The 205961-nt window shown below is 37.9% G+C and overlaps 1 protein-coding gene across 1 annotated transcript; it reads right to left on the bottom strand.

Annotated features, from left to right (window-relative positions):
* Positions 1-5243: 5243 nt before the first annotated feature.
* Cngb3 (cyclic nucleotide gated channel subunit beta 3) lies at positions 5244-183838 on the bottom strand. Its single transcript, XM_051155926.1, has 18 exons — positions 183711-183838; positions 180219-180300; positions 162023-162149; positions 105864-106021; positions 103836-103985; positions 102115-102323; positions 92815-92865; positions 90975-91061; positions 86084-86148; positions 85262-85384; positions 75943-76084; positions 71005-71164; positions 68388-68485; positions 42055-42138; positions 34655-34773; positions 7807-7953; positions 5924-6095; positions 5244-5501 (listed from the first exon to the last, which is right to left on the bottom strand). The coding sequence occupies exons 1-18, from the start codon at positions 183819-183821 to the stop codon at positions 5244-5246; spliced, it is 2343 nt and encodes a 780-aa protein (XP_051011883.1). The 5' UTR covers positions 183822-183838.
* Between the last annotated feature and the right edge of the window lie 22123 nt (positions 183839-205961).

Genomic DNA, 205961 nt, shown 5'->3' with positions numbered 1-205961 from the left:
CCCAGGGCCTCACGCATGTTAGGGAGATGCTCAGCTACTGAGCTACATCCCTAGCATTGAGCTGGGCATAGTTAAAGGGCAGAGAAGAGTTTATAGGTTATGCTAAGTCTTGAAGGGTGGCAGATGAATGCATATAGGAAATAATTATTTATTTTAAGTTTGAGCGAAGAGCATGGAAATAAATTCTGTAAATCACAGGAAATTGCTTACTGAAATAGGTATTTGTATCCAAAGTAAAAGGGAAAAAAGGTATAGGGGCTAGAGATATGGCTCAGCAGCTAAGACCGTTGGCTGCTCTTGCAGAGGATGGGTTCCACTGCTACCATCCACATCACACCAGCCTATGACTCCAGTTCCAGGACGTTTGGCACTGTCTTCTGGCCTCCCTGGGTATCTACGTGTACATAGTATACATACATACACTCAAACACACACACACACACACACACACACACACACACACACACACACACAAAGTAAGTCTAAAACCTTTTAAAAATACAAAATAAAGAAGCATTGTTTTGCTTCTGTAGTTTGTTTTTTTTTCATGTTTAAAATCGGCTAAGTGCATTGATGCATTCTTTTTTCCCCCCTCTGAAAATCTTTTTATAAGTTTCACTTAACTAGTCCACTCTGTATTATACTGAGGCCAGTCTGCATCATCAGCTACCCAGCGAGTCAGCAGACTACTTGTGAACTAGGCAAATGACTAATGAATGTAGATGATAGGGCTTCAGAAAAGGCAGAAATGTGGGTTTGCAGTACAGGAAGAAAGAAAAAAGTAATCGTGGGAGAACTTTGGATGTCTGGATTTTGACTCTTGACCAAGTTAAGAGTATGAGATTTATGGTGTGGTCTGAGAGGTACTAAATCAGGTGGCTCCAGAGTCAGGTTCAGCACCGAAGCTTTTAATTTTTTAGAACTTATTTTTATTTATTTATTCAAGTTATGTCCGAGCCTCTCAGAGGAGACTTATGCTAGTCTCCCATCTGCAAGCACAGCAGAGTGTCATTAATAGTGTCAGGGGTTGGCTCTCTCCCATGGGATCGGTCTCAATTTAGGCCCAATCATTGTTTGGCGCTTTCCTTATCCTCTGCTCCATCTTTATCACTGCATACCTTGTTGGAAGAGTAAATTTTGAGTTGGAGATTCTATGGGTGGGCTGGTGTCCCTCTTCCTCCACTGGAAGTCCTGCCTGGGTGTAAGAGGTGGCCACTTCAGTGTCCATATCACCTATTGCTAGGAGTCTCAGCTCGAGTCACTCCCATATCCTCCCAGGAGCCTACCCCTTCACAGATCTTCAGCTTGTCCCAGAGATTTGGCAGTGGTGTTCTTGTAGTGAACTATCCCAAGGTCCATAGGTTGGTTCTTTTCTTTCTTTCTTTCTTTCTTTCTTTCTTTCTTTCTTTCTTTCTTTCTTTCTTTTTCTTTCTTTCTTCTCTTCTTTCTTCTTCCTTCCTTCCTCCTTTCCTTCCTTCTCCTCTTCTCTCTCTCTCTCTCTCTCTCCTCTCTCTCTCTCTCCTCCTCTCTCTCTCCTCTCCTCTCTCTCTCTCTCTCTCTCTCCCCCGCCACCCTCTCTCTCTCCTCCTTTCTTCCTTTTCTTTTTTTGAACACAGGGACTTACAGCCTTCATCTCAACTTCCTGTCTCAGACTCTTAAGTGTTGTGATTGCAGATATGCACAATACCATACTTATTCCACTAAGGATCAAACCCAGGGCTGTTCTGGAACTCATCCTGTAGGCTGTAGGCTGGCCTGGAACTCAGAGATCCATCTGCCTCTGGCTCCTGAGTGCTGAGCTTAAAGGAATGTGCCACCATGTCAAGCTTGGGCCATGGTTTCTTAAAATGTAAATTCCTTTCACAGACTTTTTATGGCTGATTCCCAAGGCAGAATGTTGGGTCTTTGTATAAGTTGTAGCTATGAGCAGCTCAGGGGTATGAGTTAGACCTGTGATGCATTATTTTTATGGTCTTATTAGATGAAAGTCTCAGGGCCAGGGTGGGTAAATTCCTATGAATTTTACTCAGGTTCCTTGAAGCCCGCAAACCTATACATGTAATTGTTATTGTGGCTGCTCTCCCAACAGAACTACATGGTGAGACCTTATTACAGAACACAACATAATCTGGTTTTAAGACAGAAAAATCAGGTTGGAACTGAAATAGAAACTTTTTCCCTGGCAGTTAACTCTCAAAGTGTCTGAAATCATTAAGCAGGCTACTGAGGTAAAATTCCCATCACTAGTATTACTCACTTGTGTAATACCTCCTGTATTAACAATTTGCCAGGCAAGATAAATCTGCTGGTGCAACAGTGGGAAGTCTGTTATGTGTGTAACCAACCACTTTCTGATGATTATGTTCATCTTTGATCAAAATTCTGATAATCGATGACTGTTGAATGCTTATCTCTAAATGATACATCTATATACCATCCCCCAAGGCTGAGAGAATATACAGAAGGCAGGATAGGAAGCATGTAAGAGCTGGAACAAGGGGCAGAGTGTTGTTTTCTGGGCATGACATGGACTTGTCACCTTTTGGGGGTGTGGTTCAAGACAAGGTTTCTCTGTATCATAGCCCTGTCTGTCTTAGAACTTGTTCTGTAGACTAGGCTAGCCTCAAAATCACTGAGATCGGCCAGTCTCTGCCTCCTGAGTTCTGGGATTAAAGGCATGCTCATAAGAGCATAAATTGCAATGGACTTTTTGAATTTTCATTTGAAAAAGTCAAAGAGTGAAAGTGTGTGCAAGTTCACCATTTTTTCTTTTGTTTATTTTCTTGTTATTAGACTCATTCTTTATGGGTCAGAATCAGTTTTATATATTCTAACTCCTATATACCGTCAACGCAAAAACACAAATCTTGTGTCAAAAGGATAAGAGATGGTTTATACTGGAGACAAATATAAGGTCCCGTGCCACATATACAGGTCACATCAAATTCCATTTCCAAAGTGCCAGGACTTTATGGAGTTTTTATAGTGACAGAAGAAAGTTATAAATCAACACACTTTTTACATATATTGATGAGTAAATAAAGTACATTGATTACAACATAAGTGGGAAATCTCTGCCGAAAGTCCCAGATACTACCAAATGACACTCTTGGCTATTGGGCTTGTGGAAGCAAAAGAGACTGTTCATACATTCCAAAGGATTTACCTAACACTCACAGCATATTAGGTCATTCCCAGAGGTGGGTAATGAATGAGTATCAAGGAGGCTGAAGGTAGCGCAAGATATTTCACAATTAGGATCTGGATGTGCAGCATTCCAAACACTCCATAATCACTGTATTTCTCATCAGTCATTAAACTTTTATAGGCACAGCCTCTTTCCAGGACCTTTTGTTCATAATGTTAACTGTTATTTAAAAATTGGTTTATATTCCTTTCAATTCTAGACAATATCAGCCAGTATTTTGTAAAACTTAAATGACAACTCTATCAAATGATACCTTAAAAAAAAACTTTTGATTTTCACAAAGCATATTAAATGTATCCATGTTATACAGTCTTGAGCAAATGCAATTTGTTAAGATCCTCTTCACAAAAGGCCATTATGATGGCCTTGTTCTGTGGCTTGGAAGCATAGAACTCAACATTACAACATCCTAATAGCATACATTAGAATGAATTTTTGTGTGTATTATTACTTTCAATACCAGCCTCGCAGTTTTGGTTTCTCCCCAAGCATGCATTTTTGGTAATTGTCTTAGTGCTAACAGAAGCCTGGGGACAACTTCCTGAAGTGCACTTAATTAGCCTGAAGGTTTTATAAACTGCTGTACATGTAGGTCCCAAAAACTGTCAGGATCTGTCAATCTGATGTGTATAATATGCATTCCTAATCTTACCACTTTGTACTAAAGCTTAAAACAACAAGAAATTCCAATCTGGTACCTTTTTAATGAAACAAGTGCTTAAAGAAGATTCTGGAAAATGTCACATATGCCTGTATCAAAATGGAGACAGCTTGACTCCACTCTGCATCTCTTGGGTCAGCAGAGTTAGAGCAATGCCCTCTAAACTATTTAAGGGGTAACGTTAATGTTTCTTTGGAAAACAGTCCACTTTTTCTAGCATATTGTTGTAATTTTCTTTCTTCCTTTTTTTTTTTTTTTTTTTTTTTTTTGCTACAATCTGATGCTGCCAACTGATTTTGCCGTGTAAACTAGTGTAAGGCTAGTGACACAGGCAAGTAAAAATAATCTGCCAAGGGAATATAAAGTCCAAGCGACAGTTTCTTAAAATGCAAATGGATTGTGCCTCTGTGAAGGAGTGAGACTTCTTTTTATAATAGTTAAGGGGGAACTCACATTTTATCTCATATGCCATTTGCATGGGCTCTTATTCTGGATAGATAGATGAACACCACACTATTTTGTTAAGTTTTAATTTCAGAGGGTTTAAGTTGTCTTTCTTGAAATGGGGTGATTGAGACGGGGTACAGTGGGTCGGGGGAGTGAGGCTCCAAAAGTTTGTAGAAGGTACATTGCAAGTACCTAGGGCTGAGTCTCTAAGAGGTTGAGGCACATTTGTTAAGACTGAGGGAACTTAGCTTTGGATGTGGTCATTTGTCTCGGTAGGTCTGTTAATCTGGCTAACCAATGTTGGCCTTGGGTGAAAATCAGAGTTCTCATTCAGGAGATTTCATGACATCGTCCCATGCCAATATCAACTGCTGGATTTAATGACTCACCGTACTTATTTCAATAGAAACCACTTGATATAATGATTTGTTTTATTAAAAAGAAATTCACACCCTTCCACTATATATAAGAGGTAAGATGAATGCCCCTTGACCATCTAGCCAGTATTAACAGTGCTGGGCCTGAAATTACATACCACAAAAATGTAGGCAGAAAGGAGAGTAAATCACAGTAGCATTAAAATCAAGTTTGTCAAAGTCCAACAAGGAAACATCATCAGGAAAGAAGAGAATATATATATAATATATATTATATATATATATATATATATATATATATATATATATATATATATATATCAATTACAGACATTTAAAAGAAATAGCAATTGCTCAAAGCTGACAACAGCGGAAAGCAGGATGACTTTTAATCGTCTTATCGATACATTAAAAAATCTTTCAAATGAAGCTAAGTCTGGAGTTCCCGTGGGACCCAGGGACGTTAGTTTTCCTTGGTGATTTAAGCCACAGTTGCTGGGAATCTTTCTGGGAATTGAGCTAGATTATATATAATGGTAATCCAACACTATTACTTATTCTGTTCTTTGACTTCAATAGTCAGAACTTCTTCCCCAGTCTCAGTTGCAGGAACCAAGCTGATGGTGAGTGACTGAGAGCCAGGTCCCCAAGGTAGCACTGCCTTTTTAATCACCTGAGGCATTTCCTCCCTTGTAATAGAACTTCCTCTGCACTTGGACCTGCCCAGTGCTTTTTCTGCTGGCTCTGTTCCTTTGTCTTCATATTCTTTTCCTTCCCCCTCTCTTCCTTTGGAATTTTCACCTTTTTTCTAGAAGAAGGCATGAAAAAGAGTTAGTGTTGAAACCATAATCGAGATACTGGGTTCACCACTGAGCAAACACGGTCTGAACAAGTGAATATAGGAATCATGTCGGTCTTGCTGGTCACTGTCATTTTTCACCAAGGTTACTGTTTTTAAATGTTTGTGTTTTATGTTTATTTTATGCCTATGATATTTTAAATGTTTAATTTTAATTGAAACATATACAATATGCAGTAGAAAGCCTGTTACCCTTCCTAATAATGGCCTCCCACTCACTGCATCCAGCACTGAACACTCCTGCTGCCAGCCTCCCACTCACTGCATCCAGCACTGCACACCCCTGCTGCCAGCCTCCCACTCACTGCATCCAGCACCTCCCACTCCTGCTGCCAGCCTCCCATTCACTGTTATCCTGTTGGCCTTGTTACCTGAGTGCTTTGTTCTCTCTTTCCTTTGAGGAATCTTCTAAGGCCTGCCTTTCCTGTGTTTCCCAGGAGAGCTTTGAGCATTTTGGGTGTCTCTTCTTTTGGTGGGAAAAGGAAGGTAGGTCCTGTTCTTGGAGGGACTGCCTGTGTCTTTTCTTTCTGGCTTAAAAGGACTCTGGAGACAAGAGACAAACACTATTTTGAATAGTTCTGTGACAGCTCCCACATCCTCCCTGAAAAGCGGTAATTTCTTCTGCCCGTGAATTTCCCTTGGGTACACACTTTCAGTTTCAGGTACATCTCATCAAGAAAGTTATAACTTTGAAGGGCTAATATCCAAAATATATAAAGAACTCAAGAAACTAAACACCACCAAACCAAATAATCCAATTAAAAAATAGGGTACAGAGCTAAAACAGAATTCTCAAAAGAGGAATATCGAATGGCTGAGAAACACTTAAAGAAATGCTCAGTGTCCTTAGTTATCAGGGAAATGTAAATGAAAATGACTCTGAGATTCCATCTTATACCTATCTGAATGGCTAAGGTCAAAAACTCAAGTGACAGCACATGCTGGCGAGGATGTGGAGAGAGAGGAACACTCCTTCATTGCTGGTGGGAATGCAAACGTCTACAACCACTTTGGAAATCAATCTGGTGCTTCCTCAGAAAATTGAGAATATTGCTACCTCAAGACCCAGCCATACCACTCCTGGGAATATGCCCAAAAAGATGCTCCACCATACAACAAGAATGTTTGCTCAACCATGTTCATAGCAGATTTATTTGTAGTAGTCAGAATATGGAAACAATCTGGATGTCCTTCAACCAAAGAATGGATAAAAACAAAACAAAACAAAACAAAAAAAAACAAAAAAAAACCTGTTGTACATTTACACAATGGAATACTACTCAGCTATTAAAAACAAGGAAATCTTGAAGTTTGCAGCCAAATGGATGGACTAGTAAAAATCATCCTGAGGGAGGTAACCCAGACCCCATAAAGACACGCATGGTGTGTGTGTGTGTGTGTGTGTGTGTGTGTGTGTGTGTGTGTGTGTGTGCGCGTGTGTGTGTGTATTCACTTATAAGTGAATATTAGCACAACATGTTTTCTGAGAGACTCCACCCAGCTGAGGATAGGGACAGTTGCAGGGACTCACAGCCAGACTCTGGACAGATTGCTGAGAATTGCACGGAAGAGTGGGGGCTCTATGGAAGGACTTGGAGGGGTCACGAGCTCCACAAGGATACCATCATGGCTGGTATGGACTCAGAGGGGCACTGCACAAACTGATACATCAAGGACAATGCGTGCAGAGAACCTAGTCCTGTTCAGATACAGCCGATGGACAGCTCATTCTCTACAGAATGCGGGGAGGGGGCACTGCCTCTGAAATGAACTCTGGTTTCCTTGATTTGATCACTTTCCCTTAGCAGGGCAACCTTGCTGGCACACAGTGGAAGAGGATGCAGGCTATCCTGATGAGACCTGACAGGCTGTGATCAGACGGTGGGGGAAGAGGCCCCCCTACCTGCCCCCCATGTCAGTGGTCTAGGGGAAGGGAATAGGGCAGAAGAAGGAGGGAAGATGGGAATGGGAAGATATGAGCAAGGAGATAACAGTTGGGATATAATGTGAATAAATTATATTAAAAATCATTCTATTAAAAAGTTATAACTTACTTCCTGTAACACAAGTATCCTCATCTTAGATTTTATAGAGTAAAACCAACTTTGTCCACTTTATCCCTCATATAGTATCTCACTCTGTAGTTCCATCTGGCCTGGGACTTGGTCCAATTCTCTTGCCTCAGCCTTCTAAGTGTTGGGACTCTACGTGTGCACCATCACACCTGCTTCTATTGGGGATTTAAAGGTCATACCTGGCTTTCTTCATGAGGAGCTTTTTGGAAGCTGGATAATGCAGCAGAATTTCTTGGAGAGTCTTTTTGTCCAGAGTTAAAAGATGGGCAAAGCCATGGGCTGCCACGTCAGCAGTTCGGCGGTTGCCTCCTCCTTTTGCCAGAAGGCTGTGAGATATGAAAAGCAGGTCTTCAGGCACCAGTTTCACTCATCTCCCATTGATTTTCCTTTTTAGTCTCCAATGAAACTGCAAATTTAATTATTTAGCTACACATTTTACATTTGGTATCACAAGGTAAATTTATAAGCTGTTGACTTTCTGTCAACATAATAAGTTCTTCCCAATGGGAAATACAAAATCTTTAGCAAATATTGTGTACTTCATTTTAATGGTCAACATGACATAATCTAGAATCACCTGAAAAAGGACGTCTTAAGGAGACATTGTCTAGTGATGGATTATCTTGATGATGTTAATAGAGGCCAGAAGACTTGCTCCCTATGGGTGGCATCATTCTCTCAACAGGGGATCCTGCTCAGATTGTATTAAGAGTGGAGAAAAAGAACTGAGCACTCATATGCATGCATGTGTTTATTGCTCTTTATTATTGACTGTGGATTTGACTTGTTGCTTTAAGTCTCTATCGCCTTGATTTTCCTAGAATGATGGGTTGTAATGTGGCATTGTGAATCAAATATACCCTTTCTTCCTTAGGCACTATTGTCAAGGTACATATCACAGCAACAGGAAGCAAAACTAAGACAACATTTTATTTCAAGCTCTCTGGACACTAAAGACACCACTTTTCTTAAAGATGCATGATTACCATCCATCTCAAATATTTGAAAATCTCTCTTCCTAAGAGAATTTTGGAAGATGGCTATATTGCTTACTTTTCTATTGAAAATGATAAAATTATTTTAAAGATTTATTTATTTATTATGTATACAGTGTTCTTCCTGCACTCCAGAAGAGGACACCAGAACTCATTACAGATGTGTAGGAGCCACCATATGCCTGCTGGGAGTTGAACTCAGGACCTCAGAAGCCATCTCTCCAATCCCCCTATAAAATATTTTTAAATAAATATCAGTAGTTGCAACTATTCACATCCAGTGTTTATCTGATCTCTTATTTAAGGGAAACCACTTTATCAGAACCATACTCCTGCTGAGGATGGAGTATTTCCCCTAGTGCAGCCCATTGAGCCTTCTTGTTTTAGCCAAGGGATGGAAAGCTAAACAAGTTCTGTAAGGCATAACTCACACTTGCTGCAGAAGACAGAGATGGACGCCTACAACTGCAGATTGTTTTCTCTCCTACGTAGTAGTGGTGAATTGCAGTGGAACAGATGACAGATAAACAGATTCCTCTGAGGAAGGATACTTAAGGAAGCATGGTCATTAAGGGAGAAAAGAGAGAGCTCAGGAGGAGTGTGCAGCTCTTGTCATTTACAGCTCTGACAAACACACACACCACAGCTCCTTGTCAGAGTAGCACGAAACGTGATGCGAAATGTGCATCTATCTCACTTCCTATTACCTTATTTCTAGCTTCCAACAGAGACAATTGAAACAATTACAAATTATATAAAAAAACACATGTAAGAAATAGATGAGATGACACAGGTTTTAGAAATCATAGGCAGAGAAAATTTAAAACTACAATTAAAACACTAAGGAATATAATGAAAAAAAGGGAATCATGTAAGAACAAGTAAATAATGTAAACAGATGAAAAGTCCTGACACAGACCTAGAGGAGGCGAATAGAATGGAAAAGAGAGGGAGAGTGGGAACAGGAAGATAAGAGCAAGGGGATTGTAATTGGGATGTAATGTGAATTAACAACAACAACAACAACAATAATAATAATAATAATAATTTTTAAAAAGAATCCAAAAGAAATGCAAGAAATAAAAAATGCTATTACAGAGATGAAGAGTGCTTCTGAAGGACTTAGCAACACGTCAGCCTAGAAAAGAATCAGTGAGCTTGCAGATAAGTTAATAAAAAATTTCCAGACTGACATGCAGAGAACAAGCAGAACTGAACTGGAGACACAAAGAACTAGGGATCACTTTGAAATATGAGAAATACACATAACTGGAATACCAGAAAGAGACAGAAGAAAGAAGAGAAAACACATTTCAAGCAAATATTCAAGAGCTTTCAAAAACTAATGTCAACCATCAGCACACAGAACCTGAGGATTGGATAACATCAAAAAAGGATAAATAATTTGTCGATCCCTCGCCTGCATTAGAGAAGGTCTCTTCTGTAGTAGATGGCTATTAAAACAGAGATTCACAACTGGCCAATGTGCAGGGAATAAGAGACTATGGAGCTATGGAGTAAACAGCCGCATGTATGTATGTGTGTATATATATATATATATATATATGTGTGTGTGTGTGTGTGTGTGTGTGTGTGTGTGTGTGTGTGTGTGTGTGTATACGTACACACACACACACCAAGATAGGGATCTTCGTGGGACTAAGGAAGGCAGAAAGATATTAAAAGCCAGCTGTAGTGAATGTTTTAGTGAGGCAGCATTTGCAGGACATAACATGGTCATTACACACATGAATTCACAGTGGCTATGACTGGATGCCTAAGCCAGCAAAGACATCAGCATGGATGGAGCAGGGCTATGAACTCCTACTCCTAGATGAGGATGCACAGGCAGCTGGTAGGTAGTGCTGGAGGGAGAGTCAGCTGTCTTCATGCATGTGGGCCCTGGGCCAGTCTCTAGATGGCCCCACATGGACTCAACAGACTTAAAATAGAGCACATGAAATTGGGAGGGGAATATGGGAAGAGGTATATGGGAAGGGACAGAATAGAGATTGATTTGGTCAAGACAAATTATGTGCATGTATGGCATTTTTAAACGATAAAAAGGGGAAAAGAAAAGATAAACATAACAAACAAATTAACAAATATCCCTCAACTACTCCTAGTATATTATATTTAAATGATAAGAAATCAAACACAAAGAATAAATCTTGAAAGAACGTCAAAGGGGGAGATAATCAAATTACACACAGGCCAAGACCATAGGAGGTTTCCTACAAGAAACCAATCTCATCTTTAGACAGTGGATCTAAATATTCACTGTTGAAAGAAAATCTATGGCCTGTAATTCTATATTTAGTATCCTTCAGAAGTAAAGGAGAGAAAAAAGGAGATTTCTTTAAACAAACAAAAACTGAGAAAATCCACTCCTGAGAGATTTGCCCTACAGGAAAGGTTCAAAGAATTCATAAGAAGAAAACAAAACAAAACAAAACAGAAAACAAAAACCCATTGATAAGAAACTGAGGTCTGCATAAAAAAAAAGCAACCACCAGGAGAGGACTAACAGAATATGAGCAAGTGAATGGTAGTGTCACAGAGTGGGCAGGGAGGAACTGTGATGCGGGCACTCTACACATGAAGGCACGCCTCGACCTAGCTTAAGATGTACATGAAAACTTTACGGAAGGAATTACTGTTTTAAATGTTTGTTTGTGCTTTTCTTCTGAGGTTGAGCATCACTGGGTAGCTAAGGCTTCAAACCCATGGTCCCCCTGCACCTCCCATGAGTAGCTAGGGTTATAGGTATGTACCATCATGGCTGGCTAAGAATAATTATGCTAAGAAAGGAGACACAACCGAACCTGAGCTGGATGGGGTAGCCTATAATCTAAGCATCTGGGAAGCTGAGGCAGGAGGATCATGAGTTCCAGGCCAGCCTGGAGTGAAAAACAATATATATATATATATCTGAAACAAACAAACAAACAAACAAACCAAGCAAACCCAAGAGTAAAGTAAGAAACAAACACCAGAGCAGAAAGAAAAGAAAAGGAAGAGGACCTGACTCAAAGCTGGGTACTTACCTCCGTATCATTGAAGATGGGGCTTGGGAAAGGAAGCCCGGGGCTCTAAACCCCTGAAAAATTAAACTCCTCCTCCAAGACAGAGTGGACATATTTTGAATCCTTCAGGTGACTGTGTCAATGCATGCTTACTTCAGACAATGACTGCTTTTGCTAGAGAGGACAAAGTGCATTTTGCTCCATCTAAGTACATATCTGCTCAGCGTTCTGTGCATGCATGGTGTGTGCTCTACCCAGCTAGCCAGCTGTCACCTATCACCATCGTTTTTTGTTTTGTTTTGTTTTGTTTTGTTTTGTTTTGTTTTTTATTAACTCATTCACCCAAGTTTCCATCTGCCCTCTTGCTTGTCTAATAAGTGGATGGAAATGGGTTCAATAAGGCAGTTTCATTCACACTCCTGTGGTTTTTAGTACAGAGGGGTAGTTAGGCAGGGCAGGATGTCATTTGGGAGCTTAATCTGAAACCCAGAGAACCTCTGTGAGGATGCCAAACTACATGGGAACGGAAATAACATATTTAAATGTCAGGCTATTTTGAGATTTCTCAAGCTTTAATTAAACTTGCCTACAGGTTGCACGTTTGGAGTGCTTGATGAGTTTCTAAGCGGAAGAAAGACTCCGTCTGCCAGATGGATTTTGCCCAAACTCTCTCAGCAATGTTTAAAATAGCATCTTTTTTTCCCTCTTCTTATCCACAAAATGCTTCCCCAGCATTCCACGGGTGGAAAGTTTTACTCATTAAATTGCTTAGGAAGAAGGCCCCTGGCTTGATATCCACAGGCCCGGGTACCGTTTCCCAAAGATCACATGCCCAGGAACACGATGCTACAGTTAAATGTCTCCAGGTTAAAAAGAAGCTAGTCCTGAGCAACAGTACTAGCGGATAAAAAGGAATCCATTCTAATCCCGGACCCATTCATCGCTGTGACCTTGGATCACTCAAGGACATTTTTGAGTTTCTGTTCATTCATAAAACTATTAAGCCCCACAAGGATTCAGGCAGCGGGTGAAAAAAGAAGGAGCATACCATCAGAGCATGATATCTCTAAATGAGAAGGCTGCAGGATTAGGGGGAAAAAATCACCATTTCATATACCCCTTAAAGAACACAGTACTAACCACTTTTTGCTGAAAACAGAAACCGCTTTTTATCGGCTATAGGAAACTGGTTCTCCTTAAAGGACTGGCTTTTTGTTGTCTTGTGATATTCCGTTATGAAAAAGGTTCAACTAGATAAGATTTTCTAAGGATTCCTTTATCTGGATTTGTCATATGTTAAGTAGACCCTCAGAGCTGGGTGCAGGAACTGAGTTACTTCTGCGAACGTATCAGAGAGAAAATGTGTCTAGAGAACCTGTCTGTGTAAATGTCAGCTACCAACTTGTGTACACACACACACACACACACACACACACACACACACACACACACACACACACACACACACACACCAGTTCTGTGAAAGCATTTCCCGACATTCATGTATGAGAAAACCAGTCATTCCTAAATTGATACATTAATACCATTTGGAGGTAGAGCCTTTGGCGCACAACCTACACAGCTCTCTCCAGCAAGTCCCTATGTTTAGAAGCACTCACAGGGGACAGCAGGCTACAAAAGAGAAGGTGCTGAATGCAGAAATGTAAGGAAACCAATGGGAACGTGAGTGAAACTTTTTAAGAGTTAAACTTTGCTACAGGTATTTTTTAAGTTTTGCATTACGTCATTTATACTAGTAAAATTTTTTTTATGATAGGTAGAGATATCTCCTGAAGGACTTAATAAAAAGGCCACTCTAAGAAGTTGTGGTAGGAGCCATAGTCTCTGAGTAGATACAAGGGAGAGTACAGACAAGAATATCAGTGCTAGCACATACTGTTTTCAAACACATTTCAGTAGGAACACCAGGCTAGCTGGAGCACCATCAGGCAGAGCAGTGAGCTCCAGAAACCCAGCTTTCTTTGTGTTGTTCTGTAATTATCCGTGAGACCATTTAGAATATTTCGAGAACTAACAATCCTTCAGGCATTGCCTTCCTTTGGTGGGCTTATCTGTTTATTAGTGCAGTTCTGGTGATTGAATCCAGGCCCTTGAGTGTGCTAGGCAAGTGATCTACCTCTAAACTACACACTGAGCTTTGATAAGTAAGTTGTGGTATGTGTTTGAGGTCATATGCAATCCTTCAGGAAAGGAAACAGAACTCATTGTATAAGTGGAAAGGGGAAAACAGACAGACATAAATTAAGAATATGTTTATAAAAAAAGAATATGTGGACATGCCATGCACCATAATGGGCCGGTTGCAATATTATAAAGATGATTAACACAGACTTCAAGCTATGTGTAGCTAGAAGAGTAGGTGCATATGAAAACAGTTGGACCAGCAGATATTAATACTACTAATGACAGCGGCATTCCTAGGTAACATTATCCAGTGCTTACTGTAAGTGAGAGAGTTTTGTAACTTGTTTTTATGTACTAATCCAATGAATGCATCCTGTACTAATTTCACTGAACTGTCTACATCTTCAGACAGGCTAGTTGGCCAGTGAGCTATCACATTGCACATCATGTACTAATTTGTGTACTAATACAATTAATGTATCCTCACCATCTTCTAAGATAATTGTGTATCACTGTGGATGCATTTGGTGGAGAAAAAAGAGTGGTTTCAGACAAGCACTTTCAGACAAGACTTACCCACAGGTCTTGGCATGGTGTAAATTTAGTCAGCTCTCTTATACAACTCAGAACCATCAATTCTTTGATAACTACAGAGCGTAGATTCTAAAATAAAGACCTTTCTGGTCTTAAGTGTATTTTCTCATGTAGAATTACTTCCTACCATAGAAATAAAACTAATTCTAAAGCCATCTGTGAGAAAGCATCATCTCCATTGTTGAGAGACTAAAACTTCAAATATTTGTTCTCATTAAGCAAATTTCCAGCTGAGCTATATTTGGGGACAGGAGCTCAGATCACCTCGGTGGACTTTTCTTGGGACTTTGTCAATCTTGTCAGGAAACACTTTGTTCCCTGACAACTTTCCAACTCAACTAAGAATAAATTCTCACAAAACTTTTGCTGGTGAGCAAACATCAGAGGATGTTCTCGGGTCACCTCTGCCTGGGCGCCTTGCTCTTTGCAGATTCTTTGATATTCATCAAGTACGTGCTAAATGCAAGCACATCGTAGCCTAGATTTTCTTTTTTAATATTTGAAGAACTTCTGTACACTTGACTTTTTAACAAAGTTGGAGAGTTTATATTTCACAGCTGTCAAATATCTGGTTCATTTTTTTTTCCTGCCAGGTCTTGGTTTCAGAGTTGAGTTGGCCATAGACAAATGGATAAACAAAGAAGAATCTGGGTAAAGTTCAAAGGAGGAGTGCAGGGAAATAGAATAACAAGCACCCATCAGTTTATGACCTGTATATTAATCTTTTTTTGTGTGTCAAGGGAATACTTTAGTAAGACAATACTAATCAAAATTAGAGTACATTAGCCTTTTTTTTCTTTTTTTTTGAATCACAGTGACAAAGAATTTCATTTATGTGTATAAAGTTTCTTTTTTAAAAGTACTTTAACATTAAAAAATTTCAAATTCTATTTTATGTGCATTGGCATTTTGCTTGCATGTATGAGGGTGTCATATCTTGGAGTTACAGACAGTTATGAGCTGCCATGTAGGTGCTGGAAATTGAACTGGGTCTTTTGGAAGGGCAGTCAGTGCTCTTAACCTCTGAGCCATCTCTCTAGCACCCAAAACTTTTAATTTTAAAAGTTCTTTTCTTTTCAAAACTAAGGCACTATATTTTCTTGTTTGATGATGGCATTAATTTGGCTTAGTAGTTCCTTGCCAGGGTTAGGATCCATAAAGTGAATTAGCCTGGGAAGCTGGCTTGTTTTGAAAATATAAGGACCTGCACTCAAATTCCCAGCATCTACATTAAAAGCCAAACAAATCAAAACCCAGGCAAGGCTGTGCATGACTGTAATCCCGACCCTGAGCAGAGATACATTCAACCTGAAAACTCACTGGCCAACTAGCCTAGGTAAAAACATAAGCACCTGGTTTAGTGAAAGACCCTGTCTCAAAGCAGTCAAGGGGAAAGTGACCAAGGAAGATAATTAATGTCCTGTTCTGGGTTGTGTTTGTGTACATACAGCTGCACGTACTTACATACTCATGTGTCTGTGTCATATCACAGACACACACACACACACACACACACACACACACACACAAAGAGAGAGAGAGAGAGAGAGAGAGAGAGAGAGAGAGAGAGAGAGAGAGAGAGAGATTCATCATAACAGTTAAATTCCATGATGAGAACAAATTTCAAGCCTCTCCTTGTATGAAAATTCAATGATGATAATTATATCATTGTTATTGTTCTCAGCCTCACATATATGTCAATAAACAGTAGAAAAAAATCAGCCTGATTTGATAACATATGTCAAGGGTCTGATTTGGGGATAAAGAGACTATTAAGTGATCAAGAGCACTTGGTACTCTTTCAACTCCCCTGAGTTTGATTCCCAGCATCCACGTCAGGTAGTTCACAACCACCTTTAACTCCAGCTCCAGAAATGCTTCTGGAAATAAAAAAAAGAAATTATACTACCTGTATGCTATTCCAAGTAGGCCTTTAAAGAGCCTACTTTAGCACTGTATTGAATTATTTTCAAAATGATCCTGAGAATATTTGAACACGTGTAATAAATGATATTGATTGTATAAGTGTTCACAGACAAATGGTGAGGCACAAAGGTTCTGTACAGTCAGAGACCACACTACAGAAGACATGGTGAAAATGTAAATACATTTTAAAATTCATGTTTTGTTCATGTTAAAGGCAGGGAAAGATTGGAAATGCAGGGTTTTTTTTTTTTCTCTAGTATTAAGTATTATTTGGGGAAGGGTTAAGACAGGGTTTCTCTGTGTAGCCTTGCTGTCCTGGACTCACTTTGTAGACCAGGTTGGCTCTGAACTCACAGAGATCTGCCTGCCTCTGCCTCATTGTTGCTAATTCACATACCTGCTATTTCTGCCTTTCATAAAAGGAAGACAAAATTACATAAAAGAACATCACATGGTCTAACTAAGCATAAGCATATACATGACAATTGTCTGAAGAACTAAATATTTCTCTGATATGTCTCTTTAAAAATTATTCAGGGGGAAAAACAGAGTGAAGAGAAAAATTTAAAATTAGTTTTCAAAACATTTGACCTTTTTGCAGTGATATAGAATTAATATAGATAAAAATAATTCATCAGAATGGACAATTCGACCAGAAAAGTCAGTACATATTTTGCAAGAAAACCAAATGATATAAGCCACCCAGATCTACTGAATAACTACTATGTGATGTCAAAAGGACTGGAAAGTGAGTGACATGTAGTGTAGAAGTAACTTTTATTCACCAGAAGTAATGTCATCTCTGAGTTTTACTGTCTGCTAACCTATACCTAATCCTGGAAGCTTCTAGGCTCTGTACAATCTTATCTAGGCCTGAATGTTTACAGTCTCTGAGTCTTACTGCTGAATAAGCTCACACTTTCTACTTCTTTCTGAACTTTGTTTGGTTGTTTGGCTGAACTCTACTGTTCTGCCTCAAAACTCCTCTCCAAGCTGACTTATTCAAACCAGCTTCTCTCAGCTTCTGACTGAATTGCTCTACTTGGCCTCATACTAACTTTGGCAATATGCTTTAATATTTTGCCTCCTTCTCATTCTCTGGCTTGTTCTGTCTTCACCAGTGTCTAGTTTCTTCTCTCTCTGCAATCTGTCTCTGTATAAACTGTCCAAGTAAAACTGTCTTCCGTCCACCCTGTCTGCTCCTTCAAGTAGTTTCCCTTTCCTCTCTGTTCTGATGAGAGTTGAACATAGCCTATTCTGTCAAATCTTTCTCTGACTTCTCACTTTGTCTGCCACTCAGTTAGATATCACTTTCAAACATGTCTACAGACAAACATCTACAGACAAACTTAACCCCCATTGTTTGGGATTAAAGGTGCACTAAGGGCATGTCTGTATTTCAGCTGGAGGGATTGAATGTGTGTGCTAAGGGGGTGCCTATATTCCAGAATAGCCATGTGGCTGAATTAAAATCCTTCTACAGTGTAGAAGGAAAATGATTAAATTTCTGAACATGAATTAACTCCTAGGAAAGAAATTCACTTAGCAAATATTTACTGTCTGTCTGTTCTCTTCCTGATACTATTTAGAGGAATAGAAATTAGAACAATATATTAAAATGCAAAAACAAATAAAAAATAAAGCAAGGTCAGCAATGCTGAGGGAAGAGAGCTACACACTGTTAATTGTATGGTACATGGGTTCATTATTCTTTTGAAAATTATCTGCTCATATACTTGAAAAATTATAGAAATGCTTCTACTTTTTGGCCTACTTATTCTACTTTGGGGACTAAACCTGAAAGAAATAAGTACAAAGAACAATGAAGTAATTTTACAAAGATAAATCCAACAGTGCTATTTTTAGTAATGACAAAGGCCACAAAGCTGACTCTGAATAATCAGGACAAAAATGAGCATGTATTTGTACAATCACTGGCACACAAACATTATGCATTTACCCATTTATACAACAATTGATACATTTATCGGCCAAACATTGTCTTAAAGGCTGAGGATGAAATGTAGGACAAACTGCATGGCATGTCCAATAGGACTTTGGGAGCCTGTGCAAACTAGAGAGATGTGTTGTTTCTGGGAAATGCAGTACTGTGAGTACAAACCATAGACAGAAGAATGTCTTTTTTTTTTTGTAAAGTAAAAGCATGGATGTGAGTGAGGAAGGTAGCCAGAGCTCATGGCTCCAGAGGGGAGTGTGTGCTGGATTCCAGCTCGCCTAGCTTCTTTAGGACTTAAGATGCAGAAAATATAGTTGTAATAGTCACAAGTGACTCTCCTGGTACTTTCAATTGGAGGGAGTGATGGAGAAATAAATATATCAATGAACATCCAGCTAGAAAATAAGTGATTGAAAAAAGTGAATATAGTGTGACAAGAAAATATCACCAGAAAATCTGGGAAATCCTTACACTGGGGAATCCAGGAAGGCTCCAAACAAGCTGAGATGTGTAGAGGAGGAGGGTGGTGATGGAGCCAGGTGGGAAAAGCATGCAGGCAGAAGTAGCAGCAGGCATAAAAGACTGTAGATAGAAAGAGTATGGCACAGTCAAGGAACTGGAAGAGATTAGCAGGATGCTGGAATAAAAATGTAACCTGAAGTAGGCAGGTAGACAAGGCTAGATGCTAAAGGATTTCCTAGGCCAAAACAAGACCTTTGCACTTATTCTTAAGAATAGCAGAGCTGGGCCATGTGGCACACACCTTTAATCCCAGCACTTAGGAGAAAGAGGCAGGTGGATTTCTGAGAGTTCGAGGCCAGCGTGCTCTACAAAAGTGAGTACAAGACTGGCAGGACTGCACAGAGAAACTCTTTCTCAAAAAACCAACAAGCAAATAAACAAACAAACAAAAGAATAGCATGGGCACATTTGGGCAGGAGGACACAGATCTCATCAGATTAGAGGCTGGGTTGTGCAGAATGAGGTTAGAAGATGTCTAGTCAGATTTGGAGGTATTTTGGACTACCGAAAATGGCAGCAGTATTGAAGGTGAGATGTCAGTGATTCAACAGACACTTAGGAGGAAAGATGGACAGGTCTTAGATGTGGAATAGTCATGCCAGGTGAAGCACAAGGACTTAGCAGGTACATGTTTTTTTTGTTTCTACTAAAACTTCAAATGTTAAATTATGACGGTTTGAGTATTATGCTAAATTCCTACATCTACTGTAATAAATTACCACCAAACAGGACCCTACAGCCATAAAAATTTATATTACAAACTTAGTTCAAAGTTAAGATGCCTACTAGGCTGTGCTCTATCCAATGACTCTACTGGAACAACATTTCTTGTATCTGTAATGCATATGTAAGCATTTCCTGCCTGTGACGGCATGACTGCAGTTCTTGCCTTAGTCTTAAGACTTTCTCTCATCCTGTCTGCCATAAAGACACATATTATTGGACTGGAGACTGACTTAGTTATGGTTTCAATCGCTATGGTGAAAAACCATGATCAAAACAACTTGGGTAGGATAGGGTTCATTTGGTTTATACTTCCATATTACACTCAATCACTGAAGGAGGTCAGGACTGGAACTCAAACAGGTCAGGAACTTGGAGGCAGGAATTGACATAGAGGCCATGGAGAAGTGTTGCTTGCTGGCTTGTTCCACACGAATTGTTCAGCCTGCTTTTTTACAGAATCTAGGACACAGAACGTAGGCTCCCTCCTCTCCAGTAATGACAGCTTGTGTCAAATTGACATAAAACTAGCTAGCACAGAGACATTTTCTTAATTGAGGTTCACTCCTTTCAGATAGCTTTAGTTTGTGTTAAGCTGGCATGAAACTGGCCAGGACAGAGACCCTTTCAAATAATGTAGAATAATCTCTTGAGCTCTTGTTGTTGTTGTTGTTTCTTCTTCTCCTCCTCCTCCCTGTTCTTCTTCTTGTTCTTGTTCTTCTTGGTTCTTGTTCTTCTTCTTGTTGTTTTAGTATTCTTGTACTTCCTCCTCCTCTTCCACAGGGTTTTTGTATTTAGCCCTGGCTGTCCTGGAACTCACTATGTAGACCAGAACAGATTTAAACTCACAGAGATCTGCCTCTCTCAGCCTCTCAAATACTGAGATTAAAGTAATACTTCGGTGATCCAAGATGGCAGCGAGCAGTGTGGACCGTGTTTGGAGGCTCCAGTGAACAATTCAGGGAATTGCACAGATTTCTGAGCCAGGAACACCGAGGTCCGAACATCACGGCAGCGGGAGTGCTCCACGGTTCGGAGGGACCAGGGTGTGGAGGACCTGCGTGCCCCTGCACACAGGAGGAGCGTGGATTTTCTCTGATCTGAGCTGGAGCAGCAGAGGCAGCAGCACCAGCGGCACCAGCAGCAATAGCTGAGGTTTGCAGCTCATAGCCTTCCAGTGGAGGCGATTGGTGTGGTGGCTGGTGGGAGTTGCTGCAGGAGAGGGGACTCGGGACAGGATTTGGGTCGCGTGGAGCCTTCGGACCCAGACTGGACTCGGCCCCAGAGTCCCGGGTACTGGCCAAGCCCAGCAAGCAATTCTGCCTGAGGCACTAACTCAGCTTCGGCCACAGCTCCCCTGCTGTGGTGCAGGCTTAGTGGAGTGTGCAGCTCCACACTAGGCAGCATCTCAGCTTAGCGGCAGCTCCCCTGTGGTGACACAGTCTGGGCGGAGCACTTGGTTCCACCACCGGCGCTAACTCACAGCAGCCGCTGTTCGCCTGCTGTGGTGCAGGCTTGGCCGAGCACTCAGTTCCACCCTAGGCGCCACCTCAGCTCAGCGGCAGCTCCCCTGCAGTGACACAATCTGGGCGAGCACTTGGTTCCACCACTGGCGCTAACTCAGAGCAGCCGCAGTTCTCCTGCTGTGGCGCAGGCTTGGTGGAGTGCTCAGTTCTATCCTAGGCACGACCTCAGCTCAGCGGCAGCTCCCCTGCCACAGTCTGGGCGGGAGCACTTGGTTCCACCACTGGCGCTAACTCAGAGCAGCTGCAGTTCTCCTGCTGTGGCGCAGGCTGGACAGAGCGCTCGGTTCCACCAGCTCTAAGACTCTGGTTGGACACAGTGTGCAGTTTGAATCCAGAATTCCTGGCTGAGATTGGTGGTCAGTTCGGGCCCTGAGTCAATAACTGACCACAGCACGCACTTTGGGCCAAAAGGCCCTAGCGGAGCTTGGTGCGTAGTCCCAGCCCAAAAATTCTGGCTGGACCCTGTGTGCATTTTGGGCCCAGAATCCCTACCTGAGCTTGGCAGACGGTTCAGGCCCTGAGAATCTAGCTGAGTTCAGCCTGTGGTTCGGGCCCAGTGTTCCTGGCTGGACTTGGCAGGGAACACAAAAGGCTGTGGATACGTTGGCCTGACCCAACGCTCATTCAGAGACCCAGAACAATTGCAGGATCCACAGCACAGGGGTGCTGAAGATCACTGGCTGTGAGAGACCAGAACAACAGGAATAACCTCCTAGCACCCACACCAGTGAAGCTTTGAGCTTGCAGCCTAGGGAAATCATGAGAAAACAAGTGAATCTATCGTCAGACACCCTCCATCCAACTCTGGAAGCTACCCAATATAAACAAAGACGGCAAGATGTCTAAAGGACAACGAAAAAGCATACGCAAAAAACCCCAAAACAACATGGCGTCTCCAGTTTCCAGCTATCCCAAAGAAAACAACCCAGAGAACTCAAATACAACGGAAATACAAGAAAATGACCTCAAATCCTTAGTAATGAGGATGATAATGGAGGAAACAAATAAAATTCGTAATCAAATGCAGGAAGACGCAGACAAACAGGTGAGAGACATAAAAGAAGCACATAGAATGGAACTGGAAAAATTGCAGGAAAATGCAAACAACCAGATGAAAGAAATAAATAAAACGGTTCAAGCTCTGAAGCCCTATAAAGAGGCAATGGAAGAAACTCAGGAATATACAAAAAATCAGATGAAAGAAATCAAAAAATCAGTTCAAGATCTGAAAATGAAAATGGATTCAATGACAAACACACAGACAGAAAAAAAAATGAGAACGTGAGACCTCAGAGAAGAAGGCAAGCAACACAGAGGTGAGCTTTTCTAACAGAATCCAAGAGATGGAAGAACAAATCTCAGGTCTAGAAGATACAATCACAGATATTGTGTCAACCATTAAAGAAAATGCCAAATTTGGAAAACTCCTGACACAAAACATCCAAGAAATTAAGGACACCATGAAAAGAAGAAATCTGCGGATAATAGGCATTGAAGAAAGAGAAGACATCAGACTCCAGGGCCCAGAAACTATTCTCAACAAAATCATAGAAGAAAATTTCCCCAATCTAAAGAAAGAAATGCCTATAAACATACAAGAGGCCTACAGAACACCAAATAGAATTGACCAGAAAAGAAAAACTGCCCGCCACATAATAATCAAAACACAAAACATGCAGAACAAAGAAAAAATATTAAAAGCTGCAAGGGAAAAGGGCCAAATAACATTTAATGGTAAACCTATCATAATTACACCCGACTTCTCAGCAGAGACCATAAAAGCCAGAAGGGCCTGGACAGAGATCCTGCAAACCCTAAGAGACCACAGATGCCAGGCCAGACTACTTTACCCAGCAAAATTATCAATAACCATTGATGGAGAAAACAAAATATTCCATGACAAAAACAAATTCAAACAGTACCTATCCACAAATCCAGCTTTACAGAAGGTACTAGAAGGAAAACTCCATCCCAACGGGTCAAGCTACAACCAAAACTACCCAGGAAATAGATAACTATCCCATGGCAAAAACACAACTACACAAATGCTCGACTGGAAACAACATCAAAATTAAGACTCTTAACAGTCACTGGTCATTAATATCTCTCAACATCAATGGCCTCAATTCTCCAATAAAAAGACACAGACTAACTGAATGGGTACATAAACAAGATCCAACATTCTTCTGCATTCAAGAAACACATCTCACCCATAATGAAAGGCATTACCTCAGGGTAAAAGGTTGGAAAAAAATATTCCAAGCAAATGGTCACAAGAAGCAAGCAGGCGTAGCCATTTTAGTATCGAACAAAATAGACTTTCAACCAAAATTAATCAAAAGGGATGAGGAAGGACACTTCATACTCATCAAAGGTAAAGCCAACCAAGATGACATCACAATTCTGAACATCTATGCTCCCAAAACAAGGGCACCCACATTTGTAAAAGATCTCCTAAAAAAGCTTAAACCACACATCGATTCCCACACAATAATAGTGGGAGACTTCAGCACCCCACTCTCACTGAAGGATAAGTCATTGAAACAGAAACTAAGCCGAGAAATAACATCATTAACCAATGCCATAGGTCAAATGGATCTAACAGATATCTATAGAAACTTTCACCCAAACAAGAAAGAATACACTTTCCTCTCTGCACCCCATGGAATCTTTTCCAAAATTGATCACCTCGTAGGTCACAAAGCAAGCCTCAATAAATACAAGAGGATTGAAATAATACCTTGTATCCTATCAGATCACCATGCTCTTAGGCTGCAATTCAACAACAACAGAAATAACAAAAAGCCTACACGTACGTGCAAACTAAACAACTCTCTGCTAAATGACACCTGGGTCAGGGAAGAAATAACGAAAGAAATCAAGGAGTTTCTGAAACTCAATGAAAATGAAGGAACAACATACCCAAATTTGTGGGATACATTGAAAGCAGTGCTAAGATGAAAATTCATAGCACTAAGTGACTTTAAAAAGAAATTGGAAACATCGCACATAAGCATCTTAACAACACAACTGGAAGCCCTAGAAAAAAAAGAAGCAGAAACACCCAAGAGGAGTAGACGTCTGGAAATAATCAAACTCAGGGCTGAAATTAACAAATTAGAAACTAAGAAAACAGTCCAAAGAATCAACAAAACCAAAAACTGGTTCTTTGAGAAAATCAACAAGATAGACAGACCATTAGCCAAACTAACTAAAAGGCAGAGAGACAGTATTGAAATGAACAAAATCAGAAATGAAAAGGGAGACATAACAACAGACACTGAAGAAATTCAAAGAATCATAAGATCCTACTTTGAAGGCATATACGCCACAAAATTTGAAAATCTAAGGGAAATGGACGATTTTCTTGATCAATTTCACTTGCCAAAGTTTAATGAAGAACAGAAAAACAAGCTAAATAGTCCCATTTCCCCTACAGAAATAGAAGCAATCATCGATGGTCTCCCAACCAAAAAAAGCCCAGGGCCAGATGGTTTCAGTGCAGAATTCTACCAGACCTTCAAGGGCAAGCTAATACCGATACTCTTCAAGCTACTCCAAAAGATAGAAATGGATGGAAAATTACCAAATTCATTCTATGAGGCCATAGTCTCATTGATACCTAAACCTCACAAAGACTAAACAAAGAAAGAGAATTTCAGACCAATTTCTCTTATGAACATAGATGCAAAAATACTAAATAAAATAATTGCAAAACGAATATAGGAACACATCAAAGACATCATCCATCATGACCAAGTAGGCTTCATTCCAGGCATGCAGGGATGGTTTAATATACGGAAATCCATCAATGGAATCCATCATATAAACAAACTGAAAATAAAAAACCACATGATCATCTCTTTAGATGCAGAGAAGCATTTGATAAAATCCAACACCCATTCATGTTTAAAGTTTTAGAGAGATCGGGGATACAAGGCACTTTCCTCAACATAATAAAGGCTATATACAGCAAGCCAATAGCCAAAATCAAAGTAAATGGTGAGATACTCAAGGAAATTCCTCTAAAATCGGGAACAAGGCAAGGCTGCCCACTCTCTCCATATCTCTTCAATATAGTACTCGAAGTTTTAGCCAGAGCAATAAGACAACAAAAGGAGATCAAGGGTATCCAAATGGGAAAGGAGGAAGTCAAATTATCCCTATTTGCAGATGATATGATAGTGTACATGAGTGACCCTCAAAATTCCACCAGAGAACTCCTAAAGCTGATTAACACCTCCAGCAAATTGGCTGGATACAAAATTAACTCAAAAAAGTCTGTAGCCTTCCTATACACAAATGACAAGCTTGCAGAGGAAGAAATTAGGAAAACCACACCCTTCACATTAGCCACAAGCAATATAAAATATTTAGGAGTTACTCTAACTAAGGAAGTGAAAGACTTGTTGGAAAAAAAATTCAAAACTCTGAAGAAAGAGATTGAAGATGACCTGAGAAGATGGCATGATCTTCCTTGCTCATGGATCGGGACAATTAACATAGTAAAAATGGCCATCCTACCAAAAGCAATCTACAGATTCAATGCAATCCCTATCAAAATACCTACACAATTTTTTAAAGACATTGAAAGTTCAATTCTGAACTTCATATGGAAAAACAAAAAAACCAGAATAGCTAAAACAATCTTGTACAATAAAAGGTGCTCCGGAGGAATCTCCATACCTGATCTCAAACTGTACTATAAAGCAATAGTAATTAAAACAGCATGGTACTGGCACAGCAACAGGCTGGTTGATCAGTGGAATCGAATCGAAGACCCAGATATGAATCCACACACATATGGTCACTTGATTTTTGACAAAGAAGCCAAATCCATTCAATGGAAAAAGGATAGCATCTTCAACAAATGGTGCTGGTCTAACTGGAGGTCTATGTGTAAAAAAATGAAACTGGACCCATATTTGTCACCTTGCACAAAACTCAAATCCAAGTGGATTAAAAACCTCCACATAAAACCAGAGACACTAAGCCACTTAGAGGAAAAAGTGGGAAAGAGCCTGGAACATATTGGCACAGGAGACAACTTCCTGAACAGAACACCAACGGCCCAGGCCTTAATGTCAACCATTAATAAATGGGACTTCATGAGGCTGAGAAGCTTCTGTAAGGCAGGAGACACTGTCAAGAGAACAAAGCGACAGCCTACAGACTGGGAAAAAATCTTCACCAACCCTACATCTGACAAAGGTCTAATATCCAAAATATATAAAGAACTCAAGAAATTAAACACCACCAAACCGAATAACCCAATTGAGAAATGGGGCTTGGAACTAAACAGAGAATTCTCAACAGAGGAGTATCAAATGGCTGAGAAACACTTAAAGAAATGCTCAACCTCCTTAGTTATCAGGGAAATGCAAATCAAAACAACTCTGAGATTCTGTCAAGTGACACCACATGCTGGCGAGGATGTGGGGAGAGAGGAACACTCCTTCATTGCTGGTGGGAATGCAAACTAGTACAACCACTTTGGAAATCTATCTGGTGCTATCTCAGAAAAATGGGAATAGGGCTTCCTCAAGACCCAGCTATTCCACTCCTTGGAATATACCCAGAAGATGCTCCAGCACACAACAAGAAAACTTTGCTCAACCATGTTCATAGCAGCCTTATTCATAATAGCCAGAACGTGGAAACAGCCTCAGTAGAAGAGTAGATAAAGAAACTGTGGTACATATACACTATGGAATACTACTCAGCTATTAAAAGCAAGGAATTCCCGAAATTTGTGGATAAATGGATTGAGCTAGAAATGATCATAAGGAGTGAGTTAACCCAGAAGCAGAAAGACTCAAATGGTATATACTCACTTATATCTGCATACTAGCCCAAGGGGCATGTCCCATGAAAGCCTTCACTTACCAGGAAACTGGAACAGAGGGGAGGGCATTGTATTGGGACTCTAAATGAGAGACTCATGGGAGAATAGCAAAATAAAAAGATACAGAGGGTCCTAGAAATCTACAAGTAGAACAATATGATAGGCAGATTTGGGCCCAGGGTTCCCGCTCAAACTAAGGTACCAGCCAAAGACAATACAGGAGTTAAATTTTAAACCCCTTCCCAGATCTAGCCAATAGTCAGAATATTCTCCACAGTTGAGTGGAGAGTGGGATATGACTTTCTCACGTACTCTGGTGCCTCACATTTGACCATGTCCCCTGGAGGGGGAGACCTGGTGGCACTCAGAGGAAGGACAGCAGGTAACCAAGAAGAGACTTGATACCCTATGAGAATATACAGGGGGAGGTAATCCCCCTCAGGAACAGTCATAGGGGAGGAGAATAATGGGAAAATGGGGGAGGGAGGGAGGAATGGGAGGATACAAGGGATGGGATAAACATTGAGATATAACAAGAATAAATGAATAAATAAAAAATAATAGTAGTAAAAAATTAGTAACTAATACTGTAATTGAAGAGATTGTGTTTTACAAATAAAATGAAGAAGCCATTTCAACCTAAAATAAATAAATAAATAAATAAAGTAATACTTCACCATGCTCAGCAAGCTTCTCGACTCTAGGATAGCCTCAAATATCTCTTTTATAAATAAGGGCACACTCACAGATTTTGAAGGTTAGCATATACACACACCTTATGGAGCCCACCCTTTTCTTCACTATAACTGCTGGGTGACTAACCATTTTTCTACTCCACAGTAGGAACTGCAGGCCTGACCAATTGTACACATAATTTTTCCATATACTTCTGAAGAGTAATGAAATGTCTGTCCTCCATCCTTGGTAGTTTGGATTCTAAATGTTCCTCAGAAATCCACATGAGAAAGACTTGAATTATAGGAGATTATTACAGGAAGGCTGTAGAAATTTTAAGAGGTAGCAGGACACCTTCAGATTATTAGAGATATATCTATAAAAGAGACTGTGGGACTCTAACCCCTTGCTTCTCTCTCTCTCTCTCTCTCTCTCTCTCTCTCTCTCTCTCTCTCTCTCATCTCCCTCTATCCCTTCCTCCTTTTCTTTCTCCCTCTCTCCCTCCTTCCTACCCACTCTCCTTTCTTCCTTCCTTCTTTTATTTTTTCTTGTACCTTGAACATGAAGTAAACAGTGTTGTTTTGCCACATAGTTCTGACATGCTGTGCTGTCTCAACATAGGTTAATAGCATCAGGGCTAATTGACCATGAAACAGAACTCTCAAACCATAAGCCCAAGCAAGCCTTTGGTTAATTACTCCTGCCTTGTTACAGTGAAGGACTAGTTGACACATGAATCAGCCTCAAATACCTGCTAGATCTGAAAGACACTGACCCAGTGTGGCACTTGTATTCCATATCCTCCTGTATAGTTTCAAGTTGAATCACTTGATAGAAGTCATTATTTTTGATACAGGCAGGATACAGATAAAAGCTATTATTACTGTATAGTTTATATGTAGAAGCTAGTAATGCAGAAATGAGTAGCTTCTAGCTCTTACACTTTAAGGGTACAGTCTTTTGAAAACATATATAAACAAACAAACTATAAATTAGCAATAATTGTTGTAATATAATGCATGAAATACCATAGAAGCAAAGAACAAGGAGCTACTTCTGTTTTGGGGTGGTGGAAAGATGGCTTCAAAGAGATGGCATTTGAATTAGTTCTTGAAGTATGTGTATCTATACTTGTGAGGATAAGAATAGAATCAGAAGAGTCAGACCTCAGTCTTTTTTTTTTTCTTTCTTTCTTTTTTATAATAAAATGGTAGTACTTTTTGGATGTTAATTGGAAATGTGTTCTGGGTTTTCTACATGACAAGCTGTACGTTTATATTTTAGCTATGCACTTTCATATTAATATATAATGCCCTTGAAACCTCTTCACCCTTCTCTTAGGTTTTCCTACGGAAAAAAGAAGTCTATAAAAAGCTATGTAATGGTGCCAGATTTAGCTCATTTTAACAAAGGTCACAGCATTTCTGAGTAGTAAACACGATAACAAGATAGTGTCTGGATGTTTGGCAGACATGCCTCCATCTAGAAGAAATGACTGGAGCCTAGGGCTGGGGGACAGATGTGAAGTCCATGAGCATCTGGGAAAGACAGACACATCTTTTTTTTTTTTCCAACCACAGCCAAGAAGTGAGTTAAGGCAAAGACCTCCTCTTTGTTTGAGTTAGGAAGGCTGTTGCAGGCTAGAGAATGACTACCTTACTGTTTCAGGCCAAATGGGAAAGAGGGGACTTACTTAAGGAAATGCAGTCAGGGATGCAGGGTTATTTCAGTGCTAAGTCAGCAACACCTGAATTCTATTCTTAGGCTATTTCCTCCTGTGATGATAATATCAGCAATTAATGTACTTGTATTTATAAGCTTTACTTTTCACAGAATACAGGCCTTGGAAGGTTAGGGCAGCTAATTAATTTTTGTACTGTTTCAGATTAGATTTGTTCTATATTTTATGGCCTTGGTAACAGTGATTACTAAGTCACAGAAATAATAAATGACTTTTGAAAGCACTTCCTGTATGGAGGCAACAGAAAACAGACCAAGATTACAGGTCTTGAACAGTCTAAGAAGTTTTTCTACCACTACTCCAGTGCAGGTCAATGATGTGCCCATCTAGACGTTAAGAAAGAGGAAGATATTTAAAAACAAAGCAATATTACCAGCAGAAAACTAATATGTTTCAACATTCTAAGGAAAGCTTTACGTTAATATGAAGTCACCTGAAAGTGCCCGTGTCTCTGAAACTCAAGTAACTTCCTTGATGCTATGAAGTTGGATTAGTTAAATACCTTTTGTGGCCTGATAAGCTCACTAGACGCTTAACTGGAAGGACTTGGGGCGGTGTTTCGCCTTTGTCACTCATGGCTGCTTTTATTCTGGTCAAGATACTTGGTAGTTGGGGCTTGAAAGCTGGCTCAGAGATAAAGAGCATTGGATGCTCTTCCAGAGGATCTGGGTTTAAATCATAGCACTCACATGGCTGCTCACAACTGTCCAGGTATCCAACACTATCACACAGACAAGCATGCAGGTAAAACAATGTCCATAAAATAAAATAATAGATACTGATTTACATTCAGAATTTTAGACTTACTAATATAGGAAATATGTCTTCTTCTAGGTTGCTAAATACAAATAGACAAAACACTTGCTTTAGGTAGTTTATTGTATATATGTGTGATAATATAAATGCATATGTAAAAATATTTTGTAAAATTTTTTAAAGCTAAGAATATTTGGTAACTTCAAATAACAATTTTCTCAATGTAAAATAATTAATGATGTTTGTTGGTGTGTTATTCTCTACTTTTAAGCATCAGCTTTGTACTTCAAGGCACTCTCATCTTATACTGGATTCACTGTAGCTTATATGCAACTGATTTCCTCTGTTGCATTCTCACCCTTCTGTCTCTCTTCCACCCTTCTGTTTTCAAATCGTACAGATTGTGAGATTCTTTTGCCAACAAGCCTTTCCTTATATTCATTGATATAGAGACTAACACGCTTCTATCCATACTGCTCTGACTCTGTCTGATCTGGTCTAATACTGGAAACTAAGCATAGTTAGGCTGGTTAGTGCTCGGATGGGAGAAAAATATAAATTTCTTACCATGCTCTAAAAGGCCTTGAACAACCTGGCCCTTGCTCAGTCTTTGGTCTGTCTAATCTTTCTAATATGTCCTTCCTTGTTCACTGTCTACCAGCTGTGATGATTTGCCTGTCCCTAGACCAGATGTGTTTGTCCTAAGTTTGAGTTTTTGCCTATTTCTAAATGGCTCCACATTTATTTACTGCTTAGGGAAATTTTTAAAAAATTATTTACATTCCAGTCTTTGCTCCTTCCCCCCTCTCCTTCTGGTTTCCTCTGACTCCCATACCCTACTCCTCAGAGAAGGGGGATCCCCCTATCTACCCTCCCCAGCATATAAGTCGCATCAGGACTGAGTGTGTCCTCTTCCCGCTATGGCCTTTTGAGGTAGCCCTACCAGGGGACCATGGTCAAAAAGCAAGCAGCAGAGTCCATTCCACTTACTATGGGACCCAGATAAGGACTGAAATGCAGGGCAAATATTTTTTAAATTACTTATTGTAATTTATTCAATTACATCACGATTGTAATCCTCTCACTTGCATCTTCCCTTTTCCACCCTCTCTCCCTCTTCTGCCCTATTCCCCTGCCCTAGACCTCTGCTGGGGTGATACTCTCCCACCATCTGATCTATCAGGTCTCATCTGGATAGCCTGCATCCCTTCTTCTGTGTGCCCACATGGTCTCCCTGCCAAGGGGAGGTGATCAAATTGGGAGCATTAGAGAGTTCATGTCAAAAGCAGTCCCTGCTTCCCAACAACCTTAGAGAATGAGCTATCAGTTACTATATATGAATGGAAGGAGGGGCTCTAGGTTCTCTGCATGTGTTGTCCTTGGTTGGTGCAACAGTTTGTGCAGCTTCCCCTGGGTCAAGATGCACCAGTCTTGATGGTCTCTTTGTGGGTTTCCTGCACCCTCTGAGTCCTTCCATTCCCCCATTCTTCCATACTACTCTCAACACTCTGACCAGAGTCCAGTGGTGAGTCCCAGCCTCTGTCCCAATTCCCTGCTTGGAGGAGTCTCTCAGAGAACATCTACACTGAGCTAATACCCACTTGTAAGTGAGTATATACTAGGCGTGTCTTTCGGCATCTGAGTTATCTCACTCAGGATGATCATTTCTAGTTCCATCCTTTTGCCTGCTAATTTCAAGATTCCTTGTTTTTAATGGCTGAGTAGTATTCCATTGTGTAAAAGTACCACAATTTATCCATTCCTAGATTAAAGGACATCTAGGTTGTTTCCAGATTCTGAATATATGAATAAAGCTGCTATAAACATAGTTGATCAAATGTCATTGTTGTACAGTAAAGCATCTTTCAGGTATATGCCCAGGTGTGGTATAGCTGGATCTTGTGGTAGCACTATTCCTGATTTTCTGAGAAAGCACCAGAATTGATTTCCAAAGTTGTTGTACAAGATTGCACTCCCAGCAGCAATGGGGGAGTGCTCCCCTTTCTCCGCATCCTTGCCAGCATGTATGGTCACTTGAGTTTTTGATCTTAGCCATTCTGATGGGTGTAAGATGGAATCTCAGAGTCTTTTTGATTTGCATTTCCCTGATGACTAAGGACATTTAGCATTTTTTTAAGTGTCTCTCAGCCATTTGATGTTCCTCTGTTGAGAATTCTGTTTAGTTCTGTACCCCATTTTTTAAGTAGATTACTTGGTTTGGTGGTGTTTAATTTCTTGAGTTCTTTATATATTTTGGATATTAACCCTTTGTCAGATGTAGGGTTGGTGAAGATCGTTTACCAGTCTGTAGGCTGTTGTTTTGTCCTAATGATAGTGTCCTTTGCCCTACAGAAGCTTTTCAGTTTCATGAAGCCCCATTTATTAATCATTGATCTTAGAGTTTGAACTATTGAGCTATTGAGCTATTGTTTCCCGTGTCAATAATTCAAGGCTCTTCCTCACTTTTTCTTTTAACAGACCTAATGTGTCTGGTTTTATGTTGAGGTCTTTAAGTCTTAAGGACTTGAGTTTTGTGTCTATCTGCATTTTCTACATGTAGACATCCAGTTAGACCAGCATTTTTTGTTGAAGATACTATCTTTTTTTCCATTGTATGGATTTGGCTTCTTTGTTAAAAGTCAAGTGTTCATAGGTGTATGGGTTTATTTCTGTGTCTTCAATTCAATTCTATTGGTCAAGCAGCCTATTTCTATGCCAGTACCCTGTCATTTATATTACTGTTGCTCTATAGTACAGCTTGAGATCAGGGATGGAGATTACTCCAGAAGATCCTTTATTGTATAATATTCTGGGTTATTTACTTTTCTATATGAAGTTAAGAATTGATTTTTCAAGGTCTGTAAAGAACTCTGTAGATATGTTGATAGAGGCTGAATTAAATCTGTATATTGCTTTTGGTAAGATGACCATTTTTACTATATTGATCTTGAGCATGGGAGATCTTTCCATCTTCTGATATCTTCTTCAATTTCTTTCTTCAGAGACTTGAAGTTTTTTTCAGACAAGTCTCTCAGTTTCTTGGTTAGAATTATATACCAAGATACTTTATATTATTTGTGACTATTATGAAGGGTGTAGTTTTGCTAATTTGTTTTTCAGCCCATTTGTTATTTGTGTACAGGGGGCTACAGATTTTATTTTGAGTTAATCTTATATCTGACCACTTGGCTGAAGGTATTTATCAGGTATAGGAATTCTCTGGTGGAATTTTGAAGCTCACTTATGTAAACCATCATCTTCAAATGGTGATACTTTGACTTCTTCCTTTTTGATGAGAAGCCCTTTGATCTCTTTTTGTTGTTTTATTGCTATAGCTAGAACATCAAGTACTATATTGAAGAGATATGGAGAAAATGGGTACCCTTGTCAAGTCCCTGGTTTTCATGGAATTTCTTTGACTATCTCTCCATTTAATTTAATTTGATTTTGGCTATCATCTTGCTGTATATAGCCTTTATTATGTTTAGGTATATGCCTTTTATCCCTGATCTCTCAGACACTTTAAACATGAATGGGTGTTGGATTTTGTCAAATGCTTTTTGGATATCTAAGGAGATGATCATGTGTTTTTTTTTTTCTTTCAGTTTGTTTATATGGTGGGTTACATTGATGGATTTCCATATATTGAACCACACCTGCATTCCTTTTATAGTGAGTGTTCATCCTCAACTACTGGATCTACAGTAGTATCACTTATCAGTTTTCTTATAATCTTGTACACTCACAGCATATCACAGTGTGAACTTGTTAATTGTGTAACTGCTCTCAATTTCTTCCTACTTGACTATAAACTTAATGAAGGGCAACAATTTGTCTATTCTTTTTAGAGTGCATTCCTAGAGAACTGAGTGATACTTTATAACCCGGCATGTGCTAAGGCATTAGTGAACAATTTTTTGGAAGAATAATGAATAAATTTAAATGCATTAATGCATGGAAGTGTTACTTCATATCGTTTTTAAATTTGCTGTTTACATTCTTGCTGTTGGGGACTGCCCTATTCTATTCTATTCTTATATTCTTCTGGATAATAGAAAATAATGATAACGATTGGATGTCAGACACAAAATATGTTAAATAAATTAATCTTATTTGCCACTTTATGATATACACTATCGTAACTCTATTAAGATGATGAAACTGAAGAAATGTAGGGTTAAGTAAGGAACAAAGACAACAAGTGGATAAACAGGGGTTTAGACTGAGGCAGCTTGGTTCAATCATAATCATATAACTAGCCTAATAAAAGTCTTATAACAGCTAGGTAACTCCCCCACTCTTTCTTCTCTCTGTTCCTTTATGAATGTGCATGTTAATTCAACATGTCCAACATCAATTGCGAGCTACTCACTGACCTAGCTTCTAGTACTAAAGAACATAATGACCTGCTCTCTTCTGCTCTTTTGAGGGAAGGGATAAATAGTGAAAGAAATGTGAACATCCTTAATGTCAGTGTTCTCAGCAGAATATTAGAACTTGATAAACTTGAGTAGAAATTTACATGTTTTATAATCTTAGGTTGTCCTTTTATGACAATGAATTGGCTCAGACATTCAGAAGGAGTCTTTCAGATACCTGATTTCTCCAAACACTGCTCCAGCTTTTAGAGTAACCAGAACTTGAGCACCATCAGGGCCTCCAAGAACTTGGACTTCTCCATGCTTGATGATGTACATTTCTTTTCCAATTTCTCCCTAAATTCCATATGAGAAAAGGAAATTTTAATGATTTTATTTTACTTCTTTTAGCAATTAAGACGCAAATGAAGAAATCTAAGGTACTCTAGAGGAGAAAATCAAATAAAGAAAAGAGGGGATATCATTGTAAAAGTAATTATTTTAAAGCCTGAGGTAGGTTGAGATGTTGGTTAAACATACCACATGACACAGTGACTGGGAAGCCAGTACTTTTCAACATGCAAGCCCTGTAAGTCATGACAAGAGAAAGCACACCAATCAGTGTGTTATTTCAGGAGTGGGCATGGGCAGAGAAAATAACTGATGACATGGACAGATAAGTCTTCTGATTTTGTTCTCCACTGCTCTGATCTAAAGAAGATACTTTGCATAATAAAAGGGCCTGAGGGTCAGCCATTCAAAGTCAAACCTACCTTTTGCCTATGTTGTTGAAGTATGATTCAGGAGATAGGAGACTTTGAAGCTCTTGTTACATGTTGAAAGACAATGTCAGTGCCATTGTTTTCATTTAGTTCTTGTTTGTATTTGATGAGTCTCAAGGTCAGAGCATCAACTAACAATTTGCCTCTTAGGATGTTTGTATACTTACTGATCAATGATGCTATTTTGTACACTAAAGGCAATATGTATATTCAAATATGATTAAAATAAAAAATGGAGAAGTTCAGAAGAACATAGGTAGCTAACTTAAACATTTAATGTGAATACGATACTTTTAAAAATACTAACTTACTGTGTAAATTAGAATCTAAGCCACAGCTGTCATGTGGTGGTGCACTGCTGTAATCATAGCACTCGGGAGGCAGAGACAGGTGGATCGCTGTGAGTTCGAGGCCAGCCTGGTCTACAAAGTGAGTCCAGGACAGCCAAAGCTATTACACAGAGAAATCCTGTCCGGAAAAAACAAAACAAAACTAATAATAATAATAATAATAATAATAGTTATATGTCCAATCCCATTTACAAATTATGTAAACAGTCTGGGAAGATGGCTCAAGTGAATAAAGTGCTTTTTGTGAAAGCATAAAGACTGAACTTCAGATCCCCAACACTCACACAAAAGCCAACAAAAACTTGATGACTTGGCTATAATTCCATTGGTCAGCAAGTAAAGACAGGAGGTTTCCTGGGCAACCAGGCTAGTTAGAGAGGCAGAGCTGGTTAGCTCCAAGTCCAATAAGAGATTTTTCTTCAGTAGATGAATGGAGAAGACCCTTGATGTCAGTCTTGAGTTTCCATATATATAAATATGCAGGCTTATCTGCAAAATGAAGCCATGCACACCCATATGCATAAACACATGCATGTATGTCACACATACACATAAGTCCCTTTTATACCCTCCCAACTCCCCATCACCCACCAAAACAACCAACTCTGGACGAAGATGCAGATGGATTTATTGGGCTATTTTGTTTGTGTCTTTGTGGATGACTGAAACGTATCCACATGATCCTAGAGATGTAGGCCACCTCTGCATCCCGTGTTGTTAAATTCTAAATAGGCCAGTTTGGCATTATTTGGGCAATAGTCCCGATAATATGTCACAATAAATAGAAGTTTAATCACTTTCTGAGCTATTGCTATGGTTTGAATATCTCCTCAATTTTCTATTGTTAAAAATTTAATCTTCAAATTAACAGGCTACCAGTATTTGTGAATGGAACCTCTGGAAGGTAACTAGGTCATGGGGCCTTTACCTTCATGAATGGGTTGGTTTATCACTAGATAGGCTGTTTCATAGAAAACAGATTTCTTTGATAAGTTTGATATACTTTTTCATGTGGTGAACTCTGCCACTTCATGACTTATTGAGAAAGCCCTTACTAAGTGTCAATAATGTTATCTTGGATATTTTAGATCATAGAACCATGAGATAAGTGACCTTTATCCTTTATAAATTACTTAGTCAGTTGTTATGCAAAACAACAAAATGGGCTATACTGTAAAAATATAACAATACAGTAAATTTACTTTTGTTTTATGAGTGAACTGGGCTGAATTATCAAATATTTCCATTGCTTATACTTTCAATGGGTTAGAATACACTAAAGTCAACTCAAAATTAAATTGCATTCATTATATTTTATGTTCTGTCATGATTGAGACAATGTCTACTTTGTTCCAGTGCTGAGCAAGGCATTCTGTATAAGAGGAACTCATTTATGAATGAAGGAAATATAATTTAACTGTTTCTGGGAAGTTCTAAAGTCCTTTGATACATACGGCTATTTTTCTGAACATCAAATGCTTTATGATTAGCTAACATGTTGTAGTATACAATCATGAAAATTTACCTCACAATTCATAACTAAAAACTAAAATTCTTACACTAAATATATATTTATATGAATTATAGGTTGAAGCAGAAATTGTAATATGTAGATTTTTATTATAGTGATTTGTCTATTATCAATGCCAATAATATTTTGCTTTGTACAGTACTTTGAAAATTTATAAAACTAGGGAGCTAGAGACATGACTCAGTGGTTAATTCTCAGCACCCACATCAAGTGGCTCACAAATGCCTGTAACTCAACTCCAGGGGATCTAATGCCCTTTTGGTCTCCCGGAGTACCTGAATGCATGTATCATATACTCACACACACATAAATAAAAATAAATTTTTTTAAATCCATTTTTTAAAATTTTATTTTATTGATCTATTCAGATTACATCTCAATTGTTATCACATCACTTGTATCCTCCCATTCTTCCCTCCCTCTCACTTTCACCCTATTCCCCTCCCCTAGGTCTATGACTGAGGGGGGCCTCCTCCCCTACTATATGGTCATAGGCTATCAAGTCTCATCTTGGTAGCCTGCTTATTCTTTCCCTGAGTGCCACCAGGCCTCCCCACCAAGGGGAGGTGGTCGAATATGGGGCACCAGCGTTCATGTCAGAGTCAATCCCAGCTCTGATAGATGTGAGGACATCCTACTGGGACTCTAGGTAAGAGAAATATAGGAGAATGGGGAAATAGAATAAAAAGAAATCTTAAAGGCTGGGTGGTGGTGGTGGTGCATGCCTTTAATCCCAGCACTTGGGAGGCAGAGGCAGGTGGATGTCTGTAACTTCGAGCCAGCCTGATCTACAGAGTGAGTTCCAGGATAGCCAAAAAACACACAGAGAAACCCTGTCTTGAAGAACCAAACCAAGCAAGCAAGCAACCAACCAACCAAAGAAAAGTCTTAAAAAAATCCTCAAGATGGCAAATATTTGCATATCTCATTTTAAATCTCCCATGTGTTTCCTCATAAGCGCATGCTACTTTTTATCTGTAAAGTATTTTATACATAGTGGTTTATTTAATTCTTGCTAAAATTACAGTGAATGGGATGCTTTACCACCTCTTTTTTAAAAGTTTATTTTATTAATTTATTCTTATTACATCTCAATGGTTATCCCATCCCTAGTATCTTTCCATTCCTCCCTCCCTCCCATTTTCCCCTTACTCCCCTTTAAATGGGAAATCTAAGTGTCTCAAGAAAAATACAAGGCTGGCAAGTGACAGCATTAAGTGGCAACACCTGTATCGTCTGGCATACAGACAGAAGAACTACATCTAACAATGAATACGGTATAAAGTCATATTTTAATAGTGAATGAAACAATATGAGCAGGCTAAAAATAGAGTAAGTCATTTGAAAATTAGTGTTGTTTTCACTCTAGGAAGTTATCATTAGGTCACGGTCATATTCCTACTTTTTTTTTTTTTTTTTTTCATGAAGTAATTTCAAGGAACTGGAGTGATGTTTCAAAGGCAGTTATTACAACTGACTGGAAGTAGAAGTGCATAATGGGGACATAAATATAGCTCAGCACTTCTAATTATTTCTTCAGATCATCTTTGATAATTTCCCAAGGAGAACAGGCATAATCAACGAACCCAAACTTCTACTACCTCTTGCATATTTCTGGGTTAATTTAAGCCTTTTCTGCAAGCTTAATTAGCATTCAGATGAAGCAGACATCACTCCAAAAGAATAGGGGCGGACAGCATGAGCAGAGCAAGATCAAACCTAACTCATGACCCTTTCATGTGCTAATTTGGAGTAAAACGTTGAAAGGCAAGCACTTCACGTAGTGCAAGTTACCTCGGAGTGAGTGCATACGTCAAAAATGTTAGGATTCTAGTGTCAGCTCCTTTCAAGACTAGTGGGGTGCATCACAGCACTTATGGTTCCTCATCAGAGAGGAGAGATGGTACTCAGGGTGGCTCCTGGACATTAGCACTGTAAAGAGCTCTTTTGGGGGTGAAACTCCCAAACCCCACTGCAGAAACATTGCATGAAAATCTTTGGAAGTTAAATCCCAGAAATCCAAGCCTTGAAAAGTTCTGTGGGTATTTTCCGTATGGCAGCACAGTCTAGAAGACCCATAAGCTTTCCCAAAGCAATTTAGAAGATCAGGTCCAAATTCTGTCATTGCTTCTGTTATTTTGGTAACCTGTAATTGAACATGCCTTATGTTTCTTTCCCCTTCTCTTCAAGTCTTTGTGGAAATAGTAAATCCATATTAGATTGAATTCAGCTACCTAAATTTTCGTCAAATAACCGCTTTCCTTCTGTCAATATCACTTAGAAATAAAAATAAACCTAAAAACTAAAGCAGAACTAAAGAACAATGACTTGTGTTCTTCTGTCTCCTGCCTATTCTTTCTCTACCTGAGTCGTTTCTTTCCTCATCTTTATTTTATTAACAGGTAAATTTGATATAATGATACAATTGGAAGTGAGAAGTCTGCATCCCTACACCTCACACTTCCTTAAGCAAATCTGCATTGCTTTAAGGTACACATGCTAATGCTCCCATGTGTCACGTCAACAACCAGCCCCTTCAGCCACTGGAACAACTGGATCTATTTTAGTGCGTCCAGTCTATGCCATCCCAGTGCACTATTGCCGCTAAAGGAACTCTTGAATTGCACTGTGTCTTCTTTTGTTTTTTCCTCTCTCCCATTTTAATGAGCACGGTTTCATTTCATTTTCAGTCAGAGTTTATGCAGGACTTATAAGGTTGGTTTCCAGTATGCCTTTTGACAGCTCCTTCTCAGTTGCCCCTTTGCATATAGCTTCCTGGAGCTCCTTCCTATTGTTCTCTTCAGTTACAGCCCCGCCCTTCTTTCTCACACTATGCCTTAAACTCTTAATGTCAGCCTCCATTGTCTTCCAACCGCAAAAACGTTCACTTTCCATTTCATATCCCTTCATCTGATTAATTCCACCTATGAGCTGGTGTCTCCATTTCATGTACTTGAAATATTTTACAACTCATTTGATTTGCTCTTTCCCCACTGTTTCAGCTTCCATTCATTTGCTTCCATTTCTTGAACATGACAGGCTCTACCTTGACTCTCGAATTATTGCTGCAATTTCCCATAAAAATGTTAGCCTATTGATTTATTTATTTTTCTTTTCTTTCTTTCTTTCTCTCTCTCTCTTTCTTTTTTTCCTTTAAATTTTCACAAGGGTCATACCTGACAAACTGACGTCTTTCTCCCAACTTCCACTATAAACAAATGCCTTCACAACCCTGCCTGCCTCTAACAAGTCCTGCCTCTATTTATATAACAGCACACTTATTTAAGTTATTCACTTATTTAAGTTTTGTTTCCTTTATCTTCCATCAGGTCTACCTTTCTCATGGCTGTATTTTAGAATCTTATGGATTTTCCTTAAATGCTAATATGTGGGCTTCATCAGGACTAGCTGAAAGTCAGAGTGTGGAGCTGTCTTACTGGGAGTTGAGACCTTAGTACCAGACTGTAAATCCCTGATGGACAGACCTTGGTTTCTTGCTCATTACCCATTATAGTACCTCCCCTAGAGTATTCAAAACTGTGTATTGCTTATGAAATAAATAATTTAAAGTTGTTTTAACACATGTCTTACTGTTTTCTTACACTGTTGCTGCAGACACAATTTCTTGTTACGTGCCTTGGCTCAAGCTAGTTCTTTTCCATACACAGGTAACACTAAGTTCACTTTATTGGCATCTTTCTTATTTCACAAGACTTACAACAGCCTCCTTCTTCACAAAGTCTTCCAGCTGCTGCCATTGCTTTATGTCCTATAACCTCATGTTTATTCCACAGTTTTGGGATGAAGCAAGTGCTTGTCATTTGCTCTCACTTGTAAACTCCCCAAAAGTCTCAGATCATCTCCATCTTTTTCTGTATTGCACATCTTCTTTTAGTTTCACATTTTATTTTTTTAAATCCATAGAAATATATATTGTGTATTGGACATATCCAACACATCCCTCTACCTTCCATTTTTTTTTGTACCTCACCTGTTTGCCTCCTTTGTTCTCTTAGTCATTTTGTATCTCCTTTAACGTCACGTATAGACATAACTGTTATTTTTAAAAGTTTTGATTATTAGCTTCATCATTGAGTTAATTTCTCTAGATACAAAATTCAGTATCCCTCTCTCTCTCTCTCTCTCTCTCTCTCTCTCTCTCTCTCTCTCTCTCTCTCTCTCTCAGACAAGAATTTGCTATAAAAATTAGGTGGCCTAGAACTCACAAATGTAGCTCCTGGTGACCCTGACCTTATGATCTTCCTGAAAGCTGTGATGATTATAGATATTTTCTTTATTATGTTTAAGATAATGATCAGAGCCTGGTGTGGTGACACACACCTTTAATCCCAACACCTGTGAGCTGCAGGGCAGCCTGGTCCACATAGTGGGTTCCAGGCCAGCCAGGTCTACATCATGAGACCCATCAATCTACATAGAATGACAGGAACAATATATGAATTGTTATTATTTCTTCATGGTAGAATTCATGTTTGTGGCTTATATGTTTTCTATTTAAGAAACAATAAACATGTAATACTTTTGTAGTCATTAAATTCACAATAAAAATTGGCATTGATTATCTAACTATGTGGACAAAATAGAAGTAACAGATAGTTTGCTGATGACACAGAAAAAGCAAAAGCACCTATCACTTCTACGTTTTGTCTTTCATTTACAGTATTTAAATTTGATGGTGTGCTGTGATTGGTAATTTACATTTAGAAAAAGACCTTTTCTGATTACCTACATATCTATTCTATGACCTAAGCAACTGAATCTATATTATCTTGTTCCATTTTCAACACCAAGAATTCATTGCTGTTCTGTAGAATTAAGTATATGTCATAGTGTTTTATAATTTGGAAATATGGAAGTCACTCTGGACAGATTTTATTTCAAATACATTATTGACCTATGTCCAAATTCTCCCAATGCATTATTAACTGTGTACTTGAAAATAGTATGCACTCACCTTTTTGCAGACCAAGTCACCAGGTAAATAAATAGTGGGTTTCAATCTTAGCAGCAGGTCATAAATCATCTGTGTGTCACAGCCCTAGATAAGGAGAACAATAATTTTACAGACACAGCTAAAAGCAAACATTCCAAATCATTTTAAAAGCAATAAGAACAAATAGTTAATAAACATCTGTCTTATTCTCCAACTGCTATCTTACAATGGATAAGGACTTGCCTTGACCTAAACTCTATAGCAATATCAAGAGCTTGGAACCTGATAAAGTAATATTTGGATTTGACCATGTCCCCTGGAGGGGGAGACCTGGTGGCACTCAGAGGAAGGACAGCAAGTAGCCAAGAAGAGACTTGATACCCTATGAGAATATATAGGGGGACGTAATCCCCCTCAGGAACAGTCATAGGGGAGGGGAATAATGGGAAAATGGAGGGGGAGGAATGGGAGGATACAAGGGATGGGATAAACATTGAGATGTAACAAGAATAAATTAATAAAAAAAAAAGTAATATTTGGACTAAGTCTTGTATTTACTATCTATTATTATTATTCATTCATGCTCTCATTCTTCTACATTATAAAATGGTTATGAAAAAAGTATTCATAAATTAAAATTTACATCGTATTTAACTAATGAAAGCTATTAATGATTATGCTCTTGACATGTTAGTTTAATATAATTTATAGTATTTAATAAATCTCCTTCTTTGTAAAACATCATTAATAATACCCAGATCTAGCCAATGGGCAGAACATTCTCCACAGTTGAGTGGAGCGTGGGATATGACTTTCTCACGTACTCTGTTGCCTCACATTTGACCATGTCTCCTGGAGGGGGAGACCTGGTGGCACTCAGAGGAAGGACAGCAGGTCACTAAGAAGAGATTTGATACCCTATGAGCATATACAGGGGGAGGTAATCCCCCTCAGGAACAGTCATAGGGGAGGGGAATAGTGGGAAAATGGGAGGGAGGGAAGAATGGGAGGATACAAGGGATGGGATAAACCATTGAGATGTAACAAGAATAAATTAATTTAAAAAATTTAAATTATTTAACACTTTAAATGTATATATGTCTTTTGTCTCCAACATAATTATAATCTTCTTAAAGGTAGGAAAATACATATGAAAGCATTATCTGCAGCACTTAAAGTATTGTTTGGTCTGTTGGCATCACAAAGCCACCTTTTGGTGACTACTTGCCTATTGGATGACTGTAAATACATGCTTCACCCAACTAAGCTTTATAGCTTCTATGAATTGTGACTATTTTTTCTTCCATTGAAGATAGATTCTAAGATTCTTTTCTTATCATATATATATATATATATATATATATATATATATATATATATATATATATATATATATACACACATATATATATTACACTTCCTCCTCCCTCTATTCCTCACAGTTCTTCCTCATCTCCCCTCCCCTCTCAATCCTTTCTGTCTTTCATTAGAAAACAACAGGCTTCTAAAAGATAACATCAAACACAACAAAATAAAATACAATAAGGTAAACGAAAAACTATCATTTTGAAGTTGGATGTTGCAATCCAACAGGAGGAGAAAAGTCCAAAGAACAGGCTCAAGAGTCGGAGATCCACTTGGTCTCATAGCAGGAGTCCAATAAAAACACTGAGCTAGTAGCTGTAGGCTTCATGTTTGTTGCTTCAGTTTCTGTGAGCTCATATGTCCCTTGCTTAGTTGATTCAAAGGGCTTTGTTCTCCTGGTGTCCTGTAGCTCCTCTGGCTCTTACAAACTTTCCACCAGTTCCACAGGACTCCCTGATCTCAGAGGGTAGGGACTAGATTCTGAATTCCACTTTATAACTTGGCTCAGTATAAAGTCTGGCTGAGAGTCTCTGCATCTGCTCCCTTTTGCTGCAGGAGGATGCCTTTCTGATGATGCCTAGATAAGAGACTGATCTATAAGTATAGCAGAATGTCGTGAATCATATTATTGATTCTTTTTCCTTCCTTCCTTCCTTCCTCTCTTCCTTCCTCCCTCCCTCCCTCCCTTCCTTCCTTCCTTCCTTCCTTCCTTCCTTCCTTCCTTCCTCCCTCCCTCCCTTCCTTCCTTCCTTCCTTCCTTTCTTCCTTTCTTCCTTTACCAGTGTGTTTGGTCTTACCATAGGTCTTTGGGTATCTAGCCTTTGGTTTTTGATTACCCAACCTGTGTTGGATATGGTTCCTTCTTGTGGAGTAGGCCTTAAATCAAATCAGACATTGGTTGTCTATTCCAACAATTTCTGTGCCACCATTGCCCTAGTATATTTTGGAGTCAGGACAGATTGTAGGTCAAAGGTTTTGATGTTGAGCTGGTATACAGGTTTCTCTTTCAGTAGCCTGCAGAGCACCTTCCCACACCTAGGAGACTAGAACCTAGGGGTGAAGGCTATAGTTAGGCACCTGATCAACTTCTCCATGTTCAGAAAATAACACAAATGTTGTCTTTGGCATCAGGACCCTGATGTCGGTTTGTAGAGAGTAACTATTAGCCTGTGTTGTTTGAGAACTTTTATGGGCTCTGCTCTGACCAAAGCCCCAATGGAATGCCAGCCAGGCCCTCCACTAGATGACTTGCCTGATGATAAGAGATGGCCAGTGAGACACTGTAACACTTATTACTAGAAGTCCTTTTAGGATCACCTTCATATATTCTATTCCAGGAAGTTTCCACTACACTAAGTGTCCATAGCACCTCCTAATGGTCCCCTCAATTTCAGTCCTCTCTTGCTTCACTCTATTTCTTCATTCTACTCTATCCCTTCATTCCTCCACCATAGATCCCTCTGATTCCATCCCCATTCATTCCTAGGCCACCTGTAAGATGTATTTTATTTCCCCTTCCCAGGGAGATCCATAAGATCTGCACACCCATGGCTTTTTCTATTTACCTTCCCTCTCTGCATCTACAGATTGTAGCTTGGCTATCATTTACTTATAATCATTATTTATAATCCATTTATAAGTGAACGCATGCCATATATGTCTTTCTGTGCCTGAGTTACCTCATTCAGGATGATTTTTTTTCCTAGTTCCATCCATTTGCCCACAAATTTCATGAAGACATTAAAAAAAAAAAAAAAAAAACCAAAAACAAACAAACAAACAAAAAACAAGCTGTGTAATACTACACTATGTAAATGTCCATTTTCTTTATCCATTCTTCTTTTGAGGGACATCTAGGTAATTTCTAATTTCTTGCTATAATGAGTAAAGTCACAATGATCATGATTGAGCACATATGCTTATGTTAATATAGAGTGTCCTTTAGATATATGCCCAAGAGTGGCATACTGGGGTCTTGAGGTAAATTGATTTGCAATTTTCTGAGGAACCATCATGTTGATTTCCATACAAGTTTTCACTCCCAACAGCAATGGAAGAATATTTCCCTTATTCCACATTCTTGTTAGCATGAGCTGTCATTTGCGTTATTGGTCTTCACCATTTTGACAGTGGTAAGATGGAATCTCCAAGTAGTTTTTATTTTCATGTTCCTGATAGCTAAGGATGTTGAACATTTCTTTAAATGTTTCTAAGCCCTTTGAGATGCCTCTGTTGAGTATTTTCTGCTTACAACTGTTCCCCCTTTTAATTGGATTATTTTGGTTTTTGATACCTAGTTTTTGAGTTCTTTATATGTTTTGTATATTAGTCCTCTATCAGATGTGTGGTAGGTAATTTTCCCCCCATTTTGTAGGCTGTTACCTTTCATGAGGCCCCATTTATTAATTGTTGGTCTTAGTGCTTGTGCTACCAGTGTTCTGTTCAGAAAGTCATCTCCTGTGCCAATGTGTTCATGTCTATTCCCCACTTTCTGTCAAATTTAGTGTATACAGTTTTATGTTGAGGTCTTTGATAGATTTTAACTTGATTTTAGTGCAGCATGATCAATGTGGCTCTATTTGCACTCTTCTATATGCAGACATCCAATTTATAAGCATTATTCATTGAAGATGCTGTCTTTTTTCCAGTGTGTATTTCTGACTTCTTGATCAAAAGTCAGATGTCCATGTAGGTATAAATTTATGTTGGGTCTTCAACTCTATTCCATTAATCACTTATTTGATTCACATCAAGACATGTGGTTGTAGAGGAATTTTAATCCTGCAACATGTCTATTTTGGTAAAGGATGACATCCAAAGGCCTAGGTCTGTGATCTGGCTGGATTATAGACACACTTTTAGCACACACCTTTAATTCCTCTGGCTGGAATACAGACATGCCTTTAATACAAACCATGACATCTAATTGAAGGACAGGTAAAATAATGAATCAGAAAAAGATTTTCCTGAGTGAGTCAAAGATAGGATATGCCTAACTGTCATGAGAATAGACAGGAAAGAGAGGGTACTTAAAAGTAGTTCCCAGAGAGAGAGAGAGAGTTCAGTTCAGTGTAGTTCATTTGAATGCAGTTGAGTTCCAGGCAGTACTTGTAGTCAGTGTAATACAGTTAGTGGAATTCAGAGACAACTTTTCCAAGCAGAGCAAGCAATTCAGCCAGATCCTGAGAGAAGCCAGTTTGAATCAGTCATCTTGGAGAGGAGTTTTGATCCAGAGCAGTGAGTTGGACCAACCAGCCAGAGTTTAGAAAGAACTAGAAAGGGTTAGCTTATTCAGCCGTAAGTGTCAGGCTGAAACAATCTAGGCTTAGGTTAGCAGACAGAGGCTGGAAGCTGAAGTCTACAAGGTCCAGGCTTGCAGAAAATTAGATTGCACAGAGTCTAGAAGCTTCCACGCTTAGGCCTAGGGATAGCTAGAACAGAGAAAGAAATGCTCTGAGTTCAGCCCAACCCATGTGTTTTCACATCTTGGGTACAGCTCTCACTCATCCCACATCTGAGGAAACAAAAACAACACCTATGTGTGGTTTTTATTACTATAACTGCTGTACAACTTGAAACCAGGGATGGTGATATTGCTAGCACTTTTTTTATTATTCAGAATTGTTTTAGTTATTCTTAGGTTTTTGTTTTTACGTATGAAGTAGAGAATTGTCCCTCCAAGATCTGTAAGGAATTTTGTTGGGATTTTTGATGGGGATTGTTTTAAATCTGTAGAATGCTTTTAATAGAATGGACCTTTTTACTATGTTAATCGTACAAATATATAAGCATGGAAAATATTCCATCTTCTGATATCTTCTTCATTGATTCATGTTTTTGTAATGCAAGTATTTCTCTTGCTTGGTTACAGTTATCCCAAGATATTTACTTGAAGCTATTGTGAAAGGTGTTGTTTCTTGATTTCTTTCTCAGTCTGTTTGTAATTTGTGTATAGAAGGGCTACTGGATTTTTAAAAGTTAATCTTGTATCCAACCACTTTGCTGAAAGTGTTTATCAGTTGTAGAAGTTCCCTGGTGGGATTTTTAGGGTCACTTATACATACTCTTATGTCATCTGCTAATAATGATACGCTGACTTCTTCCTTTCCAATCTGTATCCCCATTGGTCTCCTTCAGTTGTCTTATTGCTCATGTTAAAATCTCAAGTTCTAAATTGAATAGATATGGACTGAATGTATCACCTTGTCTTATTCCTGATTGTAGAGAATTGACTTTGATTTCCTTTCTATTTAATTTAACGCTGGCTACAGGCTTAATGTACAGTGCCTTTATTATGGTAGGTATATCCCTTGTATCTCTAATCTCTTCATGACTTTTATCATGAAATTTGTTGAAATTTGTCAAAATGCTCAATCATGTGTTTTTTTATTTCTTCTTGTTTGTTTATTTATTACATGGTGGATTATACTTATGATTATTTTTATCCCTGCATCTCTGGGATAAAGCCTACTTGGTTATGGTGATGGCCTTTTTGATGTGTTCTAAGATTTAATTTGCAGAAATTTTATTGAGTATTTTACATCTATGTTCATAAGGAAAACTAGCCTATACTTCTTTTTCTTAGTTGAGTTTTCTTGTGGTTTGTATATCATGGAACTGTGGCCTCATAAAACAATTAGGCAATGTTATTTCTGTTTCTATTTTTATGGAATAATTTGGAGAGTATTGCCATTAACTCTTCTTTGAAATTCTGGTAGAACTCTGCACTAAAACTATCTAGTCCTAGGCTTTTTTATATTGGGAGATTTTAATGACTGCTTCTAGTTCACTAGGGAATTATAGTCTATTTATGTTGTTTATTTGATCTTGATTTAACTTTGATAAGTGGTCCTATAGAGAAAATTATTTATTTCTTTTAGGTTTTTTAATTTGGTGGAATATAGGTTTTTAAAGTATGTATTTATGATTCTCTGGATTTCCTGTGTGACTGTTGTTCTGTGCCCCTTTCTGTTTCTTTTTTTGTTAATTTGGATATTCTTTATCTGCTTTTTAGTTAGTTTGTATAAGGGTTTGTTTATTTTGTTATTTTCTCAAAGAACCAACTCTTTGTTTCATTGCTTCTTTGTATTGTTCTCTTTGTTTCTATTTTATTGATTTCAGCCCTCCCTGTGATGATTTCCTGCTTTCTATTTCTCTTTGGTGTGCTTGCTTCTTTCTGTTCTATAGCTTTCCGGTGTGCTGTTAAGCTGCTAGTACAAGATCTCTCTCTGTCTCTGTCTTCCCAGCCTCTGTCCCTGCTCCTTGGTAGGCACTTATTGCTCTGAACCTTTCTCTTAGAATTACTTTGTGTTCCACAAATTTGGGTATTTATTTTCATTCAATTCTATTAAGTCTTTAATTTTTAAAAAATTTCTGCCTTGACCCATTTTTCATTCAGTAGAGATTTGTTCAGTTTTCATGAGTTTGTAGGCATTCTTTTGTTTTTGTTGCTGTTGGTATCCAACTTTAATCTGTAGTGGTCTGATAGGATGCAGGGAACCATTTCAACTGTATATGTGAAGACTTGATTTGTGTCTGCGTATGTGGTCAATTTTGGAGAAAGTTTTCTGAGATGCAGAGAAAGTATTTTTGTGTGTGTGTTTGGGAAAATGTTTTGTAAATATCATTTGGTTTATAATGTCTGTTAACTCAAATATTGGTTTAGTTTTTGTCTGGATGACCTGTCCATTGGTAAGACTGGGATACTGAAGTCTCCCACTATTAGCATGTGAGGGTCAATTTGTGATTTAAGCCATAGTAGTGTTTCTTTTACAAACTTGGATGGCCTTATGTTTGGGGCATAGGTGCTAAAAATGGAAATGTCATCTTGGTTGAGTCTTTGCTTTGATGATTATGTAGTGTCCTCTATACCTTTTCACTAATTTTTGTCTCAAGTCTATTTTTGTTTGTTTTGTTTTTGTTTTTGCTTTTACATTTTAAATGGATACATCAGCTTGCTTCTTCGATCTATTTGCTTAAAATATCTTTTCTAATCCTTCACCCTGAGGTTATATCTATCCTTGAGGTTGAGTTATATTTCTTGGATGCAGCAGATGTATCTATCCACTTTGTTAGTTGTGTCATTTTATTGAGCGGTTGAGACCATTACTATTGAGAGATATCAATGATCAATGATTGTTGGTTTCTGTTATTTTGTTGTTGTAGCTGTTGCTGTTGTTGTTGTTGTTGTGTGTGTGTGTGTTTCCCTTCTTTTGATTTTGTTGTGTGATTATTTATTTCCTGTGTTTTATTGAGTGTAGTTAACCTCCTTAGATTTTCCTTCATTATCTTCTGTAGGGCTGGATTTATAGATATTGTTTATATAATTGGAATATCTTATTTTTCCACTTATGGTGATTGAAAGTTTTGCTGGGTATAGTTATCTGAGATAGGTTGTCTGGTCTCTTAGAGTTGGCAGCACATCTGTCCAGGTCCTTCTGGCTTTTATAGTCTCCATTAAGATGTTGAGTGCAATTCTAACAGTTCCGCCTTTATATATTAATTGGCCTTTTCCTCTTGCAGTTTTTAATACACTTTCTTTGTTCTTTGTGTTTAGTGTGTTGATTATTATGTGGTAGGAGTACTTTCTTTTCTGGTCCAATCTATATGCTGTTCTGTATGCTTTTTTCCTTTATAAGCATCTTTTTCTTTAGGTTAGGGAAATTTTCTTTTATGACTTTGTTGAAAATATGTTCTGGGCCTTTGAGCTGGGATTTTTCTCCTTCCTCTATACTTATCATTCTTAGTTTTGTTCTTTTTATGTGTCCCAGATTTCCTGGATGTTTTGTGCCAGGAGTTTTTTAGGTTTAGGTTTAGGTTTAACATTTTCTTTAACCAATGTATCCATTTTTCTATTATGTCTTAAATGCCTGGGATTCTTTCTTCAGTGCTGTGTATTGTGTTGGTGAAGCCTGCCTCTAATTCCTGTTCAAGTTCCTAAGGTTTTCGTTTCCAGAATTCCCTCAGTTTATGTTTCCTTCATTCTGCCTTCAGCCTACTTGTTGCCCTAGGATGGGTAACTGCAGCTAGCAGTGGGTGCCTGCTGGAGGTGGGGCCTGGGATACAGAGATGGGTATGGGGGAGGGAGGTTAGGAGAGGACTGCCTGTAAGATCCACAGAGATGTGGGTTTGGTCAGAGATGGGGGTGGGGAGGAGAGGCTGTAGTTGGCATTCTGTTGTAGTTCTAAGGATGAGACTCAGGAATTGAGTCTGGAGGAACATGGAGACCAGGGTTGTGACTTTCACTTACAATGTGACTGCATGGAACTCATAGCTACTTGCTACAAACCAGTCAGTTAGAACGCCTCATGAGAAACCCTCCTGGGTAACACTCTGGATCTCAGTGTACCCACTTTGGCTCACAGGCCCTCCTCCTCCATGATTCTTCAAGTACTGGAAGACCAGTAGCTTTGGGAACATGGCAGCTCCCTGCTTCCTATTGGTCCTGTGAGCTATGCTACCTTCTCTCTGGGGTCTGTAATATGTATACAGATGTAATAATGTAATACAGATGCCTCCATTGTTTTAAGTTTTCTTTTTTTGCTTCTTTCTCTGTGTTTCATAAGATGAACAGACCCCAAACTAACTTCTTTCCAGGTATCACACTGCTGTGTGTGTGTGTGTGTGTGTGTGTGTGTGTGTGTGTGTGTGTATGTGGTCTTGATAGCAATAAAATAGGCACAGAACAGATGGAACTGCAAGGGTATCTGTATAGACAAGTTTCCCATGAGAAAGCAATCTGGTTTTGCTTGGATACCTAGGCACATCCCATGAAATACACACAATGAACATCCAGTCAGCTCCCTGAAATCCCATCAGAGTTTGTATTTGCTCTCTAGGGACACATACTCCAGCATTAGACCTGAGGGAAACACAACATGTGGCACTACAGTAGCCTCCCCCTGCATATAGACTTTTTGGATGGTAGTTGGCTATGGTCTATCATGGTCTATTGTGAAAATACCAAATGAAGAAATCTAGAAATGAACATTGGTCTTAAGTTGCATATCATTCTGAGTAGTGTGAGAAGAAATCATGAGCTATCTACTTATAGTTTGCTCAGAACCTGAATCATTCTTTTGCTCCAGCCTAGTCAGTGTATATGTGCTACCTATATATTAGTCACCAAGCAGCCATCTCAGCTATCTGACTGTGGTGCTGATGGTTATGCTCAGTTGGTTCTTAGTTTACTTAATGGTGGTTCCAAAATGTAAGACAAGTAGCCCTGGAAACTTGGCTGTGCTGGCAAAAAACATGATATGCTTTCTTTAACTAAAAGGGCAAAGTTCTTTATTCAAGGAAAGAAATAATGATATAATGATAATGATAATGATACTAATACTAATACTAGCTGGGTGTGCTGGTTCACGCCTTTAATCCCAGCATTTGGGAGGCAGAGGCAGGTGGATCGCTGTGAGTTTGAGGGTAGCCTGGTCTACAAAGCAAGTCCAGGATAGCCAAGGCTACACAGAGAAACCCTGTCTCAGAAAAAAATCAAAACAGACAAACAACAAACAAACAAACAAAAAACCCCACAAAACAAAAAAATCCAACCAACCAAACAAACAAAAAAACCAAACTAATACTAACACTATTACTAATACTAATAGCCACTGGGTTTCTAGGAGCTACGATGAGAATGAATTTTTTATCTACAGAACTGTGAAAAGGGGAAAACACACTCATGGGCAATTCTGTTGTAACTCAAACTGTAAAACTTACAGCAGCTGTGTCTGACAAGTACTTATACAACATGGAAAAGACATTAGTTATAGGATTTTAAGGTCATAGACTATTCCTCCTGTTGATGAATGGGGACTGTTGTTTTCATTATTGAATAGAAAGGCAACGACATAATGTAGATAAGATAATGCAGATAAAATATCATGTATTTGTATGCTTGAATATAAAAGGGGTTGAAATAAACTACATATATGTTTATATATAGTTATAAAAATGTGGTTTGAATAAAAGCAAGATAGGGAATATATTAAGTATACTATTATACTATGAAAAATAAATATATAAAATAATATCTCTTATGATTCATGTATAACAAATAAAATTATAAAAATGATCTTTATAAGGATATATTTAAAATATTTATCTTAGTGTCACCTTCTGGGGAAGGAGAAGGAAGACTAGGGGCTGTGAAGAGAACAGATGGGACTTCAATAATTGTTCTTATTTAAAATGTTAATAAAAGTGAGGATTTCTTTCTCCGTGGAGACATACACTTCACTATTCCTCTTCTAGCCATCAGCTGATCTCACTGACAGAAAGCACTAATAAAGGAGAACAAATCAATGGGGAGCTGTTAGACCAACCTAAGAGATAAGCCCTAAAATAGATAATAGACAATTAGTACTTTCCTCAGCAGGAAGACACACAGCCCTGACATCAATGGCTTCCAAGGTCTCGCTTAGGTTTTTCCCAGAAAAGAACATTTGGACTATTTGAAATATGACTTTTTATTAATGTATTTGGACAGAACCTGCACCAGATCATGCAAACTCAATATAAAAACTAAAGACAGTACATATTTAGAATTTGCTTTTCCAACCAAGCAATGCTGTCTCTGAGAGGTTGTTTTGTGGTCAAGTGCCCTGGGTCTCACAGCTGTGGCTTAGGAGTCAACCATCCCCATTTGGGTTTCAGCTTAGGGAAATGATGAGGGCATTCAAGTCATGGGGAAGTCATTCTATTTTTCCACATTTATTTATTTGTGTGTGTGTGTGTGTGTGTGTGTGTGTGTGTGTGTATACAAAGGTGTGTGGAGACCAGATGACAACTTGCGGGGCTCTGTGTTCTACCATGTGTGTTCTGGAGATGGAACTCTTTGTGGCAGCACATTTACCTCCTCTGTTATTTTGGGATTAGAAGGAATTGCATCTTGGATTAACTTTTTTTTTTCTTTTTCTGTGTGACTTTATTTGATTGAAGTCATTAGAATATTTTTAGATTATAGAAATTTAGAGAGGAGCCGCTGTTCTGTGAATTCCTTCCTTCCTTCCTTTCTTGTGCTCAAGTTCAGTTTTATTTAGGTTATTTGACAATTTTGTCAGCAGTACATGGGTTGTATGTAGCTTGTAGGAGGTTGGTTTCATATGCTTTCGTAAGCCAGATGTCTTGCATTACCAGTGACAAACTGCCCATATTCCTCAATTTTCAATAGCATAGGGATTTGTAAAGTAGGGTTGAAAAAATGCTATCTAGAGATTAAAAAAATTCTCTTGAAATAATAAGTATATACATAATATATTCAAGACATTTACATCTACTCTCCCAGGTATCAAAATAGGCATGTGACCATTTGTGCATTCTTGTTTTTAACTTATTGATAATTTCAGTTTAGAACCAAGGTGTTTCCAAAGTCTGTAAGAAGCATCACTGAAATCTCAGTATAGTTTCCATGGAATTTGAGGACAGATGAACCAAGAACATGCTTTCTGTGGCCTTTAAAAATCACAAAGCTCTTTTTTATTTTAGTGGAATTTTTCTTCTGTGCGGTTCTGGGTTCTGTTTATTTACTTAATGACTTACAATTTCCACCTGCCCAGCAGTGAATTTATGTATGGACTTATTTCAGTGTATTATTGAACAGTAAATGGAGTAAGGCCTCTCTGTCTAAGTCATTCAGTGGACCTGGCAGTAAATATCACAAGGATTATGTGCTTTTTATTCAGTCTCCACTGAACCCAAGTTTGAAAATGGAATTCTAACTCCACTGCTGTGGAATGTCATAGGGTCCTACTTTGCTTTCCATTGCTGTGATAAAGACCATGAGCAAAAGGCAAGGTAGGAAGGAAAAGGATCATTTGGCTTACATTTTAAATTGTTTATTTAGTTATTTTTATTAATTTTTTAAAAACATAATTTATGTATGAGTGCCCTACCTAATGTACACCTACAGAACAGAAGATGGCACCAGAATCCATTATAGAAGGTTGTGAGGCACCACCTGGTTGCAGAATTGAACTCAGGAGGTCTGGAACAGCAGACAGTGCTCTTAACTGCTGAGTCATCTCTCCAAGCCCTTGGCTTCCATTTTTATAATTACAGTTCATCACTAAGGGAAGCCATGTCAGGAGCCCAAGCAGGGTAGGAACCCAGTGCAGGAATTGAAGCAGAGATCAAGGAGGAACACTGCTTACTGACTTGCTTCCGTGGGCTTGCTTTCTTTTATTACCCTGGAGCACCCGTTCAGGAATAAAGAGACACCAGGACCAAACAAACAAATTACCTAATTAGGAACCTAATAGCTTGAGAAGTTTAGTTCATTATCATCATAATGGGCAACGTAGTAGCATGCTGACAGCAATGGTCCTGGGAAAGTAGCTGAGACCTACACCTCCTCCTAATCCTTTTCAAATAGTACCACTCCCTGATACTTAAGCATTCAAATGCATGAGCCTACGGGGACTATTATTTAAATCACCACAGCAGGGGTGCCAACTCTCTCACATCCATCATTAGTGAAGAAAACTCCCCATAGGTTTTTGTTCATGCCAATATGGCTGAGGCATTTTATGCACTGAGTTTCCCTCTACTCTAGTGACTCCAGCTTATTTCAGTTTGACAAAAAACTAACAAGTACATGTAGTAGCTTTATTTTTAACTCTTATTTTTTGGGGCAGTACAAGAAAAGGCAGATGGTAGGGTCTCTGTGGCTGGCATTTTCTGTTCTCTGTAACCCAGGGGAAGGGTGTAGGCATCTTGACTTTCCCTGTGGCTTCTTCCAGTCCTCTTGATCATCTCTGTTTTTTTTTTTGTTGTTGTTGTTGTTGTTGTTTTGTTTTTTGTTTTTTGTTTTTTGTTTTTTGTCATGCCAGGAAAATAATGTCTCCTAAATTTCATTGCAGCATCTCCAGAAAGCAGTGGGTATATTAGACCACAAATGCTGCTACTATGCCATTTACCCCAACTCAGAGTTTTCAGATTTGATTTCCCATTTCTGTGATTGCACAAGATTTCCAGCATGGCTGTACGGTTGAACTTGGCTGAACTGGTTGAACTAATGGGCAGAGCCCAAGACGACCTGCCCCCCCTTTCCACATTGACCTGGTCATCAGTGAAGGATGTGAGTCAGATATGCCATGGTTTTTCAAGACAGGGTTTCTCTGTGTAGCCTTGACTGTCCTGGACTCACTTTGTAGACCAGGCTGGCCTTGAACTCAGAGATTCCCCTGTCTCTGCCTCCCTGAGTGCTGGGATTACAGGAGCATGTGACACCATGCCTGGCTAAAGAAAATGCTTTATTCTATCTTAAACCTCACTCCCATTAAAAATGGTTCACAACTTACCAACACTGAGTCTTAAATCCCATCAGACCTAGCCACAGACTCAGTGTTTGTAAACACTAGGAATACGTTGTTCCTTCAACATATCTTTCTTTGAGAGCTGTCAATAATTCTAGGAATACAGGTCCATGTTTTTCCAGGAATTTCATATGGTCCTAGTGATAAGTTCTCAGCTAGAAGGGAACCTGAGGGTGATGCTAACTCATCCTTCTAGGACCAGGGAGGGCCATGTAAAGAGCTTGTCTTTATCAGCATGACATTCCCCTATGATTATTCCACTTTGTTTCTCTGCAATAGTAATAACTATATTTTTATAGTATAACTATAGATTGTTTTTTAATTACTACAACACACACACATACACACACATTATGTTATATTTGTTTAGAATCACCTCATCCTCACTGTCTGTCCTCAGCAGACAGTGAGGGTACAGTTCAGGAGGTGCTGCTTACTGCCTGGCTTCTGTTGTACTTAGAGAAACTACTCAGGATATGAAGGACCGGGACTCATCTAAGGTAAAAGCTTATTGCTCAAATGCTTTGAGAAAAGCCTAGAAACAGCACCTCATGACTGACACTCCTGTTGTAAAGGCAAAGTTTGTGTTACATAGCTTTACTACAGCACTCAGATTTCAGGCCCTTGTGAGGTGATGGCGTGTCTGAATTGGCCCCCGCTGCTGGGATCTGAGCGTGAGTGTAGGCGTCATTTTGCCTTTCCCATTCTATTTCTGGCGTGACTGTCACTCAGAGGCAAATGATTCCTCCTGATATTTCCTGCTGCGTAAGCCACAGATTTTCTAGAAGCCTGAGTCATAAGTCAGTCATATGTCACAGTACAATGTTCTTTACGGGATGAGGTCTGCACTTTTTCCAGAGAAGCAAGTGCTCAGACATACAATGCTTTCTTTGATTGGCGGACAGTAGATAACTCATATTTACTCTACTTTTTAATTATAATTTATTCATATTACAGCCCAATTGTTATCCCCTCCCTTGTATCTTTCCGTCTGACCCTCCCTCTTTCACCTTTCCAGTTTCCTCTGCTGGGCCTTTTGCTTTTTTAGGAACAAAATTCTAATGCTAACCACTAGGTGGCATGGCAGAACTTTTATTAAATTTCATTCCATTTCTGGTGATTTCATATCCAAGGCAAAGTCTGATTTTCCCAGCTTAATCTGATAAGAAATATACATTTAAAAATAAAATAAAATAAAAATAGCAAGTCATATCAAAACAGGGAATATTAATTACCTAATATAATGGAAATGAATTATTCTTGATAAGTTTAATAATAATGCTTGGGTCTAAGATAACAAAGAATCTTCAAGGAGTCATTTTAATGAAAAAAAAAAAGTGACAATTCATCATGAAGCTATTTGAAAACCAATAGCTCCATGTCAAAGTAGCAAACCTACTGATTAACTTGGATTGACCGAAGCAAAGTTTTAGAAACACCTATGAGTTTAGTTTATTTCTACCTGCTTTAAGAGGAAAAAGGGACATAACATTTTGGGTATTTATTTATTTGATTATTTATATTTGAGACATTCTTGAATATTCTAGGCTAGCTTGAAACTTACTATGTGGCTGAAGCTGGCCTTAACTCCTGGACCTTATGCCTTTATCTCCCAAGCGCTGGGACTACAAGTATGCACTGACCAAATAGGAAAGTATATGAGGCTTTGTCTCTGGCTGATATGCCAAGTCTAAGTGGGAAAAATGCTCAGGAAGGATCTCTTCAGTGCTCTCACCCTCATGAAACTTCTTCTGGATCCTTATTGCTGCTGTTTGGATCTGAAGTGCATTTCAAGGGTCACATCCAAAAAGCTGATCCCCAGATGATAGTATTCTAAAGAGATGGAAGTTGCTGGACTCTAGGAATTGGGTCTAATGGAAGGAAATTAGATTATTTAGGATGTGTCCTTGAAGGGAATATTGGGACCCAAGCCCTGACTCTTCCTCTCTCTGCTTTATAGCTCCCAGGAGATGATTAGTCTTCCTCCCAAGTCCTCCCACCATCATGGGCTGTACTGATACAGGTCCAAAACAACAGGGTTAAGCAACCTTTCATTACTGAAAACAAGAGGCAGAAGTAAGCCTTTTCTTTTTTATTGATCATTTCAGGTATTTGAACTCAGCAATAGATGGCAGATGGATATACTCATTGTCCTACCAATTATTAGGATAAGGTTGGTGGGGAACCAAAATATACCATTCCACAGTGGTTAAGTTCACAGTCTATGGTATAATGAACCTGTTCTTAAACTCTGTTGCACTGCTTGGAGTTCTGGGCATTACCCCAGTTGGCTACATTGTTCATTTCTCCATAAAGTAGAGATAGTCCAGACCAGAAAACCAGGTAGGCATGCCTCAGTCTATGTCTTCTGGACCCAATTCCTCAGTCTCATTGCTAATGCTGCAACAGAAGGTCAGCAGCTGTAGCCTCTCCCTGCCCCCCCCCCCCCACTGCCCAGGTTCTCAGTGGATCCCACAGACCACCCCTTCCTAACATTGCTCCCCCAACTTGTGGCTGATTCCCAGCCTCCAATGCCAGCAGACATTCTCTGTGAACACACCAGCTGATGAGTAGGCCAGGAAAACAGGTACACACAGCCATCACACTCTCAGAAAATCCAGGTAGGAAACAGAAACCAAGACGCGTGCGCGCGCACACACACACACACACACACACACACACAAACCCACCCAACAAAGTCAAATCGAGAAATTAGCACCTAGAGCTATCATCATCCCAATCCCTGATGCCTACGTGCCAGCATAAGAATATCATCAATATGGGGACTGGAGAGATGACTCAGAGGTTAAGAGCACTGACTGCACTGACTGCTCTTCCAGAGGTCCTGAGTTCAATTCCCAGCAAACACATGGTGGATCACAACCATCTATAATGTGATCTGATGCCCTCTTCTGATGTGTAGGCATACATGTTGAAAAAATACTGTATACATAATAGATACATCTTCAACAAAAATGATATCAATATATGCCCACTAGAGCCCAGCTATCCTACCAAACTATGCCCTGAGTGTGCCGACATAGCTGAAGAACAAGAAAAAGACTTTAAAGTCAACTATGCAAAGAAGATAGAGCTCCTTAAAGAAGAAATGAATAAATCCACTAAAGAAATCTAGGAAAACACAGACAAACAATCGGAGGAAATGAATACAGCAAACAAACAACTGGAGAAAATAAATGAATACCATAAAGAAAGCCCAGACAACATAAACAAACAGCTGAAGGAAATGAATAAAACTGCCCAAGACCCAAAAATGGAAATAGAAGCAACAAAGAAAACAAAAACTGAGGGAATTCTTGAAATAAAAAATTTAGAAACTCAAACAAGAACTACAGAAGCAAGTTTCATCAACAAAATATAAGACATAGAAGACAGACTCTCAGGCACTGAAGGTACAATATAAGAAGTGGGTACATCGATCAATGAAAATGTTAAATCCAAATATTCCTGACACAAAACATTCATGAAATCTGGGACAATATGAAAATAATAAACATAATAATAGGTATAGAAGAAAGAGAAGAATTCCAGATCAAAGGCCCAGAAAATGTTTTCAACAAAATCATAGAAGAAAAAAGTTCCTAACCTAAATAAAGAGATGCCTGTGATGGTAAAAGAAATATGTGGAACAACAAATAGATGGAACAGAAAAGAAAGTCCCCTCATCATATAATACTCTAAACAAATAACATACAGAGCTAAGAAGGAATTTAAAAAGTTTCAAAAGAAAATTTCCAAGTAACATATAAAAGCAGACCTATTAGAATTACTTCTTTTAAAAAATATTTTATTAATGGTCAGCTACATTCTTACACACATGCATTTCTAAGATTTATATCAATACAGCATATGGTATTTATGAGCAATGGGCAGATTAGAATACTGAATTCAAATCTTGGCCATGAGGTAAGAGTGTTTTGTTCCATGTTAAATTAAATACATAATAGGCTTACTGCTTCCTTTCAACAAAGACAATGAAAGCCCACCCTTCACCCAACTTCTTAATGGAGACTGTAAAAGGCAGAAGGACCTGGACAGTTGTGCTGAATTCAATAAAAGGCCATGGATGCCAGCCCATACTACCATGCCCAGCAAAACTTTCAACTAACATGGGTGGGGAAAATAAGATAATCTATAATAAGATCAAATCCAACCCCTTAGAAGGTGCTGAAAGGAAAACTCTGACCTCAGGAGGTTAAAACACAGGAACTAAATAATTTCATAATTTCACACCAACAAAACCAAAAGAAGGGACATGTACACATGTATGTACACACACACACACACACACATACACACACACACCAGGAGCAGCATCATTAAAATAACAGGAATCAACAATCATTGGTTATTGATATCTTTCAGGATCATGGATCTCAATTTGCCAATAAAATGACACAGACTAACAGAATGGACTAGAAAACAGGATTTCCCCTTCTGGTACACTTAAGAAGGACACCTCAACATCAAGGATAGACATTATCCCTGGTAGAGGGTTGGGAAAAAATATGCCAGCAATGGACCTAAGAAGCAAACTGGTGTAGCCATTTTAATAGCTAACAAAAAAATTTCAATCCAAAACTAATTCAAAGAGATAAGGCAGAACACTACATACTCATAAAAAAAATCTACCAAGACATTTCAACTCTTAACATTTATACCTCAGACACCAGGACATCCAAAAGAAAAACTATTACAGTTTAAATCACATATTGACTCTCACATATGGATAGTGGGGAAACATCAGTAACCAACTCTCACCAATGGACAGGTCATCCAGACAAACCCTTAATAAAGAAATACTGGAACTAATAAATACTATAAACCAGATGGATCTGATAGATATTTATAGAACAATGCACCCAAACACAAAAGAATATACCTTCCCAGCACCTCGTCTCCAAAACTGACCACATATTCAGACACAAAGCAAGTCTCCAAAGATACAAGAAAACAGAAATAACTCCCTTTATCCTATCACCACTACAGATTAAATCTGTAAAACACCACCAACAGAAACAACAGAAAGCCTAAAAGCTTATGGAAACTGAACAACAACAGCAATAACAACAACAACAACAACAACAACGTCAAGGGCCAGATGGTTCAGTGCAGAATTCTACAAGAATTTCAAAGAAGAATTAATGGCAATCTTCCTCAAGTTATTTCACAAAATAGAAACAGAAGGAACATTGGTCAATTCCTTTTATGGGGCCATAGTTAATCCTGATACCTAAACCACATAAGGACTCAACAAACAAAGAGAATCACAGACCAATTTCCCTTATGACCATAGATCCAAAAATACTCAGTAAAATACTTGCAAACTAAATCTAATAACTCTTCAAAAAGATCATCACCATAATCAAGTAGGCTTCATCCCAGGGATGCAGGGATGGTTCAACACACAAAAATCAGGAAATATAATCCACCATGTGAACAAACTGAAAGAAAAAAACCCACGTAATCATCTCACTAGATGCAAAAGGCCTTTGACAAAATTCAACATCCCTCCATGATACATGTCCTGTAGAGATTAGGGATACAAGAAACATATCTAAATATAATGAAGGCAATGTACACCTAATCTATAGCCAACATTAAATTAAGTAGAGAGAAAATTAAAGCAATCCCACTATAACAGGAACAAAACAAAGTTGTACACTCTTTCCATGTGTATTCAATATAGTACTTGAAGTTTTAGCTAGAGCAATAAGACAACTGAAAGAGACAAACAGGGATACAAATTGGAGAGGAAGAAGCCAAAGCATTGCTATTTGTAGGTGATCTTATAGTATACATAAGTGGCTCAAAATTTCTATCAGGAAAGTCCTACAGCTGATAAACACTCTTAGCAAAGTGGCTTGATACAAGATTAACTAAAAAAAAATCAGTAGCCCTTCTATACACAAATTACAAAAAGACTGATAAAGAAATGAGGAAAACAACACCTCTCACAATAGCCTCAAATAATATAAAATATCTTGTGGTGATTCTATCCTACCAAGTGAGATACTTGCATTATAAAAATGTCAAGTCATTGAAGAAAATAATTGAAGAAGATATAGGAAGATGGAAACATATCCCATAGTCATAGATCAGTAATATGAACATAGTGAAAAGGGCCATTTTAGCAAAACAAATCTACAGATTCAATGCAGTCTCCATCAAAATCTCAATACAAGCCTTTATAGACCGTGAAAAGGCAATTGTCAGATAAATAGGAATACTCCCCAAACCAAAAAAAATATCCCAAAACCAAAAACCAAAATATCCAACCCAGAATAACTATATCAACCCTGAACAATAAAAGAACTGCTGGAGTTATCACTGTGTTTGATTTCAAATTGTACCACAGATCCATAAAAACTCTATTGTGTTGGCATAAAAGCAGACCAGACACATTTATTAATGAGTTGTAGACCTAGACATAATTAAACACACTTATGGACACATAATTTGCAATAAAGAATGCAAAAATAGACACCAGAAAAAAGACAGCCTCTTTAACAATGTTTCTGGTCAAATTAGATGTAAGAATGTAGAAGGGTGTGAATAGAACCATATTTATCACCCTGTACAACTCAAGTCCATGTGGACAAAAGACTTCAACATAAAACAAGATACACTGAACCTGAAAGAAGAAAAGGTGGGGAATAGTGTTTAACCCATTTGCACAGGAGATGACTTGCTAAAGTGAACATTGATAGCACAGGCCCTAAGATTAACAAACAATTAATAAATGAGACCTCACGAAACTGAGAAGCTTCTGTAAGGTAACAGCTGCCATCAATCAGACAAAGAGGCAACCTACAGAATGGGAAAATATTTTTACCAACTCCACATCTGACAGAGGACTAATATACAGAATATATAACTCAAGTACTAGATATCAAAAATAACCAAATAATTTAATTAAAAATGGAGAACAGTTCTAAACAGAAAATCCTCAACAAAGGATTCTGAAATGGCTTAGAAACACAGAAATGTTCAACACCCTTAGCCATCAGGGAAATGCTACTTGGATATTCTATCTTATGGCTTTCAGAATGGCAAAGATCAATAACACAAATGAAAGCACATGGTGACAAGGATATGGAGCAAGGGGAACCCTCCTTCATTGCTGGTGGGAGCACAAACTTGTACAACCACTGTGGAAATCAATATGGCAGCTCCTTAGAGAACTGGGAACCGATTTACTTCAACTCAGGTATACTACTTTTGGGAATGTACCCAAAGGACACTCCATCCTACCACAAGGACACTTGCTCAACCATGTTCATTGAGGCTAAATTCATGATAGCCAGAAACTGGAAATAATTTAATGTTTCTCAACAGAAGAATGGCTGAACAAAATGTGGTACATTTAGACAATGGAGTGTTACCCAGCTGTTTAAAAAATTAATTCACAAAATTAGCAGACAAATGGATGGAACTATAAAAAAAATCATCCTGAGTGAGGTAACACAGACCCAGAAAGACAAACATGGTATGTATTCAGTTATAAGTGTGTATTAGCCATTAAGTAAATGCTAACCAAGCTACAATCTGTATATACAGAGAAGTTAGGTAGTAAATAGGAAGGATCTAGGCAGGGGGACACATAAATCTCATGGGAAGGGGAAATAGAATAGGTTTTATGCATAGACTGGGGACATGTTGGGATGGGATTGAGAGGGATGGGGTTGGATAGAGATAGGATGGAGGAATAAAGTGCTGGGAGAGATTGCTGAAACTGAGGGGTGGTGATGGCATTCGGGGAGTGGTGTGGAGATCTAGTGCAGTGGAAATTTCCTGGAATCTATGAAGGTGGTCCCAATGAGGACTCCTAGTAATAGTGAATATAATGTCTCAAGTAGTCATCTGGTATAGTAAGGCAAGGCTTCCAATGAAGGAACTGGGTTGCATTCAATTGAGCTGTTGGCCAACGGGACACATGGAAATCCCCTAACAACTTAGGCTGATGCTAAGACAAAGGATTACTTTCTGAAAACAGACAGTGGGACTCCATTTCTAAGAGCAATATCTAAACAGTTCACTGAACACGGAGAAGTTGAGATGGTGCCTAACCGGAGCCTTCACCCCTAAGTCTCTTTGGTGTGGGAAGGTGCTCTGCAGGCTACTGAAAGAGAAAACCCAATATCAACCCAGCCACAAAACTTTTGACTTACAATCTGTGTTGTCTGCAAAAATATACTAAGACAAGTTCTGTACCAACAGAACTTATGGATGAAGGACACAAAGAGAACATGGCCCTTGGAATCAGCTAATCACATCACGTGAGCACATGAGCTCACAGAGACTGAAGCAGCATACACAGGGCCTACATTTATTTATATGATGTCCTCAGTGTATATAATATAGCTGTTAGCTTGGTATTTTTTTATGAGACTCCTGACTATGAGAATGGGTAGGTCTCTGACTCTACTGCCAGATCTTGGGACTTGTTTCTTCTTGGGTTGCTGCATCCAACTTTGATATGAATGTTTTTGCCTCATCTGATAGTCTTTTATTTTGTCATGTTTCGTTATTATCTCTTAGAAGCCTGTTATGTTCTAATGAGAGACAAAAAGGAAGTTCATCTGGACGATAGGGTAGGTAGGTAGGAACTCAGAGCTGTAGAGGGAGAGACATGGATAATCAGGATATATTGTACTAGAAAAGAACATTTTCAATAAAAAGAGTGTATTAGTTTGCTATAGTTGCCCTAACAAAATATTAAAGATTGTGGTTCAAAGAAGAAAAAAATCCTGACTTGAGAGTTCTGGACATTTATATCTCATGATCATGTTGTTGGCAGGTTTGGTAGCTTCTGTACCCTCTCTGTGGCTGTCTTTTTCTCTGAGTCCTCAAATGCTCTATACTGCTCATTCCTCCCTGGTGTCTTTCTATATATTCCAAACTTCTATATCTTGTTAAGAAAAGCAGTTACACTGGCTTACAGCCCCCCCCCCCCATTTAGCTTAGTCATCTCTGTAAAGGCCTTATCTCTGAGTGTGATCATTTGCTGAGGTCAAGGGGTTAGATCTTCAACTTTTGAAGCAAGGAAGTAAGATTCAGACCACATCTAGAGAGTTTCTGAGAGAAAGAATGAAGAAGTTGCTATACTGTGCCAAGTGGTAGGTGCTGAGTAAGTGGCAGTTATTGGAACTTTTGTGGAGACGCATAATCTAAGTTAAGATCCAGGGTAAGTAATGACGTCATTCTTCCTTTTGATAGCCTCATTCCACATATATCTCAGCACTTGAGGAGCATGTGAAGATTTGGTAATCCAGGGTGTAGGGTGGAAGTGTTGTTGGAATTGAAGGATTATGAAGGACTTTCCTGTAATATAACCATATGATAACTTACTCTGTGGCATTAATTGCTATTGTGTCAATTTTTCTGGATGTTCTTGGGGAGATATGAATAAATAGCAACTCACTCCAGATAGGGAACTAATGACAGACCACAGCTCAGAAACCACCAAAGTCCAATGTGGTGAATCAATGAGTTATATTGGGGTTACTTACAGGAATGTGAGTCAGGGGAATTATTTACAGGAGCAGAAATGACTCAAAGAGGGCTGCTTCACCATAGCAGGAGTGATACCTTGTGAAAGCTGGAAACCTGAAGCACAAGGCCCAGCCTACAGGCATCTGGACAGGTTGCAGAGGTTGCAGAATTGGCCTTCCAGGCAGTTTTGTGGGCCTCTGCCTCTTCTAAGCAAATCAGCTTGTCTGAGTGTTTTCAAAGCTTCTCAGCTTCTTAGAGATCTGTCTCTTAGTTGTCCTTACTGATTATATAAGGCCTAAAGCATCTGGTCAATTTAAATTAATTCCTGAAGAGTATTGTGGAACATCCATTTAGGACATCCTGGGCCTTAAACAGTGACCCCGAAAGATGCAGTGTTTTGTCTCTACTTAGAGCATCTTGCATCTTAATGATCTTCCCTCTAGGTTGATATGTTTTATCTCAGAGACAATTTCTCCACAACATTGCAGAGACCATTTCTATTCATTGTAAGTACAGTGCATAAAGAACAAAAGAAACACTCTCATGGATCTCTGTGAGTTCAAGGCCAGCCTGGTCTATATAATGAGTTCCAGACCAGAAAGGTTACATACCAAGGTGCTATCTCAGCAGCAGCAGCAGCAGCAGCAGCAGCAACAACAACAACAACAACAACCAACAACAACCAACAACCATCTCATTCAGGTCCAGAACTTAATTACGCTACTTAGGAGAGCACTAGTTGAGTTGTTATGTAGAATCAACTATACCATCTGTAGCCTTCCTAATTATAGCGGTTGTTGGCTGATTAAATACTTTTGGGAGGGACAGAGATTTTCACAGATCCTCTATGTCATAACTGTGCTGTGTCCTATAGAGCCATTCCTGTTTGTTATCTCCATTCCTAACTCCTTTCTAGAAGTAATTGATCAGATTTCTGCTTTGTCAGTTGGCCTACTACTCAATCCTGGCTCTTAAAATTACCTGAAAAACATTCAAATTCAGTGTTCTTCTTAAAATTTATTATTTATGATGTGATATATTAGACATCATGTAGTTTACATAATCAAAAAACAAAAACTCTAGATTAGGTAAAAATTCAGGGAAATCTTTTCTATAACTGTGATTTACACACTTTGAAGTCAGTAAACATCCTAGGTATAAGAATACTTGGAGAACTAGAGTCCTTTTAAATATTTTACTTTCCTATTTATTGTTAATTTTAGCTTTATTGTCTAAAAATGTTTAATTTAAAAATTTATAATCACAATTAAGATTATTCTTTTCTGCTTTGTGTCATCTGACAACATGAATATCATCATAACTTTATCAAAGTTTCATAACTTTATCAAAATCCTGGTGGGAATTAAAATCAGAGCATAGGCAAGAGGCCTTGGACATAGACCTGCTTCCTGTAGCATGCAGTCAGTCAGTGCTAGGCACAGGACGTGAAGGAACTCTGTCTAACAATGTACCAGACTTCCGTCTTCAGTCCAGCAGTGGTAATTATGTATTTCAAGGTATGTACTTCTTCATGGATTATATTTTCTTTTCCGTCTTTGCTGGAATTCATTGTTCACACTAATACCATGGCTAAAAATACCTCAACATATGGATGGATAGGTATGAATTACTGCTCTAACTTGAACCTTTCTGAGGAACACAAGGTTTGGAAATCAAATTGTTTACAAGACATTTCTGTACAGGAGTTTGATCACTCCAAACTAACACATCGGAGTCTGTTTGTTTGTTTATATTCAGGAGGTGTGTAGCTATTTTCTCTGAATTCAGACAGTCCCCACTTGAGAGAGAAGAATGTTCATCTGAAGATAATGAAACTTATGAGACTTACAGAACTTAAGAGACCCAGTAAGCTCAGAAGGCTACTAGCTTCCCAAGGCCCATCTGCAAAGTTATGTAAGCAGAAAGTAGTTACCGGGGAAGAGGAGCTGTTTGAAAGTTGAACAAGGAGCTTCAGAGATGCAGCTTTTGTGAATCATCACTGATGCTGGGGTGGGCTTTCCTGTCATGCCTTTGAGTTACCCGCACTTCTGTAGGTAACTCCTTACCTATGCTTCTGTAACCATATCCTACATGCTCACTGGTTTACTAAGTTATTTTTGGGCAGAATTATTTTATTATCATTGCTTTGTCCCTAGTAAATAAACGTTCATGCCTTCCTAGAAAAAGACTCTAGACTTCTTACTCTATAGTAAGAAGATAGAACTTTAATGACTCAGTCACTAGCCCTAGGCCATATCTTTTAAGACAGGAACTGAATTTCGGCATGAATTTGGGTGATAACAACATCATTCAAATCATACTAAAGTTGGTTTATTTTTATTATTTCAGGTTCTAGGTTGACCTGTGCTATATTGCAAGACTTTGCCTTAAAGAAAGCAAGCTAAGCTTAAAACATTGGTAATAGCTACATGGGTAGGCTAATGCAGAGCTGATCTGGGAACTTGATTCATCCTAGCCTGCCAGGGCATGTTCATAAATGGAAGGTGATGCTCGTGTTTGCAGAGACAGAACAGTGGAGTGTAATTAAATTTAAATTTATGCAAGAAGAGTCTGAAGAACTTGTCTGAAGAACTCCTCTTCCTTGACACTAATTAGAAGAGAGAGGCTTCTAAAGAGCAAGTTGTCTGTTGAGCAGGGACCCATAATCTTTTTGATTCTTGTAAATTGTCCAGGTTATTTTGACTTTGCTAAACATAAGGCAGGACTGGTGAGATGGCTCAGCAGGTGGCGGCACCTGCTGCCAAGTCTGTCGACCTCAGTTTGACTTCTTAGACCTAATGACTCCTGTAAAGTTCCCTGTGATCGTCTCATGCACACCTGGGCACAGGTGTGTTCTTTCAAATCTTCCACATGTATGCACAAAACAAGTAAATTAGTAAAATGTAATAAAAATAGAGAGAAAAGAAAAGAGTAAAAACAAAACAAAAGAAAAGAAACAACCCCCCCAAACAAACAAAAGTCAACAACAACAAAAAAAACCCAAAAAACAAAAAAAAACCCAAAAAACTAAACCAAAAAACAAAGAAACAAACAAAACAAAAGAAAGAAAAACTCATTATTCCATATAAATAAAAACTTAGAACCTTATGGAGAAGCTGATATAACATCTTTCTATTAGTTGTAAGAAGTACTTACCTTGAACAACTCTACTTTGTTGATGATGCTGAAGTTTGTGTCAATGGCGAGAGATAACTGCATTGCTGTTGGTAGGTTCTCAAGCAACTTGGACTCATCTTTGTAAAAATAAATGTATCAACCCCCAAAGCAGAATAAATAGTAAAACAATTCATCAAGAAGTAAGCAGAAAAAAATTAAAAAACAAAGACAACAAAATGCAAATGCTTTATAAATAAATGTCTTAAAAATAGTGTCATTATTATAAATAGTAGGTCTACATACTTACCTTCAAGGCTCTGTGTGTGTGTGTGTGTGTGTGTGCGTATGCATGCATGTGTGTATACTCATGTATTCCTATGTGTTTATTTGATGTGTGTGGATGTGCCATATGTGGAGGCTAGAAGTGGGTATTTGGTATCTTCCTTCATTACTCTGCACTCTGATTTTTGAGATAAAGGCTCTCACTGACCTTGAAATTCACCATGTATGCTGGGTGGCCAAGTAGGTTCTAGTGATCCTCATCCTCTTTCATTTTCATTGCACTGGGGTTTTAGGTGTGTCCCTCTCTTGTTTTGAGAGACAATGTCTTGTAGCCCAGGCTGGCTTTGGACTCAGAAATTTTCCTGATGTAGCTTCCCAAGTGCTTCTGGGATCATAGGCGGTGCCACCACCACACTCAGCCTTCCCATACATCACAATGGTGCTAATTTGCTTATGAGAGCAAAGAAGTATTTTAGCTATAAATGGCATACTGAATGTTCCAGAACATTCTTTGAAACTTTAAGATGACAAAGGTTAGTGAACACGCTAGGATGGAAAGGGATCTAGTTCTTGTTTCTGCCAGCCCCATCAGCCCAAGGATGGCAAGTGAAAATGAGTGGTTGTGGTATCTGAAGGCATGTGGGCGTGTGCCACGTCCCTTATCTTATTTGACCTTTATAACTCTCCTACAACCAGGGGTTCATTTCTACTTTGCAGAGAGATGAAGAATGTAAGAATTTAAGATCAGAGAAGCTGTAGCTGATTTCCTGGATGAAGAATAATTAGGGGCATGTCAGCTGGGAATAGAGTACACTGAAGAAATGTGTTAAATGAGTAAGTTTAAACTGGTGTTATTTCATTGCCCATTAACTCAATAATGAATCAGAATACATTATGATTTTTCTTCTATGTGTGAATTAAATGATGGACCTTCTGAGTGACAAAATACTTCATAAGCAAAATTGCCCATTCTTAATATCAAGGATGCTCAGGGTTCATGGAGTTGCATTATCTTAGTTATTTTTTTCTAAAATGTATTTGTGTTCTTTGAGACAGAGCCTCACTAAATAGCCCCAGCTGGCCTAGAACTTGCAATGTGGACCAGCTAGCCTTCAACTCACAGAGATTCACTTGCTTCTGTCTTCAAAGTCCTGGGATTCCATGCACATGCCACTATATTCAGTTTTACTCTGGATGTTTTCTTACATCTACTTAAGTAAGAAATAAATTGTTATGCTATACTCTTAATTTGATCCCAGCATAGATCATAAATATGGTGGTTCACACCATCTGTAATTCCATTTGCAGGGGATTTAATATCATTTTTTTTTTTACCTCTGCAGGCACAAGACATGCATGCAGTGAACCCCAGCTTCCTGCAAAACAAAAAACTAAAAACGAAAACAATAATGCAGGTCCTCACACATACACAGAGAATAAAAAAATTAGCCTTTAAAGCACAATTTCTTATTTGTTATTTTTGAGGGCTGCTTGTCTCTATCTACCCACTAAGGCAGAGCCGAGCCAGGAGCCACTCTTTGTAGTTTCTTTCTCACTGTAACTGCTCTCAAGAGTAGCTGTGGATGCTAAAGAGAAGAGGCACGGTGCACTGAACATTCTGGGAGACTGTAGTTTCTCACCAGTGGCAGATGGGGCAAGGAAACTCCTTCAACCAGAACCAGTAGACACTCTCTTCTATTAGATAAAATTGTCATTTGAGACTCTTGTTTTTTTTTTTTTTTTTAACCTAAAGGAAGTAGCTTTTTGTTGATTTCTCAATAATATTCTTATTTTTATAGAAAAACACTAAAAATTGATTTATTATCAACTAGTCCATAACTTACTTTATATGATTTAGTAAAAATTATTTTTTGAGCTCCAGGGCTGTTGTTGCAGAGCAGACAATATTAGTAAATAATAATCTCTTTGAGCTAATTGCAAACTATGCTGTGCAATGAAAATGGCCTGAGAGTTTGTGCTTTTTCTGCACACTGCGCTCCCAGGGAGAGGCGCTGTCACAGACAGAACAGGAGTTTGGAGAACAGATTCAGGGCTCAGGTCCAGTTATGAGCCCTTGGCCAAATTTTGCAGTTAGATCCTCTGCTTTTGCCTTGCTTCTTACACCAAGTTCCCCCAGTGTGTGTGTGTGTGTGTGTGTGTGTGTGTGTGTGTGTGTGTGTATGGCACCAAATAAAATTTAACATTTCTCTTCCAAGATTTGCCTTGGAATATGGCTGTACATCTAAGAAAAATTCATTCATTTTAAATTAATGCAGGAGAGATCATTTGTTTCCCACCTGGTATTCAAATCCAAAGATCTCTTTCATCTTATATAATTTTTATTGCGTGATGAACCATCACTTGTCATGCTTACCTAGTATTCTTTGTGAGCTCCATGTATATTCCAACCAAGTCCGAACTCGATACTGCACACTCTTAGGAATAGAGTATTTGTTCATGTAGGCAATGATATGGTCCATGCAGACGTGGAAGCTGTTCTGATTGGCTGTTGCTGCCCCAATTACATCACGCATCTAAAACCATAAATATGGCCACTCACATCCAGGAGAGAGATTGCATTTGAATTGCTTGTCCTTATACAATATCCCTGTTTATTGCCCCAATTGCTTGCTTTTAACACACCGACATCAGGTCCTAATAAAATGCTGGAAATCAGCTTATCCCGCGGACAATAATAAGGCCCATTAGACCAATCACGTGAGATTTTTGTGAGGCTTTGGTCTCATAATGCAGGTGACAGCACATACTCTTCACCTGCTTATAAATTACTGTGAAAATGATAGCTGACATTTTAGAGCAACCAGAATCCCTGCACAGATGCAAGGGAAGTGTAATGAGAGTGGAGCAATTATCTTTCAGAATGGCTAGTCGATTTTGACTGAGTCGTTCTGTGAAAGTACCTTTCACAAATCAGCCAGGGTGGCTGGCTCTATAGGCTCAACTCATCATGCAATTTCAGCCTCTGTTCTTCCTTTTGTGTTGTTTAGACAGATAAAATCCAATCTTATCATGCTAGAGGCACAGTATTCAGCAGAAGTTGAAATGTGCTGAAATCACTGAAGCGTTGTCTGCCGCTGTGACAATCCTTAAGGAACTGTCAGGGTTAGTTCTCGGATGTTTATAACACAGCCATAAAAACCCACTCTAGGTTAAAAGCTGATCTTTAAGGTCTCAGCACAAAAAAGATATATTGCTTGGTTCTTCCTCTCACATAGAGAGAAGCAAGTGGTTGTAAATTTGCTTTGACTGTGGGTTTATTATAGGAGGAAAGTCAGGCCTCACTTTCACACCAATACTTTGCTCATTCATTCTTGGAGCTGTGGAGCCTTTTTTGCTTATGGAAAACTAAACAAAACAAAATAAACCAAACCTCTGGATATTTTAAAAAAATATAGCTCAAATACCTTTTACTGTAATGGCTTCCTCAATTTATAGTTTTAGACATAATAGAATTACTACTTCTTAAAAGTATTCGCTAAGAACTATTACAGATAGTCCTTTTACACCCCTCTTTCAGAGACTTACTCTTCAGTGGCTTTCCAGATATGCTTCTTCAGCCTCAATTCCCAGATCTCTTTCCATGGTCATATGCCACAAATAGCATATTATTCAGGTTTCTAAGGCTGTGTCACATGGCATATCAGAGGTTGTGTGGAGAGATTCAACAAGGGTGTTATGTGGGAATCAAGGACAAAGTTAGGTATTATTGAATGGTGTGTGGGGGTGCAAGGATTTGAGTGTATTCATCTGAACATTTAATGTACTATCTTGCAGCAGGGTTGGCTTCCACTGATGTAGAAATTCAGGGCAACATGTATTCTACAATAAGTTCCGGTCTCGAGAAGCCTATAAAGGGTGCAGAGTTCTTTTTTAAAAATGCCAGATTTTGTAGGTTGTAGAAGAGAATAGAATTCAGGAGTAAAAATTTTGAGGTATAGTCACTGGTATGATCATACTTTTAGATTTTGAATGCATGGCGATTTTGTTTCAGGCTCCTTTAGTTTTGTTTCTATCTGGAACAAACTATGTCTAAAACTATAAATTGAGGAAGCTATTACAGTGAAAAGTATTTGAGCTATACTCTTAAAAAGATCCAGAGGTTTGTTTTATTTTGTCTTCCATTTTGCTTCCTCCATCTTTGAATCAGTCTGAGAGCTTAAGGCACAAGTCTTTATCTCCAGCTTCCATCTTTCTCCTGTACTTCAGAACCACAGTTTCAGGTGTTGCTTGCTCCGGTTAGATTTTTCAAATCCAACTGAAAGGGAGGGCGTGACACTTACTAGATTTTTACGTGCATAAGGATCGCCAAAAGATCTTTTAAGATGCATACTGTTGTTTAGTGGGCCTCGAGTCTAAGTTCAGATTTTCTCAAATGTGTAGCGGTGGCATTCCAGGGAAAGCATTGCACTCATGGTAGGCACACATCATTTTCATTTTTCTCTCTTTATTGATTTTTTGACAGATTTTAATAATGCAATCCTGTCTGAGCTGGAATTTGCTATGTAGACTGGGCTGGCTTTGAACTCCTTTCCCTTGATTCAGCTTCCCAAGTGATGACATTACAGAAGATATCATTTTCTAGTTTTTTTTGGAAATTGCTTGATTCTCATTCAGAATTTTAGAATCACCAAGATAGGAAATATGTTTTCTACTATGTTGCCAAATACAATTAGCTAAAACACCATGAATGTAACATTCATATAATCCCCGATTGTCTCATGGTTCTTCTTGCTATATGTAATTTAAAAATTGTTATGTGTAATAATATAAATGTATTTACCTTAAAAAATTACATCTTTAGAAAAAAAAAAAAAAAGAAAATTGCTTTGCATGGACCAAGGGCTCACTGTGTACTAGGTTTTACTTTGACTGTCTATTTCATCACATATTGTTCTATTTTAAGATGGTGCTAATTTAAAGTATGAATTGCAATGCCACTTCATCTTTCTCTCTTGTTTGAGACAAGGTCTCACTATGTAGTTCTGAGCAGACTGGTCTCAAATTCACAGCAATCTGCCTGCCTCTGCCTCCCACATTCTGGGATTAAAGCTGTGTGCCACTACTCTCCGGTCAACCTCTTAATATCATTAAACTAGAGTCTTATCTGCAAGAATAAGAAATTAGTGAATGTACCCCACATGCATTTTATGAAACATTATGACTTAATGTATTTTTTTTGCTGTTCTACTTTATTTAAATTTAAATTGAAAATCTCTTTAACTAGTTTCATATTTCAGCCATTAGTAAATTTATCCATCCATTGATATGAAAGTTTATGTAGTTTTTAACTTCTGGATGTTCATATCCTAATACCTAAATGTTCTAATAACTCCATGTTTTCAATGGAGTTGTCTTTGCAACTTCCATATCTAGTCCATTGTCATCTCTAAGCTGATTTACATGCCCTGTGCATTGACACCGACCACCTCTCTATTTTCTGTACTTTTTTTTAATGTGTGTGCATTTGGATGTTTGCTCCTCTTAGTTACAGCCAATTTCTGAGAGATAGTGATCAACTCTCCTGGAAGTGATTTTTATAATTCAAATGAGCCAATCCACAATTCCTATTTTTTAAAATTTATTTTTATGTATAGGAGTGCTCTATCTGTCTGTACACCTGCATGCCAGAGGAGGGCATAAGATTAAATTATAGATGATTGTGAGCTGTCATATGGGTTCTGGGAATTGAATTTCAGACCTCTGCAGGAGCAGACAGTGCTCTTAACCACTGAGTCATCTCTCCAGCCCCCTATTCTTTGTGTAGCCCTCATATAGTCTCCCACATTTGAGACACTATCTATCTGTTCTCCATGATAGTAATTACTCAAACTTGCTAAATCTAATGTTTATCCAGCTATAGCCTGCCCCCTAACCAGTAATTCTTTATTTTGTTCAACATCTTCATCTTTACGGTTTGGCATGCTCCCACGTTTTAAGACCTATAAGGACTTTTCAAAAGCAATTGTGCTTGATCTGCTAGGCTTACACACCTAAGTAACAGTAAAACCCACATTTAAATATATTGGCTCTTTTTGGTTTATTTCATAGTTAACCTTGAATCCCCCTGTTCAATGCCCTCCCTAGGCTTGCGTCTCATTGCTTTCAAGGCAAAACTCAAATGTACCATTCAGAATTCTTACAATATTTTATTCTTGCATTTGTTTCTTACACCCAAAGGTCCTTTGTCCTGTTATTGTGTTTGCATCTCAAACACATTGCATGTTGTACCACTGACATATTTTCACAACAGATTCTGATAAACTGAACTGCCTATTGATGATAACTGGATAGCACCTAGCTCTAGAAAGTGCCTCATACACATCTGCTCCATGTAACTGAGAGGCTTCCATTTTTTGAACAACAGAGAACGTCTACATTCTTCTACCATATGCCATCTTTAGCAGACACTTTACCTTAATCTATGCATTATTGGGGTTCTGACAATTTTTGAACCGTATCAAATATCATGATAAGTAGTTCTTATTGTTACAGAATGAATTTTATCCATACTACTGTGTGTTAAGACCAAATAATTTTTCTAGTGGGTTTATTGATTTTGTGATACAGTACTCAGGTTCTTAAATCATGCATTATAGCCTTATATGTAGTTTCATAACTGAATGTGGAGGCTGAAAAAATGGAGACAATAAAAGGTTTCTGAATGCATAATGAACAAAAATTAACTCAAATGAAATCTAGTGAGTCTGAGGTTTCTCTGGTAGGGCTTACCCATGCTGCACTGTATAGCTTCACTGCAGCCTTGGTTCTGCTCATTACAGACCCATTTGGCATTGCATACTTTGCAACACACCATGAAAGAATAAATGCGCCGGAAAACCCAGAGCAGACTCTACACTCCATTATGTATAATGAATATAATGTTTTGACTGTAGATTCAAAACATTTATATCCTAATAAAATTGGCTGGCAGGTTTTCAGGAACATTTAATGACTGAAAAGAAAAAGAATCTGGGTTTGGTGGCATGTATATGTAGTTCCAGAACTTAGAATTTGAATTCAATTTTCAATGAAGGAAAGAGGAATTTGAGTTTGAGGCTAGCCTAGACTATGTAGCAAGACTGCCTTCTCCCCTCCAGCCAATGGTCTAATGTTGATGCAAGTACTTCTACTCCATACCATTAAATAGGCAAAAGGTAGTGAAAGAAGGAAGAGAAGGGAGAAGAAGAAAAATAACAACAGATTTCAGTAGTTACTCCATACAACTTATAAATATTTATTAGCACTTAAGAAATGAACATATTTTGTAGCCAGGCATCCACTGTAAGCTTACCTGACCAATTAAGGTGGAAAACACAAAAACTCCAGAAAAAAAATTCACAAGTTGGAAAACAATTTCAAATGAAGTCTGTGGCTCTGGAAGGCCCCCGATAGTAATTAGTGTTCGAACTGCCCAATAATAACATCTCAGATACCTGTAAAAAAGATGCACAGATTTCCCAGTACATATCATTGTAACACAATTTTGCTTACACATAGTTCATATACACAGGAACTGACAAGCTCTCTGTGGGCCACTGTGAAGTTCTTAGCAAACACTAGGAAATGGCTAAGCATTTACACCCAAGGAGGGTGTTTACTAGGAACTTCCAAAATTTGGTAGTGAATCTTATCAAGCTTCTATTTTTGGGTGAATGATTTATACAAAACTCAGCACAGATGTGCTATGTTCCACAACGAATGAGTTTTCAGATCGATGAGCTTGGATGGTTGGAGACATCTGGGAAGCTGTGTTTTAGGTCAGCTGCTTTGTTCCTTGAGTCTTACTGTTGACTGAGCTTCTGTGTTCTCATAGTCTCTTCTTGGGATGCCTGGGGTATCTTCCTCCCTTAAGTGTCTAAGTCTGTGTTAATCTGGTTGGGGACAGCAGGACACTTTTCTGCTTATATTCTTAATGTGGCTAGATTGGGTCCCTTCGAATTCTGCCTGCCTCAAGGCACATGGACCTTTTCTAACACTGAAAATAACTTTTTGCACACACTTTCCTCTCGTTTTCTCAGAGATCTTCCCTGCTTCCCCACCCACCCAAGTGTACACCTTCTTTTGCTGTCTTTTTAGAAACTAACAGACAAACAAGCAAACCAGAATAAAACAAAGCAAAAGACAGAGAAAACACAACACACAAAACAAAACAAAAAACCCAAAACCAAAACAAAAAAGCACAAGAAATACACACACACACACACACACACACACACACACACACACACACACACACACACCATAAAATCAAACCATAATAGATTTGCTAATGGATTTCTTAATAGCAGCTGCTTCTTCTAGATTGCTCATATCCCAAGATGTAAAAGGACTTTATAATCCAGAAATTCCATAACATCTTAATTTATTGTCTTGCTATATTTGTCAAGCAAATCCCTAGAACTAGCTTAAATAAATTGGAAGATATGTTGGACTCCATCTCTCAATGTGAAGAATAGCAAAGAATTTGCGGTTATCTTTAAATTGCTAAGCCAGGGCTGAGGAGATGGCTCAGCAGGTAAAGATACTTGTCAACAAGCCTGACAACCTGGGTTTAGTCACTGAAAATCCATATGGGAGAAGGAGAACTCCACATGCACATTGCGCTATGCTCAGCCCACTCAAATAAGTGGAGGAAAAGTGTTACTTAATAAACTAACAACAGGTGGAGAATGTTTTTGTGATAACTCTTTATAATTTAGATCCGATTGTTTCCACAAATGAAAAATAGAACAAATAAATTGGTTCACTATCAAAAAACAAAACAAAACAAACAAACAAAAAAACCCAACTCAACTTCCCCCCAGAAAACCACACACACAAAATAAAAACAAAAATTAAAAATGTTCACTATCTAGTTTATTTTTATCATATTAATGAATATACAAATGTGAAAAGAAAAGAAGCAAGAACTCTTAGTAAGGAAAACACTCTTGGATGGAATAGATAATTTATCTAGAACTTCAGAACTGAGGAACACCAAGACAAACAAACAAACAAACAAATAAACAAACAAAAACCCAAAACCAAAAAACAAACCTGAAAACAACCACCACCACCACCACCACCACCACTACCACCACCACCACCAACACCAAACTAAAATAATACCAAAACCCTACTTAGCTCTGATAACACAGCCTGGTCAGATATTCTTACTGTATCTTAAAAAATAACGTCCTGCATGTGGAAAGGAAAAGAACTGTCAGACCCAGAGGCTAGAGGACTAGAGTGAACAGTGTCTTCTGGACGTGGCGGGACTTCTGAGCTCTGGAGGCCTCAGCAGCTATGGTTGCCTTCACAACACCTGCACAAGACCAAGCCAGTTAACCTTCTAGCAAGGAGTGTGAAGGCGTTCATGAGACCCACTCCTGATTCAGGAGCTGTGGACAGTTGATGGCTTCTCAGGGAGAGTCACTTTTGCTTAAGGGTGTGGGTCTTCATAGGCAGACCATGGGTCAGTGGTTGGCCCCACGACCCAGGAATGTACAGATGACACAAATTGGAGTCCATTTTTAAAGGCATTAAGTTGGGCATGGTAAGGAGGTCAGGTGAGCATAAGAGGAGTTAGAGAGATGAGTGACAGGTGAGTAATGATCACAGTGTAGTGTGTAAAATTCTCAAGAAAGTAGTTAAAATAGTGGGTCTCAGTTTTCCTTTCTGGTGTTCATAGTAGATTAAACTTTTTACAGAATTTTGCCTTTGTTGAGTTTTTATTTTTAAAATAGAAGTAATAAATGACCCAGGTGTACTACTCCTGAGTATATTCCCCAAGGATGCTGTGTCCTACTACAGAGACACTTGACACTTGTATATCCATGTTCACTGCCCCAGTATTCACAACAGACAAGAAATAGAATAAGCTTGGAATTCTACTAATAGATGAATGGACAATGAAAATGTATAACATCCAGTTAAATTTTATTTAACCACAAAGAAAAATGAACTATGGAATTTTTCTGAGAACATGAGTGGAACTGGAAAAGTTTAAATAAAGAGGTAATGAAAACTCAGAAAGACAAATACTGTATGGTCTCTTTCATGCAGATCCTAGCTTCTAAGTGTTTAATATGTGCATTTGGTGGAGTAAGTGTTGGTAAATACCAGGGTACTAGAAAGAAATCCATGAGATGAAAACGAATTTTAAAGGAGAGCATTGAGGAAGACTATGAGCATATGAGACATTAAAGTGGAAGAGTAATATTGGGGACAAGTGAGGAAGAGGGGACAGAGAAAAAGGGAAGAGGAGGGTGGAAGGAAAACCACCCCAAATACGATAAGCCAATTAAAATATTAAACCAAAGCACTTTGGAGGCATGGAGGCTCAGGAGATTGATCAGTGGGAAAAGTCATTTCCCAGGTCTGACGAGCTGAGTTCAGTCCTTGGATCTTATGTAAAGGCAGAAGGTGAGAAATGACTTCAGAAAGTTGTGCTCTGACCTCCATATGTATTCATGCATGCCTTCTAATAATAATTAATAATAAATTAAAAGTAGGTTTTATTTCTTGTTCTAGTGTGTCGCACAGAGCAGGAACACTTTAGAACTGCATTAGTCTTTAAACAGGGGTAATCATTTTCAAATACTATGAAGTGGAGTTTTATAAAGAATGAAACGAGCTGGTGTTGGAGTTAGTACTCAAATGAAATAAAATCTATAAGCAAATCATTTTCAAATTCAATACATTTTAAAGAATACAGGATTGAAAATTTTTTCTCTTATATTTCACCCCAACCACAGTTTCCCCTCCTGCCACTCCTTCTAGATCCTCCATCAATCACCTCCCCTTTTTTCCAGATTTGCATCTCCCCAGTTTCCCTTCAGAAAAGAACAAGGATATCAACTGAACATGGCATGTCAAGTTAGAATAAAACTAGACACACACCCTCATATCCAGGCTGGAGGAAGCAAACCAGTAGGAGGAACAGGGTCGCAAGATAGACAAAAGAGTCAGAGACAACCCTCACTGCCACTGTTAGGAGTACCACAAGGACACCAACCTACACAATTATAAGATATATGCACAAGACCTAGCACAGACCCATACAGGCTCTCTGCTTGTGACTTCAATCTCTGGGAGCCCCCAGAATCAACTAAGCAGGGCTCATAGGCTATAGGCTATTTTTAACCTGGTGGATTAACTGTGGGTTAACCACCACAACAAAACCAGTAACAAAAATCGCACTAACATTTTTGAGGGAGTTTAGATCCACTGTGCCAGGATAATAAAAAATACCACTGAGTGAATGTCCAGAATGCTATGACTTACTAGTAATGGACTTGGTGTCAAAGGGACAAAGCACACATGTGAGTTTATGGGTTACATGCCAACTTTTCAGGTCCCAGTTTTAAGCATCCTCTTGCCTAATTTATTTTGGTCACAGGTTCTCAGCCTCTGTTTCTTTAAACTAAGGAAACTCATCAAACTCCCCAAAAGTGGGCAGGGACTAGATGTTCTTCCTATGTGGTCAGTTTTATTACACATCGCTTTGGTGTTAATAGGAACACACAGTATTAGTTTCACCTGCTTATTTATAGATGTTAAAGTGACAGTGAAATATGAAATGTTGGCATTGATTTTTTTCAAGTCTCACGGGTTAGCCTTGAACTTTTAAAGTATTAAACAGTATTCCGCGTTAATTGGAAATTTTCTGCCCTAATGCTTTGTGGTTTATTTTTGGATTCTTGTCTTACACACCCAGACAAGCCCAACCAAAGGTAAGATTTGTAATTTAATTAGATGGCATCATATTGATTTTCTAGGATTAGCTTAATTAGTCAAGGGTGTCCATCTCTAATATCTACACTCCAGGCAGATAAATCTTTTCAAGGAGATTCCATCTGGCTGATTTAATACATAGGCTCTCAGTAAGGTTTTAATGCATGAAAAAAAAACAGTTCCCAGTTAAAACAATAAGACAGAATTTAATGTTGATCTTAGAGGAAATGTGAAAATAGGAATTATGCTTCTGTAAACTTATAAGGGACACAAGAAACAATCTGACTAAAAATTGAATAAATAATCTAAACAAATATTAATTGAATGATGTACAAATAATGAAAAAGTATAAGGAAAACCCTCAATGTCACTGATAATCAGGAAAGTGCACATCAAACCAACATGAGGTAGCATCTTACTCACTAGAATGCCCATATCAAAGTGACATTTTAAAAAATATTCAAAATGCCTACATTCTGTTTTCTATACTAATTTACAATCCTCCAACAGCATGCATGTATATATATATTTTATATATATAGTGCCTCCTTTCCTGTATTTCCCATACCTGTTTTCCATTTTTTTTTATTATTGTCATTGTAGCTGTCACAATATGATACTGTATTGTAGTTTTGGTATGTACTTCCTGGTGATTAATGGTGTTGAGCACCCTTGGTGTTTTATCAGGCATCTCTCTGTATGCCTCCATTCAAGAGAAGCCATTTAAAGCCTTTTCCATTAAAGACCTGTGCTATTACATTGTAGAAATTTATCACATTTTGGACATTAGCCCATTATCAGGTGTATGGTTTGTAAATATTCTATTCATCTTGGTAGGTTGTTGTACATTTTAGTTTTAATTTTAGGGTTTTTTTTTCTTCTAGTGTAAGAGTTTTTTTTAGTGTGATAGAAGCCCATTTTTGTTTCTAATGTAGAACATATCTAGTGTCATGGAAACACATATATTTGCCTTTGCTTTTGTGTTTGAGGGGCTATATTAAGCATATTATTGTCCAGGAAAGCTATCCTGATCTGCTTTCTTGTAATAGTTTCATAGTTTGGATTCTCATATTTGTGTGTTCAATCCAGTTACTTGACTTTTGTGGATGGTGTAAGATAAGAAAGGGTTTTGAGAGGGTTAGTTCTGAGTAGGTCACATTTGAACAGTAGTCACTCACTCAATCCAAGAACCCAGATATCTTTCCATATATTTGTTTCTGTTTCAGTTGCTTTCATTTTCACACTGTGTTTTCACTGTACATGTATTGGGCCTCTGTTTGAAACTGTTGTAAATATGATCATTCGTCTATTCTACAATTTTATATTAATGACATTACAAAATGTGTATGCTTTGTGTAAGCTATTCCCCACTCTTTTGAGTGTTGTTTATGCCCATGTAATTTATTTTTCCAAATTCTGGAGTAATATCTATTGTATGTATATACTACAGCTTTCCAAAACGTCTATACATCTATGGTAAAATACCTCTGCTATGTGAAGTTTCTGATTATTGTGAACCTAGTTCCTCTGAACATTCTTATGCACTTTCTGCACCTGGATATGTATTTTAATTTCTCTTCAATAAAAAAAGTGTACAATTTTAAGTTGCATGGTAGATGCATAATTAGTGGTAATTAAAAAGCAGTATGTATTTCTGATGTATAATGATATCACCAGGAAATATATATCATTTCTGATCTTTTCTTAAAATTATTGTGCAATCTAGGTATGGTGGCACATACCTTTATTCTCAGAACTGGGGAGGCAAGGACAGGCAAGTATCTAAGAGTTCAAGGACAGCCTAGTTTACACAGCAAGTTCCAGGTCAGTTGGAGCTACATAGAGAGAACATGTCTCACAAAACAAACAGACAAATAAACCCGAAAAGTTTGATGGAGGTTTGTTATTGTCTACTCCATAGGATTTTGAACTGTCTAGAAGACTAATCAAACCTCTTGGGGTAGCATTTTCAGAGAGAATTAGAGAAGCTAAGAATCTTTCCTGAATGATTATGGCACCATCCCATGAACTGAAGCCTAGAAGGAATAAAGGGAGATAAAGGAGAAAGTCCAGCCAGGCGCAGTGGCGCATACCTGTAATCCCAGCACTCAGGGAGGCAGAAGCAGATCTTCGTGAGTTCAAAGCCAGCCCGGTCTACAAAGTGAGTCCAGGACAGCCAAGACTACACAAAGAAACCCCACTTCTCTAAAAAAAGGGGGAGGGGGTTGGGAGGAGAAAGCCCATTAGAATAGGCAAGTGTGCTCTCTTTCTGCTTCATGGGCCCCACGAAGTGAAATTCCCTGCCCTTAATACTTCCCGTTCTTAGGTTGTCCTGTCTCATCTCAGGCCCACTGGAATGGAGCCTATTTACCATGGAATGAAACCTCCGAAACTATGAGGGAAACAACCCCCTTTTCCCCTTAAGTTGTCTTATTCAGATACTTTTCAGAGAAATTAAAAGTCTAACAAATGACCACATATGTCTCATCCTGACACTTGCATCACCAATCTTTCACTGCTAGCCACTGGGCAGACATGTACCTAATATAGTTGGCCTCTTAATTCTCCATAAAATTATTCATACCAAAGTAAATACATAAATCAATGCATATTCTAAATTCGTTTTGATTATACATGTACAGGATTGATTTTAAGCTTTCTAGGGCCACGTTTACTCTCTCTCTCTCTCTCTGTCTCTCTCTCTCTCTCTGTGTGTGTGTGTGTGTGTTTGACAATTAGTGGCCCCTTTGAGTATAAGATTTAAAAAATCAGTCTAACAATTAATGAAAAGAGAGGCCAAGAGGTCATTATTTGGAAGAGAGCAAGGAGGCATATATGGGATGGATTGGAGGGAGGAAGGAGAAAAGAGCAATGATGTAATTACATTGTGATATAAAATATTTAGAAAACCGGTTTTGGTTAAAAGTAAAAAAAATAATAACCCTCTACATATGGCTGACTTGTTTTGGTTGGTGTATAATTTGTGAGATATTTTCATTCTCTTTGCTCTCCATCCCAAGGTTTATCTGTATTGTCCCTCAGAAGAATTCTGAGGCTTACCTTTTCCTAGAGAATACACTGCCTTCTCATGTGTCTGGTGTCATTTCACTGGAACAGAAGGTTAGTGTAGCCCACATTATACCAGGCCCTTGTATCTACTGAATGGAAAATGTCTATTAAATAACCCAGTTGTTATGACTGAACCCTGATTCCTTTGCATTAAAAATGTCAAGTCATCTATTTTATTCATGAGACTCTCAATGCTTAATTGTCAAATTTTATTTATGAGTCTTGTTATTTTCTATTTAGTCTAGGTAGTGGTTATAGCTGACTCATAAATCCGTAAAATCCTTCAGTGATCAACTAATTAGCTACTGCACCTGCCCCTAAATGATTAACATTAATCATTACTAACAGTTATCATTGTAGTTATTAAGTTACCTAATTGCTCAGTTCTCTAAAACAGGAGCTTCTAAACTTTTTTGATTATGACTCAGAGTAAGAATCAGATTTTCCAAGTCAACCTATGCTCCATACACACAGTCACAGACACAGAGACAGACACAGGCAGACATAGACACAGACACAGACAGACACAGGCAGACACAGACACAGACATAGTCACAGTCACAGACACAGACACAGACACAGTCACAGACACAGACACAGGCAGACACAAAGACAGACATAGAGACAGACACAGACAGACCTTGACACAGTCACGTCACAATCACAGACACAGTCACAGACACAGACACACACATAAACAGTCACAGCCTCAGTCACAGCCACACAGTCACAGTCACAGATGTAGACAGACAGACAGACAGACAGACACACACACACACAGAGAGACACACAAACAGACAGACACAGACACAGTCACAATCACAGCCACAGCCACAGTCACAGACACAGCCACAGACACAGACATAGACACAGACATAGACACAGATACAGACACACGCACAGACAGACATACAGACACAGACACAGTCACATTCACAGTCACAGTCACAAAGACACAGACACAGACACACACACACAGTCACAGTCGCAGTGACAGACACAGACATAGACACAGACACACAATAGACACATTCACAATCACAGTCACAGCCACAGTCACAGTCGTAGTGACAGACACAGACATAGACACAGACACACAATAGACACATTCACAATCACAGTCACAGCCACAGCCACAGCCACAGTCATAGCCACAGACATAGACACAGACAGACACAGACACAGACTCAGTCACAACCACAGTCACAGCCACAGCCACAGCCACAGCCACAGCCACAGCCACAGCTAGTCACAATCTCTCTCTCCCTCCCTCCCTCTCTCTACCCCTCCCAACCCCCCCCCCCCTCACACACACATACCTGATCTGTATCAGATATTCTCTGGCAGTTTCTATTCTATCTTATCCTTTTTCATTTAAAAGCTCACTAACTATGGCTGAGCAGTGACTAACAGATGCCTTTAGTGATATAGATACTGGTAAGCTGCTTATTTGTCCATAACCTCTTATTCATGTTCCTGTAAATAGCACACACCACACACACACATGCACACACACACACACACACACACACACACACACACACACACACACACACACACACACACATGACCTGAAAGTAGAAAACAATTGGGAAGCGGGAGGGGATTGATGGGAGCAGGAAGATGATAAGCGAAGGTATCGAGAGGCTTGAATACGGTTAAAATGCATAATATATCCTTGTGAAGAGATACCACAATGAAACTCACTATTATGCACAATTAACATATGCTCATAAAAACTCAGAAAAATGTTGGCTTATGAAAATTCTTATACCCAAACTGAAAATTAAGAACAAATAAAAGTCTCTTTCAAAGTTAGAACTCACTTGTTTCCTTCACCATCATAGACCCATTTAGTTGTGCCAATTCCCTCGTAGTCGGAAGCCCAATAGTAAACACAAGCATTAAGATGCAGAAGAAACAGCAAGTAGCCAGTTGTCCGAATGACTCTGTCAGACAGAGTAAACACAGAGGAAGGGCTGACATTTGTGTCGGGGATGCAGCTGATTTCAACATTTACTTTTTCCCTATGTCTCCAATGGGGCCTCTTGCTTTAGATTTGCCAAGTGTCAGCTCTCATTTGTGCAGTAGAAAGCTAAGGTGACATCACATGTGGTCTGACTGCAGAGTCTTGAATGGGCTTGACAGAGTGTAAAAAAAAGTCTTCATTTGTTTGCACAGATGGTGTGAGTCAACTCTGTGAAAGACATGCCTCAAGGGTCACTTCTTCATTTTGAATCCCGTAAAATACGCCACACTGATTTACCTGGATATCTGAAAGGCTCACAGGGCTTCATGCCGTGATGAACTGTGACTGAAGTTTTCTGTGCTCGGGAAGTTCAGAATGGCAAGTGAGTGAAATTTAGACGAGGCATAAATTGTCATGAGGGATGGAGAGCTGACTTGCAAGTGTGCTCATCTCTTATTGTTTAGGCTATAACATGAGAGGGAGTCTTTCTTACTATGACTTCCCTATTTTAATCAGACTTGAAGGAGCCCAGGTTGCCTTAGAACTTGCACTTATTTTAAATAGCAAAATAAAAAACGGCCCATGGTTTTGAGCAGGATCATCACTGTCTCCTAAGTGCCCTCTAGAATGTTCTGCCATCACTTTCTCTGTTTCCTCCAAATTTACCAATGAAACTCACCTGTAGACATATGCTTTGTCCATTATAGACTCCAGGTGATGATTAAACTCAAAGAATGAAGTGTACTGTATAGGAAATAAACAAAAGAAATGCAAAAGTAAGTTAGTTATGTTTATTTAGATAAACTATATAACAAATTTTATTTATTGGAAATTATTTTATTCATGTCTTTAAAAATCCACATCATATATAGTGGTTTTTTCTCTCAATGGTATTTCTCTAGGTAGCACCAAATCTATAGTTTATTGCTTTATTTTCTTCCTATCCTTTGAATACAGTTCTATTTGTGATGCATGTTGAAAACCAATAACGGGTTTCTTTCTAATGTATATAATACAGTTCTATTTTGCAATGTTTAAAATCATACTCCCAAGCCTTAAGTGAAAGAAGAAAATATGTTGTCTTTAACAGCAACTTTATTTTTAAGGAAGAGATAGTAAATCTGTATTTTTTCAAAATGTAAATTCCACTAAGCATTTTCAGAGGCTTATGTTCCATGTTATCTGAAGGTTCAATGGCTTCATATGATCTAATCCAAATAGAGTTGCTGTTTCCCTTAAGGTTCTTTCTTATATGTGGTAGATACATACAAAGGAACATTTACTCAGCTGTGAGGAAAATTGAAATAATAACATTTTCAGGTAAGTGAATGGAATTAGAAAAAAATACTGAGTGAGGTAACTCAGGACCAGAATGGCAAATAGTGTGTGTTCCCTTCATTTGTAGTTTTGTCTCAGCTCTCACTTCCTTAGGGTATCCTTATCTCATCCTCTCCTCCCTCTTTCACTTCTATAGGAAGTAGGGCATGGAATAAGACAGTAGAATCGCCATGAATCTCAGAGCGAAATGCCAGCTCTATTGCTGATGTGGCTCTGGAAAAAAAAAAAAAAACTCCTTCTTTATACCTGGGCTCCTTATCTACAAAATGCTATAGTACAAAGTAGCCCCTGAGAAGAGTGCGTGGGGGTGTGCGCTGACAAGCAGAATGTGCTTGGGAAGGCATAGTCTTATAGACAGGAGCCCTCACAGATTATTTACCAAATATCACCCAATGTACATGTGACTGCTTTACCTTTGGATTGAAAAATAATATATGTAATAATAATAACTCTTAAGGTAGAAATACAAACACAGTATTTCCCCTAGAATTCCTAAAAATATTTCTGAAAAGCTCGGACTGTGTTAATTGCAACTTTTGGTAACTTGCTTATTTATTGGACTTTCACTAGAAGTTTGCTCAAAGGATGATGTTTTAAAACTAATGTATTCATAGAGAAAATTTGTGTTCATAGCATATTTTTACTTTTATAACCTGGAGACAGGTGCATGGTAATATTTACCCTAGAGAATTTTCTATTCAAATAACACCTTTATAAATAACTGAAAGATAGGACTATACAGCTAGGGAAAAAAAATCAGTGCTGACTTACATAATATCCTACTTTAAAATTCGGGCTGTAGACAGCTCTCTAACATGGATTTGGAGATGGGGGATAAAAGTGAGCATTTCATAAGCTTTTATTAAAAATCCATGTGAACTCCAAAATCCACAAGAATCTGAATCTTTTTATAAACTGGTTATTTTTGAACATGTGCCTCCTGAAACTTTTCTGTGAGATTCTAAGTTTTATGGCATGGTGGCCAGATGCTAGACTGCTTGAAACATTGTGCTCTGCCTCAATTTACGCTCATACTCCCAAATCACATCAACAGCCTCAAGAGTTTTCTTGGGCATGTGGGACTACAGGGTCAGGACTCTTTTAATTTAGAATAAAATCGTAAGCATAGGAAAAAGCTTTTGTGCCTGTTACCTATTTGCCAATATTATAGCAAATAATCTGCAATAAGAAAAGTCATGCCTACATCATCAGTATGGAGGGACAGGCTTTCCCGTAAAGCTGGTTCTCATCTTCTTCACTGAGAACATGAAATGTTGGGATGAAGAAAATAGATAAAGGAAGCAAAGTTTTAGCATAGTGCTTATGTTCTCAGTTAGCCATAGGACCTGCTGCTATTGTAGGATCCATTACTGTTGCTAGGTTATGCTAGAAATATAATCAACTTGTTTTTCTAGGATGCAAAAAAGATAAGCAATTAAAGTTCATAAAATCTTTTGAGTTTCTTTTAAGGGGGTTATCTTTTGAAGTACAAGTTTATCATTGGTATTCTTGTAGAAATTTTGAGATTTATTTATTTTTGTTATTTTAAAAAATATGTGTGTATTTTCATGTATGTATTTCATATGATGCTCACAGATGCCAGAAAAGGGCATCATACCACCAGGAAATGAAGTCACAGACCATTGTTGGGTGGCATATGGATGCTGGGAAGAGTAACTGGATCTTCTGCAAGAGCAGTCCGTATTTTTACTATTGCTATTCTTAAAGATATATGTAAAAATTCACTCAGTTACCCACCACAGCTGAGTTTATGAAATATGTATTAAATATTTTTGAACAGGTAATATATGTATTTCAAATTCAATATTAAATATATAATGTCAGAATTTTCTCCTTCTTCTTGCCTCTATTCATCTTAATTTTCTTACTTATCTCAGGCAATACATTTAATTAGTTTAAAAAATATTTGTAGTCTTTGGAAATCCTATCTGGCGCTTTCTCAGAAAAATGGGAGTAAGGCTTCCTCAAGACCCAGCTATTCCACTCCTTGGAATATACCTAGCAAATGCTCCACCACACAACAGGGACATGTGCTCAATCATTTTCATAGTGGCCTTATTCATAATAGCCAGAATATGGAGACAGCCTAAGTGTCCCTCAATAGAAGAATGGATAAAGAAACTGTGGTACATTTACACTATGGAATACTATTCAGCTATTAAAAACAAGGAATTCCCAAAATTTGTGGACAAATGGATTGAACTAGGAATGATCATAATGAGTGAGTTCACCCAGAAGCAGAAAGAGTCAAATGGTATATACTCACTTATATCTGGACACTAGGCCAAGGGGCATGTCCCATGAAAGTCTTCACTTACCAGGAAAGTGGGACAGAGGGGAGGACATCCTATTGGGACTTTAGGTGAGAGAAGCATGGGATAATGGGGAAATAGAAGGATCCAGAGGGTCCTAGAAACCTAAAAGTAGAACATTATGATGGGCAGATCTGGGCCCAGGGGTCCTGTTCAAACTATGGTACCAGCCAAGGACAATACGTGCAGTAAATTTCAAAGCCCTACCCAGATCTAGCCAATGGAAAGGACATTCTCCACAGTTGAGTGGAGAGTGGGGACTGACTTTCACATGAACTCTGGTGCCTCATATTTGACCAAGGTCCCTGGATGGGGAGGCCTGGTGGCACTCAGAGGAAGGATAGCAGGCTACCAAGAAGAGACTTGATACCCTCTGAGCATATACAGGGGGAGGAGGTCCCCATCAGTCACAGTCATAGGGGAGGGGAGTAGGGAGAAAGTGGGAGGGGGGGATAATGGGGGGATACAAGGGATGGGATAACAATTGAGATGTAATATGAATAAATTAATAAAATATTACAAAATATTTGTAGTATTTAGCAATTTATTTAAAATTTAAAAATTTGATAGTTTTCTTTCTGGTTTACATACATTAGTTTTGTTCCATAAACTATTCTGTAGTTTTTTTCTGTTGCAATTTATCTTGAACACACACACAAAAAGTCTGTGTTTTCCAGGTATATAGTTATACAGATGTGTCTCAGTGCCTTAGGAACTGCTTTATGATTGGTTGGTTGGTTGGTTTGTTTTTGAGACAGAATCTAATGCTGTAGCTCAGGCTAGGCTGAAAATTATTATGTAATACAGACTGGCTTCTAACTCATGGAAATCCTTAGCCTCCCAAATGCCACCACACATTGATGAACATTTTAATTACAGCAAAAGATGTAAAACTATATGGTCATTGTTTCTAATGCTATAGAATCTTAGGTGGATTAAAACACAGAAGTGACTCCATATACCTCTCTCATTTTACAGCCTGATATTTTAGACAGTTAGAAATTCTCTGATAAAACAGGTTGCAGAGAAAAAATGTTAAATATTTGTTTGTAGTTCTAATTGTCCTTAGAATTACAAAAACATTCACGTTTTGGGCTATAAAAAGTCTGTTGCAATAGACTCAACAAGATATGAAAGATGTTTACTTCAAGTTTGCCAAATACAAATAGCCAAATCACTATGAATGTAAATTTATATAATTCCTGATTTTTTCATGGTTCTTCCTGCTGTATGTAGTTTATTTCACTTATGTGTAATAATGTAAATGTATATGTTAAAAAAAGAAACACAATAAAAGATGGAAAAAAATAAAATAGCCCTCCAAAAAAATCTGTTGTAAAATAGGTTAGAAGCAATAAGTAGTCATTTCCATCACTGGAAGCAATGGCATTTTTCTTTTCTTTCTTTCTTTCTTTCTTTCTTTCTTTCTTTCTTTCTTTCTTTCTTTCTTTCTTTTTCTCTTTCTTTTCTTTCTTTCTTCTTTCTTTCTTTCTTCTTTCTTCTTTCTTTCTTTCTTTCTTTCTTTCTTTCTTTCTTTCTTTCTTTCTTTCTTTCTTTTTAAATGATGTATTTATTTATTATGTGTGAAGTGTTCTGCCTGCATGCCAGAAGAGGGCACCAGATTTCATGATAGATGGTTATGAGCCACTATGTGGTTTCTGGGAACTGAACTCAGGAACCTTTAGAAGAGCAGACAGTGCTTTTAACCTCTGAGCCATCTCTCCAGCCCTGCAATAGCATTCTTCTATCATCCATTTAGAAAAGAATTCAGAGTACTGATGAAGACAGAAATGAAGGACTGTTCAGAAAAAGTTGAGTACTGTTAATTTTAGAACATCTAAACTTGCTTCAAGGTTTCCATGAAGAGAAGGAAAAGGCAGCTGAGTATAGTTTCTTTACCTTTAATATCCGATTTGCTCTAAATATTGGATTAAATCCAAAGAATATGTAGAGAACTTCAAATGGTATGAGAGATGCCACATCCATCTGTTGAAAGAGCATATTTACATTTATGTGGAATTTATGTACTTCTCTTTGCTTAGATTTGAACCTATACATGACAATATATGTATAAGCTCCTCTTCTGTTGCTTTAAGAAAACATTCTGCAAAGCAAAATTAGGACCAAGGAGTTCATTTTAGCTTATAGATTTAGAGGGTTGCAGTTCATCACAGCGGTAGAAGGAGAGTGCTCAATCCTCTAAGTTGTTCTCCATACATGTGCCTTGGTGTGTGTATGTACATGCGTACACAAAATAAACAGAATTAACTACAATAAAATTAACTATACTGCAGTACTTTAAGATAGGAAGGGTTTGTTAAGGGAATTCAAAAGAAGTAACAATTAAATAAATGTACATATATCCAAATTCTATAAAAATATTCAGTCTTCTATGGATTTTATGAAGAATACTTTTTCATGTTTATACAGTTTACTAAAGCTGTGTAGATCTGTTGTGAATATCAAAGTGGAAAAAAAGTTAATTGGAAATTTAAAAAAATTAAATGAGATTTGGGTCCCTTTATAACAATAACAATAGTTTGGTGTGTGTGTGTGTGTGTGTGTGTGTGTGTGTGTGTGTGTGTGTGTGTGTGTGTGTGAATGGAAATGGCCTAGGCAGGGACTGCATGCAGCAGAAGCAGACAGATGGCTGCTCACATTGCATGCTAACTCAGGAAGCAGTAAGTGGACAGGAAGTCGGGGCTCTGATGGCTATAAAGCTTCAAATTGGCCTCTAGTGAGATAATTCCTTTAGCAAAGCTTTACCTTTTAAAGGCTCTACAACCTTCCCAAGCTGAGCCACACTACCTAGGGACCAAGTATGAGTCTACAGAAGATATTTCACATTCAAACTAAAACGGTAGGTAAAAGTTGTCAAGCTATAATGAATTGTTCACTATTTTGTTGGAGAGTGTTTTGTGCTCTATGTATTCAAATGTTGATTTTTGTACTGGGAGATCTTGTTGCTGTCTTGACCTTGGAACTTTCATTTTTATGAAGCATCTCCCTTGATAACACAATAGTTTGGTGTGTGTGTGTATGTGTGTGTGTATGTGTATATGTGTGTGTGTGTGTGTGTGTGTGTATGTGAGAGAGAGAGACAGAGACACAGAGACAGAGAGACAGACAGAGAAACAGAGAGAGACAGAGATAGTTAATATTTAAGGGCTTGTGCTGACAGCACATTTCCTAGCACACTTTGACGAACTAAATGACTGTCCTTGCCATGGGAGGCTGGAGTCATGACCTCATCTCTGCCAATTTTTCAACTTGAAGACAGATTAAGAAGTAACTATAAGGCATAAGATCATGCTTTTATCTGAGAAAAGAAGGATGTGTATTGTCTAAATAACTGCTTCTTTCAATTTATTTACTTTGCTTATATATAGGACAGGTGGGAAGAGAAATAATTCTGCAGACTTTACACCAACACATCACATGAACTGGAAACTAGGTCTGTTGACAATAAAAAGCGCACTCTGTTTTCCCACAACTGCAACCTAGTTTGGAATTTACTCTCTTCGGTTTGTGCATCGTTAAGTCCCCATTTGAAATATGGGGGAAGACTGTAGCATGAAGAACGGGGGATCACATATCAGGAGGTTTTTATTGATGTTAATAAAACATAATCAGGTCTGTGTGAAACTTGTTACAAGAAGGTGACATCTTTGTAGAAATGAGACTTAAAGTGAAAATGGTCCTGCTTAAGCAGTTCGGGATGTATTTGTCAGTCGCCTACCTGAAACTTTGTGGAACTCCTGTAGTGTCTCTGCAGCTCATCTGAATCTACCTGTAATACATTTGTATTTTGATTAGATTCAGCAAATTTTATTCATTAGTCTTTACTTTTTAATAGCAGTTCTTTCCCTCTTCTGGTTTCCTTTAAGCTTAGCCTATAATTATGCTCTAGCCTTTTACATTTTAAAAATGCATAGCTGTCCATGGTGCTTTTTTTCCTTTTTATTAATTTTATGTATTTTTTTATTTTTAGTTACAATTTTACGTAGTGTATTTTGACCATATACTTTTCTCTACCCCAATTCCTCCCAGATCCGTCTCTCTTCCCTACACTTCCAACTTCATGTCTTCCCCCGAAAAGAAAACCAAGAAACAAAAAGCAAAACATGAAAATCCAAACAAACACATAAAAGTCAGTAAGACAAAACCAACCAAGGCAAATCAAAAGCGCACACATGAACACCACGCCTGGCATCTGTTTTGCTTCCTTTTTTGTTATTGTACTCCTGTTTAACAAGGAGTTGCAGAAGAGTCAGCAGATTGAGTAACTGTGTTCTCGCCTCGTATTCATCCATAGCCTACAGGAGTTTGGTCAAGCCGGTCATGGTGGCACACACCTGTAATCCCAGGACTCGGGAAAGCAGAAGCAGGCAGATCTCTGTGAGTTCGAGGCCAGCCTGGTCTACAAAGCAACTCCAGGGCAGCCAAGGCTACACAGAGAAACCTTGTCTCGAAAAACAAAAACTATGAGTTTGGTCATAATTTCTCTTCCTACTTCTTTCATAGCAATGAAGCTTAAAGTGAAAAGGCCATGCAGGAGTCCTCCCACACTTAGTATTTGTGTTATGGAATTTAGGATATTTTGAAATGATACATGCATTTCTTGTGTCTTTTTAAATTTTTATTTATCATTGTGTACATAGTTGTAAGATGTGTGTGTGTGTATGTGTGTGTGTGTGTGTGTGTATGTGTGTAGAGTATAGGACAACTTTGTGGGGTTAGTTCTCTCTTTCAACCTTTACTTGGGTTTGAGGGTCAAATTGGGAACACCAGGCTTGTGCAGCAATTAAGATAAAAAGCTTAAGTGACAGCACATGCTGGCAGGGATGTGGAGATAGGGGATCACACCTCCATTGTTGGTAGGACTGCAAACTTGTATAACCACTTTGAAAATCTATCTGCCCCTTTCTCAAAAAATTGGAAATAGTTCTACCACAAGACCCAGCTATACAATTCCTGGGCATATACCTGAAAGATGCTTCACCATACAACAAGGACATTTGCTCAACTATGCTCATAGCAGCTTGATTCATAATAGCTAGAATCTGGAAGCAATCCAGATGTCCCTCAACCTAAGAATGGATAAAGAAACGGTGGTACATTTACACAATAGAATATTACTCAGCTATTAAAAACAAGGAAATCTTGAAATTTGCAGGCAAATGGATAGAACTAGAAAGGGTCCTCCCAAGTGAGGTAACCCAGACCCAGAAAGACAAGCATGGTATATACTCACTTATAAGTGGATATTAGCCCAAAAAAATATGTCCTCTGAGAGACTCTACCCAGCTCGGGAAGAGGGCAGATGCTGGGACTTTGGGTGGAATGCTGAGAGTGGTATAGAAAAGTGAAGGAATGGAAGATCCCAGAGGGGTCAGGAGCCCCACAAGGAGACCATCAAGGCTGGCGGACCCAGGCAGGCCTGCACAAATGTTGCACCAACCAAGGACAATACATGCAGTGAACCTAGACCCCTGTGTTCAGATATAGCCAATGGACAGCCTCTTACATGAACTCTGGTGCCCTCGATTTGATCATTTTCCCTTGGTGGGGAGACATGCAGGCACACAGAGGACGGGGAAGCGGACTATTCTAATATGAACTGAGGAGGGCCCCTTCTGTCGGAGGTCTAGGGGAGGGGAATAGGGTAGAAGAGGAAAGGAGGGTGGGAACCAGAAGATACAAGTGAGGGACTAACAATTAGAATGTAATATGAATAAATTATAATAAATGTTTTAAATATATTTTATTAATTTATTCATATTACATCTCAGTTGTTATCCCATTCCTTGTATCCTCCCATTCCTCCCTCCCTCCCATTTCCCCCTTACTCCCCTCCCTATGACTGTGACTGAGGGGGACCTCTTCCCCCTGTATATGCTCATAGGATATATCAAGTCTCTTCTTGGTAGCCTCCTGTCCTTAATAAATTAGAGAGAGAGAGAGAGAGAGAGAGAGAGAGAGAGAGAGAGAGAGAGAGAGAGAGAGAGAGAGAGAGAAGAAAGACTTTATCTTTCAAGGAAGCAGAAATGTCACTCTTGGCTTACTTACTTGCTTGAGTTGCTTAAGTTCCAGCATTTTGGTGTCTTTTCTTTGGGTTGGTGGGGCATTGGTTGGCCATTTAAAATGCAGTATACCTCAATATTTTGTTATATTCTCTTCTCATTATATTTGTTTCTTAAAAATCTCACCAGAGAATTGTAGTTATTAATTACACAATGATGTGTAGTGGTGTCCCTGACATGAGTGGAGCTCTCCATTATCCATTACACAATGGCAGGCAGTGGTCTCCCTAAATTAGAGTGCTTAATCCTTATTTATGTCAAATTCTATGACTCTGCATGACTGCACAAATTGAGGCCACCAGAGTTCATGTGAGAGGCTGTCCGTTGGTTATGTCTGAACAGGGGGTTAGGTTCACTGCATGTATTGTCCTTGGTTGGGGCAAAAGTTGTGCATTTTGAACTTTCTTGTCCTTCTTTATCTCACAGTTCCTCAAATGTGTCAGTTCCTCACTTGAACACCTTTGCTGGGGCTGTTCCAGGAGCCCAGAGCTAGTTTCCTGTATTGCAAAGGTAGGAGAGTATAGAAGTATCGACTATCCCTCAGGACTGGATGACTATATTAACACAATATAGAAGTTCACCCTTTTTCTTCTGCTTGTTTCTTCTTCATGCCTGAGCTCTGTAAAAAAAATGTTAGGCAGACATTTTGACCTTTGTTTTCTCAAGTTTCTGACAGTGTTTAACCTCAGTAGTGTTCCATACATGTACGACAAGGTACCATGGGAGTAGGAAGGGGTTTTAATATTAACATTGATAGCCAAAGAATCAGTTCTAACATTCTAGCAATTCTAGCATATATATGTTCTGGTTACATTTAAAAAGAAATGTCTGATAAACTCGTAATTGATTTAAGTATTAGAACTTGGGCATACAGAAGAAGTATCATTGTCTAACAATGCTATTTATGATCTAATCATCCATGTTATTTAATATGGAAGGTTTTAATTGTCTCCAAATATTGTTTAAGATCAGTTACTTGGAGCTGGGTAGATGGCCTGTTTGGTAAAATGCCTGCCACACAAGCCTGAAAATCTGAGTTTAGTGGTCACCTTAGCATGTTCAGTGCTATGTGTGGCTGTGGGTAGAGATGGGCAAAGCCCTAAAGCTCAGTGGCTAGCCGTTATGGCCAAATCTATGATTTTCTTGTTTAGTGACAGACTCTGTCTAACAAAATAAAGGTGGAAAGAAATAGAGAAAAGATACCTGATATTAACCTCTGTCATTCATATACATGGACATAAACACACAACAGACAGGCAGACAGATAGACACACAGATGCACATATATAGACACACACATACCTGTGCACACACACAGCTACCACAGTACACACATATAAACATTCGCACATGTGCACACACATGCACACACAAATATATACAGATGGATGTGCGCGCGTGCACACACACACACACACACACACACACACACACGCACGCACACACACATGCACACACACAATGTACCACTTCACTTTCTCCTAATTTGCCAGTCAGCTCAGTTCCTAGTTCCTCTCCTCTTCTTATGGTAATACATATTACCCACATAAACATGGTAAACTTTACAGAAATATGTTGAAATATATGCAAAATATGTTAATTTAGCGATTTGTACTATGGAAAAAAATGGATTATTGAGCCACAGGTAGATACAGTCAGGTTGCATTGATAGTCTTATACATTTTGTGCCAAGAAAGCTTGAGTAAAATCTGTCAGCTTCACCAAAGCTCTGATACAGACAGACAGACAGACAGGCACAACACAAGTGCCGTGCTGCTTAGTTAAAATATTGCATCCTTCCATAAGCCAGGAGGGTTCTTCCCCACTGTCCCCCCCCCCCACACACACACATTTACACCTTTCCTTTCAGAGTCTATGATTCTGATTGAATAAATGTAAACACAACTAAAAATTCTTGATTAAAGGAAAGTGGCATCTAGCAGTTTTAAAATCCCTGTTCTTTTGAGCACTAAATAAATTTGGCACCATTAGCCTTATGAGGATCAGTCTGTTTACCAGTGACAATTAGGCACTTACTTTTAAAATGTCACCCTATTTAATTCCTTCTCTCTTTTGAGCCTGCTTATTATGCAGATGGCATTTCTTCAGGGAGGCTTACTTTAGGAATGGTATGCTAATTACACCTAAATCTTGTCCTAACAGTCTTAGAGGATGCTCCTCTCAGATGTTAGTATGTTTACTCATTGTTTACCTCTTCTGATCAACAATTCTGCAGTTTTATACAGACCAGAGAAGGGCATTTAGAAGAGGATATCATATGGGACTACAATTAAAGAATTACACAAAGAAAGAAGATCCTTTACAATACATTCACTCCCACAAACATGTCTTGAATAATTTTGAATTCCAAGGTTAGATAGGAAAATGGATAGAACACTATTCCGACGTTTCAGGAACTTACTGTCAGGTGAGAAACACAGCTAAACCAACAGGAAGGAAATGGTAAATGTGTGGATGTTTATTCATTGAATAAAGACAGCTAAAGAGACAGGAAGGAAATGGTAAATGTGTGGATGTTTATTCATTGAATAAAGACAGCTAAAGAGACAGGAAGGAAATGTGGATGTTTATTCATTGAATTCATGGGACAATTTACTTCTATCAACTATTTCTTGAGGAATGTGTACATATCATCTTATTTAATCTTTATCATTGATTTATAAAATAACTATTTTCTCTTTAAGAGAATTTATTTAGTTTCTTCAAATAATACCATCAGTAAATTTTAGTAGTGGAATTTGATCCTGGTCTGTTTGTTTCTAGAGTGTTATAGTTAACCTATGTTTTATTTACCAAAATTAAATAAAAGAAATATCATCAAAGTATCTCAAGTTCAAAGAAATGAGTACTTTTTTTCAGCTCATTTTTATAAATAGTAATTGTGAAGGGTGAGGGCAACAGAGGACCTAATAGATATGCTTGTTAGTTGGCACTAAACATTTCCACAGAACCTTTGTGACTGGTGATTTTATCAATCAAAATTTGTAGCTGTGTCTCATACCCTGCATCCAGTGCTAGGCCTGTGAGCTTTCTCAGCAATAAAGGGCACATTCCCCAAGACTAACTACCTGAGCTTGATCCCCCAAATCCACTTGGTGGAAGGATAGGACCAACTCATGCAAGTCGTCCTCTTACCTTCACACATATACCAAGGCATCCATTTGCTCACACTTGCACACAGTCATAGGCACACACATTAAATAAGTGTGTAAATAAAATTATATGCACCACCAACTTAATTTCTTCTGCATATAAGATAATTTTTATAATGAGAAAGTTTTGTTGGTGTTTGGACCTTTATGTAGTGCCATTTTCAGATGACTTCATTAATACATATTGTAGAACACATGAAAACCTTCCTGGTTTCTCTCATTGTGGCTGTTTGCACCTTGATGTTTTTCTTAAAAGACTTCCAAAATTAATATTGCCATGTTCCAGCCCTGGTGCAACATGTATTAACTAAATATAACATGTGTGCAGGTGTGTTTACCTAGTACATGTAGGCATTTAACTATTTGTGGAGTAGATGAATGAACACTTCTGTGGTAAACTTAAAGAGAGCATATAGATGAATGTAGTGAGACCTTCATGTTGGGAACTCAGTGTACATAGACTTTGTACTAAATGTAATCAACTTTCAAAGGTTAAAACCACCTACTCTAAATTAAAGGAAGCATTAAACTTCTTTTGAGCAAACAAAGCAATTAGTTGCTGCTCTGTATTTGTAGCTCATGGTAATGCATTTTAAATAGAGCCCACTGAGTGCATTTTTATTGATTGTTTTTCATGGTTTTAACACTCTATTGTGTGCAAAGATCTCCTAGGAAATTGAAAATACAGTCTCCTTTTAGTGATTTTTGTCATTTTCCATTTGTCAAACACTGATTTTGTGCATCTCCTGGAGGCTGAAATTAGTGGTGTTTTTTATTTTTATTTTTTGGGTGTTGTTGTTTTGGTGTTGTTGTTTTGATGTTGTTTACTTCTCATTGGTATACCATCATCATCATTCATGCCTGCCAGTGAGCTTCTGGGTTGGAGTTTGAGTGAACTCACATTCCGTAATCTGCACTGGGAATATTATGAATAGTTACTTGTTACTGTTTCAGATATCATAGTCTTTAGAATTTTTTCTATGCAAAAATTAAATATAGAGCACATGTCCCAGAAAATAAAATTAAAAAAATAAGAATTAATAAATTTACTTCTTTCGTATTTTGAAAACTCATGAGTTTCTCAAGAATCAAAAGATATTCAGGATTAAAGAACCCTATTCTCTTATTCAGTAATATGTATGAATGACTCTGAGTTGCCATTCATCACAGCAATTGGCTCTTCATACTCTGATCTTGGAGGGCAAATTTTATGAAGTCCTGCTAGGTACTTGTGACAAGGGAATCACAGGGTAATCTGTGGGAATCCCTTTCTGCTCCCGAACTCAGAAGGGTTGTAAAAGTTGATACTGAACACTTAGGTACATGCCTGTGAAAATACATTTTTTTCTCTGGTTTTGGTTTTGAGTTTCAAGACAGGGTTTCTTTGTGTAGCCTTGGCTGTACTGGACTCACTTTGTCGACCAGTTTGGGCTTGAACTCATAGAGATCCACCTGCCTCTGCCTCTCAGAGTGCTGGAATTGCTGGCTTGTGGCACTGCCCTGGCCTGTGTGTGTTTTTTTTTTTTTTCATTACATTGAATATGACATTCCAAAACAGGGAATAAATTTAGAATACACCTTCTCAAAGGTCAGAATTTTGGCTTTCAAGGAATGCCAGTGCACTTGATCATAAGAAATGAGAAGTGATGAATTTGGAAAAGAAAATGAAAAAGAAGTAGATTAGAAGATATTCATTCCAAAATAAGACCATCATGGGCTGATGATTTGCTCATGGCTAAGCGTTTAGTTTCTTCCCTGGGGCTGGACTCCTGAAGGAGAGCCCACAGCCTCTCAGTGTCTTATACAACTTTCCACTAGCATAATTTGCAAAGGTAGAAATCTCTGCAATACAGTATATTAGTTACATGCTATTGAACACTAGAAATATAAATTAAATATGGTTAGTATTTTTGAATTATAATATTGCTTAATTGTAAAATTGGAGTATACCTATGGTTAGTAGCCACCCATACGGGTAGTACAGTGAAGTTAACAGTTATTAAAAGGGTGAGGCATGACCACATTCATTCTATGTATTGTCTACTACTTGTCCCATAAACATTGTGTATGATTTTCCTTGTTATTCTTACCTCATCTCATCTTGTTCTGATTTCATCTCTTCCTCTTTTTACTTATTCAATTTAGACTTTCATAGTATTAATAATCTTTAAATTCTGTGGATCCTAACAGCGCTTCAACTCTTTACTTCTATCTCGATTTCTTCTATTTTCCCCTCAATTGTTCTAATACTAATTTCTATTCTTACAGCACTTTCTCCCCATCTCTAGCCTCATCTTGGCATGTACTACACTATCCTCCTCTCACTGTCTTCTAATAGGTATTGAATACAAAGAGGTAATTGTTTTAAGTCAGATGTTAGGACATTTGCATAATGGGACCGTTTGCACTTGTGGTTGCTTCAGTAACTATTCTACACTCACAATTATAGGATACTTTACCAGGTGCTTTAAGCAAACGGGTCTAATTTAGATACTAGACTACATTCTTAGTGCACTGGAGATGAACATTACTCCAAATATATCACAGTTCAGTCTCATTTGAACATTGAAACATATCACCTGGAAGAAAACATCTAGTAAAATCTAATCAATAAAATAACTCCAGAGTCACACATCCTAATCTTGAAGTGTACATATTATAAACAAGGGAATAATTATGAATCTTATAAAAGTAACTCTAAAGAGGATTTCCATGAAAAAGAATTAGACAAAACTTCATGCAAAAATTAAAAAATCATCATAAAACTGTTCATTTAAATAAAGAAAACAAGCTAAACAGAATTCTCAACAGAGTATTGAAAGGCTAAGAAACACTCAAAGAAATGTTCAACTTACCTAGTTATCAGAGAAATGCAAATCAAAATGACTCTGAGATTACAGCATACACCCATCAGAATGGCTAAGATCCAAAACTGGGACTTGCTATTGAGACTCCAGGTGAGAGAACTATGGGCGAATGGGGAAATAGAAGGACCCAGATAGTTCTGGAACCCTACAAGAAGATCATCAAGGCTGGCAGATCTGGATCGGGTGGTCCTGTACCAACTGCTGTACCAACCAAGGACACTTGCATACAGTAAACCTAGACCTCCTATTCAGATCTAGCCGATGGACAGTTCATTCCCCACGGTTGTGTGGAGAGCATGAACTGACTCTGACATGAACTCTGGTGACCCATATATGACTACTTTCCTTTGGAGAAGAGGCCTGATGGCACTCATAGGAAGGGTAAGCAGGCTACCAAGATGAGACCTGATAGGCTGTGATCATATGGTGGGCGAGGAGGTCCCCTTCTGTCACAGGCCTAAGGGAGGGGAATAGGGTGAAGGAGGGAAGGAGGGGGGAATGGGAAGATACAAGTGAGGGGATAACAATGGAGATGTAATCTGAATACATTATTTAAATAAAAAACCAATGAAAACAAATTCATAAATTAATTGTAAGAGAATAAAAAGAAACAGGTGAAAAAATCAGGACATCAATATAGGATTTGAAAGAACTCAGTAAAGAGAAATTGTGAAAAAAAATTTTAGAAATGGGAAGTTCATTTAGTCATTTAGAAACCCAGAAGAAAGCTTTACCAATAGAATGGATCAGGTAGAAGACAGAGATGACAGGACAGATGAATTAGAATATTCAGACATTGATAAAACTCTATCCACAGAGAGTCAAATATTACATGAAACAGTCTTGCAAATTTAGTTTTTTGTAGTCTATCTAGACATTGTTCAGTTATCAATTTCTTTATCCAAATCCCACTTACAATAACTTCTCCTCCTCTTATGAATTGGAGTCTTGGCTGGATAAATAATATATCACCAAGGTAGATGATATCACATATGATGTCAGTAATAATCCAGTAGTGCTTATTGTACGGTGTCTGGTATGGAAAGACAAGGCGCACAGGTAGCAGCCAACAGTTCCAGTTATAGGCAACGGTGACAAGCAGGAGCCACAGCAGGTAGACCCGATCTGGCAAAACAGAACCGAAGTCATCCCGACAGCATCACACAAGCATTCTAAAAAGTTTCTTTCTGAGTTTGATCAAACTGAGGCACTATCATTGTGTGTGTGTGTGTGTGTTTGCACATGGTTTTATATGTGTAGTATGTTCGTGTGTGCACATGGGCATGTGAATGCACAAAAATGTGTGCATTGGTCTGTAAAGAATAGAAGCTGACACTGGGTAGTTTCTCTTGCTATTTTTCATCACATTTTTGTTTTTAGAGATGTGGTAATTCAACTTACCTACTGGCTAGACTGGCTAGCTAGCAGGGTTTGGGGATCCATCTATGAGCTTCCGCTAAGTTGCTATGAGTATACGTGCACTACCAAGACCAGTTTCTACATGGGTGCTGGAATCCAGATTCAGGTTCGCCTACTTGCATGGTAGGTTCTTTATAGACTGAGACATCTCCTCAACTTTGATACTTTGCAGATGAGCATTTTTTCAGTAAGCACTTCTATTAAAAATTCAACACATTCTGTCTTGAGGAGAAGTTTCTATGCAGTACAAAAGGAAACAAAATGATAGAATCACTTTTACCAAAAGTATTCTTTTTGTCTTTTGGCTAGACTGAGTTTATTCCTGGCCATAACTTCACTGTTAGGATTCAGGATAACGCAATTCTGGAAAATTTAGATGTCGTTGCCAAGCTCTTTCAGAAGCAAAGGATCTTTAGTCCCTAGTAGTTAAGGTCTGCTCATGGCAAGTGGGAGAAAGGCTTTGCCCAGCAAGAAGAGAGTTGGTTTTGAATGAGAGGAGAGAGAGCCAGTTTCTTGAGTCAAACAGTATCCTTTCATATGTTGTTTTCATTTTCCTCTGGGAAGACTTAAGAGCGAATCTGTTTGATTAGAGTAGTTAGTGAAGTCATGGAAGAAGACTATGTATATGTATGTGGGTGTACTATACTATACAATACATATAAGTAATGTATATAATCTATAAATTATTTAATACAAAGCAAACATTTTACATTATATTAATATATAATTATATTTTATTATATACATTATATATTAAAATATAATAACATTATGCTAATAAGATGTTAATGTATAATTGATATATAGTTATATATAATATATAAAACTAACATATGCAATTATGTAGATGTGTGTATAATGTATACACATAAATACATATATACACACATATACATACGTATCTCTGTGTGTACGTGTGTGTGTGTGTGTGTGTGTGTGTGTGTGTGTGTGTCTACATCTACATATTGCCAAGTTCCTTTAGACTTTTTTTTCAAAGGTTATTTGGGTCAGGAAAAGTCCTAGACTGGGTTTTAAAACAGGCAGGAGTAGGAGTCTTTTATCTCTTGTCTTCAATAAAGAAAGGAAAAGAAACTTTTTCAGATCACATAGTTTAAGTTATAGGTCACGGTGTGGAAAAACTGAAGTTGTCTCTATACATCTAGGTCAAAGGGTTCTGGTGACTGCTGGCAGGCCAACTGGGCTTCTGTTTGATGGTACCTGTATATGAGTCTATGCTTGTAGGAAGTCTTAGTCTTCGTAAGTACTCTTTTGCAGGTACTCTCTGGAGTTTGCATGGCAATGTGCTATGGTGGTGTTCTTTTAGCTTAGAATTGTTCTCTTGTGTTGGTGATGCATCTGTAGACTTCACTTTATAGGGGAAAAAAAAAAAAGAAATATTTTTAGTAGGTTAACATAAGTTAGCTTGCTGAACAAAACATTTGGTTTTGATGAAATTAGAATGTTTGAAAATCTTTCCCTCTTCACAAAGGCAAGCAAAGCAAAACCTTCTTATTTAAATTAATGACATCTATTTTTCTATATTACAAAACACCATGTTGTACTCCATAAATATATGCAAAGACGAAATAGAACAGTGGTGTGTGTAAAAACACTGAATACAAATAATTAAAACACTGAAAATTGGAAAATAGCATTTTAAAATTCTCAGAGCATCACAGATCAAATGTCTACACTCCCACAAGGTTTGCTTTAAAGGTACAATTTCTTTCATACATATACTTTGAGTTATGGGTAAATAAAGTTCAAAACATTTATCAAACTATGATTTATTTCAATTTTATCTTTTAAAACATTAGCAACCATATAATGTATTATGTTTGGAAAACACAGTTTCTATTTTATCCCACTTCATCATAATTTGAAATGAAGCTGTTGTTAAGCCATCATTTTTCTTCTTTCTCCCCTTAAATACCCAACAAGTATCAATCATAATATGTAGTGTTTTGTGATCTATTGTTCTTATTATTTTTCACACCCATATTTCTATAATTTAAATGGTCAGAATATTCTCCACAGTTGAGTAGAGAGTGTGATACGACTTTCTCACGTGTTCTGGTGCCTCACATTTGACCATGTCCCCTGGAGGGGGAGACCTGGTGGCACTCAGAGGAAGGACAGCAAGTAGCCAAGAAGAGACTTGATACCCTATGAGAATATACAGGGGGAGGTAATCCCCCTCAGGAACAGTCATAGGGGAGGGGAATAATGGGAAAATGGGGGGGGGGGGAGGAATGGGAGGATACAAGGGATGGGATAAACATTGAGATGTAACAAGAATAAATTAATAAAAAAAATGTTGATAATTGTCCCTCCTTTATGTGATCCTTTTCTCCATTAATTATTCTTATATTTTTGTAATAGTTATTTTTATAATATGGGTATTGCTTAATATTAATAATAGAACTAATAGCAGGCACTGCTGGTGGCTTCTGCATATAGGCATCCTAGAGATGACCCTAAGAGGGTTCCTTATGGTTTTTTTCCATTTTATCAGTTTCTTTCTTTTTTTAAATTTAAATATTTCAATTTTTATTTTATTTTTGAAAAGTATCTTTTTTATAGTTTATTAATTTATTCATATTACATCTCAATTGTTATCCCATCCCTTGTATCCTCCCATTCCTCCTTCCCTCCCATTTTCCCCTTACTCCCCTCCCTTATGACTGTGTCTGAGGGGGACTTCGTCCTCCTGTATGTGCTCATAGGGTATCGAGTCTCTTCTTGGTAGCCTGCTATCCTTCCTCTGAGTGCCACCAGGCCTCCCCATGCAGGGGACATGGTCAAATATGGGGCACCAGAGTTCACGTGAAAGTCAGACTCCAGTCTCCATCTTATCAGTTTCTTAAGCATGCTCCGCACAAGGCTTTTTTTTTTTTTTTTTTTTTTTTTTTTTTTTTTAATGTTGGTTCTGCAGATTGAGGTCAGATCCTTATTCTTATAAAGCAAGAACTTTAGCTACTAAGCTATCTCCCTAGCTTTTTTCTTTTCTCTTCTTGGACTATCTCTTCCTTTTCTGTTACACCTAGCCCTGGGATTCACAGTAATGCACCTTCATCTCAGCTTCCTTCTTCATCTCTTGCTATCACTCTCAAAAGAAACAAACTGTAATGTATCTACACTTACTGTCCACAATCTGGTTTTCTGGGTTCTATGCTGAATAATTGGCCAAACACATGTTCCCTTATAACTTCTTTCTCGCTAGTACTTTGAAGGAATAATGCTTACCAGTGTGGGAGCTGGCTTCGAGTGAGGGGGCGTTCTCTTCCTCTGTCAGTGTTCTCTTGTAGAAAGCAGTCCTTTCCCGCATTTTCTCCACTAGGTTGTGTAGCTGGGCATCAGCATATCCATTTATGATTGATGCATCAAGCACTTTGTTCTTGAAACTAAAGAAGGAAAATTTGGTAATAGGTCTCTGAGGAGATACATACAGCTTTCCCCATTATGTATTCAAGATTATTAATTTCTCATTTTTGAAATTTAATAACACAATGAGAACCCTAAAATAAAATGGAAACAGTTCTACTGTAATATAGATTGCCATTGAAAAATTAGGAAGTAAGTGCTTGCTTCAACAGCACATATGCTATTCTACAAACAGCAGAAGGTCATTCTTGACAAAATGGGACCTTTAGACCATGGTTCTATCATTAGACTCTGTCACTACAAGCAGTGTTGGCATGGCAGTTGGGATCTAAGGTGACATTATGACTTTACAACCCTGAGAATGATGGATATGTGGGCTTTGTTCCTAGAGTTAGTGTATAGTATATGGCATGGTTTACTTCAAGATGAGGAGATGGTACAGCAGGGTGATGTAAACATGTGAACCCTCTGAAAGCACAGTTTCTCTGGTTGGCAACAAAAGAGAAAGTCAGAGATTTGAAGTGTAGGGGAAGGTTACTGGATAAAAATTCTCCACCCCATGGTGGTCTTCGAAGAAGAAGAGGGTCACTGAGAAGAATTTTGGGAGGCCCCCTCCAGGATGACAGTGACTTCCCAATAGCTCATAAGGAAAAAGAATGTTAATCCCATAACTACAAGGATTTGAGTTTTGAAAATTACATGAATGGGTTTGGAAGTAGATTCTTCTCCAAAATCTCCTCACGAGGCCCTTGTTTTCCCTGGTTGATACCTTGATTTTAGTCTTGTAAGACCTTCTGCTGAGAGTCTAGCCAAGCCCTCAGGTTGCTGATCCAGGAATCCTGGATAGGTGATGCTTTAAGCCTCTGAGTGTGTGGTGATTTGTTGTACAGCAAGAGAAAACAAATCAATGAATATCTTTTAAGTGGCTTCTATTCTGAAAAAACACAGCCATATGGCTTCAGAATGTAAGTTGTAAGTAAGTGAGGATATCTTGTAAATGTCTGCTTATGTTTCCTCCTCCTCTGTTATGTGGCAATGGGTTGCACATTGCATTTGGGAAACATTAAGTCTACTTAAGAAAATCCTCCAGCAAGCCTGTACTCATGAATGTCTTCCCAGGGCACTGGATCTGCACCAATCTGTGTTGATTGGTAAACTGAGGTGGGGAGTGGAGTCGACAATGGATCTCTCAGCAGACTTTTCTTTGAGGGAACCAATTTTGATTCTTTGGGGCTGGAGAAAGATTCCCTGGGACTGGCAGAAAAAAGCACTCTCAGCCTAGAGAAAAACTCTTTGTGGCTGGAGAAAAAGGGGGAACACACACACACACACACACACACACACACACACACACACACACACACACACACGGTTGATGAAGCAGAGCTTCAACAACATTTTATCCCACAGAAGTACAAAAATTACAGTGTGGTTACATTTTTATTTTTCTTTAAGTGAATTAATATAATAAGTATACATTAACAACAAAACAAAACAAAACAAAACAAAGCAAAACCATGTTCTCTATACCCTTACATGATCAAGTGTTTTATGTATTATGGGTGAAAAACAAATTATTCTGAAGAATCTACACACATTTGTATCTAAGTAACTTGTTATAGATTAGCAAAATATTAGCAAGTAAGATAATTTTCACAGCCAGTTTCTCTCACTGGCAGGCTGCAATCTGCTGTTACAAAACAAGGATCAACCCAGTTAAGACATGGGGCTCAGAACTAAACAGAGAATCCTCAACACAGGGATATCGAATGGCTGGGACACACTTAAAGAAATGTTCAATGTCCTTAGTCGTCAGAGAAATGCAAATCAAAACAACTCTGAGATTCCATCTTACACCCATCAGAATGGCTAAGATGAAAAACTCAAGTGACACCACTTGCTGGAGAGGATGTGGAGAAAGAGCAACACTCCTTCATTGCTGGTGGGAGTGCAAACTTGTGCAACCACTTTGAAAATCAATCTGGTGCTTTCTCAGAAAAATGGGAATAGGGCTACCTCAAGACCCAGCTATTCCACTCATTGGAATATACCCAGAAGATGCTCTACCACACAATAAGGACATATGTTCTACCATGCTCATAACTGCCTTATTTGTAATAGCCAGAAACTGGAAATGACCTAAATGTCCCTCAGTTGAAGAGTGGATAATGAAACTGTGGTACATTTACACTATGGAATACTACTCAGCTATTAAAACCAAGGAAAATTGAAATTTGCAGGCAAATGGATGGAACTAGAAATGGTCATCCTGAGTGAGTTAACCCAGACCCAGAAAAATACACATGGCATATACTCACTTATAATTGGACACTAGCCCAATAGAGATGTCTTCTGAAAGTCTTCACTTAGCAGGAGATTGGGCTAGATACTGGGACTTCCTATTGGGACTTCAGGTGAGAAAGGTAAGGAAGAATGGGGAAATAGAAGGATCCAGATGGTTCTAGAAACCTACAAGAAGATCATTAAGGCTGGAAGATCTGGATCCAGGAAGATCTGCACAAACTACTCTATCGACCAAGTACAATGCATGCAGTAAACCTAGAACTCCTATCCAGATCTAGCCAATGGACAGCACATTCTCCACAGTTGTGTGGAGAGCATGGACTGACTCTGACATGAACTCTGGTGTCCCCTATCTAACCACTTCCCCTTGTTGGGGAGACCTGGTAGCACTCTGAGGAAGAGTAATCAGACTGTGATCATATGGTGGAGGAGGAGGTCCCCTTCTGTCACAGGCCTAGGGGAGGGGAATAGGATGAAAGAGGGAGGGAAGGAGGAAAGGGAGGATACAAGTGAAGGGCTAAAAACTGAATTGTATTCTGAGTAAATTATTTAAAGAAAAAACCCCAAAGCCCCAAAACAAAACAATGATCTTATCTTAAAAAAATCTTATAAAAAAATCTTAAAAGAGCCACAAATCTAAAAATTTATATAAAAACAATCAGTCATTTCTACTTTAAATCTTTAGAGTTCACACCCATTCACTAACAGTTTTTTTTTTATTGAATCATATCAGGAAGTCAAGGGCAAAAATGGGTATGAAAAATCACCAGCCCAGCTTTAGCAAGATAGGAATATCAGCTAGTACTAGTTGGGCTGCAATTGCTCTTGTTTCTTGTCCTCAAAAAAAAAAAAAAAAAAACAAAACAAAACAAAACAAAACAAAACAAAAAAAACCTTGGCTCAGCTATTAAGAGTGTGCTTTTCTAAACTTTAAATAGTTCCCAAACATTATTTACATCAAAGCCACTAGCAAAAACATCTTAACCAAACTTTGCTGACAATTATTACGTGTCTAATTTCCTTTTAAGGCTGGTGGTCACTACTAACAATCTACATCTCTAAGTTCTTTCTGAAGGTGGTGGTTGAATCATTCATCTATTCCAGCAGCAATACATGGAAAAGATCAGTCATGATTATTGTAAGTGCTAATGGCTCTGACTATTGAGGGGCTGGAAGCCCCCTTAGAGTTTCATACAATTCATAGTTTAGGAGGGAGATGACTTTAAGGACAACAAGCAGAAAGATGCTCCTCGGCAGGGAGATCAGGGAGGATTAAGCAGGGTACTTAGTCCTCAGGGCTTTGTTGATCTGAGGCACACCCATCATGGTTGTGCTAACTGGTGGGCTACACTCCACGAGTTCTAAAGCCATTTGTTGTTCCTCTAGCACAGACCTAGACAGATCTGGGCCTGGGGGATAGCTGAACGGGTCAGCTTACCAGCTCTCTCATACCCATACCACCATGTGGAGCTGCCCTGGCTGGCAAGAATAAGGCCACACTTGCTGGTGGTGCCACACTCTATGAGCATATAGGGCTATTTTCATTCAACTGCCACAGAAGCATTAAGACTTAAACCATAGTATAGATGGTTGTCTGTAATGGGTACATACAACAACAACAACAACAACAACAACATCAACAATAACATCAATTGAGGTTTGATTTTGGTATTTGTATTCAGTTCAAAGTGTCCACAGGATCTTGAATAATAAGATAATGCCGTGGTTACCCAGGAGGCATTAAATACAGTTCTGAAGGCAAGAACTTGGTCATCTGTTCAAGGGACATTTGAGGCAACTTATCATAGACTATACAATCTCAAGGTCAAGGGCATCATCTTTTCTTTATACCCTAGCAGAATGAGGACAAGAAAGATTTTTTAATGATTACTTATTCAATAAACCTGCTACCTTTTGTTAGACATTATTTGATTTACTTCAATGCTTTAAAAATCTATCAAAAGCAAAGTTGAATGTTGTTGGGCCATTAATTATAAAGTCAGGTACTTAAATTGTCAAAATGTCTAATTCAAGTCGTGAGATCTGAGAGGAATATTTATCTTTTCCATTTGACTGTGGGATTACTACAAAATTATAATTTAACCCTTCTTCATCAACTTCTTCATTATAATTCCTCACTGCTTTAATTCAATCAGACGTATAATCACAACTTAAATTGAACAAATGACATTTGTTTCAGGGTTTATAGATGCCTTTGCCTTCTGGGTGCATGGGTAGGATACAGGTCCTAAGTATTGGCACATGGGATGTAGCTGACTGTGAAAATGAGGTAAGAAGTAAAAACTTATCATTTTCATGTGGGTCCTGATGCACCACATTTAGAATGGGCTGGGGAGACGGCTCAGATATTAAGAGTGCTTGCTGCTTTCCAGAGAACCAGAATTGAATGGTCCACAACTATCTGTTGCTCCAACTTCAGAGAATTTGACAAAGTCTTCTAGCCTCTGAGTGCCTGATGGCATGTGTACATATTCACACATACAAATATCTAGTCATAAATAAAATGTAATCTTAAAAGAGTTTTCTAGTTTAAGGTTGTTGCTGTGACTTAACTCAAAAGGATGATTAAAAGTGTATTTTTCAGATTTTATTTTTGTTTCATTTATTTAATTTAATTTTAACATGTAAAATTGTACATATTGATGGGGTACACTGATGATTCAATGTATGTATATAGTTTGTAATGATTAAAATGAGAACTTTTTCACTGGTATAAGTTCTTTAAATGCTTCTAATTTCTGTTTGGAATTTTTAAACTTCTAGTTATTGATAACAATCTTAATAAATTGCTGTAAAATGTAGTTGTCCTACTGTGTATAAATCATTTGGACGTTTTTTCCCTCTTATATAACTATTTATGTCTGGGGATCTGTTGTCCAATTTTTCTGTATCCATGTGTCCCTTTTCCAGTGATCACTTTCTGTCTTCTTCTGTAAGATTAATTCTTTGAATCTTCACATAAATGCAAGAATATGTGGCATTGATCCTTACGTAGTTTGCTTATTTTATTAAACATTGTAATTTTCTGCTCATTATATTGTCACAAATGAAAGTATTTAGGGCAGCTCACGAGCCTGTGAGAACACCCCCCCCCCCACACACACACAGAGAGAGAGAGAGAGAGAGAGAGAGAGAGAGAGAGAGAGAGAGAGAGAGAGAGAGAGAGAGAGAGAGAGACTTACAATGGGTTCAACCTCTGTGCTCCAAGAAGACAAAGCTTTTCATCATTTGCAGTTTGCAACTTCTACATCCAGAAGTGTGAAAGTCAAGTTCTGTTATCTTAAGCATCTCCTTCATTGTTCATTTGTTACTGAGTTATTTGGAAACTGAGTTAGCTGCAGGGACCACTGTGACTCCACATACGCATCTAGGATATACTCAGTGTATGTTAAAGTAGAGGTATGGATTTATAATGGGGATTTCTTTAAATACATTCAATATACATGGCAGCTGAGAATTTGAGTTAGAGTATCAGAAGGGAGGACAGAGCCAGAGATGTTGATGTGGGAGCCACTGGTCTAGAAGAGATGGTGGAAATTATTTTGTGGGTAAAATTGCTGGTAAAGAGCCTAACATGGAACAAGAAAAGATTGGGATTCATCACCTTGGAATTTGTTGACATTTAAAGAATAGCATTAAAATAAGGAACTTAGAAACAGCAAGTAGAAAGGGAGGTCTAAGAGAAAGAAATGTCACCAAAACCGGGGACAGCAAGAGGGTGAAGAAGGTCGAGGGTATCCTAGACTGCACAAAAATCAGAGAAAGGAGGACATTAATTTCTATCAAGGATGCTCTTACTGGTGATAGTTAAGAAAATCAGTAAGAAAACTTGTAAGGCCACCACATTTTGTCATTTTTTCTCCCCACTCCCAAGCATTTTGTTAAAAAAAAATTCACACAGAACATGCCTTTGTTCTTTAAATAATACTTTGGGTTTGATCCGTTATATCTCAAGCTTGTTTAGCAGTATTATTTATTTTCTACAATGAAATCTTGGCTAAACTTTGACTTTTGCAAACTTTACATTGGTAAATTCCTTTAAACTAAATTCCTTATGAAAAAGTTTTGAAAAAATTTCAAAAATGCTTGGTGGTTAAACTCCCTTTAGATCTGCAATTTCTATGTTGTTGATTTACATATAGGAATTAGGCAAACAGAATTATATTCTAATTTGGAACCTTTTTGGGAGAGAGAGCAACAGATCTTTTTTCGTGTGCCCTATTTGAGTATTAAAGGTAAATTAAGATAGAATTACTTAAAAGCTATTTTTAATTAAAAAACAAACAAACAAACACTTGCATTGAAAGGTAAGGTTATGCTTCTGAATGAAAGTAGTTAGAACTCTGATTTTTTTCTGGCTGTCTACCATAAAACCTTCAATTGTTGTGATTTTAGCAAATTTTGTGATTATAAATATAGCAGCGAATCCCTTCACACATTTACCCCTAAGTGCTATGAAGATTCTGGGTTCTTGATCACATTTCATATACACATATGGTATTGTTTGTACACATTAGTTTATGCATATGGGAACATACATATGCATATTGTGACATATAATTTCCTGGCCTAAGTGATTCTTGATCTATTTGTAACACAACACCACGCTTTCATGTCCTCAAAGCTTGTCTCCTGTCTCCTCACTAATAGTTCCCTCTCTAGAGCATTCCTTCTATTACTCTGTAAATGCTGGGCTGTATGTCCAGATGGGATTTTTGTTTGTGAATAACTTGGTAGTGGCCTGTGAATGTGACTAACTCTATTAAAAGTTAAATAACTCTTTCAAAGTAACAAAACAATTAAAAACATTGCCACATAGACTGTTAATATTGCTATATTACATCTCAATATTTTCAAAATTTAAGACACCAGCATGGAACAGATAAGTGACTCTTCATTTTAAAATTTACCTTAAAATACACTTATTTTGCACTCTTCCTTACACTCTTCCAGGATAGGGTAAACAAGTCCTCAATAGTTCCTGCTTCACAAATATATCTCTCCAATGTATTGGGCCAGAAGACTAAAGATGATGCTCCAATGTTATAGAGAGTTTTGGGTGACTGTTCATGTAGCAAACTGTTTCTGTCATCTTCTCATCTGGAAAGCTACTAACCTGCACTCCCTGTATACTCAGGTAATTAATTTTATTCCTTCTCAAGTCTCTGACGGGGTTGAAGTCCAGATAGTTTAGTTTTTACAATTGAGCTTAGTTGTTTAGGGGTTAAGATGTTTTTAGGTCTAGACAGATGTTTTAAGTTGATATTGATGCAATATGTTAGATGTTGATTTACATTCAGAGTTTTAGAGTCACCAAGATAGGAAAGATATTTTCTTCAAGGCTACCAAATGCAAACAGTCAAAACACTAATAATGTAACATTTATATAATTCCTGATTGTGTCGTGGTTCTTCTTGCTATAGGTACTTTATTGTATATATGTATAATAATATAAATGTATATGTAACAAATAAAAATATTTAATAAAAATACACTTATTTATTTATTATTGTGGAGAAATTTATACACCAATTTTCATCAATAACCTTTCCCATTTTCTTCCTTTCAATTGTGGCTGACAATGATTCCCAACTCCAGTTCCAGTGGATCCAATGTCCTCTTTTGTCCTCCATAGATACCAGGCACACACATGGTGCACATTGATACACACAGGCAAAACACTTATACATACACAATAAAGTAAAACAATTAAATAATAAAACCCTCTGAGTCTACTTACTACTGCCCACATGTACACAGGTGAAGAACCACCCATCTTGTGGAACATGGGTAACTTACTAGGGGCTGCCTAGGGTGACTAAAGTATTTTTTCTGGCCTTAGAGAGCCAAAGAATGCATTCACAAATGTTTCTGAAAAGTGTTGTCTTGGAGATGTTCTGAAGTGCCTTGTAAATGTGCCTTTCTTGTACATTTACCAAACAGATTAATTATATACTTTATTTGGTTCACGAAGTATTACATTCTATAATTACTTTGTTATTTCTTCAGTTAATATTGTTCAGTTTATACACTCCTACACTTGTCTTTTCTTGTATACTTGTTAGAAAAATCTTGACCTGTTCTTTATTTAAAATGGCTTTAATGACATGGGAATAAAGATGCTATGATGAAACCCTTCACTTTGTATGATAACATGAAAATGAATTTTAAAACTTATTCTACTAGAATATGTTATGGCCTGAAATTTGTGCCAACAAAATTCACATGTTGAAGACCCTACCCATAATGTGACTATATGTGGATATAGGGACTTTAGAGCTTAAGTAAAGTCCTAAATTAGATACAGGCCCCAAGTGTGTCAGAATTGGCAATCTTACATAAAGAAGGGAGATAGCAGAATGCATTTTATTTATGCACACATGAGAGTGCATATTCTTTCTGCACATACAGAGAAGGAACAACATCTTAAGCCACAGCAAGAAGGTGACCTCCCCAAGCCAGACAACAGTCCTCGCCAAACCGATAGCATGCTTTCAGACTTCTTGCTATCTGCACTATTAAGAAAATAGATTTTTGTTGTTTACACCATCCAATCTGTGCCATAAATCTCAGAAGACTAAAATGAAAAAGAAAATTCCTAAAATCCCCAGGAGGAGAAAAGGGTGACTTCTTTCATTGACACTGGGTGTTATGGTTTTGATCTTAAATGCCCTTCAAAGGCCTATTGTCAAAGACTTGGTCTCTGGCCCATGGCACTACGGGGAAGTGGTGAAAATGTCAGGCAGAGAAGTTTGATAGAAGGAAGTTAGGCCACTGGAGGTATGCACCAGAAGGGACTTTTGAGACTTACCTCCTTCCTGATCTCTTTGCTTGCTTACTACCATGAATCGAGCACCTTCTCTGTATGCTGCTCAGAGGCTCTAAAGCAATAACTGACCAATCATAAGCTAAACTTCATAAACCATGAGCAGAATACATCTTCTCTCCCCTTTAGTTGATTTTTTTCGGGTGTTTTACTACAGCAACAAAAAACTAATGCACTAGGAAAATAATTTAAAGGGTAATGAGCTGTAAAAGGAGGAGGCAGCAGATGGAAGAAGACATGGGCTGTGTTGCTGGTGCAGAAGAGCACTGGTAGACGCTGACCTTCATCAAGTCTTCTTAGGCTGAGGATCCACTCACTCATCTACTATCCAAGCAAACAGTTCCCTGACAACCAGTCCCTTTCCAGAAGCCCTTACTACACAGAAGAAGAGCTACCCAGAGATTAGGGGAAGCTCCAGTTCTTGCTGTTAAGGCACAGCAATCTCTAACATGCCTAAATCATGGTAGAGAGATGTCTTGAATTCTGACCCAAGTCCCCCTATTAAGAATGAATTGGAGTGAGGCAGAGAGGAGTTTTTTAGAAAAGGGGTCTCATGAGGAGTTTAAAATAACTCCAACTCCTAAAGCGAATGTGGAGTGCCTTGAAGCCTTTTTGTCAGTGCCTTGGCAGCAGTATGTGTAACAGAGGTCTGGGAGATGGAGGCAAGAGTTGGTTGAGCTGAGACTGGCTTCATTCACAGGATTTCCAGTGGAGATATATGAAGAGCTTCTGGCAAGGAGGGGACCCATTCAGAGCAACTGAATAATCTAAATGCAAATGAAGGCAATTTGTAGCAAGAAGGAAATCAAGACAGTGTGAGTCAATGAAGTAAAATCGCATGTGAGCCTCAGAGACACCAGAAATAGCACAGAAAGAAATCAGGCCAATGACAAGAGAAGTGAGGGTGCTGATAGTCAGCCATGCAGACGAGGTCATGATTCTGCATAATGGGGCATAGGAGTACAGAACTGAATGTGACACTGGTAGTTGTTGTCACCTTTTGGGACCCTGGAGAATCAGGCTGTCCTTCAGTTCCTGGTGAATAGGAGTTAAAGGGTTCTGGTTTTATGACAGGTTCTTCTTTAAAATTGAGTGGATAGCAGATAGTTTTCAGTGGTAGACTTCAGTGACTGGAAAATATATTCAGTTTCTTTTCTCTGAAAGGATGAGTATGAGAAAAAATTTATAGTCCAGATAGACAGTTGATGACACTTGATAAAGAATATAGAATGAGTATCCAATATGATATTGATGTAAAGGTGAGAGCAGTGCATATATTAAAAAGAGAAAGCCGTTCATAGTTGCATCTTTCCCTTGTTTTAAACAGAGTTGAAAGGAGAAAGTGAGTCAGTCTGAAGTGTAAGGCCCAAACTGCAAATACTGATGAGGGTGGCCAGGCATGTCAAAACTTAAATCACTCTTTACTTTCAACTGATGAAAGGATGAAGTGTCTAACTTCTGTTGTAAGGAGGTTGGTAATGAGCAAGACGGAATTACAGGAGTTTCTTGCAAGTGCCGAAGCTCAACACAGAGCTCTACTGGAAGTCTGTCTCTCTGTATCAAAACTTTGCCAAAGATGCGAGCAGCTGCAAGAACTTTTCTTCTTTTTTTAGCAGTCATGTTTGCATGAAGACATCTGTGCTGACTAGGTCACTGCCACGCTCCTGATTGCTGTCAGTTATCTGCTGTTAAGGACAGACTCGCAGGATACTCATGTCACCATTAAAAAACCACCAGCTGACTTATTAAAATTTTTTTTATAAAGGTGCAAAATCAATTGAAAGAAGTAAAGATAGCATGTTTGACATATGGTGCTGAAGTAATTGGATATTCAGAGGCAAAAGAATGAATTTCAACCTCAACCCCACATTTTATATAAAAATTAACTCAAAACAGATCATGGACTTCAAAGTGGAAGGCATAAAACTGTAAAAGTTTTAGAAAAACCTGGACTCAGGGCTACCAGATAGTTCCTAAATTTGAACCAACAACTCAGTCCATGAAAGGAAAAGCTGATAAGTTGTAATCAGTTCAAAACCAGAAACTTTGTCTTTGTAAAACACAGTGTGAAGAGAATAAAAAGGCAAGCTATACAGTGTAATATTTACAGACCATATATCTTACAATGGGCTAGCATCTAGAATGCATGAAGCTCATTCCAGGTCAACCATAAGAAAGTAAAGCAATCTTATTATCAAATAGGCAAAATATTTTGCATTTCACAAAAGAGGACACATAAATGAAAAAGTTATGCAGGAAAGGGTGCCCAGCATCTTTAGCCATTAGGAAATGCAAATTCAAAATACACTGGGAATATCACCATCAATTAGATATTCATAGACAAAGGCATTGCTCAGGCTGGCTAAAATCAAAATGGTGACCAAACTAAAATGCTAGCTAGCCTGTAATTTAAGTCTGTTGTCTGCTGCTGAGGAGAATCTGTCAGGAGACCCATGTCACTATTAAAAGCCACGAACTGAGTTTTTGAAAAAAATTAAATAAGGAAATATAATGTCCATTCTAGCTCATGCATGGCTGGTCAAAATACAAAATGGTACAGCAAATCTAGAAAAGAGCTTGGCAGTTTTGCACAGTAGTAAAATGCATTTGTCATGTGATCATGTAACTGAATATTTGGACAATTTTCAGAAAAAGAAAAACTTATATTCACATAGTATTTGTAATAATGTTAAACTGAGAGTAATGAAGGTGTTCTTCCCTTGGCAAATGCTTAAACAAATTTGTACATTCATGCTAGAGAATACTTTTTAGCCAAAAAACAAAACAAAAACAAAAAACAAAACCAAATCCAAAACAAAAACAAGCATACAAACAGGAAGAAATGAAAAATCTAGGACCAGCCAGATATCTCAGTGGGTAAATATGTTTGGTGCCAAGGATAATTTCAGTTACATCTCTGGATCCACATGGTGGAAGGAGAGAACCACCACCTTTAAGTTCTTCTCTATCCTTCACTCATATACTAGAAACTTATATACTCCCCTGTAACACAAACACACACACACACACACACACACACACACACACACACACTAATTAACTAAGTAAGTAAGTAAATAAATGAATAAAATACATGTAGCAACAATTAAAACGTTTGAAAAAAATAGTCTAGCTGCTCAGGACTATTGGTTTCTTCTCTCCTTTGGAAGCCTTAATGGGGCCTCTGTTCATGAAAGCTAGTCATCAAAAAGGAGGCTTTCAGGTTGGGCCCAGGTCTGCTCCTCTGGGTCCTCTGTCTGCACCAATAGAGACTCACCTTACACCTCTGGAGGAGTAACAAATGGTAGTAGCAATAGCATGTAGTGTTTGAGAGTCTCTTGGACAAACCTACCTAACAACTCAAAAGAGAGATTCTCATGCCTGGTGTGGAGGCTTTTGTTAGACAGTGTATGGAAGAGAGCATTGCCAGCCCAGATGAGAAACTGTCACTTCAATTATATATGTATATGGCTGTCTACATATATAGACTGATATGCATTATAGATAGTTTTGATAGTTAAAAGTATGATTCTTTATGACACTTATAAATCAGTACAAATAAAACCAAGGAAATTGGAATAAGATTGTTAAATTATTAATGTCAATATTTAGGCTGTGCTGTATGGAACTACAGTTTTGCCATATGCTCTTATTAGGAAAACTGAGTAAAAGGTACATAGGCTTTCCTAGATAACTCTCCTAGATTAAATGCCCAGTTAACAGGATAAGCATTAACCTAATGCCAAACTGCCTTTGTTATCTCTAGCATGCTTGATGGAAACATGCAATTTTGTAACTTTATGACATAGAGTCATTTCTTTTTTTTATTAATTTATTCATATTACAACTCAATGGTTATCCTATCCCTTGTATCCTCCCATTTCTCCCTCCCTCCCATTTTCCCCTTACTCCCCTCCCTTATGACTGTGACTGAAGGGGACTTCCTCCCCCTGTATATGCTCATAGGGTATCAAGTCTCTTCTTGGTAGCCTGCTATCCTTCCTCTGAGTGCCACCAGGTCTCCCTATACTACTCAGGTATTAAAAACAAGGAATTCCTGAAATTTGTGGACAAATGGATTGAGCTAGCAATGATCATAATGAGTGAGTTAACCCTGAAGCAGAAAGAGTCAAATAGTATATACTCACTTATATCTGCATACTAGCCCAAGGGGCATGTCCCATGAAAGCCTTCACTTACCAGGAAAGTGGGACAGAGGGGAGGACATCCTATTGGGACTCTGGATGAGAGAAGCATGGGAGAATGGCAAAGTAGAAGGATCCAGAGGGTCCTAGAAACTTACAAGAAGAACATTATGATAGGCAGATCTGGGCCCAGGGGTCCCGCTCAAACTATGGCACCAGCCAAGGACAATACAGGCGGTAAACTTTAAGCCCCTACCCAGATCTAGCCAATGGACAGGACATTCTCCACAGTGGAGTGGAGAGTGTGATATGACTTTCTCACGTACTCTGGTGCCTCACATTTGAGTCATCTATAGCACAAGTAAACTTCTTCTCTTTAATAACTTAAATAGAATCTTAATTTTAAAAAGCTTCTCAAATGATTTTTATATGCAAGAGCATTTGAAAAAAACTGTTCGATAAGACTAATTAATGCCAGTTTAAGAAAAATGGAATTAATATATTTTTCAGAAAGAAATGCACCACATATTCTTTATCATAAGTGGAATCTAGCTAGTAATACATGCATATATGTAAGCAACTGTGCACATGAGCACAGCATAACGTGAAGACAAAGGAACAATAAGGCTAATATTAGGGAATAAAGGAGGAGTGAATGCAGGTAATGGACACAAGCTATGAAGGAATACGTGAAGCTAACTGTTTTTTTAATTCTGTCATAGATTTTTGTTCTCATTATTGCATGGGGGAATAAAATATATTCAATAATAAAAGTGTAAATTTTAATGTGAAGCTTCACAGCTTTCTTTCCAAATGGCAATTCTAACTGTGTGTATATTAAATGGTATAGATATTGGGTCTGATTAACATTGAAGTGGGATGTTTTTACTTATTTCTAATTTTTGTAATGACATAGTTTATAATAATATAAATAATAAAGAATAGAAAATCAGTTTAGACCCTAATCAGGAACCCCATGTTTCTTCAAGTTGAAGAACTTAATCTTTTCTTTTCTTAAAAAAAAAAAATTAATTTATTATAATTTATTCAGATTTTTATTCCCTCACTTGTATCATCCCATTCTCACCCTCTCTCCCTCTTCTGCCCTATTCCCCCCTTCCCTAGACAGAAGGGACATCCTCCCCCAGCATATGACCACAGTCTACCAGGTCTCATCCAGATAGCCTGCTTCCCCTTCCTCTGTGTGCCTCTGGCCCTCCCACTAAGGGGAAGTGATCAAATTAGGGTTACCAGAGTTCATGTCAGAGGCAGTCTCTGCGCTCTCCACAACTGTGGAGAATGAGCTGTCCATTGGCTAGATCTTAACAGGGGTCTAGGTTTACTGCATGCACTGCCCATGATTGGTGCAACAGTTTGTGCAGGCCAACCTGGGTTCAGGTCCACTGGCTTTGATGGTCTCCTTGTGGGGCTCCTGAACCCTTTGAGTCTTCCATCCCCTAATTCTTCCATACCACTCTCACCCAGAGTCCATGAGATTCCAAGTATCTGTCCCAATTCCCCACTGGGTAGAATATCTCAGAGGATATCTATTTTAGGCTAATATCCATATATAAGTGAGTATATACCATGCAATGTCTTTCTGGGTTTGGGTTAGCTCACTCAGGTTGATCATTTCTAGTTCCATCCATTTCCCTCAAATTTCAAGATTTCCATGTTTTTAATAGTCGAGTAGTATTCTATTGTGTTAATGTACCACAGTTTCTTTATCTATTCTTTGGTTGAGAGACATCTAGGTTGTTTCCAGATTCTGGCTATTATGAATAAAGCATCTATGAACTTAGTGGAGAAAATGTCCTTGTATGGTGGAGCATCTTTCTGGTATAGCTGAGTATTGAGGAATCACTATTCCCAATTTTCTGAGAAAGTGCCAGATTGATTTCCAAAGTGGTTGTACAAATTTGCACTCTCACCAGAAATGGAAGAGTGTTCCCCTTTCTCCACATCCTCCCCAGCATGTGTTGTCACTTGAGTTTTTGATCTTAGCCATTCCAACAGGGGTAATATGCATATCCCTGAAGACTAAGGACCTCGAGCTTTCTTTAAGTGTTTCTCCTTTGGAAGTCTCTGTTTAGCTCTGTACTCTATTTTTTAGTTGGGTTATTTAGTTTGGTGGTGTTTAATTTCTTGAATCTTTATATATTTTGAATATTAGCCATTTGTCAGATGAGGGTTGGTGAAAATCTTTTCCCAGTCCGTAGGCTGTTGTTTTGTTCTACTGATAGTGTCCTTTGCCTTACAGAAGCTTTTCATTTTCATGAGGTCTCATTTATTAATTGTTGATCTTAGCATCTGAGCTATTGCTATTCTGTTCAGGAAGTTGTCTCCTGTGCCAGTGAATTCAAGGCTCTTCCCCACTTTTTCTTCTAACAGATTTATTGTGTCTGATTTTATGTTGAGGTCTTCAATCCACCCTGACTTTAGTTTTGTGCAGGGTGATGCATAAGTGTCTATTTGCTTTTTCTACATTTGGACATCTAGTTAGACCTGCACCATTTGTTGAAGATGCTGTCTTTTTTCTATTGTATGGATTTGGCTTCTTTGTCAAAAATCAAGTGTCCATTGGTATGTTGGTTTATTTCTGGGTCCTCGATTCAATTCCATTGGCCAGCCATCCTATTTCTATGCCAGTACCATGCTGTTTTTATTACTGTTGCTTTATAGTACAGCTTGAGATATGGGACGGAGATTCATGCAACTTTTTTTGTGTGTGTGTGCAGGATTTTTTTTTTTATTCTGGGTTTTTTTTTTTGTCTTTTTCATATTAAGTTGAGAATTGATCTTTCAAGGTTGGTAAAGAATTGTGTAGGCATTTTGATGGGAAATACATTGAATCTGTAAATTGTTTTTGGTAAGATGGCCATTTTTACTATATTGAGTCTCCAGGTCCACGAGCATGAGAGATCTTTCTATCTTCTGAAATCTTCAAATTCTTTCCTCAGAAAATTGAAGTTTTTTTCATACAAGTCTTTTATTTTCTTGGTTAGAGTTACACCAACATTCTTTATATTATTTGTGGTTATTGTGAAAGGTGTAGTTTCCCTAACTTCTTTCTCAGCTTGTTTGTCATTTGTATACAGGAGGGCATTTTTTTGAATTAATCTTGTATCCAGCAAATTTGCTGAAGGTGTGTATCAAGTTCTCTGGTGGAATTTGGGGGGTCAATTTTGTATACTATCATACCTGTAATAGCAATATTTGACTTCTCCTTTTCTGATGTGGATCTCCTTGATCTTCTTTTGTTGCCTTAGTGCTCTAGCTAGAACTTCAAGAATTATATTGCAGAGATATGGAGAGAGTGAACAGCCTTGTCTACTCCTTGATTTTAGTTGAATTTCTTTGATTTTCTCTTCATTTAGTTTGATGTTGGTTATCTGCTTGCTGTATTTCACCTTTATTATGTTTAGGTATGTGCCTTGTATCCCTTATCTCTCCAAGACTTTGAACACGAACAGATGTTGGATTTTTGTCAAATGCTTTTTCAGCATGTAAGGTGATGATTATGTGTTTTTTCATTCAGTTTGTTTATATGATGGATTACATTGATGGATTTCTGTATATTGAACCATCCCTTCATGCCTGGGATGAAACCTACTTGGTCATGATGAATGATACTTTTGATGTGCTCTTGGATTCAGTTTGTGAGTATTGAATATTTTTGTGTCAATGTTCATAAGAGATATTGCTCTGAAATTCTCTTTCTTTGTTAGGACTTTGTACAGTTAAGTATCAAAGTGACTGTGGCCTCATAGAACAAGTTTGGCAATGTTCCTTCTCATTGTATTTTGTGGAGTAATTTGAAGAATATTCGTACTAGCTCTTCTTTGGCAGTTTGGTTGAATTCTATGCTGAAATCTTCTGCTCTGGGCTGTTTTTGGTTGGGAGACTTTTGATAACTCTTCGTATTTCCACAGGAGAAATAGGACTATTTAACTTGTTTACCTTATCTTTATTCAACTTTGGCAAGTGGAATCTATGAAGAAAATTGTCCATTTCATTTAGACTTTCAAATGTTGTGGCATATAGGCTTTTGAAGTAAAACCTCATGATCATTTGGATTTCTTCAGGGTTTGTTATGTCTCCTTTTTCATTTCTTATTCTTTTTATTTGTATAGTGTGTCTCTGCCTTTTAGTTAGTTTGGCTAAGGGTTTGTCTATCTTGTTGATTTTTCTCAAAGAACCAGCTCTTGGTTTATTTGAATTGTTCTCCTTGTTTCTAAGTTATTGATTTCAGCTCTGAGTTTGATTATTTGCAGCATCTACTCTTCTTGAGTGTTTCTGATTTCTAGGGCTTCCAGATGTGTTGTTAAGTTGCCTTTGTGACATGTTTCCAATCTCTCTTCCAAGGCACTTAGTGCTATGACCTTTCCTCTTAGCATTGCTTTCAATGTGTCCCATACATTTGGGTATGCTGTACTTTCATTTTCATTAAATTTTAGGAAGTCCCTAATTTCTTTATTTCTTCCCTGACCCAGTTGTCATTAAGTATAGCGTTGTTCAGGTTCAAAGTTTGTATAAGTTTTTGTTATTTCTTTCACTGTTGAAGTACAGCTTAGTCCATGGTGGTCTGATAGGTTACAAAGCAATTTTTTCAATTTTTTTTGTATTTGTTGAGGCTTGCTTTGTGACCTAGTCAATTTTGGAGAAGTTTCAGTGAGGTGTTGAGAAGAAGGTGTAATCTTTTGTGTTTGGGTGAAAAGTTCTTTAGATATCTGTTAGGTTCATTTTATTCATGATATCTGTTAGTGTCATTATTTCTTGGTTTAGCTTCTGTTTCATTGAAAGGGCATGTTGAAGTCTCCCACTATTAATGTGTGAGGGTTTTTGTGAGGATTAAAATTTATTAATGTTTCTTTTACACATGTGGATGCCCTTGTATTTGGGGCATGGATTTTCAGAATTCAGATGTCATCTTGGTTGAATTTTCCTTTGATGAGCATGAAATGTCCTTCCTCATCTCTTTCTATTAATTTTGGCTGAAAGTCTATTTTATTAGCTATTAGAATGGCTACTCCAGTTTGCCTCTTATGTTCATTTGCTTGGAAGACCTTTTTCCAGCCTTTACTTTGAAGTAACGTCTCTCTTTGTGGCTGAGATGTGTTTCTTGAATGCAGCAGAATGCTGGGTCTTCTTTATGCATCCATTCTGTTAATCTGTGTCTTTTTATTGGAGAGTTAAGACAATTGATGTTGAGAGAGATTAATGTCCAGTTACTGTTAGGTCCTTTTATTTTTATATTGGTTGTGGGAGTGTGTTTGTTTGCTTGTCTGTTTTTTGTTTTGTTAAAGTGATGTTATGTATTTCCTATGTTTTACTGGGTGTAGTTAGTCTCTTTTAGTTGGAGTTTTCCTTCTACTATCTTCTGTAGGGCTGGATTTGTGGATAGGTACTGTTTAAATTTGTTTCATCATGGAATATCTTGTTTTCCCATCTATGGTTAGTCAAAGTTTTGCTGGGTATAGTAGTCTGTACTGGCATCTGTGTTCTCTTTGGGTTTGCAAAACGTCTGTGCAGGCTAGTCTGGCTTTTATTGTCTCTGTTGAAAAGTCATGGTGTGATTCTGATAGGTTTGCCATGTATGTTACTTGATCTTTTTCTCTTGCCGTTTTAATATTTTTTTTTATTTGTTCTGTACATTTCGTCTTTTGATTATTATGTGGTGGGAGGACTTTTTCTGTTCTATTCTATTTGGTGTTCTATAGGCTTCTTGTATGTTTATATGCATCTTTTTTTTTTTTTTAAATTGGAGAATTTTTCTTATATGATTGAGTTGAAAATATATTCTGGGCCTTGGAGCCAGGCATCTTCTCTTTCTTCAATTTCTATTATTCTTAGCTTTTGTCTTTTCATGGTTTCCTTGATTTTTTAGATGTTTTGTATCAAGAAGTTTTTTGGACTTAACATTTTCTTTGATGGTTGCATCAAATCCTTCCACTATCTTCTATACTTTAGATTCTTGTATTCTATTGCAGATGTTTACCTCTACAGTTTCTGTTTTCTTCTCTATGTTCTCTCTTTCCTGGCTTTCCTCAATTTGTGATTTTTATTATTGTTTCCATTTTCACCTTCAGACCATCAACCATCTTATTGATTTTCTTCACCTGCTTGTTTGCATTTTCCTGAATTTCTTCCAGTGATTTCTTCATTTTCTCTGTATTAGGCCTCTGACATGACCTCTATAAGGTCCTCAATCTGTTTGATTCTATCTTCCTGTATTTGTTTATGGATTTAATTTGTTTCCTCCATTATCATCTTCATTATGAAGGACTTGAGGTCATTTTTTTGTGTTTGTTTCAGTTGTGTTTGAGTTTCCAGAGATAATTGCTTTGGGATACCTGGGTTCTGAAGATGTCATATTATTTTGGATTTTGTTGTTTGTGTGCTTATGCTGGCCTTTAGTCATTTTGCTGTCTCTGGCATTGGGTGGTAGTTTCTTGTGTGCTTCACTGGCCATTGGGAGCAGGTCATAGGTGAGTGGCTATTGGATGAGACCACTCACCTGTGAGGATCAGGGAACCCTTCTGTGGATCACACAGGTGATGTGGATTCAGATCTGGGAACTTTCCATGGATTGGCCAGGTGGCATGAGGTCAGATGCACTTGTGCTCTACATGGTGGGTTCTCCTCTGGGCTGAAAGACCCAGACACTGGTGCCTTGCAGTCCATAGTTCCACCTGAAACACAGCACTGGTACTGCTTGATGACTGGCACATGGCTAGCTAGGCTTTGGAGACTGTTTCTGCCTCTACTTGGACCTGTGAACTGTCAGTGGATTGGCTGGGTGACCTGAGGCCAAATCCACCCATATGCCACACTGTGAGGTCTCCTCTGGGCTAGAAGCCCCAGACACTGATGTCTGATGGCTCACTGCTTGGTCTGAGACAGAGTGAGGGTACTGCCTGCTTGCCTGGATTCAGCTAAGGCTTGGAGACTATTCCTGTGCCTGTGCCTGCTTGGACCTGTGAACTCTCCATGTATTGTTTGGGTGACCTGAGGTCAGATTCACTTGTGCTCAACATCTTTCAGTCTCCCTGGCCTAGTAGACCCAGACGCTGGTGCCTTGCAGCCAACAGTTCAATCTGAGACAGAGTGCCAGTGCAGTGTGCTGGCCTGCATGTGGTTAAGCTTTGGCAACTGTGCTTATGCCTTCCTGGGCCTGGAGCCTTCTGTGGATTGGCTGAATGATCTGAGGTCAGATCCACCTGTGTTCCATACCCTGGAATGTCCTCTGGGCTAGTAGACCCAGACCCTTGTGCCCTGCAGCCCATAGTTCAGTCTGAGACTCAGAATCTGAGATGTGGAGTGTAGCTTGAAGACAGGCATGCGTGCAGACTCTGGGGACTGGGAACCCACCCACAGAGACCCAGGGACTCTTCTGTGGACCAGAAGGATGGCCTGAGACCAGACTCACCCATGTTCCACACAGTGTGAACCGTTTTCACTCAGGGAACTCTGGTGCTCTAATTCTCCCAGGCAATTGCTCAGTTTAGTCTCACTGAATAAACATGTACATGATCAGCACTGCCATCTTGGATCCTATCTTAATCTTTTCCTGAAGTCAGAAGTCCCGACTTTTCTCTTATACTATCTTTGTCAGTGTGATACACAAATCTCACAAAAGTCTATGAGCTAGATGTTTTTATGTCCTTTTCAAATGGATTGACTTCCAGTAAATCTGAATAAAAAGTCATACATGCAAATAGATGGTAAAAGGTTAAAAACAAATATTAATATAGAGAAATAAATATTAAAGACCCAGCATTTGTTCATCTTTAAAGGATATTTTAGGTTCAAGTGGTATGAAACACTACAGGTTATTCAGGTTCTAAATTATCAATACATTCTGGAATGTGTCTTAACTTTTGAACCAATTGCTACTACCTTTAACTATGTTTGCCAATATGTAATATACAATTCATATTTTACAAAGGTGGATAATACAGTAAATTGTAGGGAGATACTTTTGAATCTGGAAGAAGGAAATGTAGAAAAGCAAGAACACCATGTGGTGATGCACACACATTTTTCAAAGCTTTTTTGGAGCTACAGATTGCTTTTCTGATGAATGCTGTCATCAAATTTTACAGTCAAATTTCCAAACTCTTGTGCAAATAAATTGTACATTACTGTAGTACACTGAATAATCAATTCTAATAGCCTAATTTCTGAGGAGCAGAACAGTTATAGCTGTAGAGTTGGCTTATAAGTCACATGGGCATGCTGAGGGAGCTCACTATTTGGTTTACTTTCATGAGTGCAGATTATGAACATGCATCATAGGTATTTGTGCAAATAATGCACATCTATAGTCACATAAAATTTCATCTGAATTTTGCCCCATCTTAGTGTAAGTGACAGGATCTTCCTATTGGCCTAAAGCAAACTACAAAAACAGGATAAATGAGATGTATCTTTAGACTATTATGGACATACTATAGATCTGTTCTTTTAAATTTGATATTTGAAAAGAAGCATTAACTATCAACAGAAATAAACTTATATTTGAAGCTGAACATGGTGTCACCACACATACAACCTCTGTATTTGGAAGGTGGAGGCAGGAGGACTGAGAAGTCAAAGTCAGCTACATCATTTGAAATCAGCTTGGGATACTTGAGACCCTGTATCAAAAAGCAAAAGCAAAAGCAAACAAACAAAAAGGAATTCATATTAGGCCTTTCTGAAGAAATATGAACTCAGGGCACTTGCAACTAATAAGAAGCTGGAATTATTGTGATTCCTACCATGCTATGTTAGTTACCAGTTGCTTTAACTACTTCTTGTTCAGGTTAGATATTAAAGCATGGACAAATAAGGCCCAATTCTTCATCCAGTCTGTTTAAATGTACTATTTCTGTCTGTGTTCTTTACCCTATCAAGTATGTATTTGCTGTCCTATCGAATTTTGCTTTAAATATGGATTCAACAACTGTGTCATCTATGACTTTATCCTGGTCACTAACAAAGAAATTGGGCCTTGCATTATGATATATGGAGTTAAGTTATATTTTAGATCTGGTTAATGCTTCTTCATTTATTGAACCTACTTCTTCATCTTCCTTGAAAGGTGTCATAAGAAATTTGAAAAATCTTTTAAGATGAAGTTAGAAATTTCCTAGCAGTAAAACCGATTTGGCATGTAGAAACACTGTTTTATTATTTACATTTTCAAAAATCATGCTTGATAAACCACCCTAGTGTTGTTCCAGGGATCAACACAAACCATATGATGTAGAATTTCTAGACTTCTCATCATCTCCATTTTTGAAAATGCATTTGCTCATGATATGCATGAGATTCAAATTTATTTGCAAATGAGCAACATTATTTATTGTTTAAATCGTCCTTGGAAATCAAATATAAATATTATTTTCAGGAGGGTGAGAAAACACTCAGATCTATCTATATTTGAGCACTCTTGTGGCTTTTATAGTCTTGGGTAATTATCTTTCAGGAATGAAATAGAAACTACATTTCAAGCTTGTTCTTGTTGGATGCTTTGACGGGGGCAATAAAACATTTTTACAACTAGAGAGGAAACAATTTTCTATGGAGTTTGACTCCTTTCTATCCCTTCTAGCACTTTCTCAGGTGTTTGGTGACATTTAAAACTTCCTTAGAAAGGAAAAGCTTTTTATTTTATAAATAGAATTAGGCATTCCTTAGTCTTGGAGAGGCAGTAGGTAATTTGTGTTAAGATATATATGAGCAAGCTTTTGTTTCTTGCTGCAGACTTTAGTACTGGAGTATGAAGTGGCACTTGGAAGGAAAGGGGTGAGATGGTTAAGGGAATAACAAGGAGTTGTGAGTTCAATAAAGGACAGAAATAGGACTTGAAGACAAGTAAGAAAAATATTAGAAGCATGGAACCAGGACCTTTATGAAATAAGATGATGAATTTTGACTATTCATAATTCACTAGTGGGTTATACTATAGCACAGAAAGTTTACAATGAACGACATGAAGATAGTTTATCAGGGGAAATATTGCTTTTCTTTTTTCTCTTCCTCTTCTGAATGCTCATGGTCTGGACTCTTCTGCCCTGCTTTCTCTCATTTCTTATTGTTACTCAGTGTTGTTAAACCCCAAAAAAGTAGAGAGCAAATGCAAGGGCCCTTATCTATGTGGACATATATTTTATTACAGTAGGCTCTACTTTAATTTTTGTTTGGTAATAATGATTTTCCCATTACTGAGGACAAGTAGGGTGACTATTTGGATTTGTGCTCATATTCTGAAGTTTAGTGAAGTGGAATAGCCACACAATTCAGTTTGTATTCTGAAAGCATAACTCTTTTTTTCATTTTTAGTAATATTTTATTAATTTATTCATATTACATTTCAATTGTTATCCCATCCCTTGTATCCTCCCATTCCTCCCTCCTTCCTGCTTTCCCCCTACTCCCTTCCCCTATGACTGTGACTGAGGGGGACCTCTTCCCCTTGGTCATATCAAGTCTCTTCTTGGTAGCCTGCTAACCTTCCTCTGAGTGCCACCAGGCCTCCCCATCCAGGGGACATGGTCACATATGGGGTGCCAGAGTTCGTGTGAAAGTCAGACCCCACTCTCTACTCAACTCTGAAGAATGTCCTGTCCATTGATCAGATCTGGGTAGGGGTTCAAAGTTTACTGCATGTCTTTGGCTGGTGCCATAGTTTGAGCAGGACCCCTGGGCCCAGATCAACCCATCATAATGATCTACTTGTAGGTTTCTAGGACCCTCTGGATCCTTCTATTTTCCCATTCTCCCATGCTTCTTTCACCTAAAGTCCGAATAGAATGACCTCCTCTCTGACCCACTTTCCTGGTAAGTGAAAACTTTCATGGGACACATCTTTCATTTTTTCCTTCTGTTTTTTGTTTGTTTTTTGAGACAGGGTTTCTTTGTGTTGTTTGGTCTATCCTGGAACTAATTTCTTAAACCACTGAAAGCATAATTCTTACAAGCTGCAAAATTTGAATCTTAAAAAAAAATCTGTCTATTTTTAAAGCATTACATAATGGAAATTCTGATGGAATCTTAAAATTATTTTATTATATTCTTACCTTGCTTTAATGATTAATACTTTAAATATGAATACATTGACTCAATTTTATAGATAAACAATAGAATCAAGATTGTTGGATGTGAGCACATTGTATATACTATTTCCAGTGAATTAATCACTAGTATTTATGGATTAGCTTTGAATATTATGTATGATCCTGGGGCAAGATAAAACATAGACATTTCCAGCAATCAACACATGGAAAAAAACTGCTGAGTGTGATCAAATTTTTTATTGTTAGAGTAATGTAATTAGTTTGTGTGGAAATTCAATTTCCTATATTTTCAATGTGTTAGGTTCTTTGGTTAAATTTATAGTATTGTCAGAGATTTTACTTGACCAGTGCTCATAGTCTTTTGATAACAGCAGGTGGCTAATCCTTAATCTTTCTTCTCAGACTCCCTAAGAGGAGAGTTAATTAGAACGCCAAATTCCATTTATCTCCTTGCATGCTTTTATTCTTCCTTTCCTCTCAACTGGGCCCTCTGTTGTACCTTGCGGTTTTTACTAATTTTTTCCTCCTTGATGTGATAAGATACCTGACAGAAACAATGGGAGGGAAGGAGGATTTATTTAGTTTGTGCTTCCAGGGTCTACAGTGCACCCTGCTGGTTTTTGGCCTGGTATTGTGTCATTGTTCAATGTGGCAGTAATTTTTAAAATTATTTTATTTTTGTACATATACATTTATATTATTACACATATATACAATAGATTACCTATGGCAAGAAGAACCATGACATAATGATGAATTATATAAATGTTACATTCTTAGTGTTTTGGCTATTTTTATTTCACAGCCTTGAAGAAGACATCTTTCCTATCTTAGTGCATCTAAATTTCTGAATGTAAAATCAATCTCCATCACATATTGTCATTATCAACTTAGAACACCTATCTAGACCTAAAAACATCTTAACCCCTAAACTACTAAGCTTCATTGTAAAGCTAAGATACCTGTTCTTCAACTCCCTCAGAGACTTGAGAAGGAGTAAACTTGATTATCTGAGTATGCTGGCAGTGCAGGTTAGTAGTCTTGACAGTTTAACTCAAATTGTAATGCTCTACTCCACCCTCCCCTATCCTTCATTTTTTCTGTGACCACTTTTTTCAAGCCAAATTAAAGAGCAAAATCTCTATAAAACATAAACATGCTAACTCTTTTTAGTGTTGCAAAGTCATTAAATTTATTATGTTTCACTCACTTTCTTACAAGGTCTGGGCATTATCCTATGAGAAGCAATATATTTTTTATTGGTTTCATCATTTAAATAAGATATAAACCTGAAGTTTTGTTCTTTGCTTTGTTGTTTGTCAGTGATTATCACAACTCCAAGGCACTAATGGTGGGAGAACATGAACAGGCCTCAGAGGCGACTGGGATCTCTCTCTTCCCCTCCACACTCTCACCTCTAATGTCAGCCCTTTTTGGGTTTATTTATAAACAAACTTGTTCCCACTGCTGTTGAGCCACTGCCTTATCTTTCTTTTCTTCTTATAGACACAGCATTTTAGACATCATTACCAAAATTGTCTTCCATTTATTTAGTGAAATACATGTATATTTACCAGAAGAAATTGGTATATTTCTGGGATGAACATTTTTAGCTAGCTACATTTAGATGGTAGTAAAAAATTCTTTATACTTTTCTTGAGGTAATATTTCTTTCTGTCAGATGTTTTCTATTAACAGAAGATCTTTCAGGAACAATAAAAAAGTTAGAGTATTCATTTTCTTCTCCTATCTCCATTACTCTCAATTTATGGTATGAATCAAAGCCAGTGGTCTACACTGATTGGATTGGTAGAATGACAAGGATAAAAATTTTGAATCAACCCCAATGTGGATCAGCAGCTTCCTGATTTAACATTATCATAATGAATACCATTTAAAACATGTAATATCACAAATACCATATAGAGGTCTCATTACATTTCTTGCTTCTTTAGGACATATTAAGGACTTCATTAAAAAAGAAAAAGACTTTTGCTTTGTGTGAAAATAGAGATTACCTGATATCAAGCTCCCATCTCTTTTAGATTCAGCTGCTCCATGATTATGGAAACACTTTTTTGGCAAGCCTAAGAGAGAACATGGATCGAGACCTCAAAAATTTAAGTGCAAATTATTGAAATGTGTCACCATTGATAGTGTCGCTAAATTTATGAGAAGTAGTTTTTTTTTTAAGTCTTGAAGTATTTCCTGAAATATGCAAGGCTCTAACACAAGACATAATCCACACTTTTTGTGAATTGTACCACATACAATAATTTTTAGAGTATCTTTCATAAATTTCTTAATACAATTTTTTGAATGTCTGAATTCTCTCTCCATCCCATCTAGACAGATAGATGTGCAAAGGTGTGTTCTTTCTGGGCTGCATGGGGGCAATTCAAAGATTAGGAGACATGTGATAACAGCACTGTACATTGACTGTTCTGTCATCTCAGAGTTAATTTTATTTTAAAAATCCATCATATAATGATGGAGAAATGACCCTGTAATAGTTTTATACTATGTTGTTAAGGATTTTACTACTACAGATTTTAAAAATTGTTTGTTTTTAATTTTAAAAATGGTACTTTACTCCTTATATATTCTATAACGTGTTTCATAGGCATTTGTGCCTGGAACACTGCTGGCCACATTGGCCACAGAATCAGCCAGGCAATCTTTACTTTCTACCATGTCTTCCAATTCCTGTTCTCCAGTTCTATCCCCAGATCTCCTAGGGCTTAAAGAATTCCAGGCACTGAAGACAAGATAGAAGAAATGGATACCTTTGTCAAAGTAAACATTAAATCTAAAAAAAAAAAAATGTGGAAAATCTGAGAAACTATTACAAGACCAAATCTATGAATAATAGGAATGAAGGAGGGAGAAGAAATGTGCATCAAAGGCATAGAAAACATTTTCCAGAAAATAATCTTGAAGAAAATTTTCTTAACCTAAAGAAGGGAATGTACAAGAAGAATACAAATACAAAACAGACTGGATCAGAAAAGAAAGTTCCCTTGGTACATAATACAGTAATCAAAACACTAAATATAGAGAATAAAAGTAATATTAAAAACGTCAAGGGAAAAGACCAAGCAACATTTAAAGGTGGACCTATTAGAATGACACATGACTTTTCAATGGTGACTCTAATAGCCACAAGGGTCTGGGTGGATGTTTCACAAACTGAGAAAGATCACAGATGCCAGGCCAGATTACTATTTTTAGCATAACTTTCAATCACAATAGATGGAGAAAGACTTCACAAGAAAGCCAAATTTAAGCAGTATCTATCTATAAATCTATATCTATAGACAGAGATAGAAAGAAACCTTCAACCTGAAGAGATTAATCACATGCAAGAAAACACGAAGAATAAAAAGTCTCAGATTAGGAAAAAAAAAAAAAAAAAAAAAAAAAAAAAAAAAAAAGGGGGGGGGGGGGGGGGGGAAATCCATACCATCACAACAAAATAATGAGTATCAACAAATACTATTTATTGATAACTTTCCTCATCAGTCATTTAAATGCCCCCAAAGAACACAGACTAAGAGATTGCATATGAAAAAAATCCACTACTCTGCGGCATCGAAGAAACACATTGTAATGTCAAGACTAGACATGATGTTATTGTAAAAGCCTAGAAAAGGATATTCCAAGTAAATAGACCTAAGAAGCAAGCTGGTAGTCGCTGACAAAATAGACTTTGAAGCAAAACCAATGAGAAGAGATAGATAAGGAAACTGTATAATCATCAAAAGAAAAATCCACCAAGAGAATATTACAATTCTACATATCTGCACATCAAACAAAAGGACACACATGTTCATAAAAAAAACCTGCTACAGTTAAAATCATATATTGACTCTCATGAAGTGATAATGGCTGACTTCAATACCTTACTCTTGCTAATAGGCAGGACATACAGACAAAAACTAAACAAACAAACAAAAAAAATGCTAGAGCTAAGTATAATCATAAACCAAGGGAAACTAACGAATATTTAGAGAACATTTCACCCAAACACAAAAGAATGTACCTTCTATTGGGGCACATGGAACTTTCATCAAAGTTGACCGTACATCTGGGCACTAAGCAAGTCTCAACAAACACAAAGAAAACTGAAATAACACTCTTTTTCCTATTTGATCATCATGAATTAAAGATGGATAGCAGCAACAACAGAAACAGCAGAAAGATTACAAACTCATGGAAATTGAACAACTCACTACTGAATGAAAATTGGGTCCAGACAGAAGTGGAGAGAGAAATTTAAAACATATTAGGATTGAATGAAAATGTAAATGCAACCTGCCTAAACTTATGGGATACAATGAAGGGGATTCTAAGAGGCAAGTTCACAACACTAAGTGCCTACATAAAAATATTAGAGAGGTCTCAGGGTAGTAATTTAATGGCACACCTGAAAGCTCTAGAACAAAAGAAAAAGTAACCACCAAAGGAATAGATGAAAGGAAATAAACTCATGGATAAAATAAATAAATAAAATACAAAAAAATGAATGAAACAAAGAGATGTTCCTTTGAGAAAACCAATAAGATTGACAAATCCTTATCTAACTTAACTAAAAGGTAGAGAGAGAAGATCTAGAATTACAAAATTAGAGATGAAAAATGGGGAACATAGCAACAGACAACAAGAAAATCTAGAGAATCATAAAAACATTGGGAAATCTAAAAGAAATGGATAATTTTTAGATATATACCACTTATTAAAGTTAAAATAATATCAGCTATAGGCTTTGAACTTTTGTAAACCTACTTAATTTGGGGTTCTTTTCCAACTCACTTACCCTAGATAGTAGAGAAAATAGGTTAATGGGAACAGGAGAAGTAGACCTTTTTAGACTCAGTTCCTTGGAGCAATTTCACTCTTAGTTGTCAGGATTCCATCAGTGCCATTAAACAGCACATCAGCAATTCAGCAAAAAGTGATTGCCACCACAACAGCCATAACCCAGAACAGCAGCTGGAACCCAGACCCTCCAAGCATTCTCTGGAGTGTTTCTCTCTAGGAGTGTCTCGAAGCAGATTGGTGAATAGCCAAATAATGGGAAGCAATGCTAAACACAAAAAGCCAAGCCTCTGGTTTTGGCCTCACATCTATCTATCTATCTATCTATCTACCTATCTATCTATCTATCTATGTACCTCCTCACAGAATCTGTACTAGGATGTTTTCAGCTAGTAAATACCATGCCCCTGCAAAGCATTAGAGGTAAACCTTGTATTCTACTTGAGTTGTATGGGTACAATATATCATATTAGAGTAGAAATGTATATATAATATATGTGAAGAATAATCTTAAATTTGAATTCTATGTCAATGTATCAGAAATAAACTCATTTTGCATCAATACCCAAGATTCTATACCAATGAATTAAAAATAACAATTAAGGCCTTAAGTTGAGGAGTAGATTAAAAAATCTACTTTTTTCCTATTATCCCTATATATTTCTCTTCCTCTTCAACCCCTATCTACAAACCTAAGAAAGAAAGATAAAGTAAAAGAGAGACATCCTAGAGTCTAACGTCGTTTTGTCTCTGAATAAGACCAATAGTAACTTACAACTAACTCCTAATGAAAATAAACATCTATAGCCCAGGAAAGCAACCAAAAACCTATGCAACCCCCTTCAGGGAAATGGGGTTTTGTTCTCTTCAAGTTTCTTCTGGCTTCTGCCTCACAAATATGTATGTCAGATATACTGGGCCCAAGGCTGAAGATGATGCTCCAACTTCATAGAGAGTTTTGGGTGACTGTTCAGGCAGCAAACTGTCTCTGTCATTTTTTTTTTCACTTTGGCAGCTGCTAACTTGCACTTCCATTTTACTCAGGTAAGTAATTTTATTCCTTCTAAAGTCTCTGATGGCGTTGAAGACCAGATAGTTTTAGTTTTACAATTAAGCTTAGTTGTTTAAGGGTTAAGATTTTTTTTTGGTCTAGAGATGTTCTAAGTTGATAGAGATGGGATGATAGGTATTGATTTTCATTCAGAATTTTAGACTCACCAAGATAGAAAAAATATTTTTTTCAAGTCTGCCAAATACAAATAGCCAAAATATTATGAATGTAGGATTTATAATATTCCTGATTGTTTTGTGGTTCTTCTTGCTGTATGTAGTTTATTGTATATATGTGTAATAATATAAATGCATATGTAAAAATTAATTAAAAAATAAAATAAAGAGTTAAAATAAAAAAAGTGAAAAAACAGAGCATACATTTGCAAAAGGCAGTTCTTTTTCTAATGGACAAACATCACATGTCCTCTCACAACTCTGTTTTCAGTGGAAAAACACCATATACCCTCACACAAGTCACATCCCACACTTAGGGTCAAGACAAAAGCATTTACATCTACTATATAGAGCAACTTAAGCAAACCTATATCCCCTAAAGATTTAGAGTAGCAACTAAAATTCTCCAAACAAACACACAAACAAAAAATCATTGAAGCAAGCAAACAAACAAAAAAAAAGACAAAGGAAGCAAGCAAACCACCACCACCACTACCACAACCACTACCACCACCACCACCACTACCACCGCTACCACCACCACCACCGTCATCATTACCACCACCAACACTCTGGACAGATGGCTTAACAAAGAATTCTATCAGACTTTCAAAGAAGAATTAATGTCAATGGTTCTCAAGTTATTCCACAAAAAAGAAACAGAAAAAACATTGCACACTTCTTTTTTTGGCCACAATTCTCCTGACACATAAAACACACACACACACACACACACCTAAAGAAGGAAATCACAGACCAATTTCCCTTATGAATACAGACACAAAGTCTCAGTAAAATACTTCAAACCCAATCCAATAACACATCAAAATCTTGTCCACCATGATCAAGTAGGCTTCATCTCAGAGACACAGGAATGGATTAGCATAATTAAATGATAAAAATAATCTACCATGTAACAGATGAGAGACAAAATCCATATGATTGTCTCATTAGATATAGAAACACTTTCCACAAAATCCACCATTCCTTCATGATAAAAGTACAGAGAGATTAGGGATATAAGAGCCATACTTCAAGACAAAATGGTGATTTTTCAGTAATCCCACATTCAACATAAAACTAAATGGAGAAAAACTCAAAAGTCAGGAACAAGGCAAGATATTCCACTTTCCCCACACATATTTCATATAGTACTTGAAGTCTTAGAGCAATACAAAAACTAAAAAACATTAAGGGTATACAAATAAAGAAAGTATCTTAATTTGCAGATGGTATGGTTGTTTATATAAATGACCTTAAAATTCCATTTGCACATGTGATAAACACTTTAAGCACAGTAAGAGGATACAAAATGAATATGCAAAATCAGTAGCCTTCCTATACACATGTGACAAACACACTGAGAAATAAATCAGTGAGATAATAGCTTTCACAATTGCCTCGAAACATTTCTTAGGGAAACTCTAACCAAGGAAGTGAAAGAAAAGTATAATAAGAACTTCAAGACATTGAGGAAAGAAATTAAAGATAGTAGTTGATGGAAAGATCTTTCATTCCACAGATGAATAGGATTACCATAATAAAAATTGCTATCCTACCAAAAAACAATCCCTATCAAAAGAAAGGACACTTCAATTTTATGGAAATGTGAACAAACCAGGATAGCTAAAACAATCCCGAATAATAAAAGAATATCAGGAGGTATCACCATCCCCCATATCAAATTATTTTACATAGCTATAGTATTAAAAACACCATGATATTGGCATGAAAACATACATGTAGGTCAATGAAGTTAACCCAATATCCAAGACATAATTCTACACTCCTATGGGCACCTGAGGTTTGAAAAATAAGCCAGAAATTCATACTAGAAAAAGAAAAGATAGCATCTTTAACAAATGATGCTGGCCTAGCTAGAGCCTGCATGTAGAGGAATGCAAATAGAGCCCTACTTATCCCTCTGTACAAAACTCAAATCCAGATGGATCAAAGACCTTAACATGAATCCAGATATATGAATCTGATGGAAGAGAAAATGGAGAATAGCATTGAACTGATTGACACAGGAAAAGGATTTCTGAACAGAATACCATTAGCACAGGTGCTGAGAACAACAATTAGTAAATGGGGCCTCATGAAACAGAAAATATTCTGCATGGCAAAGGACACTGTTATTTGGATAAAATGCCAACCTACAGAGCAGACAAAGTTTTTTCCCAACTAAACAACCAATAGAAAGTTAATACCTATTATACATATAGAAATATAAAATTATACATCAAGAAACCAAATAACCCAATTAAAAATGGGGTGCATAACTAAGCAGAAAATTCTCAAGAGGAAATTCAATGGTTGAGAAACTCAACATTCTTAATCATCAGGGAACTGCAAATCAAAGCTACATTGGCATTTCATCTTACACCAGTGAGAAGGGCCATGATGAATAAAACAAATGCTAGCATATGCTTGTGAGGATAAGTAAAAGGAACACTCATTTATTGCTGGTGGGATTGCAAACGTGTACAGCCACTATGGAAATCAGCGTGGTGATTCCTCAGGAAGCTGGAGATAAGTCTACCCCAAGATCCAGATATACCACTTGTCTTAGTCAGTATTCTGTTGCTGTGAAGAGACATCATGACCATGGCAATGCTTATAAAGAAAAACTTATTTGGGACTGGCTTAGACATTGCATTATAATCATTGTGGGAAGCATGGTAACATGCAGGTAGACATGCAGCTGTGTTGGAGGAACAGCTGAGAGGTCTACATTTGAATTGGTAGGTGGCAGAAAGAGAGAGAAAGATACTGGGCCTGGCTTGAGCATCTAAAACCCCAACCCCCACCCCCAGTGACATACTTCCTCTAACAAGGTTAAACTTCTTCACAGTGCCACTCCCTGGTGATAAAGCATTCAAATCTATGAGCCTATGGGGGACATTCCCAGCCAAAACACCATACCACCTTTGAGTATATATCCAAAGGATGGTGCATCTTATCACAGAGAAACTTGTTCAGTATGTTCGTTGCTGCTCCACAACAGCCAGAAGTTGGAAACAACCTAGACTTATCTCAACAGAAGAATGGATAAATAAAATGTGCCATTCAAAAAAATTGAACTCATGAAACACACAGGTAAATGGATGGAATGAGAAAAATCATCCTGAGTGAGGTAACCCAGACCCAGAAAGACATTGGTGGCAAGATTTTACTCATACATGAATATTAGCTCTTCAGTAATTGATAAGCAGGGTAGGATATGTATAACCATGAAGTTATGTATAGAGTAGGAATTAGGAATGAGGGAAGGAACACCCCTAGAAGAGGAAAGAGAATAGGTATGGTTGGATGAGGTCAGGGACAGGGGTAGTGGAGCAGGAGGATAAAAGGGTGAGGGGGAAGGAAGAGAGGGTTGAAGATGGAATATGGGGTCAGCTAAAACTAATGGTCATTTGAAGCCTCTTAAGAAACCTAATACAGCAGAGTCTTCCTTAAATATATGTATGTGAAGGTGATCTAAAAGGATTTGCCAATAACCAGGGAAACAGCTCCATCTGGATATCTCTTGTCACCAAATGAAGCCTCCAGTTCCAGGAATCAGTTACATCTCATAAAGTTGCTGGCCAAAGGGGGCTGCATGGGGACTGCCAAAGAAGCCAGTTTATTGTCAAGGCTGTTGGTTGTTCTCCATAAACTGATGGGCAAGGTTCTATCGCTGAAGACCATCTACACAACTCACTGAACACAGAGTTGTGCCTACTTAGAGCCTTTACCTCTACTGAGCAGTGTTCATGGTTCCAGAAGGTACTTATCATGCTACCAAAGAGGAAAGGTAAACATCAGCTCAGCTACAGACTCTTTGATCTACAAGAGTTTCCTGCCTGTAAGCTGTGCTGCTGCAATAGTGGCACAGCTTGTGGGAGTATCCAATCAAAATCAGATTGGATTTAAGACCCACTCCATGAAATGGAACCCATCCACGACTCTACTCTGGTGGACAAGGACCTGACTGAAACGGGTTCTATTATTTAGAGGAGAAGTGATTACAAGCCTTCATGCCTAATCCGGAAAGGATCTCTAATTGATAATCACTTGAAAGAAGAAAAACTAGTTTTCTTCAATAGAGTTTTACTGGGCATGCATACCTCACTACAGAGCATGCCCAGTGCCCAGCAGTAGATCGGCAACACAAAAAGAACTCAGTGGATATTTTTGGAGGTTCTAGGCCTTAAAATGCTTTGTCAGGATACTTTATTTTTCCTTTCTTCCATACTTCCTTAGGCTTACAGGGTTTTGCTTATATGTTATGGTTTTTGGTCTGTGATTTTATTGGATTTCTATTTGTGGGAATGTGTGTGTGTCTACATACATTTCTTGTGTTTTTCTTTGGCTCTTTTCTTCTGACTACTTTCTCCTAATCCAATTTGTTTTTATATAATAATAATAATGATGATGATGATGATAATTAGACACATGTTTGTTTTGTAACAATGGGTGTGGATATGATAGGAGAGGATGTGAGAAGAATCTGTGAAAAGTTGGGAGAGGGAAAATAATTATCAGGATATTTGTATGAAAAATATATTTTCAGTAAAAGAAAAAGTCAATGTCGTTTCAAAAAATGTTTCTTTTCCCTTTTTATTTTAAGGATTTTAGGAAGTAACTATTTTTAGGGTGCTTTGGAAGTGAATAGAAGAAAGTGCTATGGCCAGAGGCAAGTGTCCTGCGGCTCCGTATGCGCAAGCAGAACTTATTATCACTTTTGAAGGTTGAGAGGATCAATGATTCTTCTATATGCTGTTCAATGAGGTCTTGTCCCCAGTGTGATTGTGTGTGTATGTGTGTGTGTGTGATTCTTGAGGCTCTGCTACATTGTTCTAATATCTGCATTTAAATGCATACATATGATACAAACAAATACATTAATAGATATATTGAAACACCTTTGGTAATGAACACTTTATGCATTTCAGAATATTCTCTTAGAAAATATGCTACACAAAAAGGATTGGCTAAGAACATGGAAACAGCCTAAGTGTCCCTCAGTAGAAGAGTGGATAAAGAAACTGTGGTACATATACACTATGGAATACTACTCAGCTATTAAAAACAAGGAATTCCCGAAATTTGTGGATAAATGGATTGAGCTAGAAATGATCATAATGAGTGAGTTAACCCAGAAGCAGAAGAGATCAAATGGTATATACTCACTTATATCTGCATACTATCCCAAGGGCATGTCCCACGAAAGCCTTCACTTACCAGGAAACTGGGACAGAGGGGAAGGCATCCTATTGGGACTCTAAATGAGAGACGCATGGGAGAACAGCAAAATAAAAGGATCCAGAGGGTCCTAGAAATCTACAAGTAGAACAATATGATAGGCAGATTTGGGCCCAGGGGTCCCGCTCAAACTAAGGCACCAGCCAAGGACAATACAGGAGGTAAACTTTAAAAACCCCTTCCCAGATCTAGCCAATGGTCAGAATATTCTCCACAGATTGAGTGGAGAGGGGTGATACGACTTTCTCAAGTACTCTGGTGCCTCACATTTGACCATGTCCCCCTGGAGGGGAGACCTGGTGGAACTCAGAGGAAGGACAGCAAGTAGCCAAGAAGAGACTTGATACCCTATGAGAATATATAGGGGGACGTAATCCCCCTCAAGAACAGTCATAGGGGAGGGGAATAAAGGGAAAATGGGGGGGGGGGAGGAATGGGAGGATACAAGGGATGGGATAAACATTGAGATGTAACAAGAATAAATTAATAAAAAAAATGAATAAACAAATAAAGAAAAAAAAAGGATTGGCTAATTTTGGCATAGATATTTCTAAGAATTTTGTTATGTGATTAAAAAAAGAGATATCATTAACATATAAGAAACTTGGTTTTATATTTTCTCTTTCTAGCATAATATATTTTAAAACATTTCTGCTAATGTGATCTGTCCCAAACATGATGTAATATATATGAACAGTGTCGGGTTACTCCTAGGTCAAGGCATGCACACTTACTTGTAAGGTACTGTTTCTTACCTGTTAATTGCTGGTTTTGAAGTTGCCTTTTGTTTTCATCTATTTGGATGTTTTTTATGTGTCATGTGTTAAAGAGTATTGTTTTGATATGAGCTAATTAGTCACATTTATTCTTTTCATTTCTTTGGGCTTAGAAGCTTCCCTGTGTATTTGATGAAAATTAATTTAAATTTAATCTAGCCAAAATGATTTTACTTTTAGCTTCTTCTGAGATCTATTCAACTCATCAGCATGAGGCAAGAAGGATGGAAATACTTCACTGAGCTCTTTTTCTTTTGAATAATATTTCTTATAATTTGGGATGTGATGACACTTTAAAAAAAAAGTTTGTTCTGTTTTTATTTGTTTAATCATTTCCAGAATACCAAACATTTAAAGCAAACATGTAATTGTTTATTCATAGCTTTATTGCCGTAAACATTTCCTTTCAAGGTAAAACCATGACTAGAATGGGATAAAGCAGTGCTCTCTTAGTCAAGATATTTAGTATTGGAGAGAAGAAAAAGAAAGTAAAAGCTCTATATAATTTATTTATTTTGAAGATTAAGAATTCTCTGAGAGTATAGAATTTAATTTCTATTGTAACCATTTTCTTCTGCCCTTAGTTACAGTTTTCCTTTGATCTCCAGATTTCCTTGTTCTGCATGGGACTGCATAGACTCTAGAAGACAGACACTAGAGGGCAGTGAAAGTGCATTTTATGGACGTGGGACTTGTCACTCTTAGGAGGTGGTTCTGAGCCAAACTCCAGCTTTGTTGTGGCTGATTTCTATTCTGCTTGATTTTGGCTTAATCCATGCTTTGGTTCCTCATCCCACTGTGCAGTTGGAGCAGGGCTGGGCAGAAGAAAGAATACTGCCAGAGAGTGGTACAAACAAGTTAAGCCTTGTTTGGGTCTTGCGGTGTGCACTCCTTTGTATATTTCAATAAAGAATGTTAGCTGTTTGGATTATGAGCCATTTTTCTTTCAATTTTTGGTGGTTTTAAATTTTTCTATGATAGTTTACCTGAGCAAATTATACTATTAGAAACAATAAATAGTATACAAATTAAACATTTTATTGCTTCTCTTTGGGGAACTGTTTTTCATGAGTTTATTGAAATATGGTTACATGAAAGAGTGGAAAACAGGAGAGTCATGGAAAGGACAGGTCGGGGTCTCTCGTGGTCCACATTTCTCTCTTTAGAACTCAGCTACTTTTAATATATGTTACTTATTGACACCGAGAACTTCACTCAGACCATGAGTCACAGGTATGTATGTATAAGGTGAAAGGAGCCAGTAGGAAACTGGCATCTTTGCAGCCAGTTTCAATCTCAACCCACTGAAACAAGTAGTCATGAAGTGTGCCAGTAAAGGGAATTTTAATGTCTAGTATTTATGCAGAATTATATAAACTAGCCACCAAAAAGTAGATCAGTATTATGGCTGAATTGAGTCTAATTTTATGGCTTCTAAGTGGGTGCATACTGAGAAAAGCCTTGTGAACTTTGACACTTTTCTGAAACCAGGGCCTGAAGGAGTTTCTGTCTGGAAGATGCATCCCAGACCTGGAATGTCCTCTGTTGATTGTTCCAGGAAGCGGAGAGTTCAGTGAGACAAGGACCTCAATGTCTGGGGCACAGTTGCACGGTGTGCTTCAAGCTAGCACTTAATTCAGTTTCTCAGAGATGATTAATTCAGCGCAGGTCTGAAGAAAATTATAATCCATACTGACTTTTCCAGACCTACCTTGGTACCTGCCATTTGTACTGTGGTTAATTGAGAAAACAAAAGCATTAGGCGTTTCAGAGGATTAGTGGCTTTCAAAACGCCACCCTTCTCTTTCCATCGCGTTTAAAGTATCATCTGTATGTGAACCCTGGGAAAGTGTTATTGTGTTTCTTCCATTTAGGAGCAAAAGAAATGGGAAACTGGAAATGTCATTGGAGAAACAGATTGGGGATAAATATTGGACTTGAAATCAGTGTAAACTAGCTCACGTCCAAGTATTTAAAACTGTCCACAGACAATAAGCTGTTCCCTATGATTTCCCCAAACCACCTTGGAAGAACCACATTGTCTAAGATTTCTAATTATCTGGTCAAGTCCTTTGCCAATATTTCACAGTGAGTAGTATTCTCCTATGTATTTCTGTTAGTGAGGAGGCAGCCTTTCTGTTTGGCTAATTAAACCTACAGTCTTGGAAAGTTTTCACTGTTTTAAGTTTTGTGTTCAGTCTTTCTCTGTGTTTACCAGCCCACATTATAACATGGGTCAGCAAACTAAATTATAAACAACAAATGATGTTTATGGGGTATGATGAAAATAAAAGATACTGGCAGGATGCTCCCCAGGACCAAAGTCTCATATCTTCACCCATGCAGTCTGCAAATACATAGTTCAAAAACCTGTGGGTCACAGGGTTCCAAATGGGGGGGATTATCCTGGATCATCTGGCTGGGTTCAAGCTAATCATGTAAGCCTCGAAAAGTAGAAAACCTTCTCTGGCTGCAAGCAGAAGAGAGATTGCATACACTTTTTTTTTTCTCTTTTTTCAAAGCTGAGTACCAAGGGCAGAGTCGATTTCAAGGACAGAATTGACAGGAAAATGAGGATTGCAGAGCATTCCCACCCTTCCTTCCTGACTGGCACTACAGATGCTTTACTGTAGAGCTCTGTGAGCAGTGAGTTGGTGGTTGATGGGTGTGCTAAATTTGGGTCTGTCCCAACATGTGGGTTGGGTTCTAGTGAGACGCAGATGAGGGATAGTGACTAGTGCAGAATCAGCGACTGAGTGGACAAAACAGAGAGGGGCACCTTTAGTTGCTGATCTTCTTTATCTGGCTTGGTTTCTACCAGGTTGAAGATTATAAGGATTGTTAGCTCAGTACCTTTTTTTTTTTTTTTTTTAAATTGGTAGTGAACTAAGTATGGTCACTTAACTGTAGTTCTTTTTTTTAAAATAGACATTCCTTGTTGATAATCAAAATACAATTTTCTTCATTTTGTGGTTTATATTCTTTGGTAAATATTTATAAAATTATCTTTTAATGTGGGAAGTGAAGTACATTTTCACATGCTGCTGAACCAACAAACTGACCTAAGCAGAAAATATTGATGCTTGAATGAAGTTTGCATTTCCTAAGGAGGTGGATGAGAGGCACAGTCCTTTTGCCTACAAGATAACAGGACCTGTTTAAGTCTATGTGAACCATATGTTACCTTTTTAGTTCCTTTCAAAACACATGTTGGTATGGTTCAGACAAAACATTCATTACTTTAAGAAATGCCCTCTGCTTCTAATTTTAAAAGCATGTGAGTAAAGGCCTTGCTAGTTAGTGTGAGAAAAACACTGCATTGAGCTCCCAAGTAGGCAGAAGTACAGCAGCCCTCAGAACTCTTTCATGTGGCCCCACTAGTATCTTAATCCTGGGGGAAGTAAAATCTTTCTCCAATTAGCTTTGCCCTGAATAGAAGGCTCACTGTTTTGTACCACCTGGTGTCCTTGTGGTGTGTAATGATGCTTACTTAAACCATTGCTTTCCTTTCATTCAAGTTTTAAATCATGTCCTAGATTTTGGAGGAGAACACCTAGTGTGATCACCGATGATTACAGTGCTGTCTCCAAATCTGGCTGTCACCCAAGTCATTAAAATAACTGCAGCTGAAGCCAACAGTTGCAGAGAGAAAATCAAATGCATATCTTCTTTTTGTTCTTGTGCAGTCAGTGAAAACACCAGGATTAAACTTGGTTCTTGACCCCAAATGGCTTAAAGGTACATAAAATTGTGAATTTGGTGTGATCTATTAGGAAACAATGACATTTATGAGAAAAAATATTTGTCAGATATGGGGCTTGATCAGATTATATTCATGGAAATGTATGGAGATATTTAAGGGAAATTAATATGACAATGTTTTAAATATAAAGATTTAAGAATGGTCACAGATTTGTAGAAAACATGTTATCTTCCCTCCAAAATGATGCAGTTTGAGGATTTCGTTCATTCATCCATGGTGATTTCCATCATTCATTAATTTTACCTTTATTTATCATAGTCATGGAAATAAGAATATAGAAATAAACATAACATATCTCGCCCTTAAATATTTTACTTTCTAGTGGAGAGATAAAAATGATATACACGGGTACAGACACACAGCATATAGGTGATCGCAAGTGCTATGATGAGAAGCAAGTCAGAAGAAGGATCAAGAGTAAGCGACTGCCATTTATTTTTCACACAGTGGTCAGAGAAAGTTCTTCTGAAAGGATGACATTTGAGCAGGCTTTGGAAGAAACAGGACATCACAGGAAGACCTGGCAATATGACTGGGTCAGAGAGAGTGGGGAGGATGTAGAAATAGTAAGGGTCGAGAGCTGATAGGCAGATGAGATGGGTCTCTGGGGAACATCACAGGGACTTCAGTTTCTACTCAGCACGAGATTAGAAGCCACTGGAGAATTTGGAGAGAAAAAGGATGATTTGTAGATTTTCACTTTGACAGGCCTATCCATCTACTCTGTTAAACATAGACCATATCAGAGTGAAAAGTAGAAAGCTAGACCAGTTAGTAGGTTGTAACAATTGCTGTGGGGCAGAAGATAGCCCAGAGGAATAGCAGTGATAAAATAAGTAGCACGTGATAGATTATGGATCTATCACCCCAAAATAACATAATTTGGCTAGACAGTATAAGAGATAGAATATGATGAATTTTTGGACATTCCAAAGGGCTGAATAAAGATGACTTGTATGGAGATAAGAAATTCCATAGAAAGTGTAGGTTGAGAAAAATTAAGAGTGGATATACTCATGTTGATATGTCTGAGAGACAGCAAAGTGAGGACAGTACATAAGCAGCTGGTAATTCAACCTGCCTTCTGGTGAGAGATCCAGATAGACATAGACATGTGCCAGTTCTCATGCGTCAATGTTTCTTAATGCCAACAAACGGGATTAAACCATATACTGAGAGAATATATGATTGAAAAAGAAAGTAAAAAGCCTCTTCCACGGTCCAGAGAGCATTAGAGGTAGTGGAAAGGATGCAATGACCAGAGAATAGAAAGGAATCATGAGAGACAGTGCATGCTATTCAAGACACAGTGTGGTACTCAGAAACTCACTATAGCTGTGTTTACTTGTCCAAGACATGCACAAGATTACTTCACCATTTATAGCTTTGGAGTTGATTAGAACCCAACCCTCACTGAGGGACTGTGAGCCACGAGTAAGTGCCAAGGGAGGGGTTGTTACTTTCTTCATTGTCATACCCACTGCTATGAGGTCCTTGCCCCAGTATATAACACTCTCATACTCATCTGAACGTCAATAGGTAACTCTGGGTTTTAAAAAGTCCATCAAATTAGGAAAGGTTTCCTGAGAAGAAGGATTTCATCAGGCAAGAGGGGGGATGGGAGAGGGTGATGGCAGAATTAAACATTGTGTGTGTGTGTGTACTAGTTAAATAATAAAACATATATAAAATGATATAGAGCTGAGGATGATCCAGTAATTAACAGTGAGAAAGAGAAATTAGTAAGGTGTCAACCCAATATTCTGGGAACAGAGGACAGGGAATTGCAGATCTCTGTTGATATTTGAAATATGGTAGGACTTAAGACTGGTGTAGAGCACATCATTGACTTAGGGAAGAAGGGCAAAGAGGCCTTAACATTTTCTTAAAAGGTGGCATAAAGCAGTAAAATCTTGGTTTAGGCAAGCTTAAGAGAACATGGCATAAGAGTAACTAGAAAAAGTATAGGTTGTCAATTTGAAGAAATCTCCTGTGAGATAGGAGAGGGAAGTGTGGCAGTGAATGACCACTTGCATAGCGCCAAAGGAAACATTTTGCTGCCATTGTTTAAGTGCGTGGAATGCAATAATATGTTCACACAGTTATAAAAATTTAAAGGAGAGAGGAAGATCTAGCTGTAGGAGAGAAAGGGAAGGGTTGTTGGAGTGATGCCTGTGAGTGTACACATCAGTAGAGGAATCATTCTTGGACACACTACTCTCAGTTCATTCATAGCAATAGAAGTAAAAGATGATGAAAGAGCCACAGCACAGTGCTTTTTGGCACTGGTCTTAGGGAGACATGATCAAACTACTTACTCTTGATACAACCAAGGTCAGAACAAAGTAATGATACCTTCAAAGTTCAACTTGAATCAATAACATTATTGGGGTCACTTACAAGAGTCAGGATAATGGGCTACTTATAGGCTCAGAGAAGACCCAAAGACAGCTGTATCACCGAAAGCCCACCTGAACATGGATGAAAATTAGAGCTCAAACTTTCTGCATGACTTATAGGCATTTCAATAGGTAAAACAGTTTCTTCTAACAGCTCAGCTGCTCTGAGTCTTCTTAGCAGTCTTTAATATTTCTATTATTCTGGAATGGAGAGGCCTGTGCATTCAGTCAGCTTCATAGAGTTCCTGAGACTTCTGAGCTCATTATTCTTGAGGCTCTAGGAGTTTCTCTGAGTCTTAAGAAGGTTGCCTCCAGGACAGAATGTTTCAGCTAGGGGGAAACTGCTACACAACACAGACATGTGTGCATTTGTGGTGGAAGCATGTAGGCTTTTACTTCCAGTGCTCCTCCTTACCTCCTTACTGCCTTCTACACCACACAGTATCAGAGTAATGACTCACTTATGTGTCTTTATCTTACAGTAACCCGAGGGAATAGCCCTGTTCTGTACATTAGCTATCAGCACTGCTGAACACTAGAATATGCACGGTTACAATGAAACGAATCTTTAGACCAGGCAGAAGCAGTTCACCAATTTGATTGTTGGCATATAAGCTAATTGATAGACTATTACTGTCTCAGCACCAGTTAGGCACTCACTGGTTCAGAATTACTATGTATTTAAGCTTCAGTTTTATGTTTTAACTATGTTATATAGCAGAACTGTCCAAGTATTATGGAATAATAGAACACCGCAACAAAACAAAACAAAACAAACAAACAAAACAAAACCCACAAACATTACCTTTCATATAAAAAGAGAACAGCTAAGGTATTTCATGGGCAGGGAAGAGAGCCTTATTTGAAAAAAGAATATTTGCTTTATTTAAAATGAGAACAACATTTAAGCCTAAAACTATATAAGACATAGATATTATAATTTATATATTGTATATAATATAAGGCATGTTATCATTTATTTACAGTTGTCATTACTTCTCTCAGAACCTACTAGAACCAAACACATGCTTTATTTACAAAGTGGTTACTTTTGACTTACATGTACCAAGTACCAGGCCTGTTGCTAACGATCTGAGATGAAATGCCCAGTTCCTCTGGAAATCCTCTTCCTCTAGAAAGTACTGCATTCTCAATATCTTGGCTACTGCATGCCGAATGTTCAAGCCCCATCTTGCTCACAAAGAGAGGATGGTAGTGACTTACAAGCCAATGTGTCCTACTTTGGTTTCCTGGTCCAGGTTACTTTGACATCTATTCTGTTTCTTAAAAATCAAAGTGTGGTAAATTGGTGTGCCAGGTCTGCTACCTGCACTCCCTGTGTGGAAATCCCCAGTCCTTTGCACAGGATCCACCTTCTGTCTCTCCCTCTTACAGTGAGGTATCCCCACAACTTCCCCATCTCTACACTTGACTTCTGCAAATGACTGACAGTACACGGCCGACCAGCACTCTCCCTCAATATGATTTTAAGAAGCACATACATTATCCATTTGTTCTTTTACAACCTTAAGCTTCCTCTGGTCCTATTTTAGCCATATTTTTAAGGCCCTTATCAGTTAATTAATCTTCAAGTAAAATCAACTAAACTTTTTTTCTAGGCTCTTAATATTGATTTCTGTTTAGACTATTATAAGTTCATTAAAGAAGGTGATTACAAAAATCCTTCTAGGGCCTGGAAAGATGGCTCAGGAGATAAGGATACTTGCTGTTAAAGCTGTTGACCTGACTTTAGTCCCTGGGAAATACACAGAGAAAGGGGAGAACGAACTCTAACAAGTTGTCCTCTGACCTGTCCTCTTTCTCCTTTATCTCGCTCTTATCCTTCCTTCTTTACCATTCTCCCCTCCTTTCATCCCTCTTCCTCTCTTACACACACACACACACACACACACACACACACACACACACACACACACACACACTATTATAATTAAAATATCCTAAGAGCCCTTCTGCTTGTAAACAACCCTAAGGAAACTCTTTGGGTCATTAAAAAAAAAAAAAGCCTTCAGTTTACCACATAGAACTGCTTATTATATAGGGCAAGATAAAAATATCTTAAACCAAAATATTAATAATGGAAACTTAGAAAACAACAATAAAAACAAATGAGAAGGAAAGTCAATAGAGTTACTAAAATACATATGATTCTTCTTATATTTTGATTTTATCCTCTATAAATGTTTTATATCAAGAGCAACACCAAGGAATCTTTTTTCCTATATATAGACATCTTTAAGCTGTAATGGAATTGTCTCTCTATATTTGATTTATTGAGAACTTCACATATGAGTACTGTGTTTACAGCACTATCTTCTCCCTCACATCTCTAAAAGTTATCTCTCAATTTTGAAGAGAGAGAGAGAGAAGAGAGAGAGAGAGAGAGAGAGAGAGAGAGAGAGAGAGAGAGAGAGAGAGAGAGAGAGAGAGAGAGAGAGAGAGGGCTCGCAGGGGTTGGGGTGGGAGGCTGAGGCAATGGCTCAGTTGGTACAATGTTTGTTTAGAAGCTTGAGCACTTGACTTTAGAGTCCCCAGAAGCCTTATCAAAAACCAATTTATCCAGGTGTAATAACACACCTTTAATCCTAGCACTTGTGAGGCATAGGCAGCTCCACAGGGCCTGCACAGGTCTGCACCAGATGAGGTCCTAGAACTCAGGAATTGGGCACAAACCCCACCCCTAACCCAGATGCAGTCTCCAATTGATAGCCACTTGCAAATGAAAACTTAGTTTTGTCCAAGGGAGTCTTACTAGGGGAAAAAAAAAAAAACACCTCTTAAGGGCAGGCCCCAAAGCCAGCTAGATGGCCAATACAATTAGGTGGCATTTTTGGACATTCCTTGTCTCACTAGATTATGTCCAGACATCTTTCTTTCTACCTTACAGGTCCTTTGCCACACTCCTTTCATGGATTGTTGAAAGCCTCCTTAGAGAGCATTTGTATTCTGTATTTACAAACACCCATGCATCTTTCTTTTGGCTGCTGAATCATTTTCAGGATGGAGGTTTCTCTGCTTCTTCAACTATGTCTCTAATAGTGATGGAAGCAGCAGGGACCACATAGCACACTAGTTTTGCATGCTTGGCTGTGGAACCATCTTAAAAGTATCTTTCACTTAGGGAAAAGTCTCCTGGCTTGGTGGGATCAGTTAAGAGCTGTTCCACCTTGCTCTGTTCCTACTTCTCACAGATGTTTAGAAACAACGTTTTGCTTTGCTCAACACACTGAGTATTCTTACATTCAGTTCAATTTAAAATGGCTGTGAAGCCACAAACTCTCACTTTCTTGCATATCATCATCATCTTCATCACTGCTTTCTGCCTTTTTGTTAATCATGCAACTAATGAAGTTTTGCTCAATTAAGAGGACTGTTTTGTTATGCAATGCTCACTAGAGTACTCGAATCCATCACAGACCAATAGAATAAATATTTCTGGGGTTAAAATGCAAACATACTTTAAAAATACATTTTTTTGTATGTATGTGAACTTGAGTGAATTCTTTGTAAGACAAAGATAATATATCCTCCATCTCCCAAATGTAGGGATCACAGACATGTGAAACCAAACCTAATTTAAGCACACTATAAGCTATATTTTTATTATTTCTGCAAGGATTTCATACTGTGTATTTTGATTTTATCTACAATCTACCCCACTACTCCCAGATTTACCATCTACCCTTATCTTTCTACTAACACAACATTGTTGAGTTTTCTTTAAAGAAATGAAATCAAACAAGAGTAAACCTAAATCGAATATGTGTTGCTTTGTTTTTCTTGGGAATGGGGCTTCCTCTGGCATATGTGGTTGACTTACCAGGGGGCCACAGAACTAAAGAAAACTGATTCCCTCTTTCCTGGCAGCTATCAAATTCAAGAGCTCCCCAGCTCACAGTAGGATTGGGTGCTCTCACGTCATGCTGAGATTCTGTCTGGCTGGAGTTTGCACAGCTCTTGTGCCTGCTGTCACAATTGCTGTATTTCGTTGTGCAACTTTCCTGTTGTGTCTAGAAAACGCTGTTGCCCTGAAGTTCATCACTTCCTGCTCTTACAATCTTTCTGTCTTCTCTTCTTCAAAGATTCATTAGAGATGGGCACTACACAGTCTCCTGTTCTCTGCACATTAACCAGTTGAGGGTCTCCATGTTAATTGCCAGCCACTACAAGAAGAAGCTTCTCTGATGTGTGCTGAGAGATGCACTGGTCTTTGCATATTGTACAAAGATTTATTAAGAATTTATTAAGAATTGTTTTAATACTATACTAATTTAGCAGACAATTAGTGTTAGGTTCTCTCCTACAGCCTAAGGCCTACCTAGCCACAGGTTCTTGGCCTTGTTAACAGTGCCAGGTATAAGCTTATAGGTTTTATCTCAAGAAGTGGGCCTTAGATTCAGTAAGAAAATAGTTGAATATGCTCATAACATTTGTGTCACAATTGCACTAGTGGGCATATCTTGTCAAATACGTCATTGTTGTAGCTTGCAGGATTCACAGCTGGGTTGGGCTGATGATTACTTTCCTCTTCTGATATCCTGCAAACACCACAACACTATGGAATCTAGCCAGTGGGAATGAAAATTCCATGTCAGTACCAGCTCAGCTGTCTGTGTACCATGACTGAAGCATGTTGTATTTTCAACAGTAAGGTCTTATTGTCAGGTTCTGCATGGCAACCAAGAGCATTGAAAATGGCCTATAATATTTTGAGGTCTACAAGACCTAGCTGGTTAAAACCTCAAGAAGAAGTAGCATATTTCTGCTCCTGAGGTTTTAATTTGCTAGCAAAACACATGTTTCTACTGAGCCAAACAAGAAGTTTTACAATGCATCACTGGCTTAGTGTATGATCAGTTTCTGCATATGGTCTATATAAGCTCTAAATACCTGTGCATTATATTACATCGAAGGCTTCTCTACAGTCATTGTAATCCAATTTATTAACTTTAGTTTTCAAATACATTGTATACTTACTTATTTTGAAATATAATTTATTCATAAGGAAGGACCAGTGTTTTATAATTACTCATGCTCGGAGAGCAGAATTGCCAGTTAAAGTTTGTAGTTGACAGAACTTCATGTGCTTTCTCTCATCTACTGTCTCATATTACAGAACTGTATAAGCTTAGCATATGGAGGATAAACATTCCATTTTGAGTATTTACCAAAAATATTTTAACATGCAGATTAAATTAAGAAAATTTAAAATTAATCAATTTCTCAATTCTTTTAGATGTCAATCACTCTTCTTTTGTTTGTTTTTTCACATTTAAAACAGACTTTATTATTATTTATTATTATTATTATTATTATTATTATTATTATTATTATTATTATTATTATTATTATTATTATTATTTTGGACTGTTTCATGCTCACTGCAAGGATGAACTGAATGCATTGCGGCTTTGTCTGCATTCTCCGCTTAGGCATGTGTAACTGCCCATCACTGATAACTTCCAGAAGAGTGTTCTGTTTCTGATAACTGATGAACATGCATTGCCCCACTGTTATCATCCAAATCCCCTAAGTCATATTGAAAGGCAAGCAGCAGCTTTGAGATCACAAGGTGGCTTTTTTTTTTTCTGTACTTACATAATTTCGGGGTAATAATCTTCACCACTCAGCTTTGTCCTTTATGACAATTTTGACGTGATTTCCTGATTGAGTCTGAGTTATTTCAGTGTGTGTCCTTTTTTGTCAGATTTTTCTTTTAAATTTTCTCTGAGGTACATATGTTAAAACCTTCTCTAGAGTCTCTTCATTTTTTATTGGTTTAATATCTGTTTTTACTCTTAGTACGTTTTTGAAAGGAGTAAGAGATAGATTATTCTGAAGCTGTTTTTGAATGACCATGCCCTGGGAACACAGATTCAGGTTACTCCAAATTCCATGTTCCAACATAGAGGAAGTCTCATGAAGCTTTTGTAGTTTTACAGAACAAAGAAATCCCTAAATCAAGGCAAGTTTAAAATACATCAGCAGGAGCATCAGAGAGACAGGTACATCAAGATGGCAAGGGCTTGTCAATATTAGGATGCTATCTTATAGCATTCTTAGATTCTGAATTGGTGGAAGCTGATCATCTGCTAAATTAGCAGATTCCACTATAACATGATGCAGAGGTGGGCTTAACCTGTAGACCTGCAATGTTCTAGTGCCCTCACAGTACTACAATTCTGATCATCCAATCGCTGCAGACACGGGTTCTTTTAAAGAGTTTCCATTTGCAGCTCTTGTTGACCAAGCTTCTTATTTTTTGAAAAACAATTTCCTCAAGTATAGAATTTTAGTGGGGAATCTGGACCATGCCCACTCTCTTGTCTGCTGATGCCCAATGTTTTTGTTGAGACTCAAATACTTGTTTATTTCTATTTTATATTCATATCCTGGTTAAAGATTTTATTTTTGTCTCTTGTACATTCAAGTTTCACTAGAATGCATTTAAGATAAGTTTATTTTCATTTATTTGACATTCCAAGTCTCAGAGTTCCTTTCATGAAATGGGTTATTTCTTTTCTGTCATGGCATTTGTCTTCTGAAATGCTGATGATATGCCTGCTGTGTCTTCTCTCACTGTGCTTCACGTTTCATATCCATCTTCCACATTATGTATTCTTCATCTGTGTAATCTTTATTACAAGTTCATTGACTGTAATTTTCTTTATAAAAATCCTGCTTCATTCTTTTGTGAAAATAAGTGTACTCATTAGTTTTATGCTTTTGCATTATTTTCTTTCCCTTTTAAAAATATTTAATTAATTTATTCAGATTACAATTCAATTGTTATCCCATCACTTGTACCCTCCCTTTCTTCCTTTCCTCCCCACCTTCAGCCTATTTCCCTCCCCTAGGTCTAAGACCGAGGGGGACCTCCTCCCTCACTATATGGTCATAGGCTATCAACCATCTCTTGATTTCTTTATATATACCTAATATACTTATTTTATCTGCTGCCTGATAATTTTATCACTTCCATTAACCACCAGATTCTGTTTCTATTGTCTGGTTTGCAGAAGTTTACACTGTACATGTCTTCATATGTGGGTTTGTGCATATGAGTGTAGTGAGACCAGAAGAAAGCATTAGGTTTCCTGGGGCTGGAGTTACAGCAGTTTTTGACCTACCCATATTGGGTCTAATGAAGAGTACCATGTTGTCTTAACTGCTGAGCCATCAGTCTAACTCCTGCTTGGTAATTTTTTATTTCATTTTTTGATTTTGATTTTATCTGTGGGAATATTTTGAAGCTGGTTTCAAAGTTTGTTTTCCCCTTAAAATAGAGACATTCACAATGAATAATTCTAAATGTATGCTTTTAACTGGACTAGATTTTTAAAAATAAGATATAGATGTCAGGATTTTTTACTGTAGGCCAGTTTGAACATGACTCACAGCTTACAATCCCCAGGGAAGTAATTTTTTTCCTTGTCATTTTCTTGACTTTCCATGCCTATCTTTTCTTTTTCCCTTTTTTCATCTTGTCTAGTCTCATTTTGTTTTATGCTTCCCTCTCTCCTCAATTCCCTCCCCTGAGTTAGAGCTAGAACAAATGTAAGTTTTATTTTCACTGAGTGTTTGGGGGGATACTTTATTTTCCAATGGTTTACTCTCCAGTGTCCTAGTTTATTGAGTAGTCTCCAGTTTAGTTCCTGGTGCTATCTCACCAATGTCATATTTTAGTTCAGATTCAGCCCATACAAATGTGAACGAGAACAAATACCAATTCTTAGAAATTTGCATCAATTGCATTTATTTACTATGAGTTTAGTCATGTCATAAAAGTATGATTTTATGTTTTAGCTATTACTGTAAATTATATTGTCTCAGATGAATTTTTTAAACATATTTAATCTGTCAGTTACTAATCATTACTGAGAATGGATAACAATCTGTCATTCAAAGTGTTTTAGCTTTTATTCATTTATGTTCTGAGATGGGGTCTCATGTTATCTAGGCTGAGCTTAACCTTGATGTGTAGCGAAGGCTATATTTCAATTGCTGATCCTTCTACCTTTACCTGCACAGTGCTGGGTCTACAGGGAAATGCCACTACTCCTAGTCCTAAGTGTTTTTAATGACTAATTACAAAAGTAGCATTTACCATAAAGGGAAATTTTAATTTAAGATTAAAAATGATAGCACATAATTTAACAATTCTCCCCAAAACTTGCAAACGCATACATGCACGGCTGTTTTCCCTATGCTTGCTTATTTATTTATTTATTTATTTATTTATTTATTTATTTATTTATTTAAATCACAAGCTTACAAATCATTGCAGTATGAATTTGATTTTTTTTTGTAAACTTGATAGCTGACATTCCTTTTCTTTTTCAACTGTAAGTCACATATGGATTTTAAAGCATCTTTCCTGCAGAGATTCTTGCTTTTGCTCATTACAGAACAAAAAACATCAGTGTTTATGAGTGCTGATGAGATTCTGAATTCTTCTCTCCTCTCATTGTTCCTGCTGTGAAATGATTGCCTAGTTTAAAGCCACCCAAATAGAGACTGATTGCTATTATGAACAGAGTGGGCTATTCATAGAACTAACCTTCCCTCTCAGCATCCTGAGTAGCAATGAAAGCTGCATCCTGTACTGTAGAAGTCAGCCTAGCAACATCGCCACCCTGTCCCAGCCACTGAATGTTTTACTCCCTTGCTTGTTTGTCATTTAACCACTTAACCTATCAGCCACCCAGCTCTGTCTTCTCTTTTTAGATGTAGCTGTTTGACATTTACAGGCAAAACACATCTTTTGCTTGGTTTTCATTAGTGTCCATCAAACTGTACTTCTTTTATATTAAAAAATAAGAAATGTGCTGAGATAGAATGCTAGGAACAGACCAATTTTTCTTGGTAATGGACAAATGGCAACAATGGGTCTCCCTAGGGTGAACCCTGTGTCTTTCAGAATCTAAATGATTCTCTGATAAGATAACAAATTGGTTGATTTTTTGAAGGAAGATTTACAGAGAATTTCTTTTCTCAGATGGACAATTTAGAAAATGTTGTGAAAAGATATTAAAAAGGGAAAGAGATCTGAAAGTTACTTTAACACAAAGGGATTCCAATCAGAAATATGGACATGCAGAGCTGAGATATCTTTTGAAAAATCTCTTTCTTGGCTGACACATATTTGAGATAAGTGTTATTACTCTTATCTGGATGGAAAATCAGTTTTAAGCTACCCTTTAGAATAACATGCAGGACAAGCTAAAAAATACAACAGAAATGTTTTTGTTTTATGAAATTCGAATTTATATAGTAAATGTTATCACTTTTTTTGTATTTATATAAATAACAAAGTAGACATACTGTGCTTAAATTCATACGCATACTTTTTAATTTTTATGAAACAACATTTGAGGCCAAGGCACAGTGGATAATTTTGTTAACTGAATGCTTAATGTTTTGAGTAGTTATCTGTGCAGTTTTCTCTATGACAGAAAGAAGATCACTAGTCTGCATGTGTAAATGAATGCAAATTTTAGGTTCAAGTGTTTTGAGTAAGCATGAGTTGAGTAAGACAAGAAGAATGTGAAATAGAGAGGAGACCATTATGTTAGAATCAGAAAAATCAGCCTCTGTATAGTTTCAACTCCTTCATATACATAAACAGAACGGAAAGGGTATGAAAATTTACATTATATATCTACTTGACAGGGCCATGGGGACCTTGATACATGGAAAAACATTATGGATGTGTTTTGGATGAAGAATGCAAGTGTATCGTAAGGCCAAGTAAAGTAGATTGCCTCTCTCAATACCAGTGGGCCACATAGCCAGCAGAAGGTCACTAGAGCCTACCATTTTGAGCTTGAATACTGGTCTTTTCTTGTCTTCCTGTAAGAGACTGAAAACTCAGTTTTTGAGTCTTTTGCTTGGTTCTTTTAGATTGGAACTTACACAGCTCTCCTTTGGTCTAGAACTGCATGGTTGGGCTCTCCTGATTATCATGTTTCTGGCTATTATCTGGTTGCCCCCATTATCTTCCAAGCCAATTGATAGTAGGTTTTTCCATCTATGAGTACATGTTATGGGTTTTGTTCTGGGGGCTGTGACTGATGCAGGTGGCAGCCTCTATGTCCATGGTTCTCATGATACATTCGTCTGACAACCTTCTGAGCATAACAGAAATCAATATGCAACCAGTGATATCACACTGCAGTTTTTACAGGGAAATTGCAAATCTATATCATATAATATCCCCAAATATCTGTTAACTATTCCAGACCCAATAATCTATTTTGGCTCAGAGTTTAGGTCAGACAAAGTCAATATATATTTCAAATAAAAATCTTACATTAGATTTTACTAATAGTATACTTTTTCCAAATTTAAAAATTGAGGCAAGGACTAGTCATTCACACATCTGTTTTTACCTTATAGCCAACTAAACCCTTATTGTTTTTGAAGTAGGGACAACTATTTTAATTGACGCTGCTCAAAGTTTAAGATGCTGTTTCATATTTAACTGCAGGCACCAAAAGAATCTTGATTCCTTGGGCGATATTGGTCAATAACATTTCTCTTCAAGAGTTAACTTTGATGCTGTGTCATCATATGTAAGACACTGCTCTGTAGAATTCTAGCTAGGGTGCATTGGATCGCACAAGGTCAACAGAGAGCTTCTGTCACCCCCACATAGCACCACACCACTTCTTTTAGTTTCAATCAAGAATGCTCCCAGAGCTTCCAGTATGCTTCTCGGTGCATGCTTTATTCTTCTTAATTCTGAGAAGAGATATGATAGCTAGGCCCTAAGAAAGCGGGAACATTTCCCTAGCTTGGGTGTAGTACACAGCTTGTTAATAATCCCCAAGCTGCCTTCCTATCCACACTGCAGAGAAAGCTGTCAGGAAGACAGCAAAAGTTACCTAGAGCCAAACAGTTTTGTCATCCTAAAGTAGTTAAGCTCCAGGAAACAGTAAAGACTTGAGCCCTTTGAGGACAGAATTGCTGTTCCAGATCTTTGTGAGGTGCTGGTCATCACAAGAATGCTGAAAATGAGTGGAGAATCTTGGGTGTTGTTTATACTCAGCCCTCTCCTTACAGATGTGCTTTATAATTTTGAAATTTTATGAGTTCTGGAGAAACGAGTCCAGTATGCTTGGGTTCATTCACTGATTCATTTGACCAATATTTATTGATTGTTTACTTTGTGCCACCATTGAGCTGGGTACTAAGGATACCATTCCTAGCTTCATGAAGCATGGAGGAGGAGGAGGAGACTGATGACTTCAGATAATCACATGAACGGCTGCATAGGACACACCATGGAAGAGCGCTTATATAGGTGAGTGTGACCTAACTAGGAAGGGCAGGCAAAGCCTTCCAGAGAAACAATGATGAGATGGTACCTATGGAATTGGTAGGGGTTCATCAGGCCTAAGAGAACAAGAGGCAGTTGCATAAGCAGAGGAAACAGTATGGATTCAACTTCAGCCCAGTTATCACAGCTTACTGCAAGAGCTTAAATATGTTAAAAATAAGTGCTAAAAAGGAAAGTTAGTTCAGAGGTTAAGCTGCTGATTAAAGAGGTGAGTGTTGGTGGGAAGAGAAAAATTACCACTCAGGAACTCAAGTATTCGGTAATGTAATTTTTCCTGAGCTAACCCTGCTACTATCAGAAATTAATTAACCTTTCTATGCTCCGGTTGCTTATCTGTAGGGTGAAGATAATGGAGACCCACTAATATCAATGAAAAGCATTCTGTAAATATCAACAATTACATGATTAATATAAATAACTGTCTTGGTATTTAGCATCTTTTCTCTGCCTACATGGTACTTGAGATTTTAACAGTCTTGTGTGTGAGAGTGAGGTTGTGTTCATCATCACGCACAACTTCAATTTTGCTCACTGACAACACATTCTCTAATGGGCATTGTTCATTCAGTAGTACCCTGTATCCTAGATCATACAGTCTTCCACAAAATAATAGGGGGAGTAACAAAATCCTGGGGCAATAAGCACAGAAGAAAAGTAGTGTGGAGTGGGATGAGGTGGGCTAGAAGAATAGATTATTTTAACATTCTTTTAAATGTCCATTCTTCTTGCTTATTACAGGAGTTTACACTTTTATTGTTTCATATGCCCATTGCAATTACCTTCATGTAGGTAAGCAATTCAAATTGAATCAGCAGGCATATAACACAAGGCCAAGCAGCAAAAGGAAGATGATCCCAGGGAGGGTCTCTCCCTCCCTTCCTTCACCTCCCCATCTCCATTTGTGTGTGTGTGTGTATGTGTGTGTGTATACACACACATTCATAGAGTCACATTTAAACTGGCATCTCTTTGCGGTATTTCAAGTCATTTTATGCACAGTACGTACAAAACTATTCCTCAGTGGCAGACAGATCGCCTGCTTCTGTCTTTGGTTATCATGTTGCTCTTTCTCTAGTAAAGAAAATCACAATCAGTCTTGTGGTATATTAAAATGTTTACAGAATTGAAATAGTCATTTCCTCATGTAGTTGGAAAATTCTCTTTAATTTAATTTAATTTTTTTACATTCTCATCCCATTTTATTTTTCTGTTGTTGTTATTGTTTTTTTAAATTTTTAATTAATGTATTCTTGTTACATCTCAATGGTTATTCCATCCCTTGTATCCTCCCATTCTTCCCTCCCTCCCATTTTCACATTATTCCCCTCCCCTATGACTGTTCCTGAGGGGGATTACCTCCCCCTGTATATGCTCATAGGGTATCAAGTCTCTTTTTGGTAACCTGCTATCCTTCCTCTGACTGCCACCAGGTCTCCCCCTCCAGGGGACATGGTCAAATGTGAGGCACCAGAGTACGTGAGAAAGTCGTATCACACTCTCCACTCAACTGTGGAGAATATTCTGACCATTAGCTAGATCTGGGTAGGGGTTTAAAGTTTACCGCCTGTATTGTCCTTGGCTGGTGCCTTACTTTGAGTGGAACCCCTGGGCCCAAATCTGCCTATCATAATGTTCTACTTGTAGGTTTCTAGGACCCTCTGGATCTTTCTACTTTGCTATTCTCCCATGCTTCTCTCATCTAGAGTCTCAATAGGATGTCCTCCCCTCTGTCCCAGTTTCCTGGTAAGTGAAAGCTCCAGAAAATGCCAAATCTGGTAAACTTGTTTGATAATTTGATTTCTTAAAAATACATATAGGTTGTTTCCATGATTTTCATGTAGTCTAGTGTTTGTGTGGAGGGACTTGGCATATATCCAAATGGCTACCTGGACATTGCTTAGTAGCCATGGCTGGTCAATAAGTCATGATGAACTGCTGGATGGAACTAATTCTCCATTTCTGGTCCAGATCCATGGCTAAAATTCTTCTGTGGTTCACTTAAGCTTTTGTTTAACTGAAGAAAGAAATAGAAATTCATTCCACTCCCACAATGTCTGAACAAAGTCTTACCTGACAGGCTTTTCTTTCCTAGTCCTGGTTTGCTCCATCTCTGACATTGTTCTGGTGAGTTCTGCTGGATACTCTGGGTCAGTATTTGTGGTGAAATCCCTGAGGGATATTTCCTCAGTGGTGTTGTCTATGGCAAAGAATCGACACGAAATAGAAGAACATATATGACTCTTGGCATAGTTTTATTTGGCAATATAATCTACAGAAATGATGATTTTCTTCCAGAAAAATCTACCAGGAGGACTCCTCACATAAGAGGACAAACCTAGAGATATTATCAGGACAACGAAAAGCACACTACAAGTTTGTTTATTATTTGATAACAATTTCACATTCTTAATAATACTAACAAAACTGCAGATGAGCTCCCAGCATCCAAAAGGCACTGTTGGTTTTCCTGCAGTATTCATAATTCATGACTAAAATTAATGCATGATAGATTCAGCAAAGTGAAAAATGAAGACATTTGATATCCTTTGCCATCAATTTAGAATTCACACTCTACTTTTTATGAAATCGAATTTCTCAGTTTAATTTGATTATTTGTAGCTTCAGAATCCTTTCTATAGATCTATTATACAATAGCCCTATTTTCAATTCAGAAATAATTTTACATTAGATTTACAAGTATAATTTCTAATTAAGATTAAAAATTATTATTTTCTCAGAGAATAATCAACTCTTTGGCAAATAGTTGAATTATAGAGAAGGTTCTAAAGAAAGTAAATAATTGAATATTAAAGAAATTATGAAAGGTAAAAAACCCACATATTTGAGTGATTATTTATTATGCACAGTATCCAATTTATTTTTAAGCAGATGTGCTGTACTTAGGAAATTGAAAACAAGACCCAATCATCAATATCATTGTACTGCAAACCAGATTGAGTGAGTGTGGGGAGATAGGGCTCAGGGAGGGAATGCAGGGAGAGAATGCTAGTAGTCGGTGGCACTTGAGGTGTGAAACCTAGTGCAGTGGAAACCTTTAAAAATTAGGAAGGTGATCATAATGAAGTCTCCAAATAATGTAGGACACAGAGTCCACAATTAGCTGTCTTTTGTCACCAAGTGAAGCTTCTGACACTGGGACTGGTTTACATCCAATTGAGTTGTTGGCCAATGGAGTCTCTTGGAAATCCCCAAGCAACCCATACTGTTACCAAGACAATTGTTTGCTCTTTAGAAACTGACAGCAAGGTCCTATTGTGTAGGTGAATACAACACCTACACGTCTCAGTGACCATTCAGAGGTAGATCTGGTACCTGCATAGAACCTACATCTTTGTATATTTGGTATGGGAAGGTACTCTGCAGGCTACCAAAAGAGACATATAAACATTAACCTAGCCACAAACCCTTTGGCCTACAGTGGCATCCTCCCTGCAGGACATGATGGGACAATGGGGGCACAGTTCTGGAATAAGCAACCGATGTCTGGTTTGAGTTAAGGCTAACTCCACTAGATGGAACCCATACCTGATATTGCTTGGGTGACCAAGATCAGAGACTAGAAAGCCAAGAGATAGAAGGTAAAGTCAAATACTAGAGGTCTTAAAAATAGTAATGGTATTCTGCTATACACATAGAGCAATGCCTTATTCAGCCATCATCAGAGAAGCTTTCTTATGGAGCAGATGTCAACAAATACAGAGACTCATAGCCAGACAACATGGAAGGAGAGAGAAAGAGATAGATAGATAGATATATAGATAGATAGACAGAGAGAGAGAAAGAGAAAGAGAGAGAGAGAGAGAGAGAGAGAGAGAGGGAGAGAGAGAGAGACAGACAGACAGACAGAGAGACAGAGAGAGATGAGAACCTTGAACATAGTTCTAAATGAGATGTCTCCATTAAATCCCAATCCTCAGAGCTCAGAGAACCTCACAGTAGAGGAGGCAGAAAGAGTGTAAAGCCAGAGGATGGAGAACAGCAAGAAAACACAAGCAGCATGCATATGAACTCATAGAATCTGAAGTGGTAAACACAGGGTGTACACAGGACCCCACTAGGTCCTCTGCGTATGTATTATGGCCTTCACTTTAGTATTTTATGGCATTAGTGAGTATGTGAATGAGTGGCTCTCTGATTCTTGTGCCTTTTCTTAGGCTCTTTTTCTTCCATTGGTTTGCCTTGTCCAACTTCAATGTGATGCCTTTTGTTTTATCTTATTGTATTTTATTTTGTTACGTTTTGTTATCTCTGAGGAGCCTGTTCTTTTATAATGAGAATCAGAAAGAGAGTGGATCTGGATAGGAGGGGAGATAAAGAGGCAGTGGGAGGAGCAGAGGTATGGGAAACTATACTTATGATATAGTGTATGAGAAAAGAATCTGCTCTCTACAAAAGGTAAAAACAAAAATTAAAAGTAAACCAACCTACATATCAGAAATTTAGGTGTATAAAATTGATAAAGCAGGGGTGATCACAGTGTAAAGATTTTCATTATCATTACCTTTAACATGAAAATTTCAATTATTTCAATCAAAATCAATGCAATAAGCTTTCAGAAATATGTTTTAGGAATAAAAATCAAGTAACTTCCCATCCCCCTCTGTTTCTAAAAAGGTTGTGAATTAGAAAGCTTGAGCTCCCGACTTTCCCAGGGGACTAGTTTTATCCTGGATTTATAGAATTCTTCTACAAGATAGAAAACACAGTACTAAATATGTTTTCCTTATGTTTAATGGACTCCCTCAAGTGTTTATACAGCTTTGAGTGCTAAAGGGCACCAGTGTAATTACAACACTGAAGTCTGCATGAGGACCATCTTCTAGATGAAATATTGAAAAGTGTTTGAGCTCTTCCCCCAAATCACAATACAGCATGTTTTCTGTCCTGGCACATATGTATGGATGTTAATTAGTTTATTAGTAGCCAATAGCTTTCACAGTGAAAGAGCAGCACTTTCCATGGTATTGAATTGTGTTTGATAGAAACACAGGAGAAGGATCTGTGCTCCTTATGTGTTTGTGTCAAGGCATCTTTTGTTTTATCATTTTCTTTATCCAACCAAAGAATTGTTTTTTCCTCATATCACAGTGCAATGTCATTTTATTCTAGTCACCTATACTAGAATACACACCCATACACACTGACAAAATTTCTGTGTATTTCAAAGCAGAGTTCTTAGATTTCATCTATGGATGTCTAGTGAATTTATGGACCAGAAGCCTGGAGATTGGACACAGACACACACATGCATATGCACACATGCACGTGTGTGCGCACGCGCCCGTGCGCGTGCGCGCGAGCACACACACACACACACACACACACACACACACACACACACACACACACACACACAGACACACGGAGAGGATCTAGAGTTATCTTTTTCTCATAGAAGTCTGGCCTAAATAGTGGCTATGGATCATTGAAGTCATAAAGCTTCTTGGGAACACCTCTTTTAAAAGAAAACCATGTTTAAAAGTGACCATAAAATATGACTTTTAGAAGTTCTGAATAGACTAGGAAATATTTGTAAAACAGCATGACTTTTATAGACCATTTCTTTTTTAATTAAAGATTTACTTTTATTTTTGTTGTGTGAGTGTGTCTTTGTGAGTATATGCCACAAGTGTGCATGCGCCTATGGAGGCAGAAGAAGTTTTTGGATCTCTTGGAGTTAGAGTTACAGGTGGTTGTGAGTCTAACATGGGTATTGGGAATTGAGTTTGTAGTGCCTGGAAGAGCAGCAGGCACTCTTAACCAGTAAGCCATTTTGTTTGCTTCTAATTCTTTCTTGTAATTTCACGTACTATCTGCTGCACTACATACTTTGATGCCACACATACATCTACAATATGGCTTTATGCTAGTAACAATTCCACCACTGTTCGTTTTCTTTAAGTGAGATCTTTAAAATTCATCTTCAGCACATTTTAAATTAATCCTAAGTAGATCCCAGCACTTTGACATATCTTCCAGGGACATTATAACAACCTTCTAAAATGACATAGATTCTCTGACAATTTTAAGAGTTTTAGGAGTTAATTAAATCCTAATTCAACTTGTGGAATACAATTAATTATGAAACAAGTACTTAGTAGTTTCTTGATGAAGATGAGAAGCCCGTATTGTCTGTTCTTGGATTCAATGTAGAACAACCAGGAGGATTAAAACAAAAGTATACTTATCATCAACTGTGGTTCAGTGAAGGTCTCTTTTTATCATCCCAGCATGTTGTTTTGTGGGAACAGATGGTTAAGAGTGTCTACATCATCCTCATGAGAAGAGAAATATAAAACATAAGGCCAATTTTGCTTTCATATCTAAGGGAGGTTTGTCAGGTCCACAGTGAGCTTGTCCTCAGCTTCACTTATGGACAACAGGGTCATATGGATTGCTTAAGTCTTGGTATTTGAACATGACATCCCTATTGCCACATCTCATCAGTGCAGTTGCTCAAATGCTAATGCTGAATGTGTGTCCATAGAAGATACTGAAAGTTAGTATCAAAGTACTGTGACGTGGATGCCTTTACTGAATGTGTAAAGTTAGTGATATTGAGTTTGCCCTCCACACACTTGTCTCCAGACTGGCATCATGCCACACGGGGCTTGTGTAATACACTTCCAGTTTGCCCGGGCCTAGTGTAGCGTGGAGATCAGAGCAGATGTGAAACATCTGCCTGTTTTTCAAGTCAGGGAGTAAGGGATGTGAAAAGACACTAATTGACCTTCTATATTTTATCAGTAGCATTAGCTAAGTTCTAGGAGAGGAAGGACTCAGTGGAAAACTTATTTTAGAATAAGATTTCAATTACAAATGTACTCAACTGTTTTTTTGGATGCATATGAAAACAGAAAATTTGAAATGCTTTCATTGTTGGGAGGTTTATCACAGGGTATGATTTCCTTTGGTTAAATTTCTGATTGTAGAATACCAAGTATACTGTGGATTTTGTCTCAAAGATATATCTTTCATTGAGAAGTAAGAACTGGGTCCGGAGAGATGGCTCACATGTTAAGAGTGCTTGCTGCTCTTGCAGAAGACCCTAATTTTGTTTCCAGTACCTATGTCAGGCAGCTTATAATGTCATGGCAACCCAGGTCCAGTGGATCCAATGCCACATTCTGGCCTCCTCTTGTGTTCACGTGTACTTGCTCATACATGCATGCACACAGGCATGCATGTGTGCACATGTGTACGCTCACACACACACACACACTCATAATAAAAAACAGCAAAATTATTATTAGACTAAAAGAGAAAGATAAAGGGGATGAAGTTGGGTGGGTGGGGAGTTAGGAAGACTCTGGGAGTAGTTAGGGGAGGAAAACCATTACCAGAATGTGGCATATGACATTTTTTTTTTTGACTGAAAAAACACTTGTTCAAAGAAAAAATAAAAAAGAACTGTTAGCACCTGAGTGCAGTATTAATCTCTTATGTATTGTATGGGTGCAACGCCTGTCAATTAAAAACCTATGGCCTATGGCTGAGGCAGGAAATAGGTGGGACATCAAGCAGCAGAAGGGTATTTTGGGATAGAGCCAGGCATGTGAAATTCCAGCTAGCAAGCAGTGAGCAGAATGGATGCATGGTACCTGGGCTCAGGTAGCCAGCCACATGGCAGAATGTAGATTAATATAAATGGGTTATTTGAAGTTATGAGCTAGTCAGAGAAGAGCCTAGCTATATGGCTATTATTTGTAAACAATATCTTGAGTCTCATGAGTCCTTAGTCTGGGAACTAAAGGATAAGAGGAAAACCATCTACTATACCTGGATTGCTATATGTTGAATGAATCAATATAGATGAAGTCTCAACATCATTATTAGATGCATGACTGATTTTTTTTACTCAATAAATGAGCATTTGGAATTGCTATAATGAGTAAAATAGTTTTAAAGAGTGCATAACTACTGTCTATCTTATGGCACCCATGACTGTGTTTTTACTCAGCATGTGGTTAATTTATAGACTCTCAATTACATCACATTCTTAGAATAATTTCTTATTTTATAATTAAAATTATATCTGTAGTTTGTTAAATGACTGGAAAGCCGATTAAAATACGACAAAAAGATACACAAAATGGAAGCTTAATATGTCCTAAAATATTATTCTCAAGAAGAGGAAAATGCCATGTATGATATTCATAAATGTCCCAGCAAAATACAAAATCTAGAGAAGCAAATCTTGAAAATCTAAAGGGTTCGACTTTGGTAAGAATCCTGGAAACCAGTCCATTTAATGAATGTTTTAAATAACTTAGGATCTTTAGTTAAAATGTAAGGCAACTTAGTGGGTAAAGTGCCCGTTGCCCAAGTGTGAAGACCTGAGTTTAGATTTTCAGCATTCAACTGGAAGCTAGGCATGAAATCTGTGTTTGTAGGCACAGAGCTAGAGTGCTGTGGGGCTGGAACAGAGACAACAAATTCTGTCACACACACACACACGAGATTACCCCCACTCGCCCTCAATATGGACTCTCTTTTGTGCGTGTGAGAATGTGTGTGTCTTCAAATTCATTGAGGGACTTTTAGAAATAGAAACAATGTAGATTCAGTTCTTAGGGAAACAAGCTATGAAAATTTCCATGAATTTACAAAGCTTTCCAGGAATTATTTTCCCTACATAGCATGCTGCTTTGGGAGGCAGGGTGCCTCTTGAGCTGGAGGAATTCAGGAGGAAGCTGGACACCATGCTATAGAAGGTAGTGAGGAGAGAGTTCTTACATCTTAAACTGATAAAGTAATATAAAGACTTTAAGAAATAGTTAATGAGAATTTTTTTTAAGAAACTGTGGTACATATTGTCTCAAGTACAAAAAAAAAGAACAAGTCAAGCATGAAGGTGACCAACTCTATCTAAGGCAGCTCTGGTAATGTAGAGATCATGGGATCTTCTCTCAATGACACACGCAGCCTTTTTCTTGAAGTTAATTCATGTAGAAAACACACTTTATGAGCAGCTATTAAGGAACTCTGTGAGTTACGAGCACCAAGTATTAAATAAAGAGCTCTAATCCTTACATCACAAAGTCTCTGATTGATGCTGGTTAAGTCATTTTTTTCTGTAACAGTTTTTCATCCATAAAATGGAAAGCATTTTTTGTCTTGGGGATTTCTGTGAGGATTAGATAAAGACTCCATTTTAGAAAAATTCAATATAAACACAAGTATTCCACCAGCTAAACTGAATAATTCCCTTTAAAAAGTTTATAGTAACTTTTTTCACGTCTGCTCAGCAGTTTTACATGTGGGTAGTACATGAGCTTCCATTTACTTAATACTGTCTCAGACTCAGGAAAGCATAAGGTAATTTCTCATGAGTCAGCTGCATTCTTTAGTAGGAAAAAAAAATGCAAAAAGCAACTTAATTGAATTGCAAGTATATTTGAATCATGTAAAGTACAAAAACAATACAAAAAAGAAAAAAACCCGTTATATCTATGTTGGTTAGGGCCTCTTTAGTCTATAATAGTAGTAATAGTCATTATATAACTTAGAGTGTGGTCTTCTATTGGATATTTACAATGGAGTGTGTTTTCCAAGCATAATATTTCTTTATTTCCTTCTCCCTTTTTACTGAAGCAGCTCCCTCTTTGTCACCACATGGCTGGAGACTTGACATAAAGAGAGTGGCTTGTCCCCAGCCAGTTGATGATACCTATGATGGTGTGAAGGGCACTGTCTTACCTAAAACTGAGAGGACTCTTATTGAAATTTGGAGTTGGAGATACGTACATGGAAATGAGAGAAGTGTGGTGTGAGTAGGTGGGGGAAACAGCTTAGTTAACTAGAAATGAAGCCAGGCTCACCATGGCTGAGGGGCAAAGACAGTTAGATCTTAGTGCTGCCCCTCTACTCTCTTAAATGTCTCTTCAGTTTCACTTATTCATAAGTTTCTTTTTAAAAAATATTTATTTAGTTTACATCCTGGTCACAGCTCCATCCCTCCTCACCTTGTAGCCCCACCTTTCCTCCCTCTCCCTCTCTGCTCCTGTCACCTCCAGGTCCTCCCCCTACTCCTGCTTTGCTCTAAGGTTTCCTCGCTACACATTGCCCAGTGTTTGGCTGTGAGTATAAAGCATCTGCTTTGAAGCACTGCTGGGTGGAAACTTTCAGAGGACAACTCTGCTTGACTTCTGTCATGTGTGTTTTTTGGTGTCTGTGTTACCTCATTCAGAATGATATTTTCTAGTTCCATCCATTTGCCTTCAAATTTTAAGATTTCCTTGTTTTTAATAGCCATGTACTATTCCATTGTGTAACTGTACCACAGTTTCTTTATCCAGTCTTCAGTCGAAGGATATCTTGGTTGTTTTTATCTTCTAGCTATTATGAATACAGATGCTCTGAGAATAGTTGAGCAAGTTTCCTTGTTGAGTTGGTGGAGCATATTTTGGGTATATGCCCAGGAGTGGTATAGCTGGGCCTTAAGGTAGAGGTACTCCCAATTTTTTGAGAAAGCACCAGAGTGATATACAAAGTGGTTGTACACATTTGCACTCCTACCAACAATGGAGGAGTCTTCCCCTTTCTCCACATCCTTGACAGCATGTCCTGTGCAAGTTGATAGCTGACATCAAATTAAATGGAGAGAAACTCAAAGCAGTTCCACAAAAAATCAGGGACAAGCCAAGGCTGCCCCCTCTCTCCATAGCTCTTCAATATTGCCCTTGAAGTTCTAGCTAGAGCAATAAGACAGCTAAAGGAGATCAAGGGGATACAAATTAGACAGGAAGAAGCCAAGGCATTGCTATTCACAGATGACATGATAGCATATGCACATGACCCCAAAAATTGCACCGGAGAACTCCTACAGCTGATAAGAACCTTCAGTAAAGTGGCTGGATACAAGATTAATTAAAAAAACCAGTAGCCTTCTTTCCTGTATAAAAATGACAAAGGGGCAGAGAAAAAAATTAGGGAAAGTACACCCTTCACAATAGGCACAAATAATATAAAGTATCTTGGTGTAACTCTAACCAAGCAAGTCATAAGTCTCCTATGGTTCACCTCCTGACGCTGGCATGCCATCATCTTTTTTTTTACTGTCCCTTTCCAAATAAACAAAAAAAAATTTCATCATTTAAAACTAGAAAATTTTAGTCATATAGTCATATTTGTTTTTTGCTATTTTCAGAAAGTTCCCATGCCATATTTGTTGTTTCTTAATTATTTTGTTTATTATTGCATCTGATACCATTTAAAAAACATACTTCAGTTCTGTAAATGGAATTTTAAAATATTTATATATATATAATTTTGCTTGGATGAAGCAAAGAAATGTTAGAATAGTTTGAATAAAAATTCCATAAGAAAAATATAGTAAAATATTATTGTTTTATTGATGACTAGAACTAAGGTGGTCATATTCCTAAAATTAGCCTTCATGGGTTCCAGCAAACTGTTTGGTCTTACATAGAGAAGCTTTTCAGACTTGTACATTTTAATGCAGTCTCTTTATTTTCATATTACATACAGGTAAATTTAATTTATGCATGTTAATTATTATTGCAAAGACCGAAAGATTGCCTGATTTCTTTCTTCTTTAACAGTTTTCTTTAATTAAAGATAAAAAACTCTCACATAGTATATCTTGATTATAGTTTTCCCATCTCTCTAATGCTCTGTTTTATTTTTCCTTATTTATTTTATTACTAGCCCTTAGAAGCCTCTCTGCTTTGTGAGAGGCAGAGAGGGAATGGATCTGGATTGAGGGGAGGTAGAAAAAAACTTGGAAAATATAAGGATGAGAAACTATAATCAGAATATATCAAGTGAGGAAAACTATTTTTAACAAGTGGAAAATAATAAATTATTTTTCACAGAAAACAAAACAAAACACAACAGTCATGGGTGAGCATTATTGGTAAAGAGAAAGAGAAGCATAAGAGGCTAACTGAAAACACTGTCAGACTCAGGAGTTTGTCTATGGACATCAATTTTCCCTTTGAACAACACTGAGCACCTGTTATATTCTTGATTAGAGCTCACTGTATTTTCTCTTGTACTAAATCCAGCAGGGGTGCAGACTTTTGTCTCTGATTTAAAAAAAGGAAAGATAAGAAACATTTGAACATTAAAAACTTAGCACTGGAGACTGGAATAGTGGTGCATGCCTTTAATTCCAGCACTCAGGGAGTCAGAGGCTGGTGGATCTTCATGAGCTCAAGGCCAGTCTGCTATACAAAATAAATCCAGGACAGCCAAGGCTACAGAGAGAAACATGTCAAAAACCAAAACCAAACCAAACCAAAACCCAAACCAAACCAACTAACCAAACAAAAAACCCAACAAACAGACAAACAAACAAATAAACCATTAGCATTGTCCTTGTTTGGGATTTTTTTTTTTCTTACTGAATTTTTGCTTGTAAAGTTTCACATTTTAAGGTTTTTTCTTTTTTTTTTTTTTAACCTTTACTTTCACATAAATTTTTTAAACACATGAATAGAATACATTACATACATCAAGAAGAACCACGAAGCAGTCAGGAATTATATAAATGTTACATTCTTAGTGTTTTGGTTATTTGGCAGCCTTGAAGAAAACATCATTCCTATCTTGATGAGTCTACAACTCTGAATGTTAATTAATATCTGTCATATCTTATCTCTATCAACTTAAAGCAACTATTTATATCTAAAAACATGTTAATCCCTAACCAACTAAGTTTAATTGTAAAACTAAACTACCTGGTCTTCAACCCCACCAGAGACTTGAGAAGAAATAAAACTTAAATACCTGAGTGATCGGGATATGCAGGTTAGCAGCTTCCAAAATGAAAAAAAATGACAGAGACAGCTTTACTGCCTAAGAATCTCTAGGAAATGGATACAACTTAAGTGCATTACAGATGTGAGCATACAACATGTAGTATTCACAGAAACAAAGGATATATAAAGGGACTGTGGTGATGGGGTGGAGAAGGGCTAAACGGATACACGTGGTATAAAGGGGAGAAGCAGAAAAACGGAGGTGAGTTCTAACTGGGAAATTTAAAGACGGTCAAAACAAAAGGAGAAGGAGGGAGGAGGAAAAATAACGCCAAAGTTGTTTTTTGTTTTGTTTTGGTTTTTCGAGACAGGGTTTCTCTGTGTAGCCTTGGCCATCCTGGACTCACTTTGTAGACCAGGCTGGCCTCGAACTCACAGCGATCCGCCTGCCTCTGCCTCCCGAGTGCTGGGATTAAAGGTGTGCACCACCACGCCCGGCAAAGTTGTTTATTTAATAATTCAATGCATCATTATTTTATATTTTACAGATATAAATGAAATTATGCCATTTGGGATTAACAATGCTCCCACAAGAATCATGTTCAAACAGAACTCCAAGAATTAGGCACGAGAAACCTCTTTTTGAGTCCAAAAGACTCCTCAACCTATATGGACTATTATGTCACCCTTGGATGCCTCTCAGAGCTTGACAGTAAGCTCCATTGCTGAAACAACCTTACAGAAGGCTTGGATGATGAGTCATATTTAACCTGAGGGTTTCTTCCTCACACTCTAGCCTTCATAGTACTTCCATAGAAAGTACTGTGCAAGCAGCCAAGGGAGAAAAACAACTAACAGTCCTACCCAGCTTTGATACCCTGTACCACCAAAATGACTAGCATGGTAAGATAGCCATACAAGTTCAACAGTGGGACTTAACATTTGGTGATAAGCAACAGATGTCTAAGAGAACTTAAGGTTTACTCCACAGGAATGAAATCATCTCTGATTCTAGAAACCTAGCCAGCTTCTAGGGGTCGTGAGGTCATGGAATGTTGATCAGAAATGTACAACTACTACTACCTTGCTAAGTCAGCATTGTTCCTTGCTACATTTTAAATCTTATATCTACAGATAACTGGTTAATCCAATACAGTCATCAGCCCTGAAATCATACAGATACAAACAACAGAAATAAACTCAGCAGGCTGCATTTATGTATTTGTGCATATGTTTCCATATTAACATATATATGTTTATATGTATGCAACAATAATAATTAAAGAAGGGGCTGTCAATTTGTGAGTAGGGAGGATATGTGCAGTTTGAAGGGAAGAAAAGGAGTAGGAAAAGGGATTCATTATATTTCAACTAAAATGGCAAAATAACACAAAATTGGCATTGAAAAAATTAAAACATTTCATGTTAAAATTTGTCTCTATGGTCTCCATGGAGAAGGTGGAACATTGGGCTATATTTGACCCTCATGTTCATAATGCATCAATTGTCAAGAGTGAGAGCCCTTACTTCTGTACACAAGATTTCTATGATTTCACTAGTGTCTCTCATCTGTTGTCTATCAGGATCAGAACTTATCAGTTACAAGGCAAAATGATGAAGGTACAATCCCTACTTTAGTCCTCATCCACAGCTATCTGAGAAAGACATTCTCAATATTTTGCACATGAGCAAACAGGCTCAACGATGTTAAATCTCTGCACTTGGGATCTAGAGAGTAGCAACCTTGTGATTTAGGCTCAGGCGTGTCAAACCCTGAACTGCTCTTAGTCCCTTAGGTTTCCTGATGGCTGTAATACAACTTAATTTTGCTTTTGAAATCTTCCCTTTTCTGTTCAGTATGGAACGTTTTAAGGCCGTATGCACTAGATTTCTATAGATACAGTAGCAAACTACTACAAATTCAGTGGCTTGAAAAACACAATTTTCTTTCAGTTCTAGAACTCAGAATTTTAAAAAAATGGTTGAAAGGATGGATTGTTTGTGGCTTGGGGGCCCTCTGAGAAAGACTCATTTCCCCCCAGCCTAGAAGCTATATCAATTTCTCTGCAGTCCTTTCCTCTACTTGCAGAATATACCCATGCAACCTGTGCTTTACATTGTCTTCTCTATTTTTTTCTGTATTTGTCCTCACTGTCCTCTCACAACGACACCTTGGTTATACTGGGGATATCATATTAGTAAAGAAGATTTGCGCATTTCAAAAAATTTAACAACCTCAGAAAACAATTGTTAATAAATGTTAACAATTTCAACAACAAAATTCAATGCGTAAAACCCAGTGGCACTCAGAGGAAGGACAGCATGTTGCCAAGAAGAGACTTGGTACCCTATGAGCATATACAGGGGGAGGTAATCCCCCTCAGGAACAGTCATAGGGGAGGGGAATAATGGGAAAATGGGGGGAGGGAAGAATGGGAGGATACAAGGGATGGGATAAACACTGAGATGTAACAAGAATAAATTAATAAAATAATAAATAAATAAATAAATAAATATCTAAAAAAATAAAAGAAAAAAAACCTGAATAATAGGCTTAGGACATTATAAAGTTATGATCTTTGAGTAGCCATTACCCAGCCTACCACAATGTACCCACTATAAGCACCAGATTTTAATCTATTTCCACAAATAAGGTTCCATTAATGCATATACATAATACATAAATAACAATTGTATATCATTATTAAATAAGTCATATACATATTTTTGTGGGTCCTTATATTTTAAAAGAGGCATTTAATATAATGAGGTAAAAGCCTAAAGAAGACATCTGTACTCAAGAGAGGACATTAGTAAGCTATATTTATTTGATTCCAAAATGTGTCATATTCTTTATTTCCATAGGAGATATAAACTGAACCATGTTCTTCAGGAGAGAAGAGTTCTAAAATCAGAAATCAACACCTGCAGATTTTGTGACATTGCACCTGTGTGTTTTGAGTGAAGAAAATAAAAATATCAACAGTGTATCAATGCTATCTTTAAACACTAATAATTTTGCTTTTTAAAGATAGAATATCTTAAATATAACTCAGTCTTAATTGACAAATTTGAAGTTCTGCTAAGTTTGCATATTTAACGGAAACTTAGTTAAATAGCTTCTCTGTTGAATGAAACTCCACCAAAGAATTTCTTTTTTTAATTACCAACTGTGAAAGTTTTCTCCTTATAAATACACATATAACAAGGATGAAGATAGTCTTGGTTCCTTAAAGTGGAAATTCTTAGTTTTATGTTACTAAGGATGTATTTTTTTGTGTGTGTGATGAGCTCTAGTTTAAAACCATCTATATCCTCAAACAACACGTCGTAAAACAAGTGTAATTGGAATTATCTTGATAATTTTGTAGTGTAGCCTTTATTTTCTTGCCTTCCTTTGGCTCCTGTAGATTTGTAGCACTTCTTCCTTCCTTTGTGTAACCACTTGTTAATTATGTTTCTGTTTTGTATTATCTGCAGAGGACTGACTAACTCCCTCCCTCTTTCCTTCCCTCCCTGTCTGTTCCTCTCTATTGTGTTTTGAGATAAAATTTTATTCAAAGCTTTATAGCTGATCAAAAACATTAAGCCAAATAAATTTTCTTTCCTGCTATCTCACAATTTTATTAAAGAAAGGAGAGCTGAGTGACTTTGTCTCATGTGAAGTCTGATGCTGCTTACTGATCGTAATTCTTTATTCCAGATAGGAGTAGCATATTCCCCCCATCCAGAGCCTCAGAATAAGCCACAAGATTATCATGGCAAATATTTTTGTTCTGACAAATGAAGCCTACATTTTTTAAATGTAAGGATGGAAGGGGCTGGTGAGATAGCTTGGTGGTTAAAGTGGTTGTTGGGAAAGCAAAGGGACCTCATTTTGGATCCTCACCATTCACTTAGAAATTGGTACTTCTGCATCTGTATGTAATTCCAGCACTTTGAGGGAGAAGAGTTATCAGAGACAAGCAGATTCCTGGAGCTTACTAAACTAGAAGAATCCATGAGCTTCACATTCAGTGAGAGACTTCATCTCAGTATGTAGGTTAGATATATTGAGGATACCTCTGGCTTCCAGGTGTGTGGTGGCACCCGCTCACACACAAATGCACGTACACATGCACACACACACACACACACACACACAGATATCTCCAATGTTCATGCATGCATACATACACATTCAACCATACTGAATAATGACGTTCAGTTGATTAAAGAAAAAGCAAGGCCAATATGGACAGTACTAATTAGACTAATGGGTTATAAAAAGGTGTGACGTTGGGATGGGGATGTGTTGGGAAGCATATGAGGGAGTTGGAAGGGGACAATGAGGTTAATATGATCGTATTTCATTGCATGCCTGTAGAAAAATAAAAAAGAAAAACCAAGAGTGAGCTTGTGAAATGTACCAGCACGTAGAATAACGTCTGCATAAGCTGAATACCTTGAATTTGATCCCAGAATGCAAGGTGGAAGAAAAGAATCAACTACTGAAAGTTACCTATTGCCTTCCACATACACACAGTAGTATATATGGACCCGCGCACACACACACACACACACACACACACACACACACACACACACACACACACACAAATACACACAAGCAATTTTAAATAGTAAAACTAAATCCCCTCTGTTTTAATTATATCTTCTGGAATATGATGCAAATTCTTGGTGATGGTTTTCTACATGAATTTTTATTCAAAATGAAGCCTTCTTTTGTCAGTTACATAATCTAACCATTTGAATCAAATAGGATAAAAGCGCTGAATGCATATTGCCTTTGAGAGGTATATATAACTTCTTGTGGAATGCTTCCTTGGCTGGCATTCAGGTAAATGAAGTTTACTATTATTTCTGTTTTCTTGTCTGGGATGAAAACCCAGAAGGAAGTCAGTGATGGAAACACCTCATTTACTTAAAATCACAAAGCATTCTTTATATTCCGAGTTTAGCAGTAAAAAGCAAGAGATATTGTTGAAAATAAGTAAGTATGTTTGGGAATCCAGAGAGATTTTTTTTTTGAAAATATGTGACGAAAGTAAATGGAGAGAAGAATGTAAAAACATAAAAATGTAACACTGTTCCAGTAGAAAAGATCCAGTATTTTCTAACGCTATTCTTCTGGCTAGGAACATCTTATCTCATTCCAGTTACATGTGTCGGTTGCATATCTGTCTGCTAAGGTCAGTTATTATTTTTTTTCCACAGAGGTTCTTTTAGAATCTGTTAAAGAAGAACATCCATATATACGGGAATAGGCCATGTTTTCAGAGAGCTCATTCTGATGGCAGCAGTGTTCATCGATAGGAATGTATCTACTTAGAATTTGTGTATGTATGTGTGTGTGTGTGTGTGTGTGTGTGTGTGTGCATGTTGTGTGTGTGTTTTATTTCTTCATTTAATGTAAGTGTTCTCCGATATTGTCCAGGATGGAACCCAGAGCACTGCACATTTTAGTTAAGTCATCTGCCACTCAGCTGTGCACTTAGCCTGTGAATCTTTTCTTTATTTCCAGCCTTCCCTGTGATCTTCCTATTTTTCCCTTTTTAGGGATAGGAAATTTAGGCCAACAGAAACTGAATGCCTTCACTTTAAGTATTTTGTTTAATATAAATCACTATATAGATTTTCTGATAGATGAAAAATAAATCTTTTTTTCTGCTTTTATGTCAAAAATTTTGTGCTGTTATAGTAAACAACACCATATTTTGCTCTAACGATTCCCTTGCAACTTCTTTTTAAAAATTATAATGTAGCATTTATACAGAGAGAAATATGAGAGATATGTTGGCAAGAGGGCCTAAGAATAGAATGCATTGGGTGCTATAAGGCCAACTGAAGGTATTTATGTTTTTCCTGCAGGCAGTGTTGAGGAACTTACAATTCTTGACCTGAGGTGTGCAGTCAAAGTGGTGGTTACAGAGAGCAACATGCCCATAGTATTTGTGCTTGAGGGAAAAGGAGAGAAATTGAGTGAAACAGACTCCTAAATAGAAGATGCCACTTAGTGCTTGAGTACAGCATACGTAAGACATAACTAATAAAAGCCTGGCTCAGCGTGCTGTCTCAGAGAACAGAAAGAAGCCAGCAAGTTTCTATGATTTTACTGAGGCAGATGAGATACAGACCTTATGGAATCTATGGCAGAGAAATAAAATAAGAACTGAGGTTTTGAGCCCAGGGGACTTAACAAAAATGTGATAGTAGCAAAGACAATGAAGAGAGGGAGAGAAGAAGAAGAAGGAGGAGGAGGAGGAGGAGAAGGAGGAGTAAAAGAAGAAGAAGAAGCAGAAGAAGAAGAAGAAGAAGAAGAAGAAGAAGAAGAAGAAGAAGAAGAAGAAGAAGAAACAGAAGAAGAAGAAGCAGAAGCAGAAGACACCGAAGAAGAAGAAAGAAGAAGAAGAAGAAGAAGAAGAAGAAGAAGAAGAAGAAGAAGAAGAAGAAGCAGAAGACACAGAAGAAGAAGAAGAAGAAGAAGAAGAAGAAGAAGAAGAAGAAGAAGAAGAAGAAGAAAAAGAAGAAGAAGAAGAAGATACATTTTTAATCATAATATTTTTGGAAAATATGCAGACATATGTGTGTGTGCCAGTTGGAAAATACTGGATTGAGTTTCTCAAAAGTGATTGTCCTGATATGGATTTTGAATTATCCATGTAGAACTGAGTGTGCAGCCTTACACAGATGAGCCTTCTAGTTGAGAGAGGAGGGGGAGAGGGGCAATAAACCTTAAAACACGTGCTGCCACATCTACATCATTGTCCTAATAACATCACCGCCTGAAGTTCCACTGCTCATGATGGACTTCCTCATGATCTGTTTGATTTCTTTCTGCAACATAACTTCCTTATGAGCAAAGATTAAGATTCTGTTGCATACTTCTGTACCCCAAGGCCATGGGATGGTACCTTACACATGGTAGGTAATCTAAAAAAAAACATCCAGTGAAGGGCTAGAAATATGACTGGGTGGGTAAAGTACTGGTTATGAAAGCTTGAGGTCCTGAATTTCAATCCATGGGGCCTACACATAATCTGAGTATGGTGATGAGAGTCTGTAATCCAATAACTGTGGGACAGATGGATGTTTCCTTAGGGCTTGCGGTCCAGCCAGTGTAGCTAAAAGTGGTGAGTAAAAGGTTCACCGAAGAACTCAGTCTCAAAAAGCAAGATGGAAAGCCACTGAGGAAAACATCTGATGGCCACTCCTCGACTCCATAGACACAAGAGCAGTCAAGAGCAGAAAACACATGTAACACACACACACACATGCACACACACACACATGAGTATGCATGTGTGCACAAGAGCATGTGTATATGTCCCCCATGACACACAGTATCTAGTGAATGTACTGAATGCATGAATAAGTGACTACAATATTATTTTCACAAATAATTCAGTTCTTTAAACTGTTTGTCATAATTTACTTGGCCAAAGACAAATACTTTATCAAGTAATACATTTTAGGAAAGGCATATTTTACTTTCTCCCCCTCATCTGTAACATTCTGACCTTGTTCTTTGTTGTGTGATTTTTCAAATGCAGCTGGTGTCCTTCTGGTCCTCAGAGATTCTTTTTCACTTTTGTTTTCTTCCTTTGAGAAACAAAATAGAGATTGTAGTTACTTCAATATAAAGTTGAATGTAAAATGTCACTGTTATCAGTCCAGTGTCAATAAGATTATTAAAATGGAACATATATTTATGGTTTCCTAAAAAATGATCATTCCTGTTCCTAAATAGATATTCTTGACATTACTATTAAATAACTTACTATTGAGTCAGCTTTCATTACCTTCCTCCCACAAGCCACAAAAGGTTTTGTCAATATTTTACTGGCCCATAGGCCTCCTAATTTGGGTATTCACAGTACACTAGCCTTGGCCCACCAGGCTCTTCAGTGGTAGAATTTAAAACAATGGAAAGGAGGTGGCAGATTTATCCTATTATCATTACTAACTTTGTTCTCTTCATGATTTTGTTTTTGTCTGCAAATCAACGTTTTCCTAACATTTCATTTGAAATGACCTTATGTCACATTGGATGTGGCCAGTGGGTAGCTAATGATGTTTTTTATCAGGATGTGCTGACACAAAGGTTACAATGAAAAAGAGTTGGCTACAAAATTCTTGTAGAAGGAACAAAAAACTGTGAGTATGAAAAAAATCAGAGGGGAGATAGATGTTAAATTGTTTGGTGCCCAAGCATTAGGATCTGACACAAAAAGCCAGGTGTGGTGACAGGCACCCGTAATCCTAGTGCTGGGGATGAATCCCAGCAGATTCCTGGAGCTTCCAAGATAGCAGCATAGCTTAAGTAGTGGGCCTTAAGTCTAGGTATGTGGAGGACAGCTCTTCTGGCTTCCATGTAGCCCACACATATATCTGGATCCCCACTTCCAGCCCCTCCCTGCCCAAGGTAGGTGTTGGGAAAATATAGGTAGAGAATAGAAATGATGCTTGATCTTCAACAAATGGTGCTGGTCTAACTGGAGGTCTATGTGTAAAAAAATGCAACTGGACCCATATTTGTCACCTTGCACAAAACTCAGATCCAAGTGGATTAAAGACCTCAACATAAAACCAGAGACATTAAGTCACTTAGAGGAAAAAGTGGGGAAGAGCCTGGAACATACTGGCACAGGAGACAACTTCCTGAACAGAACACCAACAGCCCAGGCCTTAATGTCAACAATTAATAAATGGGACCTCATGAGACTGAGAAGCTTCTGTAAGGCTGGAGACACTGTCAAGAGAACAAAGCGACAGCCTACAGACTGGGAAAAGATCGTCACCAACCCTACATTTGACAAAGGTCTAATATCCAAAATATATGAAGAACTCAAGAAGCTAAACACCACCAAACCAAATAACCCTATTGAGAAATGGGGCTTGGAACTAAACAGAGAATTCTCAACAGAGGAATATCAAATGGCTGAGAAACACTTAAAGAAATGCTCAACCTCCTTAGTCATCAGGGAAATGCAAATCAAAACAACTCTGAGATTCCATCTTACACCCATCAGAATGGCTAAGATCAAAAACTCAAGCAACACCACATGCTGGCGAGGATGTGGGGAGAGAGGAACACTCCTTCATTGCTGGTGGGAATGCGAATTAGTACAGCCACTTTGGAAATCTATCTGGTGCTATCTCAGAAAACTGGGAATAGGGCTTCCTCAAGACCCAGCTATTCCACTCCTTGGAATATACCCAGAAGATGCTCCAGCACACAACAAGAAAATTAGCTCAACCATGTTCATAGCAGCCTTATTCATAATAGGCGGAACATGGAAACAGCCCAAGTGTCCCTCAGTAGAAGAATGGATAAAGAAACTGTGGTTCATATACACTATGGAATACTGCTCAGCTATTAAAAACAAGGAATTCCTGAAATTTGTGGATAAATGGATTGAACTAGAAATGATCAGAAGGAGTGAGTTAACCCAGAAGCAGAAAGACTCAAACGGTATATACTCACTTATATCTGCATACTAGCCCAAGGGGCATGTCCCAAGAAAGCCTTCACTTACCAGGAAACTGGGACAGAGGGGAGGACATCCTATTGGAACTCTAAATGAGAGAAGCATGGGAGAATAGCAAAGTAGAAGGATCCAGAGAGTCCTAGAAACCTACAAGTAGAACACTATTATAGGCAGATTTGGGCCCAGGGGTCCCGCTCAAACCAAGGCACCACCCAAGGACAATACAGGCGGTAAACTTTAAACCCCTACCCAGATCTAGCCAATGGTCAGAACATTCTCCACAGTTGAGTGGAGAGTGGGATATGACTTTCTCATGCACTCTGGTGCCTCACATTTGACCATGTCCCCTGGAGGGGGAGACCTGGTGGCACTCAGAGGAAGGACAGCAGGTTACCAAGAAGAGACTTGATACCCTATGAGCATATACAGGGGGAGGTAATCCCCCTCAGGAATAGTCATAGGGGAGGGGAATAATGTGAAAATGGGAGGGAGGGAAGAATGGGAGGATACAAGGGATGGGATAACCATTGAGATGTAACAAGAATAAATTAATAAAAAAAATTAAAAAAATAAAAATAAAATGCACAATATAATTTGATTTGTTTTTACTTCTAGATATTTTCTTATAGGACTAAAACTATTTTTACTCATTTATATGCCATTACAATGGTTGTATTTTAAGGGAAAACAGCATTTTAACATTTTATGATTTTTATATTTAGCATATTTTAATAAAACACATTAGAAACTCCATTTTTAACCTACTTACCACATGCACTTAGAAAGGACAGACAGCAAGCATCCCCAGACAGAACTGTTAAAGATTCTTTGCTGCTAGTAGACCTCGTGGTCAAGACCCCAGCATCACAGCTGCCATATAACTCTGGTTGTACCAAGAGCTGCTCTGTCTGGGCATAGTCTAAACTCTCCTCCAGCATTGCTGCTTTGGGGTGATGGCTCATTGAAAACACCTGTTCTTTCTGCTTTCTCTCTAAGTCTCCTACTGCCTTCGGGCAGTTCATCTGGAAGGGCTGACTCATAGCCCTCTCTCATCTGTTGCCATGCAAGATGGCTGGAGATGAGGTCTCTGCAGTGATGTGAAGGAATTGGATCTAGTACAGCCTCAGTCACACTCTAGGTGTGTGTCCGCACTGTTAGAGCAGGATTCTATCTCATACAGTGTTTGTGAAGGGCTCAGCACACTGTCCAGTGTGTAGTTAGTGCTGAAAACTCTCCTGTTCATGAAGAGAAGGATAGATTAGGTATTTCTGTGTAACCTGTGAGAAAACAGCAAGAAAAAAGCTTCCAAGTCCAAATATGATCCCCTAAACATTACTGTCCTACATTTAAATATTCATATACAGAATATATAAAAGTATAAGAGCATGAATGACACAGTACCCAACCTAGATGTCACCATGTTAAACTGCTGAACAATCTTCCATATGGCAACATTTATTAGCATCCATTAGCAGACAAAGGATGAGAGCCCAGCCTGACGTGGGAACATAAAGAGCGTACCTGTGCTGTGGATGTCTGAGACTGACTGCTCAAGTGAGAGCAGGCTTCTTTCTCGCTGTTCCCTCCCATGGGCTTCACTTTGTTGAATTTCACTGTCAGTGATTTAAACATCTTCTCTGAGGCAGTTCTGAGAGACCTCTGATTTTATGACCCCGTATCTTGAGGTGGGGAGATGTACTTTGTTTTTCTTTCCATTTAGTAGACAAGCCAATTAATCGTTTAATCAGGATTTTGTGCTAGTTAATTCCTACAGGCAACTCCCTAGCTAGACAGAGCTTTGGCTTAAAAGCAGCCAATTGCTTCTGCTTGAGTGACTTGCACTCTGTTTATGAACCTTTGAGAATCAAATTGCCCCTGTGAACAATTTAAGATGAGAGGATTACACAAGTTGATTCGAATTGTGTAAATATGATCGCGCTGCCCATTGACTTGTTTTCTTCCTTTCTACTTGCTCACCTTCCTGTCTGTACCTAATTTTAACCAAAGGAATACATGTGAATGATTAGCAGAGGACACGTGCATAAAGGCTCTCATTTAAAGCAAATAGTTTACTTCACCAAAGTGCCCATCGCTAGCAATGAAACATGACTTTACCATTAAACTAATCGTGTCTGTTCATCCAGCAGTTGATTCCATATCACTGCTTGAAAAGCCTGTGTATATAGTCTTTGTATGTAGATTGGGGTCTCAGGCCTTTGAGAGTGACAGGTCCATGATCCAGAACATTTAGATAAATTTTCTCTACCCAGAGACCACTTTTCTTTCATGTTCTGTGCTATTGAATGTTTCCCTTGTGGGTATCAGGCTATAAACTTAATATCTTTATTTTTGTTAAATTAGTACTGGTGTGTGTGTGTGTGTGTGTGTGTGTGTGTGTGTGTGTGTGTGTGTACAGATAGAGGTTGACTTTGGATGCCTTCCACAATCACTCTTTACCTTATTTTTCAGTCATGATCTCTCACTGACATGGAACATTCTTTGACTCAGCTGGACTGGCCAGCCAGCAAGCAAGCCACAGGGCCTATTTTTCTTCAGTTCCCTGGCACTGGGATTGCAGGGTATATGTGTGCCATGTGCCAGTGTTTTTGTGGGTGAATATAAACTAGGGTCTGTTTTCTTGTACAGTAGTCATTTTATGAGCTGAGGTTTTTATTCTTTTTTTTTTTTTTTTTTTTTTTTTTTTTTTTTAACAGCTCACTGATTCCAACTCTTGCTGACCATAAATTCATGAATGTGAGGACATCAACTGGAGAATGGGCAACCTAACAGTGGTTCTAGCATTGAAAAAAAAAAACAAAACAGACTTTCTCCTTCTCAGAAGCTATCAAATCTCAATAGCTCTTTAGGGTCAAGGGACTTATGAATCTACCCTGTTTCCATGCTGGAATTTTAACTGACTTGACCTTGTACAGATCTTGTTTAGGTAATGATAACTGGGCCTTGGGAAGAGGAATATGTATAATTTGTGACTGAGCACTCTATAGATAGTTACACTGAATTTTGATAAAATGTAAATTTTTGCATAAATTACTATCTGCTACACACAGCACACACACACACACACACACACACACACACACACACACTACAAATTTCCTATGAAGTCTGAGATGACCGACATGAATTTTGATTATTGGGAGTGTGTGTGTGTGTGTGTGTGTGTGTGTGTGTGTGTGTGTGTGTGTGTGTGTGAAATCATAGTAAATATTGCCCTAACAAGATACATGAATTTTCTTCTAACCTTAAATTCTGTAGTTTATCCCTGAAGAAGGGCTTTCCAATGAGCAAGAAGGAGACACGGGGAAGGGCAAGGGTTTTCGGATAGTCCTGGCTGACAAGTTGCACTAACAGCACTGCTTTTTTATTACATTAATTTTCTCCAGTGATGAAGCAGTAGAAGCAATGTGAGTAAAAGCAGTTGTCCTTTATCATAAATCTGACCATTTGTCTAATTTATCAGCTCAGGCACTCTTTAATTCTAAATTATGTCTAAATTTCTTTCCAAGACATTCTGGGCTAGCTATTATTGACTGTTGTTTAACTCTCTGGTTTCATCTGCTGCCTCTGCCTTTTGCGCTCAACACCTGCAATAATAAAATATTTTGAATCACTCTGCTTTTTTCTTACTCCTATTTATGTCTGTTGTGGTTTAAAAGTAAAATGTTCTGAGTGCTAGTTTTCCATCTGGTCACACCGCTTGGGAAGCCTGTGAGGTCTGTAGGTGGGTGCAGGGGCAGGCCTTTGAAGGCTAACAACTCTGCTTAATGGGGTGTTGGGAGATGCTTAGGTCTGCCTTGCTCTTGCCACTACAGATAAGGCTGCCTCCGCCTACCTTATGAACTGAAATCCCCTGAAAACCATGAGCCATGGTTGTTTTTCTCCTTTCAGCTGTTTCTGTCAGTTACTTGCCACAAGGGTGTGACACCATCCAATACAGTGTCTTGCTTATATACACTATCTTCTATTTCCATACATGTTTCTCTTCTTGTATACTGTATCTTGTGTCACATGTAGATATCTTTTCTCATTATTACGATTATGATTACTATTATTACTTTAATTTACTTTACATACCGCTTCTCTCCACCCAGTCTCACACTCCCTCCCTCCTTCTCCTACCTTGCCTCCCCTACTCCTCAGAAAAGAGGATCCCCTCTTCATCAGCCCACCCAAGCACACCAAGTCACATCAGGACTGGACACATCCTCTTCCCCCATGGGCAGCTCCACCATGGTGAAGTGATTGAGAAGCAGGCAAGAAAGTCGGTGTCAGAGACAGCCTCAGCTCCCCTTACTAAGTGACCCACATGAAGACCAAGCTACCAATAGACTACATCTCTTTAGGGGGCCTAAGTACAGTCTAAGCATGGCCCTTGGTTGGTGCTTCAGTAGCCATAAGCTGGGCCCTGGTTAGTTGGTTCTGTTTGCCTTCTTTTGGTGGTTCTGTTCCCTCCCTCTTATCCTTATCCCCATTCCTCCAAATGTTTGACTAAGAATCTCAGCATCTTTTTTTATCTGATGCTTGGTGGAGCCTCTCAGATGACAGCTTTGCTAGGTTGCTATCTGGAAGCATAGCAGAGTATCATTACTGGTGTTGGGTGTTGGTTCTCTCCTATGGGGTGGGTCTTAGGTTGGGCTAGGCATTGGTTGGACATTCCCTCAATTCTGCTCTATTTTTATCCCTGCACATCTTGTAGGCAGGGTAAATGTTGGGCTAAAGTCTTTGTTGGAGGGTTAGAGGTTTCCTTCCTCCACTAAGAGTTGTATTTAGTCACAGGGTGTCCTCTTCAGTCTCCATGACCCCTGATACTAGGATTCTTAGCTAAAGGCACCCCATATCCTCCCAGGAGCCTCAGGCTTGTCACAGAGATACCCCCACCCATGCTTTCTTTTCTTTCTGCAAGCCCTTTATCTTCTCACCCCAGTGCTCCACAAGTCTTTTCTCCACCTTCATTTCTCTCCATGCTCCCTCTCCTACTCTGCTCCCTCTCTTCAAACACTTCCACTGTCTATACAATTTCTCTTTCTAAGTGAGTTTTAAGCATCCTTCCTCGGGTCCTCTTTGTTACCTATTTTCTTTGTGTCTGTGAATTGTAGTATGATTATCTTGTACTATATGACTAAAATCTGCTTATAAGTGAGCATATACCATATGTGTCATTTTGGTAACCCACCTCATTCAGGATGATCTTTTCTAGTTCCATCCCCTTGCCTGCAAATTTCAAGATGTGTTTGCTTTTATAGTTTAGTAGTATTCCATTGTGAAAATGTACCACGTTTCTTTATCCATTCTTTGGTTCAGAGACATATGGCTTGTTTCCAGTTTCTGGCTATTAAGAATAAAGCTGCTATGAACATAGTTGAGCAAATGTCCTTGTTGTATGGTGGCTCATCTTTTGGGTATATGCCCAGGAGTGGTATAGATGAGACTTGAAGTAGAGCTATTCTCAATTTCCTGAGAAAGTGCCAGATTGATTTCCAAAGTGGTTGTAGTAGTTTGTACTCCCACCAACAACAGAGGAGTATTCTTTCTTCACATCCTCATCAGCATGTGCTATGACTTGAGTTTTTGACTTTATCCATTCTGGCAAGTATAAGATGGAATCTCAAAGTCATTTTGATTTACATTTCTCTGTGACTAAGGATATCAAGCATTTATTTTAGTGCTTCTTGACCATTAACTATTCCTCAGCTGAGAATTCTTTGTTTAGTGCTCTATTCCATTTTTTTTTCAGTTGGGTTATTTGGTTTGTTGAGTTCTTTATCTATTTTGGATATTAGCTTTTTGTCAGCTATAGGGTGAAGATCATTTCCCAATCTGTAACATTTTCTTCTATTCACAGTGTCCTTTGCTTTACAGATTTTTTTTTTAGTTTCATTAGGTCCCATTTGTTAATTGTTTATCTTAGAGCCTGAGCAGTTCATGTTCTGTTCAGGAAGTTGTCTCTTGTGTGAATGAATTCAAGGCTTATCTTCACTTTCTATTCTAATATATTTTTTAATATCTGGTTTTATGTTGAGGTCTTTGATCCTCTTGGACTTCAGTTTTGTGTAGGATGATAAATATGGATCTACATGTGTTTTCGACAGGTAGACATCCAGTTAGACCATCATTACTTGTTGAAGATGCTTTCTTTTTTTTCCGCCATTGTCCAGTTTTGACTTCTTTCTAAAAGAACAAGTGACAGTAGGTGTGTGGGTTTATTTCTGGGTCTTCAGTTAGATTCCATTGATTAACCAGCCTATTTTTATGCCAGTACCATGCAGTTTTTATTAGTAGTGCTGTCTACTATAACTTAAAATCAGGGATGCAGATACCTTGAGAATTTCTCTTATTGTACAGGATTGTTTCAGCTATTCTGGCTTTTAAATTTTTCCATATGAAGTTTAGGATTGTTCTTTCAAGGCCTGTAAAGAATTACAGTGGTATTTAGATGTGAATTGCTTTGAATCTGTAGATTGCTTTTGATAAGATGGTCACTTTTACTATGGTAATGCTACCAATCCATGAGCACAAAAGGTCTTTCCATTTGATATTTTCTTCAATTATTTTTTCAGAGACTTGAAGTTCTTGCCATACAGGCCTTTGACTTACTTGGATAGAGATACACCAAGATACTTAATGTAGGGGGCTTTGGGAAAGAGGTAGTTTTCCTAATTTCTTTCTCAGGCTTTTTGTCATTTGTATACGGGAGAACCACTGATTTTTTTTTTTGTTGTTGTTGTTAAATTTGTATCCCAGCCACTTTTCTGAAGGCATTTATCAGCTGTAGAAGTTCTCTGGCAGAATTTATATATACCATCATATTATCTGTGAATTGCAATACTTTGACTTCTTTATTTCCAATATATATTCCCTTAATCTCCTTTAGTTATCTTATTGCTTATTATTGTCTTATTACTTATAGTATGTATTCAAGTACTATATTGAAGAGATATGGAGACAGTGGGAAGCCTTGCCTTGTTCCTGGTTCCAGTGGAGTTGCTTTAAGTTTCTCTTGTTCCCTATAAGCTTGCCGTATATTGCCTTTATTGTGTTTAGGTATTACCTTGCATCCCCGATCTTTCAAAGACTTTTAACATGAAGTGGTGTTGGATTTTATCAAATGTTTTTTCTGCATTTAATGAAATGCTGCTATCATGTTTTCTTTCAGTTTTCTTATGTGATAGACTATGTTGATGGATTTTCATATATTCAAGCACCCCTGCATATCTGGGATGAATCCTACTTGATCATAGTGGATGATGTATTTATTTTAATTTTAATTTTTAACTTGTTTACTATACATACCAATTGTACCCCTCCTTCATTGCCTCCCGATTATATTTTCTCTCTCTCATACCCTCTCCTGCCCTTCCCTAGCTCTCAGAAAGGGAGGACTCCTCCCCAAACATCTGAACTCAGCCTATCAAGTCTCATTTGTACTACCTGGATCCTCTTCCTCTGTGGCCTGGCAAGGCCTCCCCACTGGGGTGAAATGATCAACGTGGGAGAGGGACAGAGTCCATGTCAGAAATAGTCCCTATTCTCTATATTGTGGGACCCATGAGGAGACTGTGCTGTCTATCTAACAAGGTGGATGATATTTTTTGATGTGTTCTTGCATTTGGGTTGCAGATATTTTTTGAGTATTTTCCCATTAAGTTTCATAAGGGAAATTGGTCTGAACTTCTCTTTGTTGGGTCTTTGTGTGGTTTAAGTATCAGGGTGACTGTGGCCTCATAGAATGAGTTTGACAATGTTCCTTCTGTTTCTATTTTGTGGAAGAGATTCAGAAGTATTGGTGTCAGTCCTTTGGAAGTCTGGTAGAGTTCTGTGCTGAGACTATCTGGGCAGGGGTTGTTCTTGTATACAGCAGAATTTTGGGTCCTACTTGCCTATCAGTTCTGTTAGCCTGTTCCTTCATTTTAAAGCGGAGTCCATTGATGCTGAGAGAGATTAGGGACCAACATTTTCTAGTTCCTTTTATTTTGATGTTGTTGTTGGTAATGTTTTTGTTTGCTTGTCTTCTTTTCGTTTTGCTTCAGTGAAGTTACTTATATACTGTGCTTTCTTAGCTGTAGTTACCCTCTTTGGGTGGAGATTTCCTTCTAGTATCTTCTATAGGGCTGGATTTGTACGTAGATTTTCTTTCTTTCTTTCTTTCTTTTTATTAATTTATTCTTGTTACATCTCAATGTTTATTCCATCCCTTGTATCCTCCAATTCTTCCCTCTCCATCCCCCATTTCCCATTATTACCCTCCCCTATGACTGTTCCTGAGGGGGATTACCTCCCCCTGTATATGATCATAGGGTATCAAGTCTCTTCTTGGCAACCTGCTGTCCTTCCTCTGAGTGCCACCAGGTCTCCCCCTCCAGGGGATATGGTCAAATGTGAGGCACCAGAGTACATAACAACAGACACTGAAGAAATTCAAAGAATCATAAGATCCTACTTTGAAGGCATATATGCCACAAAACTTGAAAATCTAAGGGAAATGGACGATTTTCTAGATCAATTTCACTTGCCAAAGTTGAGTGAAGAACAGATAAACAAGCTAAATAGTCCCATTTCCCCTACAGAAATAGAAGCAATCATCGATGGTCTCCCAACCAAAAAAAGCCCAGGGCCAGATGGTTTCATAGATTTTTTTTTAATTTTGATTTTTTTTAAATGGAATATCTTGTTTTCTCCATCAATTGTGATTGGAAGTTTGCTTGGTATAATTGCCAAAAGTCATTGTCTTGCAGAAGTTCAGGAGGCATGTGAGCTCTCTGGAAAGCAGCTCAGTATGTTTCAGGGTCTGTACTGAGATGCACCCCCAGAATTACTTCCAGTCCCTGAAACTCCTTCTTTTCTGCACTGCTGCATTCTCCCAAAGCTCTGGCATTGTTTGAATCTTCACTGTCTGGGTATTTACCCAGTCTGATTGAACAAATCTCCTACAGTATCTTAATGAAGATGCACTGCTGTTCAGATGATCTAATGATTTCATTATTCCTAATAGTAGCTTTATAGAATTTCTGGCTCTATTCAAACTATTTTAGAAGTAAAAGCTAAACAGTTGATAGAAAGTTTATGATTGCAACAAATGCTTTTGTGAACCTCCAGATACTTTACTAGGAGACAGGCTTAGACCCCAAATAAACTTTTTCTCTAGAGATGGCACCATAGAAACTTGGTATGTAACTGGTTTAAACAAGCTGGTTTAAACTTCCCATGAGCTAGTGTCCAGATGTAAGTGAGTATATACCATTTGACTCTTTCTACTTCTGGGTTAACTCACTCATTAAGATCATTTCTAGTTCAATCCATTTGTCCACAAATTTCAGAAATTCCTTGTTTTTAATAGCTAAGTAGTATTCCATAGTGTAAATGTACCACAGTTTCTTTATCCATTCTTCTACTGAGGGACACTTAGGATGTTTCCATGTTCTGGCCAAGGGGCATGTCCCATGAATGTCTTCACTTATCAGAAAACTGGGACAGAGGGGAGGACATCCTACTGGGACTCTAGGTGAGAGGAGCATGGGAGAATGGGGAATAGCAGGATCCAGAGGGTCCTAGAAACTTACAAGAAGAACATTATGATGGGCAGATCTGAGCCCAGGGGTCCTGCTTAAACTATGGCACCGTCCAAGGACAATACATGCAGTAAACTTTGAACCCCTACCCAGATCTACCCAATGGACAGGACATTCTTCACAGTTGAGTGGAGAGTGGGGTCTGACTTTCACATGAACTCTGGTGCCCCATATTTGACCAAGTCCCCTGGATGGGGAGGCCTGGTGGCACTCAGAGGAAGGATAGCAGGCTACCAAGAAGGGACTTGATACCCTATAAGCATATACAGGGGGAGGAGGTCCCCCTCAGGAACAGTCATAGGGGAGGGGAGTAAGGGGGAAATGGGAAGGAGGGAGGAATGGGAGGATACAAGGGATGGGATAACAACTGAGATGTAATATGAATAAATCAATAAAATATATTAAAAAATGAAAAAAAAACTTCCCATGAACCAAAAATATAATGGGTTTACCAAGAAATGTCTAATTAAGTACAAACCTTAATGAAAAAAAAAAAAAAAAAAAAAAACCACAAACTTTTTCACTGCAATTCCTTATACCTTGTTTGCTTATGGCATAAAATACTGTCATTCTAAATTTATTTTGTATCTTGGATAGATAGATAAAATTATTGTCCTGAGCTCACTATAAACCTAGAGGTAGCTGGAAAATGTGTAGTCAGGTCAGTCCTAATTGGATTCTGTTAACCTTTATGCCTTGTCAACCTTTGTCATTCTGAATTCACCATGAACTAATGTAATGGATATACACATAAGAAATGTTTAATTTTAATAAAAAAATTGTAAGCTGTTGAATTTTTGAATTCATCTCTTTTTGTGATTAATTGGCATTTTGACTATGAGGTAGTTCCTTTTTGACATAAAGAACTTTGTCTCAGAAGTATAAAAGCTATGTCCAGACAATAAATGAGGTTGAAGTTTTTAACTTACCAGTGATCTCTACAAAGAGGCCTATCTACAGATCAAAGAGCCTTATTTTACAACCCCCTGCAGTTTTTTGGCTAGGAGTCACTTTTTACAGCCCTGGTTCCAGGAAAAAATGTGGTCAGTTTACATTTTCCTCATTAGCTGCAGTAAAGCTAGGCCCAAGTCACTAGAGAAAGAATTCTGTCTCCCTCCCCTCTTCCTTGTCCTTACTGTTGCTCTTGCAGTCTCTGAATTTAAAAGGCTTTTGAATTTAGGTATAGACTAACTTACCCTAAATCACCAATGCTGCATACATCTGCCTCAATTTCCCCTCCCCTGAAACTGCCAAGGCTGGACATTAGCATATAGTAGTCTGGATTGACATCTGTGGTCTCTTAGGATCTGCAAGACATCTGCCCAGGACCTTCTGGCTTTTAGAGTTTCTGTTAAGAATTCAGGTATGATTCTGCTATGTCAATCTTTATATATTACTTGACCTTTTCTTTCCCTTGCAGCTTTTCATATTGTTTGTTGCTGTTCTGTACATTTAGTACTTTGATTATTATGTGGCAAGAGGAATTTATTTCCTGGTCTAGTCTATTTGGTGTTCTGTAAGCCTCTTGTATGTTTAAAGGCATCTCTTTCTTTAGGTTGGGAATTTTTTTCTATGATTTTCTTGAAAATAGATTTTTTGGTCCTTGGAGCTGGGAATCTTGTATTTCTTTTATTCCTATCATTCTTAGGTTTTGTCTCTTTATTGTGTACTTGATTTCTTGGATATTTTGTGCCAGGAATTATTTGATTTGATATACATTGATTTCTTCAATTGTATCATCTATGCCTGAGATTCTTTCTTCTTTAAGTTTTTCATCTCCTCAGTATATGTGTGTATGTGTGTGTGTGTTTAACTAATTCTATTTTCATTTTCAGGCCTTTAACCATTTTATTCATTTCCTGTACCTGTTTGATTATATTTTCTTGTGTTTTTAAAAGTGATTTATTTGTTTTCTCTTTAAAGGCCTCTATTTGTTTGATTGTATTTTTCTCTATTTCTTTGAGGGATTTATTTGTTTCCTCTTTACAGGCCTTTTCATCTTCATAAGTATAGATTTAAGGTTATTTTTCTGTTTTTCAGCTGTTTTGAATACCCAGAGCTTGTTTTATTAGGATAGTTGGGCTCTGATGGTGCCATATTGCCCTGGTTTTTGTTAATTGTGTTCTTATACTGGTCTTTAGTCATCTCTTGTCCTTGGTGTTGGCTGGTTGTTCCTGGAGCCTACTTGGTTTCTCAGGCCTATGGAGGGAACCCTGGAATTTGGGCTGGGGACTGGATCTTCATGAATAGCCTTCTCTGCTGATTGTGTCACAGTTGGACATATAGGCAGGGGAGTAGGATGTGGCAGGTCTCCTCAGGATAGCTAGTTGAATTGTGAACTGCAGGCTAGATCTGAGTGTCTCTGGAATTCAGGGTCTTCTTAGGATGGCAGGAATAGTTGGAATGTCTGAAGCTGAAACTGTTGGTGTTTGACAACTGGGGTCCTTCCTTTCTGAGGGAAACATAAATGGGATACTATAATTTTGGGGTCAGCAATACAATCACTTGCTCACTCTGTAGTCACTGTGCTCCTGTTACTCAGACTCTGTGCATGCTGGGTGCCGCCATCTTGGAATGAGATCCTGTATGCTCCTATTGTCTGGCAGGTCACTATAGGGAGTTCTGTGGACAGGAGTTTGGGACCATGTCTGTTGTATTTTGGAGGTGTTCTTGGGAAGGCAGGAGGAGTCTGGTGTTTGGATGCTATTGCTGTGGGTTACTGGAACTTGGGAGTAGTGTTCAGGTAGGCAGAAGTCACTGGGTGAATGAAGCCTAGAACCCACACATAGAGATTTTTATCAATTCTCATTTTGGAACCAGTTCTGGGTTCCTTTTTTTTTTCTTCTCTATCACACTGTTCACTTCGTTTTTGGGTTTTCTTTAACACTTCTAGCTCTTGTGTTTAGTGCAGTCCTTGGCATAGTTTCAATACTCTGGGAATGTTTTTTGAATGAATGATATATGGACAGTGATCTATATCTTATTTCAGCTGTTGACTGAGATTGAAGAAGTTCTCCATACCTGGTGGAGAATAGAGGAAATAGAGAAGTGCCTTTGAAGGTGTAAATCTGCTGTGGTCCAGTTTCTACATTCCAATGCACCCAGGGCAAGCTCCACGTATGAGCACCTGAGCAGCTGAAACAATAAGAACTCAAATTCTTATTGTACAAGAAGATTATGTGTTTAAGTAAGTGGAAGCCTTAAAGGTTAATGCTTCAGGAAAAGACTTCTTTCTTCAGCAGAAAAACAGAAAGCCTCAACCTACCACTCAGAAGGAGACAAAGTAGCTTGAGAACTCCAGGAGGAAAAATTTACCCTCTATAAATCAGCACCCAGTAGGGACATCTGAAATGTGGGAAGCTGAAGCTATCGCCCTCGCTAAGATGGCGCCTGGCAACCTGCCAGGCAGGATGACTTGCAATTCTGCTCCTGGTAAACAAGTCCTTATTTGGGTTGTGGGCCATGCTTTGCTCTGACGTATGCATCCCGACTTGTCGGGAACCAATTGGAGCTACCGATGTAAGGGCTGCTGGTTGGTTGAGGCAGAGGATATAAAGGGGCGCGGAGGTGTTGGGGGAGGAGAAGCGAGCGAGCAGGAGAAGAAGAAGCTTGCTGAAAAGGTTCCTGAATAAACTGCCTGGAGAAGAACGCTCGGGTCGTGTCCTTATTTTCCACTGGTCGGAAGGGACGCAACAAGTGGTGGCCCGTACAAGGACGTCTTTTGTCATTCACGAGTGTTCAGAACTCCTGGTGGTCAGGACAGTCGACTGGAAAGTTCCCTGGTAAGCAAGGGACGAATAAAGTTCACGGATATAGAGACTATAAGGTTCCGGTTAGGACTATAAAGACTCGGTACGAGCGATAAAGTTCCCGGCAGCGGACAAAAGCGAAAGTAAAATGGGAAATTTACCATTCAGCCCTGTGTTTATCACACTTAAAGACTTGTTGAGAACAAAACCTGCAAAATCTGTAATATCATCAGATTCAGAGGGGGAGGACTCAGAAGAGGAAGTAGAAAAGCTGATCCGGAAAATGGAGAAGCTGGAATCCAGAGTGGAGCCTTCGGCTCCTGGGCCGCCTCTATCTGAGTTGCCTCAGCCTCCTCCCTACGTTCGAGAGAACGGCTCGGGGACAGGATGGTGGACAAGGCCTCCCGGCCTGTGGCGCATGGCGGGCTGCCAGCGGGAGCGGGAGCGGCTGAGCGGCTGAGCGGTGGCGGAGGTGTCTCCGCTGAGAAGATGCTCCCCTTGTTGCTTCTGAAGACAACACAGAATCACCCCATGCTGGTGGAGCTAAAAAAATGGGGAGACGTACAATGGGTGCCTGGTAAACTGCGACAACTGGATGAACATCAACCTGTGGGAGGTCATCTACCCGTCCCGGGATGGTGACAAGTTCTGGCGGATGCCTGAGTGCTACATCCGAGACAGCACCATCAAGTACCCACGCCCCTGAAGAGGCTGGAGATCAGACCTCTACTCCCGCCTGTTGCGTTTTAAAATAAAGAAGGGGGGACTGTGGGAAGCTGAAGCTATCGCCCTCGCTAAGATGGCGCCTGGCAACCTGCCAAGCAGGATGACTTGCAATTCTGCTCCTGGTAAACAAGTCCTTATTTGGGTTGTGGGCTGTGCTTTGCTCTGACGTATGCATCCCGCCTTGTAGGGAACCAATTGGAGCTACCGACGTAAGGGCTGCTGATTGGGTGAGACAGAGGATATAAAGGGGCACGGAGGTGTTGGGGGAGGAGAAGCGAGTGAGCAGGAGAAGCTTGCTGAAAAGGTTCCTGAATAAACTGCCTGGAGAACGCTCAGGTCGTGTCCTTATTTTCCGCTGGTCAGAAGGGACGCGACACTGAAATCCTACCACTGGTGAATCCTTCAATGAAAGGTAACATTTTTTTTCAAACAGGACTCTTACTAAGTGAGAACTGTGTTGTGGATCCTCCAGCATTGGTTTGGATCATTTCCCATGGATGCTACTTAAGGATGTTAACACTTTATAAACTACTATCTAAAACTCATTAGCCTTTTTTTGCATTTTATATTTTAAAGAAGAATGAAAATCCCACTTATTTTTAATGTAAAGAAATCTTAGTGCAACTAAAAGAACATGATGGTCAAGCCTTGTTGATGCTAAATTACTGGTCACAGTAAGTGTGGCATTTCATTATCATCTGATTTATACTTTCACATTATATCACTGTGTGTCCTTTGTCTAACATCTGTGATATCTAAGATACTACTTGCAAAACAGAGCATCATTTTAAGTAAGCTTCTTTTAGTTCACCCCCAAATAAGGAGAATACCATATTATCTGAAATGACTGGTAATAAAAAGAAACTTAAACCACAGTAACTATATTTCTTCAAAGGAATGCAATTAGAATACAAGTGTTCAATAAAGGTGTATGCTTCAGTAAACAGAGTATCTCAAATATTACAAAAGCCATGGAAGTTGTGCTTTGATAAATAACTATTAGGAAGATTAAATCAATTCTCTGAGATACCTCTGCATTAGATTCAAATAGACTAAACACAATTTCAAAAGAGAATTTCTGAGTATAAAGGAAATAACCATTAACAGTTCATAACCCCCCAACAAATGATATAAGCATAAACAAACATAAGTATGTTTATTGGAGCAGCATCTATTTTTACAAAAAGATAATAAATTAGTAATAATTCTGAACATTGGCTCAGTCATAAAATTTTGCTGCACTGAGTACATATACTTAGTAAGTCAGGAAAGAAAGTAATTAAATTATGACTATTTTTTCAGTTATAGTCATTTTGAGGAAAAACCATTTAATTCCATTTTAACTTCACCCGTGAACTAAGTTTGGGGACAAATATACATGGTTGTATATATGTTGACTTATAACCAGTATTTTGTATCAATCAAGCACTTAATAAATACTATCAATTTATTAAGAGAGAGAGAAAGAGAGCACATAAGAACACAACTTCTACATTAGAAGGGTTGAGCACTAATATACCAGTATATATGAGCAATAACCTGCTCTGTCTTTGTGTGAATGTATTATAAAACTGAGACCTGAACTTTGCTGAGAAGATAATGTTTATGACTGGCTTTGAGAATGGGACTTTCTCCATGCAGACGGGGCAGGCAAGAATGCTGCAGACAGAAAAAGCATCCAGTCAATCAAAGTATCATTGTAATTTTTGTGGACATGAAAATGTTCTCAGTAAACTCACAACACAGATTTGTTAAATGACAACACAATATCAATAATAAGCAAGAAACACACACACACACACACACACCTTTTTTTATATTGTACATAGGCTACCGATTATATCATGTTCCAATAGAGACTCCAACTACTTACTTTAAATTCTTTTTGTTTTTGGTGCTATACTAGCTTTAGATCAAAAAATAATCCCTCAAATGAACATCTGAATATATAAAACAACACAAGACAGGCACTTTCTGTCATCAGTTCAAAGAGAAACTAGAAAACTAAATGAGGTATTAGAAACACTGTATATTGACGTCTTATGTAATATGGCTTGATTGTTTCTGTGGTTACATGGGTGAGAATCCTAGATCACTGGCATGGAGCCAGACATGGAATGTAAGTAAGTGTCTAGTTTATGTGTGGGTTCATAAACATCTAATTGTACTTTCATAAACAGAAAGGGGGAATAAGATCAGTTAAAAAACACTGAATGGTTGAAAAAAGCTACTGAATTGCTTCAACCTGTATAGTTTAATGGAAGGCAGGGAATATGCTGCATTGGGGAAAAGGATTTGCCTCTATTTCCACAGGTCAGTTGAGAGTCAGTGGGAAGTCAGCCGAGAGGCAGTGTAGTGAAGTTGACTTTGTGATTGTTCAGTTGGTGGCCGTTTAGTTCATTGTAGTAGGAGGCAGTTTAGTTGTACGAGACAAGTTGTAGAGCAAAAACAAGCTAGATACAAGTGAAGACAGATGGAAACAGAGAATAAAAAGGAGCTAGAAGATTAGAACAGATTGCTAGAATTAGTTTGAAGCCAAGCAGAGCTATCCAAATGAGAAACTGAGAGAAATCAGTTTGAATCAGTCAGCTTGGAGAAAGTTTGAGCCAGAGTTGAGAAAGATCTAGAAAGGGTGAACTTATTCAGTAATAAGCATCCAAGATGATGATTCCATCAGGTGAGTAAAATTTATTTTTACACATATTAAGAAGAGTTTTCTTCAGTTGATGACATTGGATAGTTAATAAACCCTAGGTTTATAGAGTGGAGTTATAGAAACTGTTACTCAAAGGAACTTTCATATCATATAATATCTATAACCCTATTTTTAATTGGTCATAATGGTAATTTTTTGTAATAACAAATATATTAGATTTTTTTTCTTCAGTCACTTACAGGTGCAATGAACTACATGTGAAACAATTCAGTTGACATGAGAATTTGAGACACTAACATTATTTTAAATGTAGAAAAGCTTTCTGTTTCTTCAATTATAATATTTGAAGTTCTAAATTTACAATTAAAATGTCTGAGCAGCAAATGTAACAGACATTAAGGGTAAAAATGCCGTCAGGAAATCATTAATAGCTAGCGGCATCTGTGACTAATGAACACTATATAAGTTCAGGCTGTGACTAATAGAATAAATGTTTTGAAAAAATCCTTATGTTAGTATATTATGAACAGTGAGTCATATTGTGATGGATTTTTTCTGTGAATAAGGATGAGATGTGTATGTAAAATTTTCATATTATTTAATAAAGTTGGTACCAAGTATGGACTATCATTGCTGTTTATTTTCATCCACTGAGCTAACTAAAAGCATTTCAATTAATTAAACATCATGATCTACTGTTATGTAAGGAGATTAAAAGTTCAACTCCCAAAGAAGATTGTGTATCTACAATTAGCTTCCCCGTTAAGCTGCTTTTAATGGTGCCGTTTATTTTTTTATGTTGTATATTTATGAATAATCTGCTCTAATGTCTCAGGAATTTCTGAGCTAAACTAGAGTATTATTCATTCCAATAAAATATTTATCCAACTGCTATTGAAATAGTTGCTATTTATGAGCACTTGATGATTTTTAATGATATAAGCTCATACATGTGTTGATGTTTGACCTAGCACAAGTGGATTATTTCTCAGCATTCAAATGCACCAAGCATAAAACATCTTTATTAGATTAGGATCCTAGAACTGAAGGATGTTTACAGTGTGCATTGATTTAAAATATCACTAAGAATGACTACTAGTTCGTTATTCAGAACCCAGTGTCCACCTGATCCCAGTCTTTCATCCACTTCATTGACAACCTCCTTAAAAGCAAATTTACCAGTTTATTACCAACCTAGCAGCTTCTGCCGAGTCCCTGTATTGTGTGGTCTGCTTACTCGTTTGATTTCTACCTTATGTTTATCGTATGAGACAACTACTTATTTTTTGATTTGTCTTCTGTAAAACCAGTGCTCTTTGCTTTCTCTTCATTCTCATTTGCCACTACATCTAAGTGCTTAGAGATGATTCTACTGATGTAATAATACTAGGTTGGTCAGAGAAAGCCATAAGTAGTGCATATGAAGCTGGCCTGTGAGAAGAGGTGGAAAGTAACACGAGAGACAACGGCTCCAGCAGAGCTCCCAATGTGTACAAAGCTGTATGCATTTTTCCATGATGGTATCAGGGTGATTGTGGCTTCATAAAATGAGTTTGGCAATGTTCCTTAAGTTTCTATTTTGTGGAATAACTTGCCTATAAAAACTTTTTCCAAGGGGAGGGGAGTAAGGGGGAAATGGGAGGGAAGGAGGAATGGGAGGATACAAGAGATGGGATAACAATTGAGATGTAATATGAATAAATTAAAATATATTAAAAAACTTTTCCAGCTCTTTATTTAGAGATAATGTCTATCTTTGTTGCGGACGTGTGTTTCTTGTATGCGGCAGAATGATGGATCCTGCTTTCACATCCATTCTGTCAGCTTGTGTCCTTTTATTGGGGAGTTGAGTCCATTGATGTTGAGAGATATTAGTGATCAATGATTCTTAATTTCTGTTAGTTTGATGTTGTTGGTGGTAGTATGTGTGTGTGTGTGTGTGTGTGTGTGTGTGTGTGTCTGTCTGTCTGTCTGTCTCTCTGTCTTTTCCATCTAAGTAGTAGTAAACACATTTAAAATGGAATCTAGTATCCCTCTGAAAAAAAAAATCTTACTTTACACCATTGGGAAAGTTTATCAAGATGGTTCAGAGTACACAAACTATTTGAAGGAGATTTAAAAAAGACATTTATTTAGCATCATGATCAAGCTATTATATGTAGCCCAGCTACAATACCAGTGAAAAAGAGAAATTTACAAGAAAGCCCTTTGTTGAAATGCTTTATATGTTTCATGTAACATAAATGAAAATAACCTGTTACACAGTCCAAACACGGCATGAGTGTTTTTGCCCATTCACATGAGTATTACCTAACACATGTCACCTTTATAGCACTTATATGGTACCCAAACTGTACTTGGCTGAGTTCATAATCTGTTGTAACTTGTGGCTTCCTCTCACTTCTCTGACCTTTCTCTCCTGCTAAGATTTGTTTCCTATCAATAATTAGAACCTTCTGCACTGCTATATACCCTGATGGAGCCTCTGTACTCATCTTGGTTTTGTGGTTTGTTAAAGTACTGACTTCTACTATTATAGGAGCCAACACTTTGCCTCCAATTATTTTCCTTTGTGGGTCCAAATTTTGAATATTAATTGTTGTAATTGCCCAAGCCATTGGTAATTACATTATTTTCAAAATTGCTACTATCATTACCAAATCTATGATAGTCACTCCTGCTGCCATCATTTCTATCATCACTGTGGCTACCATGATGAAAATTGTCATTGCCACCAAAACCACTTCCATTGCTACCACAAACTTTCCAAGAACACTTTGACTTCTTTGATACATAAAGCACTAACCATCCCTTGCTTTGGCAGGGATTTTCTTACTTCACAGCTATGGCCATTCACAGTATGCTACTTGCGAATGACTGCCTTATTCTTGGAGTCATGGTCTTCAAAGGTCAACAAAGTCTGCATCACAGGTGGAGACTCTCAATGCAGTCTTAATTCACATTTCTATTATGAATATGGACGTTGGACATTGTTTTCCTATGCTTCCTTTGCCATTTGTACTTAATCTTTTAGAGAATAGTTTGTTTATTCATTAGTCCATTTTCTGTTTGAGCTGTTTGAGTTCTTGTTTATTTTTTATTTTTTGCATTCTTTGTATGTTCTAGATAGTAATCTTCTGTCAGATGTCGAATCAGCAAAGATTTTCTCCCCTTCCTTAGGCTGTTTTTTATTTGACTAATTGTTTCCTTTGCAATGCAGAGCTTAATTTCATAAGGTCTATTTGTCAGTTGTTGGCACTATTTCTTGAGTGACTGGAGTCATGCCTAGAAAGTCTTTCTATGCCTAAAGTTTCAAGTATTTTCTCATCTCTTTCCTCTAACAGTTTCAGATTTTCAAGTCTTACATTAAGATCACTGATTCATTTTGGATGTAATTTTTTTGCTGTATTCATTTATTTAATGTGTGTGTGTGTGTGTGTGTGTGTGTGTGTGTGTGTGTGTGTGTGTGCATTTGTGTACATATATGAAGTCCAGATGACAACTTGTTGGAGTCAGTTCTTTTCTTCCACCATGTGGGCTCTGGGGATGGAACTTTGGTCATTAGCCTTAGAGGCAATAAAGTGCCTTTACTGTCTAAACCATCTCGCAGAAGCTGGAGCTAAATTTTGCACACAGTTACTGATAAGGATATGGATTTAATTCTTTAGCACATGGACACCCAGTTTTTCCAGTACTATTTATTAATGAAGTTGTCTTTTCCATGGTGATGTTTCCCTTTGGTATCTTTGTGAAAAATCAGGTGTTTAGAATACCTTTCCCCTTCTTTTGACCTTAAGATTATAACTGTCTTTGATGGTGAAGTATGTTTCTTGGAGGCAACCAATAGACAGATTGCACTTTTATTTGTTTGTTTCATTTGTTAAAAATTTAACTAAATATAGTTACATAAAATTTTTTACCTTCCTCTCCCTTCTTATACCCATTTAATGTTTACTCCTTCCAACTAAATTCACTGTGATCTTATTTCGTCTTTTAATTCAATCTGCTACCCTAGGTATATTGTGGGGAAATTGAGACAACCAGTAGTTAGAGTTATTTAAAACTGTGCACTATTTCCTGTCACTGTTGACTTTAAAATTTTTTATGTTTTTCTAATCTTCATTTGCTTAATTACCATTGTAGTGTGGTTTATTATTTCCTGTAGTGACATGAATTTCTTCACCTATCTTCTGAAGAGCTGGCTTAGAGATCATAGCTCAATCCCCAGTAATTCTGAAAAATGCTGTCTGGAAATAAATTCTTATCAAGGAGTAGGAATAACATGAAAATGCAGTAATGGTCAAATAAAACATACAATCATATGTTATGTGCCAGAAATTTTAAGAAGTAAATAAACACTGATGATACTGTGTACTAACATATTTGCAACTGTTAGAGTAAAAGTAGAGCAAGGAAAAGAAAACAGAAGAATAGAACAGTAGGTATACGAAGAGGCAGAGAAGAGGTGGGTTTGATTAAACATAGAATGACAGAAAGACATAGAAATGCAAACAGATAAACTACAATCATTTCAACTCTCAGGAGATTCAAACTTAAATCAGGTCCTTCTATGTTCTTCATGGTAGCCTACCAGAAGGAAATGATAGAGGGAATAAGCAGGAAAAAAGGTAAGAAAAAAACAAAGGGAGAGAATAAATCAGGAGTAGCAATTTAGCAGTTGCCTCAGAAATGCTTCCTTTTCTGGTCCAGGATCCAGTTCATGAACTGCATTTATTGCCATACCCTTTCCAGCTCTTTCAAACTGGATTGAAGACTTTCTCCTTTGTCTTCTACAGACAGGAAACAAACTATCCTATCTTTCTATAAGATGACACCACTTCATTGTCAAATTGGCATTTTTCAGAAGTTTCCTAGTGTCAGATGAGTTCCAAACTATACCTTTAATAGCTTATTTGGTCAACCAAGAAGTTTTAAAATAATACTTTTAAACTCACATGTCTTGTATTGCTGATTGCTACACACATCTTTGTGTTTATTCCCTTGCCCCATGGAGTCATTTATTCACTAATACAATGATCAATTATATGCTTTCAAAACAAAAGAACTAGACACTGACATTGCATCAGACCTGACAGGATGCATTCCTCTGAGCATGCTGAACACTGACATCCTGTATCCTTCATGTTCCAGCACCAAGTGCTTTAGTTTAAATCTTTCTTTTTTATGAAAGTAAATTTTAATTTTTTAAAGTTTCTGCTATTTACATTTTATTTCACAGAATGATAATAACTAAGGGGCTCATGAATGTTAACTTGTTCATACCTGTTCATGGACAGAGTGAGGAGGTAAACTTGAGTGCTATTATGGAATTTAACAATTTTCTCATTTTCTCTACTCAGAATTTTAATATTTAGTATATTTTTTATTTGTAGTAGAGTCATCATTATGAGTCATTAGAAAGAAGCAACCTGACCAAACAAACATAAGAATATTTTATACCAGATAATGAAAATTAATGAGCCAGCGCTAGCATTCAGCTGCTGTGAATTTCAGCAACTCACAAGTTTTATGAAATGTAGTTTTCTCCTGTAGATAAAAGTGATAAGTGTGTGTTTTTGTTGAATATACTTTTCATAATAAAATCTCTTTAGATGAAGCTAAATGAGGTATTTGTGTTACCAATCTACAATTTAAAAATTCTTGGGAGGAGAAATTTTAATGCTGATTTTGTAAAACAGGTATTATAAAATGACCTAATTCCAATGTTTAAGAACTGGCCCTGGGACCTGTAAGGCCACACAAAATAAAAAGAATGATTCAGGATATACAGGGCACAGTTTATTAGGAGATTTTTCCTATAGTCTTATGTGGCAGTGAGACCCACTATTTAGGTCAGAATGAGGGATGTGTATGTCAAGACAAAAATTACTTCATCCAAAGCAAATCATAACTGGTTTTATTTTAAACTAATATTACAGAGGCAAGCGGGTCTGATTGTAAAGCTCATATACCTCTCAAGTGGTTTTGTCTACATGGAGGATTTTTGTTTGTATGTTTTTAAAAACTATTTAGTAAAAACTAACTAGAGCTGCACCAGGGAAGTCATAGGGTTATTAGTGTCATCTGAAACTGGAGCCTTCTATTTTAGCAATGATTGCCAGCTCAGCCTTCCCATCACTGGGCACCATGTTCTCTGGTAGTGGACTGACATACTGTGCAACAAGGTCAGGGGGAGACACCGGAACAAGTCTGCACAATTTCACATGGAATTTTCTTACCATTAAAATTCTAAGTCCTTTCTTATCTAAGGCATGGGCAATGTAGCTGTCATGAACTGCAACAAAAATGGGAACTTTGTTAAGCATTTAAAAAGTTTATTAATTTTTATAGAACATGTATCTATTTTGATCACATTTCCTTTCTTTGTCTCATCCCAGATCTCCTCATCTCCTTATCTACTGTATTTCATGTTCTTTCTCTCTCTCAATGAAACAAAATAAAGAAAAACAATAAAAAATGAAAATCACAATCTCTAAGCACTTTTAATGGGAGGTGTACGTGGATAAGAGGGAAGTAGGACAGGGGCTCAGATAGTCTTTGAGGGAATTTGAGGTCAATGGAAGATACTTCGTGATGGATGGAAGTCCTGGCACAACATTGGAGAGGCCTCTTAGGGGCTACACAGAAGAGTGGCTAATCCTCATTCACAGCAACTGTTTACTTGGCCTGCTGCATATGCCAGGGTTGATCTACCACACTGGAGGAAGAAGGCTCTTTTGTTCTTTCTGTTTTATCAATGAGGCCTAGGGATGCTGAACTGGGACTGGGATTGCCTTTGTGTTTCTAACTACAGTGTTGTAGTCAGATTCAGGAATCTACAAATGGAAGTAATAATCCTTAAAATCATTTATCAATGCAGCATTTAGGAAGGACACATGCAGGTGTTGGCTTGGGCCCATTCATTTCACTCGGACCCTTCACACTGACTTTTTAGTAATTAAGATGAAAACAGCATAGTTTGTGGTGCATACAGGTGACTCCAAGGTACCACTAATAAGCACTGTCACCAGTACTTTGCTTTTACATTAGTGTA

The sequence above is a fragment of the Acomys russatus genome, chromosome 2 (genome assembly GCF_903995435.1).
Source record: "Acomys russatus chromosome 2, mAcoRus1.1, whole genome shotgun sequence".
Lineage (NCBI taxonomy): Eukaryota > Metazoa > Chordata > Mammalia > Rodentia > Muridae > Acomys > Acomys russatus.
The sequence above is the reverse complement of the archived record's forward strand: the minus strand, read 5'-3'. Positions and strand labels throughout refer to the sequence as shown.

What these genes read in the sequence shown, in the direction of transcription:
- Cngb3 (XM_051155926.1), bottom strand. Translation starts at nt 183,821, where the DNA reads ATGTTTAAATCACTGACAGTGAAATTCAACAAAGTGAAGCCCATGGGA. An exon ending in CTCAGACATCCACAGCACAG is followed by an intron (nt 180,301 to 183,710) that starts GTACGCTCTTTA and finishes TGTTTCTCAAAG; the next exon opens with GAAGAAAACAAAAGTGAAAA. An exon ending in ACAAAGTAGAGTTGTTCAAG is followed by an intron (nt 42,139 to 68,387) that starts GTAAGTACTTCT and finishes CTCCTTATCTAG; the next exon opens with GGCTGTGACACACAGATGAT.